Below are 222,354 nucleotides of genomic sequence, written 5' to 3' on the forward strand. Positions count from 1 at the left end.
TTTCATATCCAGAGTTGTATTTCAGTTCAGTTTCAGTTTCCTCATCTTTGTTGCCTGCGCATGAAGCTGGACACAGCAGCGGGCAAAGCATTGCCTCCCCACAGCTGCCTCTCCAAAAGAATTGGGCAAACACGCGCGCACGCAAACAGCAAAGCTCGCCACCATCTGCTGCAGTGAATGAGCGAGGATGCTGCTGTCAAGTTAGTTGTGAATTCGAAACAGCAGCTGAGAGGACACACTGTGCCCTGACCACACAGAGTGGCACCGCTGCTGCCCGGCTGCCTGGCACAACGGGCTCCATCTGACGCACTGATGAATTCACACACACACACACACACACACACACACACACACACACACACACACACACACACACGGTGGAAGGTTGAGGGCCAAAATCGCAGGCAGGATCTCGATGTGGTGTGAAACTGAACACCTAGTTTTAATTGAGATCTTAACTCCAAAGGTTGTAGAGGATAGCACATTAAGCAATGATGTGTTATCATGAGATTTATGATAATGAGTAGTGCGCAGCATGCATTATTTCTGCACCACTACATGGCTTTACAAGGCTTGGCGAGACCTTCTTTCCTTTTCGTGAAAGGAGAGAAAAAAAAGACTCTTTTTGTGAGCAGGCTATAAGTTTTGTAAAGCCTTACAAGCGTTCTGGGGAGAAAATGTGCACTTAAATAAGAGAAGAAAAGAGAAATAGGTATCAAGCAGGCATAGACACTAGGCATACAAAACAGAACCCAAACAAACACCCTGGGAGCCCAACATTCAACACGGGCCAAGAAGTGGCTGGCGGAGAGGGCTGCCTTTGAAAAGAGCACCTGCGTGCTATAAGAGTCCCCCAAACAAAAAAAACCGTGAGCCTCAACAACTCTTTACAGCATTAACAGTCACCGGTTTCCTTGTGAGCGAGTTTGCATTTGTGGACAGACTCCCCATCTAGGCAACTTGCAATTTGTCACCTGGCTTGTTTACTTTTCTTTCAGTTCATTAAGAACTCACCTTTGTCCTAACGGGCTCATTAGTAGCGGCCTCATTCCAGGAAGAAACCACCAGGTTAAAGCCCCACATTTGTGAACCGAGCGACACGGCTCAGGCGCCGCACTTTAAATGAGGCTTGGCCTCTTTTCTCCTGGGGGAAGCTGCGGCGAGAGGAGCCAACAATGTGTTTTCACTTTTATGTATTTTCATAAGTCATCCTAGTTGGCCATTAAAGCTGATATTTTTCATAAGAAATTGCGTCTTTTCCAACAAAGCAATGTGCTCATGCTAAAATTATTATATTCTTTTTTTTCCCAGAGGTCAGTCAGTGAATGAGCGTTCGCATGAGTTTGACAAACACGCTTACAGCACAACGCAGGAGCAGCTCTGTATCACCGAACATCACTTTAAAGCTCCACAGCTGGTGCTCTTTGTTTTCCTAAAGGCAGCCACGACACAAAGCCTGCTGATACACTCACACACAGGTCTAACAATGCAAGTTTTGGGGGGTAATTAAATAAAAGTTGCGTCCCACATGTCAGCTAATTTTTTAGGATTTTGTTTTGTGTTTTTTTTTTTCAATGCTCTCGTGTTTTTGTCTTTAAAATTCTGTTTTCAACAGTCGACAAAAGTTGGTCATCTATTTTATTTTATTACCTGCTTTGGCACCCCAGAAAAATCACCGAGTACTTTGAACCAACAGACAGAATGACTAGGACACGTCAAGAACATGACAAAAGCAGGGGAATAATTAGATAAATGCGCAAGTGACCCTTCAGCCAATTTGCATCTGTCGTATAATGGTGATAATAATGGATCCACTTTAAGCAATTTACTTTTTGAATAGTGGAGCTAATAAATAACACTAAACTGTGCTTTGCTGCTGGACTGCTTTTTCTCCACATAAAAATAAAACAAATCCAGAGAGCTGAGCTTCACACAAGAGAAGCTCTAAATAAACGTTTGTGTTATTGAATTGAATCAGGGCTGCGTGGATTTCAGTGAGTTCACTTTTCCACATTGTCTTCAGATTAGGATTGACAGGGAAAAGGGTCTTTTTCCTTGAGTGTGATTTCACTATGCCAAAGGTTTGCTAGTCAATCGTAGAAAGACGTTGCTTTTTTTTTTGTTTTCTCAGATCAAACATCTCAGTTTATGGCCTGTTGGAAGATAAGTCTGCATGAGCCTGTGCAGTTAGAGACTGTACCAAACTATCAAGGTGTGGAGAGAAAGGCCTGAATCATATATTTTATGCTATAAGCCAGAGGTGGGACCAAGTCATTGTTTTGCAAGTCTCAAGTAAGTCTCAAGTCTTTATCCTCAAGTCTCAAGTCAAGTCTCAAGTAATGTCAGGCAAGTCAGAGTCGAGTCTCAAGTCACTGGTGTAAAAGTCCGAGTCAAGTCACAAGTCTGAAACTTTGAATTTCAAGTCCTTTGGAGTCTTTAAAAAAAACAAACGAAAAAATAATGTTGCAGTTATGCTAAATGTAAATATTAGACCATGTAATTTTAAAATCTGTGTTTTTCTCAACACATGACGAAATAGTGAACTTAGAAAATATACACAAATTGTGAAATTGCACCTCTTTAAAATGCAGCTCAATTAAACCTAGCTCCAAGAATAATTTTCACCGACAGTTCTGAGATAAGCTGCATGTTATTCTTGGATGCGGTTGTAGGACCGGCTTTAAAATCGCATGACAAAAATATCATACACATTAAAAAAAACTGCATCACCAACGTAGCCTGGAAAACATTTGCTAGTTAGATGAAGTCAGCTATCTCATCGTAGCATATTTATATGCATATTTATAATTATACGGTTCTTGGAGTGAGTGCATACACTCATGAAGTTTAGTAACTTCAGGTCACTGCAACGAGCCCAGGTACAGTTTACCGACGGATGGGTGCAGGACCTTGAAATGCACCGTGTAGAAAGTAAAGACCATCGTACGTATCATAAGTTTACCAGTCTCACAAATCGTCGTCATAAATACACATTCCTTAACCGTTTATTAATAGGACCTTTGAGCTCAACGGTAATTAATTAGTAGTGGAAATAATTTCTGGTAGCATCACAGAAATGTAGCAGTGACAACAATATTGTATGCTGTAATCGTACTGGACAATTAGTGATACAAAAAACCTGTTTTATCCTGTGAATAAAAGTATATGTTTTTGTCAGTGTACCATAATAACAGAAGCGAAACACAATATTGTGTCAGGACAATTCACTATTTATGCACAATAAACACAGGAGCATAGCGCGACAATTTCTGTTCAGCGCCAGACTTGCTTGTAACCTATATCACCAATTATGTTATGAAAATGACGCATTAACTACAACAGCAGACTGACCTTTGTGTAAATGCTTGGAGCAGACTAACCTGTGAGCTGGAGTGTTCTGGGACGTTATATTTGGTCTTTGAATGGCTGCAATCCAGTCGCGTCTTTGTTACTTCGGAAACATGGCTCGAACAATTTCTCTTCAACGACGTAATCCGATAACAACCGATCTCTTTACCCGTCGGCTTCCCGTGGCTGTCATGCGACCGGCTATTGCAGTTAATAATACAACAGCTTCTTGACATTTTTGTGTTTCTTTTTATCGCTGTGTGACTGATTTTAATTGAAAGCCTGCGTGCGCTAGTACCGCTTGCCACGAGTTCCCAGAATCCTTTGCGGTTCTACCCGTGAATGACGTCACATTTTCAATCTCCATATAATATGCATGTTAAATTTTATATTTGGGGTAAAATATCAAGTCTTTTCAAGTAAACCGGTTCAAGTCCAATTCAAGTCCCAAGTCATTGGTGTAAAAGTCCAAGTCAAGTCACAAGTCTTAGAACATTTTTTCAAGTCAAGTCTAAAGTCATAAAATTAATGACTCGAGTCTGACTCGAGTCCAAGTCATGTGACTCGAGTCCACACCTCTGGTATAAGCATTTAATTTATTCTCTTTAGCCTGCTGATAACTCCCGCCCTTGATATCTCAATACAACATAATTATAAGAAAGATTTAAAAATGCACTATTACATTCAACAACAACACAGGGGCGTAATGAATTCCAAATAAAGCCAAATGCACCTTTTTCACCAGCCATCCACAGGTACACCCACACCTCCTCCATCAGGTTTCACAAAATGCACAATATATATGTGACACATATGTCACATAACAGAGACAGTCAGCGAGCATTTATCCCAGACACCCCAAACATAAACCAGCCACTGTGAATGCTCAATAAATCTTAAGTGTACATATGCAGCACCGAAGCTTTTGATATTTTTCAAAGAGATCCCACGTGAAGTTAACAAACGTCCATTCAATTCCATTTCTCCTCGATTTTTCATTTCTTCCAGGTAACTGTAGGTGTGCCAGCGCATGACTGGGAGGGTGTCAAACTCATCCGATTGGTGGAAAGAAGGGGAAAAAAGAGAGAGAGAAAAGGAGAGATAGATGAATTGGGATTGCAGAGAGAGAGAGGAGGTGATCGGCTGTGAGCAGACAGAGAGGGAGGTAAAAGTGAAAGCAGATGGCAGAGCTGGCACCTGTCTTACACTAAAATCTGTTTGGAGCCGTTTTCCACATGTCTTTAAAACCAAAAAAAAAGCCAATTCTGCACATTATGCCAAAAAAAAGACTCTCTGGTTTTAACCCTTTGTGACCGTGCCCTCCCTTTAGCTTTTCACTCATAATAGGATGCCCCCCTCCCCTCTGAACAGGAGGAGATACAAAAACTCTCTCAAAATCTTTCCACTCTGTCTCACTCGGGCCTTGTAAACAAACAGAGGGCGCATTCAGAACAGGAGAGAGTCTCATTTAAAGCATTAATCTGTGGGCCACATGCTGCACAACAGCACAGGACCAAAACGAGCACCACAGTAACAGACCTGACAACACACACACGCACATATATGCACATAGGCACTCAGAGCAGCCGAGCTTGCCCCGGCCAAATATGGCATGTATTTGGCAAGTGAAGAACTCTGTTCCAGGTGGCTGCATATATAAATTGCGATTAGTTTGAACCCTCTTAGGTCACTCTCCTTCTCAAGAGCGTTCTGGTGTTTTCAGCCTGTTTGCAGCCAATCAGCTACATCAGAGCCAAAGCAGTCGCTATAACTTCGAATTCAACATGTCTGCTTCCCCCCTTCAGTTTGTAGTTGTGCTGCGCAAAAATGAACTTGCAGCACTTTAAAGCACGTTCCTTCAAACTGCCTGTTCCCATCACACAGACTTTAATGCAGTCGTGTTTCCCAGTAATGCATTTGTGTAATACTTAATTTATAGCATATCTGCACAAAAAGGCACTTCAACTGCAAGGATGTTTTTAAAGAAGAAAAATAAGGACTACGAGGAGCAATTTTTGCTTTTATTCTTTTCTATGCCTCTGTTTTCAGGAGGCCTGAAAAAGATCCTGCCAGATGGAGCCTTTAGGAGTAAAACACCTTCTGACTCTGTTTGTTTTGCTTCTGTGATGTGTTCACCCTTTCACATCAAGTTCCGTATTAAATGTTTCTCTATTTTTTAATTAATTTTAATGTTGATGGGTCTCCTGAACAATCATATTTGCACAGGGGTAAGCAATGTCTATTCATAATTTCAGCATTTCACCAACACTGAAGCACAAAAGACATTACTTGTATCGTGCCTCTTACTCTACTTACCTATATATTTGCTATACTTACTATATGTTTATATTTTTTTCACTTTGAGATAATAGTTACTTCACAGATTAAGATAATAATACAACATATAATAAATAAATACATAACTACTGTAAATGTTTCTACCAAAAAACAACTGTATAGATTTTGGTTTAATCGCAATAATTCATAATTTTCATGATTCCCTGTGTATTTGTACACTGCAGTATTGCAATTTGAACATGGAAGTAGAATCTCAATTCTACTAACAGTAAAAAAGTCAAAAGCATACAGTTGAGTTATTATGTAGCAGTTGACGAATAGCTTTGTTGTTTAAATGCCTCTAATTTTGCTGAGGTCCAGTAAAATAAATACAGTTCCCTTACCTGGAAGCACAATAGGAACCTTTTTTTTTTTGTTTATGTTTCTTTGTTCAGTCAAACTGCTGATCCGATCCCTGCGTTGCTGCGCAGCACAATATTCCTTTTTATTAATGCCACACTTGCGAGCTACGCAGTTGCATGGAAAATAAAATTAGAAAAATAATGCACTGAAACCAAAAATCAGCTCATAGGTGCAAAGAAATAGATTTGGGGAGATAAAGCGCGATCATTCACATTAGATTGTACACTTCTCCTTCGGTTACATGACATTGTATCTCAGGAAAAAAGAAGAACAAAATATAAACAGAGAAACTGTGGATTGTCAGCATCACCTGAGACTTGTCTGTTAATGCTGTGATCACGCAGGAACACGTAGCTGTTTGCATCTGGTGAGAGTTAGTGATAAATACATAAATGCTGGAAGTAGTTGTGATTAAATATGCATCATTCCACGCCCCATTCAGCCTTAAGTAGTCACATGAGGTCAGAGCGACTTCATAATTCTTAACATAAACACACATGTTACACTTATTTCTGCCCTGAATCATTTTGAGCCATGTATGAATTTGTTTTGGAAAATTTAAAAAAAAAACATTAGTGGCATTAAGCTCAAGGGCTCGAAAGATTACCATGACCTGGGTGACTGCAAAGCCAAACAAGACAAAAGTGGCATTAGTGTTAATGTAGTTCTCCAAAGTCACCAGTAGGTGGTGCCAGAGGACCCACACCCCACTTCAGACTCTCTCGGCTTTATTCTGCACTTAATCTGCAGCTCACAACTCTGCACCCATTCCGCCTTCAACTGCAAGACAAAAGTTGCAGTGAGCTAAGTGAGTGCACACCTGTCAGAGGTTGTTGTCACCCGTACCTTTCAACCCCAACCAAAACTTTTATAAGCTGAAAATAGCTCCTTTCCTTTCTCCTCTCGCTTCTTTTTTTTTCAGGGGAACCACAAATTGTGTCCAGATTTTCACACATAGTAACTCAGTGTTTTGGGCTATTTGGAACTAAAACAATTGCAAACAAACCTGCATTATACTGTGTATCAGCTAATGGATCTGATTTTGTTTGTTTGTTTTTAAGAAAAAGACAAGAAAATTAAACCTTTCTTGTTTATTTTTTCTCGCCCTCCGGTTATTTTAGATTGTGGTCGCCATTTTTAAGCATGCTGTGCATGTTTCTGAGCAATTTCCTAGCTTTAATGAAAAGTCCACTCACACCACTGCACAGAAGAAAAACAGGCTGCAGATCACTGGTGATTTGCTAACCTCTGACAACATGTTTCTTTTGTGTTTAGGGATGATAAATCATCATCTAAGTAACAATTATGGGATCTTTCACTTACTTTGCAGCGCGCTGACAGACTTACAGGCTTTGTGGGAGACTGTGTGTGTGTTCCTCGTGTGGAAACGTGAGACAGATAAATAGCAGGTAGAGAGAAGAAATCCGAACGAACCCGACGGAAAGGACAGAGGAAGGCTGCTGTTCATGTTGCAGGCTGGCACTGCCCCCTGCAAGATTTGAGCTTCTTGCTGGGGCTGGTGGTGCCCAGAGGTTGTTGCCATGCAACTCAATGTGGCGGACACACTCACACACATGCACACACACACAGACACGCACACACACCAACAATGGTCTGCTTTATGAGAGTGCCCACTGATGCCATGGTAACCTCCTCGTTCTGGGCAAGACGGGCAGAGCGGTGTGCCAAAAAAATGCCATGGTTCTCTCCGTTTTGCCCCCCTTTCTCAAACCATGTTGCCCAGAAACCTTTTGAAACTTAATAAGTGAAACCAGTGGGCAGACAAATTACGATGGGAGTGTGTGTAAATGTGTGTGCTTCTGTGTTTGTGTGAGAGAGAGAGCGCAGAGGAGAGGGTAAAGTTTGTTTTATTTTAGAGTATCCTGTCTCTCAAGCTTACTTTTAGCCTTGAGTGGAAAAATGATCGAATTCACAGCGGACTGTGACTCTGGAAGGCTTCATAACTTCATTAGAACATTAATGACAAGCACCAAATCTCTTCAGCTGGAGCCAGTGCGCACAGAGGTGAGTGTTTTTTTCAAGCAGAACTTTTCTGAGTGGAGCACTTCGCTTGAAATGATCAGTGGCTACTCAGAGTGAGCTCTTGACCTGCAGGGCCCAGCGCGCAGGGCGGGAGGGAGGTGGGGGTGATCTGGTGCAGTTGCATAACGCCGGCCTTTCTGGAGAGGCTGAGGGGGAGCAGTGGACCAAAAAGGCTCCGGAGAGGGTGGAGGACTCCTCTGCTGGCATAAATGTATCAGGTGAAGCGGCTCTGATGGAAAAATTAAGAACCACTCGCACACTGGCCTGGACTGTGAGTGGGGTTCTCTCCATCCATTTCAATATTACCGGGGGTCATCTAGGCAGTGCGCCCAGCCCCTGTGCTTTTAGGCCCCGCTGAGGCCTGGCGAGATTAAAAATGGGACTGAATCATGACTGGAAGCTAGCAATGGATGGAGGAGGAGGAGGAGGTCACATTAGAGCCGCTTCTAGTGCTTTTAAATTCCCTTAAAATGGGGATTCTTGCCAAGCGCGAACTGTCAAGCAGGCTATCACACCATAACTGGCCCTGTAATTGCTTGTAATTTCACCACACACACACACACACACACACACCACCAATATTCTCTCACTGCAGTCACCCACTACACATGTAAAACATAAAGAATAGCAGCACTCCCATCATTTGGGAACACGTGCGGTAGTGATGGCGTTTCTCCTTCACACGCTGTCAGTGCCATGTTAATGAACCCATGCATAAACATACAGGTCTGTGCTGTCTACAGCAGACAGGTAGAGAGAGACAGTGGTGACAGACAGACAGATAAACACAAGCAGCATCCTGAGCTGGTGAGCAGACGCACTGAGACAGGCGCATTGATCAAATAGATCCAATGCATCAGATAAAATCCGCCGTTCCATTGGATTGAGCACTCAACTCAAACAAAAAGGGGCCAAACCCCACTTCACTCTCAGACGTTGCTTTTTATTTTCTATAACAGGCATGACTAAATCAAATCCACAATAATGCCATCCTCATGTGAAATGACTAACTGTTTATACCACAGACGAAATTGACTTTCGTTTGTTTTTGTTCTGTTCATCAGCAACAGATTTCCCTTTGGTTTTGCATGCACACTGCGAGGAGAAGAGAAACACTGGGGTTTGGTGATGTGAACGGTGCTGATTTGGTGGAGGGGGTTTTGCTTTCGTATCAGGCGGAGAGTAAACAGTTCCATTTTCAGTGCAGGTGGCACTACTAAAAGATGACTTGTACTCTGTTCCAGTTGTTCAAAACTGAACTGATGCAAAACAAGTTTTGTACTGGCCCCCATCAACACCAGCACCACCTTATGAAGTCTACATTTTCTTCCGTTTCATAACGTCTACATTTTGTTCTCTACCTTGTAAAGTCTACATTTTCTTCTCTACCCTGTAAAGTCTACATTTTCTTCTCTACCCTGTAAAGTCTACATTTTCTTCTCGACCTTGTAAAGTCTACATTTTCTTCTCTACCTTGTAAAGTCTACATTTTCTTCTCTACCCTGTAAAGTCTACATTTTCTTCTCTACCCTGTAAAGTCTACATTTTCTTCTCGACCTTGTAAAGTCTACATTTTCTTCTCTACCCTGTAAAGTCTACATTTTCTTCTCTACCCTGTAAAGTCTACATTTTCTTCTCGACCTTGTAAAGTCTACATTTTCTTCTCTACCTTGTAAAGTCTACATTTTCTTCTCTACCCTGTAAAGTCTACATTTTCTTCTCTACCCTGTAAAGTCTACATTTTCTTCTCGACCTTGTAAAGTCTACATTTTCTTCTCTACCCTGTAAAGTCTACATTTTCTTCTCTACCCTGTAAAGTCTACATTTTCTTCTCGACCTTGTAAAGTCTACATTTTCTTCTCTACCTTGTAAAGTCTACATTTTCTTCTCTACCCTGTAAAGTCTACATTTTCTTCTCTACCCTGTAAAGTCTACATTTTCTTCTCTACCCTGTAAAGTCTACATTTTCTTCTCTACCCTGTAAAGTCTACATTTTCTTCTCGACCTTGTAAAGTCTACATTTTCTTCTCTACCCTGTAAAGTCTACATTTTCTTCTCGACCTTGTAAAGTCTACATTTTCTTCTCTACCCTGTAAAGTCTACATTTTCTTCTCTACCCTGTAAAGTCTACATTTTCTTCTCGACCTTGTAAAGTCTACATTTTCTTCTCTACCTTGTAAAGTCTACATTTTCTTCTCTACCCTGTAAAGTCTACATTTTCTTCTCTACCTTGTAAAGTCTACATTTTCTTCTCGACCTTGTAAAGTCTACATTTTCTTCTCTACCCTGTAAAGTCTACATTTTCTTCTCTACCCTGTAAAGTCTACATTTTCTTCTCGACCTTGTAAAGTCTACATTTTCTTCTCTACCTTGTAAAGTCTACATTTTCTTCCCGACCTTGTAAAGTCTACATTTTCTTCTCTACCTTGTAAAGTCTACATTTTACTTCCCGACCTTGTAAAGTCTACATTTTCTTCTCTACCTTGTAAAGTCTACATTTTCTTTCCGACCTTGTAAAGTCTACATTTTCTTTCCGACCTTGTAAAGTCTACATTTTCTTCTCTACCTTGTAAAGTCTACATTTTCTTTCCGACCTTGTAAAGTCTACATTTTCTTTCCGACCTTGTAAAGTCTACATTTTCTTCTCTACCTTGTAAAGTCTACATTTTCTTCTCTACCTTGTAAAGTCTACATTTTTCTTGCCTAGTAAGTTACAAGCTACAGTTTTTCTAATCATTTCATTGATCTCAGTATCCATAATTCTGAGAGAAAGAACAAGAAAAGAAAGACAAAACAAAACAAAACAAAACAAAACAAAACAAAAAAGTCATGATTTTAACATACTTTTTTTTCTGTGGCCCTAATTCTTTATTGTAGTGTAGCTCTCCAATAGGCGTCAACATTGGTTATGTTTTGTGGCCAAGCGGGTTTCCAGACTTTATTATGATGGTTCTTCGGCTTTTTTAAGCACCCACCACTTCAGAAGCCAGAAAAGTTCATGCCCCCGTATCCCACATTTTTAAAAAATCATTAACAGCAAAAAAATAAATAGAGGCCTGCACGATAGAATCAGCTTAGTCTGGTTTGTTTATTTTCCCTCAGTAAATCTCATTCATTCGCCTTAGCTTCATTTCAGTTTTTCCCCTGCTACTCAACGCTGTACCAGCAGCGGCTCAGTGACACTGCTTTTAGTGTACCCGAGTCAAGGTCATGGTCCTTCAAAGCTACCCCTTGCCTCTGCCCCTGACCATGTCATCTGAATGAAGGCAATACATTTAAAAAAGTTCTTAAAGGCTCAAAATGTAATATTTCATTTTGTGCTTTTTAAACAGTCTCTTAATGGACTAGCTTCTGACAGATAGGTTGATCAGATGGGACAGAGATGCTGCATTCTCCATCACTGGCCTGTGAATTAGCCTCCCAGAAGAGATTAGAGCATCTGACTCAGAAGACAGCTTCAAACAAAACCTCAAAAGTCATCTAGCAGCCGTGTCTTTGTGTTGCTTTTATGCCGTTCATTGTTATCACACCTACTTATTGCTTTGAAGCATAGCTGGACTGGCCATCGGGCATACCGGGCATTTGTTTGGGTTTTTTGTAACGGTATAAACAATAAAAGGCGGTGGATTGGCTAATTGGTCATGATCGACTCTCGGCTGGACCAATTAGCCGATGAGGTCGAACTTTAAAGTTCTGTATTTAGGTATAAAGGAACGCAATTTGTCCCGAACTTCAGCAAAAATCTTAAAAAAGACACAAAGCTGGAGTTATTCTGTCGTTACGCTGCACAGCTGCCTCTTCTTCTCTCAGTCTCTCCCCTCCATCTCCTGTTGCTACTTCAATCATGAAACTGATCAATGATCAGCTGATCGGCTTTGCTGTCCTAAGTCCCATCTCGTTTGTTTATCGCCCACTTTGTGCCAGAAAGACGAAACCAGCGGATGTCGCGCTAAACAACAGCAGCACGTTTAAGCTTGATCAGCTGTTGTTAGAATTTATTTAATATTAATTTCTAGTATCAGCTGATGTTTGCTGGAGCCACAGCTGCAAAAAAGCTGCTGGTCATGATGTCGGTTTGGTTATCTGGTGAGAGGGAAACATGAAGATGAAACCAGGAGATGTCCTTACTGAATCATCAGAGCTGAACAGGTGATGGAGGAACAGGTTTACCTTTTAGGTGACATGAATGAGTTGAAGGGACGTTATGAACTGTTTCTGAGAGACAAATAACACCAGGATCCTTTTTTATGTAGCTGACAGCTGGTAACTGTGCAGGGGTGGATAGGAAAGTTTTACCAGGGGTCCATGTAGGGCATTAATGGGGAAAGGGGGGCACAAAGAAATACTTTTCTTTCTTATTCTCATTTAAAATGTCTAGCTTTTATTAAATAATTATCTGAATCTTACAACCAAAGTGGTGATCTAAAAATTCATTATTGTATATAGTAAATATTAAGTCTAATATATACCGTAGTAAGCTATAGTGCTTTTTCCTTTGAGGAGGTGCCATCTGTGCAGTCTGCAATTCTGTTGAAGAAAGATGTTGAATCTATTTAATTACTGTAGAAAAATAATTGGTTTCTGTGCATTTGTTTTACCCTGGCAATAAATTAAAGTCGATTATGTCGATTAGGCGACATAATCGACGGATTATTCAACGGCTTTATGGCTTTTCCTATAATACCTGGTGGGCCGTTCTCTAGTCAAAATGCCCGGGCTGATTTTTTGTCCCAGTCCAGTCCTGCTTTGAAGGATACTTAATGTCCTTTGTTTTATCATTATTTTACAGTTTTGTCTTCTTTGTTTCTCTTTTTACATTGTATATTGAATTTTTAAATTTTCTTATTCTACTCTATTTGTATTCTCCTGTTTTTATTGCCCAGCAGTTTGAGTTGCACTCTGCATGATTTATGCCACAACAAACCAAAAGAAGAGAAAGAAAAAAATTGCACTGTTGAGAAAAAATAATTCTAATACAGGTTTCACTGATATATGGAAAAAACATTAAAAACTAATAAAAGGTTCTACATAAAAAGCATTGCTTTCAGTTTTGACCTGCCACGTTGAGTGTCCAATAGAAGCCCCTCAGTAACCTGGCTCAGACATCTGAGCTTGGCCCACAGCCTCTTGGAACATGTGTATCAGCACAGAGCACAGCACATAGAAATTGTTGTTTTTACTGACGATGTGTGTCATAAATACTCCTTGTCTCTCTCCATATGTGTGTGTGTGTGTGTGTGTGTGTGTGTGTGTGTGTGTGTGTGTGTGTGTGTGTGTGTGTGTGTGTGTGTGTATACAAATACTGCTGAAATATGATCATACCCCTCATGTGTGAGGCCATAGATATGAATGTGCACCTCAGTATTTGTAGCAGAGTTGGAGGCTCAGTAAGTCTGAACATGGCAGCAGGAGCAGTTGGACCGATGAAGCGAGAGGCACAGTTGCTTGGAGAGGGTCTCCGTGGCATTTCTGTGTCCCTTCTTCCCTTCAAACACACACGCACACACACTAGCATACATACTGTATATACCCACACATACACACTCTCTCTATCACTCACACCGCAAGCAGCATCGTGGTAACAGATAGCTCCTGATTGGTGACTCTATCCGTGCTTTTCCCCTCACTGAGTGTGTTTTCCATATTTATATATTTATCATCAGTCCCAGGAAGAGGAGTCTGGCGTGGGAGACGCAGCGTGGCAGAGTGTGGAATGGCGTGGGAGAGGCAGAGTGACCCCGGGCTCAGGTGGCAGCTGTGCTATGACTTCTCTGCCAGGTCATGGTGGATGGTAGGACGGATGCTCCCTGTCTCTCCCTCATTCTGTATCGATCAGTCTGTCTGCTTCTCTTCTGTTTTTGTTTTTTTCATTTCATTCTCCTGCTCTCGTTTGCACTGTTTCGGATCAAATGTCCCACTGCTGCAGAATGTGGCATTTTACTCTACATACTGTGCACGCTGCATGCTTTTACACCTCTGAAGAGACTGTGCTCAGTCACTTGTTATATGTGCATTGAAGGCCAACAGGAAATCCTGCGAGTGTAAAGCCAGGCAGTGGTCTACTTTTAGCAGTTAAGACAAGTTTAGCATCCCTGCTGACTTTGTGATGCTTTCATCTGAAAGGCACACATGTAAATTTGCATGAACCTGAACGATGTGATGATGGTGTGTACATTTGGCAAAGTTCTTCAGGCTATAAAGTCACAGTGCTACTTCCACTAAACACACTTAGTTCGTCTTCTTATATTCTAATCACAAGATCATTTGGGTGATTGACTCCATCAAAGATATCTGGGGCTTATCCCAAAGGATGGGAGTTTTTAATTAAAACCTGTTTCTTTCCCACCAGAGGAAATAATTCTGAATTTTATTAAGGCCATGATACACTTTTGAGGCAACACAAATAGCATTCCTTTTTTTCATGCGAGCAGTGCTATTTTCTATCCAGTGGTCCCTGCGTTTGGCGTTAGCATTGTTGCCCTCGTTTGCGTTCAGATTCTGTCACTTTTATAAGCAGCTTTTTATTTCACTGAACTCTCGGTTAACTGTAAAGAAATGTCATCATCATTGGTTGTAAAAAGCACTTGCCATCTTCTGCACTTTTGACCTTCAGCTGTCTTTTTTTACGACACAAACATCCCCATTTTGGATCATATCACAGAGCTAATTTATTCCAGACTTTCACATATTGACAACATCAATCACACCAATCTCTTGGTAGCAGTAGCTTTATTATTTCCTCTCATGTGGCGGTTGGTGTTGATCACAGAGCCGTCTCGAGGCCTGACACAGTTTGTAAACCCGAGGGTTCCTCTAAGCGCCAGCCTGCTGCGCTCACTGCTATGTAGGGCAGAGCTAGGCCCTCTGCCTGGGTGGGAGTGGGGGTGGTGGCGGTGGTGTTGGGGGGGAGACAGGGAGGGATGGCAGCCAGCATTGGGGCCCCATGCAGGGATGCAGGAGGTGGATAGCAGGGAGGAGGGGTGGAGGGGTTACAGGGGGCAGAGAGAGGGGCACAGGCTGGGCATGGCTGGCAAAGGAGCATTTAGCATACAGACATACAGCAACTCAGCTTTGTGGTACACACAGCATGGGTTCACTACACAGGTTTGTGTGTGGTGGGGGAGGTGTATTTACTATTTTAGATAATTTACTGCATGAATCTTATTTCATGCCTTTTTTTGTAAATTTGCTCCTGATTGAATTGCTGGTTTTATTTTTGAGATGCAGTCCGAGGTAAAACAACTTTATCAAGCTGTAAAATTAAGAGTATCAATTTTGAAGTTAGTTTAGTTTAGATACCTGACTTCGACCATCTAAAGCAGTTCACCAGAGAGGGGAACAAAAGAGTACAGGGAGGGTGAAGCGGGTGGAGACGAGTGACAGATGTGATTTGTGACAAAAGGTTAACTTCAAGGTTCAAAACACTAAGAGCATGATGGCTAAAATATGCAGCGGCTCGTGCAACAATAGCTAGTTCCATCTTTTACATACAGTCTTTGGTTACTTGTCAGGTCCACTACAGAAAACAGAGACACTTATATAATTTGGTCTGTGTGTAGAAATTCATATTGTGTTTTCTTATTTCCCCGTTACAGTCACGCAGAGTCTGATTCTGGAACAACTTTTATTCCTTTCTTTACTTTTGTGTTTGACTATATTCTTCCTGCAGAGTCAAAAACCATGAAAAAGGGAGAAAAAAAGGACGTGGTTAGGTTTGGTTAGGTTTAGGCATAAAATTATGTGGTTAGGTTTAGGTAGGGGGAGGGTAGGGGGTGGTTTTGGTTAAAACACACACTTCCACAACGGAAAACACGAGTTAAAGGGGAAACTTCTTCTGCGGTCCGTGGTCTCATTGTGTCAGAGAGGGACTCTACTCACTCTTACTGCTCCAGTGGACTGCTCTGCAGTATAAATGATGGTAAACTGGCACTCAGTTCAATACAAATAAAAAGCCAAGTTTGGTGCTGCAGAAGCAGGACTTTGTTTACACCATGATTTAGGAGGGAAAAGCCTTTAAAAAGTAATAAAACAACCTAATACTTCACAACTAATAACATTTGGCATGCATCAACTGTATTTGTTATCAGGAATTCCTGTTACAGGATTTAGATGACCTCAATCTTTTTACGATTATTTTTTTTTCTTTGAGTCATCCTCGTGTCATCCTTGTGCTTCCAGTGCTGTCTCCTTCTATGCTTTGCCTCCTGTGTTCAGATTTCCCCTTCTGCCTTACTTTCTATCCCGTTTTCTCTCCATCTTCTTTCAGTCTGTCTGTCTCTCTCGCTCTGTCCCCAGACAGTGCCTCCCATCAGTGCCCATTTCTATCCGTCTGGCTTGTCCCCTTCCTTTTCACCCAGATGACCCTGTCACCGCCCTGCTCCTTCTGTCTGTCTGGCTCTCCTTTACCCAGATGCCTCCAACCACTGCCCGTTCCATACCATACTCTATATAAAAGCCTCCTCCCTCTCTTTATCTCTGCCTTCGTTATCTGATTCTAACCGTGTCTTTTGCATGCGCGCGCTCCCCTCGGTCTCTCGCTTCCTCGTACTCTCCCGCTGCACAGATGCCAGGCTTGGTTCGCAACAGCTGTCTCACCATGTGCCACTACCAAGTGTTGCCTTCAACTGCAGGGCCGAGTGGGGGTGGGGGGCGGTGGTGGTGGTTCTGGGGTGGAGGGTGCAGAATGGATTATCCATGAATATTCATGTCCTTTTGGATGTACTACCAAACACGAAAGTGGCACCATAGAGAAGACTCCAGCCTTAAAAAAAATCTTCAGGGTGAGTAAGGATTGAGGGAGAAAGGAAGGAGGAAACAGGGAGGAAGGATAGGTGATGGGAAAATATGTGAATTTCAGACAGTTTGACTATCATATGGACATGTGCCGTGCATCCAGGGGAACTCTAGCATATTAAAATCAGATGATTCTTTTGACACAACCTGTGTTAAATGGGAGCGAAAATAAATGTTCATATAAATATATAGATTCCATTATAAACGATGGACACATGTTGTGAAGCCTCGAGGTGAGAATTTTGGTGTAACACCAAGACAGTAATCAGACCTGACAATCAAGGATGGATGTGACGGAGAAACTGAGGTTCAGGGTAGCAAGTTTTCAATCACAAGGCGGACCCTCCCTAAACTATATACTTTGTTTTTCACTCTATTCAGGGTCACTACACGAGTCCATAAACTCATTTGGAAGATGTTTAGTGAAGTCGAGTGACTGGATGAAGTCAGTTCAAAGGACATTTTCCCATAAACTTCTATACAATCTAGTTTCTTTGCCCAAACAGAGAAATTTCCCCCACACCAGCAGAAGGCATAGCCTTGAAGCTACGCCTTATTCTTTACATAGATGGAACTCTGCACCCTCATATCCAAGAAAACACTGCAGTTCAGTCTTTTTCAGAATAGCTAGTTGTTCTAAAACTAAGACGATTTGGTGCCTAAACCTGAATAAAGACAGAGTGAAAATCAAACTTACAAATGAGATATGAGGCAAATTCCAGTGTCCCAGTCAATGGTAAGGAAAAAAAGTTCATCCTGGGCTGATATTTCTCCTGGTTTGGGCTGGCTGTGGTGCTAAATTTAAAATAGGGGAATTTCCAATAATTAGTTGATTGAAAATTGTCCAGGTGACTGGTTGCCTGTCTCTCTATGTCAGCTCTTTGATGGAATCTACCCACCTCTGCCTCTCACCGAGTGTCAGCTGGAGTCATCTTGGATAGGCTTGGATGGAAGCATGTGCCATAATTTTATACCAGTTCTTTCAGTGCAGTCAAAATATTTCGGAAAACACCCAAAATGTCAACTTGCAAGTAAAAATGAATTTTAGAATCACTAAAGAATTTATCTTCTGGGAGCCATGAATATTTTTTACAGATTTCACTCTGGAGCCGCTGACAAACCCACACTGGGATCATCCCAGAAGTACTCCTGCAGCAGCAGGGTTAAAAGAGAGGAACACAAAGACGAGCACAGGCACACATTGTACCGGAGATCTGACAAGCAGCAGCTGAAAGGTGTGGGATATGATCACAGTCCCAGCAAGCAAAGCAAGCTGGTTGAACAGTGAAGCGTGGCTACGCATGGATTCTGAATGAGAATCAAAGAATGCAGAGCAGGAGCAAAAGAAGGGCAGATAGACAGTGGGAAAAAAATGAGATAGCAGATAAGAGATAGTGTTGGGGTGAGGGGCAGCGGATCTAAGCGGACCCAGGCTCCAGTGCCGCTTCCTTTCTCTTTCATTGAGAGCCAGGAAAAGAGATTATAGCAGCCATGCTTTCTCCTGTGTGAGGTTTGGGAAGGGGGCACACTCTTCCCTTTGCCACCTCCTCCCCCCTCAGACATCCACTCTCTCTGGCGGTATCGACTGGACCTAAACCAGAGCAAATCATACCACTGCTAGAATGTGCGCTAGGATCATCGAGATGGTTGCTATTTGATATAAATTTGACCAACAAGACAGTTTTGTTTTGGTCTTTGTTGTTTTTTGGGTTTCTAGCCTCATAATCCATTGAAGCGAGACGGGCTTTTGTCGGGTGCTGTATGTTGTCGCCTACACACAACACTCAACCCCGACAGAGCCATTGTGTTACTTCCTGGGTGAGCCTCTGGAGAGCTACGACTCACTGAGGGAACAAGAGGTTTGGATGTGTGCTCGCTGGGTGGCTCACCGAGTGCTTCACAGCTCTTGAGTGTACACCTTCCTCACACTGGCATCCACTTACACAGCCGCCGCACACACAATTAGTCCACAATACACAATTATACACCGCAGCTCCCTCTCTCTTCTTTTCTCATACACACAACACATGCAAACAGTGAGTTAATCAGACCTATAAACCCTCCTTGCTGGTAGAAGATAAGCGGTGTGCTGGTAGCCCTGCCCTCCTGAGAGCAGCACTCCTCTAGCGGTGCCGTGGAGCTGCCTGATAAGGCAGGGGAGGGTGGGATACCCCGAGAGATACACATAAACACACACACACACACACACACACACACAAAGACACACACGCATACACAGACGCCGCTCAGCATCAGTTAGCCAGATCCTCAGCTGAGCCAATCAGTGGTTCGCAGGGCCTGAGGCTCCACCAGTCATCTTTCTTCAGGTGTTGTTCATTTCAGCGCTCAGCCTGCAGGTGGACGAACATCTGCACGTGTGCGCTGTGTGTGTGCTCAGCAATCACACTACCTCATAATTTGGTTGCATGGGAGAAAACCGATCAGACTGATGCCGGTTCAGAGCACAGACGTCTCCATAAATGTGGTGTCCCTTTAAAGTGTAGTGAGTGTTTCTACTACCTGTAAGATTTACTATAAATAACCCAAACAATTAAAAACAGACTTTCTTCTCCAATCAGCAAATCCTTTTATATATTTAAAGTAAGGTGACTTTAGTCTAATCCTGCTTAACGCTGCTTTTCTGCTTTTATGTACAAAGGGCCAATAACACACTTCCTCAAGGGTCTTGTGGTAATTAGGCAAATTTCTAAACTCAGCTAATTAAACCTTAACCTGTATATCAAAGGTCCTCAGGGATTTACAGATTAATCAGCGGTAAATCAGTAGATATAGAAATACTTTACTTTGACATGAAAAACATACGAAAAACTAAATTAAAATTCTTTTAAAACAGTACGTGATTTATTTCAATCAGTGTTTTTCTGTCTATCTCTGCAGTATTTGTTCATTTTCTCTGCTTAAACACGCAGGTGACACTCTCTGTCCCTTTTCCCCACTATAATCTCTTTACTCAAGCGTTTAGGCATGAAGTAATTTAATGCCTAAAACATTACAATCCTGCTTTTCACAGGGAGTGACCCTGTGAAAAGCAGGATTGTAATGTTTTGTGATGCCCAACAGGGAGTGTACCTGATCTAACTTAGGATGTTCCTCGGTGCAAAGCTGTCACTGCTCTCCTTTTGCTGTTCCAGAACATTTAAGAGCTGTGGAATAATCAAAGGTGGTGTTGTGGTGCTTTTATTTTACATTTGAAACATTTAAAGGGGTTGTACATTTTAATCGTCCACGTTTGGTTGTCATTTGTGTTTTCGGTTTGGTCTGGGGGGGGTTGACCACCTTTTTAAAGATATTGATAATAAGTGCTTCAGACTACATTACTCATCAGTAAAATGTCTCTAAAACGCACTTTAATGCACTGATATTAATAATGTAGTAAGCCTAACAGTGTGAATAGGGGTCATTATTTTTCCAGCTGTTCCTTCAGAATTTCCCTTTTCTTTCTGATGACGCCACTTTCACTCGTGTGAAAGATTCAGATCCATTCCTGCTCATCAGATTGCTTTACTGTATATCTTTTACTTGATTTCATCGCTGTTGTTTGTCCGTTCTAACATCTTTCTGTTTGTTTTTAACGGCCTGCTCCTACATTCCTGCTAAAGCGATTGTTAGTTGGTCAGTATTTTCTGTCCTCTCGCGTTTCATCGTTGGTCTGCAGCCCCCTTTCTCTCCCTCTCTTTTTTTATCATTTCATTCAGCGCAGGCAGCAACAGCAGTAACCTATAGCACGGCTCCCGTTCGCCTCCGTGGCAACTCTTGGAAGTTGGCGCAGGTCAAATGCGCCTTAATTCAAACCATAAGAAACGAAAGAACGGCCGAGCCGATTCCACTGGCCGTGCCAAGGTCAGCATTCCTCGACAGGCCGTTGCCTAGTGGAACTTTTGTCTCACAGTTTGTGTAAACCTCCTGGGAGAGACGGTATATAGGACCGGGAGAGGAGAGAGACCAAAGAAAGGGCTTCCCCCCCCCCCAGCAAATTAGCGCAAGCTGCCGGTTTGGACCGGTGCAGAATGATGAGGGGGGCATTCGGGTCAGATGTGGAGACACTATATGGCAATGTATAGATAAAGACAGGAATTTCTTACTTTTTAAATGAGAGGTGAGCTTTTTCCCACAAAGCACAGATGCGTGCAAAAATGCGCATCTACAGGTTTTTGTGCTGTGGCCTCGCTTATATCCGAGCTTTGCTGCACTAAATAGTGCCATCTCAACTAACCATCGCTGGTGTGTTTGTAGCTACAAAAACAAAGCAATCGGGTGCACATTTTTGCCTTTAGCCTTTTTGTAAATAACCCAGAGTTTGGTTTACATTTCGAAAATGTTTTGTTCTCATTTTTTTATAAAGCTCCCAGCCGGCCCAGCATCCAACACCTCTGAAATGATGGATTAAACACACACACACACACACACACACACACACACACACACACACACACACACACACACATATATATATATATATATATATATATATATATATATATATATATATATATATATATATATAAATGTAGTTCAAGTATAAGTTCAAGTGAAGTTCATTGCTCGAAATCCAATATTTCAAGGTCAAGTAAGAAGTCAAGAGGAGCGTGAATGAATGAAACGAGTGTCACATCAGAGTGGCGTGACTTTATATCTTTTCTTTTTTGCTTCTTTGTTTGTTTGGAGTTTTGATTTTTGATCAGGTGACGCTTGAAGCCATTCTGTTCTATGTTTCAGACTCGTCCCTTTACAAACACGAGACTCGTGCCTTTTTTCTTTCTTTCTGTATTTTTCTCGGGTGCCAGTTTGTGCATTGGTATCATAAAAAGCTGCAGTTTGACTAAATTTTAAAGAAACGTTTTGTATAACGTCGACAGAGCAAAGAAAAAATAAGTAAAAGACAAAGCAGCTTGGAACTGATTACACTGAAATGATTCCACTCCCACGGAGGCCTTAAGTTCATGTATTTGTCTCCCATGATGAAGACTTGATTTCTCTAGCAGGCCGCTCACTGGAAGGCCACACACACACACACACACACACACACACACACACACACACACACACACACACACACACACACACACACACAGTTTAAAAGAAAAAAACTAAATAATTAATCATTCAAATTAAAAATGTAAATTGATAATAAATCAGGCGATTTGACATCATTTCATGCTTTGAATGTGTTACTTGCAATTTAAATGAACAGATTCATATTTTTACACATTATTTATGCTTTTGTGGATCTTTTTTAAATTACATATTTCAGATCATATTGTCCATAAAATAATTCTGGTCAAACATTGAATATATTTTTAGATGGTCTAATTATATGTATATCAGCTTTTTTTTTAAAACAAATGAAATAAAAGAAACTCGAGGCCTAAACTGGTTATTTGCTGTGTAAATGTTTCTTTTGTGTATTCAGGTTGTAATTTTTCCTTTAGAATTTTAAATAATGTCACTTCATTTTGTTTCTTTTGAAACAGATCACAGAACCCACAGTTATTTAATGCTTTTTCTCTAAAACTGAATCCCAGATTGTGGTGATTAGAGACACTGAGACAGTCCGTACATGTCTGATTTTGCATCAAGTGACAGTGAATTTGTGCACAATTAGGATTCAGAAATGACCCTAACTGTCATCCAGAAATGAAAACTTAAAGAAAAAGAAATAGAGAATGTGTGTGTGTGTGTGTGTGTGTGTGTGTGTGTGTGTGTGTGTGTGTGTGTGTGTGTGTGTGTGTGTGTGTGTGTGTGTGTGTGTCTTTAGTTTCAGTGTAGATTTAGGGAGACGTTATTTTATTTTAAAAAAGCAGCCTTATCATTTTTCATAACCCAGAGTTTTGGTTTTTCCCATAAAAAATCAAATTTTTTATGGGAAAAGAATGAATGCAGCTTTACATTTAGTGTGAACTCAGACACGAAGGGACTTCTCTGTCACTGAAATCTCCACGCAACGAACCACAGCCACTCTGAGCCCGGCAGCTTTTTCTTTAACTGTGTGTGAAGTGCTGAAGTTGAACCAACACGGTGTAAACTGGCATCAGGAGGAATCCTTTTTGTCTCTGCTCATCATTTCGATGCGTGACGTCTGCAGTTGCGCACTTCCGTAAAATACTGCGTTTTACCCATAAAAGGTTAAAACTCGCTCTTGGTAATTTATTCATTAAAAAGACATCTATTGTCGTGTTTTAAAAAAAGATGTCTGCTGAAATTCCATCTGAATTTCCTGGGCTGATTTGGATATTTGTGGGGAATAAAAACTTGGGGGGAAGTGGTGAAGGCTCCAGCCAGAAGTCATGCACCTGCGCTCTCTCTCTAACCTCACTGTTTCAAACTTGTGCTCAAACTGTTCGCTGCATTCATGGCGAAATAAACACATCAGTAATTTGAACGGATCAAGACACAGAGGAGAGAGAGGAGGAGTTTATTCTCTTTTTTCTTCTGTTTTTTAAGGATTTGGTTTATAGCTTTGCACTATTGGGGCTTGCAGTCGGTCAGCCTGCGGTGCTGGCTGTGCGTAAAATCTGGCAAAAACTAAGGTGTTAAAATGTCTTAAATCCGGTTAAACATTTTAAATAGAGACTTTTTTGTAAACTTGCCTTTATTTTTATTTGAATTGTTTCGCCATTAAAATGGAAACATATGCGGGCAGCAGAGGGTTATAGCCCACTTCAGTTTATTATCACTTTATTTTTTTTATCCTCAGAGAAACTCTTCTATGGTTAGTCAAGTGTCAACAAATGGGAGTCTTTTACGTGGGGGCGTGGGGTAATTTCGATTAATGAAAATGTACTACATAAAAATATCAGCTATAGATGGAGATTTTTGTTTAGATTGTAGGTTTTTGTTCAGCAGCTGGAGCTCATATTTAAATTTTAAGTGACACGTGTTCACGTACATACCACCCATCCATTTAGGCTGACTATTAAATTTGCACTCAAAAAAAATGTCCTACCCTACCACCTCCGCCGTCTCCCCCACTGCTCCCTAGAACCTCCGCTCCCTCCCGCCCTCTCTATCGGCCCCGAGCTGCCCCTACACTGTTGCCGGTGAGAGCTACTAATCCCCTGCGTCCACGGTTTACTCTGAGCCCGTATTTAATTCCTCTAAACCCCCAGCTGCCGCCCTGGTTACTCACTGAACACGACAGACTGTGAACCGCTCTGGTTATTAATAATTCACCAGCCCTCCGCTCCGCTTCTTCGGCCGCGGCCGCAGGACACCGTTTCGTCCTCAGTGGTGCGTGCAGGCGGCCACGCTGTGCGCTCACTTCTCGCATTTTGTTTACTTAATTATAGCTGCTCGATGTCACACACTCACACACTCACACACAGTCGCGCACACGGGGAGACAGACGCACGTTTCACCTCTTTGTTTTTGGGTTTCAGATCACAGACCGTCCGCTGAGGTCCCGCTCGCGGATGTTGCGACACTCGCGCTGCCACATGCTGAGTTTTGTTTCAGACGCGGTCCTCCCAGCAACTTTGTGCCGACACTGAGAAGGGGGTGGAGGACAGGTGGAGAAGAACCGAGAAGCGGACTGCACTTTTACGTGATCGGCGACGCCTGAGCATGCAAGGGGAGAGAGCGCGCGGCGTCCAGTCTGGAGGAGCAACAGCTGATTTGGTGAGCGCGTGAGCTGAGAGCGCAGGGCAGGCTACTTACTGTCGGTGCGCGGCCAGGCTTCTGCTCCGACACTCGGGCTCTGACGGTGCAGCGTCTCGGTGGCACGTAGCTCGGGGACTCGGTGCGGGGACGTGACGGCACCGGGACTGAGAGTGCAGCCAGGCGCGCGCAGCTTCGAGTTTCGTGGAACTATCACGAGTTGAAAGCCGCACATAAACACCTTGCATGAAGAAGTCGGGAGGCAGACCGCTTGGATTGTACGACTCTGCGTCCCGTTTGCCTGGACTGAGAAGAGCTGACTTCACTTTATCCCAAAAAATGTTTACCGGGCAGCAGGCCGTGCATTAGGGCTCTTTTGCTTCCGGTATAAGGCCCAGCTGAGCAAGAAACCGAGCAGTTTTCTCTCTCCCACTCACTTTTTTTTTTTTTTTTTTGGAAGCCGAACTTTTCAGAGTGGAAAATGGGTCTTTGAGAGTGTTGGCACATATCCTCACACCACAATGGTACGTGCTATGTAAACCAATAATTTGCTCATTTATGCAGTCAGCTTTGACAATCATTGTACTTGTTCATCGTTTTAATGATTCTGTGCTTTATAGTTTAGTGAGCTATCTTATATTTCGTGTGCGTGTGTGTGTGTTTGTGTGTGTGTGTATTTGGTGTGGCTAATGTGTAACAGTCACAAAGTATGTGCCAAGTCCCTCCACCTACCTGAATCTGTTTGCTGTCACAGTTAGACTCATTAGGATCTTATGGTTGTTTTAAAAATGTGGGGAGATTTCCTTGCTAAGGAGCTGCATGTACATTTGAAAGGATGTTGCTGGAAGGAAAACCTAATCCACCTTATTTTAATAGTTACATACGTTGTTGCCAATTTTTTCTTTCCAACCTGCTGGCCAAATTAGTGTCCAGCCCTCTCAGTTCACCGCTCGATGCCTACTGCCTTCTGCCGTTTCATCCACACGGAGAACATGACTCCTCTCACAGACTGGGCTAGTCTATTTATAGTCGCATACATGATAGGACCTATGGCACAACATCCATAATAGAGGTGTCATACAGTATGTAAAGGTTTCACTGTTGCATGTGGGAAGGATCCTAGAGCACAAATCCCACCTAAAGGCAAGGTTTACCAGAGTCTGGAAAGTTGGCTGTAGCAGGATGGAACTTATTGTTTGCGCCAGCGTTCTATTAAGTGGCCATTTGATTTGTGCGTAATTACGCAGGGACTAAATCCTTAATTACGCAGGTGGTTTATTTGTCCCATTCAGGGAAATCCAGTGGTATCACAAAGCAAACGTTTGTAATGCTTCTCGAACTCTAACTGAAGTTTGTTTGAGGATTCTTTAAGCAGACATCAGCTTATGAGATTTTATCCAAGGTTTCCTTTTTCGTTTGAGTTGAGTCCTTTCAAACAGAAGACGTTTTTCATGTTTTATCCCGATTTTCTTTTAACATGTTAAATGAGAAATCTACTCTCTGTGAGGCTTGCGAAAGCATTCATTTGAATGAAGTGCTTTTAGGTTTTAAAATTAGTAATAAGAAAGTCTGTTTTATGCAAAACTATGAAAGAGAGCTCACACATCCTTGACCCTTAGAAATTCTTTTTTGGCATGAAATGTTTCAAGTCAGGCAATAGTTAGGGGAACCTCCCACATACAACCTTGAAGCTGCTTAGATACCCAGGAATGGCTCTTATTTGCACATGAATATGGAAGATTATTAGTATGAATAATTATTTGTTTACGAGCATCCTTGCTGACATGGCAGCTGCCCAAGAAGCTCATCAGTAAAAATGATACAGAATTCAGGACAGGCCTCACATGAGATTATCCCCACTTGTTATTCTCCTACTTATAGCAGCAACTCACCTCTTTTAAAAAAAACCTTATTTATTTATTTTCAAAGGCTATATGTGTGTTGTGTTGATTTTGTGCCAAACACTTCAACTGCATGTTAGTTTAGTCAGACGGCACTGGAGGCATCTGTCAATCAGTGTCAGACTCCTGTTAGCTTTCCCCGAGGCCAGTTCGCCATCTCTGCCACAGAAATAAATATTCAAACACTACTTTTCTTTACAGATGATCTATATATACACGAGGATTTATAGGTTATGGATTTTTCCCTATGTGCCAGAAAGTAAACAGAAAGTTTGAGCCATCATCAGGAAATACAAAGATAACATTATGGGTCCAAAATGATGATTTACAGACAGACCGGACCTTTACAATAAGCAATGCAAGCGGTGTTTTAAATATATAGCCAAATGCAAAGTTTACACTGGATTCTCCGTGGTAAACATATGTGTGATATATAGTGCAGGAACTAAAGATTAAAAAAAATAGAATCACAGAGTGCTGTGTAAATAGCTGTGGTAACTGTATCCTGCACTCTGCCTCTGTGTGTGTGTGTGTGTGTGTGTGTGTGTGTGTGTGTGTGTGTGTGTGTGTGTGTGTGTGTGTGTGTGTGTGTGTGTGTGTGTGTGTGTGTGTACAGCCCACCACATGATGATCAGACAAGCGGTTTTCCAGTCTTGTGTGATCTCCATCTTGGCCGTTGTTGCCAGTGATGTCATCCCTCACTGTATACAGAATATTATGCTATTATGTTTGTCCTGGCCTTGACGTTTCTCTGGAAAAATAAATAAGGCTTCAAGGAGGCTATAATAGCTTATGCAGCGTGTAAGCTTTTGCTGTAGTTTAAAGATGGAAACTCTGATATACAGTCAAACAGCATAAATATTAGTATAGTGAGCTCAGATGTGCTTGTCAGGTTGACTGGTTTTTAAGCTGTTGTGATTTTAACAGTGTGCAGCCGAGGGGCTACAGTGGATATATCACGAGCTGTAATCACCTCAGTCATTCAGCTTCCTTAATATGAGATCCTTGTTGTGCTAAACGAATCACAAGTTCATGAAAGAGTGTCTCAAAAGATAAAACGTACAGTAATACTCCAGTGGTTTACTGGTTACAGTTGGGGTAGTCTGAGCTAAGCTTAGCTAAGCTAATAATTCAAACTGAGAAAAGCTGAATCCCAGATCTCAGTGCAGCTCAGTAACATCTTTCATTAAATTCAATTCAATTTCATTACATTTTCATTAAGTTAAGCTCACTCAGCTCAGACTCCATTCCTATACTGGTAATATATTTTTTGTGTGTGTGCGTTTAATAGACTGAAATGTCAAGAAAACTCTAGTGACATCATTATGACATCAACAGGGCAGTTTTTTTTTTTGGGCCTCAAAACATTTTTAGCATTTTTAATAGACCCACGAAACACATGACAAATGGTTTTACAGGCTGGACAGTGCTCTGTATAGTAAATACAATGAATGGATTCTAAATGGAGTATTTTCATATTTATCCATTTCAGTATTACTACTCTAAAATCCTTATATCACTGCTGAGTGCAATACACAGATCTGAATCTTTAAAAACAACATTTCTTATGCTGAACAGGGTCACAGTCTGCATGCCTGTTGGTTGCGTTTTCAGAATATTGCTGTATTCAACATCTTAACAACCAGCCTGAAGCTGGACAGAAGCGATTAACTCATTAACTCAGTCGTGGTGTACTATTGCTAGTTAAACCTTAACATTGTTCTTGGAGAGAAAAAAGCGAACCACTGCACTCACAGACGTGTGTGCCCCACTTTTTTCTTTACTATTTTCTCTTACCCACCAACCGGTTGCAGCAGATGCTTACATAAGACTGGTTCTGCTGGAGGCCTCTTCCTTTTAAAAGGGAGTTCTTCCTTCTCATCATCACCAACTGCTTCCTCATAGCAGACTGTCTGATTGTTGGGGATTTTCCTTTCATTCTGCTTCTTCTTTAACTTACAAAACACCTTTGTTAAGAATTGGAAACCATATCGAACATCTGCAACGCTCAAAGTCTGAGTGCAGCACAACTGAAACTACCAGCACACACGGCACCGCCAAATTAAAATGTTGCGATTGCTTCATCAAGTTACTACAGTTATAAATGTCTTTATATTGACCGTGTTCTGGCGGCTACGCTGTGCTCTGCAAGTTTGCTCAAACGAGCAGACGCGAGCAAGAGAATGAAGGTCAAATCCAAGAAAAACGGGGTGTAAACATTAAGATTGTAAGATTTCATCAAAGGCCCGAGAGGTCACGGGATTCAGCTGTATTTAGAAAGAATGCCACATTACTGTGTTTTACAGGATGTTTTGACAGTTGTTTGCTACAGTTAATACAAAAAAGCATCTCATAGAACAAAATCAAAATCTAAACATATATTTTAATTCAAACGTTCCCAGGGAATGCATAACGCCTAGTACAGGAAGCCAGATTCAAAACCATGCAGTTTTAACTTCTTTAAGTGAGCTCTAAAAATATACAAAGTTAAAACACTGGAGTGAGATAATCTCACTTGTTAGTTTAAGCAAATAATAATCTAGAAATAACGCAGACCCTTCAGTATGAGCATAATTTGACTTAAGCCCCCAGATCAGATCAGTTTGCTTTGGAAATGGCAGAACAAATCACACAGATTTTATTTTAACTTGATTCAAGGCAAAGTTTTTTTGCAGTTTAAAGGAAGTCTTATTTTGTACCACGAGCCTGAACACTTCAAACTCCTCCATCTCTATTCTAGCCCTCCTTTAATTATCTTATCAAGACTGAAGCCTCACATTAATTGGTTTCACAAGACACACCAGAATGCACACCAGCTGTGTAACCAAGTAATTTGAATGAACTTAATTTGGGAAGGTGCTGGTATCTTATGCCTTCTGAGTTTAATTTGGGGGGGAGAAAAGGGGGGAAAATCACAACAATACATGTATTTTCTCTCTTCACTCTCCTCTTTAGGGCCTTAATGAGGAATTAGAGCCAATAGCATTATTCATTAAACAGGGCTTTCCAGCTATTTATCACTCTAACAATATTAGCATATTTGTTTAAAATTTCAACACTTTTTTTTAGCATTCGTAACCAGGTTTAGCATTTTTAATAATCTGGCATCGAATGTATCATACCAAATTGAATGCTGCAGAAGAACCGGCGGCAAGACCCAGAAACATACTAAAAATCCTTTACGAACACACACACACACACGCACGCATGCAAGCACGCACACTCCTCTAATTACCACCACCCCCCTCCTTGTCTCTTATTCCCCACCTCCTGAGATGCAGGTGTAAAATATCACATTTTTCCAGCATTTCTCCCTGAGGTGGCGCTGGCTTGGACTCACACAACGTAAATTTCCCCTTTCATATTCCCCCACACATTTTTTTTTACAAACAAGTTCCCCCTCCCATCCCTCCCTCTCTTTGATGTGCTTGCCACATCTGCACAGGTTTGTTAGCTTGTTACCAGGTGAAGAATGAGGATACAATTAAGGCTGAATGGAGCAGGACTGAGTAGGATGTCAGTTATGTTTTGCCGCAGAAGTCTCTGATCCTCTAGGAACTGTTGAGCTCATACAGACAAGTCTGCAAATGATTAGGACGGTGCGGCGGAATGATCAGAAGGCTGTTAATCAGTGACTGCGAAGATACCCACCACTGGTGGATCGACGCGTATTCAGAAATATGGAAACCCAGGTGGTTTCTGGGCTGTTGTGTATCTTTGTGTGAACAAGACAAAGTGGGAGACAGAGGAAGGTGGGCCATATGTATATGCGCTCTGATTAATCTAATTCCATGTGAGGCAGCCAACTTAGGCATCTGTCCCCCTTTTAGATCTCACTTATTGTAAACGTGGATGTCAGAGAGAATTGAGCAGAGTAAGTGCAGCTGAGGTATTGTAGAGATCATGATTCGTATTCATGCTCAGTTGTGTCTGAGATTGGTCTCAGATGCGACTAAACGAAGGTAGCGCTGGTGCTAGGTGACTGCCCAGCCTGTTATAGTTGTTGCTTTTGCTTTTTTTCTATCATTTTCCACAAAAAGCGAAGTGAGTTGTGTAAAATCAACTAAAAGGTTAAAACAGCGAGTGGCTAACTTGTAAACATATTAGAGCAATTAGCAGCTCAAAGTGCCTATTCATAATCAAGGGCATGACCGCTTCAACTGACAGCCGGTTGCGGTTTCACCTTGAATTCAGCAACAGCAGGATGTTGCTCATATGGCTCATTTAGCAATCTACAACAACAATAATACACTAAAATAAATGTTTTCACTACAATATGAAAATATTTGAAAATTAGAGTACGCCTTTTCACTTTCTTCATGAGATTCACTTTAACCTAGCTTAGCAGGTGCTAAGCTAACCTGTTTGAACTTTTTCTTTGTGAACAAAGAAAAGTACAGCGACATAGTCTCACAAATAATGTTGTGCTAGCGAGGACACAAAAAACATTTGGTAAGACAGCTTAATAGAAGGGTTGGACAGAGCTAAGCTAGTTATTTATCCCAATTTCTAGTTTTTATTTTAAGCTAGCTCCAGATTCATGCCTAACATTTTTATGCTAATTCAGGTAACACTGCTAGTGTAAGCATGTTGGGGGGGAAATAAAACCTAGCTGTTATGAAGTATACGTTTACTTTTATAAAATCTGCAATAGTTTGAAGCAATAAGTGACAAATTACTACCTTCGAGGTTGATACTATGAACTTATTATTGTCTTAGTCTTATTCTGGCAATTAGGCTTTTACAGGACAGAGAAATAAGACAACTTGAGGGATTTTATAAAACGACTTGATAAAACAGTTGTGAAGTAAAAATAAATAAAATATAGCAATCCTTGTTCTCTCTGAACAGAGCTAACCTAGCTGGGGGTAGGGGGGTGTTCTGTTTCTCTGGTTTGTGTTACCTTTAGCTAAAAATCTTCAGACCTCTTTATGTTTAATGCAATTGTTTTGCTGTCGCCGTCTGTAGTTTAAATTTACATGCCAAAACTTTTTGGCAGAGAAAAAAATTGTGATCGTTGATATTCTATTTTCGCATTCAGTCATTCATTTGGAGATTTTCTGTCCACTTGATGAGTCTGTTATTTGTTCTCTGTTTAGGGTTACGTAGAGGGAATTCCTTGTACTGCTGTTTTCTGTGGGCAGAATTGATGATCAAATTGTGAATTGTAAACATGTAAAACAGCAAATGATTTAGTACATAATAGTTATTACTTCCATAATTGTAAATTTAGCAAAATTACTTGATATAAACATAACGTAACATATTCAACCACTGAACAGAATACTTACAATTTTATGAAGTTTCCTGCAAATTTCCTCTGTAAATAGCTAAAATTCACAAACTGGGGGATTTCCCAAGCTCTTGAACTACCCCATACATGTATGTAAATAATATGGAGATTTGAACTGTGGATTTAAGCCTGACCCAGGCTGATGCTTCTCTGTTTTAATCATCTGTGCTTCATTTCAGTCACCAAAAACCAGCATCGCAGACAGCAAATGAGTAGTGGAGCTTTTTAAGTGTTTATTACACGAGACTCTGCAACTATTTTAGCTTGGGGCCAGCATATGGATCAGGCATATGTTGCATACATATAGAAAAACACATATATGTATAATTGATACTATGCTGCTTAAAAACTGACAGAGGAGGAAAGCGGGCCAGTGCTTCAGGGAGCTGCACTCAACATTGAGCCTCAGTGCAGCTCTCTAAGGGCTGGAGACAGAGAAAGATTCATTCATTAAACGATGTGTTTTTAGATTGTCGTTTATCCGGTGTTCAGCGTCCTCGAGCCGGGATTCCCTCTGTGCAGTGAAAATTATTTTTCATCCTTAAATGACTAAAACATGTCAGAAACAAGAGGCCGCTCAAGCCAGTGGAGTGCCATGTTTTGTGCTGCTCTGTAATTATCAGTGGAGTAAAATATATCCTTCAGCTGGACTGGGCAGTTTAAAAGCTTAACAGAAAGCCCGGGGAGCTTGACAAGGGCACCATTTAGTGGGACAAATGGTTTCAAATGGTTTCCCTCCAGTGTTTCCCCACATATTAATGATGACAGGCCAGAGGTTGGATGCTGAGGCCGCGCGCCGCGCGCAGTGTTTTCTTAGCCATTTGGATGACTCGAATTCTAACTTTTGTTTAAGCGAGCGTGTGCTTCACGAGGCACACGCTGAACTTATTGTGCGTGGGAGAGGCCACGCTAACAAAGCCAGTGTTAGTCTTATGTTAATCAACCTGCCTGCTGAACCTTTTGCCACAGACGTTGAGTGAAATCATACACACAGATGCCCTTCCTGTGTTACAGTAGAAAGGAAAAGGGAAAAGACTCGAGCTGTAACCTCTCATTCTGAAGGATATGAATAGCCTGTGTCTCCAGCCGCAGCTCAGTTAGTCCAAGTCTGGGACTTATTATAGTGCTGCGTGTTTATGCATGTGTCTCTGCATGTATTTGTTTAAGGGCAATCCCATGTCACCCGGCGCATGTGTGTATTTGTCTGCATATGCAAATGCTTAAGTAACCTAATATCTGTTTAAATTCCCTAAAAAACTGTTTATATCACATGCCAGTTTAAATACTATAACTTTACGTTTTCTTGCTGGCTACGAGCGATGTTTGTTCCTGTTTTGGGTGCATGTTTGTTTCTGCTGTAGGTATGTTGAGAGATAAGAAGGTAAAGTTCTGGAAAATAAGATTACTTCCCCTCTTCTCCTATATCCAGAAACTCAAGTAAGTCCCATTGTGAGTAAAACTTCCACTCTCTTACTCATGGAACCGGAGCTATTTTCATGAACGCAGACGTTTTTAGCCCTTGTCTAATAGGTTTAGTCGATTTCCAGAAGAGACATTAAAATTTAGCCTGGCAAAAAGCAATTTGTACCAGTTAGGACTAAAAAGTAATAGCCACAGGCTAGCAAACCAGGCAGAACTCCCATTCCCATATCCAGCTCCTCAGTCTGTGGTTTCCTCCCATCTATGTTGTCTGGCCTGGCTGCCTCAATTGACAGCAGAACTGCAATGGATGCTCATTCAGAGCCCAAGTCTCGGCTGACGTGTCCCTCAGCATACAAATGAACTGCACTGAATAGAAACAAACACTTGGGATAAACACTTTAGCTGCATCTATCAGCGGATGCAGGGCAGGGCCTTTTGAGTGGCCTGTTTTTGTCTCCGTGGAGGCAGACGTATGGCCTCTGTATGTGCGAGTCTTTGCCAAACATGTGTATTACTGTATGCGGCTGTGTGTGTGAGTGTGTGTTTGTGTGTGAATGATTTGTGCTGAATCAGAGCAGGCTGACAGAAAAGTGACCATGCAGGTGAAATAGCAGGGACAGGAAATGCCATTGTGCCGGAGTATTGTGTGCGGGTACGGCAGCTAAACACTTTGCTCCCCATTGAAGTGGCAGTGACTGGCAGGGCTGGGCCTCGGGCCTGCACAGCATATGGGCGCAGGCAGGCAGTGCACACGATCGTGCGCGTGTGTGCAGAGTGTAAAGACGCCGATCTTGAGTAGTTATCTGGTGGTGGGACTTGAGGAGGATGATGAAATAGGTCGAGCAGCAGGATGAGGAGGATTTTCACATACAAAATCTGCTTTTGCAGCTTTGCGACCAGCTTTTCTGTGTGTTTTAAATTCCCTGATCCTACATACAGAACCAACTAATGAATCACTGTGTTACATTTCAGGCAACCGAAACCTTTCTGTTGAACGAAGAACCCTCCAGAGGTCCTGGGATGCCTGAATGCTTTGTAGTATCAGATTCATACAGGGTATGCATCTATTATTATTATTATTATTATTATTATTGTTATTATTATTTCATGTGTCGGTATTAAATGTGTTATTGGAGTCATTACTCATTATTCTGACTGACAGTCCGTTTTCATGCTATTGGTAATTGCACCGCAATCATAATGTCATTCACAGCTCCCTCCACTCAGCTGCAAACCATTACAATTATTATTTCCACACGCACATTTAAGAAAAAAAGGGGGGGAAAGAAAAAGAAGCCTTCGCAACTTCACCGAAGCGCCCTCGTCTCACGGGAGTGCAAATTACGACGATAATGTGAAGCATGCCTAGATGTATAAAACGAAAAAGAACTACAAAGTAAGAGAAAAGTGAGCAGCATTTCTAAAAAAAGAAGCCGTGAGATTTACAGCAATCGGCATGATATAAAATGGTAATAAAAGCAGAGGAGTCGGGATGGCGTGGGGCGGGGGGTCCTGTGTATGACTGAAAATGTGATCATTAATGAGGTGGGAGCCAGTTTTCTAGGCTACAGGCTTTGTTTCCCAGAGTTAAGTCTTATGCCAAGTCTCTCAGAGAATCTGGGTTGCTACACTATATTGTATGTCTCCGGGTAAAGAAATGAAGTGCTATGGCCAGGAGTGGGTAGCACGGCCGTCTAAAGAGAGTTTTGGGAGACAGGGATTGAGGGGGAGGGGTGTCACTGTGACTGGATTGGATTCCGGGGGGCAGCGAGTTCAAGAGCGTCCACAGGAGAGCGTCCACAGGAGAGCGTCCACAGGAGAGCGTCGACCTCCAGCTTCTCGCCGGGAGGTCTAATGTAGGGGGCTCGGTGTTGTGCAAAGTGCGTCACGACTCCATTCATTGTCGTCCTGAGCATTTTGTACAATAATGTTATGCAAACTATAACAACCTGTACTGATAACGTTAGGATCGTCCTGGATACTGATACATCAGTATCAGTGTACATTTCACTTCCCCCTTCAGCCCCGTTGATTGATATCTGTATATCTGCAAAGAAAAGAAAAGAAGTGGGGGAAAGAGGATATCTATGATCTGTCACATCACTCAAACATTTGCAATGGTGATTTCTTATTTGTCACAAAAATAACAGAAAAAGGAAAATAAACACAGAAAAAATGGAAATTTAAACACAATAACGTCCCAGAATTTTGCAGCCAGTGAATAATTAATATAGAACAGAATTTGCATTACACCATAAATGCAAAAGGTAACCTTGCTTACTTTTTATTTTTTTATTTTGGGGTATTTTAACTTTACTAGCTGACACTGAATTTTCCACATAATTGTTTTTCTTTTTAATCATTTGTAACCTGGCTTTTCTTGGTAACAGCTTTTCTAAGAAAAGGCTAGTGAGTCTATTAATGTTTAAGTTCAAACAATTCATTTCAGCAGTGCCGTAGTCACAGTTTTATCTGTTGTGTTTAGACCTCCAATGCTGAGGTTGAATAATGTGGTTTCCATACCTGGGTGGCCAAGGACAGTGTTAAGGGGGACCTATTTTGGTCATTTCCAGCTCTGTATTTTTTATTCTTCCACTCTACTAGACTATCCTTGCATGACTGAGCTTTTTGAGAGTCTAAATGATTCGTCTTTATCTTCCAGTCACTGTCTAAAACAAGCTGTTTTAGCAGCTCTTCGTTTGAAAAACACCCTCCTTTTATGCTAACTTCAATCTCATTGGCTACCCCTCCCAAACAAAGAACATCAAGTGGGTGGGGCTTCTCCTTGGCATAATACAGAGCCAAGAGTAGAAAAAAACATTTGCGTTGCTCTTTGGGCTCACACAGATTACTTCTACACAAGTTGACCTCGTGGTCAAGTTTAATATGAGCATCCACCTCTGTAACAATGCAGTGCAAATGACAGAAAATAAGCAAGACACAGTGGGTCATCTTCAAATTTTAGCTAGCAACAGTGATCATGTTAAGGGTTGTCACTCAGATGTATTACTGTATTTGCATGAGCCACTAGAATGTGACATAAAACACAGTTTTGTGGTTAATAATATGTGTAAACCTTGTAAACATTTATAGCAGCCTTTTAATAATCCACATTTTATGAGTGGTTTTCATGTGAATGGAGCTAAACTAAGATGTACTAACTGTATTAAGTGGGTCGTGTGCTCAATTCCTTGTTCACAGTTCAAACAAATAATTGCAACCACCTTAAATTTACTCACTGGAACTGGCTTACTCCATGCTTTTAAAGCAAGGGAAACTTGTAATATTTTGTCTTTTTATAATATGTTGCCAATATAACATGTCTGAATTTTTCTAAAATCGACCAGAAGTGATGTTTATCCAATGTGACTAACAGCCAATGAAAAGATTTTGAAATCCCCCCCAAATTTTGATATTTAGTTTAAACTATTTGCTTACATGTCTGTGCGTGAAACTAGACAAACAGAAAATAAAAGATTGCTAGAAAGTGTATTCATGCACTGCTCATGTTTTTGTTTTGTTTTTTTAATTAATTAAAGGAGGCATCTTTTGGAACTTAAGTTAGAGGGTGACTTTGGTGAGAGGGATGTGTTTACAGGCGATTCCACCTGGTTGGGAACAACTACTTCAAGCAAAGCCTCGCATGTGCAGTGTATGTAAACGACGCGCTGCTAGAGATGACATCTGCTCTGCCAGACATTGCAACCACACTTACTTATCTCCGCTCCGCTGTGTTGCCACCTATAGACAGTTGTGGTATCAACACCGGCTGTAATACTGTGCGCACGGGTCTCCGTCAAATTTGTGGTTACTTTCATCCTCATACAGCCTGTTTTGCACACCCACAGCCTAAAGCCTCCCCGCGATACACGGCCACAGCGGCTGCGAGATCGTTACTGCTCACTTCTGTGACACTTTCTTAATAAAATCCTCAGTTCTGGTGCGACTGCACAACAGCACCAAGCTGGTGGGTGAAGTCACTAACAGCGCTGGCCACTCTGGAACAGTGGTAAATATGTATATGCGAAGCGTGTGAAAAAGCAGAGCCGCGGCAGACCCACCAACCATAGCATATGGCTCTACCATGTGTTACTTAATGAGAGATTTACTCACACAGACCACTAAATGTGTGGCTCGTTTAAGGAGCGACGGCAGAGGAGTGTTTGCGTGCAGAGCATGCAAGTCGGCTCCATAAAGGACGGAGAGAGCAGAGGCTGTAACCTTTTGCACTCGGCTACCAAAGCGAGCTGAAAACAAAGAGATTTCCGCACATGTTGCAGGCAGGTTATGAAGTTAATACACTTGCCCAAAGGGAAACCAAAAGTTGTGTGTGAATGTGTTGTAGGGCGTGTGTGGTTCACATTAGTCATGTATCCTATTCACAGAAAAGGAATGCTGGCATTCTAACCTTGTGCGACGGCGAGGGCGAGAGGTTACAGTTTTGTGGCGTTACATGCGCTCCTGACCACACACTTTCTCCCTCCCCGCCTGCACCTCTGGCTCGAGTATCTGGCCGCGTGCAGTAATTGGCCACACAGAGCCCAGATCTCTTTGTTTCGCCTGCAGAGGCTTGCAGTATTTAATAAAAAATGCACAAGCAGTAGGCCTCATAAATCTGTGGGACTCTAACGTCAGGCCTAAAATTTCAGCTCCACTTCTTCCACAATGACTTCACTCCCACCCAAATTCCCACTGTACCACACTCGGGACCTGCTCCAAGAAATGTTATTTTATGATTTTTATGTGATATGTGTACCCCTCACTACCGTTCATGTGTGTGTGTGTGTGTTTTTCCTCACACACCCCAGTGAAGTATTTTGATACCGCTCAAAGACTGTGATTATACGTCTGTCTTCGCTGTTTTCTACTTCATAGTGAACGCTACAGTAACTGTTTGGCTTGGACTCACTTCACTGGTTTTTCAAGCTACAGTTGTGGGTTTTTCAGACTGGGTCAACTCTGGTTCAGTAAATAAATAGACTTAACTTAACAGCAGCAATGAGATGACGCATCGATTTGAATGCCTGTAAATGAATTTAAGTGTGCAATCAAATGTAAACTTATGCATGAGAGAATTCCTGTGATCAGGACCTTCAGCAGAATTATGTTAAGAGGTTTTATGCAACTGAATGCATGCTTGGCCATCGCATATTTAAAAAGTCAGTGAAATCAGAGGTGCTCTCACAATATTCCTCAAATTATATACTTTCATCTACTCTGCTGATGCATTTACGTGTTTCCTTCTCAACTGACCGGCTCATCTGCCCTCTGGTAATTATTTGCTCTCAACATGGAATGCACGGGTCAGTAAACGCAGCTCGAAAGCACAGTATTGCGAACCTAAAGACGCGGGGAAGCGTGTGCACAGCGGATTCAGAGTCCCCAAAAGCAAAATTCATGCTGTGGCAAAATCCGAACATTTTACTAAGAAGAACTTCAATCTGCGTGAAAAATAGAAAGAGTGTGTGTGTGTGTGTGTGTGGGGGGGGGGGGGGGGGCTTTCAGTAGGATAGAAGAGGGGAGCGATAAAAGTCCTGCGAAGAGGAGAGCAGAGAGGAGAGGGGAGGGAGACAAAGTTTTTTCCCTGAAAGTTTGTGCAAGCTTTCACTTTCTAGGCGGGGTTACTGTAAGCTGCAGCAGCATGGAGTGAGAGAAACAGGACGGCGAGCGATTGCAATGCAGCACCATACCGAGCTTCCATCCAACTTAAATAAGCTCTCCAAGTCTCCTTCCTAAAAAATAACCATGTACTCCCCGTACTGCCTGACACAGGTAAACTGTCTTCTCTTATTTCATTGTTTGGGTAGCTTACAGTGGGGACGCCGGGGTTTTCTCTTTTATATATATATATTTATATATACGTGCAGTCAGTGCGGTGCCACTCTGCCTTTCCTCGTGTGTTTCGTGGTTGTGTCGAGCGTCTTTCTTCCACTCAAACTTATCCTCAGCTCTCCCGGCGGCTCGTCTCGCGGCGCGCTCGGTCGCACGAAGCTTTTTCCCGTGCGTTTCCATCGCACATGGTTTTTTCTTCTTCTTCTTCTTCTTTTGGGAGAGAAAATGGCGCTTCTCCCGAAATGTATTTCTTTTTTTTAAACAAAAAAGAAGGAGGGGAGCCCGTGAGAGGAGGAGATAGCAGAGCGGTGGAATAGACAGGACGTGGAGCGGAGTTTAATTTGACTGCTGTTAAGATTTTTCTGAAGTGGCGAGAAACGCAGGGAGGGTTTTTTTTTTTGGCCGGTGAGAGGGGTGTGAGCAGGGGCGCACACCGCCGCCTTTAGGGCTGTTTTCATGTGGGACTGAGACCGGGAGAAACGAGAGATTGGAGCCTGAAGTGTGTGTGTGTGTGTGTGTGTGTGTGTGTGTGTGTGTGTGTGTGTGTGTGTGTGTGTGTGTGTGTGTGTGTGTGTGTGTTTGAGAGGAATACAGAGAGAGAGTGTGTGTGCGCGCGTGTGTGTGCGCGCGCGCGTAATTATAATTGGTCAGTATACGTCCTGCGTGCGCCTTTAGAAATAGTCTTTCTTTCTTTCTTGCTCTGCTGCTATACCATCTCTTTTTCACTTGAACGCAACACGTGACAGGATCGATTTCAAACGCGTATTTGCACGTGCTTCTTTTTCTTTCTGACCTTGAACGTATAGACAGCTGTGTGTGGCGCTTCCTCGCGTTGCAGGGTGAAATAAAGTCCAGGTAGTGACTTCACTTTTTTAGCACTTTGCTTTTGTTTCGGGTCAGAAATATTGAGGGATGCCGTTTCCTGCATCTGCAAAATGCACACGTCATATTTAATTCGAGCAATTGTCAGTGTTCCTTTGCTGCTATTGTAGACCTGATGAAGCGATCAGTGTGAAGAGATATCTCAGAGCGATGATTAAGTAGCTATTTAAACTTTATTTAAATCTGTGTGTGTGTGTGTGTGTGTGTGTGTGTGTGTGTGTGTGTGTGTGTGTGTGTGTGTGTGTGTGCGTGCGTGAGAGAGAGAGAGAGCGCGCTCATCTCTTATATCCGTTCAGTGAAATGATATCAGCATACTACTTTTAGCAGATTGTATTTCATGCACTTTGCCTCCAGTTTATTTGTAATACATGTAACTTTTTTTACTAAGTTGGCTCTTAGTAAAAAAAAAAAAATCAGCTTTATTCATATTAATTTAGCTGACACGTCACGTGTGCTAACACGCCAAATCTTTCCCTAAAACTACAGTTTCCAAAGCGGTGCGAGTTCAGCTTCTTGCTTTGCGGCACAGTTGGCTGGAGATAAATGTAACATTTCAGACTGTTCTTGAAGCTTCCCTCTCCATGCAGTTAATCTGTATCTTTTCTAACCTCAGCCATGTTAAACTGTCATCATTTCTCTCACCAGAGCGTATTTCGCAAAGCCAAATAAAATCCAAAGTCTCCGTTCTGACATGGCATTCTTCAAGTTTTCATTTCAACATCAAGAAGGTTTTTTGTTTGTTTGTTTTTTATTATTATTATATATTATTGTTGTTATTGCAGGTATTTCCTTCACTGACCTCCCCCGTGTTAAACAGTTGCTGGATGTCTTACTCCTATAAAGACAAACTTGTTTATCCCTCATTGGTTTCGGCTGACAGTGGACTGCCAGGGCTGCTGTTTTATGTGTAATTCATTCCTGATTTTTACAGTGGTTTTATTAAAAAGAAAGAAAGAAAGAAAGTGTTTTCCTCACATTGTATGAGACTCTGCTACCAGACGGGCCGAGAGGGATGTTTCTGGGTTCGTCCCACGCGGGCACAAGTCATGTCTGGTTTCCATTTAAAAACATTAGTCTCCCCGATCATGATGCCCGTAGAGCCCAGAGAGTTTATTATTTTCCCATTTAATTCTTCGTTTTATTGAAGAAGCTATTAAAGGCTACTTAGGGTGCTGACTTCAGGACTTGGATGGTGAAGCTGTATTAGTACTGAATAAATTATATATATATATATATATATATATATATATATATATATATATATATATACACTCTTTTAACTCTGCAGATGACTTTATCTGCAACATAAAAAATATTGCACAGTCACAGATAATCCCTAAACAAAAGAAGCTTTTATTTACCAACATAAATTTCCCCCTAATTCAAACTAAGTGGCAGCAGAAGCTCATACAGGCTAATGTAGCACACATGGTGCACATGATGGGAACTTACAGTATGTCTTTGACTGGGCATGAAAAGGGATAGAAGCTCATGTTGTATTTCTTGTCATTTTTTAATAATTAGTAGCCTTATGTGTGCGCAAAAACAACTTCCCTCTCCGTGCAAACAACCTCCTCTCTTTTCACACACACACACACACACACACACACGCGCGCGCGCGCTTTCTCTCTCTCTCTCTCTCTCTCTCCCTCTCTCTCTCTCTCTCTCTCTCTCTCTCTCACACACGCACTTTCTCTCTCTCCCTCTCTCTCTCTCTCTCTCGCTCTCTCTCCCTCTCTCTCTCTCACACACACACACACACACACGCACGCACTTTCTCTCTCTCTCTCTCTCTCTCCCTCTCTCTCTCACACACACACACACACGCACTTTCTCTCTCTCCCTCTCTCTGTCTCTCTCTCTCACACACACACACACACACACACACACACACACACACACACACACACACACACACACATTCACATTCCCTTGCAGCTCCGTCTGCAGACAGAAAGGCACATTTTGTTTATTTAATTGCTGTTAATAATTAAGAAATCGAGCTTGGACCTCGGATATGGCAACACATGTAAACAATCGAATGAATTATTAACTGTGTGCTGGGATGTGACGGAGACTGCGTGATGGAGGCAGATTACCGAGAGAGCCCCGAGAGGAGAGGAGTGTTTGCTGCGTGACTCCCACTGCGTTTCAGGATGTACTTTCAATGCATATTTATTTATATTTTAATCTTCCATTAGTAAGAATTGGGTTACGGTTCTTTTTGCATTGCCTCTTCCATTGCATTTCTTTTTTTAAAGGATTTTGGAAACTATACTTGGGAGTGCTGCTCAGATTATGCGTCGACATAATCGTGTTGTTGCTAATCGTTTTGGGGTTTTTTTTTTTACATAATGCATTTTCACTTTTTTACCCCTCCTTCTCTCGCTCTTGCTTTCCCCCAAAGTTTTAAGTTCCCAGAAGGCCACAGTGACGCAGCACAAATCTTAAAAAGCCAAACATTTTGGGGAGGAGGGGATGGGGGTGGTATTCAATGCTTTTCTTAATGTGTTCAAATCATTTATGCAGCTCGTAATGTTGTCATCTCAGACTGTTTTCACTGGTGCGACGTTTTAACTTATTCCTTCCCTCTGCCCTCCCCTCCCTCCCCCACCCTCTGCACGCCTGGACGCTGACCCCTGCTCTCCTCGCCTCTTAACACCCTCTCAACACTAAAGTATTACCCTACTCACCTTCTAAACAATGCCTTAGTGGTAAGTCCTGTTTAGTCCCTTTTTTATTCAGCATTAGGTGTATGTGTCTTCTCTTTCTTTTTTCCTTTCCTTTTTTTTAATCTTGGAAAAAGAAACAAAACAAAAACCACTTTTTTTTTTATCCTTCTCCTCCTCCTCACGTAGGGCCTCTCACTCTGACCTGTAGCTGGATTTATTGCAGGAGCGCGCTGACATTGTTTAGCACACACTTAGCAAGAAATATTTTTCACATTATATGCTTTTATTTTGTTAGTGTTTTTATTTATATATATTTGTAGTTAAAGAAAAACAGCGGGTAATGATCAAAAACTGACCGCAGGTCCAACACTATGAATAAATGACTGCGGCGGTAAAACCAGATTATAAATCGGCGCTACTTTCCAAATAATACTTGTAACAATCCGCGAGGAAAGGTCGTTTTCCGTGACTTTAAAGAACTTTATTTTCCTGCGGATCTATTTTCTTAGTAGCCATAAGTCGCCTCTGCTCTGAGATCCACGATGTCAGGCTCCGTGACTTATTAGTTTGTCCGCCACAGTTTCCCCTATCAGCGCGATATTTCTCCAAGAGGATGTATTATATTTTTCTTACGTCACCGCCAATCGGTATCTCGCGTTATCAGAAAGACGCGTTTTCAGTGACAACAGAGTATTTCTTGGGGGGTGGGAGGGACATGAGCTTGTTTATTTTATGTGAACATCTGATAAACAAATGTAATCAATATCTGGACTTTAATGCATTAACTTTAAGTTTACACAAATTTGGTGACCCCCACCCCCCTCTCCTACCCCCACCCACTTCATCCACTCCCTACACATCCAGGCTGTCTCTCTGTCTCTTCCCATGGTCTGGAAAATGAGTTGGAACAGCTGTTCAGAGGATTAAAATCCGATGGAAGGGTGGTCTGAATAAACAGAAAAATGTTGGATTTTTCAGAAACCTAATGAACAGCGTGTAACCAAGCGTCCACGCGGGACATCCGATTGTTCACCTGAAAGTTTTGGTTAACACCAATCTGAATGTCTTTACACCAGTTAGGCCCGTGAGTTGGCACCACTGGGTGCCCTTTTCCAGCCAGACTGTATTGCTCCCATCCTTTAAAAGTCAGTTAAGGATTGGTCTTAAATTACTCAGGTGGGCATATTTAAATCATGTTATTGTCATGTGATCAGGTTCAGTTTCACAACAGCTTAATTGCTTTGATTCTATACACACACACACACACACACACACACACACACACACACACACACACACACACACACACACACACACACACACACCCCTAGTGTAATCCAGTAAAGCTATAGAGGAAGAAGAAGAAGTGTGGAAAAGAGACACAGCGGCCAGTAAAGCACTCTTCTTCTGGCCACCAGTCAGAAAAAATGAACTCATAGCTCGTTTGATTGACAGGTAGGGCTGATCTACTGTGCTCTCTCGTCTCCTGGTTGTGTGCGCACATGTGTAACTGGAGTGCTGGACTGGCTGTGCTGGTTGTTTTGTGCTGTACAGGCAAAGCTGGACCCTTTCCCCCTCTTCATGGGATACCAGGAGGTCATAATGTCAGACTGCCTGGGACACTGTGTTCCATTTATAACACACAGTCAGTTACAGGCCCATCCGCCTCAAAACCCACAACCGCTAAAAGGCTAAATATTACACACACACACACACACACACACACACACACACACACACACACACACACACACACACACACAAATATCACCTCAGGCCTCAAACAAGCAGGTCACTCTGATAAGACATTGTAAAACTCCAAATGAGGGCTTTTTAGCGTGACATGGAATATTTGCATTGAAAGCGCATGACTTAGAGGTTTATGAAGGTTTCTGTGATTATTGTCAGTCAGAAATGTGACTGAGGGCCACCGTGCGTCAGCATGCAGACATTTACTGTCGTTTTTTGGGGTTTTTTTGCAAAGAAAATCAGAGCTCTCTGTGGTGGCAGAGACAAAGACAAGATGAGTCGGGTGCATTTTTGGCAGCAGGGAATATAGATTTGAATTAAGTAGCATGTAGTTTTTATCTCGAGCTGCATGCAGAGAGAGGCAGAACCAACTGCGTCTCATTCAATATCAGCACAGCTGTCCCAGCATCCGTGGAGAATGGATTCCTACTGCTATTGCCATGGGAGGCTCCAGCCAAGAAGAATGGGAGGATATCCAGTGTGTGCGCTTGTGTTTTAAAAGGAAGGCGAGGAGTGAGAGGGGCGAGGAATATGCTGGTGTGTCTGTGTGCACACATGTCTGTATGCGTGTGTATGTTTGCGTGATTTTTGCATGTGTGTGTCATGTTGTCTCCACCCGCCTCACTTTTCCTTCGCTCATGTCACCTCTGGCATGGATTAGTCTCTGGCACAACCCTGGCAGTGCCGGCGGCCCCAGTGCGGTTCTGTGGTCGCCGATATGTTGTGCCGTTGCCATGGCTACTGAACACACACACACACGGGTGCTAAATTACATAATTGAGCTAGAATATACAGAGGAACACAAAATACTTAGTGTACAATGTGAGCAGAGAAAAGGGAAAAGGGAAAACCACCGAGACAAAGTGTTCCTTTACCAGAATATGAACCGAGAGCTCAAAGCTGACATGCATTGGTGAATATCTAAGAGCTTTGTCATAGCTTAACACATCGGTACAGCGTGTTCTTTCCCTTGATTTTGAGTCATAAATCTACATAAGAGTGCTGCCATTATGCGGATGTTTGGAACAACAGGCAGTTGAGGGAAAGGTGTTTGTGGTGGCACACACGTGCATGTGTGTGCGCACGCGTGTGTGTGTGTGTCTGTAAAAGCCAAAAATGTCTGTTTGATAGGGGTGTGGCAGGTTAAGTTTACACAAATGCATCATTCACATAATTCCTCAAGTTCATCTCATTGTCCTCGTCCTGAGCTGTAGATTGGCCCAACTGGATCGTCGGTGCGCTACGAATTTAAAATCTTTGAATTGGAAAAGTAGCAAACACCAAATATCCCCCAACCAGGATTATCAGTAACCCTTACTCCATTGAGTTGCATATTAACCCAGAATTAGCATCCATTCGAGCTGCGGTGTTGTACACTTAATAATAAAGGATTGGATTTATATAGCGCTTTTCAAGGCACCCAAAGCGCTTTACAATACCACTATTCATTCACTCTCACATTCATACACTGGTGGAGGCAGCTACAGTTGTAGCCACAGCTGCCCTGGGACAGACTGACAGAAGCGAGGCTGCCATAACGCGCCATTGGCCCCTCTGGCCAATACCAGTACCAGTAGGCGGTAGGGTAAAGTGTCTAGCCCAAGGACACAACGACCAGGACAGAAAGCCCGGGGATCGAACCGGCGACCTTCCGGTTACAGATGTGCTTCCCAACCCAGCCACGGTCGGTGGTCTCTATTTAAAAAAAAGCTTATTTTTTGTCTTATTAGACTGATCCATTATGGGGGGAGGGCAAAAAATTTGCAAAAACAGAGTGCTAATTAAATTGTCAAGCATTTGATTAAAATTTTACTTGATGTGAGGAAAATATTCAGCAGAGCCAACCTCTTTATTCCAATAAAACCCAATATGCAGCGCAACTGTGTTTTGGCCTCAGGACGAGCAGATGTTCAAACCTTGGACCTCTAACGGCTTGAAAAGGTTCAAGATCTGAACTCTCATGAAGAACTGAGGCATAATTTTAATTTGCATAGCAGCTTTAGTGTATTTATTGGTTGCTATCGCTCAGCTGTTAATTCATAATTGCATATCAGTTTGACAACATGTTTATGTCGAAGCAACAAAAGAAGTCCAGTAGACAAAACTGTCACTGCTATAAAAGGTTTTAGTCAATAAAGTCGTGATGCAGATTGTGAAATGAAAAATGTTGTACATTTCTCAGTGTTTAGTTAGTTTTGTCTCGTGTTTAGAGCCACCGACGGCCGACTCAGAAACGTTTCTAAGCGTGCTTTGTTCTTGTGTTGAGTAAATTTGAACGACTGCCAGTATCAACACACGGCGCGAACGTTGACAGTAATTCATTCTCTGCTCTTTCTTTTTAATCAACAGCATTTCCGTGAAAAGACAAGCCGAGTGATATTGAAGTTCTTTTGTGCCCCACAAAATAGAAACTAAAGGCCAAAACCCGCGAGTGGGGTGAAACAGCCGCTGCATCAGTCTGTCACAAGTCAACAGGAATAGATAGAGATTTGTTTTGCGGATCATTGACAGCCCACTCAAGGTCACTTCAGTGTGGGCAATCTGGGCATGTTGTTTGGCCTGTCCTGCCTGTCTGTCTGACCTACATCTCACTGCTCTGGCTAAATATATACAGTAGACCCCTCATTACAAAGCTTCCAGATTAATCTGGATGAAATCTGAGCACCGTTCTCCCCCGCCGTGTCTGACTGCAGTCTCTCTTCACAGACTTCCACAGGCTGACTTTCTATCTCACCCAGTCTCTCAGACACTAATATTCAAAAACTAAAGAAATAAATGAAGCTGGCAGATGAAGTCTTTCATACAAATGTGGCACACACTTATGCGTTATCATCTTGTAAATAAGATAAAAGCCACAAAGGCTTCTGCTTGTTCAGAAACAAACGTCTACACGTACAGTACAGCATTTCTGCAAATTCAGTCCTAATGTTGGCTATATACGCTATGTTTTGCTGGGCTTCAAGCCTGAAGCACCTGCACATACTTAATTCCACAAGACACAGGTGTGCATTCTTTCAGAAAAAAATCACACCCATCACGACTCTGTTGTTGCAATAGACCGTTTACTGTATTTAATTAACCACAGTATTTAAAAGTAGTCACACAGTCCTGTGAAATGAACTCCAGTACCCTTTTAGTGACAGCTCCCCCCGGCCTAGACATGTTTATTTAGAAACGCATTTAATACTGCTGATTTTATAAAAGGGGATGTTACTGCTTTAATTTTGATAAAGAAGCAAAATATCAGTCATAATCCATCTTTTTTGGCTAATTTATCCAGTTTATTTTTGGCTAGCTATACGCTTTAGCTAACAAGTCCAGTCATTTTTCTAATGGTTTTAGCTAATTGTTGTTTACTGCTACTAAATAAAATATCAAAGAGTTTTGGTCTGGAGAATCGAGCATTGAAAAGACTTTATTAACATTAACATATGAAATATTAAAAACCCGTATTCAGATGTCACTCAGTTACCAGTTGCTTTAAGCTAACAGTTTTAGCTCCTTTAGCAACAATGTTCAGTTAACTGAACTGTCTGTCGCTACACCTGAATATTTACCCATTACAATTGCTATTTTTTTCATGTTAAGCTATTTAAAAATATTTGTAAATAATTTTTAGTTTTCTGTTTCAACCCTCTACACATTATTTTAGCTAAAGGTTAAGTTTTCATTACGTTTAACTAATTGTTTAAAATTCTCTCTCACACCCATTGCTCTTATGCATTGTCAAGAGTCACACATAGTCACAGCTAACTCAGTAAATTGATATAAACAGCATTTCTATTGCTTCAAATTAATTGAGCGTTTCTAAATTCTTTCCACGTACCTTCTGGCAATAGCAGAAACACCCCCTGGGGCACTCTACCATATATATGGGAAGGCACCAAAACACATTTTTCGCTGTTAATCTTCAGTGCGTGTGTGTGTGTGTTCTACCCATCCTTGTATCACTAGGCTAAAGAGACATCTCTGCACACCTGGTAGAGCCTGGAGAGGTAATAATAATTTGGATAATTTGGATACAAAGACTTCATCAGGCCACAGTTAATTAGGAAGCGGTGGCGGTGTCTGGGATGGAATGACATCACGTGGTTATGATGTCATGGCATTAATCATCTTTTCACCACTTCTTTAGTTCCCCTTTGAGTAGAGGAGGGATAATGGGGCGCTGATTGGCTCGTTGATTTTACCTCATATTTCCCGAGGCTTTCTTTTACAATCACACCGCATTACCTCATGCTGTAGGGAGGGAAGTGATCGAGGGCTGGCTATGCTGATCCATAGACCATCCAGGAGTGTAACTCCTTAGACTGCGAGCCCAACACTGATTATGTCCCGGGCTTTAACGTTACATCAACATTTCAGATGTACTGTTTTCTCTTCCAGGAACATGGCTTAAAGATTGTGACTGGGCTTACAAGGCATTTATTGGGTTAATGTTGGAGGGAAAATCTTTTCCTGTCTTGGGGGTGGGTGGAGGAACGTTGACGCTGGGAGGCTTATGAACCCGCAAGTCAAACAGTAATGAAAACAGTTGTGACCTGATTTCAAGAGGCGGGGAAAAGACAGTGTAGAAGGGGGAATGAGCATTTTAAGATATAGACAAAAAGCTGCAGAAAATATCTGGGGCTACTTTCTTTCGTTCTTTTCCTTTTCTTGCTTTCTTTCTTACTCACTCGCTCCCCTTCGTGTCTTCCTGCTACCTTCCCTCTCTTTTTGTCTGTGTATCTAATTCGGCCACCCCGTCCAGCAAGGAATAGCTGTCACCCTGGGGAACAAAGCGCTAGAACTTGCTCTTCAGAGCAGGAAGTTGGCTTGGGGCCAAGGGTGGAAAATCTATACCCGGTTGCATAATATAACATATCTTTACCTCAGATGAACTCTGAGGAGGCCTGGCAGCTGTGAGCAAACAGAGCTGGAGGGCGGGAGTTTGTGTGTTATTAACTGACTCTGTTTGTGTGGAAGTGTCTGTGTATGTGTCGGGTATGAGTGCACGCTCTATGCTTCTTGTAACTTGCGTTTGCTGGCCGGCGCTGCAGGCCCAAGGCTGTTTCAGACCCCCTTGACAGTGGAGTCGAGTACAGTAGAGTCAAATAGAGCCTTGTTGAAATAAGTGAGGAGTAGAGTAAAGTTGAGTAGCGGAGTCCGGGGCCAAGGAGGGCTCAGGGTTAGATTCAAACACAACTCTGCGGCTTCTACTTTTGGCTCAGGGAGCCAGTAACTACCATCCCTACTCCAGCTGCAGCATACTCTGGGAGGGAATTCAGATATAAACTTTCTGCTCTGTTTAGGCTCAGAGAAATAGCTTCAGGATTAGTGTGTGTTACATGGAAAGTTGTATATTTGACTGGAAAATTCAGTGCAGGATGCGGATTTCATGTCACTGCTAAAATATAAAACACAGATGGGCCAGATTTAACTTTACTCTGCGAGTTCACGGACGTTCCCCGCTCGTCTAACTCTCATCATGACAGCTTGTGAATTCGCTTCCATGGTGCATTCATCCCACTGCCTTCCCTTTATTAAGACGTCACTCTGGTCTAGGTATTATCTCTAAAGGAGGCGTTTGGAGAAACAGTAGCGTGTGTGGAGGGGACAAGGAGCGAAATGTCCTGATAGCATTGGGCTGTCTAACGTGTCAAGCTTCTGTCAGTCCCTCTGCAAAGCCCAGTGAAACTTAAAGCCGGCCTCATTACAGTCATCATCTGGAATAAAGTGCAATCATCACCGCCACCTGTGGAAAGCTGCGGTGGAGAAAAGACTCTCACAGGCCTTATAGACCGGTCTGCTGGACTCGTGTATCAGTTCACAAACACATTTTATATCATTGGTGTGATTTTTTCCCCCCACTTCCATCTGCACACCTGAACACAAATATATCAAGCCAGAGTTAGGTCTCATATGGGGACCACAAATTGACCGTATATTGCCGCCAGGCTGTGGAGATTTATGATGAAAGTGAATAGGGATGGTGTGGGCGGGGATGCAGAGGTGCATATTATGGCGCCTTTTTTTTTCTTCTGTCTTGGAAGAGCTGATGGTCTTGAGAATAGTATAGAGGAGTACAACAACAGCAGAGCTATTTTCATTTTAGGAAGATTATAGAAAGAAATTCAGCACAAAGAGAAAAGAGGGGGAAACGGGCGCGAATGAAAGAGGCCATAGTCTGTGTATTGTAAATACAGTAGACTGGGGAGCATTCCATATCCTTTTATTTTTTTCTACCAGCATGATTTGTTTGATTTACTCTCTATCAATCAGCGGAGGATGTATTTAAACAGACTTGAAGTATATTTGAGAAAGCCTCTTTATGGCTGTGGCTGTTTGTATTCTCCTTTTACTTTCCTTGGAAGCAGACCGTGATTAAAACAGACGATACAGGCGTATTGTGTTTCCTAGGGGATTGGAAGGAATGCAAATGCATCATAACCATATTATACTAGTTAGGAGTGCTTTGTGTTGCCAAGCCTCTGGATACAGGAGAGAGTAGACACAGTTACTCTAAAGAGTCCCGAATGCCACAAGTGCAACAACAGGAGAGGATATTTGACACTGCTGGACCATATTTGACATTTCATCGTATACACACGGCGCTAAAAGCCTGCGCCGCATAAAAATACAAAACTTAACGCAGGAAGCCCCCCCAAAAAAAGTTCTGCTGTGTATATATGTGCGTGGAGCGCCGCAGAATCCATTTGGCATTTTTGTTGTGAGGGAAGCATGCTGCTGGTGGGACTTTGGCCTGCACAATCCCTTCTCTGTTAAAACAATGCGGCAGTTGTCCTCACTAACCTAATTACTCTCTCCAGGGGGAGAAAGGCAACAGCACCAAATCCCATAGTTAGGAGCTCTGATCTGGGCCCTGCTGTAAGAAAAGGCCTCATTCATTTCCCTCCCTCCATCAGCCACACATGCACAGGCTCACACAAACACTTTCTATTTTTCACGGCGATTGGATTCAGCCTGAAAGAAGCTAATGGTTCGCTAATACGCCCCGATATTTCTTTTGATATGTGTATTTTTTGTGTCGTTGTAACAGTTAATTACATCATTCTGATAATAAAGAATTTGCATGTAACATTCATGTCATGATATGAGCTTTGTGTTAGCCCTGCGAGGTGTAAGGTGACCCTAACCATATCAGAACATGTTTTTTCTCTTAATTTGTTCCCATGAGTGTTGGGAATCAAAGAAAAAATAATAATAATTGTAACTGACTTGCATAAAAAATTACATTTTGATATTTTTTTGTTTTTGCTATTCTCTAAAACAGGGTTAGGGCCATCGCTGACCATCCTAACCTAGCCAATGAAAAATGCATTAGCAGGAAATGTCGTTTATATATTAATGATGTAGCTTTGACCCAATGTCAAACAGGAGAAGTCCAGTGGTTTACTTTGAAATGCTCTCAGTTATAGAAATGACTAATACCAGCTAAGATCCCAACACATAACCATATAAGACAGTAATATGAAAAAGAAAATCCCACAAACACAAAGTCAAACCGTGTTTTTATATCAGTGCTGATTTTTCTTTTCATGCTAAAATCCAGAAAGCTACTTTTGCACGATACAATCAGAAGTGTGAAGGATGCACCTTTATACCATGTAACATGTTGACATTTAAAACAGTTTGCAGATATACCTTATACACCCAAACACAAGTTGTCAGTTCATTAGACACTTGATATATATTGAGGACTATATATCTAAAAGAAATAGCTGAGATATCACCTTTTTAATGTTTATTAATGTAGAGGTTTTTCTACGGCCCATATTTATATTATTCCAGCTGTGTAATACCACAATATCATATGTAGTATCTGTATATAAACTGTCCCTCACAGCTTTGTTTAGGTTATTACACCCTTGCCAAACACAGAAAGAAGCTTAGCTTCATTATATTGATGGTGCGTTCATCGGTGTTTGTTGTCAGAGTCATTTGTGGGAAGTAACCTTAAATATTGGCACAAACCTCACTTTTCTTGTTCCACATCTATCCTTTGTTTTGTCTTTCTCACCCTCCCTAATCGCTCGTCTTTCATCACTGCATTGGCACCACATTAGGCTTCTTTAAAACTTTATTACAGCAGCTTCAGACGAGGAAGTCCGCATAGCAAGAAGGAAAATGGGCATTTGTGTTGGTGTGTGTGTGTAGTGGCATTCGCTAAGAAAAGGAAAGGGTGTTAAAACCTTAATTCTCCCTCAACCAACCTGTTTGGGTTTTGTTTATTTGTCGCTTCTCTCTCAGGAAGATTAGAAAAGCCATTGTGTTGAGGCTTGGGAAATAAGGCTTCTAAGTTTATATTTGGAGATTGTTGCGGTGCTGCGTTGTTGGTTTAGACTGTTGGGGTTTAGACGTCTTTGTTTGTTTATATGGAAAAAGGAAAATTTTTACTGAGATCGAGATTTCTCTTGCAGGGGAGACCTGCACACTTACAAAAGCATCACGAAAAATGTAGACTATTGACCAGCATATATTTGCATTTTTTAATTCAATGGTTTTATTTACTGTATGACTGTGTCTTTGGAGCATGCTTAGAATAACAAGCTCAACAGACCGCATGTCCTGGTATTCTCAGGGCGTATAAGGAGACAGTAATGTTTGTGTATACATGCATGTGTGTGTGTGTGTGTATCTGGCCGTGCAGTGTTTGTCTTAGGTCCCAGCTCCTTTCCTGTGGTGTGTGTGGGCTTGAATCGGTCCAGCCTGTGTGGACCCTGCGCCCTGTTTGTGCGCCTCTCGACACTCACCCTACGGCACAAACGGAAGCTCTGCTTTAACAGCATGATCGGGGCTCTTCCTGCAGTCTCCAGCCCGCTTTATTAAACCTATGGCTGTCCTTTTACGCTCCCTTTTTTCAGTCACTGTTAGCGCTTTGCATCTTTCCAACTAATCTATTAACCTTTGCGGTTCATATAGCCTCTATGCCAACTTGTGAAACTGCCCTGTCAGTGGCAGCCATGATTGACCTTCTCCTCAGTCACATATTTAACCCTTTCTTCATCGTTCACTGAGCAGACCCTGAAATGGGTTTTCTGCTTCTTTTTTAAATGTGAACCCAACTTGATCTTTTCAGTTAGATATACTGCGCAGCCCTCGCTGAGTATGTTTCCACAAACCTTTTAATGAATGGAAATGCAATGCGAAAAGCGGCGACTAATTGCTGGAAATAGATCCCCTATTCTTTCATTCTAATTTCTTTTTTCTTTTGCCCTCCTGGTCTTTGTATTTATTGTGTTCTTTTAGCCAGGAGATGTCCTCCTTTATCAGGGCTCGTGCAGACACAAACAACCACACCTCTGTCAAATATTCGCCCCCGGTTGGTGCTTTTTGTCCACAGAGGGCACAAAGCAAAGTACGGGCCTACAAGCTCTGCAGTGAGCTTTACTCTTCATATGGGATCCATACATGCAGGACCTCAATTATTAACTTACGGTCAAGGCTCAAGCTCGGCGATTTGGATTATTACAAGTTAAAGATAATAAAGAATATATAGACAGGAGGCTTTGGGGGGTGCACACAGACGTGGTGGGTGAGACAGTGGGGGTTGTGAGTTAGGGATGGCAGCAAAGCATTTGCATAAAGGGCAGGGCATCATGCCCAATGGTGGAAAAGGTTGGCATCACGCCTTTCAGACTGGCAGAGAGGGAAGACTGGAGAGAGAGACAGAGAGAAAGAGAAGGGGGGTTGTAGTCAATAGTGCATCCCTTGTTCAGAAAGAGGAGGTCCCTAGCTGTTGGCAGGAGAGCAGGCTAAATCTCTGGTTTGATTGTGTGCTAGATTGCCCCTTTATTTGTCTGATTGCAAAGCGTTCAACACTGCATTAGTAGTGGGCTTTACTTTCCTGGAGCCTTTATTCAGGAGGGAGTTTTTCTGTCTTGGCCTGTTCTGCGATTGTCACTCCACATATGTCTCAGAGTTTGGATTGTGTGCAATCATCAGGCAGTTTGAGAAAGTTTCTGACCTGTCTGTTTTATCAAGCCTCTGCTCTTTATCCGCAAGCCTCCCGCTAAGGTTAACGACAGTGTTGATTTAACTCGATGCCATATTCAGATGTGATTTCGAAGATAAATACAGACCGGAAGACAACTGCAGAGAGGCAGGCAGCGGCTTCTGCCTGTCTGTATGTGTACGTCTCTTACCTTCTGCTTCTCAGAGCCACAACACTGCTGCTCCCTTCATGCCGTCTGTGGTTCTGGCGATCTGAAGGCAGCACGAAGTGAAAGGGACAACTATGTAGTGCAAGCATGTTATTTCTATCCCTAAGTTCCATAAGTGATGTGTATAGAGTCTGAGCTTTCTCCACATCGCGCACAGCCTGCGGTCATTATGACCGCTAAGAGTGTGATGCCTGCAAACTCACTGTGACCATAAACCTCAATAGGCCTTTTCATTAGGCATCTGTGGGAGCTAATTAGCACTAGTCATGGGAAGTTACTGTCTACGTGAGTAAATTGATTTTTCGTTAAATTTATGCTTTGATCAAAGACAGTCAACTAGAATTTTGGCTTTCATTTTGTCAGAAAAATCTGAGGAAATTCAGTTAATGTTGGTATGAAGTGTAGACGTATGGTCAGTGTTAAGAAGTTTTAGTGCAAGGTAAATTATTCCAAACATACACTGTGCGACAAGCAGAGAGCTCAGCATTTCCACGAGGCTGAACTTGTAGACAGAAAGATGCACAAGAATAATCCCTTTAGTGAGGTGGCACGGACAGCCATAACAAGCTGCGCCGCCTAAGAAAGAGCACCGTGCGACAAATAAAAATGTCCCTTTACAAGTAAAATCATAGTTAATTACAAATGAATGTGTTTTTATGTTAAAAAAGATCTAAATTTACTGGCTTGATATTATTTCATTGTGAAAAATATTTCTTTGTAAAATGTAAGCAACATGCAAATAACTCAGTAATCACTTGCTTTCAACAATCACTACATAGATTTATATAGTGTTAAAAAAATCATTATTTACAAAGTATCCATGTGTTCAAGCAGCAAAAAATTGATACAATTCAAACAAATACATTTTTACTGTGTGCTTCGTGTGGAAACATAGTTTCATATTTTAGAATAGATTTCTATTACTTAATGTAACTGTTTGAGGTGTGTTGTGTTACCTAATGGCCAAATCTAGAGGTATTTGTATTTCCATTGCATGTTACTTACACAATTTTACACCACTAGATTACAAAGAGGAATAACTGGCTCCATTTAACATTCTTCACTATTAAAAAAAACTAATTTTGTCTGTAATTTTACTCTGTGTTCTCCAAATATAAATAACAAGTTTACTAAATATAAACATATTTTAATAGCAAGCCAGTTACAATTACTTCTTCTACTATCCTAGTCAGTTTCTGCATAGAACAGTGTGACATGAGTCTCCCACACTCTTGGTACACAAGAAATTTTTTTTAAAAAAAAGTAAAATTCCCCTTGTTTCAAATAAAAACTTGTAAAAACGAAGCTTTACATTATAAGCCTTCATTTCCAGACAGTACGCATTTAGCTGCACACTGACCAGTTATTCATACACATCCACAACAATAATACAGTGTCAGTATACTTCTCTATATAAACACGTATACAGTTCATGTAATTACTACAACAATACTTATTCAGCTTCACCTTTACAGGTCACACTGGTAAAGTTCTGTTTGTATATTTCAGCGTTAATAATACAATATGTAAAAGTTAAGTTAGAGTTCTTGTAATTAGTATATATTAATGATAATAGGTTAACAAGATTTTAATTACATGACTTTTAATTTATTTTCTATAATTATGTAATAAAGCTTTTAGGAGGCTGTGTTCCCCTATCATTTGACAGAATATGGGAATAAAGTCTCTTAATAGCTGCCATTAACAAAGGAAATGTTAAAGGCCTCACATCCTGTTCCATATATTTATTTCATTGTTGGTTTAAAGCAGACTTAAAATTATGAAATTATCCTGTAAAGCTATTTAGAGGTGGCAAAGCTGTGAAAGCAGGTTATTTTACAGAATCAGAATTATAATGGGCTATTCTAATATGGTACATGATAAAAATCTGACACTAGCCGAAGGCGTAATCAGCCCTTGTGCATGCTTGTAAATCCACGCGAACCCAAACATTGTGCACCTGGTGCAGGGAGGGCGGGACTCCAAACTTTAGAGGAGCATTTTCCGAACATCGCAAACACCAGAAATTGTGGTGTCGGCTTCAGAAAATTCAGATGATGTTTAAATTCTCCTCCGGTGCGAGAGCGCGACGAGTTTACCTTCAAACGGGCAACAAACAGCGGAGCCTCGGTTTGAAAACACAATCGTGTTGTTTCAGCTCACTTTCTTCTCCCAGCAGTGTGTGAAAGGCTGACTTTGGCATTTCACACTCATGTCTTTGAAAAGAGGAGTAAAGCCCTACAGCTTTGCTAGGCGGCAAGTTAACACATGAACCTGAAGATCCTTTTCATTTCGGGCAGTGTTGAAATTTTAATTCCAAATACTAAAAGGGATCTTTTCATGAGAGGGGTTATGGTGTAACATCCCTCCGCTTTAAGCCTATTGATAAATCGGTCTGCTTGTAATTCTCTGTGATGTGTGTCAACCAGACTGTCTAGATCAAAGATAAATGTGGTGTATGGCGATGGCTACGAGCGCCTGGCTGCTTATAGACTGTTCAAATGACATGATATCTCACTTCTAGCCTGCTCATCAAAAATGTATCACTTTCCATCAAACCAAAATAGGAATGTGGGATCAAAGAGAATGAATTTGCTAAATGCATTTCTTTGTTGCAGGCCAGGCACAACGTGTTTACCGATTACTGAGCTGGTTTTTACCAGGGTAGGAAATTAACACTCGCCACCAGCCAAATGCTGCTAAAAGCTGGCTGTGGTTTGTAAGTTTGTCTCCACTACCAGCCACTTTGGCAGCTTTTTTATTTGGATCTTGGGGAAATTGTGAGAATTAGTTGGTGGTGTTTTTTTTCTCTTTTTTTTAACAAGAGGTGAGGCAAAAACAACAAAAAGAAGGCATAATGTCTTAGTCTGGTCAGTAGTATCACCGTCACTGGCTGCAGTGTGAGCAGCAGTAGTCTGTTGGCTCGCACAGTGAGAAAACACTCAGTCATGGCTGTAGTGGTGGTGCTGAGTCGGCCTGTCCCGGCATGGTTAGTCACTCACGCACACGTGTTAGTGAGATGCAGGGCGGTTTCTTCATCCAGCATTCTTTCTAGGCAGGGGAAAGGGTTTTGGAGCATGCGATTGCATGTGCATTAATGCATGCCTGGAGCTCCAGGCTGCAGAGATGTCATGGTTTCAAAGGTGAGTCCAGAGTGTGACATCGCCACAATCCACATGTTACCGAGCAGGCTGATGCGACATGCACGTATGTTGCAGATCGGAGTGCATTACCCCACTCCTCTGTCCTCGCTCAGCGATACTGACGTCTTCATCCAAGTACATCTGCACGCCTCTACTTGTGTTATACCACCTCGAGCGGGAACAAATATTGTTTTATAAACTCTCTGCTGAGAATCCACAAAACAAAATAGCCTCAAGTCATCAGCTTCAACACTTACAGATGAGGTGTGTTTAGTTGTGCTCTTCGTGTGTATTCACATTCAGTCTGCGCTGCGCAGTTTCACTTAAAAAGTTGAGTGTTCGTGTTAACGCCAACGCTCCAAAGGGCCCAGGACCATTTTGGAGTGCAATCCGGGTGAGCGGAGCAGCTCTTTGTGGGGACTGGAATGTGCCGTGCGTGCCTCTTCTTCTCTTCAGCCCCTCTTCCACCTCACCCCGCCCCACCCCAGGCACGTTAGCACGCAGCCACCACAAATTGCTTGCAGATTTTTCACACATAGTAACATGCTGGTTTGTAAACTCAGATAAGTGCAACCAATGCACGGCGTGAGCTCCATGGATCTCTACGCATCACTCGCTTGCTAAAGAAACAGAGTAAAGGGTGCTCCGAGATACCCCCCCCCCTTTTTTTTTAATGTTACCCTGAGCCAGGAATGATTACCGTGGATGATAACAGCAGAGGGTCATGCAGTGGGCCGATTCATTACAGTATAGACCATCAACCAAAGGATGGCATACTTTGTGGCATCAGGGGAAACAGTTTCTTCACACTTTAGCACCAATCTGTGAAATTTTAAAATGCAGCTAGAATACTCCAAGTGCTTTCCTCCTTCTCGAAATGTACACCTGACTGCCTCATCCTCACTCTCACAGGCCTCTAACATTTTTGCACTCTAAAATAAATGACTGAATCTCCTCTGCGTCCCTCCTAACCCTTTTCTCCTCCAACACCTTCCTCACACCCTGGCTCTCTGTCAGCCAGGGGTCAGTGGGGGAACCGGTGTCAGGCTTCGTCCGGGTCAGGGACACTCAGGTGGTCAGGAGAGGATGCAGCCGAGCCCCGCCAGCCCAGAGCTTCCCCTTAATGAAGGGGCCAGGCAGCTGGAAGGCCCTCGGGTTGTGCACACTACTGGCTTAATTGGCCTAATGAGATGCAGTGAGGCCTCCACGAGGTCAGGTGCCACATGATGGGAGGACCTGCTGCTGGGTTCAGAAAGAGTTTTACTATCATGGGTTTTGTGGGTCTTATGTGAAAGTTACCTGATGTAGACAAGTCATTGTCGTATTCTGGGCATGGCAAACACTTTTGTTTGTTAAACAAAATTCAAGCCAGAGATTTATCATAACAAAAAAAATGCAAAAGAAAAGAAAAAAAGAAAAGCATTTCATTGTGCCAGAGTTTTGATTATTTGGCTGTAGGATCTGGACTTTAGAGCAAAAGCTCACTTTCACCGCCATCATTTCTTGGAAAAGTTGGATGGCTAAAATCACAAACTGACACTTCTAATCGCCGTGTTACTTTTAATTGCATGCATTCAACCTGTTTTTGTTTAAGGACAGGAAAAAAAGAATTGTGAATACACGAGACGGCCTTCAGCTTCTTGGTTGATTGAGTCTTGATTTATCCTTTTTTTTATGGCAACCACATACAAAGACACAAATACTCAGAAATTATGTATTGAGGTGCTGACGGTGACTGAAAAATGCCAAAAAGCAAAAAAAGCAAAACTAATTTAGTTTTAGATTAGATTCGACTAAATTAAATAGAATAGTGACATTATATTTAGTATGTTTTTGTCAATAATGTTTTAATTATTAATGAATGAAAAAAATATAATAAGATATCAATTATCTTAAAATGATGGACTCCTCCATTGTTTATTCAAACGGAGCTTAAAATGCAAAGGAGCACTAATGAATCCAACTCTGGGATGTTTTTCACAGTTAAGAGCCTTTTCTGTCCTTGCTGAAAGAGTTAATCTGAAGTTGGCAGCCAACTCCTCTCAGTCTCTGTCAGACGTGCGGAGAATTGGAAAAATAAAGGACTTAAAAATCATTTCTTTTGTCTTGTCATAGGCAGCGTTCAGCTGTGGCTTTTATGTGGACGATTAGACTATTTTTAATTTTTTTTTTATTTCAGTTTGAATAAAAAGCCGAAACCTTCGCGATTGAAACTGTGATCTCTGATTTATAAATACAAATTGCTTTAATTTGGGGTTATCGACTCTGAGTGGGCCAAGTGTTTATTTTTATATACGATAACTGGGGGAGGGAAAAAAGCAAATTTAAAGATTTAAGGGGGAAATGCGTTAATGTCGCAAAACCTGAACTGAATTCCATATGCTGAACCGCGTCCCGGGTCATTCAGAGCCGTGCTGGCACTGCATCTGCTTGACAGGCTACATTTGAAATACATATCTGGGTGTTTCAGGGTCTCCTCTCTCGGTATTAATTGACGTCGGGGTTTCAGTAACGGTGTAGCACAAATGTGTAGCTTGCGGGGGATGTGCCAGGCCGTCTCCAGATTTTCTATTTTTTTTAATTTACATGTTTTTTCCTGCCAGGGTCCGTCAACGATATCGGCACTGTTTTATTTATTTATTTAAACATTTGTATTTTAAGTTCCCTTTTATGGCAGAGAAGAAGAAGAAGAAAAAATAAGTGGTAGCAGAAGAAGAAGAAAGTGATGGCGCAGCTTTAATTGTTTTGGCTCTTATTATTGGGGCCTGGGTGGTTTTGAGCCAGAGAAAACGGTGGTTAGAAAATAAGCCGTGCCTTTTACTGGGTGGATATCGGTGTGTTTATGAAACTCGCATTTGTTTGGTCACAGCAGCGGTTTTTTTCCGGGGTCTTTTAAGGGGACGGTTAGTTGAGGTGAAACGACGCAAACTGGTACGTTTGAAGCAGAGCATGTATTTCGTATTCATATTTTTTTTTTAATTATTATTATTAATAATAATTAATAAATAAAGTAATAATAATATCACTGAGTAAACCCCGTCACCTCCGACTGCTAATTGATAATAGGCTAATAATTAAAGCTAAAGGCCACGCGCATGTGGCCCTAATTTAATTTCCGGGTAAGAAGATTAACCCTGAGACACTTTCCATGATGGGTTTATGCCGCTTCGACAGACCTAAATAACCATATAGGTTCTTCCAACACAGCAACATGAAGATTACACAATATAGGCGTAGTGTGGAGCAGCAGATAGTGCAGACATGCAAATGGAAAGCACAGGGTTGCCCCCCCCTTTCAAAATCTGGGACTTTAGAAAATTCTGCAGTTTTCTTCCTGAAAAATAAATATGCACAACATAAATATGTTTTTTTTTCTTCTACTTCTTCAGCAAGTGAAAGGCAAACAGCATAGCGAAGACAAAATGACTTAAAACTCCTTGTAGTCAAATTTCACTGACATTTGAATGGTGGTTTATTTGCATTTTGGCAAGGTCACCCAGAAAACCTTAATTCCCACTGAAAAGCAGACACACTGGAAAATGCATTCAAGTGTCAGTTATCTCCTCCTGCTACACTAACTTTGTGCAGGTGGTGATGGATGCAAATATATCTTGACAGTGATGCCAAACACAGTCATACTCCACGGTGAGGTTCTTTTGTTACGTTATCCAGCGATATATCAAACTTTTGGCTGATTGGAGATAAATGTGGAGGTGTGCCGTCCTTCGCTGTGTTAGCAGATGATGGGTGAGCGTCAGTGTTTCATTACGGGCTCTCATTGCTGTGTGGAGGATGTTCAGCCTTGACAGAATGGTGCGATTGTATGACCTTTGACAGTCTGCGGGCCTCTTCTCATGAAATCATCATTTAAAGACTTGCTAGAACTTAAAGTTGACTAACCGTGGTCTTTTCTTCAATGCTTGTCATGTAACAGAGGAATATATCAATTTAAATAATTGCTGAAGGCACCCGTTTAAAGCTGCAACTATCAATTGTTTCCGTTTGATTTTGTCTGTTAAAGCCAGAAACTGTCAAAAAATGACCATTAGAAATACTTGAATTTCTACTGCTTGTGCTTCCCAACCTTACACACTGAGAATTGCTCATTTCAGTCATATATGACAACGGAAACCATCCAGTTCCTAATATTAAATAGATGAACCCAGGCATTTTTTAGTTCTTGTTCTGTACATTTTTGACTCCATCTGAATGTGGCGTCATTTTATTGCATGAGATCTGGAGTCCTGATCCTCTGCTCTTGGTCTGTGATTCAGCAGCACTTGCACCTTCCCACTATCTGTCTGCTGAGCAGGTGCAGCCCTGACTGACACTCGTTCAGAGCTGAAACTAGTGATTATTTCCATTTATTTCCATTTAGTCTGTTAGATGCCGAAAGCTTGTCTAATGTTAGTTTAATATCATTTATGATAAATGTATCAATACCCCAATTTTTTGCAAAGCTTAGACCCGAAAGTGTTTGGCAGTTTTGCTTCAAGGTGGCCGTTTCCAGATAATTTCCCATGAATTTATCAGCAGATATTTTCAACTCTACATGCATTCTTCGTCCTTGCTGACTCCATCTGATTGTGGTGCAGGTCTCCTGATGCTATGTTTCAGGTTTATTGCACTGGTCAGTGATTCAGCACCACCACCTTCACTCAAGCTGCCTGCCAAGCAGATGTAGCCCTGAACAACGTGCTTTACGATGAGGCAACACGGCAGTCATCTCCGCTCCGATACTGAACTGCAGAAACCTCCCAGGGCGGGGGGTGTTCGGGGATACGTACGGAGCCGATTCGGGCTCTGGGATTTCGTCCTCATGCTAGCTGTGCTGCTTAAAAACAGAAAACAAACAAAAACAGCTGAGGCAAATTCTGGTTCCTCTCCTGCCTTCACCCCCACACCCCACCCACCCCTTTAAATTCTGTAACAATTTCTGTATCTGTGCCTCTAAATCATCTCGTCATTCATTTTGCGAGTGTGCAGCGAGAGGAGGAGTGTGGCTGCCCGGGTTTGTTTCTCCCTCTTTGTTTGCTGTGGTAAACCCATGAGCAGCTGCCGGTGGTGGGGTCTGGAGGGATTCTGAAGCTGTGTGTCCTCTCTCTCGCTTTGCCATCCTCTGCCAAGGTGGCATTATGCGAGCAGAGAAAGGGGCAGAGAGAGGGAGCGGGAGACACAGAGGAGGTGAGGGCGGTGGGGTGAGAGGGAGACGAAGCAGTGGCGGCCATAGTAAAGATGGAGGCAGGCTGAGGGCTGTGGGGATTGGTGCAGGAGAAGGCTTGCTCCCCTGAACTTTGCCTCCGTGTCAGAGAGGAACTTGTCGATTTGGCAGATTGTGCAGCGTCGGACATGGCTGCGCGCTCCCTTACACTCCCACCTGCTCCCCCCACCCCCTCCTCACTCTCTCTCCCTCTCATTGCCACTACTCCCCTCCCTCCCCCCTTCCCACCCTTCCTCCTCTTTCTCTTTTCCCTCCCTTTCAGCTCTTGAAGCTAACGCATTGGCTGGGCTACAGGCATCTTGTTGCCAAATAGGTGGGCCCTACTCGTGTTGGCAAAGGCTCAAGCAATGGTTAGGGAAAGAACGCGGAGAGGACGAGAGACGGCGAGCGAGAAAGAGAAAGAGAGAGAGTTGGAGAGAAAAGGGGAAAAAAGAAGCAGCACTCGGCTTTGCCAGCGGTCGTATGCGCTCATCCAACATTGATTCGGCTCTCTGTTTTTTTCCTCCCTATTCTGTGCTCTGCTCTCCCTGGCCCCCCCATCTGTGTGTGTGTTTGCGAGAGAGTGTGTGTGCATGCGCGCGCTCGTGCCGGGCCCGGGATCAGAACAGACACCACCACCAATTAGATTTTGCCAAGGATTTTTTTTTCCTCCGAGATTTTTAAAAAAAATTTGGAACTCACAAAGGACTGTTGAATTTTTGTTCTTTTTTTCGAGTACATTTATTCTCGCTGTTAAAGTCTTTTTCTAATCATTTTTTCTAACATTTACATTTTTACCTGTTTATTATTTGTTTTGCTCCAACTTTTTGTCCGTCCTTTTTTGTGTCATTTTTGGCTTTTGTCTCAAGAACTGCTGGCTAGCGTCCTACTGCAGGACTCCCTTAAAATCTTTTTTGGTGTGTGTGTGTGTTTTTAAACTTGAGTCCACTGTTTGTGCTCAGCAGCGTGTTCTGCAAATTTTAAAAAATTATAACCCTCCCCACCCACCCCAAGTTTTTTTTTCTTTTCTTTTTTTCATCTGCTAATTCTCCACACCCTGCCAAAACCAGCGCTTGCTTTACATTGGGGAGCGCGGGAGGAAAGAGAAAAAAAAAACTGGTGCAGGAGATTTTTTTTTCACTTTAAACGCTGTGCCAAATTTATGATGAGAGTGCAAAATGGTAACTACCAGGCCGTCTGTCTTCCTCTAGCAGTGTGGTTTTCTGTGGTGATTTCTGTCTGCTTTCAGTTTGTTGTGGAAATGTGAGTCTGGTTGGAGCTCCCTTTGCATGGTAGCGCAGATAGGAAATGGTATGGCTGATCTTTTAGCGGCACATTTCAACAGTGGTCTAGTGGCGGCAAAGCTTGGCGGTGGTGAGCGACCGGTGTGTGGCAACCCTGGCACAGGAACGCTGTGGCGAGATCTGGGCTTTGTTGCCCAGAGATATGTAGTGAAGGTATTATGGTACAGCAGAATAACTTCTCTTTTTACAGCAGGAAAAGCGGGAGCGCAACTTGGCTCAGTTTTTCATCTGAATTCGTGAACTGTCGTCTTTTCTTTATTGTCTTGAACATTTTATTTTTGAAATGCTTTGTGTTATACCTTTGCATGCTATTGTAAGGATGATTTTTTCCTGGTTTTCCTGCATGCTTTATTTTTATTTGAGTCTGAATGTTGGAAATGAGAAATCATTTTAACATTTTAATGGCAGTTATTTGAATAGCTTTTTGATTTGAATTTAAATTAATTGATAATCATCAGTATTTTCATTATTCCAACAACACGTTTAGTATTATTAAACATTTTGGCATTTTCATTAAAAGTTTTGAAAAACCTCTAATTTTACAACTTAAAAAAAAAGGCATTTAAAAAAAAAAATTTTTTACAGCCTCCTAACCCCGCATCTTTTTCTCTCTCATCAGGATGAATTTCATCCCTTCATTGAGGCCCTTCTCCCCCATGTCCGTGCCTTCTCCTACACCTGGTTCAACCTGCAGGCCCGTAAACGCAAGTACTTCAAGAAGCACGAAAAGAGGATGACCAAGGATGAGGAGCGCGCGGTGAAGGATGAGCTGCTTGGGGAGAAGCCAGAGATCAAGCAGAAGTGGGCCTCGCGCCTGCTGGCCAAGCTCCGCAAGGACATCCGGCCTGAGTTCCGCGAGGACTTTGTGCTCACCATCACGGGGAAGAAGCCCCCCTGCTGCGTGCTGTCCAACCCCGACCAGAAGGGCAAGATCCGCCGCATCGACTGCCTCCGCCAGGCCGACAAGGTGTGGAGGCTGGACCTGGTGATGGTCATCCTGTTTAAGGGCAGCCCCCTGGAGAGCACGGACGGCGAGCGTCTGGTCAAGTCACCCCAGTGCTCCAACCACGGCCTGTGTGTCCAGCCACACCACATTGGGGTGACGGTCAAGGAGCTGGATCTCTACCTGGCCTACTTCGTCCACACACCAGGTATGTGATACCTGTAGAAGAACCGTTTTTCCCACCGTTTATGTGGTTGTTATACACACACATACACACAGGTCATGTGTTTTGTCACACACTCTTTGGCATGTAAGTCACAGATTAGACCCTGCCCTCCACTATGTACCAAGCTGATCTAGTGCCAGGCTTTGATAAACCCAGTCAGCACTGAGATAAAGACCACGTCTTGATATTTAAAGTCTGCAGCGTATAGTCCTAAAAAAAAGTTTTCCTCTCAATGTTTCTATCTGGTTTAAAGAGATTCAGAGAATCTGACAGTCAGGCTTAAAACCTGTGTTTACCTAGAGATATGTTTGCATTGGTACATTTGTTCAAGTATTTGTGCACAAATTTGTCTAAATCCAAATGTGCATGTTTTTCAGTGCCATCTGTAAACAAAAGCATCTGCAAACCTGTTTATCTGTGTGTGCACGCATGTGCACACGTGTGCGCGCACGACAGGCAGTTTGTCATGTGTCTGTAATCCATGTGTGTTGTGGGGTTGTTGTGTATCAGTAGCAGTGTGGTGTTTTTGTGGGTTTCTTTTGTGTGTGTGTGTGGTGGTCTGGAGAGCGCAGTGACAGCTGGCCCAGTCCCAGGTAGTTTAGGAGGCAGAGAGAGAGTCAGCCTGTCTGCAGCCTCAGCCTAACGCCACACACACACACACACACACACACACACACACACACACTCAAGTGGACAGACTCTCGCTCAGGAGCTCTCGATCAAACACCCAAGCTGCGCCTTGCGTTGTTCTTCTGAGCGAACTGATCACACACACAGTCACACACACGTTTGTGTTTACAGCAGTGAGACGTTTCGCGTTTACATCCACACGTGTTTTCTGCTGTGATGGTGAAGTTGAAATAGAGGCGGTAAAAATATTTTGGTGTAACATGTATACAAAGCCACATGTGTACTCGTGTGAGGGCAGCGATCAACGCTGTGAAATATAATATTTGCATGTCTCATTTTGTTGCACTTCACAGCTGTAGTTATTTCAACCTAATTTCATTTCTCAGGTAATTTTAGGAATGCAAATCCACTTTGGAAAATAAATAGCAACAAATGCTGATCTGGATATAAAATTATTAAATATGTTGTAACTACTTTTGCAAAAAACAAAAACATTTAAAAACAAAGAAAATTATATTCTGTTCAATTAAATTCCATTTAATTACTGCAGTGAGAATTTGATGTGCCTGAAGCTTAATTTTCCTGACACAAGTGAATTTAAATTGTCCTTTTAAACACACTAATGTTTAAAAATGTCTCTATTAGAATATAGTAGTAATAGTAGTAGCACTCCTGTTGTAGATGCCTGAATGTGCTGGATGATTTATAGTATAATTTAGGCTAATGTATTTATAATTGAAGCCCAGCTTTACCACTGTTAGCTGTGATTACAGTTTTAGCCACATTCATATATAATTTGGTCTATTTTATATATTTTATTTGTTGTCGTCACTTGATGTAGCTGTCTGTTTCTGTCAGGTGTTTGCAGGTGTAAATCATCTCACACACACACACACACACACACACACACACACACACACACACACACACACACACACACACAGTCACTCTCCTCTTCTTCAGCCATTTCCTATTATCTCGGGCTCTCTTATGACAGACTGGCATACAGTTACAGGGCCTTAATTCTTCTCCTTGGCAGGGAGGTGCAGCGTTCCTCTGTGACAGAATCCCCCATGCCAGGCTCCTTTCAGCCCAGTGTGTAACTCTGCTTGAGTTTTGCGGGGCCTCCGTGAGCGCCCCTTCCTGTTCCACAATGTGGCATGGCAAACCGCGGCTCAGATTAGCTCCCAGCGCAGCCTGGTGCTCCTTAGAGTTTTTTTCCCTGACAACTCTGTGCCAGAATCCAGCAGCCGCTCGCCCCCATCGATGCGATGCACTAGCCCGTCTCCTTTCTGGCCTTTGTGCATTTCATTAGTATTTCATCTTATTTGTACACATGTGAGTATTTTTCCATAAATCTTTATGGGATTTCTTTTCTTTCTAATCTTTTTTTTAAGGCCAAGTGGCTTGTATTTGGTTTACTACTGCATGTGAGAGAAGCAGCGCTGCTTTTTCCGTGCAGCCACCTTGCACTAACAACTGGTCAAGAATGGGGAGAATGTGTGCGGTAACTAAAATGAAAAAGCGTCCACCTTTTGTAAGCGCAAGTCGCTGTGTTGTTCCAGCATGCTGGCGCGGGTTAGCCAGAGGACAGGCAGACAGTGGCTCCATTCTAACCTTTGGGGTGGCAGCGTTACAGTTTTATTCTTAGCTCCCCTTCCCAGGGTGTCTGTGTCTTGCGGAAGTTATCAGTTGCTAGGCCCGATGATTGGACCGCAGCCGTCTCACCCAGCTCGTCCCCGCCGTCGTGTTTCAGCTCTCTCGTCCCCACTGATGTCACTGTCGCCAGCTGTAAGGCGGGGGGGTGGATCTGCTTTCATGCGGCGTGATTGACACACACATACACAGTCACACGCACGCTCACTAACCCCCACCCCCCCTCTGTTTCTGCTTCCCTACAGTACAGTATGTGTCTGCTTTTGTCCAATTATAGACTTCGGCCCTCGCAGGCGGGGCAGGGACAGATCAAAGCTGATGGACTCTGATCTGCACTACTGCACCACAGCTTCAAGAGCAAGGTCCCGCTAATCACAAAACGAGCCTGATCATTTTCTTTTTGACAAGTACCTGCCTGCACACAAGCGCAGAGCATGACATAATTGTCAGGCAGTAACGAGAGTCGGATCCCAAAAGTGGTTAATTTTCTTTTCACTGATTGTGCTGCATTCGATGGCAGCAGTAATGGCTCAGGGATGTGGAGGAAGCAAGGGAAATCGGGGATGAGGAAGAGGTGGGGTGGTGGGTCTGATCTCATCTTTGATCACGAGTCTGTCGAAAAGGAAAGTCTGGCTCGCCAGTTGGGCGCTGCGGGCCGTCCTCCACCTAGAGACGCCCGGCTCAGGTCATGTTTTTTCGAGCGACGTGTTCCATATTTGTCCGTCTGACGAGGCTGCACAGTTCCAGCATTAGTCATTTTTGGAGCCCGATCAGCCTCATACGGCTTTCATTACTTGTGCTGTTATGATAAAAAGATGTTTCTGCAAGTGCAGCCTCCATATCTGGTCTCTGTGCTGGAGACAGACAGACCAGAGAGGTGCCCGGGGCAGGTCCGAAAGCCAACTACGCGTGCCAGACAACGCCGTATCTCCATGCTGCTATGGCGCAAACACAAATCCGAGACATTCATTTACCCATCAGTGTGTCTTTGTGCGTCGTCGCGACATTACAAATGACCAAGAGAATCTCTTTTAATAGAGACAAACAAAGAGACAGACAGCCAGACTGAGAGACTTAACGCCTCCACGTCATGCTAAATCCATCAAACACATCTTATCTGCTTCGCCCAATATCCTGAGCTTCAAAAAGGAGGTAAAATTATCAGATGCAGTTACATAATAAAGAAAAAAAGCAAACAGGAAAGAGTGGGATTTGTTTTATTACACACAAGCTCGGTCCATAGAGGCAATACGCTGGAATATTAAAGCAGAAGTAGCAGTCGTGTTATGTTTGCCGTCGGCTGAGTGTTTGCAGAAGCAGAAGAGAAGGAGGAGGTGTAATGGTTAAAGCAGGAAAAATACTCTGTCTTCTCTTTCTTGGATCTGCGTGTTGCGCAGAACAGAGATTTCTGGATGGAGCGCAGAATTGCGCTCCAGCGTTCTGGCACGGCTCCGTAACCCGGGCCGACGGAGGAACAGAGAGTGTCGGCGCCGAGGGAGCCGCATTCATGTGGCGTGAAAAACACTGCTGCTCCGACGCTTTCAACGGAAACTTTCTTACGCTTTGTTGTCATTTGAAATAATGCGTCCAATAAAGTTTGAGCATCTGCAAGCCCCTCTGACATGACAGCACAGCGTCAGTGACGCTGCCGCGTTTTAATGTGCGCTGTGGCGTCCGGGCCTATTTTCAGAACCCCTCGTTTTTCCAGCTTTTTTTTTTTAATGCGTGCGTGTGTCACAGAGAGGAAAAGTGAAAAGAAGAGGGGAGTGTGCGGAGTGTAAGGAATCGCTGGTAAAAGGATTACTCCGTGCAATCGGGCTTCCGAGGCGGTTGCGCTAATGCTCGATCCTCTGACCTCCTTTAACCGTTCTCCCTCACATCTCTCCCCGTTCTATAGGTCCGACCGCCGTGCTGCTCTATGGGCTTGGGAGCAGGCCAACCTGCTTCATATTCACTGTAATTATCCAGTTTAGTGAATAATCCTGGAAAAGATACACAAAAGGCTGAGTGTATGATTGAATTATGTGCAATTTGAAATGAAGGTCGGGTCTTAACTTCGGGAATAGAAAAATTCCTTGTAGCAGAAAGTGCAACAAAGAGTAGCTTTATTTCCTAATTTCACTGTACAGTGGTTTTTAATTATTGGTGTAATTAAGGTTAATAAATAAAAGCCATGGTGTCTGTTTAGCAGCTTAGCTCACTTTTTTGGATTTAACGAGCAGAAATTTATTTAATTCTCAAGAAATTAAATGACTTAATAATATGGATTAATGAGTAGAGTAAACAAAAGCAATAAAAATAAATAGGCTATTCAGCTTATTGAGCTTTATTTTTACTTCACAGCTTCTTTGCTTTCCTCTACAGAGCAAACACAAATTAGACGTCTCCCCCCATGTTTCTCCTCCGTGTATTATTTTTCGTCTCTTCAGTTCCACTGTTTTGCATTTGCATTACCGATCTTCTCTTTTCTCTGTGCAGGCGCCAGGCTTGAAGTCTGTCCATCCGCTAAAAACATAGGTATCCCCGCACAGGAGCTCTGGCTGCTAACGCCTGAGCCGAGGGGCAAAGAGCAGGAGGAGCGGAGAAGTGATGTGTAGAAAGGACGGAAAAGAGCGAAGCGAGCGTCTTTTTCTGGGCCATTTCCCAGCAGCCAGATTCTGATCGGTCCGCCTCGCGCCTTGTTGCCTCGGTCCAGCGGAGCAGAGCACATGCACGGAGACTTGCCCTGTAATTGGGATAGCTCTTTCCACACGGAAAAAAAACGGAGCGGAACACAGCGGCGAATCCGCCGTCTCCTCCGTGCGCACATCTTTCATTTAAAAGTAAAAAATGAGCAATTATACGCAAACAAAATCCCCTTAAATAACCACAAATGAACGCTAATAATGTGGAGATTAATAAATATTTTCACCCCTGCTTCATTTATTCTCCCCTTTAATGGTAATAAATGTCAGTGGTTGCTGTTAGGATGATATTGAGCGCTGATATAAAGTAAAAAGAAAAGCGTAGAATAAAGATAATGGAAAATGCCATGCTGAAAACAAAGAGAGAGGGAGGGCACATATTCAGGCTAGTGGGGCTGGTTGGCAGCATTTGGCACCCAAAGCTGCAGCTCTGTTTAGGAGGTGCCAGCTTTTCAAACCGACACACAGTCCCTGCCAACTTCTCTCCTTCTGATCCTTTTCTTTCTCTCTCATTTTAACATTTTCCCCCTGTATCCTTGTTTTCGCTTAACACTTCTTCCCCTCTGCACGTCCCCTTACGCCCCAGCCACCGCCGCTCCCGTGGATGCTTTCTCACAGCGGGCTGTCAGAAAAGACGAACGTCGAGAACGTTCGGGTCTTGTTTTGCTGGGATGTCGGCGCGTTGAATAAAATGGCTATCGTGTTACCAGACGTGTTCTTTTATTTTTGTGAAAAATATTTTCCACAGCTCTTTTTTTCTTACTCAGCGTGCTTCTGTGGATTCAGGTCCAAAACAAAATGGAGGATGAAGCACAGCTCCTCTCCAATCAGAGCGGAGAACCAGTCAGGAAAAATGTTACTGGCAAATGAGCAATTCTGAATATTTCCTGGTTTGCTTGTTTTCTTCTTCTTAATGTGTTTTGGCGTATGCACACATCTGCATAGGCAGAGTGGAGGTGAGGGTTGTAGGCTGACTGAAGAAATCAGTTGTACGTCTTTCGGGATGCAGACCCGGGGCCCGAGGATGGAGACAAGAACGTGCTGCTGTGAGCGAAAGCATTAAACGCTGGGTATGGGGGTGGATGGAATTACTCAATAATGATCAGAAAATTAGAGCCATTATTGAGGGAGAGTAAACAGGCCTCTCTAAGTGTGAAAGCCTCCTATTCAGCCAGGACCAGGAGCAGGACTCCTTTCTTCCTTTCGTGGATCCACCCATGGCCTCGAGAGCCCGTCTTTTGTTCCCTGAAATAACAGAGTGAATATATGGGGGTCGAGTTGGGAGGGGGGTGCCGTTCCCAGTGCTGAGCACAGTATGGACGAGCTACTGACTGTAAGCTACTCCTTTTATTGTAGCATTATGTTTACTTTTGTCTTTCTGGCTTTTTTCCATACTTACATTTTTTTCAGACTTACAGTCTAATTAACTGTCTGTATTTAAATAAGTTGCTGTCACTGGGTTCAGAAATCCTGGCAGCATATGTTAAAGTTATTTTCTTTTTATTTATTTTTATGTCTGTTGCGTACAAGTGCACCTGTGCGTCTCTTCTCCATTAGCGCCTGCGTCTTCCTCTGTCTCGGTCCAGAGTCGGGGGAAAGTGGGTGTAAACTAGGCGCTAATGTGACTACTTCCGCGTTTGTCACTACAAATGTTTTAATTAATGGGGAACGGATAAGTAAATAAGCTTGCCACGTCTCGCAGCAACTGAACAGCAAATGCAGTGCTCAGAAGAGGGACAAAGGAGTGAAGAGAGGGATTTACATTGTGAACAAGCCGTTAGAGAGAATAAAGGAAGCTGTGTTTCCTTCCCCCCTTCTCTCACATCACTTCCAAGCACTCTACTGCTCTCAGAATAGGATTTGACGTTCATAATAACTATAGCACTCTTGCTTGTAGCTACTTTAATAATGACTGCATTTAAGTCTTTCATGCGAGTCCAGAATTCTCTGTCTAGCTGAAGGTAAAGGAAGCTGAGTTAAGGTTGTATTTAAAGGTGGAAAGAATTAGCAAGGCCCCCAGCGAGGACAGAGTGGGCATCGCTCACATTCAGATAGATGGGGTTTCAAAGTGGCTTGCAGATGTGCAAAACTATGGGAAGGCCAAAGCAGTATAAATAGTGTGGATGACTTTCCCCGGCAGCCTGCCTTCATGTGACTCAGTCTTGTATTCAACATCCTTCTTCATTCAGCTCTGGAAACTCTCTCCGGGGCAGAGCTTTTTCCCGCTCTGGGAAAAAGAAGAATTACAAAAATCACCTGACGTGTTCGCTCACTTTCTCCGTCTGTTTGCTTTTCATATAGACGGCCAGCTCCATTTCACAGACATCACTTTTGGATGGCAACATTCTCATTATACTCGTCAACTGTCAGCGCTCAGCACTCTCTCGTCTATAATTTCAGACTCATTTGAATTCTTATTGGCAGCTTCGATGCATAAATTTCATAAAAGATAGGAAAACAACACAATTTCTTCTCGCTCTCCCTGGTGAGCAATAAAATATGGAGAAGATTAGTGGGAAAGGAGTAATTCAAATTCAATTGTTTGTTTGGATTTTTATTATCAAGAAAACACATGTCCGGTATCATATTTGAGCTTCATACATTTTACATCGCGGATACCTAACAAAGCCAGCGTAACTGTCGCGCTCCAAACGGCCTCACGGCACCTTTGCATTGGATAGCTGTCCAGAAAGGTAGATGAATAGAGTTGCCATGGCCACAAAGCTTCTTTTTTTCCTCTCAGTGTACCTTTCCTGGGTGATATCCAAGGAGTGTCAGCGACTGGCCTGGTTGGCACGTTGAGTGGCCATGCAGTGCTGGGCTGTTTCTGTGGCGCTTCAGCCTACAGTGTGGGCAACCAGAGCGCAGTGCTCTGCCAGAGGAATCCACTCAGATCACTTTCACTCTATAGAGGGCATCCCCAGCACTCATGTAAATTAATAAGCACATATATAAATATATATATGCAGCTGAGCAGGGACACTAACCCGTGCAGCAGCAATGTTAGTCAGAGTCTTAGATTCAAAATGACTCATTTGTTTTCCTAAGAGGAAACGGAGGAATATTAGATTTTCTTGGTGTTATAATTTACTATTTTTATTTTAAACACTTGTCACTGGACATGGGCCAAGTGAGACATATAAAAATGTCACAGTAATTTTAGAGCAGATTTTTCCCTTAATGTTATTCACACATTTTGCTAGGCTTAGTTCAGTCCAGGGGGCTTTTTATCCTCTGAGAAGCTATAAGTACCTTTTGAGATGGCAGCTGTGATATAATTTCATTATGAAAGCAGGGGAGCCTGTGATATAAAAGACTTGCCTGCAGGCAAACAAAGCGGCTCTAACCCCTGTGTGCTGCTGACTTTGGCCTTATGTTCTTATTGTTTGGGATATCACTGACCCCGCTGCCCTTAGTGCCAAAATATTAACCAGAAAATCAAATCTGTCCTTCTCTCAGTTCTTTAGGCGTTCTGAAGATCATTATCAAATAGACGGAAAATTCTAAATAAATGAATAAATAATAGGACAAAATCCAAATAAACTTATCTGGTTCTTGAGAGGTTTGTTCAAATATGATTAAAAATCCTTTTGATACCAGTTATTAATGTAAAGCATATGAAAACAAAGTTCTTTTAATCAGATGTTAAACCCTGGAAATGAGTGAATTCATAAATCATGCAAGTGGTTATTACAGAATCAGAAAACAGGGCTGTGTCGAGAAAACAAACATTTGTCTGTATGTCTTCATGCTAATAAATCCCCACGTCCATCCTATCAAGAGGAGTGATTTTCTGTCGTCGTTTCTGGTTTACGTGGAGACGGAGAGGAATTATAATATAAATATTGTTTTATTTCAGCACACTCACCAACACGTCACTTAGTGAAAATTGGTGTCATTTTTCAAAGCGTGGCTTTAGTTCAACCAGTCAATCGATGCTTGGAAGACATGCGGTTCTCTGCTAGTTTCTTCTAAGCTGACAGAGTTTGGCTTTCAGCACATTTTTACATTTTCCCCCTAAAACGAACCAAACCTGTCTCATTTACACCTGAACCTAGTCTCAGTGTTGTGAATGTAAACCGATCTCTTAACAAGGATTTCCGTAGGTCTCGTTCCTCACGCTCATCATTAGAGCTGCACCCCTGTGTATTTTACAGTAATACACCCACTGCGTGTGAATTGGCTGCTCTTGTGTTTTCGATGCCGACTGATTTAAATGTTAAAAGATCAAACCTTTATCCCCAGTGGCTCTCTTCAACTGCAAAGGAGTCGAGTGTGTGAAGTGTGCTTTTAGGTGTTGTTTGCCTATCTATTCCAATGGAGAGAGAGAGAGTGTGTGTGTGTGTGTGTGTGTGTGTGTGTGTGTGTGTGTGTGTGTGTGTGTGCGCCTTCACGAATGCCCATGTGCACTATAGAAGCAGGCTGAGTGACAACAAACGCTGTCTGCAGCAGAACATATGAGTGTCCTCTCTGGATGCGCCCAGCACCTGAACCCCCTTCACACCTGATGCCTGTGGGCCTTGTATGGACACATGGAGAGAAACAAGCGCATTTGCAAACAGACATGTACAGAAACAGCGCATGCACTGGCTTGACCCTGCTGGAAACTGGCACTTGGAGTGTTTTTATGGGGTGTGCGGGGCTCAGAGTGAGCTAAACCAGGCCCCAACTGGGTCCCCCCTCACTGGTCTTTGACTGGGTGCAATCTGTCGCCACAAAAGTAGAAAACCGTATGCTCTCTTGAAAATCCATACTCTGCTAGGAAGCAGTTTGCATGTGATTTGAAGGTGCCGGTCATTACAATGAGCCTTTTTAGTCAGTGTCTCTGGTATTGCTCTAGCAGCAGCAGAAGCAATGGAGCTGATCTACTTGGTTATTTGCCCTTTGTGTGGTAACATTTGATTGGTGTATTATTAGACACAGACCACCCTGCTTCTGAGCCCCACTTGAGTTTCCATTCTTCTGCTGCTCAGCTTTAATGTCAGGCGCTCCTCCAGCAACCCAAACATACACAGAGAGCATTAACGTAAAGGAGGAGAGGCACCGTCGCAGCGAATTCGCTCTGCTTCAGCGGAATGGCGATAGGGAAAGTAATCCAAGCCTCAGTGTTTATTTTAAGAGCTGATGATCTAGAGATGGCCATTAAAAGCAGAGGGCAAACAATTTAAGAGCAGTAAATCTGAATGGAGGAGAGGAATGGGTGTGGGAGGACGGGCAGGAAAGGAGGGAGGATAGAGGGTGGTTTCTGTCACTCGCTCTACCTCGCTCTCCTTCCACGCAGGGGAAAAAAATACTTGAGATGACAGTGAATTAGAGCAATCTGGCCTTCATTCTGTGGTTAGATTTTTATCTGCGGTTTTGGCCCTGAGAGCATCTCGGATCTTTGCTTTCTTTTTTCCTCCCCGTCTGTTCTTTTACTGTTGTTTCTGTTCTTTTCATCTGCGTTCAGGTTCCCTTTTGGCCTGGCTGTAAAACAGACCTTAACGAGATACCATTCACACCACGGGCGCCAGCGCTCGTCCCTTTAACCAGGCTACCACAGCGCAACATGCAAAGTTATCTGTGCTTTAATATATTATATATTTTATATAATGTGCTGAAACCAAAAGCATCCACTCGAACTGTTGCTGTCCATGAAGGGAAACCCTTGCAATGAGAACCGCGATAATAACCGGAGAACATCAAGATGCATAAAGGATCATAACGCTGAGAAATGATATCTTATATGTTGTTACACAAGATAAAAATACACGTTAAAAAGAGCATGTGACAGAGAAGGGCCGATCTGAGCCTTAAGAATAACGACTGTCCTTTTGTGATAAAAGTAAAGTCGCGTGAGCGTGTGTCACATGGCTTCACAGACGAATAGACTCGCAAGGTGAAAATGATCCGGGCTCTGCGGTCGCAGCAGTAATGATGGTGTTGATGAAGGAATGAACTCTACTTCTACCAAAGAAAGTAACGAAAAGCTGGGAACCTCTGCCCAGCATCATTATCCTCTAGCCTAATACTTTGCAGTAGCTGTTGGTTGATGTTGATTGAAGCACTGTAACATTTACAGCGCTAATATTTTTTCCACCGTGCTTTGCCGAAGCCACCGTCCCTTTGCGACGCATTTGATGTTGCCCAAAATCGAGCTCACCAAAACCCGTGGTTCTCCCTCCTTCTAGTTTCTCGCCCATCTCCTTCTTGTTGGTCTTCAGATGTGTGATGAAGTAATCCCAACATATTTAAAATCCTAAAACAAACAGAGCCAAATTACACACATTCTTCCCCCATGCTGATTCGTGGAAGTTGTTAACCAAATAAAGCTCCCTTTTCTCTTTCCCTCTTTCCATCTCACTCATGCTCTCAGTGGATCTGTCCTGGCTGGAGCTCTTAACTGAAATAGCCCCAAGCACAGAGCCTCTTTTGTTGTCAGGCTTTTTTTCTCTACAAGGTGTTTGTGAAAAAGAACAGGATTTTCTCTTCTGGGCTCAGGTCCCTCCATCACTCCACTGCTGCCTGTCTGGCTTGCTTGGTCCAGGTCTGTTCTGGTAAACAGCCTTGCCTGACACTCACTGTTTATCACACATAGCAGTGAAGTTTAGCCGATTTTATTTTGGGAATGGGTTTTGCTTGGAATGTCTTGCAATTATTCTTTTTTTCTGCATAAACTCGTGTTTGTTTTTCTTTTTATATAGCATAAATGCATACCCTCAAAGATAGATGCTGTTTGTTTGAAGGCTGATTGTTAAAATATTAGCAACACTTACATGCTTTTGAGTATACACGTATATAACCTATAATCCACTCCAGCACACCAACAGTATTGGACTTTTGTTTTCCTATTTCCACCTGTAACTACAGGACATGCAATTAGCTAGCTTTATAACAAAAGCAGACTAAGTTAGCTACTAGCTAGTGAACATAGTGGGCCATTTGCTGGCTAAGGAGACGGGGATTTCCCCTCATGCTGTGTTTTAGAAAAAGCAGTGCTCTAAAAGAAAGCAACTCTGAAAACACCCATATGCAGCAAGAATAGATGGCTGGTAGTAAAAATAAATGTTTCACTGTATAACTGAAACTGATGAAGGCCTATTATCTATATGTCCTATTCCATATTTGTATCCTTTGACTTTACTAGAGCAACTGTATGTTTCATGGTTACAAACCAACCGTATTTATCTTACACTGGTGCTTGGGGCAGCCCCCAAGTTCATCCTCTGCTGTAACAAGCTGTTTTAGCTTGCCTTCACATAAGGCCAACACTTAACTGATTGGCTGCCCATCACAAATGAAAGGTTTGAACAGCAGGAGGGTGGGTCTTCTGAAGCCATGTTCACTTACTGTCTGCACTATTTGACCGTTTGGCCATTTTTAAGTTGTCTGCACTGTCTGAGTGACTGAAGACCAGAGTTCAGGCTAAATTAAAGGTTTCGTGTGTTCACTGTGTCCCTTTCGAATGTGTGATGTGCTGTGCATTTGTTCATACTGAGAAACAAATAGTTAACAAAGCCATTTTGTAGCACTGACAGAAGGGAGCACACAGACACACACTCACAATCACACACTCCCTCATTCAGGCAGACATGTGTTCTGCACAGCCTGTCATTACAGAAGCCTTGATGTGGTCCCTGGGTGGCACTGATGCCTCTTATTGTCGTTTTATGACAACTTTCACTCTCTTGCTCCGCGATGCCCCGCCTCCCTTCCTCTTTTCCTCATTCCTTCCCCTATCCCTGTGTCTCTGCACCCCATCCCACCTCCTCCCAACGTGTCCAAACCCACATCCATTTTCTCGCTGTTGCAATGGGATGCCTGTTTGTTTGTAGAGTGTAAACCATCCTGACACATATCCCCAGAGCAAAGCCCTGATGTAGGAATATGTTTTAGGAGGGGTGTGTGGTAGCAGTGGACAGCTTGGTCTCCATTTGCAGAGGTAGAAACTGGGAGCTGGAGCCAGTCCAGGCCTTGTTCCCAGTTTTTGTCGATTGCGGTTGACAGTTATTGTTTTTGGTTTTACTTGAATAATAGGGTTGGTAACAGCAGAGTGACGACCTGCCATGACCCGCTGATGGTTGTGCTCCGCGTTTTGTTGAGGCCTGCGTTTGTCAGGTATAAATTCAAAAAGTCTGGTTCACTCTGGGGCAAAAATGTTCAATTTTTTGCCTTCACTCCTCCATCTCTGCACCTGCCACACTTGTGTTTGGCTTTGAGGATTTATGACACCATGATTTGTTTGTCATAGATCGTAATTCATTATTCTACTGACTGAAGTTGGATAAACTGGACTGATTGAACAGCAAGCACGTTTCATGAGGCAAACGGCTGCACTTTAGGGGTAATTGCTGTTACAGAGACCTCTCTGTTAGAGGGGAACTCTTAACATATACATTTGTGGATGTTTAAAAAATTGCCCCAGTGTTTATAGGAGTGCTGATTTAGGGTGATGCTGTTAGATAATTAGGTAAAAATGGAAAGAGTTTTTGCGTGGAGATTGTGGTTATGCACTTTCAAATAGACTGACACACACACACAGAATGTTTTGCATGTCTGCACCTTAATTAATGAGGTCTTTGGGAGTATAGGCCCTGCAGCGCTGTTGGGTAAATGAGTGAAGCGAGTCACCTCGGGACAGCAACAGGTAAATCCTGTTTAGATCAGCCCCAAGGCACTACTTGTTCCTTAATTTGGCTACGAACGCAGTCTTCCCTCCCTTCTCTCACCCTAATCACCGCAGCACCACTTGGTAATCTTGTGCATGCACCCTCTCTTCATTTCTTGAGGTTTTCTTAACAAGCTTACATCTTTTCTGGGTCTTTGACCTGAAACTGTTTATCAAGCACGCAGGCTCTTCTTCGTCGTGTTGCTTAAATGACCTACTAGGCTACTTAAGGTAACAAATGTGGAGCAGCAGGACAAGGTGATACTGACACTATTATGTCAACATAAGTGACAGAATCTGCTTGTTTACCGAATGAACTGTGCACAGGTATTGGACAGGCTGTCATAGCTGGTTAGGCACTATTAAATTAAGTGATATCTTGGCTACGCTCAAATATGCGTGCGGTTGGAGTTCAGATAGAATCAGTTTGTTTCCCTTTGCCTTTTCCTCGGCAAACAGTTAGCGTGAGTCTGTAATTAGCACCTCTAACTTTGTTAGAGCTCCTAATTTCATTTTCGCAGGGAGCCCCATGACTAGCCCTACTAACAAAGATACAGGAAGCTCAAAGCAGCCCACTGCCTGAGACATTAGTGGGGAATTTCAACACGCTGCTTCCATCTTCTCATCTAAACTTGTTTTCAGCTGTTCTCATTTTTACTTGTTGCAGAATAAAACATAACTATGGAACTGAATCATTTGCCTTATTTGTTGATATCAAGAAACAGTGGTGAGTTGCTCCTTTAGCCATTCTCCTTCTCTAGACTAATATCATGACTTCTTGGATTATGCTGTTCCAGCTCACACATTTCTTATACCTCAAACTACAGCAGAAGAGAGATGTCACTGATCTGAACATTTAGAGGCATCGTCAACTCATATTTCAGACCTGTGGCTGTGGCAGCTGCAATGTGGCTAGTATTGTTTTTTAGGGCAAGTGTGTTTAGAAAGCAGCTAACGACCAATTGGATTCCAGCGTTCCTTCCTGATCCATCTGTGCTCCTGCTGTGAGTATAACTTACAGTAGCGTGGAGGGTCTCTTGAGGTCAGGGAGCTGAAAATCACAAAGACATGTGGAATGCTGAAAGTTGGCCAATACAAACAGGCAGCCTTGGCTCTCCGTCCATGCAGAGCACAACAACCACCAGTTAGCTATACCACCAACCTCTTGCTCTGTGTGAGCGACGGTTGGCCACAAGGGGGCAGAAAGTATAATAAGTGTGACTAGCTAACATTGAAATTGGCTACTTTAGCAATGGATCATTTGACTATACATACGTCTTTATTCGCTGTAAGTATCGATGCCTCAAGGAATCTCCTGATTGTAGTCTCCTTCAGCTACCCTGAGATTTTTAGTTTTAGCCTATCACTGTATATAAAATATTAATGTCAAGCATTCATATGTGAACATGACATTTTGAAATCTTGTGAGAGCTGCTTTGCTTGATTTAGAGCCAGATGTATTTTGCTGGGAGGTTCCAGTGTTACGTTTTCTGGTTATGCTAGCAAACTGCGTCTATTAGCTTAGCGCTAAGTAATAAAATACTCAAAATTTCACTTGTCAAAACTGAAGCAGGAAAACTCATTTAGAACAGCATCCAAGAGAAAATTGTGAACACGCATGAGTCATAAACATCGGACTCTTCCCCATCATTACCTTCCCTCCCACGTGATTTGAACACAACATGTTCAGCTGGCTTTCACGGTCCCCTCTTCATTTTGTCGTACACATTGATAGTTGCAAATGGATAACAAGTTGCACCATCAGCAGTGGGACATAAATTAGTGAAATGAAATGATAGCTCATCGTTACTTAGGTTGTTGATTTGCCTGTGGTTTGCAAAAGAGTCATATTTGTCAGTTTAGTTACAAGGCTGCACCTTTGCCTTTGCACACAAAGTCCAGAGTTTGAATTTTGAACAAAAACAGACTTCACAAGGAGCTGACTCGGGTTTTCTTCCCCCATTTTCTAATCAAAACCATTATGAGCTTCACCCACCGAGGGACGATCCGTGAGGCTCAGTTTCTCTCCTCGGCACACATCCATAACAATAGAGGGCATTTTGGTCCAGCAGAACTCAGTTGGCTGGATCAAAATGAGGGGAGCAGTTAGGGTTTCACTTACAGAGTCAGAGAAAGAGAGTGAAGGGGAAGAGAGCGAGAGAGGCACAACGAGAAAACAAACACGCAGCGATTGTTGAATTATGGGTAAAGACAGCTGAGGCTAACCAGGTTTGGTTTCCACGGTGCGGTGGGGGGCTTATTGAAAAACAAAAAGTCTATGACTCAGTATTGCTCTCAAGGAGACTCTCAGGCTGCAGACGCTCTCTCCCCAGAAATTCAACAAAAACACATGCAGTTAAATAAAAAGGAGAACACCTTCAAAAACATAAAACCCCAGGGTTCAGTATGGTCATGAAAATGTTCCACGTATCCTCACTGTTAATGCCAGAAAGGGAGGAGGTTGGGAGGGGGTTGAAGGAGAGGAGGGATCTGTCCTCACATTTGCTATCAATTTAGGGCACTGAAAATAAGCACCAGGTTTCACTGGAGCCGAGTAGAACACCAGGAATGTTTTTCTATATAAAACCAAAGGACGGATGGAGGAACGGAGAGAAACAAGCTGGGAAGAAAGTGAGAAAAAGAGAGATAAGGTTGAGGGGGTAAAAGGGGGCTGTGGGAGAAAACACAAAAAGGCAACAGAAGAGTGTTGCTGTATGACAACAGCACCCTCGGCGCCCTGGCTCCAGATGTGAAGCCGGTGTCGTTTGACAGCTCAAAGGGCGAAAGTCAGTGAGATCGTGAGCCGTGGTGACCCCGTTGGGAAGGGCAGGTACTGATGCCTGAACCCGGGGTGGATTTGATGGTCAAAAGCATTAAATCATGTGCATTATTAGACATCTGCTGAGGAACAACAGTCACTCACACATACTTGTCAGAGGCTTTTATAGCCTACTCAGCACAGTTGCGGCTCCATTTGCGTGTGTGTGTCAGTGGGCCTGATGGAGACCGGAGACTCCCTGAGGGCTGTGAGTAGGCACAACGGACGAAGGAGGTTATCTTTTGAGAAGATAATCGATTGTTCTAAATTTGTTCCTGTTTTTGCTTGTGACACGGTTTGAACAGATGTAGCCAGTGTTAAGGTTCCGCTCCTCACCTGCTCAAAACTCACAAACTTCATGATTTTGTGTTGGGTGGTGCTTATTCAGATGCCAGGAAGGCCGGTGTGGTGAATGATTTGTCTAAATAGGTAAACTAACAGTTCAAGTAGGTAGAAGCCGATTTCAGCCATACAAAGCAAACCTATTGCTAATGTGTGCCGATTGGTTGGTTGAGGAATTACAATAAGAGATTTCTCTTGATCTCGCTGGTTTCAAATGACTCCAAAAGACATCAAGTGCACAGTTAAATCAAAGCAGGTGTTAGAAACAGCTGGCTGAGGAAATCTAAATTCATCTTCTTTGCTGGCCCCTTCTCCAGAAAACATTTTTAAAACCTATGACGATTGCATTTTAGGGCTCTTTTCCCGTCTCTATTGTGAAACGTCAAGCAAGTGCCCACTGTGAAACCAACAGAAGTAGACTGCTATTGTAGCTGAGACTTGCTGCACATTGAGTAAGCTGAAAATAATGGAGAGAGTTTTAATGATTTGCTGAATATGATGTGGTTCTGCCTCTGCAGGAGTACTGAAACTCACGCACTCTGGTTCAATCAGTTCAGTAATGCTTCCTTCAGCTGCTGCCTTATTCATCAGAGGTCATCACAGTGGAGGGATCCACAGACGCCCTTCATAATGCAACCCTCCCCAGGGTTTGTATCTCCTCCGAGTCTTGAACCAGATCTTTCACATGTTAGGAGAATGTGTTAACTACTACAGTTTTACTAGCAAACGTGCTAAATATTACTCACGTGAAAATCAGTTCACATTAACAGGGTTTTGTTTTTGTGACAGAATACTTGAGTTTATGTGTGACTGGAAGTTTAGGAGCCACTCCTGGATCAGTTCTGAGAGACACCGTCAGATTAATACTCAGTTGGTTTGGAGTTTGTATGCATGAGGCTGTGAGACACAGTGTCTGTCTTTCACAGTGAGCCGAACTCCAGCAACAGACTTTAGTCGAGTTGTTGACCCACTAACAAAGCTCCTTCACCCAGCTCTTCCCACCAACAAAGTGCTGCTCTTATGCTGATAGAAACAGTTGAAAAAGACTAGAAACAAGGAGGGAGTTAAAGAGAAAGCAAGCTAGAGGGGAGAAAAGGGGGGTAAGAGACAGACCAGATGTGTCTTTTGTTTAGATTTGAACGGAGCGGAAAGGATGGGTGTAGGAGTTAGGAGGCGAGCTTTGCAAGGAAGAGAAAGAGAGAGGGAAAGCAAGTGGGAGTGAGTTTTGTTTTTTTTAAAGAGTAGGACTGTAATGAAACCAAAGCATTCAAAGCCGAGCGCCTGTATGTGGGGAGGGGGGCCTGCACCATACAGTATGTGATTACCTACCAGCAAAACCACATTCATTATACTAATTGCTACAATGGTCCCAGTGGTTGGGAGCTGAAAAGGGTGGTGGTGGGGGAGGGCGACAGTGAGAGGGGCTGCATTGTTAACATTTGTTAGGCTCATTGACTCCAGAATTCATGGTGTCTGTCATTATAGGTCGCTGGGATATTCTCCAGGGTCTGCATTTATAGAGCAACTGATAATCTGGAGGTCGGGCTGAAGACCCGTTTCCTCTAAACCTCATTGCGCCCTAGACCCTACGAGCTCAATTCCTGCGTAACAGCATGCTATGCCTCTAACCAGACTGCCCCGCATTGTCACGAGTGCGCACGTTTAGCATGTGGTATGCATTCAGGCCCCCTCACCCCCGAAAAGCAGCGAGACATGAACCAAAACAGAACCATGCAGGCCAAGATTTGAACGATGGAAAGACGAGGCCTTTCCTGCATTTTGCTGCACAAAATAGCCAGGCTTCCAGCAGCTTGTGTCAATATTTCACTCTGCGTGTGTGTATGTGTGTGCCAGTGTATGCAGAGAGCTCTGAGCAGATGACTGCTATGACAGTTAGAACATGTGCGATGGTGAGCACACAGAGACTCGCACAGCTCAATCTGTTGAGTGTCGAGCCCGAATCAACCCAACTGGGGGAATGTTGCCAGTTGTGATCATCAATATGGCCGGCAGTTGTTTGCGAAACATTTGCAGCACATTGCTGAATTCTTTAGCGTGCCTTCACAGGAAATGAAGGACTAAGTGACTAAAATCTTTTCTCCTGCTCTGCTCCTTCTCGAACGCACTCTCACCTCGAGCGCTGCTTACAAACTCTTAGCGTGTTTATGGAGTCGGCTGGGCTCGCTTCCTCAGTGCGATAGCATTAGGATCATTGCCTTTCATGATGATTTTGATCCTGTATTTTTGAGACTAACTCTCAGCCTGTCGTCTCTCTTGCTCAGCTCTTTTATAAGCCGGCCTACAGCGAGGATCTGCATCATGTGTTTTTACTCTCTGGCTAGAGAAGCGGTGCTTTTTCAAATTGTGCAGACAAACAGGGACAAAAGTTAGTAGGTGGTAAGCAGGGCTTCTCTTTCTCTCTTCACTTGCATACTTATGTGGTGAAACAGGCAAAATCAAATAATAACTACAACTTTGTTTAAAAAAAAAAGGACAAAACCTGTGTCCAAAAAAGTTCTTGTCTAGCAATCATCAAAAAGTTTGAAATGAGTACTGGCTGACCTCACGGTTCATGCATCGATCTATTACAACAGAATTGTAACTATATATATATATATATGGGCACTTTAATCCACAACTTTCTTATCTGACATATAAATATTTACTTCTAAAATTTAGTGCAAGAGCCAGAAGTGTGAGAGTGTGCACACTAGATTGAGGCAACAGTACTTGAGTAAATCTACTCTCCAGCACTGGCTGTCCAGCCCCTTTTCTTCGCTTCCTCCTAGTTTCCCTCTGTCTTTGTGGCTATTCCTGCTTTGTTACTTCTTTCTAGGCCGGCAGAGACCCAGTAGGAGGCGGTCTGGCCAAGGTGGCTGCTGTCGGCTGACACAGCCAAAGTAAATGAGCAATTCTTCCCCAGTCTCTTGGAAGTGTGCGCTACTGTTGTTGGAAGCTAGAGTCAGGAGGGAATTCCACTATGTGTGCTGGCTTAATATTTTGCACACAGCACTTGTATGTTGATGTATATGTTTGAGTGTGTGTACACACACAATCAGTCAACAAGGTTGATGACAGATTCCCGTCAACTGTCAGGTGGTTTTTACATAGGTCAGAAATAGCCATGGGGCTATGGGAAGAATTGGGGGATCAAGTGTGGCACGATGGGGCTGGCATGATAACGGCACTCTGGGTCTGCTTTCTCGCTGGAAGTTGACAGCTCACAGATGATATCGCGTTTCCTCATCCTGGCACATCACCCTCATCAAAGTGCCCCCCAACCTTCCATCAGCCCATGCAGCCCTGCCTGTGTTGAATACTCCCTGGGTCAGAGCTAAACCGCAGAGGCCTGAGTAATCAGACCACACACGCTAAGGGAAATGGAGAGGAGAATGACGGTGTTATGGGAGTTTGTTGTTTGACAGTTAATGCTCTTCTGGGGGGGCAGGAGGGTGGTCTGTGGTTTTGGGATGAGAGGCTTTTTTGTGCAGTATGTGTTATGTGCAAATCTTTGAGATCCAGGGCCAGAAAAAGAGTGTTTTGGAGGAAGAAATAGACTCTTGTTAGTGAGGATGTCACTCATAGTGCTACACCCCAGATGTGTTGTAAGTATTTATTGAAATGGGCAAAGTGAAAAAGAACAAAACTGGTTGTAAAAACTATTTCATGCATTTCTTCTCTAATGTCAGATTTGTAACACAGCACTGTGTGAGCGCTCAGCCACGAGTGGTCATTTAAGGAACTGCAGTTTTTGGCTTCTGAAGTCAGCTTCATTTATTTAAACACCGTAAGATTCCACTTGTGGTCTCAGAAGTTAATGTATTTAAAAATATTTTTTTCTTTTTAAAGACTTTTTAACTTTTTGAGCATGCAAGTCATTTTCTGCTGGTTTAGAGGATCCAAGTATAGCTAGTTGTTGTGGATAAATGATATCTTTAGGTCATTGTCACTGGATTCTGGTTTTGCCGCCTGTCAGAGGATTTTGTTCATTACACATACAGACTGCGTATGTACAGTATAATGTGCAAATCATTGGCCTGCACTAGTGAGTTAAAAACAAACAGTTTCTGTCTTGCTGAGTTTTGGGGGAAAGTGTATAGAACAATGATCAAAAAATTCTTTTTACTTAACAGGAATGTCGAGACAAAGTCTTGAAATATTTGTGCGTAAACATGAAACAATGAAACATTGTATTGAGATTTGGTGCAAGGTAGAAGTGTGTGCATCAGTGCATGGTAACGTGCACACGGAAACGTACAGCGTGCTTGTTTTGTGATTAGCTTTGAGTGTACACGCAGCTCGGTGACAGCGATGTCAGCTGAAACTCGCCCTCCTTGCTCGTTTGCTCGTTCTCCCTTTTCTTTTCTTTTTTTCTGTGGCACGAGGGACTCGCATGCAGGGTGCACTTTGAAGTGGCTTCTGGGAGGCCGTGGAGCGTGCCGAAAGGTCAGAGGTTACATCAACTGCGCCTCCCTGGACCTCCCCAACCCCCCTCCTTTGCCCCCTTAAATCCCTTTAACCCCCGCGTACATACAGTCCTGTTTTCTTGTCAGTGCTACAGATCACTTCCAGACCCCCCCCTCAACCGACAAAGCAAGCCACGTTCTCCTGGTAATCCTGCTGTCAACTTTTGACTGTTCCAGTGTATTCACACCTCCCCACAACGTTGTGTCTTTTTTCTTTGTTTAGGTTACAAATGCCACACACACCTGAATAGGGCATTGCGGTTCGAGTGTTAACAGGATAGATTATGTCGCGTTCTATTTCCGTGTGTGAGAGAGACGTACATGTGGGCACGTGCGCCGCTTTTCAGGGGGATGTTTTGTTCTCCTCCCCGCTAACGCATAAGAATCTGTCGTTCGCTCGGCGAGGTGTGAAATTGCACTGTCATCCGCTTCACCTGTCAGAGAGGGGCCCGGCAGAATGACTCAGATCCGTTGGAAGCCTCGCATTCTCTTCTTTTCCTGTTCTGGAGATTTGTATCTCGGCAGTCTCAGCATATCACCCCCATCCCCTCCTCAAGCTTAACATCTGTTTCTAGTGAGGGCCAGAAAGGGGGGATGTTGAACTCTTAAAACTAATTAGCGCATTACCAAATGCTCGAGTTAGAAGAGGCCTCGCAAGGCCCCCAGTTACTCACCCCACTCCACAACTCCTCGCTGCTTCCTGCTGCACTGAGCCCTACATCTCCCTGTGTCCCGGGGGGCCGGTTTATCACCCAGGACCAATTAGAGTAGGAAGTGAGGTCACTGACCTTCTGTCAGGCCTCATCAGCTCCTGTGTCACCTGAGAGGGGGCACGCCACCACAAGGAGTAATGCACTGAGAGAGGGGCAGCTGACATCCTAAAGGGGTATGCTGCTTACTTCAGCTTTTCATTATGTGTGGATTTTGGAGTCTTTTTTGTGCCAAATTTTTATCAAGGAGAGGCGTTGTATAGTCTGTTAAAACCAATAACACAGATAATGGTGTCCTTTCCACTGCAAAAACTGGGTCATTTCTGTTTACATTGCAGTGCTGGTCTCCCACACTCACAAGCTGATGTTGTAATTTTGTAACAGCTTCCATTAATAATGTAAATTTTTATTCAAGTCATCCAAAAAGAATGTGAATTAATGTGGATATGGTCTGTGAGTAGGGAGCTAAGAGGGTTGCTGTCATTGTGTTGGCCTACAGTGGAAATTTAAACACTGTGAAGGAGTTCCTGTGGGTATCAATAAAATAACCCTATACTCCGTGTACTCCGTGAACTTTATAGCAGCAAGGGCCATCGCTATAAAATCTTTTTTGCTACATGATTAATATGGCCACAAGAATGCACAAAAAGGATAATGTGGCAACTTGTATAAAAATATCAGTCAAAGGCTGACACGAACAAAGTTGCTAATTAATAAAAATAATTTTGCCAAACCAGTATTAAAGCAGTATGATCGGTATACTCATTTTATTTCATGAAGTTATAATAGAGTACCAAACTGTAGTGACTCAAACAGACCGACCGCAAACTGGAGGACCACCTGTGAGTCAAAGTGCAGCGGCGCATGCTAACCTAGCAGCTAGCATAGCTCTGAGCACAGAGAGTAGCAGAGAAGCTGCAGCAAGGGCAGACCACAAATTGGTAATTAAACTAAGAATGAAATCTCCTGTAACTCCAGGTGCAGTTAGCCTGTATGAACAGGCTAACTGCACCTGTGTGAGTGACTCAGTCTAACAAAGCTGGACTGAGTCACTTTGTTAACAAGTTTGCTGTGGGAATGACACTTGAGTTTTTCAGAAAAAACGCACAGCAACAAAAGAAAGATGAATGCCGCCAGCAGTAGTGATGTTTCCTTAGTCATCCCTAAAGTGGGGAAGTGAGCTGTAGCTGCAGTGTAGTCTGATCGAACCGTCTCCGTTTGACATGGTTTTTTTCCTTGCTAACTACCTCTGAAGAAGCGACCAAATGAAGAAATGTCACTAGTTTCCAATGCGCTCGGTGGTAACCTGAAGTAATGCTCAGATTTCAACCTGCGCTAGGTTAAAGTAATCTATCAAGTTATGAGTTCAACGTTGCCAGTTTCACAGCATTGCATCCAGTATTTGTTCACACATTTTATTCACATGTTTATCCTGTAGTTACTGTTTCAATCTGCATCGAAGCCAAAACTCTGCGCTTTCTCGAGGCACACAAACTAGTGTGGGCTTTATTTGACTCTTTATCTTAAACCAGTAATATTGAATCTTCAGACGACTTCAGCATTTTATGTTTGTACTCTGTATTTAGAGAATGTGGCACCATTTTGAGTTTTTCTTGCGTAGTTTCGCAATGGGGGGAAAGTTTCCATTACAGCTGCACTACTGTGAACTATTTTACCCAGATAAATGTTTTCTTGCAGCAGGAAACCTGCAGAAGAACCAGACTAGGGGTGGGCGGCTATCTGCCTCCAAGCTCAGGGAGGAGAGAAAATGTGAGCGTGAAACCATAATGCTGATTTATGTATTTTTCTTTCTTCCTTCATGTTTCTGCTGCCATCATGAACTGTCTCAACAAAGGTAAGAAAAAACTACTGACGTATCTGCTGAAGCATTTTCCAACTCACGTCACCTCCCTGTCGCCACAATGAACCACGTGTCCTGTCACACATGTTCTTTACCTATTTCGCTGAACACCTTCTCATTCAAGTATAGTTAGTTTTTATTAGCATGCTTCTGCTTACTGATTCTACAGCACAACATTCAAGTCTGACATTCAGAACAGGAAGAAGTATGCTGTGTGGCTGCAAAATGTGGCCAATCCTTATACATTAACTGCTTTAATCACCACAGTTAAATCACTCATTAAATGTGCCCTGTGGAGTTTGCTCATTAACTGGCAAGCCTACTGTATATTTGCATTCAGCGATTCTCACGCAGAACGTCTTCTTTGTAACTTGGGGATTTTTTTTAAGCTTTTCTTTTTTCATAAAAGGTGTTTAGCAGATTTGCGAGTATTTGAAGAGCCACGTTCTTTAAATCGATGCATATTGCGAGCAAGATTGATGTGACATGGACACAATCCTTTGCATGTTAGTACAATCTGTTGATCAGCAGAATAATATAACATCGGCCTCGGGACGTTAAAGCAGGAACCTCTGGGGACTTCACAAATGTCGTTCAGATGTCCACTGAGGTTTGGTGCAAAACCTAGACAGTCCCTGTCGACCTACATATTACATTTTGGGGATGTGCTTGACTATTCAACCAGTGGATAGCATGTTAACTGCTGAGTCTGAAAGGTTGCCCAGTGACCTGCACTTGCCTATATTCTGTATCTGTGATGCATTGTTGTAAAAAAGCAAGGTGGAAAGTGCAATAGATGCAGACTGCTTTAACCACCATAGTTCTGCATGACTTTGATTATGGAAATGAGGTCTTCTCTGTAGGCTGTGTTAGACTAAAACACTATGCTGCAGCAATACATAGACACATTCTTCACAGATGTAGATGTTAAGAAGGCCAGTGGTGCCATCCATATAATCTGTGATGCTAGCACCATACCTAACACAGGTAACATTAGCCACAGTTGGCAAGCTAATCTGACACTGTGCGCGTGAAGTGTTTTGCATGGGGCAAAGTTCCACACATTTCAGCAAGAGTTAGAATCACATTTCACTGTTGATGAATGAATACAGTTTCTAATTAGCTCTTAAACGCACATGTTTGGACACACAGTAATTAGCCCTCGCCATAAGACTGATCAACTGTTTTCTGACTCGTGGTTTTTCATTCCCCCTTCCTGTTTAATTGACTTTACTTTAAAGCATATGTTTATATCCTAGCATAAACAGCTAGTAACTATATGAGTGAATACTGGCTATGTTGCTCTCACCTGTTTAAAATGTGGCTTAAAGTCATAATTAAGAGCGCGGCCCCTCAGAGTGACAGGTAGGTGCCATTTTGTGTTGTTCAGTGTTTGGTTGCACTAAGAGACGCTGTTCAGCAAACAAAAAGGCAAACACCTTCAGCACCATAGTAAACAAATCAAACGTTGATGTCACTGTGGGTATGCTCATCCTTTATATACAGTCTACCTGTGATATCAGTGAAAAAAGGTTGATATGCAGCAGCAGTAGCTTCAATATCTACTAGCTTCAATAGTTGAAGCTAGTAGAATAAGTTGGTTAATTGCAGAATGTTGAAGTTCTAGTGAGTCAAATTCAATTTGAGAATGGTTTCATAGCATTTTGGAAAGACGCCCTCCTATTGTCCTGTTTTCTGTTATAATGGCTACAACACAGAGGAGTGTTTGACGCTCCCACTCCTCCTCTCCTTCTGTCAAGTCTCCACTGCAGCACCTTAATTTGTCACCCTCTCTATCCTCCCCTCCCAATCATCCATCTCTCTTCCTCCTCTTCATCCTCCACCTTTCACCTCTCTCACAAAAATCTCCACTTCTTTTTTTTTTTTTAAACTCCTACCAGCACAGTCTCCATAACTCCAACTCTGTACAGTTCAGGTTCTCTCAGCCCCATCTTCATTCTCAGGATCTCTGCTTCTTTTCTCCTCCTTCAGCGGCCTCCCTTTCCACCCCCCTGCTCCAGCCTTCCTCCCAGGCCAGCTCTGTTTGCGCCTGTTTACCTCCATCATTCCACCAGATGGTTTGTGTTAAAACTCTACGTCTGACAGCTCGGCTGATTTTCCGTTTTTTTCCCTGATATTATTTTAACATCGGGGGGATTGCTCAGACCTGCAGGAACACAGAAGAAAGACAAGCAGGGGGTAAAAGGAAATTAAAATATGAAAAACCCCGATGTATTAAAAGCAATTATTCCATCATGCAAAGGGCAGCAGTCATCACTGGGCCCATTTTGGTTTGGTTCCCTGTGTTACTTTTTTTTTTAAATAAATAAAGGCACATATAATGTAATATTGATTTAAATCACATCTGTTAGGGTGATTTCATCCACCCCCTCTCCCTCTGCTCCACGTCTTTTGGAAGGGAAAAGGGGCCCGGGCTGCCAGAAATAATTGCTTGTTTGCTGGTATTTACTTAAAATCTGTCAAAGATGGAGAGAGAAAATGAGTAAGTGCAAGAGTAAGAAAGGGAGACGTAGAGAAAAAGAGAAACCCTCGGCCCCTACACAGATCATTATCTGCCAGTTGTCTTCCTGCTGCTGACAAGGAAGTATGTGCATATGTGCATTCCTTTCAATGTATACTGTACATGTTGGCCATCGAGTCACAGCAGAGTACGATGCTTTACTATACAGATACTTTGGTGCAGGAAAAAATGAAAATACAAACTTAATTTCCAGAGTTTAAAGTTTACAAAATTGCAGCATATGGTCAGCAGGACCGTCAAAAATCAAAGGCAAAGAAATGCCAACCAATAAATCTGCTTAAAAATCAGAAGAGAAAAGTTCTTTGGAGCTGCACAGTGTTTAAAAACATCACCATGAAATCAGTCCAGTTATACCAGTTATGTCTGTGCACTCATTACAACCAGACCTTCTAAAGGTCGTTTCAATGGAAACGATTTGACATGTGACTGGAGCTAACTCTGTGTACAGCTCGTCAAAACTTCTTTTTGTTTTACTTATGGTTCCCAAATGTTTTATGCTTTTGGTGTTAACATGGCAACAACATGTCCGACTTCATCCATTTTCACCTAAAAGCTACATTTCACACTAGACTGATAAAATGCAGGAGATTGAGAGATCTTCCTTTGCAAACAGAGAAAGCAGATGAAACTCGAGTGGTTCATTTTTCACGGTGATAATCGTTTTAAAGCCAGCTCCACACTTTCATCACACCGTGTCTTCTGTTCACTAATGAAAATCTCAAGATGCTGAAAAAAGGTTTTGTTTTTTAAAGCAAAGGTGCATCATTGGTGTTTCTTAGCAGCAGATTTACAGTTTGTTTTCATGCAGTTTCCATAATTTTTGATGCAATTCTTGCAAAGTCAAACACAGTGTCTGAATTCCTATTCACTCACTAAGTGGAGTGCTTCTCGACAGCTGTGCACTCAATGCTGCCTCCGGAGACCAGAAGCTATAGTGGAGCAGTGATTAAAACATTAGACCCCTCTATATATATTCCAAATACAACTGGCAGCATTTAGCTGACACCTACCGAGAAGCTTTTCAGTGCACGGGGGGGACAGCTTGTGATTTAACGTTCCTGAAAAGATGCCTTTTCTCTTTTATAATAAGCCAGCAGCCAAAAACGTGCTTATTGCTGAAAGTTAGATTTTCTTTTAAAGAGTGGAAACAGGGGAAACAGCTATTACGACTCTGATAATGTTCTGTTTATTGAGCCATTTTTCTAGCATGTTTTCAGCTAGCAGTTACGCTAATGTGCCGACTGTTTTCCAGCACTAGTTTAACACAGGCATAAGTGTGGTATAAACACCAGTTTTTCCGTCATAGGAAAAGAGGTGTGTTTGTTAAAATGCAAACCTCTCCAACTTCCTGTGAGGAATTGAATTTGATGACTCACTTGTAACTCACAATCGTAAGTTACAACTATTCAAGCCTAGCTTGTTTTGTGTGTTGCCTGTGAATGACCTGCTCCTTCCTAGCCTGTTTAATCTTGTGCCATAGCTGTTTGATTTCCACTGAGCAGCATTAGTCAGATTATCGTGCTGCTTGTTTGGGAGGCTGTATTCTGCAGGCTGACTGAGCAGGTCTGCCTGACGCTTTGGCTTCTGCCAACGCGCTGTTCCCACTGTCTCCCTCCCCTCCCCTCATCCTGCTCCCTTCCCCTCCTTCGCTCAACTCGTTCCCTCCCCAACGAACCACAAACAATAAAGCCTCTGTTACATTTAACCTCCTCACGTGTTTCCCTTTCTCCTGCTATCCCTCCCTACTTCTGCCTCTTACTCACTTGTTGCTTTCCTCTCTCCCTCTCATAACATTGTAGCTGTTTGGGTTCTGTCTTTGGTCTGTTACTCATATCCCTCGGGTGTTTTGCGACTTGTTTTGTGGGCTTGGACCATGCAGCAGAACAAAGACAACACACACAAACTTGGTCAGGCCACCGCTAACTCTTCCACTCCAAGCCAATGACAGCAGTGATTAGTATCTCATAACAGCTTAGATTGTGTGGAGAGTGGGTGTGCTTGCGTGCACGTTAGCTCGTACAATACCCTGGCAGTGGCATTACCACTCATCAGAGCCACACAGCAGCAGAAGCAGCAGCAATGGCATCGGGACAGCAAACAGATGTTGGCCTAATCTTCCCCTAATGAGATTGGTCCCTCATTCCTACGTCTTTATGGGAGCAGCAAGCTGGCAGGCAGGCAGGCTGACACTGTAGCTCTTTATGAGAAAACCACCACTGAGACAGCACATGCCTAGTAGGGTGTACGAGAGACAAGTGTAGTATTAGGCAGGTTGCAGTGTGCCGAAGAAGGTTTTCATTTGCTAGTTGAGTGGGCAGATGGAGAGGCCAGCAGGCAGGTAGGATGGTAGTCAGACGTGTAGTAATTCACAGGATGTGGAAGGCACGGAGGGCAGGCTTTTATCCAATGGCCTTCACTGGTCAATTAGATTAGGGCACTGTACAGCAAAGTACAGTTAATTCTCCAGATTAACATCATTGCTGGTTGTCTCAGCCCACTAAACCAATTCACTTTTTCCATTTGGTGAATTTCATTACACAGTACATCAAGATCCGAGTTGAAACATTGCGGGTTGTTTTCTATAACAGCAAATTGGATTAGATAAGAATAGATAATTTTTTTAAGTGTGGGTTCAGAAACATCTGTGAGGCTGACATTGTTTTCCGACTGTCTGGATTGACTTGTCTGGCACTGATATCAGACACGATGACTAAACAGAGAGCAGCGGTAGTACGTACTGACACAACCTTCAGCTTGCGCTAACTGGTTTTGCTAGCGGCCGTCTTTGCTGCTCTACCTTGTTCCTGTGCAGAGACACCTGCTGGTCTTGCTCCGAGCCAGCTTCTTTACTCTGTATTTATTTTGTCCAACCCTGTCATTACCCTAGAAACATATTCAGTCGTTGGGGAAGAACATCACAATATTTTTAGGTCTGGGCAGCTCGTTGTCCCTTCTGGACTCTGGTTTTGTTCTTGTTTTTTCTAATTTGCCAACTTGTGCTGTTTTTCTTTCTCTTGCCTCTTGCTTTTCCTCTTTCCGCTACAGCAACATATGCACACTGGCAGCGCAGCAGTCATAATAGCAGGGTTAGAGTGCAGGGCCGACCACTGGACAGTGTTTGTACAGAATGCTCGCGTATGTCAAACCTGGCTTATTGAACTTAGACCGCAGCCTAAAACAGCCCACAGCTCAGAGCAGCACAGAAATGCTCTGGGCACACACAGGAGAAACACGCTCACACACTTTTGTGCATGCTCAAACATATGCAGCATATTTATATGTATGCATACATATGCAAAGACATGCATGCGCTGACAGGGGTTAAACAGTGCGCTCTCTAAAAGAACGACCTCACTTGAGCCATTAGGAGACTGCAGGCAGAGTGAAAAGCAAGCAAACAGAGAGGGGGCGTGTAGAACGCACACAAAATGACACATGAGAGAGTTTGTGTGACGCATATTAATTTCCATGTAAACTGATATACCTGCTGATGATCAGCTTTCACCTTGTGGACCCTGATGACCTTAGCAAGCATACTTAACACATGTTGTTCGACATGAGCGCGCAGGCTGAGCGACCGTGGCCGCTGATCAGCGAGGTAATGTATCAGTCGTCTTTTTAATTCAACACTTGGCGGTCGTGTGTTGGGAGCGGTGTTGTGCTCGTTAGCTGGCAACACAGGCGTATGTAATCACTTTTTTATTAACGGTCAGCAGTTAAATTACAGCTGCAGTAATAAGCTTTTAATAAGCGATCACCAGAAAAGCACTATATAAATACCACTGCGTTTACCATATGCCATCCAGGCCTTATGGTATAGGATTGCATAGTACTGGGTGAACCAGATATTTCAAACATCAAATATTTCACGTTCACACATTGTGTTTGCAGGTTGATACGTTAGCTGCTGGTTAGCTTCTGCAGTATAACATGCATTTGCGCGCTTAAAGAAAGCTACTTCTTAAGTCTTTCTTAGATTTATTTTAATTGATTCCTAATATTTAAACTGTGCAGTGAATATGAGAATATTGTGCGAGCTGGAGGTTTGAAGTACAAATGATAAAGCAGATGTATCACATCTCATATCTGCATTATTTAATTAGTGAATGCATGTATTTTAAATCAAACACTCGCCCACATATTCATAAACCTAACAAAGTAGCTCCATCCAGCCAAACACTGGAAATGAAACATCAACAATTAAAGTAAAGAGAACGTCTGAAAAACACATGTCTTTGGGATGAAAGTGCTCTGATTCATGCCACTTCCATCTTTTCCAACTTCCCACTGTGGACTTTTGGTCACATTTTTTACTTCCTCATCTCACAATGTGCTGTACATCTGTAAGTTTGTGTGAGTCATTCATTGTGGCCTAATGTGCTCCCAGGTCTCGGTCCGGGATCTATTCGAGACTAGACTCCACACAGCAACTATAGCAGCTCTTTGAATAGACCGTAAAAATCGTTTGTCTTTTTCATGTTTACAGCCTTTGAATAAATGCTCCTCCTTAACCAGATTTATGGACAAGAGTGTGTTTTCCATTCAAGGCGGACGATGCCCAGATGATTGCCCCGTTACTTTAGGGATACTCATCCAGCACTATATAATGTCTATACAGCCCTTACACGATCCTTAAGGGACACTCAGTGCCCCGCAGTGTGTGAAATTTGCCCCAGATAATCATCTCCTTCTGGGACACAGCCACTTTCATCACCAGGCCTGTTTTACACACCATTTACCAGAGAGAGAGAGAGACGTGCCTCGGCGACCCCTCAGCTCTAAAAGCTTTAACGCCTTTGCTGAAATGGATGTTCAGAAGAACATTTTCTCCTGTGCCTCTCTAACTCATCCAGTGAAGCACAGCTTGGTAGTATACCAGTGGAGTGTAGATGGGAGACCACAAAGCTGGAGTTGACCAGTAATGTCTTTTTCCAATTAACGGCAGGTCCTCTTGGGAATTGTCTCTCTAGGATAACGGATCGCGAGGTCCCTTGCAGCCCCTCCGCTGACTCTTTTTTTTTTCTACCTTCTCTTTCCTCGATCCATCTCTTTAGCCCCCCCCTGTCTTTCAATCTCCCACACAGCCCTGCTCCTCTCTACCCATCGTCATTGTGTCTTAAATCACTCTTTCCGCCTGATTTTGTCTCAAAGGTGATTGAGGAGGTTCTCGCTATAGATGAGAAAAGGCTCTCAATAGATGAAAGGAACTAGACAACCTTGCTGCTCCACTCCCCCTTAAAGTAACAGAATGATGCAACACGCTCTCTCACACGTATGTGAGGGAGAAGGAGTACTATGCATTAAGATATCTTGCCTGTGGGAGGAGAGGTACGCCAACAAGTGGGGAGATGAATAGTGCTAAGGCTTGTTAGACCACATATGAGATGGGAATGAGGCTGGTTCTTTCCTTCCTCAAAGCTCAGTATGAAATAGATCTCCTTTCAGCTGAGATGGAGCTTTTTAATGTGTGATTTGTGTGCGGGTACCATTGTGAGTTCAGGCATCTGCACAGACGTCGTCGGAGTTGTGATAAGAGAAAGATTTCTGCAAACGGTTAAATCCATGTTAACCACAAGAGTAGCATGCCATGGATGCATGTACGGAGGTATACTCGGACACACGCCCGTGCGTATAACTCACTGTGGTGTCCTGAGCCTGTGTGGCCCAGCACTGGGATGTGGAGTGAAGCAGGAAATGTGTGAGCCATGAAGGCATGTGTTTATGCTGGCTGCAGTCGCCCATCACCAGCCAGAGGGAAAACAGACACCAGGGCCGCTCCGCTTGCTCTCCATCTTACTTCTTCTCCTCCAAACCCTCAGCGTGATCTTTTGTCACCTCTGGGTCTCCAAGATTTCAGCTCTCGCACAAGTTTCTTTATTATTCCTCTGTTTTTCCTTCTCATTGTTTTTCTTCACTTCTCATCCTTGAAAAGCAGGCTACAAAAACAAATCTGCACACTACATGTCAGATATTATAGTTCTTTTAATAACACAAAGCTGGTCTTTAATGTGCACGGTTCAAAGAGGGACATTATCAACAGAAAATCAGTTCCAGAAATAAATACTTCCAAAACAGCTCTCCACCACAGCAGCAGAAGTAACCCCTGTGGGGACCCTCTATTGGCTGTAAAGATGAGCTGTTTAGATAATGACACTTATAAATAAAAGTATGAATACTCATTAAAGACAAATAGTGAAGCAGTGAGGCAGTGTTAATAAAAATGAAGATTTAATAACCCACTAATAATCCAAAAATACATAAAGGCTGACTTACAGAACTTGGCTAAATTTCTCACTGTTGTTGGCTGGAGCCCTGAATCAACAGTTTGCTCTCATCGAGGCGATTTTTCCTCAAGCTTTGGACAATAAAGTTTTGGACAATAAAAGTCCCGTCACACAGTTGAATGGATTTCAGTATTTCTCTGTTTGTAATACGGCTGCATTAGCCTAATTATTCCCTGATGTTTCCTATACTCTGTGTAACTTTGTATGTGTAGTGCAGTGACCCAGCAGCATGCTTGATTGTGATCTGCACTCCGTTATGGGTAGGTGTTGGAGCATGGTGTGGCAGGCCAGTTATCAGAAACAATGCGAGGAATATATGCACAGAGTGGTTTCAGAGTTTTGTCCACCTTTGTCTATAGGATAAAACACTGAAACCAACTAAGATAAATTGTGAACTGAACCTAATGTTTCAGTCAGGGTCACTATAGTCAAAAGAAGATTAGTTCCATCTGCTGTAATTTAGATTTGGCATCATAGCTCAGTGGAACCTCCCCACGTTTCCACACATATATGGAAATCAGAAAGAGCTGTGGCGAGACCCCCTCACAGCGCAGGCATCAGTCACAACAGATATGACATTGAGTCAGAGACGGGATAAAAAGGAGCTGGGGTGGAGTTAGGTTACAAAGTGGCTTGCAGATCTTTAACAGCTAAATAGCGTACACTATGAGATTTACCAAGTTGAGCTATCAGCCGATGTTGAGATCAGTTGAGTTTGATGTTGGTTTTATTTTCTTTGGCTGCCAAACGAGCGCCGTTCTCTAGGTTTGGAAGGATGCTGATTGCTGATTGGCATGTTTTGGCTTGGCAACTTATACTCCAGGTTTTGCAGACCATGATCATTTTCTGTTCCACCTCGCAGTCTTGCCTCACTTATCTTCATCACTGTCACATGCTCTCAAACAGTTCGTCTCTCTTTGATGTACTCCTTTGCTTTGGGTTTTTAACTTTGTCCATCTACTCTTTGCTTTTGTCACAGTGCGCCTTTGACTTCTTTGCTTCTTTTGGTTCCATGATGCAGCTACTGACACTGCCAAGTATTCTTCTGGGGACATTACAGTGGAGACAGTTGAAGGAGTTGACGGAGCGATCAATCAAGGGTCCCTGTTCGAACTTGAACCGGGGGTTGTGGTTTGCCATTGGTCCCTTAATTTATCCTCGAGTTCGGAAACTTTACTTTCCATACTCTAAGGCAAACCGACATCTACAGCAGACTCCTTCTAATTTTTGCCGAAGTTAAACTTTAGTACTTTGTGAGCATGCATGAAGACACTTCCCTCATAAATATTTATTCTTCCCACGTAACTGAAACTCCTGTAAAGCATTCGGGCCTCTGTCTCCTGCTGTTACACATGTGTCCAGGCTAACTGTGAGCAGAAATGTTCTCCTTCAGACAAAATAAAATCCTAAATGTTCAGATTTTTAGTTATTTTAGTTTTTCCAATTGAAATAAGTTCGAACAAAGTGTCCTGAGGCAACTCTGGCTTTCATATAGCACGTTCACAAGTGTTGATTGTGCTAAGGCTCACTAATAGAAGCTAACTTTTCCAAACACTTGACCTTCATCAAGTTGAAATGGACAATTTACCACAAGCTTTGCTGGATCTGAGAGGGTTTAGGATAGAAAAATGTTCTTGCATGAGAACCAAATGGTACATGAGGTGTGGGAGAGGACTGATGTTATGGGTGACGATAGTGATATTAATGTGCTTTGAAAGAACAGGAAGTGAACACACAGTTGACCTTTAAGACTTTCTGATATTCTATCTCTGTCTCTTTTATCTGCCTCTTCTCATGAACACACCATTCTCCTCATTAAAAAAAGCACCTTTGGCCCGTCCGCGTAGCAGCAGCCTGTAAGAAAAACAGAGGGAAGAATTAACGGCAAAAAGAGTTATGAGGCAGCAACGAGGTTATGTTTGTAATGAAACAAGTGTGTCATCTTCTGGCTGCACAAAGCACTGGATGGGGAACGGGGTGTAAAGATCTCTCAGGCATGCAGAACGCCAACTGAGAAGTTTGAAAGCTTTAGAAAGACAGACTGTCAACAAATGGCATCGTTACTATTTGATGAGTCCCAAAAGTGCCTTTCAGCTTATGTTTTGTTCTTTTTTTCTGGTGCTACAGTCAGAAAATGTGTTTTAAAAATGTACAGTGCAGAAAAACAAAGCAGACCTCTAATCCTGTGCCTACCTGCTCTCACTCTTCCTCTCCCCCTCTCTGTTTGATATCATCCTCCATCGTAAGCAGCTGATAGTGATGGAAAATTGGTCAATACAGATAGAGATACAGGCTCATCGGCGGCTGTGCAGGTCAGCTCGGGCGCAGATAGATTTAGCGGACCAAGCACGGTCAATGTCAGTGGGATCTGTGAGGCTAAGTCCCAGTGAGCGTGTGGATCCCGGTGATTGAGTGATTGAGCGCTTAGCGTTTGAGCCTGTGGACAGCCCAAACAACTTAATCCCCACCCCCACCATCACTAACGTCCCACCAGCCCCAGCCCACTCCATCCCTTCTCTAACTCCAGATCAAACAGCAGAGAGGGTTGAACGGAGGCAAATTTAGAGGAAAGGGCTTTAGCTAGGGGGAAAAAGAAAAAGCTCCTTAATGATTTAATCATGGAAGATACTTATTTGCTGTAATATGAGGGTCGCCGCTCAGCTCTGTACACTGTGTACAAATCTCTGTAGGCCAGCGATGTGTGGCTGATGAGGACGGGAGAGTTTGTGATTATGGAGTTGGATTAAAAGACGAGGTTGTGCTTTTTTGATTGGGGACAAAGTCGGAGTCGGAGGTCAGGCGCACTGGTTGGAAATGGGATGATCCTTTACGGAGAGAGGATATCCACTTATAGTTTGAGGCATGCAACCTTGTATTATTACCACTGCTTTTTCATACTTGAAAAAGTAAAGTATCCTAGGGCTGACCACCAGGATGGGTCTTGATATTTTTCCTGTGTTTAGTATTGATGGTTATCTAGAATCAACCGCTGGAATCAGATGCTTGCCTTTTCTGACCTTATCAAATTATAATTTCAGGGTTGGGGGTTTTGCTGATTTTACACTGCATTTCAAATAATTTAATAAGTTTGTATTAGCATTAGCATTGCTCATTATATTATAAGGTTCCTGGGCCATTTAAAACAAAATAGTATACCAGATGTGCACATGTGAACATATTAAAAATGGTTGTGATGTGTCTCTCTGAAGTGAAGTGTTTGCACACCAGATGACTGATTAGCTGTTCCATTTTAAAAACTTCTCAAGCACCTTAACCACGCAACATTAATGTACCCATGTAAATACAAAGTAACTCCACAACAACAATAAACTCGGTGTCTCATAAGAATCTGCTGCTCTTTGCATTAGCATTGTTGTCTGTGCTGCAGTGTTCTTCATGCCGGCTGATAATTGGTTGGTGATCCTCTTTCTTCATCTGGGTAGCCAAGATGATGACTCACTTTCTTGACTGTTATAGATACACCATCTGTGTAGCGTGCATGTAGCCGCACTTGTCAGTGTATGAACGCATTCACAATAGCAGGTTTACGTTTGGAACAGAGTGGTAAATGTGGCAGATTTGGCTTTGAGCTGCTTTACTAACGAAGAGCTGCGGCTACAGAGTACAGGCGATAGTCTTAGTTATTGATCAGAAGTCGTGGTTTTACTGTGCACATGATGGTTACAGCACCACAGAACCTGCTTTTTGGCTGTTAAATATGGAAAAGATCGCTGTGTGTAATGTATATCTGACAAATAAAGGCTCCTATAAAAAGAAAAGTCTGGTAAACTAATTTCAAAGTTTATGTATTTTCAAACTTGTAGTCCTTGAACCCAGAAAGGGCTTTTTCTTTCCTGAATGCGGAGTTTCACTTCACAGTTTCTGTAAAGTAAGTTCTCTTTTTCCCCAAATTAACACTGATGTATTTGAGAAGTTTGGATTCCTTATAATTATTCTTAAACTAAACAAGATTCTGCTGTTTGGCATCAAGCTCACATATTGATTTCTATAGAGCAGAGTTTCCTCGGTGGAGCCACTTTGGTGTACGAAGCCAAGTCTGGCTTGTTGTCGCTCGGGTTCACACACCTACACATGCATGGTCATGAGTGGATCATATAGCTGGAGAATAATCCATCTAAGTCCCTGAGTCCTCACATCAGAACTGTGTGTGGGTAGTCTTTATGCTCTGCTAAGCAAGCTTATCTTCTCTGTTTGAGCTGTAAAGCCAAAGGTCTTAAAGGTGCTCATGTCTCAGAGGCCCTCTGCCTCTGACCTCGGAGGAAGACTGAGACTTGCTGTCTTTGCACTAGTGCAAACTGAACAGTATAGAAAATATAGTATATTTTAAGAAATAACACAGATTTTTATTTCATTTTTCACTCAAATGTTAATGCTTTCGTGCTGCTGTAAAGAGAGGAGCCCCTGGATGTTGCACACTGCGCACAGATTATGGCAAATAAGCCGCTATGATGATGATTACTGGAACTGGATCACCGACGTTGATTACTGGCCATGCATGCGGCACATGGAGGTTAAAATAGGAGTTCGTGTGGAAAAATCTCACAGTGATCATGAAATTGCCACCTGTGTTTCTTCACCGACGTTGATCTTGGCTATTCTGGCCTCATTTAGAGCTCTGCTGACTTAACGTTTTGATTGGAATAATCAGGGCCTTCCATGAAGGGCAGAGCTATTTTGCTCTCTGATTCAGTGTTACTATTTCCAATCTGTGGTTCCTCTTTGACTTGCCTTTGCTAAATGAAGGAGACGGTGAATGTGAAAAAAAGCCTTGCCAGTATGCTTCCTGTAGGTTAAAGGATGAGGAAGAGGTGAAAAATGAGAAGGAAAGAAGAAAAGAGAAAAAGAGGAGAAGAAAGGCAGGCAGAGCTGAAGTAGAAAGATCCAACTTCTCAGATCGCACCAATTACAGGAACCTTCAGGAGCCAGTGTCTGCAAAAAACATTAGCAGCCCTTCTCACATCCTTTCCCCGCCTTTGCCTTGGCACGCTGTGTCTTTTGCTTTCCGTCCCTCCTTCATCTTTCTCTTTTCTTTTTTCCGTTTTATCTTACGATCCCGGTGGGGTTACTATTGGTGAGGTACTTAGGTCCTGCACTAAGTTTTCCCCCAGTGTGAGAGTGCGCTCTCACACAGCAACTGGGGAGCCCTGAACCAGCATTGAAGCATTGAAGCGCTCATTGTAGCTGACTGGTAAAAAAGCAAGTCGATTGCAATTCTTTTGGAACCAAACACAGCAACGAAAGATTTTCTAGCTAATACCTGTCAGGACGTCGTAGTCCTGGTTTTTCACAGCGGTAAAAACCACTACAGTGGTAAAGTCTTACTTGTTGCAAGAAAAAAGACTTGAGGCTAAAGCTTGATATTTGAGGTTAAAAAAATATGCTTGTTCTCAGTTTGTGATCCATTAAAGATTTCATTAAAGATCATTTTTGTATTGTAACGTTGTATGATTGTAGCAATGTTTAATTTAGTTTTTTTCCAGTGTGTCTGGCGTGTATCAGAATCTGAACACTTGAGTAATACCAGCGGAAAGTATGTATCCGTATGTGTTGGTAATTCTTGAAAATAAAGGATGAAGCTCCTAATGTTAAAATGTGATGGCACTGAAGAAAGGTGTCCATTTAAATGATTTCTACAGTGAGCTTCTAACCAGCTCCTGTGTTTGCCGGTAGTTTGTATAAAAAGTGCTGACCTGTCTGCAAACACTCGCAGACTATTCACCAAGCACTAATAAAAGTGTGATACCAAAACAGAGAGTGCTCATTTCAAAAGTTGCACCTTTTTGAAGTGCAAATATACATTGTTGGTTAAGAGTGCTTCTGTTGCTAACAACTGATCTCAGCCTGTGTGAATGAGACCCAAGGAACTTCCACATTGGCAAGTTGTCTTTTTGCTCTCTTGCTACAAACTGTAAAGCTAAAATCAAATCCTTCTGTGGAGATATCACTTTTTACTTAACTACATCTTTTTTTAAAACCCTCCAAATGTCAGAGTTTGGCAGATTTATTGCAGAGCAGATTGCATTACATTAGTAATGCTGGCTGTTGTTCTTCTGACCCCTGATGATAGCTGACGCAGATGTAGGACAGTGGCTGCGTGACTCACAGAGGTACTGATGGGATGAGAGGACGCAGAGCGAGCGCGCTCAGATCTCTGTGGGATTCTCTCAACACTATTACTGTACCCTAAAGACAGGACGAGTCCCTCTGTGGGGCCCGCAGAGTGCAGAGAAAGGCGTTGTTAGGACATAGATGACTGACATGTTAGTGTTATCTCTCGACTGTGCTGGCCAAGCATGTTTGCACATCTGGGGTAACATATCTGTGCTGACCACAGAGGTGGTGATTAAATGTAATGACTTAATTTTTCTCCTGGGAGGTTGGGTAACATAAGAGAGGTTTACTGGAGGCATTCAAGCTCCGAAGGCTCACAAGTGCAACTAAATCTGGCTCTGGCATGGAAATCTCGATAGTTCAGAAGTGACCATTGCAGAAGGCATGGTCTCCTCTTCAAGAGACATTAAACTGAGATTGTCCAATAATAGGGGCGCCTCTGTGTTTAAGAACTCTAGAAGGAAGTCCAGAGTTTCTGCTTTAAGCTGCTCTTTTTCTTTGTGCCTTTCAGATATTGTTTTTTTCCTTCTTTTCTTTTTTTTTAGTCCAACATTTTTGTGTATGTGCGGCGAGCAGCCCACATCTGCACTTTTTTTTCTCTCTCTCTTTTTTTTCGGGCAGCAGAATTTGAAACTTAAGCAAAATATACAGGTCCTTTCATCAAGCCCTGCCACGGTGAGGAGAGAGGAGGGAAAAAGGTAGAGACAGGGAGATGACCATTAGTCTGTTCTTCTGCACTCTAATTTCACTGGAAGATAAGTGAAATCACATGTTGGCAGCGATTCGGGGGGAAAATACAGAGCAGAAGAAGAGTGAAGGGAAGGAAAGTTTCAGATAGAGGCAGAACAGCACTGCACAGGCAGACCTAATGTAAAATACATTTTATAACAATAACACGTAGCACGCTGTAAGACTATGGGATTGCTAGACGACAACTCGTGCATCTGTTCTAAATAAGCAGGCGTTTGTTTACACCCACTATGTTATTTCACATTTAGTTAATGTGGTCAGCAGTGTTAATGTACATATAAAAATACAGTATAGATTAGGTGAACGTCTGAGTGCCCTAAAGTGCTTCCATTTGTTAGCAATGACACAAACCTCTTAGCAAGTCCTTCCCTATTGATAACCAGCAAATATGAAGAAACAGTAGCATCCATTTAGAGTCACGTTTGTTTTCCCCTAATGAATGTAAGTCCAATATTCATGCTCCATTTAGCTCTCGTTCTGCCTCCACTAACTAATGAGGGTAATATCTGGCCCTTTCGCAGCTAAATGATCCGCTGTGTTCACCAGCTAGTTGCTAATTTTTCTGTTGTTTGGTGCTGGATTGGTTTATGGAAGCTATTCTGCTGTAAATTGTGCTATGAGGGCGTATAACATAAGAGCATGACAAGATGCTATGGAGCTGAGAGTTGAGTGGAAAATTTCTGTGGCGTTTGCCACTACAAACAGCTGATTTCTCACTTTAGCAGTGATCAACAAGAAAAAACAATATGGAGTACGGCTGCGTTAAGCTTTGTAACACAGCACTGTGGGCTCTCTAGCAAGTCTCATGTTACGCAGCATATCATGGTGTCATCATGTTGCCTAAAAACCACCAAAGGTACAAAAATCACAGAGCAATGGTACTCACGCATATGCATGTTCTGTTTGATGCTGTTTGATGAAGTACCTCCAGGTTCTGTGTATGTCAGTTGAAGTGTCTTTGTTACCCAGTGGCATCTGAAATCTTCTTTCCAAAGACCTAATTCAAGATCAAATGAGTGTTTGTGTTTTGAAATCAGCATTAAGACAAAGAAAGAATAGTGCCCACTTTACTCCACAGTCAAACAAAGTATTTCTCCTTTAATTACTCCAGTCACCTTGTGTTGCATGTGAGTGTGCAACTGCAGAAAAGAAGGATCTAATAAAACGGTTTAATAACACCAGCTGTGTTGTTCTAAAATGAATGTGGACCCTTCTTTGTGTCACTGTAAAAGGAAGATGTGGGTTGCCTACACTTTAGTCTCTTTAACTTTGTTCTTTTGGTTTTCAGTTCTGGTTAATGACATGTTGTGAAAGCTGTCACAGAATGGGTTAAGGAAAAAACTCAAACATATGTGTAGGTCTTAACTAGGGCTGTTCGATATAACGATATATATCAGACGACGATATAAAAACATCTGTCGTTTCATTTTACGCTATCGTTTGTTTCGTGGTGTCGCAAAATAAACTGTTTACAGCAATATTTTTTCATGGTTCTGATGTCACTGTAGTTATTATTAATTTCTTAAAGTTCTCTCTTTCTCTTATATTTAATATACTGTAACCACACTACGGACGGACAAGCGCCTGTTTTTATGCGTTGTCGTTAGCAACAACGACAGTAAAACTATCGCGTGTCCGCTTGTTTATGTTCCACATAAACCTTTCACAATAAAGCTCAAGATCCTGTTGAGACTTTTCAAAATAAACTGAATCACGTGAAAGATGCAGAGTATTTACGGATGAGAAGTAAAAAAGCTAAAAAATAAACCTTAGACTCAAACATTAGAACAGGCTTTCCCCCGCAGCACGCCGTGTAATGAATACAAAGAAAACGGCGCCGTTACAACTTATGTCTAAAAATGTGTCGTTTCATGCATCGGTTAAAACACTCGACTCCAGCTACACGACGCGCAGCTGGAAACACTTCACGCAAGTCGAGCTGCCCGAGATTCACAGAATTTACAGAAAATGTTAAATTTTTGTGATTTATATCGTTATCGGACGATAGATGTCTGATATCGGGATATGAGATTTTGGTCTTAACAGTCTTTGTCATGTCCTAGATGCATCAGTCAGTTTTGACCTTTCAGGAGACGCTGTTTGTGCCCAAACCCAGCTTTTCTGAAAGAGACTACGATGACAGGCAGTAGCTGGGAATGCATTCATAAAAACATTTCTAGAAAGGTACTGATGCCTTTGCTCAAGGGTTGCAGACTAACGCATTTCCTCCTGCGTTTCTTCAGCCAGCTCAGAGAATTAAGCCTTAACAGATAAATTTGAAAGCTTATCTCTCAGTTGGGCTGCAGCAGACTCTCTGCTGTTAATGTGTCCTCAGGTGTAACAGTGCCATCTGACATAAACCTCCACTGATCTTCTGACTTCTACACTGGAGCAACTCAACCCTGCATCTCATTTTACCTGACATCCACCGCCAGTGCACGCCTTACAGCCTCTCCTCTTTAACTGTCCCTTTGTTGACTGGCCTTCTCTTGGATGGCAGCCTGCGACACAGACAGTGTGAGTGATCTTCGTGAGCGGCATTTTGCCACCCCTCCTTCGCTCGTTCGCTCTAACCTTTCTTTAGTTTGCACCGCCGACGGCCCTCTAATCCACAGCGATGTATAATCCAGTCCCCGGTGCCAGTGGTAATGCAGGCTTAATTTCATTATGAAGTTTAATGGGCATAGCAACAGGCCGGGTTACATGACTATAATGCAGTGTGGGTCTCACTTTGGGGATAGTTCCCCGAGGCATTCACAGTCTCAAACAATTACTTCCCCCTTTCCTCTGAGGTCCTATTATTCCAGCTGTGTGTGGAGCAGAACTGAGGTCCTGTCAGTTTGTCGATCAATCCACAAGCTTTGATGAATTTCTATTGAATTGGCTCATCCACACACAGCAGATTGTCTTTGTGTGTCAGTGAAAGCTTTCAGCAGCAATGGGATGAAAGCTTGACCAGGAATCAGGTCAAGAAAACGTCCTTTTTTACATGGTGCACAGCACAGGAAATGGTCTTCTTTAGTTCTCACTGCTGGAAATCCTCCGTGGGGTTTAACCGATGGCTTAACTGATGCCATGCACACATGACAACCAGTCTCTAGCAGTAAGGGCAGCAAAATATTCGCACATCAGCAGACTCTGACATTTTGTACCAGGCGACTGGCAGGATCAAGACAGGCTGAGTCCTAGAAGAGTTCAACAAGTTGCAAAAGCAACAAGTGAAGTCTTGTTATTGATCAGAATAGTTTGCAGTGTTCTTTCATTTTGTTTCAGAAAAGCAGCGATTAAGTGATACTTTTCACCACTACAGATATTCACAGTCTTAACTTTGCACTGGCAGATTTGAAGCGGTTAGACAAATTTTCCACAATCGAACCCAAACCCCCCCCTTTCTGCTTCCATCCAGAAATTTTACGCTGGAAAAACAGAAACTCTAAAGCCTGTTTACATCTTTAGACGATGGATTGCATCATGCACTGTGATCACAACGTTAACTGCCTTATCCGCCTCCACACACATTTCAGATTCATACGTTCAGGGACGATCGCACAGAAAACACACATGTACCCACAAAACTATGTTTAGACATGAAAAACAGCGCATTTATGACACGGTGGGTTTCTTTTCATGGGGGTACTTTATAACGTCTTCTCAAGATTGCATTTGTGTGAGCATGTGTCGGATCAGTTCTATCTGGCCCCGGAGGATTGTGCTAGAAGATGACGAACGATGTACGGTGGACCGATGATAAACGCAGACTAAGTTTTACTGGATTTCCTTTTTAGTCCACGGTTTTGGCCAGCGCGCTGACTTTCCCTCCGAGTCTACTCGGCCTGCTAAAAGGGAAGAGAGTCACTAAACCCCCAGAAAAAAACAGCAGAACTAAGTATAAAGAGAGCGCGAGAGAGTATACCTCTGGGATCTGGTGTGTCAAAGACGTCCTCCACTCATTCTTTCCCCTGATCAGTTTCTGATTGCATCTTTTCTCTTTCTCCAATCCATCCTCTCACACCTCCCTCATTTCCTTTCCTCTTCTTTCCTCTGTCCTCTAGCCCCCAACATCTCCCTTTTTCTCTGCAGTTCTTCACCCCACCCTGTATTTTTTACTCCCTTTTTTTCATTTGCAATTACAGTAATATGTAACATCAGGCGCAGTGAGATTTAGGGCTTTACCTTACATAACCCCGGGATTTAGCTGCAGGGTTTTAAGGCTTCTCTGAGCCGCTGAGCTGGGGGCAATCGGGCCTCTTTAAAATATTTTCAAATGGCTGAAATCCCCAAAGGGCCTATGAGTATGTAGGGATAGGAAGGCTTTGAGGGCCTTGACACAGCACAACCGTCATTATTTAGTGGAGCCTGATCCATTTAAAATACAGCCTTCTCTTTTCTATTCAGTGGCAGCGTTTGTGTCGGGTTAATAGACGGGGGTCAAGACGCACAACACAAACACACACAGCTGTTGACATATTCATGGTACTCCGCTACATCCATATACAGTTACATGATGTCGCTGTCTACTTCAGGCGTGCACTATATATGTTATTTATATGTGTCCAATTTTATGCTTCCTTCCACCAGATGAACAGTCCTCGGCCTCCTTTTACCCCCCACATGAGCCTCCACGTACACATGCTCTTGCCAAATTCACTTATTTCCCCTAAAGATGGCAGCTAAGTGTTGAGTTACAAGTCTATGCATGTGTGTGCGTGCTCTCTGGTCACGCAGAGCTCTTGGCACAGGAGAAGTTTCTTTTTTTTAATTCGTTAACTTTAATGTGATATGACTTTATATTAAACTGTAAAAGAGTAGAAGGAGGGGTTTGGGCTTGGAACCAGATCACTACGCCAACCAAAGCCTGATTTTATTCCTCCTTGAGGCAGGCCAAACGGACAGGCCGTAAATTTGAAATAATGAACTGCCTGGCCTAACTCGGTGATTTGAGCAGGGAGGGAAGTGAACTGCAGAGAAGAACCGGGTACGGCCTGATGGAGGGAAGATAGAGCAGGGGAGAGAGAGAATGGGCGAAATAAGTAAAGAAAGTAACTGACAGATAGTGGCGTGAACAAAAGCAGATGAGCATAGAAGATGTCACTTGAGGACAATGCTTTGCATGGGAAGCAGAAGAGGAGTATTTTTCGGCAGAGCCAATGGTGGCTCTGATACTCGAAAACATGCATAATGTTAGCAGGTTTGGGTTTTTTAAAACTGCTTCTTCTGCTTCTTAGGGCAAATTTTTAATTTCTCCCTGGCGCAGATCCTGAGCCAGAAACTGGGGGTGGGGGGTTAAGATGTAAAGCCACCAGGATTAGGCTTATATGAGGGGAAGACATGGGAGACGAGGCTGGGGATGAGCCTTTACGGAGTCGCAGAGGCCACAGCTGACCGGGCTCCTCGGCGTTGCTCAGGCAGTCAACAAGGGGCTTTGCAGCAACCCTGAAACTTGTGTGTCTTACTGCACACGCAACGCAGGGATGAGGAGAAGATAAGTTTGGAGATTAAAGCGGGGCATGGAGTGGTGGAGGCTGATGATGTTTTTATGACAAAAGTCCAGAAATGCTCGTAAGTCAGGGAGACTCAGCAGTTCAGTAAGATCTCATGGTTCACACCACATCTCCGCCTGCATTTCTCTTTCGTTCCCATTTGCTCCATCGCCTCGCTCGACCAAAAGACCTCCCGCCCGCTATTTTTTTATCCGTTTTACTGGCCTTCCTGTGTTTTAACAGCCTTTTATAACCGAACTGCAGCTGCAAAAGAAAGCAAGAGAGTTTGGTAGGGAAAGGGGTAGTTAGAGAGGGAGGGAAAGGGAGGGAGCGGGAATTGAATCATGAAATGAGGACCATATTTCCATACTGCGCTCAAATGTGGACTTTCCATTTTTGTAACTGGGGTGCTCTCTCTCTCCCGTCATTCCTTCTCTTCCTCCCTCGCCCTCGCTGTCAGTGAAGTGCTCGGCGCAGCTGTTCGTCAGTAGTTGTCTGTTTGTTTGTGTCTACCCGTCCCCCACCCCTCACCCCGCCTCCCCCCCACCCGCCGCCTCCCCCTCTGCCTTTAGCTCATGTAAACTTTGCTTTTCGTCATGCTTTTTCCACTGCTGAGCGTCTCTGCTTTTGATTAAAGTAAAAAAAGAAAAAGGAGCAGCAGATCCCACTCTCGCTCTCTCCCAACTGCAGCTAACAGAGACGCCATTTCATTTTTCTCCTCCACCCCTTCTTTTTTCGTTGTCTTCTTCTTTCCACAGCAGTTTGTTTAGGCCACATGGCTCTGTGAAAACTTCACTGCCAGTGTTTGTTGAGCTTTCCAGCAAGAGCATCTTGAACTGATATGACTTCCTCCTGTTTTATGACCACTACAAAGCCAACCTTTCTTTTGGTGTGTTAATATTGCAAGCCGCAGTGAGGCCGAAGCATCGGGCCCTGCCTCGCTCCAAGACCTCACAGCCATCGTCGTAGAACTAACAGACGCTCCCTCGTAACCTCAAAAGTCAGCATCCTCGCCCTACAGATTCAATCACAGCCTCGGCCCCGGCACGTCTAAATTTTGCCACAGTCTGTTCCCGCTCTCATTGCCTCTGACCTCAGCGTGCTTAGATCCTCTTTCCCACTCCCGCTGCTGCCTCAGCCAGGCGCACTATTGCAGCCGAGTGGGCCGCAAGCATCTGTTTACAGCGCTCCTTCTGCAGTGTGAGATAATGATGGCCAGATACAGCCCACAGTAAAATAAACACGCTGCCACCTCCCTCCTGCAGGCCTGACTTAGTGCACAGCCTCACTGAGGAGGGTCTAACACAGATCCAAACCAAAGTGGAAGAACCCCGGCTCGTATTACTTCTAGAAGTCTTTAGGAATACATTCGCTTGATTGTTTTATTGGATGAAATAGTGAAACACGTGCAGAGAGATGACAGCCTCATCTGACCTGCAGTTGCTCTGTTTGATCCCCTCAGAGCTGTGAGTGTGTGAGGACTAGAGCAGGGTCGTATATAGAAATGGAGGGAAAGGGTTTTAACCTGCCTCAGATACCAGATGAGTGAGGGTTACTGTGTTGGCTGTGGGACAGAAAACTAAAGCATCTTAAATTCTTTCCACTGACTGTTGAATCATTCAGGTATTGTAGTTAAAACTGTAACGTTACTAATATCTGCGCACTTTGCTTTTAGCTTTGGTCCAGTTTTCTTATGGTCCCTACAAAATAAGAATTAGACACTTTTTCCCTGAATAGTACACAGCGAGAGAAAGATGTGTTACATCTTCTACTTCTTAAGATCTATGCTGTGTTCACATTTAAAAATAATTTTTACTTGGTGATAATTTCAGAAAAACTGAAAACATTATAAAACATTGTTACAACACAGTGAAAAGTGGGCAGCAGTGGGGGGTCACTGTCCTGAGTGAGGGGATACCTGAGGGGCTTATTGGCACAAAGTGTGAGTGAGAGCACGAGTGTAGACGTAGATGTTTCATATAAATGGATTTCACTGCTCAAAATACTACAAATATGTAAAAAAAAGTTTTACACCTTGGCCCACAGGCAACATAAAGAGACTAGCAATACTAGCAAGACTGGTGACATCATGTAAGATTGGCATGGTTTAATAGCACAGTGAGTGGGGTAGTGGAGAACCAGTGCAGGTTAATCTGGCTATGCTGGAAGAAAACTAGTTAAACTGCCTGAATACTTGCAGATAAACACATATAATACGTCCCCTGTGCAAACACTCAAAGCAGGCATGTCTGCATTAGCAGACTTCTGCAGCTAAGTACAGGCCTGTGAACCCAACAGTCATGATTGACAGTTTTATCTCCCCAGCTACTGATTTACACATTACTAAAGCCTTTTTCAAAGCATTTAATTAGCTTTTTGCAGCACGCCTAGTTTAGAACGTCTCCGTAGTTAATTATAATAACTTAGCAGATGCAACCCAAACCAGATGGTGATTGTAAACATATCTTGCTCATCTTTAGTAATATCTGTGGTCAGTGTGTGCTCTCCTCAGGCTGTCACATAAAACACAGATATTACAAAGTACTTAACTTCAAGTAACTTTATTGGTGTGTGGAACCTTTTAACCTCCTCTTGATGTCCTCTTACTTTATAATAACAACCACACTTTGAGACAGAGCACATTCAACTGCTCTGCCTGTTGAAGAAAACTCAATGCCTGGATGTATGTGAAAGTGTGTGTCTGTGAGTGTGTTTGTGTACCCTATGGTACGGCTATAAATCGCCATGTATTTTCTCAGCGAGCTGACAGGAGGCAGACAGTGCAGGCGTGGTGACAGCTGAGACGGAGACCAAACCAACGATTGGGCTCTGGGGAGCGGGTTTGTTGTGGAGGACTGGGCTTGACTGAAGGCAGGGCCGGCTGTCACATGTTAATCCAAGGAATACACAGGCGTTTGTGCTCTCTTGCACTACATAAAATATACACTTACTTTCATGCAGCATTGCACATGTGGTTTAAACTTACAGACACGTATACAGATACCATTGTCCTCTGTCCCTAAAGTGTGTAATTACCACATTCGTAGCAATGTGTTTTGACATGTGGTCACACCTGTTCCTCACCTGAATCCACTCGTAGATCCTACCAGGGGCCCTCGGGATCCTCGGGGGCCTCAGGAGAACCCCTGCACACGCACCACAGGCAGAGTGGAAAACATCACATCATCCTCTAAACCGGTTCCCTTTCTCATTTCAGCTGTCCAACCTCCTCCTCTCTGCTATCTCTCTTTCTGTCGTCTCATGTCATCCAGCTCATTCTTCTCTTCTAGCCCCCTCCCGGTGCATTTCTCTCCTTCCTGGTTCCCTCATTTCCCTCACACTCTCTGTTTTTCATAAACTTCTGGCTGAGCTCAAGCCAGCGCTCCCAGAGGCGTAGTGTGAAACGCTAGACATTTCTGAGCGACTGCCAAACAGATGCAGGCTCCTCTGGTCTGCCCCTCAACGTGAACATCCTCTCCGTTTAACACCGCAGAGCCCATAGGCAGCAGGGCGGCCATTGCACTGACGTTCCAGCCTTGAACAGAGGCAGAACACACTGACAGGGACACATTTAAATTAATATACTTATTGGTCATTTTGTTCTGGTATGTTTTGGACATTAGCAGAGCTGCACAGCACAAAACTAATGTGCTGTAATGGCAGAGGAAGACTGTCCTCCCCCCCGAATGCCTCTGCAAGCTGTTAGTGAGATATGAGGATGACTTCTTTTTTTCAGTTTGGAGGCCACCAGTAAAGCATTGCCCTGATTCACTCAATAAAAAGCTAACAGCATTTTTCCATAGGTTTTTGGATCATCATGGAAATTGATGCCACTTTAGCATCCTCACTGCTAAGCTCCTGTGGTCAGTGTGATGATGTTTATGTTACCAACTCTAGTCTCGCTTGTTAGCAAATGCTTTTCCAGGACACTGTTATTCTTTATTTTAAGAAAAAAAACATTAACCATGACTGTTTCAGGCGTGTACCCAAAAACCCATTCAGGAAACCTGCTGGGTTTAGCATAAGGGAACAAAATGTGCAGAAATGCTAACTTATTTCCATGTTTGGGGACTCGCTCCTGCACCACCCTGTTTTGTATTTTGAAGTTAAGTGACCTCTAGTGGCCGTATTAATAACCAAACATTCACCTGTGCTTCTTCTAACTCAGGTAACCTAGAAAAGGAAACTAAGGGACTGACTCACAAAGTGTGAGCTGCTGCCCCTGGTGGTAGTTGAGGGTACTGCAGGTTGTCTTCAAGGCATTGTTTTTCAGGTTTAGAAATAGTAAACAGACTAAATAAAACAAAGGCTTAGGTGTGTTCACGTGTTAGTTGAGAAACACTCCACTTTAACCCAAATCCTGCTTTTTTTGTTTTGTTTTGTTTCGTACATGGATCGATCGCGGTATCAGTGCGATCGCTAAGTTGGAACTTGTTGAGTAAAGGCCTAATTCATTTGGACATTTTCATAGCAGATGTATTAAACGTCTGATCCATGATTGCCAGTCACGGCGCACTTATGACATAATCACAGTAAATGTCACGGTGGAAAATGTCAGTATTAAGATTACAAAGTGTTAGTTAACTGTGAGCTCATTTTCGGAAGAGGATTTTCTTCCTCTCAGTGTGAATACTTAACTTAATTCTGCTCCACGTTTTTTGTTTTGTTTGTTTTTTTCATTTTTCATCCTTTTTTTCTTAAGCATGCAATTTCACTGCTTTTTTCCCCTCTCCCTGTCATTATCACCCAGTGCGTGTCGGATTTTAAAGTGCAGGCAGAAGCTGAGATAATAAGAGCGAGGTCAGCGATGCTTATTGATGAATATGTTTTATGAAGCTGCTAAGTGGATTTGCATCAGTTTAATCTCACTTTGCAGAGTTGGATCTGCTGAGGGTGGGGAGGATGGTTTTAGAGATTTTCTCTGGGTTAATAAGTTAATAGATGGATTGATAGATGGTAGGAATAAATCTCCAATTATCAGCTTGACCAAAGAGAGAGCCTGAGTGGAGCCATAAGCTGCCCAAACTAGGCTAATCCTCTGTGTGTGACATATAGGGACATGCTCTTTGATTCATGTATGTTCTGAGAGACGTGAGGCTGCTGCACAACCCTACCTGTAATGTTATTAACAAAAGATATTATAATGCTGCAGTATTTCCCTCCCAGGCCTTTGGCTGCAGCTGGAGCCTGGGACTAGCCTGGCTCACTTGTCCCAGCACCCCCCCGCCGCCGATACTGGTGACTGCATAGTTTATCAGCTAGCATGTCAGACGGGGAGACCGGGGCAGTTGTTTACTCACCTTATCAGCCTGAGAGATAAAGCCAGCTTTGACACAGATAGCAGGCAGCTCGTACGCATGGACACGCACACAAACACTGGAAGGCTCCCTAATGCACGTGTGCACAAGTGTGCAGCAGCGTGCGTGCCCGCACGGAAACGAGCCGCGCAAACACACGGCTGCGCTGGGAGCCACTGACCCTTGGGCCGGGTTCATCTGGGGACACAGACTGAGAAATGCGGCTGGACGGTGACTCCCAGACAGCTGGTGGTCAAAGGTTGTCTTTCTGTCTGTGCCCTCATTTGGCTGATTGTTTTTTCTCAGGCCTCATCTGCTTCTGTCTGTCTCTTCTTCCTCCTCTTTTCTGCTGCCAAAAAGAGTAAGTCTTCAGTTCATGCTGTAGATGTGGCTGATCCTTCCCCAGAAACACAGATTTGGACCTTTTCCGGTTTAGTTGGGAAAAATATCTTTTAAAATCTGCTTTCTATTAATTTCTCTTGTTTTTACTTACTTCATAGAAACGTTTAGCCGGTACCGCTGTTCTTTGTGTTTCTGTATGTCGCCCCCAGATCTGGTTCATTATAGTTTTGGATCTGGTTTCCTTATTTGACAGCTGAATGAGGTTGTTAAAGGAGGAGCAAAGTCACTGGTGCCCACACACATGCACAAACAGAGCAACACTTCCCCCTTACTCCAGCTAACATATCATATGTAGACACACACTCACAGTACTACTCACAAATCATGCACATCTAACATTAAGCCTCCATCGGCATCACCCAGGGAGGATGTGGACACTTGCACAGCCATTCATCGCTACCCTAATTCATTAGTCCAAATGAGCATTTATGCAGAGCACACATTATTTTTACAGGCCCGCTTTATGTGTTTGTGTGGAGTTTTACAGCCCTCATAAAACACGTTCTCCAAGCCCCAGATAGATTTGGGAGCATTTATTTGCATAGTTCACCAAACCAAAATAAATCTTTAGTGCGTTCAGGCTGAAAGCCCATTGGTGTAAATAAAGAGCGAGATGCAAATCGTGTTGTCTTATAAACTGAATCATATTTTGTTGATGTTGTATTAAAACATGTGAGGGATTACATCAGCTGAATACTGGCTGCACACTATTTGAATCACTGTTGGTGTGAATCCTGACAGGAATGTTAGAACTCGGACGTCTTCAAGTGAGAATGTTTTTTAAGCTTCGTGCTCCTGGATGCACAGCATACCATCACAACCTTGCAGTGCTAGAAGAACGTTAAATATAACCGTATTGCCTTAGGCCAGAAGAGCTATCTGTAGTTGTTAACATTGTTTATTTACCTTTGCATACATGCATTCCTCTCTGCTCAGAACTTGCATCCTGACAGGATATGAATCAACCTATCAACTTTCATGCCACATTGTGGCATTTTGTTGAAATCCACATTTACTCCAACAGAGCCTGTGGTTACCCCAACACATTCTTCTGTGTAGGTCTGAAGAACTTCACAGAAGCAGAGTTTAGGCTCAGTAGTACAAAACAAGTCACTTGGAGTATTTGTGCATACAGTCCAACAGAAGCCATCAAAACTAGCTAGCTTTGTCCGTTAACCTGCATTAATGAGCTCCTTTTTCATTTTCATGGGGTTTTTGCAACAAGCTAGCTGACTTGTTTAGCAATCAAACTGAATACATGACCATTAGCATTCATTTGGTAGCATGATTGCCCATAACAACAATATTCTCTCTCATTTTCAGCTTTATTATGGTCTTCAATAAGACATCGTTCACTGTTAATGCTCAACGTCTTTTGTTTGGCACAGGTTTCCAAATCAGGAAAAAGTGTTTAATGGGGATCATTATGCTCATCTGTAGCTTTTTATTCTTAGACTCTACTAATGTAGTTTTGTGTGATTCACAGTTGAAAATAATCCTCAGTCATGTTATAGTGGGTGTGTCAGTTCATCGTCTGTCTGAAACAAGCTGCTACAGTTGCTTTCTTCTGATTGGCTGCCTCTGGTCAGCAAAATATTTTAACAACAGGTCCGCTCTCTGTGACATCATACAGAGCCAAAGGTAGAAAACTGTCTGAAACCTGAGCTGCTGGCTGTGAGTATTTGTCCATGTTTAATGTGATCATCCACATTTGTAACAGCAAGTCAAGAAACGAGACAAAGTCTAAAAGGTGCCAAACAAGAGACTTGAAACTGCACAGGTGGCTGAGCTTGGGTTTATTACTGTAAACCAAACATCCTTCACGTTGCACACAGTCATTTGTATCACTATTAATATAAAATATTGATTAGCGTACCTTTAAGTGTCTTATAATTGCAGTTGATACTGTGATTGGGTGCATATTCCCAAAGCAATTTGCACAAATCTGTTGCCAGCTACCAAAATCAATTCTGATAATTGTACATGTGGGAGCCTTTTGGGGACATGGATGACGGTGTGTGCGCCTGGGGATGTCATTTCCCATCTTGCACAGGTTGCTTTGCCTGTTTTCCGGCGTTACGACTTTTCGCCGCATGAATTTGTCCACTGTGGGTCTGCTGCTGAGAATTTGTCACGAGGGGATTTGATGCAGCGGGGGAATGGCAATCAAATGTGAAGCCAAAAGTTCATAAGGTCACACTTTGAGCTTTCCCCAGTCCAAACACACAGGGGCGACGTTTGAGTGACAGGTCACCGTGATCTGCCCGGTGCTTGTCATGGATTTGGGTGTGAAATTTATGAGTTGGGGAGGATAGTTTGCGATGTTTGGCTCCTGGCAAAACGATGGCACTGCCTTGTGGTGGCTGTGGTGCGCTGTGTGTTTGCTTTTCCTCGTCTCCCCCGTAGTGCCGGGTTTGATGGTGTCTGCTCCCTGGCTGGTGCCCGCCGTACGCTGCCTTCACTCCCCCTCCTCGTACCCTCCTCTGCTCTCCTCTTCTGCTCTGCCAACAAGTCTCTCTTTCTTTCTCATTCCTTCTTTTATTCTCTCTGCTCACGTCTTTCTTGGCGAGGCAAAACGTTCCCACAGCTCTCACAATCCCCCCAGCCCCCACCTCACCCCCCTCCCTTTCTCTCTAACCCCCTCTTTCTCATCACTCGTTCCCTTTCTTCACCCCACTCCTCTTCTTCTTCTCTTTCATTCACTTTTTTGTCATTTTCTGTGCCCCCTTCTTCCCTCAGACTGCCTCTCTTCCCTCCCTTTTATTTTTGCCTTTTCTCCTTCTATTCCTCCTCCTCTGTTTCTCTCTCTCCTCCATTCCCTGGCACGAACTGGCATCACATGATGCCCATTCCCACTTGTGCCCAGACCCAGCCCCACTCACACACACAAACACCCACATGCATGTGCATATATCACAGGGTGGCTGATGTCTTTCATTCAGCCCTGTGAACCTCAGTGCTGTACGTTGTCTGCTTAGTTCTGTTTGTATGAAATTTAATATATACACACATCATCAGTGCAGTTTAAACAATTCTTCCTGTGCAAAAAGCCTGCATGGACATGGTGCATTTTTCACTATATGTTTATTGTCCGTGTCATCGCGCTGGCTTCGAGTATTATCAACATGTGATCAGAAACACACAAGAGGAGGAAATGCAGGGAAAAATAATAGTAGTTGTCAGTTTGTGGGTAGAGAGGTATGAAGCTAACATGCAGCACGTCCGCTATGAAAAAGACACAGTTGTGCTGTATTTTGGAGACACAGATATTTCATTTGGTGGTCGTAGTTTCGACTAAAGTCCAATATGCCCGAGAGCTTTCACCTCCTATCTTTCTAAAGCCACGGCAGCCCTGCTGAAATCTTTCCCACTGCTTTCTCTTCCCCTTGCAAGAGGCAGATTTCTTTAGCATGTGTTGCTGCCTTGTGGCCCCCACTGCCAACAAGTGACATCTGCTGGTCAAATGGAGGAATGACACCTCACCATATGCATTTTCAGTTTCGACGTGAACATTTGGATAGGTTCAGAAATTCAGAGACAGACTATTATTCAGACAGAGAGACTAACAGCCACAGATTAGAAAACTAGCCTCAAATCGCTCGATGGTTTTCTTTGCCCTTTTTACTCTTGCGTTTACCCCGACAACAAGCAGGGCTCTTTTTTGTTTTTGTGTTTCTCCCTCTGTGTCGCCTGGTCCTCCCTCCCTGCCCACCTCTCCCTGTACATCGCAGCTCATCAGCATAGGCACAGATAAAAGATAAAAGAAACAGGGCAGAGGGAGAGAGGAGGGGGTATCCGTGGGCAGCCAGCCAGCCCCCTCCATCCCTTCTACCCCCTGCCCTCTTCTCTCTCCCATGGTTGATTCCCTTTAGGCCCCTCTCACCCCTTCTCACCCCCCTCTCACCCCCTGGCTCCCTGGCTCTGTGTGGCGTTGGCAAAGAGAGGGCGCAGGCGGCACACAGACGGCCACGCAGATGGGCAACGGGCAAAGCAGGGCTGCCTCCCCACACCTGCTCCTTGCTGGCACAGGGCTCGGCCAGGCGGCCACGCAAGCACACACACGTACACACAAGCGCACACACACTAGTGCGCACACGTACAAACACAGATGTGCATCTTACACAGAATTATCTCTCTTAATTTATTGAACTTTCACACGTATAGAGAGAATCGCGGGGAGCGCGCACATGCAAACACTCCCACGAAGCGATGCACGCACTGCACACGCGTGTTTTAATAAAAGAACGTCGTCTGCCTCCCACACTCTGCTGCTCAGCCTGTCAGTCACAGATGTTTACACGCTTATCTCCAACTGTGCCTCAACACGTGCGCTCCAGAAATCTTTGCACGTATACAATATCATAAACATATATAAGACACAATCTCACACGCAAAAGCCAACAAGTGAGGTATTTATAGTGTCACACCCACACATTCACACTTCAGCACTAGCAGCACTGAAACACATTTCACAATTAATCACATCGCCCCATGCTGCGCTGTCACATGGAGTTACATGCCAGACATTCAGAGATGCACTATTGTCACTGACACACTGAATGTGGGCACTAAGATTGATTTTATGTAGACTTGGAAAAATGTTTTTAATGTATCAAAAAGATGGGAAGTCGTAAGCACACTAGCCTGTAAGAGGTATTTTGTGCACCGCCACATTGCCAGAGGAATTGCCAGAGCTGGAAGCTGCTGGTTTAATAGGTAGGGTGTGGATATGGAAGCCAAATAAACTTCCCAGGAAGGCGCCAAAAATAGCTGAAAGGAAAACCCATCCTGAAACAGCAAACCCCTGTGTTATTCTTTCAATTTCTAGAAACTCTGGCTTGATTTGTAAACAGAAACGTGCTGCTCCATTGACAGTAAATGAGCTGTCATTACAGTCGTATAATGCAGGGTAGTTTCACAAGGATGGAGGCGGCTTTTCATTATAAATCTATAAATCGTTATAAATCAGTGACTGAGCACTTTCAGAATCTTTTTCCTTGATGCGTCAAATGTTGCATTTTTGTGACCTTTTTTTGTTTCTTGTGCTGTAAAGTCTGCCTTATTCCTATTTATTCTATTTATCCCCTTTGTATATTTTATTTATATTTGTCTCTGTATTTATATATGTGTGTGTGTATATATATATATATATATATATATATATATAACAATTCTGTAACTGTAACTTCGGTCGTTGCTGTGCTTTTTTTGGAAGTCGAATTTCCCAGAGGAACCCACCCGAGGGATTAATAAAGTTCTATCTTATCTTATCTCTTATCTTATAGCGTCAAGGTTTAACATGTTTCCTGTGTGCCAAACACTCCTTTAAAAAAAGACAAGGCAGTAAAAGCACAGCACTCGAGTGGAAAACTCCGAAGTGCCGAAACCTGCAGTTCCCCTCTGTCCACGTGAGGGTGGCTTCCAAAGCAAGTCAGTCCCCACAGACTCCCGTGTTACGACGTCCAACTTCAGGTATGAAATCAACACGGTGCGGAAAACAGATTTCATGTTTAAAGTTCCTTTTGACCTCTAACACCTGTACAGAGGTAAATCACCAATGTTGACTTGGGTGTAAAGTTGTGGCTTCTGTGATTGATTGACGAGCGGCTGCAGATGCAGGCAGCTGTAGCCTGCAGGTGTTTTCGACATCTCACCTTTGCTAATTGAATTCACTGGTACAAGAAATTAGTACTCCAGAGTAAAAACAGTTTCTCCTTTTCCATTAGTCTGTCACTTAGCATCAGCGTGTTGAAGCTGTACAGCATTAGCTGATTCCTTAGCACTCTACTGTCTTGTTTAAATATGGTTGCTTCTGGCTCCACAACAACAGTCACATTAGCTACATCCACTTTTTTGACTCATAAATGGGCCACTTGTGCATTTTATCACTGCTTACAGGTCACATTGTCCTTAAACAGAAGATGTGGTAAAAGCACAGAGCTCAAGTTTATCTCTTTCATCAAGCAAACAACACATTTCTTTAGTAACTGGGACTTAATTGATACAACACTGGAGCACCGTAACCAGAGTTCATTCTATAAATGTAGAAACTTCCTTCTGCATGTAACATTTTAGAGATAAAGAGATTTCACATTGAGAGTCATTAAAAAGCGAAAGACTGGATTTGTTCAGGCTGTTCCAGATGTCCTAATAGCTCAGCAGGAAGAACCACAATGTTCTCACCGTCCCCTGTTATTATCCTGTTACACTAAACTGTACACTAATGAAACTAACTCCTGTTAATTATCCAGAGCGCTTTTTGGTAAAAGTGGCATCCTCTCACACACTCACGCTTTTTCTGAACCGAAAGGTGGCCACAGTGAGCTGAGGTCACTCACGGGACAGATGACACTGTACCAGCGCAGCCAGCGTCCAATAAGAAGCCCCCGTGGCTTAAAAACCAGGCTCAACATGAGCTTTTCTAGTGGAAGATTGAAACACAAGGGGGGGGTGGGAGCAGCGCCGGGGCGATCAGGAGGCAGTGACTAGTATTCAGAAACTGGAAAACGAATCGGCCTATGAAAACGGAGGGGAGGGGGGGAGATGTGGAGAGGATGAAGGAGGTGGTGGAGGAGGAGAGGAAGAAAAAAAAGGAGGTTGAAATGAAGTCCAATAAAAGAGCCGAGTGAACATCTGTGTGGGATAGCCGTGGGGATTAGGAGGGTTTGGAACATTTTAAGCGCATTAAAGATTAAAAAAAAAGGTCAGAATGTTTAGCAACACACCGATAAACCTCTTAAGCGAAACCCAATTGGGGAGGCAGTTCGGTTTCTTTATCCAGAGGCTGGTGGATGGGGAGTGCGGGTGGAGAGAGGGGTTGAGGCTGCGCAGCTACGCTTGTATATGTATATGTCAGTCAGTGCAGTCGTGCTTTCTGCTTTACTTCAGTCTTCCATTTGCAGGCAGCCGTACCTTTGTGCAGTCTCCGTTGTATTTAGTGTTTCTTTGTGTAGATCTGTGTTTTATCCGTTGCGGTCCAGTCAAGGCCTCGCTGAGAGCAGATCCTTTGCTGAACTCTGGAGGGAATGACGGGGTTTGTATGTACCAGCAGGCCTGAACTCTGAAGAGTGAAAGAGAGAGACATCCAGAAAAAAAGGAGGCAGAGGAAGCTGAGGTGGAGCGAGGGGGGTTACAGTGTGAGAGTGAAAGGCAGCGGCGAGACGGAGATCAAGGAGGGAGAACAGTGGTAGACTTGTCCACAGACTTCTGCAGTAGTCAGAGGAAGAGGCCCCTATCATTTGACTGTGAACTGAACCATGTCAGGGGAACTATCCTTAAATGACACGCAGAGGGTGGAGACAGAGGAAGTCAAAGGATCTCAGGCTGCAGCTACATCCACAGATTCGACTGTGGATTAGAATTTCTCACTTTTACTCTCAAAATTCGTTCCAGCTTCATTTAAATGAAACACTTTAAAGATTTAAATCTGTATTTTTAAGGTATTTAAAGGGAAGCAGCGTAGTATTGAATTTTCATTACCAGCATGGTGGACTTTCAAGGCTGGAGCTCCGCCTCCTCAGTTTTCCACAATGCAGCTTCATAGCATCGCTTTGTTAAACCCTCTTTGCGCACCTGTACTCGTGCTTTTCTGTGTTTCTTTAATTGCATTTGCAACGAATTATTGTCGGTTTAACATGAACGTGTGAAGACAGACGTGCTTTGTTAGGTATGATCGCTAAGCTAACGGCTTTTTATGATCAGTCTCTGCTAAGAAGTAGCATGTAGAGTTATTCTCGGTACATCTGTAGCTGTGTTTTTGTGTTAATCTGGTTATTTCTTTCTACAGATTTGGTATTTTAGTGCAGGCAGTCACAAAGACAGCTGAGTGAAGGCCCCGAAAAGCATCTGATTCTCATAAACAGGATGATAATACTGACTATTACAATAACTTGCTTATGGAAATATTTGCAATCGCCTTCGAGTTTAACATCCAAAGGACGTTATATTTTATCTCTAGTGCTGGACTGGTGATGGTAGCTTTATAGTCTCTCATCAGTCTGTAAAATCCCCCTCACTTAGTGCACATTAGATTACAGAGGGCCTGTTTGCTCACGTGTGCTTGTGATGCACAAACAAACACTCTAAGCCGTTCTGTAAATTAGCAAAAAGTGTGCAGCGTGCGCTCGTATATGAATATGCACGTCGTAAATGAGTCCATTAGCGCTGGCAGTGGCTGCCTGCGCACTAAGAGGGGAGCACGTCTATGTGATTTTACATTCAAGTGTCACTTAATGATTCCAGATTGCGTAATTGTGTATCCGTGCGTGGTGTCGTTTTGTTTTTACGTGTATGATGAATGGAGCGATTGTGCAAGTGTGGTTTCTGAGTGTGTGTACATTAGCCTGGGTGTGAGTTCGTCTGCGTCTGCAGTGTGACAAATGTATAGCCAGTGTTAACTTTTACATAGACTCTACTGGAGTACATTAGCAATAATTGTACTGTATGTTGAGCAGGAAACAAAGTGAAATGTGTGTGTGCATGTTGGTGATTAGAGCGATAGCATGGTGTATTAGATGGCCTGTGTGTGTGTGTGTTATCTCTAGCGGGGTGTGTGCAGGGGGCCTTGGGGCGACTGTGTGCAGGAGATAAGGGTGATTCATCTGTGTTTGAATGTTGTGTTTTTGTGTGTGTGTGAGCATGTTTGTGCTTTGGAGGCATGTGCATCCATGTTTGGAGTGTGCACATCCGAGCACTTGAACCAACACGTTAATAAAAGCGGTCACATGTGCTCCTCTGCGTGTTATAGGTGTGGGCACACACAAATGTTGCAGTGGGGATGGGAGGCCTGCTGGCAGTGATTTCTCCCTGCACGGTGGTCTTATATGACTGTATAATAATACACAACTGCTATTGTTTACCAGGAGCGTAGAGCGTCTTCTTTCTTTAAGGGCATCACACCCCCTCCTTACTGTACTCCTGTAGAGGCACCTTTGGGCACCTATTGTGCACCCACACAATGTATGTAAATATAGATGCATGCTTGTCACCGTGCCACGGATTACACTCCATCCATACACGTGCACATTTAAGAATGAAAGCACATAAAACATACAAGCACATACATATTGTGAAGTGCGTTCGTGCGTTAAATTAATATCAGACAAAGACATTTTTGCTTTATTGAACTAAGCAGAGCATGGGAATGACACATAATTATGCAAATACACAAACGGGAAATTAGGCAAGAATCAAATTGAACCAAAACTTAGTGAGACATGAACGTTTTTTTCCATAACGTCTTACAGAGTGGGATTGTTTTTTATAGCTGCTTTACACAACAATCAAGAATGCCACTAGATCCAGGATATTAACCTGCTAGTATCTCTGTGTGTACCGTAAACATAAGAAATGTTAGCAAACCTGGCATAAAATATATATTCATACATTATTTTTAGATCTTTATTTCCCGCGTTATGTAACTGGAGGCCGAAACGCTGCTAAAATCCTCTGGCTGACTAAAATATTACACTTTTAAAAAGTTTATTTTGGCTGTATCTACTTAGCTGTTAGATAATATTAGCCATGTGCTAAAAGCTGCTGTATGTTATCCAAATCCTCCTGAATGATCCACATTCCAGTGTAACACTGACTTTGGCTTATAGAAATATAGTAGCACAAACCTCATATTTGATTTATTAGTGACAGCGCGAATGCTACATCTGCCAGTGTTTTCCTGTAGTTCATCTTGCTCACGTCTCCTAAAGTGCTCATTTCTTTTGTTCAGAAGTTAATTAAACACTAAACACATTTTTTGTCTTATCCATACTTTGTTTACTGTGGCCCGAAACAGTTAATGACTTAGCAAAGTTGTAGCCTTCAAGCAAACTCCAGTAGTGCAAAAGTGCGTTACAATAAACCAGCTGAGGACGTCCGGCCTGCTTAGGTATGAGCTATTTCAGGAACAACAGATACTACGGTAGGCACTCTACATGTCTGTGTTTATTATGTCACAGAATGCAAAGCATGCCTGACTATGGGATGGCATTTAGCTCAAACCTGCAGCGCACAGCTGGTCGTTGGGTCAGATTAATTTGATTATTAAAAGCTCTGAGGTTTGCACCTCCTCCAAAGGGCGTTTGCTTTGGTCCGAATCAGAGTACGATGACTACGTTCATGTTGGCAGAAACAACCTGCACCAAGGGAGGAAAAAAACAGGGGTCAGCTCAAATGGGCTAAACAGTGAAGTTGTGAAAACATCCTTGGTTATGGGTTCCTTAGTCTGTTGGTAGGGCGTCCAACCACACATGTGCTATCAGTCACTTTGCAGCTTTTTGCTAGCAGAGAGAATTGACAGTTATTTTTCTCTCCGATGTGGGCACGTGGTCTTAAAGGAGTCTGTCAAACAACATTTTTCTTCATTTTCCAACTTTCAGCCTTGAATACAATTCCTTTTATTATAATTCTTTTATTCATGTAGCGCCAATTCACAAAAAACAGTCAGTTCAAGGTGCACAAACATGGTACAATGTTAGAAAGAAACCCTAATAATCACATGACCCCCTATGAGCAAGCACTTGGTGACAGTGGGAAGGAAAAACTCCCTTTTGACAGGAAGAAACCTCCTGGTGCAAATGAAGCACAGTGATAGGATAACCTTGGTTCATTTGCTAACTGTTGTTAAACATTGCACAAGTTTTAAGGATAGAAAGCCACCCTTCATTTGCTGGAAACCCTCAAAATCAGTTTAAAGTTTGAGAACTTGTATTGTAGTTGCAATCACTTCATTTACATTTGAAATTCGGTGTATATGTCGCTGTGATTTAACAAGAGAAACAGGAAAGTTCTCAAAGCCGAGCCTGGAGAGTTAAACAGAAGAACTCCTGATACAGTAAAGCAGGCGTGTGACAGAGTGGCTGTGCGGCCACCGCTCTGCGTTGTGCCAAGAGATACTTAAACAAAACAACACATTGAGCGCATGCCAGGAAGCTATATTATTATCTTCATTCGAACTAATTGCCAGGCCAAACAGCGACACATATGCACACACAGGCTTCAACAACCACTCATCATTAGGGACTGTGGTGTGCCATCCACGTTGTCATGACAACAAGGCAGTGAATTTTGGCTTGGATGCTGTCACACAGGGCAAGAGATTTTTCTGAGGCACGCGGGTTTCAGAGGTTTTGACTGTTTGCTGAGGGTTTGTCAGGATGAGCACTGCAGCGATGAGAAAGGCCTCAGGCTTCCTCCAAACATCGCCTCGTTTACCTTGGAGGACTCTCTTTGTGTTGCCCTTTGCACACTTCCTGTCGCTTTACGAGTGCGTCTGATATTTGTGATCAGCTGTCGAACTCTAACGGCCTATTAGCGTAGGCGACAGGATACTCACAGGATTGTAAACAAGCGTCCCTTTACTCCATCAGCGTCGCACGTCCTCCGTAGGTCTTTTTATCTTTAAGACCACTGGGGCTGTGTTTGAGAGTGAGTGTGCTTTGCAAGCATGTGTGTCTATTTCTGTGTGTGTGTGGGTGTGCCGTCAGCTAGCAGGAATGCATGGGTACCGCCAAAGCTAAGATGGCTGCCAAGCGCTAAGATGGCTGCCAGGATTCCACAGAGCGACAGCGCGCAAGAGAGAAAGAGACAAAACCAATGTGAGAGGAACTGAGGGAGAAAGACCTGAAGATGGACTCTTGTGCAGAATGAAGGACGAGTGTTGCGAGAAGGAAAGAAAAGAAGCTCTTCCTCGTGTTTCCCTCTTCCCAGAGCGATGAGGTGCTTTGGGTTTCTTTTTGTTTTCCTGCTTTTGGCACGCGACCGACAGGGTGAATAGTGCACCAGTTTGCTGGCACGGAACGCAACACTGCCACCCAAGATTAGGACACTGATTTGGGTTTAGAAGATGTTGAGATTGGGGGGCCTAGTAGTGGCTGCAAGGGGGCCACGTTTTGGATTGGGAGTCTTGGCCCAAGACGCCCTTAAAGGCTAAGTGCTTTGGAGTAATTGGCCTGAATGGTATATATGATACAACCATAAAACTCCACAAGGGTGCATTACACATCCGAAGAAGAATGGCAGCCAGCGAGCCAAAGAAAAGCAGCTGAAGCAGACGACTCTCTGAGCGCCTTCGTGTCCCTATAGATGGAAGCAATGCAGGAGATGCAATCCAGACAAAGTGCACATTTGACTAGTCAGCGTGGGCTGTTGAGGTGACACATCTGTCACTTTACCTAACTTTTTTACCTAGTGTTTGTAGCTGTGTGCACATGCAAACATTCAAGCGCCGAAAAGTTAGGTACACAAAGAGAGAAAAGATTTTTTAAGGTGATTCAACTCCAAATGATGCATTTCTAAAAGTTCTTGGGACCATTAGCACTCTGCCCAACATGAATGGTGAGTTTGAGTAATTGCAAGAAACAAAGATACAAAAACAGTTGAGTTATACACAGCAGTACCCAGAATACAGGAACGCACACGTTCAAAACCGCGACTCAGAAGCAGAGGTTTGTTTCTTAGGAACATTTGAGCCAGTTTACACTGTATTCAGATTCTATATTTTAGAAGGTCTTTCAAAAAAATGGCAAAGACGGTGCATCAATACCCAGAAATTACACGTACGCTGAGTTAATTGTTGGCATTAAAAATGTTTTGGGGGATTTGTAGCACTTTACCAAACATACACTAAGGCTGTGAGTACGATAATGACCAGATAAGAATCTACTAACGGTACTCTGAGCCTCGACCGAGTGCAAATATCTGCCTTTTTAATCTCAACACGTCTGTCCGTTGTCAGTGAAAAGAGTTTACCATATAGTTTCTCAGGAGACTCCTCTGTTCTTTACCTGCCCCCTCACCTTGGTCAGTGTCCAGACATCTGTCCACCTGACTCACCATCTTTCTTTCTTTTTCTCTCTCTCTGCAGAACAATCAGGACAATCAGACAACTCAAACCAGCAAGGAGACACAGATGTGAAGCCCCCACCAAACGGTAGGTTTACAAGTGCACGTTCCATTAATCTCACTCTACATGTGCAATTATTAAAAAACATACCTGTGCCTGCACGCAGTCACACCTATACAGTCATGCATGCACATGTATGTGCATTAGCCCTACACGCGGGCCTCTGTGCCTGTGCAAGTGCGTCCCAGCAGAGTTGGATCTAAGTTTATTATGGTAAGGCGAGCTGATGGTGCTGTAGCGTGGGGGCTGTGCTGGGTTTGTGGCAGGCCGCTCATAAATCACACTGACGTTCTTGGAAGATGGGAACCACATGGCCGCTGCCGAAGCTGAGCGCTGACCTCATGCGCTCTCCCCGCTGTGGTTAACCCCGGGCAGGGATGGAGTGAAGGAGCGAGAGGAGAAGAAATAAGGAGGGCTGAAAAGAACTGAATGAAAGAATGAGAGGCGAAGGGAGAAGGCGTGGGGGGGAGTGATGGACAGACAGAGGGAAGGGGGAGAGAAGGGTGTGGATTTAAAATGGATTCGGCCCCGGAGCCATAAAGCGATCCGCTTTACACACAGCGTAATACGACATGGACAACATAGTGTCGCATACTTAAACTTTACTTGGGGAACAGAAGTTCAGAATGCAGCACATTTAATTTGTTTGTACCATTTTCACCTGTGACGGTGTGTTTCGTGTGTAGACATTTCACTTACCTCGCTGTTTACATTCAGTTTAAATAAAATAAGAATCAAAGATCAGGTGAGTTCACTAAGCTTCATAAAAGCCTTTTTTAAAGACTTTTATGAAGCTCCTTATGTGAAAACAAGGTTCTTACCTGTTGTCAGCTGATACCAGAACATTATCAGTCATCAGGTTTCTAGACACCTGACAAATATCAGTCCAGTTTATTATGTTAGCTGCAAATTTATCTGCACGTTCTGCTGTCTGGCTCGTTGCTAGCTTAAAGTGATTTTGCATCTTACAGTATTTTGTTTCTTTTGTTTGTTTTTCTCTTTTTAGGCCTTTGTGCTCAAAATCAAGAGTTGATGGCTAAAATGTTAGATTTAAGATTTAGGCCAAGGGTCAGCATATTGGTCAATCGTCAGGCAGCAAGCGTCGAGGGTTTGTTGTAGCTCATTTGAAGTCGAGTATTGTTCATACGTGTTATTGTCGATAAAAGCGACACGGTGCTGGAAACTAACACAGCTGACAAGCAGTCAGATGATCGTAACGTTGAAACTAAGAACTGTTAAGAAAATGTTCCACTGACAAAACCCATCACAGGCTACAGCGCAGTGTAGTCGACTGAGAAGAAATGATGACTGTAGTTGTGAAACTTCAACACAAGTTATAATCAAGGTTTTGGTTACAGTCTCAACAGACTGAAAGGACAGATGTGCGAGGACGTGTGTATATCAGTGTTCCAGTACCTCTTATTAAACATGTGCACTTTATTATGCGTGCGCATGATATATACATGAAGATCGCAATGCGCAGCGCATCATCCATTACATAGCTGTCTGTGTGGAGATTACAGCCGCTTGTTGGATCTGATTGGTTGTGTATGTTGGACTGTCAACAGTCAAGAAAGTGAACACGTCCAAACCAAAGGCCTGTTGTACCTTATAGAAAACACATGGGCCCAGTGGATGACACCAGCAGTGTGTCAGGCCTTTCCACACGTGTTTTTCAGCCTCTTTCTGAGTGTGTGTGTGTGTGTGTGTGTGTGTGTGTGTGTGTGTGTGTGTGTGTGCATTCAGAGTGTAACTCACAAATGTCTCTTTCTCCCTTTAACCAGGCAACTTGAGTTTCCAGGACTGCTTTGTTACTTCGGGTGTGTGGAACGTAGCCGAGCTGGTCCGTGTGTCGCAGAGTGAGTCAACCACTGTCACCTCTCATTCTTAGTATATAGTTACTTATGTTATTATAAGTATATTACTCTATAACCTATTATAACTAGTAGTTTTGAGTAGCTGGATTGATTTGCATAATTATATCACTCGTACATTAACCTGCTAAGATCCGAACGTGCATTTTGAATTCCTCTTTGCTATCTGGCTCGATGGTGTTTGATAGAACGCTAAAAGTCACATTTGAGTAATGATGTGCAAAACTGAACACAGCAGCATTTTCCTGAGTACACAAACAAAATGAGAAACAACAAATGTTGAAAGAGCAAAATTTAGTATTGCGGTCTAGACCAGCCGCCCCCAGCCCCCGGGCCACGCACCAGGACCAGTCCGTGGGTCGTTTGGTGCCGGGCCCGAGAGTTGAGGCTCGAGTGTGAAATTTATGGTCTTCAGGGTTTTATCATTATTTTGTTATCATGTTTATCATTAACTCAGTGTCCTGTGTGTCATGAATAAATCTTTTTTTTGTGGTAGCTCTACTGGTTTTATTTTGTTGTATTTATCTGCGACACCTTAAAGGTCAGACATAAAGCGGTCTGTGGTTGGGGAAACGTAAAGGTTGGGGACCGCTGGTCCAGACAACCCAAAATGTGATGTTCCCATATGTGGACACCAGGTCCTACGAGGTTGAATAGAAGTTTAGCAAAGTCCTGTAAACATAATCGTGTCAGTGTCTCCAAAAATGGACTAGTAAGGCTATAGAGACTTTGAAATGAGTACATTTGTAGTGCTACTGAAACGTCAGAGTTATCAGGAATCATCTTCTGCGAAGCTTAAACAAAGAACTGTTTCTGCAGTCGACGGCTCTCTCACACTTTCAGCTTTTAATTCTAGTTTTTTTCTATGATGTGTCTCTTTTCTCTCGTTTCCTCTGTGTGCATCCCCTCAGCCCCTGTGGCTACAGCGACAGGCCCCAACTTCTCTCTGGCTGACCTGGACAGCCCCGGCTATTACAACATCAACCAGGTGACCCTGGGGCGGCGCTCGATCACCTCCACCCCCTCCACCAGGTACACACGAAGCACTCGAAACGCTCCTTCTAAATCTAATTCTGCCACTTGCTATTCTTCATTCTCCAACCTCTGTACTGTGTTTCCTAATGCTTAGCCTGCTCTGCTTTTTGATCGTGATCTTTCTCTCTCCTTCCTCGTCACTAACCCTCCTCGTCCCCACTCATATTTCCCACCGATCTGTCTGTCACCCGTTCCTTGTTTGTGTCTGTTTCCCTCTCCTCTGCCGTCCTCTCCCGCTCATCTTACGCTGCAGGACTGAAATGGAGCTTTATGCAAGTCTCCCACGGAGGTAGTTACACTCATTACAGATATCTCCCTTGATACTAATGTAGCACAGACCCCTGCATCACACAAAAGCCACACGCATGCTGTCCCACGTATACGCACACGCTGTACGTTCACAGCCCCTTTTATTTTATTGGTCACAGATGTATGTGTTTGTAGGAATGTGCAAACACACACAAAAATAGGCTCCGACATCACCAGGCACACTTTCTGCTTGCAGTTTCTAGCGCGCGGCTGCTTTGAGCCGCTGTAACATAATATGTCTGTAACATAATATGAAAACAAAATGTAGATAACTGAAGAGAAAAGGTGACTTTGTTTCATTTCCCTTGATTTAAGATGATATGACATTTATCAGTGTCCCCTGTACTAATTAGTTGTGCCTATTTATTTTAGTGGGAAACCCTGGCCTGCTTCAGATTGCTCTCATAATGAATCCCTTTTACTAATCTTTCTCCTTCCTCTCCCAGCTCCAACAAGCGCAAGTCCATTGACGACAGTGAGATGGAGAGCCCAGTGGATGATGTCTTCTACTCGGGCCGTTCCCCAGCGGCTGGCAGCAGCTCTCAGTCCAGCGGCTGGCCTAATGATGTGGATGCAGGTAGTCCCGCTGCAACTGCTGCATCAGATTTTGCACGCAATCCAGAAACTGTGCTGAGGTCCACATCAATTCAGAGGCAAACTTTAAACACTGGCTTCACCTTGAATCGTAAAGCCTTAAAAAAACAATTTGACATTTGGGGAAATACGTTTAGCTTCTGTAGTTTGATACTATTGTAATGTCTGTAGAGTAAACAAGAAGCAAGCACCAGCTGGTCAGCTTAGCGTAACTTTAAAAGAGGGAAACAAGCAGTCTGGTTTCAGCAAAAGGTCTCATTGCTAGCTGAGGTCATCAAAATGAGCATTATTATCTGATGTTATCTAGGCCTTGGTGCAGCGCCCAGTTCGTTCACATTATGAGGCAAGCCGCCTTTCTCCTGATTTATAAACAGAAGGTTTGGGCACTGACTTCGTTATTTGAGACAGCCATGTTTAATATGATCGTCTCCTCCTGTAACAGTGCATATGTGACAAAGCCCAAACTAGCCCCTCCACTTCCTGCTGTGTTTTGCTCATACTTACTGTGCAGCTATTAGAATGGTAACGCTCTAAATAACTCTCAGCAACGAGGCAAAAAGATGTATTTCCCACAAATGTTAAATTCCTGACTTGACATGGACCAGAAGCTAAAGCTAATTATGTTTCACCATCATACCCGCTTGCATCTATTTTGACTCTTCAATACTCGCCCCCCCTCATCATCCCCACTTGCACCATCTTTCATTTTCAACTTCTAATCCTTTTATATGCCATACCTAAATGGACCCCCCACCAAAGCATCATTTCTCACATACAGCAGGGACTTAAAGAGCCAGTAAAAAACACATTTTCTCAGTTACTCTAAACAGTTTGTAGAGATTCGGGGGAATTTGCAGAAATTTCAAGGTCTTTTATTTCCATCGCTGGAAATTCTGCCATCATCTAATGCTTAATGCATTTGAAAATTGTGTTTGGAAATAGGAAAAATGTCTTTCCAGTACCAGTTCTTCAAAACAAACAAGGTTTATTTACATCACACCACTGTTGTGATGGGATACAGAAAGAAAGCTGATCCTGAAGCTATTGGATAAAAGACAGAAAAAAACTTTTTGTTCTGGCTGAACTGCCCCTTCAATCAGACCACAAACTGAGGATAGCCTGCTGTCTAGTGTTTGTTGTCTGACTGTGAGAATAGCTGCAGAGATGGACACATTTAGTTTTTACGGCATTAGAGCTAACATCTATTAAGCTCACCTCCAGGACTGAGTGCACGTGTGTGCGAGTGTCGTGCATTAGACTGCGAAACACAAACATCATCTGCTAAATGTTTAGCAACTTTGTTTTATCAAGTGGGTGTAACCGAGTCCTTTACAAATCTAACTTAAAGTAAACCCACTGTAATGACTGTAATGTTGCATGTGGTGTTCCTAAGGAGTACTTTGAGATTTTGGGAAATACAGCAATTTACATTATTGCACAGCAAAGAGGAAGCTGTGCTAGCAGCCAGTTAGCTAATGCAGTGCAGAGACTAATTGGTCATGTGACTGATGGGCTACTGTCACGTGACACCATTGTGTTTCTTGCTTCAGTTTATCTCGAGGTTATTAAATGAGAATAAGTGTTTGTTCTTTGTTTTGTGATAGGCTAACTGGCTTGTAAAGGGCCATGAGGGCAAATTGCTCTTCTCTCTGTTTTTGTTTCTTTATATTCATTTGTGAATCTCAGAGCTGTTGGTTGACTAGAGCCGAGCTAGCTGTTCTTTTATCTATTTATTTTTTACTGAGACAACATTAAGCTAACCAGGAGCTGGCTGCTTCAATGCTGACTTATAATACAGACATCAGAAGGCCACCAGTTTTATCATCCATCAGTATTTTGCTTATTTCCCAAAATGTTGAATTTCTAATTTTTGAGTATTCTCCAGATACCTAAAAGTTATACCAAAATCCTGAGCGGCACTACTCCAACCACCCATTCACATGCTGAAGTCATAGCCACTCACTCTTTGGGTAACCGCACTGTTAACCATCATGATGGTGATCACGTCAAATGTATTTTCAATAGACTTAACATATATCTCTTGGGTGTCGTATTTGGCTTTGGGGATTTTGTTAAATTGCTAAATTTTCATGTATTCTCCGTCCCTCCCACTCACATGCTGCCATTTTAATACTGCCAACAGTAATGATGTAACTATTTTATAGACACTTGCTGCACTCTATAACATTAAAATCCCCTATTGCCTATTATTTAACCAGCCCTGTTTCTCTCTCTCTCATTCTTTCCATCTCTTTCGATGTCTCTTTTTCTCTCCTCCCCTCTTCCATTGTTAACTCTTCCCTTCTCCCCTGTTTGGCCTTTCAGTGCAGCACCATTTGGCCAGTGTGCAGGAGAGGAAGATTAAGCATGAGAGCGATGGAGTGCAGTTTCCTTACCATGGTTAGAACAACATTAAACATTATACTGTGTTCATGTATACATGCTCTACCTCCGCTCACACCACCCTCAGCTTGTGTACATCTCTTTCTGTCCTTTCTTCAAATCTGTGAGCTCTCAGAGCGAATCTGGGTTATTTTTCATTTGTCCCTCTCTTCTCTTCTCTTCATCCCTCTGTTTGTGTCCTGTTCTCTGGCTATGCTGCTGCTGGGTGGGGTTGTGTTTCTACCAGATGTCTGCTGTTGTCCATTGTGGGTTCACCAAAGCCTTTTGGTAGCCCAGTAGCTCCATAACATCTTCCGCCTGTCTGCCTTAAAGATGTAAATCTGTGAAAGAAATGTGATGTCTAGGAGGATAAAGACGTCTCTGTGGCATTGAGAACATGTCTGAATGCTCTTATACTGATGTAAACCCTAGTCTACATATGCAATTAGGTGCATTATCATATCTGAAAAACCACAGACTGCAAACCGAGTTTGCGAGGTGGTATGAGTTTGTCAGCGGCGTTCAGCTGAGTGCCTTGGGTGTTGTAATTTTGTTGTTGAGCCCGGAGAGAGAAAGCGAGCACTGAAAGACACAAAGAAGGAGGAGCGGGGTGTGTGAATGGGGGTTTGCTGCTTCGTCCTGCCGGTTGTTTAGACAGAGCTGTTGAGTGGCGTCCCACCTGCTGTAGGCCTGACTCAACCATCTCTGAAAGACAGCGCAGGAAAAACAACATACGACCCAAACAAACAAGACTAAAGGCACTCAGGTGTGTCATCAATGCACAAGGCGCCTTCTGTCTGCGAGACATGCTTACTCACTAACGCGCACATTTACAAATGACATGCAGACACATGCGTACGCGCACAGAAAACTAAATTTAAGCGCCTTCTCTGATTTACATTCACACACACATAAGCACGCTCCCCAGTCTGGAGAGGAGCAGCGTTCCGGTCCAGATGGCGCCTCCATGTGTCTACAGCGAAGGGAGCTACTGGGTTACAGCAGACATCTGTTCTGGTGATGGTGGTGGTGGTGTTGGGAGTGAGAGATGTGGAGAGGAGAAGAGGGGCGGAGGACAGGGGGAGGGGGGTGGGGGGAAGGAAAGGGGAGAGTCTCCGCCTCTGCGTGCTCAGAAGGTGATTCTCTACCTGAATGAAAAGCTCTGAGGCATAGCAGGTGATCATGTAATTCATCATTAAGTCCGCTGTCTCCCGCTCAGCTCTGCTCCGCTCTCTCCTTCTGCCTGCTTGCTGCTGCTGCTCAGTGGTGGGAAAGCCCACTATCAGCCTTTCAGTAAGGGAAGGAGGGGGTGGGTTTCCCGTGTATTTGTGATTTTGACAGAGATTACAAGCTAATTATCTGGGCATTAAATCGTCATGTGTGTGGCTGTCTTGCGGAGGTGTCCTTGCGCTGAATCTTAGTGTTTACGAGCGCTAATGTTGCGCGTGGCAGCGAGTATAATGAGGTGCTTTGCTCTGCTGATGTACACTGTTGTTCCTCGCTTACCTGAACGAGGAGTGCACGAGATCTGTCGTCTCTCTGTTGTGCGCGCGCACATGCTAGTGGACCAGTTCTGTGACAGTTAGGGGGTTTGTGTGGTCGCCAGCTTGTTAGCATGGCAAGACTACAGGGTCATGGGAGCAATTGGCTGCCAGTCTGTTAGCGCAGCGTGCCAGGAGCAGGACACAGAAATAACGTAGAACAAACAACTGTGTATGTGTGCGTGCGTGCATATGTGCAGACACACACGCGCTCTCTCACGCACAGATTAAGAGAGAGATCAGAGTAACTTCTGTTAGCTTTATCAGACAAAGCTTTCATTGGGCATCTGGGCCTCATTTGCTGCTCCTCACTGAGAAGCCGCATAGATAGATATTTCAGCAAGATAGCGACTAATTAGGGAATATCACAGAGACTAAAAACAATATGTATAATTTAAGGCTGTTTGTGCATAATAAGCTGGTTATAATTAAAGTTGGGATGTGGCAGCACAGAGTCTTGCCTATACGTCCAACAGAGGAACTGCAGCCAAACAGGCTTTGCTGCAGGGACGCATTGAATACACAGCATGTTTACATTCAGTCTCTGTGGCTTTAACACCATTTAAATTATGTCTTTTCATGTGTGTGTGTGTGTGTGTGTGTGTGTGTGTGTGTGTGTGTGTGTGTGTGTGTGGGGAGAAAGTTGAAGAACTCAGAAGTTACAAATTCATTTTATAAAATTAGCTAAACCAATGCAGAACCAGAGAAATGAACATTTTCTAAGACTTCCAGCCAAAGACTAGAGCTGATCTACAGAGAGCCATCCCTGTTTAACCCGTTCAGCTGAACATGGCTGCAGATAACCTGTGAAGAGACAGAGCCCTGCTAAAACCATTATTTAAACTTGCATCTACACAAAAATGCCCACAAGTATCAGATATTAGTCAAAATTAGGCATATCATGTCCTTTTATTTCCATTACGTTGAAACCAATCGTGATGGGAGATGTTTTCAAAGGATAATAAAAATGAAAATTACATCAAAACAGAAACGCTGCTGTTTGTGGTGGTCAGCTGCTTTCAGGTTGCTGCTGCAAGAAATCCTGCGCAGCTGCTCATTTGATGTGTGAAATAAAAAAGACACATGCTCACGGTGCTACGACAGTGACATCTCTGATACTCCCAAATAGTATTTTATTACAATTTAAACCCTCAAATAAAAAAAATCTGAACATGGAGCCGTATCTGTGGTCTCGAGTCCTTCAAAGATACTCCAGAGCCTGATTGATTCTGCACGTCTCCTGAGCACCGCTCATCATTGGGTACATCCTTACGTACTACTCCTTGAGATTTGCCACAAAACTAAAACCATCTGCCTAACATGCCAAACAGCTCTGACCTGTTGGGGTATGGACAGGGGACCTCATTGGGTGCTGTGATGCTCTGTCATTTTACAATTTTAAGACTTTGGAGGCTTGAAAATTTGAGCTCTTACGTTTCTTGAGCCATTTGTGAGGAGTTTGGCAGGCATGCTGCCTGCCAGCAGGGAGTACAGTAGTCATCACGAGGGAAAGGGTGGGCTTGGTCTGGATCAACGTCGTGGTGGGTAATGCATGTCAAAGTAACAGCCACATGTATGACATCATCCAAAGTTTCCAGCATAATATTACATTTTAATGGCATTATAAATGTTACTCACTTCACTTGCCAGTGATTTGAAAGTTCTGATTGCTGAATATTCCACAGTCTGTTAACAGTAGATTGCAGCTTTACTGTACTAGCTGTAAATTGGTTGTAATATGCCCCCAAGAAAGCATCACCAGATGGATGATATTTGTCTCATAAATCTATCGGTGAATAAAGTGCATCTCACCCTCCTCGCCGTGTCCGCTCCTCCCACCTACTCGTGAAGTCACGTGACGTGCCTATCTGAACATAAGTGCCAGCGCCCACCTTTTTCTGTGCTTATAGGTGCCCACACAAGCACAGCTGCACCCGTGGTGCCTGTGAGCATTGTGGCTAAATAGTGATAAAACATTTCCCAGTTTAGCATTTAAGAAAAAGCTGTTTAGAAATCTGCTGTGTTAGACTTTACAAGCTCAGCTCATAAAATCTATTTCCACATCTCTCGGGCCGTGTTGAAATGATCCACGTCTTTATTCGAGTGTGTTTTTTTTATATGTGTGAATATTGTGTCGCTTAGTAGTTTACGGGCGTCCTTCTCGCCAAGGTTGTTTATCGCTCTATTCTTTCAACCAAATGTGAAGCAAAACACGAGCTCCGCATGTTCCAGAGAAAAGTAATGAGGTCTGTGTGTCCATGCTGATGTACTTTTCTGTACTTTAACTTCCTCATTATTCTCTGTTTTATGGATTTTTTTCTTTCCAGAGTTTTATTTCAGTTTATATTCAACATTGCGGTTCCACGCAGAGGTCAGATACACCATTTGGCACCGTTCCTCAAACCCAGAAAGTCTAAATTGTGCCTTTGGATTACCATACATCAAAATAAATTCCCTCAGCACCCACCACACAAGGCCTTGATCACAGAAGAGAGCCTCTTTTATCTGTAGCTCTCACACTTTTGGCCATGTTTCTGGTCCGCTGGTGAGCTGGGCCTATACTTTGTGTGCCCCTTTTTGCCAAACTAAGGGATATTTCATGCAGGCTTTTAGCCTCGGCCGACATTTATAGACAAGGGGGGACACTTTAATATGTTTGTCTGTGTGTGCCGGCCATGCCGTCACCGCTCCGCTCCTGCTTAACTTCTTCCATCTTTCTACAGCTCTGCCATCTAGCCTTTACTGGCAGTTCGCCCGGTGCTTACCACCCAGCCTGAGCAGCTTGTGTGTGTGCGCGCGTCTGTGTGTGTGTATATAAGTTCAAGCACGTCTTTATGAAATACTATAAGTCAGTAACATAAAATACCTGACAGTCAGATATGCAGAAGGGCACTACATCAGAGGATCCATTGATGTATGTTCTGGCATGCTCGTCTGCAGCTATATGTAGTTGCACAGCTCATGCTGGCATTGAATCGAAAGCACAGTCTGCCCCAGATATGAGGCCATCCAGAATCCCATTCATTCTAAAGAGGCATCCTGACAAGTGCAGTGAGTAGGTTGGTTGGCATGTTTGTTGACTGCGTTCCTGAAGTTCTCTGTAGCGACGCCGGGCTCTGAGAGCGTTGTCGTGTGGGATTAGTCGGGTAGTTTGCGCCTCACAAAGGAGACCGTTTGATTAGATTTCAGTGGTTAAAGTAAGCAGGGGGATTGCTGTGTTGTTCATACACTCAGTGGTGACCATAGTTGAACTGCTATTGCATTTCCAAGCTCTCCTCTGTCCTGACGCTGTGCCCCCAGCCTCTCGACCTGAACCCGACCCACCCCTTCCCCTCTCCCGTCACCTCCCTTTGCTCTGAACCCCCGCTGCTTCGAACCATGGCCTCTCACCGGACCCTGCCCTCAGCCCCCAGACACGGTACAGCCCGCTGACTGTACAGACACAGAATAGACAGGTTGTGAGGACCCATCTGTATGTTAAGCCAATCAAACAAATCAATGAATGAATCAGTCGATCAATCCATTGATTTCAGTCGATCATAATCATTTGATTCTTGTAATCAAATCTGACAAAGTCTGATAAATTTCTTTTTCTTTTTTTGAGTAGAGTCAAAGTAAGAAAAGGAGCCATGTTTGATTAAAACCTCGTCTCTGTTCTGCCATTTTGTTGATCCCCTTTTTGCCAGGACTCTCGTCGCCTGGTTCACTTAAGAAGCCGGGGAAATTCGATTTCAGCGCCCTGTCCTCCCAGACGAGGTCCCCCCGCATGGCGTTCACCCACCACCCACTGCCAATGCTGGCGGGAGTGAGACCAGGTGAGACCAACCCAGCTCCCGATCCCCCCCTGATCGCCCCAACCCCTTCCTCTCCCCCTCCTCACCATCTCCTCCTACCCACTTCTCACTTTTTCAGTGCCCCCATCCCCCACCCTACCCCTCTGTGGTTTAGAGCTGGGGGCGTTGTCTTTGGGAGATGGGAGTGGCTGGGAAGCTGGCAGGTAACTCTATGGGTCTGTGCCTCGTCCTCTTCTGCCTCCTCCTACCTCGTAGGGTGCAGGTCTTGCCGGTGATGGAGCTTGCAGGGTTTCTGGGTGTGGTGTGTGGCTTCTCTAGTTCTGTCTGGTGGTGGATGGCTGTTAGTTGTACTCTTCTGTAGATTGCCTCTGTCTTCTTAGAGGGATTTGGTGGATATTGCAACCTGTTCTGTCAGATCAGTCAAGATGTTACATGAATAAAACAGCTTCCTCTTACCCATCCACTCCCAGTATTCATTTCAAGACTCCTGGATGGCAAACCAGTCTCAGGACCACAGGTGGAAATGAGTAATGAATAAAGAAGCTATTGTTAGGATTTTTGTTTGTTTGTTTGCTTTGTTTTTTGTTTTTTTTGGGGGGGGGGGGGTCCAAATTCAGATTTTCTCACGATAAACATGGACAAAATTTCAAATGAATGAGGTAAGTGTACGCACGACTAATCCCTGTGAGCCAAAGGCCAAGGCTTCAGGCTGTTCTAAATACCACGTAACTCTTGGCTCTGCATGATGTCACAGCTTTGGCTGTGAGCAAAGCAACCTCACCTAGTCTTTGTTCGAGCCTCCTGGCAGCCAATCAAGGGGGAAATGAAGGCAGGTCGACTAGGCTATGACCAGGCTCAGCAAAAAAGAAATAAGCATTACTTCAAACTGTAAAAGATGCAAAGCTGCCCTAGTACAGTCCAAGAGCTGTAGAAGTAGAATTGTTGCATTTTTATTTTCTAGCTCTGAAACAAGTTTGACTCGTTGGACAAAAAGACCTCGATGACTTCATAATGGGCCAACAGGTTATCTCATCCTGGCTGAACGCTTTACATTTTTACCAGAAAGTCAGAATTACTTGAAGAGTGGGTTCTGAAAGACGCTGTTGAGTTATGGGGTCTAGAGCTTCCCTCATTAGTACAAACTAAAAGTCACTATCTCAGCTTCTATTTGTTGGTCTTAAACATTTCCTTTTAATGTCTGACGGTAATGACGCCAACTGCGCAACTGCCATGGTCTCAGATCCCCAAACTCACTGTTGGTTTGTAACAATTTGATAAATTCCCGTTTTTGTTTTGTCTTAAACGGGGTCCTTTTATCAAAATCTGCAGGCTGCAAGGTCATACTGATACCTAGTGGTAACAGTAGTGAATATGTATCATTCCAGACAGGAAGGAAATCAGTCATTCATTCAAATCATTTTTGCTTCATGACCTTTAATTAGTCAACTAGTCACGTTACGGGTTTTTTTCTTGAAATTCCTATTGATTTGCTTCCCTTTCCAGTTTGGGAAGTCCAGGTTGAACACGTAATTCAAACTAGCACGGCCACAAAGTGATGTTTTGAGTCTGATCTACTGTGTACCAGATCAATCTTTAAACCCTGCCACTTTATTTACACGTGGAGCTAAAGAGCTTCCAAATATAAATACAGAAATCATAATTTTTTACCAGTACAGATCAAATTAGAGACTTTCTCTTTTTTATGTACTTTTCTAAATTCACAAAGTAAAGGAGCTCACTGGAGATAATTACCCTTGTGCTTGCGCTACATCAAAGGATTTTTTAGTCACTGAGCAGATGTGAGGTTGACCGCCATGTCATTAAACCCTACTCAGCGCTTGTTGACAGAACCTCTTGAGATGTGACTACAGCAAATCCAGTCTCCACACACACATACATGCACTGTTAGTGTTCACACCATCGTGCACACATGTATACAATATCCCATCCTTGCGGTGGCCAGAGGTTCTAAGTTACACACTTTGGGATTTGTTTTTTTTATACAAACTGTGGCAGCGTGCACACTGGGAATGCTGCCATGCTAGTTTGAAAGTGGTTACCACATCATCAGCATTGTTGTTATTCTACGTAAAAGACAAGATCCAAGAGATTTAAAGGATTGAAAGTGGGAATAAGGAGCATGCAGGGCCCAGCTGTTCATAGCAGCAACGGTGCTAAAGGGTGGCTTTCATGGAGTCTCTCCCTTCAGCCACGTCAGCCATGGTTCCACTGTTTTTTGCAAATTCCCTATATAAAAAAATCTGTGTTTGTATTGAAGGACCATGTGCTAGTTAGCAGATGAACCAAACAAATTATAGTGTATGTAACAGACAGTTTGGATGTACAGTTTCAAAAAGTATTTGAAACACTTAGCTAGCAGGAATGTCTAAAATGCTGGAAGAGCTCAAAATCATTTCTAAATGTTAAAAAATTACACAAAGCTAAATACATGTTTCTGAAATGACAGATAAATTCTTACACAGCTAGCTGAAAGTAACAAAGATTAGTTGGCTGACGTTGTAAAATAGTTAGCTAAAGTAGTGCAATAATGAGTGGAATACCTACAAAAATGTATATCTGTTATCTAAAAGAAATGAATAAATTGTTTCCACCATTAGCTGAAAGTAAAGGAAACGTTTTAAAACAGCTGAGGTTAAGTGATAAATATTAGCCTTCAAGTAGTGACCGTTTGGTTTAAATGTCCAGCTTCTACCACCCTGGATATTAGCATAGCACGGTTAGAAACTAAGCAAACACGGATATTTCAACTGTATAAGAAGGATTATAATGAATTTATTTAGCAATATTTTAATATCTTAACATTCTTAATACCTCTGTGACATGTCAGGTGGTATCAGTGAAGGGCTCGTTGGGCTTTGCCAGTTTAAAGGCAAATATGATGGGAATCAAAAGAAGGTGAAAGTATGAAGGGGCCACCACCACCCCATCCATACTCCCATACCCCCAGCATTTGGCCTTCACCCAGTGTCTAATGGGATTAGTATGCGACTATAGGAGCAGGGCGACTGCTTCACTTGGGAGCAGGCAGCCTGGCATGGAAGCAAGGTGCTGCTGGGCCCTGAAGCATAGGCCCTTGTCTGGGGGGAATGCAGCAGGGTTGGCACCCTTATGAAGTGCACTCACACACAATGTATAAGATGCAAGCACTAAAGAGCATTGGCAGCCCAACGTGGGCAGCTGGGGGGCCTGTATGGGATGGGGTGGGTGTTAAACTGGCACAGCTAAGAGAACAGGCTACTAATACAAAACAAGGAGATTTAGTAATGGATATAAGTCTGACAGGGAGGGCTTTGTGCTCGGTGTGGTAGGGCTCAACCAACTGCTCCCCTTTCGCACCTCAGACATATATTCATCTGTTTGGTGTGAGTTTCACTATTTTCTTTGGTGAAAAACAGAATGTTTTTTGTTTCTGTAAGCTTATTAGCCACAGAATACAGTTATATTTTGCATCTCCGCACCTGTCGTGCACATACACAGATATAAAGCTCACAAGCCATTTAGCAGAAAAAATATTAACTCAGATTTAGAGAGTATTTACAGATTAATTCTGTCTTAGAAACAAAATGTGTCAGATAAAAAAGGCTTTAGTATGTAAATGCCAAAATGCATCAACACCAGTGAATCACACCCTCAAAAACAGCACACAGGAGCGCAGGCATTAAGACAGGCTAATATAAGACACTCCTCAATGATCTCTTTGTGTTTTTTAACAGGCTTTTTGGATCTGATTTCAAAATGCAGCGCTTTTATCTGCTGAATTTGTGCCCATTTAGAAGTGTGTGCAGTCTGAACGGCGTTGCCCTAAATTGTTACATTGTCTCAGTGAGTGTTCAGATGTGAATATGTGTGTGTAAAAATCTCTTTCCGAAAAGTTCATTGTGTTCATCTGGATGCAGCGTTTCATATAAATTTCTTCAATAAAGCTGTAAGGGTTTACTGGAGGAGTCATAAAAAATAAGCAATGCATACAATACCTATTAACTCGAAATTAGCTTTTCCTAGAAAAACCGAGTTCCTTTCATCTTAAAACCAGATTTAAGTTTTATTGTTTCCAGTTGCGATGTGATATTCTTGCTATCATTTGGTGGTTGCTCAGTTCATCTCTCCCATCTGTAAGAATGTTTAGAAACTCAGCGGTTCGTGTCCCGCTCTTCCTCTGCTCGTGTTTCCTCTAATACCAAACGTCTGTGTTTACAGGGAGCCCCCGTGCTTCAGCCTCGGCCCTGCACTTCCCATCTCCCTCCATCATCCAGCAGTCTAGCCCCTACTTCACCCACCCAACCATCCGCTATCACCACCACCCTGGACAGGATCCCCTGAAGGAATTTGTGCAGTTTGTCTGTGCCGATGGCTCAGGGCAGGCCGCTGGGCAGGTAAGACCCGCCACCAATGAAAGTAAACATGATTTATGTAAATTTGACAAGCTGAACGCGTTCTGTACTGTGCAGGAGACACGGCACGAGATTGATTGACAATGGTCTGCAGCCAATCAGGATGCAGGACACAATGCGCTGTAAAAAAAAAAAAAAAAGAATGCAAAATTGCACACAAAAAAATCCGTGAAACAGCGAGACCGCGAAAGCTGAAGCGCGTTATAGCGAGGGACCACCGTATGTTAGTGAAACAGTGCAGCATACGGAAGCTGTGTGCATAATGAAATCTGTGTTTGTGGCTCGTCTTTCTCAGTTAATTATAACGTAACATGATGTCAGGTTCACCAAATGAGAGGTATGCACATTATCCCTGAGGTTCTGTTGGTTTTTGCTTTTTTTCTCGGATCATGTGACTGACAGATGTGATACATATTCAAGAATAGTGCTTGTTTTAGTTTTAATCCTTCATCTGTCATTTTGGTGCTTGGAGTTAACTAGTTTAATAGATTTATAGGTGAGAATTTGAGCAGCTTGAATAGACGTATACAAATCTCTTTCTTTTTGTCTTAATTTGGAAATTTTGTTGTAGTTGCACATCTTGATCATACCTCATTGGAATCTAATGACATATTCAAAAGTCTAAAAGCTAGTTCAACTGTAACTATGGTCCTAAATTTGAAATCATGAATGAACCATTATACTATTACTTTGAATAAACTAGGAATGGCAGAGAGCTTCTTTGACGATGTGTCCACCTACATTATAGGGAAATATACCCACGGCGACACAAATACAGCACACGTCACATTCGTTTACTCAGCTGGTCTACAAATCTTTGTACTGTCTTGTCGATGTCATTTTGCCGTTTCCTCTTTCAGACCCTGACGTTCCCCCTCCTCCTCTTTTTATTTCTTTCTTCTGCTCCACCCAACCCCTCAGAAATTATAACCATCAGCACGAGAATGAATCAGTCACGGCACACTTCAAGTCAAGCATCCCCGCCCTGTGTTGTGTCATCGTGTTTCTGTTTTCATTCTTAGCCGTTCTGATTTTAGTTGAAGTTTTGGTTGTTTGGTGCTGCTGTTGTTGGTGGTGTTGTGCTTGTGTAGAAGAGTATCCTTCCATGGTTTTGATTTCTTGCCATCTTCTGGACGAACCCAGTCAAACAGTTTGCTCACTTCCCTCCTCCACTCCTCCTCCACCCGACACGGACCACCCCTGTGGAACCTCTCACCTTTAGCTCCAACTCCTACTCCTTTCAAACCCTGTGGTGATTATTATTTTTCACACCTTCATGAAAGATGCCGTCCACATACATCATTCCTTTGGTTGTTGTTTCCCACCCTCCTCCTCTTCCTCCTTCCACCATCGCTCCCCCCCTCCCACTCCTCCTCCCGCCGTCATGGATATTTTTTTGGACCTGGCCTCCCAAGCTGCGTCCTGTTTTCATTCCGTGTCTGCGGATTGTCGCATGTCGCCCTCCTGACCCTATTTGTGTTGTCTGCAGCCAAACGGGAGCGGCCAGAGCAAAATGCCAGGCTCCTTCTTGCTGCCTCCACCTCCCCCAGTGGCCCGCCCAGTGCCCCTTCCCATGCCCGACTCTAAACCCAACAGCACGCCCCCTGACGGCGGACTCTCCTCGCCCGCATCTCCGTGTAAGTGACCCCGCAGAGACCGTTCTCAAAACCAAACCAACACCAAAAAAAAGAAATATAAAAAAACAAATCAGAAAATCCCAACCCTCTCCAGGCAAAGGACCTTTGTCAGTGTTCTTCCTCCAACTTCGCCCCATCATTGTGTATCCAGCATCGCATCTCCCTAGCCCCGTGGAAGGCAATAACAGCAAGCACAGAATATACTGTGGAGCACAATAGAGTAGATCAAGGCCATCAAAGGTTTGGCTCAAAGTAGTCTTCATTATGGACTTGGGTGGCATTCATCAGGGTTCTGTATTAGGTCCCATGAGTTTCAGGAGCTCTACATGTTGAACCCATTTTGCGTGGCCTGGTGTGAGAAAGCTACATCACCGCTCCACTTCTTCTACTTCTAAATCCTCTTTTCTTCCTTCTCTGGGCACATCGCTAAACCTCGTAAGAAGATTTTTATTTTTAACTTATTGTTGCTTATGAAAGGGCACAAATTTAGGGCAGTTAATTTATATGGACTCCAAGAACATTCCAGTAGAGATTGGGACACCTTATGGAATAACTTACTGGTACCTCTTTTGCTTTAGCTTCTTTTGTTGCATGGTAGTTGTTAGAGAGCAAGAACAGGGTGTGCATTTAAATTTTTGTCAGTCATACAGTACATTCTCTCACCTGTGGTAGGAGGGGCACTGGATGGAGCACTTTTTTTGTTTGTTTTTAGCTCTCCTTCAAATATAGTGTTTTTGTTTTACCCCCAGTCAGCGTCTCAAAGTCTTCTATGTCTTATCTATGTTATTCCAATTCTTAGAAACACATGGATGTATATCTATCTTCCTTCCTGTCTCTCATTCTTGTCCTCCCTTTCCTCCACTCAAACAGACACACGTATGCACAAGTCTACACACTACATCTCTGAATGCCTCAGTGAGATTCAGATTCTGGAGTCCGTAGGGTACCTCAAACTGCCCTAAATTTGTCAGAGACGTTGATGCCACTGGGTTTTAAATGTCCCTGACTCCTCAGTGTCAGAATTTCAGTGTGCATAATCGCTTCCAACGAAGTTTATCAAGTATCCTTAATCACCCGGGGAGATCTGAGTTTGCATGCCAGATTTCCATGGGGTCTTAATGACCTCAATGATGTATAGCTGTACTTTCGGTAGAAGCAAGCGCCTGTTTCCTAAAATCTATTAGGTTTAATATATGCCATTTCATGTTGAAGCAATGACCATTTACAATGATTTGCTTTTTTGCCAAAGTTAGAAGAAGAAAAAGTTTAAAACATTTAAATCGCTCAATCACATGAAGGTAACGTCAGTTTGCTTAATTTAGAATCTCGGTTTTCAACAGGTATGGCTATGTTTTGTTTTTGTTTAGTTTTTTTGGCTCCAGTGGTTTTGCTAACTTTGGATTGTGCTAGCTATTTAGTCAAGTATCAACCTGCAGAGATAAAACAAACAAACAAACAAACAAACGCATAATAAAGTCAACACTAAAATGCCAGAAAACAACTGACTCCAAAAACAAGCTAAACCCATAGATGTCCATGTTCCTTAGTCTTGAAAAAAATGGGTCCTGTCTTTATTTTATAATTATTAAATGAAGAGTGAATTGTACTCTTTTTAAAAGTCATTAAGAATTAAACAGATAGAGAGAAATTGTAATATTAATGGGTGCCGCTTGCTAGCCAAGGCGTTCTTGCTAGCGTTACCTGATAAGCTAGCACTCTATGCTCAGCCGTGTGTAGTCACTTGTTTCTAAAAGAAAAACAACAACAACAACAACATGGGAGCAGACAAAAAGATATTGTTGGAGCTTTAAAAGAGTGCTTTACAACCCAATAAGTGGTGTCACCGTGGCTACATTCATCACATTTTATCCAGCCTATGGTCAGTTTTAATGCTATGCTAAGCTAAACAAGCAGGTAGCTACATTCGGTTTAGCTTACAGTCATGAAAGTAGAACACCTTTCTTCACTGTACTTTCATAAAATGAGTGTACACATTTACTTCGCAGAATTTGCACCTTTCCAGTTAAGACTCCATGAGAGGTTGCAGTGCTAGCTGTTTAGTTGACACTGATGATTTTCTGTCCTCCTTCTGTTTCCGTAGCATACTCCACGCCAGGCGCCACAGCTCCCAACAGGTTTGTCGGCATCGGATCACGGGACAACAACTTTCTGAACATCCCGCAGCAGACACAGGTAGGAGTTGGGTGATATACTGGCAGTTTTTCTCGCTTTGTAGGAGAGTGAGGAGGAAACTCAGCTGTTTTCGCTGCAATTACTGGTCAAACTCTGGAAACTTATTAACTGCGTGGATGTACGCCAAAATATTTCTTATTCCCTCACTGCCTGAAACCTGCTGCACGGTTTCCTCCACCTCTTCTCTCGCACCATCCCACAGCTTGCCATCAATGTGTGCATTTGTACATCTGTATTTTACAGTACGTGTGTGGTTTACCATATGTGCTCAACTGTTTATTTGGCACACATGGAGCCTACCCTTCAGGCTCCTTTACTCACAGCTTTTTTTTTCTCTACTTGCTTCCTTTCCTTTCCCTCCTCTTGCCCCCCCTTTTTTTTCCTACTTCTCTTTCTCCGTCCTTTTAGCTTTACCACACTTTGCTCACTCTCTGCCTTTTACTTTCTCCTTCTCTCACCTTCTTTCTTCCTCCCCTTCACCACCCTGCACCTCATTCATGTGCCTCCTCCATTACCACCAGTACTTTTCTCATTAATGTCCAACCACACCCGCCTGGAGCCAGCTCAGCTCCACTCGTCGACACATGGAAACCATCTGAAACTGCTTTGCTGATCTCCTCCCTTGTTTCTCTGCCCTCTGTTCTCTCTCTTTTCTCCCTTTCCATTTCTGCCCCTCCGCTCATTATACTCTGCTCTTTACCCTTCATTGCTTCACTGTTCATCTCTTTTTGTTCCATCACTTCATAAACGTTTTCTTTGCTGATGAAATGTTTATGTTGCTTAACTCTAAGTTGTTTCTATTTTCTTGGAAGTTGAACTTTGCACACATCATGTGGCCAAACTGTGTGGGCACGCGAACATCACATACAAACTGTATTTAATTGTTAAACATCAGGTTCAAGATCCGTGGGTATTAATCTGCTCCTCTAACTGCCTCTGCTCTTTAACCACAAGGCCATTATTGTGAGTTAAAGCACTGAATTCAGGCAATAAAGACTTGCAGTCAGAGTTCCCCTTAACGCCAAGTGAAGTTAATTCACATTAAAACTATTTCTTCATGGATCTGGCTCTGTGTGTAGCAAAATATCGGATTCCCCAAACTGTTGCCAACACATTGTTGTCAAAAATATTACTTACCGCTATGTCTTTGGTTTCATTAGGCCTAAACCATAAAAACATTAAAAAAATATAGCACCAAGAACACAGATGTATTTGGACAGAGGTAACCAAAAACTTCTGGCTGTGTGTCTCATAGAAAAGTTGAGATGTTCTGTACCGACTAGGACAAATTGTCTGAAATATGGTTTTACTTTTCAATGCGTAGCTAAAACACACACGGCACCAACTGTTTACACGTGTCTCTGCAGTGACATGAAAAGATTAATGGTCCACTTTAAAACTAAAAGATCAATCACAAAACAAAGATCCTCTCAAAAACGAGCCTGTGGCGGCTCAGGACCAGCGCTGGGCTTTGTCCTCCCTCTAGTGGCAAACGTTGGGTGCTACATCCAGGCGAGACGAGAAACTAGATACCAGCAGGGCAAGGCGAGAGGGGAAATGGAGGGAACAGAGCAACAGAGAGTTTCGGCCCCTATAGAAGTCACGTCCTGGCCGTCTCGTTACCCCCGGCAACCAGACATGATGTCATAGCCAGTTGATCTTGAATTTGAGAAGGGGTTGCTCGAGAGGGGGGCAGGAAAGAAAAGAGGGTGGTCACTGTCTGCTGCCAAGGATTTAGTGGGAGTGTTCACGGGAGATAGATGGATTGTGTGTGTCTGTAAGCACATACACAGAGGGACAGAGTAACTAAGAAGGGAGAAGTTACAATGCCCAAGGCCTGCTGGGACCGTGCCCAAGGGGAGTAGGGTAGCTGAGAAGGGCAGGAGGCAGGAGGGAGGCAGGGGGGTATTCATGCGACCTGTTAGAGTCAAACAAAACAAAAGGCTGCTTCCCTGGAGGCGCAGAGTAGTTTCCAAGGCTTGACTTCTAGAATGTTGGTGCACCAGCCCACAGTGCCAGATCCTGGAGGCCAAGCAGGGCAGCCAACAACAGTGGCGGTGACCCATTTCTGCTCCTTGCTCATGCTGAGGAGAAGAAAACTCAACGTGAAGAAGGCGCAAGTGACACAGAGCGCCAGACTGCTATCTCCCTGCTGCTGCTTGGCTATTAGGAGCTATTAACTACTCAGCCAAATTCAAGACATACTGTACTTCTCTCCAGAAATGAACAGACTCGATGGTAATAAGCTGGGCTAGAGGCCCAGATGACAATTCTGTCATTCACTGTATTTAAAAACTAGAGGAACCCCCTGAAGCCAAAAGCCAACACGGTGTGCAGACATTTTCAGAAACCATTTGTGGTGCAGTTGCTCTTTGGATGGGCATTCGTTATACAGCTGGTGACAGGTGTGGCTACAGGCATTGTTTTCAGGTTGATCATCCATACTCCGAGGTGAAGGTCACAGCAACCTCATGTGAGAAAACACCTTTAATTTGGCAGGAATGTTCACTTACACTAAAGGATGAACTGATTTGGATTTGGTGCAAATTCTTGTGTATTTACTCAGATTATGACAAACTTTCACACCAGTGTGTTAGAATAAAAGATGATAGCATTTCATAACAAACAGGTTAAAGGATATCATCATATTTTTCTTCAAACACATTTATGGGCATTATCCGGTTGTTCAGTGATGACGTGACGAATCCTACTTCCGGGCCTAAAGTAGTCTGCGTTTAATATGGCTTTTGTGTTGTTAACATGTTCAATGTTATGTATTTTCTTCTATTTAATCTCAAAAAGCTCCTAAAACAGTCAGTGATCACTGTTGATCTCCCTCGTCTTTTATTACCGCTAATCATTTATTTAAGCTCAGTTTTTAAAACCTTAGGATGTAACTACAGCCCAGCCCATGCAGCAGTATATGAATGACTAACCTCGTATTGTGGATGGATTATCTCAGTTGTTCTCTGGCTGAAGTTTGGTCCTTTTACAGCATCCTGCCATGCGATTACATTTGTTCCTGACCACCGAGAACACTCACGTTAACTTTTATCGAGTGGAAAAAAAGTTAGCTTGTTTATATTATGCTAACATAGCTGTGTCGCTAGCGGTCACGTAGCACATCATTATATACCAGCTAGCCCAACTTCAGTAACCCTACAAACGTCACTGCTGTTTAGTTTTCTGTCTTCATTTATGCTGGAAGTGATAACAGAGCTGTACGTTTGAATTTGTTTCCAAAACCCCGCAGTCAGGACATGCTATATTGTATTTAGATAGAAGCTAGCGAGCTAACTCCCTGCTAACTTCTAACTCCGTTAAATGTCATAAATTCCGTTTTCATGGATGCCTGGATGTTAAACTCAATTGTTACACCTGGTAGAGCAGAACGCTGATCATTTTATTAAAGATGAAAGACTTTAGACAGTTTTTCAACTCTCAGTAATGCCATAGTGATCGTTTGATATATGGACCTGCAGCGGAGTTTAGGCGCAGACACGGCTAGTGACGTCAGACTGAACAATCGGATTGATGCCATAACGGAGAAACAGAGAGAAGATTGTGGTGATGTTTAACATTTGGTAGGAGGCTGAAATGACTGCACTAACCTTTGGTGGCCAACAGTAAAGAGTCAGACACGCAGGTAAACTGCAGCTTCACTGGTTGGTGGAAGCTGCAAAGTAGTAATCCCAGTTTATTTTGAACAAACACAGTGGGTCACATTTTGTGCACATAAAGTTTATTTAAGCTGTTTACTATTTTTGTTACTAACATAATCTCACCCCGTCTTTCCCTCTCTTTTCTTTTTCAGTCTTGGTTCCTCTGACAAGATCTGTGTGCAAACCAGCAACTAGAATTCTTTCTTTGCAATCAGAAATAGAAAAACAACAACAAAAAACACAAAAAGAACCAGAGAAACAACCCGCAGGATAATAATTGTCCTCCAACCCACCCACCGACTGGCCCTGACAGTATGTCTCACCTGATACAAAATGTAACCAGGCAACGCAGGAAATTACAGCAGCATGACGCTTTTAGTGGAACTCTGGACTTACTTACACACAGTCAGAGGCAGGACCCGTTTCAAGCAAAGATGGATACGTTGAAAGACGAATAGATGGACAAGAGGATGCCGGGATGACAGGGAGAAGGGGGGGTAAGGGGACGGCAGCAGCAAGGAGGCATCTCTCCTCAAACCACCGAACCAGCACAGCAGCGCAGGAGGAACCTGAGGATGAAAACCGTCGGCTTCTCCTACTTTATAAAGACGCATTGTGTAACAAATGGCTTAGAAAAATCAGTTGTCTAGCAAATACAAATTCAAGTCACAGTCTAATCAAAGCAATTCGGTTTCCAGGGAAAGCTGCAGTCCACGCTCCTGTGATGTCTGTCATCACTCAAAACAAAATCCAAATGACCAATGTTTCTATCCTTCTGAATGACCTAAAATAGCCCCTTTCACCCTACTACTAACTAGTGACCATGCCAAAACTTGATTAAGGGTTGCACTACAAGCTGAATCAATTAACACTAATCTTAAAGATGTGCACTATTTACCTACAAGGCATGGGAGGTAAACCAGACTTGCCTATTTTAAAAGTTTTAAAGAGGAAACAAACCTGAGGTACAAGAAGCCTTCACAAGTCCTCAGCCCCCATCTTTCAGTTCGACAGATCATTGGCCTCCACTCACTCTCATGTCTCCCCACATTCAGAACAATCACTCAGTCTGTGCCATGACCACAGCATGTATGAAAACACACACACACACACACACACACACACACACACACACACACGTGCCCAGTCTCACATTTAGGTTGTAGTATTTATAGGTGGTGGTGTTGTGTTATTTCATTCTTATTTTTTTAAGCCCAGTGAAGTCTTTCTACCTTAATTAGATATCCAAACATTGTGCGCGCACACACACACACACACACACACACACTGAAAATCGCAGTGTGACTATATAATTACTGACAGCTTCACAGCTACAGGCAGCAGCTATTGGTTCCCAATTTGCCCTTATGTAATGTAGATGAATGATTTTATTATCTCTCGTGTGTTCTCTTATTTGAATTTATTCCTCTTTTGGATTTGTACTATTTTATAATTGTTTTGTATTTGAATGACAGCACCTTAAAGAGAAACACAGTCAGAAGCGGTATGTTGAAGCAGTGGAGACAGGGTGGTTAGCTTACCCAGATCAAGTAGCGCTTGCAAAAACATTTGGGAAATATGCTTATTTGCTTCTTTTTCCAGGGAGTTGAGATGAGTTGATTGATACCGCTACAGCTGGTTGGCTTAGCTGAGGTTAGCTGGCTTGGTTCTGTCCAAAGTTAATAAAACCACCAAACCTGCACCCCCAGTGACCGTTTTGATTATATGATGATTTTATATCGACGTATCCGTGCAGAATATGAGCAGTTTTAAGAGGGTTTAGACCCGAAACCCGTTTGGTCATTTTTTTAGGAATGTTGAAATCAACTCTGCGACGGTTTAGACGGCAGCTCAGGCGTTTTGTAGCTTTGCAATGCAGTGTCCTGTGAAAACACCGTTACTGTGAGAATCCTAGAAAGAACAAAGCATTTGAAAGTAATCCACTAGGTAACTAGTGTTGATTGTATATGTTAAGTCGAGCTTTTTGGCAGTTGGACATCATAAGCTAACTGTGGCTTTGACTTAAAACCCAGGAACACAGGGCAGCCACATGCAAAAGCATGACTGCTTCACTAGAAATTCAGAGTTTATATCAATGAAGACGTCAGTTTAGCGATTGAGACCATGAATTCATTACAAAAGTACTTCTTGAGGTCAGAAAGTGATACGGAGGATCGTTTCCTCATAGACTTGGATACAATCAGATTTTGCAAACAGGAGTCGCCCCCTGCTGGCCATTAGAAAAAGCCCAGGTTTTCAGCACTTCCGCTCTAGCCTCACTTTCCACCAGAGGTGGAGCGTATATTTCCTTAGTTGACACTTCACTTTGCTTTTATCCTGATTCTAGTACATTGGAACTACCCTGACTAATTCAATTTTATTTAATTTTATTTATATAACGCCAAATCGCAATGCCAATTGCCTCAAGGTGCTGAATATTTTAAGGCAAAGACCCTGCAATGATACAGAGAAAACCCCAGTAATCGCATGACCCCTGTGAGCAAGTGCTTGGTGACACTGGCAAGGAAGAACTCCCCTTTAACAGGAAGAAACCTCCAGCAGAACCAGGAAACCTCGGCGACTGTTTGGGGTGAAGGCAGTAAGATTCACACGAATGCGGGGACCCTCGTTACCTTTGAACAGAGCCACCTAGCTGCTTCATGTGAAGGTGACCCATCGAACAAGCATATTTTCCAGATGAACGTCTCCTGTAGAACAACACGATGCAGGGTTTTGACAATCACAGGAAGCTTATTTTTCTGGGAGATCGCCTGCTCGGCCATAACGGTCAGGGGAAGAAGACAAAATAGTCGCGCCTACTATTTGGATCCAGGTACAGCTAGTGGCTGCTGGTGGGGATGTACGAGTGATAGAAAACAGATCTGAGGAGGGAAGGTTGCTGAAGATGGGACCCAGAGTTAAGGAGAGAGTAGCTCTTCTTTCTGTCTCCCTAAAGTTTACCCTGTTGTTTACACTCCCAGACGAGCCGCTGCTCCAAGAGCAGAGGGGGCCACACTGCGGAGCAAAATGAATATGTGACATATCTGGCTGTTTTTGGAGAGGGGACGAGAGCCGAGGCTTAGCAGTAGGACGGATCACGGGTGTGCCCGTTTAAACGCCGGTGCACAGGATCACGTAAAGGCTGCTTGGTAGTGTTGGATATAGCATTCCCACAACACACACTTACACGCACACACACGCACCAGCACTCCCACTGAGCTACGGTGAATGGAAGAGCCCTTATAGATCAAAAAACTGCACTAATACAATCATGCCAGCCAACCTTATCAGACTTTTTTTTGTAATGGTTACAATAGATCGACCACCACTTAGTATTGCAAATCAGTGGATGTATTACTGGGATGGAATCACACTTGTAGAGCACAGATCGCCACTTCTTTAAAAAAAAACTCCACACAGACTTACGAAGACCACTCACTACTAACACGTCCCCCGTGCCCGACTCAATTCAAAGGGAAGTCTTAAAGATAGACAATCTGAGGAGGCCTTTATGCTTTCAATCATTATCTAGAACTATATAAAGAATCAGCCCACAAATTTAGCCCTACTAAAAAGCTAATCACCCATCCAACCTCACAAAATAACTGGACTGCCTGGCCACGTTCTTCACTGCAGGGAAAAGCGCGACATAGCTGGCCAATCGATGGCGATCATCTCATCAGCTTCGTAGAGAGATCTAGCTCCGCTGAGTAAGACATTAACGACGGCTAAAGGTGATTTCTTTTCTAATCTATGGAAGTGCCTCTGTATTCCCATTATGCAATTTGTCAAACATGAATTCAGGTTCTTTTTCTCACATATAAGCTATAGTGAATGGTGGAAAAAACATTTATGTCAGTAGGGGGAGAAAAAAACACGTTGACAGCTCACTAGATAATCACAAGCATCTTTATATATAATACACATATATATTTATAGATATATACTTTTTTTATTTGCAAGATAAGCTCTGTGGCAGTCTAGTTATTTTTTGAAGCATGGCGTACATCGCACAGTCATAGGATGCATCTCAGAAAAAAACCACACACACAGAAAAAGCTGATTTGAGCTAAAGTACCAGTTTGTAAACCCGCTCGCACCCGCGTTACAGGACATAAAGCTAAAGGACGGCAAACGCAACAGTAGATACATAGACAACAAGTGATGATGACGTAGTTGAGGTTAAAAGATAAAGCAGATTAGGTTTTGTTGTTTTCTTTCGTGTCTTGATGGGAAGTATTGTTCTTGAAACTAAATGATGTATGTTGATTGAGCCATGTGCAATGCCTTGGTAGAGGAATTGTGTTTGTTTGTTAGCGATTGTTTGAGGGTGTCACACAGAAAGAGGGAAACCCTCTTCTTTTTTCTTTGTTTTATCTTTTTTGGGGGGGAGGGGCTTTTGTTTGTTTTAAAGTCCACCTGCTCCGGGACTCTAAATATGAGAGCAGCGAGAAAAAAAATCCCAGTCTTTGTAAGTAAGTTTGGGGAAATTATTTTACATTTTTTTGTTCATTTTTAAAAACTTCATTTCTATTCATTTGTTTTCAAAAACCATGGGAGGGCTGAAGGAACAATTTTGCAACTCGTAAAATATATATCACTATGACAACTGGTGCTTTCGTAAAAGAATAAAGTACATTCAGTCTCTATTATACATAAATAATAATAAACAAGAACTAAGTGTTATCATAAAAAGCAAATTTTAGGAAAGTGTGCGTTATTCTATTTCTCTTTTTGTATTTACCGAGGGAGGGGGGCGGGGGGTGAGAGGTTCATTGTAGGACAAAAGGCATTTTTCCTCCCCGAACTTTATCGCCACTGCAGGACAAACAAACAGGGAAAAAATGAAAATCACGTCAGATCTTGTTTCTTTTCTTTCTTTTCTTCTCCATCATGTTATGTCCAACACATCTAGCGTGGGACAAAGACAAGATCTTCCCCATTTTTGGGAGATGCACAAGTACGGATTCCCCAGTCCAAACCACCGATGATGACGTCCATAGAAATTAAAGAAAATGTTTCTTTTATTTTGGTTTTTTAATGTAAATGTCTACTTGTTTAAACAAGAAAGAAAGAAAGAAAGAAAGAAAGAAAGAGGGAATCAGCGGCCTCTGTCTGGCTGGGGGGGGGGGGGTGCTGTCATCAATTTACCAACAATGTGAACCCTACCCCCCTATCCCAACCCTCCACACACACATGCACACACACACACACACACACCACCATCCTCCCCCAATCCCCTTCCCCGCTGTAAATGATTATAAATATTTGTTTGGTGATGTAGTGTTATAGACTCAGAGCATCTTTAAAGGTTGTCCCTAAAAAGTGCCTTTTGTTCACAGATTCCATCTTGTAATCCTGAGTGCCCATCTCAAAAAAAGTCCCCTCCTTCATGCTTCTTCTGTATCTTTCTCTTCCTATTCTTCAGAGCTTTTTCAAGCAGTATACATAGTACTAAAGGAAATTGGTGTGATTTAGTTCCTCTTTTTATTGTTGAATTATTAAGAAAAGACGTAAAAAAAAAAAGACAAAACCTAAAAACAAAAAAAAAAGAATATTTTCTGTCTTGCTTCTCTTCCTCTGTATCTTGTCGTCTGTCTAACTTGGACACTGGAGTAGTCTGTAGCCGCGTACCCTTCTCCCACTTCCTTCCTTTTCTCCCTTTTCTCTGAACGGCGGGGTTAAAAAAAAAGAAGAAGAATACGCAAAGGTTTTTTTCTTTTGTTGTCTGAGCAGAATGCAGTTAGCTCACATGTTATTCTTGTCTGTACGCTTCACATTGTATTACCATACCCATCTTCTTCAGCTTCTCCATTCAAACAGCTAATGTAAGTGAACAAGTTACACCACAGGGCTCTGGGCTGTGCTGAGGACAAGGGCACAGGATGAGAAAAAGAAAGAAAGGTGGAGGGATAAAAGCACGAGGAATGTGATACTGGGCTTTAGGCGAGGGTGGTGACCAGCAGGACTGCTAGCGCAGGCAGGTTTGTTCGTTTGCAGGTTTCCTTGTTTCTGTTTTGTAATTGAATTTGAAATTTTTTTATTATTTCGTCTTGATGGACGATGCATCGTGACCTGGTTATGCATCTGGAGAACGAGTGAATGAGAATAGCTCTTGTAAAGAGAAGAAAAAACCATGAAAAATGACTCAAAGCACCTTAAAAACAGAGCGGTGCCACAGCACAGAGACTGAGATTCAGCACAATCCTTACAAAATGTGACTTATCGATCCATCACTATCCACCATGCGGTTCCAAATCCTGTAAACATTAGATGTAAGCACCGTGAGGCTCCACCAGCAAAATCGAGGAAGAAAAAAAAAGTATATGCAACGTTTAGATGTCTTTTTTTTGCATTAAGCGAATGAAGCCAGCAGCAGTATTATCAGCGAAGCCTTGACGAGTGAAAGCGCCATAGCTGAGAAGCCATATCAGAGACAAACAGGTCACACAGCAGAGCGAGTGCGCGTGTGTGTGTGTGCGTGAGCGTGTGCGTGAGCGTGTGCGCGCTTTAGTCGAGAGGCGGGCGTCTGCAGTATCCGACGCCTGCACCGTTCAAGAGCCCAGTCGGACCCTGTGGCCCAACCGTCAGCATGTTTCACTTTTACGTTTTCCTCGCTCAGTTTCTATCACTGTTTTAAGGATGCTGTTTAGCGATTTAGTGACTGAGCTCCCAAGCTAGACTAACCCCGCCACACCCTGAACCCCGCCCACCACAAGTGCCCCTCCCCCTCCTTCCCCTCTGTCAGAGCCGTCCCATCCTCAGACACACCTCCCAGAGCCCATGGTGAAATGCATGTGTTAATTACAGTTTCTTTTCCATAATAATAATAAAAAAACAGTTGATTGAATAAAAGGATGTTCTTGACTGTATCCTGCCTGTGTCGCCTGTCTTTGTTACCGTGTCCTCGTCAGCGCTGCAAGAGGAGAAGCACTCTGGACAGAAACGCTGTAACTGCCTGCTGGGACTGATGAGCTGAGGGAAGCCACACATGCATCTACTAGGAGGCCGAGGGGTAGGCAGGTTTTTGGAAACCAGATGTGACCAGATGTGATGCTGGGTAACAAATTCCTACTGTAGTATGAATTGGGTAACAACCAAAATTCACAGAGCTGTTCTAGGACTGAGCCCATGAACTCAACAGGAAGATGTTTGCAGAGGTCGGAGACGTTTTGCAAACATTTTGTAAGAGTCGGGTCAGATTTACTAACACGCTGTTCCAGCTCGAACTGGGCTTCAGTTTAAAATACAAATACTGATTTAATTGATGTGTTACTACTAGAGATGGCATGATACCACTTTGTTAACGTCCAATACCGATCTCATAAATTTGTATAGCTGCCGATACCGATATGAATCTGATATAGTCTATGTTTATAATCAATAAAAAGATGTTTAGTATCTTGCTGGATTTCGTATAAGTTCATCCTAAAATTTTAAAAGACAAAACACTAAAGCTATTCTATTCTATACACTGCACCCAAAATATTTCAGTTCAGCAATACTGATCTTGTTATTTAAACTCTTAGCAGAACTTTAAGTGTTTAAAGTAATATTCAAAAAATAATTTAAAATTTTCTACAGGTTTCAAAAAGTCTTTGGCTCTGAAAAAAAGAAGTTGCAATATCAGCACAAAATAATGTTTATATTCGACAACTTGGAAAAAAAGCAGGTTGTAGAATGGACCCTTTTATACATAAATAGACATCCAGAGTGGAAAGCAGTGCAAATATGTGCAAACACAGCTTCTCACGACGCTCCTCTTTTAGCAAGATGAGTGCCAGTGTAAGCTGTTTCTATCACATTTAACCTGAGACAGAATTTTGTGTAATTTCTATACAAACTTAACACAAGTATGAAAAAAGTGTTTGTTTTGTTTGTGAAGACGTGAAAAAGTGTTGTTACATTACCATTCAGTTTGAGGGTTACAACAGAAAATGATGTATTTATCGTTCTCACGCAGACGGGATTATTTTACCAAACCAAGGAGATTTGGCCTGATAATTATTTTTATCCTCCTGTAACTTTATTGTATAAAGAGCTAAAACCTCCAAGGTTTCAGGAGTAGTTCGTCGTTATAAGAAGTGTTTGTCAACTAAAAATCAAGAATGTGGGAGTCTGTCTGTGATTCGGAAAGCCCAGCGTGTGGTCCCGACGCAGGGAAACACATTCTGTCTGCGATGCCTACCTTGGCAGCACATAGCGAGGCTCCAGATGCTTTCAGTGTGAACTCCAGACCCCCGACAGGTCTCGCACACAACTACCACGTGACGCATACTGCTCCGACGTGCTAAGGTCACTACCTGGGTTACGCCAAGTTTTGTGAGGTGCTTTTGTGATATTTAATGGATCGGATTACTTTTTTTTCTCCCCTATATCAGATCAGCATATCGGATCGGTCCATCTCTTGTTACTACCACCTAATTCTTTGATACTGCCACTACTTTTAAATACAGGTATATAGCCACAGTCTGTGGCACCATCAGATGGATACACTACATCACAGAGGTTCTCAGTTGGATTTAGGTCTGGGGACCTATGAGCACAGGTCCCAGTAAAGGCTGTTGGGCCCTTGGGCCACCCGCAGGCAGTATGTTTCTGACACTCTGACCACAAACATAACAGAACATTACATTACAGAGGAACCCACCCGAGGGATTGATCAAGTTTTATCTAATCCATCTAATCTAACATGCACGAGTATCCTGTTCAGAACCAGCAAAAGCATTCCCTTCATGGGCGTGTGCACCTGGTGTCACTTTCATTTACACCAAAGGAGGTGAAATGAAATGGTTTCTGATTTCTAACTGGGGAGATTGGTGTCCTTGACACTTAACTGACTGTATTTTGTACTGTGATGACCGAGAGTTGCCTTTATTTTCTGAGCAGTTGACTGAGTATAATGCCACACTTGAGGAACACAGTAAAATCACATAGAACTGAAGAAATCTGGACATAAAGACGACCCATCATACTACTTGGTCTGATGCTTCAGCACTTATGTGAGTATTCATTAATAAATGAATATTTACAGTTTTGGTCAACGTTAAATGTGACTCAAAACAGGTGAACGAAAACTTCCACCTAACGATGCACTACTATGGCAAGTCCTGCATCGAGAGGCGATAAAGAAGTGTTGATAAATGAGCCGTTAACTATCAAGATGTTTGTGAATTGTTGTCGTCTGTGGAGAGATGCAGTTTATCTTGTTTAGGACTACACGCCTTTAAAGGACCAAATCTGTGCAAAAATGTGGATTCAGTGTCATTTTCTGTCAGGTATCAGTGTCGTGACGTTCTGATTGCAAAGGCACCTTTTCCTTTTGAACATGAACTGCATAAGCAGCAGGCTATCACTGCTAAGGTGGGACGCACCAAGACAGTTAGTTGGAATTTTTTTAAGGACCATCCTGCGTGTTCCCCTGATCTAAAGCCAATTGAGAAGCTTTGATGGATTGATGGCAACGGAGGTTTACAAAAATGGAAAAGAGTTCCAGACAGCAGATGCCATTCGTGCAGCCGTCTTCACCACTTGGAGAAATGTTCCCACTCACCTCATGGAAACACTTGCATCAAGCTTGCCGCAACAAAATTTTGAAGTGATCAACAATAACGATGCAGCTACTCATTACTGAGTTGGAACTTTGAGTTTTGATTTGGGGTGTTCGCAGGGTTTTTTGAGGTGTGGTCTTACAACTTCCTAACTTTTGATCAGCTGTAAAGCAGCCTGTTTCCGTTTAAGCGTCGCTTTGAATAAGCTGGATACTCGGAAAAATGTTTTGTCTCACTCTCATTTCTTCTTGTTGCGTGTTGAAGCTCGAATTGGAACCTAGTAAAGATCCAACCACGCAAAATATGATTTTTGCCATTTTTCAAGTGCACTGTACAAAGTAGGGTGAATGAGCTTAATCATTTCTATTTCAGTGGGTGTTGTGATTAACATTAACTATTTAGTGGATTAAGAGGACATATATGACATGATTAAGTGTGAGAACATGAGTGTTCATCCTTTCTACCACTGTTCTTTTCCCGTCCCGCTGACATTCCTCAGGTCTTGTGGTTGTCAACAACATTTCAGTTCACCCTCACAATCCAACATGTTTTATGTGAAAACTATCAATAAATTCAGTATTGGCTGTAGTATGGAGCATATTTAACCACTAGGGGGCACCTCCTGACCAGGTGAGTGCATGATGCGCGCAGCGAGTGAGATCCATGCTGATGCAAATGACACACAGAGTCAGAGGCCTGAAAGACTGCTGATATTTAATGTAGCACAGCATAGTCTAAGATCATGTTGATGCTGTAGGACAGCTGTCAGTATAAACTGCCCTCACGCACACACAGGATGAGACTGCAGTTAACAGTTACCGTCTCCTTGCAGACCCGCATCAAGGTTTCCACACATCCCCACCTCACACACCACAAACCGGGGCCCCGTTCTCCGCGTGTGGACGCCTCAAGTCGTTCAAGGTTAGCTGATAATTTGATACGAGACCTGGACTGTTTCGGTTCTTTGAAGCCAGAGTTGTGGAATCCCACTTTTGCACTCATTTTCTGATCCAAATGTCTTAATAAAATCCATAACTGCATCTTTAATCTTAACTGTATCTACGCATGACAAAAAACCCAAAAAGAACGCACAACCCATTAAAAGATAGACATCAGAATGACAATGTATCTTCTTAAACACTAAAAATCCTAAATTAACCTGCAGAACTATTTGAAAGCTACTGTGCTGATTGGAGTTCCGGCTCCAGCTCCACGCACTGAGAACTTCATCCGAGGTTATCAGTCCTCAGAATGCTTTCAGATGAAATTAACTGTGCGACAATTTGCTCTGTTTTAGCCTGATAGCAGCATGTAGCTGGTTTTAGTCACCCCACACGTGTGAAGAACAGGGCCCGGGTCAGCAAAGCTTCAAAACAGTAATCTGTAGTGGGTCATGAGCCCGTGTGCACATACGGTGGGTATGATGGTGACGATGGATCAGATCTGTTCCTCACATTGCTCCTCATTAGCTGCTCTGTGTGCACTGGTAGCCTTCAATCCAACCCGTGCGCGCCTCCGTGTTGATCAACACTACTGCAAAGTAAGAGCACGGCCTTATGATCGGCGGCAGGTGTGCAAGGGCCAACATCTCAAGTGAGTTTGACTCAACTTCAGTGGGTTTTTGTTCTTAATGATAACTACACATTACACACGGTAACAGGAGGCTAGCTAATCAGACTATAAAGGGAACAGCAGCATGTTTCTCTGCGTGGCCCTCTCAGACTCCGTTTCACAACATTCAGACAATGACGGAGTGAATTTAGCATAACTGAATCTCTGCTTTATTCACGCTCCTATTTAGCCACATCACTTTAAATTCAGTTTGCCACAGACCAGGATGATTACAGGTCATCTGCTCCACGAGGAAGCTGAAGGCTTATTTGATTTCCAGACCTTTCCTTTCATTTTTTAGTGTCCGAAAGCTGATTTAGAAGGAAACTCAAATTTTAAAAAAGAAACTTTTGTAAACACCCAGACATGTCACTGTAGGTAGTAATCAGACAACGAGTTCACTTGTTCTTAAAGAGGAACTATCATGCTCACTTTTAGCACTGCATTTTTATTCTTGGACTCTGCTAGAGAGGCGACGGAAGACTCGCAGCTCAAAATAATCCTCATCTTAAACTAGACTCAAGTTTCTCAAGAAACAGAAGATCTGAGCAGCAGGTGGGTGGGGACGCCCCTCTCTGTGACATCATACAGAGCCAAGAGAAGAAAAACTGCCTGAAAGTGATCATTTAAAGCAGTCAGACACCTGCCTCATGTGTATATACACATGGATCGTTAGTTGAAACTCGTTGCTATGTTTATTATTCCATAATTTTAACACTACATAAATATGACAGAATAAAGGAAAAGCATAACAAGTCTACTCTGATGCAACCTGTTAGAAAAAGAAGAGGTGGCTACAAAGCTCTGCTAATTAACGCTTTAGATGACGCAGTCTTCTCTGAAAGTCTGTGAGTGAAATTCTTTAACATATAAATTCGCTGCATTAGGTCATTCATTCCTCGTGATTATTGTAGGTTTTTTTTCCTTCATGATTGTCAATTTAGACGTTTGTCTCTTCGAAAGCTTAAAGCCTCATGAGTATGAAGCGATGCAAAGCGATGATGGTGACCTGGCACTGCTAATCCTCGGCACGCACACCTGCCACCACAAATTAAAGCCGTGTTCTTACGGAGAACACCACAGATGTTTACGAGTAGTGTTAATTGGCACAAGAAGCTATCAGCGCACATAAAACCCTCAGATGTTTGAGCGGGCGGGCACAGTGTTTGCAGGGACTCCTGACTGGGCAGCACAAAGTGAGGAACAGGAAAAGCAGATACTCATTTGTCAGTTTAGTTCTCATGTGGGCCGATGGTTCCCAGCAACGTCACGTCAGACAGAGAAAACAAGGGGGGCAGCAAGAACCAGTCCATCTATGTTGTTCCTCCACTGTTAGCTTCCAACACACGAGCAGCTTATACACACACGCACAGACACACAAACAGGCTCGCACACAGATTACGTGCGGTGAGGGGTAACGTGCTTCCTTACAATCGCGGCTACAGCATTAACAAACTTAGAGAATGCCAGATCGATTACTTTTTCAGCTTAACTGTATCGCATCCATCTGCACAGGCATACGTGGACACACACGCAGACACGAGCACACACTCTCACTGCCCCGCCCCTCCCCCCCCACCCGAATGTTCACAAAGCGCGTCTAAAATCAAATTATAGATCTCCCCTAAACAAACCCCACACATTCCATTGGAATTCACGTGGATTTCATAATTCTTCCACTTTTTTTTTCTTCTTTAAAACCGCCCCGACCTTCCTGCACACAACCGTCGACCTTGTGTACTTGTAATCCCTTCGAAACCTAAACCCTCCCCCGTCTCCCCTTCCCATCCCCCTGCCCCGCCACCCCTCTTCTCCCACCCCCCTCCACCCTTCTCCCGTCACTGGCTTCCCCCCCTCCTGTTTGGGATGAGCTGAGGTTGTACAGTAAAATCTGGGGGTGCAGTCTTTATGCTGAGCTGAAGAAGAGGGGTGAAGGGTAGGAGGGAGGAGCAGGAAGGCAGTGACCCTCTGCCGTTCAGTCGTCTTCCAGTCCCTGGTTGAGGAGAAAGTTGGCCGCCAGGTTCTCGTTCTTCTCGCAGGCAAAGTAGGCCTGAATGACCAGCGCCTCAGGGAAACCCAACGCTTTTAACTGCTCCGTTGGAAGTCATGGAAGAGCAGAGGAAGGAGAAGAGGAAGATGGGCGTTTAAAACCAACCGCCTTTTTTTAATTAAAGAAAGTGCCGATGTTTAGCCTTTACTCTTCGCTCACCCTTTCAATGGCTTCCTTCTCCTGAGGTGTAACCTGGATGTAGTTGACAGGCGCGCCTTCCTCCCCTGCTGCCCCCATCTCTCCAACCTCTGGTGCATCTCCCCCCTCTCCCACTGGTTCGTTCAACATCTGGATAAACAGCTCCTGATGCTGACTGATTTGCTAGTTGGGAGAGGAAAAAAAGAAGAATTTAAAAAGCTTCTCACAGAGACGAGCAGCAGGAGGACTCGGACAGGCTGTGGTACCTGTAGAAGCTGAGGATTCTCCCGGCCTAGCTGCTGGAGGAGAGCGGGAAGCAGGGCGGGGTTCTGCTGGATGGCCTGTCTCATGTGCAGGAACTGGGGCTGAGTGCGCAGGAATGCAAGCGGGTTCTCTCCTAGAGCACAAAAAGAATGAGCAACAGTGAGAGTTTTGTCCTCTTTCAACATTTCCACCAGGAAACTTGTGCGAGCCTGCAGCTGTGACCCATGTGTGTGTTTGGGATTAGTTACATCAACAATGTTGCACACTATGACTGCAGCACGACCAGCTCAAACAGCTAATCACTTATTCTTTGATAGCAAAGACTGAACAGCTGTGCTGCATGCATTCATGTCCACAAGGACCGTGATGTCATTTTAACACCACTCTAGTTTTGCCTCTGCACACCACCAGCTCTGCACACCACCAGCTCTGCACACCACCAGCTCTGCACACCACCAGCTCTGCACACCACCAGTGGCTTTTAATTCAAATCTTGCATCTGCTCAAGCTGTCATGTAGTCACAGGCCTCATTGGGCCATCAAACTAAGTCATTTGTCTAATTATTTTTGAGGATCTGAAGATGGACGACTGTGTACAAGTCACCCAGCCCCCCCACAATGAACTGAGGAATCTTTTTGTTAGATGATGTAATATAGTTACTGATTTTTAAAGGTCATCTTTTCCAGTCTTACAATTATTACCAAAAACCTTCTTCCACTCAACCTCCTCCACAGCATGCAGAAATGTACACGATCTATCAAACACTGAACCCTTGATGTATTATTAAACATTAAACATGAAGCGATGCCACAAGTCAGTACGTACAGCTTTACATTATGTTTGTAACTAATGACTTCTCCCATAATCCCAAACAAGCTGTTACAGCCTTGGAACAGGCTGCATAGTAAAGAGTGTATTTCTATCCATGCATGCAGATCCACGATGAGTCTCCTGGTAAACTAACTGGAAATCAGAAAGAGGCTACAGGTGAGCTGCAAGTCTGCAGTGATGTGATGGACGTGCAGGTTTGATGCCACCTAACAGGTTTAACAACACTTCATACAAGCCTGTGGTGGAGAACCGCTTAGCCACTACTGAGTCACGATGAGTCATCTTGCAGTGACAGTTATTAAGTGTAGCTGTGTCTACACCCCTGCAGCAGTCACACATTCCAGCGCTCTGGAAAAAAATCGTATTTTTGACGCGAGACGTGTTTTTTCTACCTTTTAAAATCAAAGCTTACACAGTGCCAGTGACTGTGCTGTTTGTCACACAGCTGCCAGAGATGCACAAACACACTTGACACCATGTTTGTGTTTGGATCACAGCGAGTCGGATGCCCTACCTTCTGGTACAGACGGAGCTTCTGTGGTTCCAGATGTGGGAGCCTGCGCTGGGGGATTACTCTCCTGGACTGGGCTGCTAGGGATACCCTGCAAACGACAATACAACTGTCAATCACACCCACAGACATTTAAGCAGGCTAAGACCATTAAAGTCTACGGTCATACGGTCATTCTGCAATAGCCACGCTCTGTGGCACACAGGCATATTTCACTCTTTATATACCACAACATCAACACAACAGCTAACAGCCACAACCAATAGTAGATATTCAAAGACATGTTTGGCAGTTAAAATCATCTATTATTTCTTGCCAGTTAGAAAGTACATCGACATCCTATGTTTTCACTCATAAATCAAATGCTACATTTTTTTAAAAGAATAAAAACATAATCAAAACATTGAAGTTTTTATTTGACATCATGCTTGAGATTTATCTGCCATATTGGACATAATGCAAACCAGTTGCTAGGGAAATGTGTGGTTGCTGGATGTCTCCAAATACTCTACAAGCTGAGCAGCAGCACAACGTGAGAAACTGACGCAAACCAGAGACGGAGAACGATGGCCTGTACAGTCAGAGCTGTTCCTAAGCGCTCCAGCAACATGTTTCCAAAGGAGCAACTTTCACTTTGAAGGCAAACTGTCTCCGCTTCAGGTTTATGTTGCACAGATTCAAAACAGCTCCAAGAGCAGCTGAACAGCACTTGTGTACACGTCTGTCACTTTCATTCACACTAGGACAGCAGCTATGTGCTACTGACCACTCAATGAATACTTGTCTTTCCCGAGGGACAGGTGGTTGCCAAGAGGTGACTGACCAGTGTGCAGGCCTGTTTGACGGGCTTCAGCAACATTTTCCCTCAGTACCAGTGGTTGCCAGATAGTCTCTAGGCCTGTGTGACTGCTCCCACTGTCACCATGAGTCCAAACTGGTTATTGGTCACATGTTTGCAAAACCTCAATACTTTTCCTGAGCCCATGTGAAGGATGAGTATTTCTGTCTGTTGGTCTGTTAAATTAGAGCTTACTGTAACTAATATTTGCAGAAATGCTCTGTTAAAAGACCAACATGTCTGTCTGTGCTGCAAACACCTGAGAGTGAGTCTCCTATACACACAGAAACAGATGAAAGCCATTTTAGCCGCACTTATGGCTACTGTGGCTGAATCACTCATCTCTGTATGCAAACATCTCCCTAGTGTCTCAGCGTCACCAGCAGCAGCAATGCAGCTACTGTGTTTTCATGCAGTATGCATTGTGGAGAGTGACGCCCACCACCTTGACTAGCTCGTGTTATAACGCCCTCCCCTTGATGTGTGTGACGTACAGTAAGAAGGTACTCCACGGCTCTGTGGGGGTTGTTGAAACTGGCCCGTAGCGCAGCCACAACTCTCTCCCTTTCATAGCCCATAGACATGATCTCCGTCAGCATCGCCTCATACTCCGCTCCGGTCACTGAAAGGGCACATGTAAACGTTTGAAACAAACATGGTATGCTTGTTTGCAAATCAACACATTTTAAAAAAAAAAATCCTCTGAAATTTCATCAAACATTTATCGTACTGACAAATTAAATCCACTTTGTACAATCGAGACAACTTTCAGACTCCGAGCTTTTACCATGAAAACACTGAAATAGAATCTCAGCAAACTTTTTATTACAACATGGTTTAAACAGAATCACTTTACGCATACACTCCCCTCTCTTATAATGGGAATCCCCCGTTACTCATAGGCACAACAAGAGGCGGCTTGCGTTTGTCAGAGCCTAAATATAGAAATGGCATGTAGCACACTGCAGCCAGTTAAGTCCCACTTTTACAACAGTAACAGCTTCTGGTAGTTCATGTAAGCGTTACACAACACAGGCTATTGTCTGTCTCTGTACAGTTCACTTTTAACAGCTACTTTTTAAATAAAGCTATTTCATTAAGACAGGCGCCAGCTGCTTTTATCCGATCCTGCGATGTAAGTCTGATAGCTTGCTTTACCTACCCAGCGTCGAGGATGCATCCAGGCCCTGACTTCCACCACTGGAGCTACAAAAAAGAAAGTTGGAGCGAGGGAAAAAATATACATTAGACAGGTGAACGGAGGCTGTGCTGAGAGAGGCACCAGGCAATGGTGATGGAGGTGAGCTTGGTGATCAACATCTGTTCCATCCAATTAACAAAAAAACAAAACAAACAAAATCATACAGGCAATGGTTAAACTGGATTAAAACACATTTACAAAAAACAACAACAAAACAAACACGAACAACAAAACCTCAGTTGCTTCTAAAAGCCTGTGGACTTGATGCCCCACAGAAAGTCTAAAATATAATATTCACTCCTATACGCTTGGCCTTTCTTAACCTTCCTCACAGCATTAGCAATTAGCCAAGAGAGTCCGCTGATCACGTAACGTCAACAAGCGGACATTTCTCAAACAACCACAAATTTCACAAAACTCAAAAAACACAAACTCTGGTGTAACTTCAGACAATTTTATCACCAACAACACTGGAGATAGAGCAAGTTCAGATTAGTCAGGAGGCTGCTGCATTAAACTGACTGACTAAGCAGGTAAGCTAACATGATGAGCATAACTAAAAGCTGGTTTTAATGCCCATACAACCAACTGTATGGCTCAGTCAGGTCGAGCTTAGGATTTCTTTTGGGTAACATTAGCTAAAACTTGTTTGCCTGATTTCAGGCATAAACACTAGACTTGAACTACAGTGTCTATGCCAGCTAATTAACCCAAAGCACAGGGAGGCGATCTTTCTAGCAAACCTTTTTTTAATTGAATTATCAGATAACAGTATAAATTTGATGCTACCAGATTCCAATACCAGTTGTAGCTAGGCTAACTGTAGCTTTTTTTCTTGCCATCGTTGCTGCTGGCAACTCACTCCCAAGTGGAAGTCCTAGTTAAAAAGCTTTTCAAATCACTAAATGAGTTATGATGCTAAATTATTTATTATACCACATAATGGTGCATAGTAAGTAACGGTAATAATTAGTGGTACACAGATAGTTGGGCAGCTGCAACTCTGTTGAACAGTTTATTCAAAGCCATTGTAAGTATGTAGATTTAACTATACATGAGTCCAGTACATACAAGCAGGTCAACTCCTGCTCAGACACACTGGAAATGTTTAAAATGGTTTTATTACAGACTAATCATGCACATCTTTTTCCAAGGTATGCCTGCTAAATATAAAGCATAACATTTTGGTTTGTAATTTAGCCAACTTATTGACAAACATGAAGCCTAAGAGCAGATCCCACAGATTTAGAGTCTAAGCAGCTGAATGACGTACAGGAAAACACAGGATGACACGAGACAGAAAAGGGGATGGCTCGCTAGTTATCTGCAGCTGATCTTTGACCAAAAAAAAGACAGGATTGATTTCCACTACAAATCTCACTCTAAGAGAATTTCTATATTTGATGGTGATTCTCTTAAATTGATAAATAGAATTTTATTTTAGTCACCAGATGAGGCAGCCCAACCAAGAGTGTGTGCATGGGAAGCACTCCAGTTATGAGTTGTGTGCTCGGGTTAAAACCCTCCCTATTCATATCTTAAAAGTTATCAGCTGTGATATTGACTTGAACAAGTCCTATAATATGTTTTATTACTAAAATGTAATACCTACAGTTGTTTTCATTATTGATTAATCGCGCCGACTGGTTTCTAACAACCAAAGACGGTCGGCTGTATGTCTACAACCAGACAGATATCCACTTAACATGATAAACAGAAGCATTAATCAATGGCTTATCAGCTTGGAGAATTTAAAAAAGTAATTTATGATTGTAATTTCCCACCAATCACTTAATTAATGCACAGTTCTTACAGCTCTAAACATTTCTCACTTACATTCTGGAAAATATGATGTAGTGACATCATCCAGTTTTCTCCTTTATCAGAGTAAACTTTAATGATCAGCATGGCCAATTATCACAGGCAATATTTGCCATGTTTAAAGCTATTGGAATTATTACACTTTGACACATTTTCCTATAAAATAGTTAAGAATGTGCAGAGCTGGCTCTGATGGAGGCCTGAAAAGAGCAGGAGGCAGGACACAGGATGTTCAATTGCTAGCTGTGACTTTGCCTACACTCTTCTCACACTGGCACAAATTAGGTGCATTCAGAAACCAGACAGACTCTATAATATGACACTGGCTGGTTAAAGGCTGTTTAATGTCCGAGCTGTCCAGATCATACAATTATCTCCACTTAGTAGTGTCTACACGAGTTCAGCTGGCAGTGCAGAAAAACAGCTTTAGTAATAGAGAGAGTGTACCTAGCTGGTTGTTGTGGTTCTGTGGCTACGGCACTTGACTCCTCTTTGGCCTCCCCGCTAGGAATGGGGACAGCTGCAGGGGCAGGGGCTGGGGCTGGAGTTGGGTTTGTAGTCGGGGCAGCTGTTGATGTGGAGCCAGAGTCCTGTACTGGGGGTTTGGGTGCTTCTGAGACTGATGGTGAGGCTGCAACTGCAGGCTTAGCCTTTTGTTTATTTTAAAAAAAAAAAGTGCTATTAGACTATCAACATATTGTTAAATCTGTTTAACAAGAAAAGAAGCCAAATACACTGATGCCAGCCACAAGTATTAATTAGGATCTCACCTTGGACACCATCACTACAACAAAGTTCTTCTCATCAATTTTGTAGTCCTTAATTGGTGTGTCATCTTGCAAAATTTTCCCAGCATATATCAGCTTCTGCCCGGACACAGGAAAGTTGTCTTTTCCCCTTTCTGCTTCTATCTTCTCTTTCAAGGCCTTCACCTAATAATAATAACAAAACAAGAAACAAAAACCACCCCAGGACTCATTATTATCCATGACATGTCTTCCAGTGCTTGTAATACCAGAGGTTTAATATTAGATGGCCGGCTTTCCTTCAAGTCATTACAAAGCAGGGAGTCATCCTAGCTGACTTCAGCTTTAAAGTTAGGGATCCTAATGCTATAAAATGCAGTGGTCTATTTCACACCTGGTCTATTACGTGTTTACTAAAAACTAAATTTTGGAATGTCACAAGAATTATATCCACTGAGAGTATGCTCGTACTATTTCATTATAATATATCACTTAACAATGGGCCCTGCAACTACACCTTCGGATGTGAGGACATGCTAATAGAAAGAGTCAGTTTCTGAGTGAAGCTAATCGCAATTGGCAGTGTCATAGGCGTTAGCATTAGCAATCACGAGCGTAGTCCACAGCTTGCGTTCATCAAAAAATATTAGATTTAAATCCTAACCCATATCACCCTTTAACAAAGAGTAGTAGCCACACCCGCGAAACAATATTTAAATGATGAAAAAAGTCGTTTAAAACTGTGTCGCTATGACTTTGATAATGGGCTACTCTGCTAGCTAGCTTGCTAACGCTAACTCATCACAGAAGTGAGGCGTCGCGTTGTTTTGCGGTTTCTTGTGGGTTGCCTCTTTGTAACGTGTGCGACTATTGCGAAACCTCCAGTCGAGTCTAGTTGTTAGTCGTTCTTTAATGTGTAATATAAATGAATGGGAAGCTGTCGGGTCTTCACGCAAAGCCAAAACACAGGTCCCGCAGCTAGCACTGTTAGCTTAAAGCACGTTAGCTATAGCCACTCACCGTTTGTTCGGGGTCTATCTCAATCTGAATAGTCTGCTGCTGCAGCGTTTTAAGTGTGATCTGCATGGTAGCGGCGACTGACGCTGGGTCAGAGGTGCTTCAAACGGAGAAACAGCTGCTCGCTAAACAGTTAATTTGTTTTTAAAGTTGGCGTTTCGGGTAAGATAACAACTAGCCGAGAAATGTGTGTATCCATGAGCATTCAGCAACTCGCCATCTTTGGTGACAAGTTGGTGGTGCGGCGAGGAAAGCTCCGCCAGAGATCTCGCGTTCACGTGCTCTGCTCCGTGACTATGGCAAGCTATGGGGTTTCTATCTACACAGTCAGCGTGTCCACATGGGACAATTATTATGAAAATATGGCCAATTAGAGTTACAACAGGTTAAAGTCAGAAAACTTCATGTTATTGTAAAATTTAGTTTATATTATCTGAAATGTGACAATAACATTAACGAACTGGTAGTTAAATAACATGGTTTTGTTGCAAATCAATTAAAATAAACAAAAGAATCAATCTTGTGATTGGGTCACGGCAACTGCTACAATAGTGAGCACCCACAGACCTTTTTAAGCAGCAGCTGTTTTTGTATGACAGTCTGTAAATCAAGCTGTGTAATGATTTCAATTCTGTACCTACAGAGAACAAAGCGTTTTAAACGTTTAGTAACACCTGTGGCGTGGATGCAGTGTGTGTCCGTCTGTATCAAACTATAAGCACAAAGTCCAGAACGCTTAATAATTACATTGGGCTCGTGAAGAAAATATTCAAGTTGGAAATGCTTACTGACCTAAACACTCACCGGCCAGGTCATGACTTTCATGTCAATATGGACCAAAGTCTCTTAGGGATGTTTTCCAGCACCTTGTTGAATCTATGCCGTGAAGACTTAAAGGAGTTCTGAAGGGAAAAGGCGGACCCGGTACTCGCAAGATGTACCTAAGGACACGGTGAATGTATGTTCAATGAGAAGAAAATGACATAACAACAGTCAGTGGAAACCAAAACCATCAGCCCTTATCAGACTGGATTTAAATTATACCAATTATGGAAACTAGAAATTCTCCAAGTGTTCATTTTTTCTTTTTCTTTCTTTTGTTTTGTTTTTTGAACCATGAGAGAAGTACTGTCGTTGTGTCTATTATCCCATTATTAATAGATTACCGAAGATATCCAAAGTTTGCCTTTTGCATGGCCACTTTCCTGTGGTGCTTCGATTAGAAATCTACCACATATCTGAACACAAGTACACGAAAGATCCACTTTTTAACTCCTTATTGAAATTGAAATATTACGTAGAGTAACTACAAAAAAGGCAAAATAAAATTTACATCCTTTAACATCCACCAGAGGGCGCTGCAGCTTCCTCTGGACCTACTTCCCAGGCTTTGCAGCGCTTTCAGATTGGCAGTGTCCCCAGCGTTTGGGCACAGATAGTTGTGCTACAATAACAGTCCCATATAAACTCAGCCCTGTATTGATCACAACTGTAAAGTTTAGTTACTCTATGTTGCGCATTGACAAAAACTACCTATAAGGTACACACACACACACACACACACACACACACACACACGGTGAAAGCAGTTTGGAGAATGGTTTGTTGGCATCTTGTTCAAACACACACTGCAAGCACGCAATTTATCAGTAATCAGTGCAGTTTAGTGTTACAGTCACCAGAGGGCAGAGTTTGACCACTCCGAAACACATTCTGATTGAAATGAAGAGGATATAGAAAACATGGGACATTTTTGAGCAATAAAAACCAGCATGTGTGTGAGAGAGATTGTGTTTGTATGTGAGGCTGCTTTGGTTGTTTAACTGAAGCCTTCACGAGAATGGGAACTGGGCACTGTCATCAGACACATGCTGAGCCCGTACTACAGAGGGTGGATGCAAAGGTTTTACTCAGAGTTACACGACTGTGCCTTTTGAGAAACACGGGGAATGAGGAAATAGCTTGTTTCCATTTTACAAACCTTTAGATGAATGTAAAGTGTGGTAGGTGCTACAGTAATCTGTAATATAATAGCCTATGTGTGTGATTTGTTACAAATGCACACAACAATGTGCACATACATTGAGCCAACGATCAGTCAAGTCTTGAGCCAGCTTTGTGACATCAATTTTTTATCAAGTTACCCTCCTTCCATCGTTCACTGCCAGGTTTGCGAGGGTCTCCCTGCCTCTCCCGCGGCTCCTCATCCTCCTCATGATCATCCTCCTATTCTTCTCAAGATTTTTTCCCCCCTTTCAACCTTTATTATACTTGTATTTGGTGATTTTTGTCACACCTGATGCTACCTCTACCAAAGTGGCTTACCCTGTTTTGTGTGAAATCAGGAGAAAAAGGGTGAGGGCTACGAGGGGAGAGATCACGGAAGAACAGAGGGAAGTGAAGACAAGATTAGAAAGAGAGCGGAGAGAGGAAGGAACAGAGGGATGAGTGATGAAGTGAAAGGAGAAGGGTGTCAAAGGGGGAACGTCTGGAGCGTAAGAGATTGATGAAGAAGAATGAGAGACGGTGTGTGTGTGTGTGTGTGTGTGTGTGGTGTGTGTGTGTGTGTGTGTGTGTGTGTAAGAGAGAGGATGGTGCCCTAAATGTGTGTTCATCTGGGTTAATTCTCAAGGACAGGAACTATTAAAGATTAACAACCAACCACCATGTTTTATTGAGACCAGCCGCATTTGCAGGCATATGGCTCTAAACACAGACCCACTTAAATGTCTGTGATTGTGTGTCCGCTTTTGTGTGCATGTGTGTGTTTTTCTGGAGGCTTTTATTTTGTTCAAACAAAACGACAGTCTTTTCTAGGACGATATGACTGTAAGCTTGGCTGTTTGCTGGAGTGCTGCAGTCAAACCTCGATTACATCAGCCTCACTTAAGCCACACACCTGACAATAGAGTGCTACAGTATTATGGAGTTAACCAGAAACTGCAAATAATGGCTGTTAAATGATCTCTTGGATGTATGGAAGAAGCATTTACAAAGTAAATAAAACACTAAATCTTGGTGCCACTACTCACCAAATCTGACACCACGACTGTCTGGTTAAAAGCATCGAGGGGCAGCCACATTTAAAACGATATGTGGAGACCATAGAAAGCCAGTGCAAGTGTGACGCAAATTAGGTGTCCAGACTTTAAAGTGAGTGATTAAAGTGATTAAGCAATTAGAGCCAAAGATACAGCCGATTAACACGATAAGGTGGCAAATACATTAGACAGTTATCTAGGCAACCAGAGCATGGAGCCATCTTCTAGAGTGAAGCCCAACCGCTGATATTAGCCATTTGCTGACTCAAATTAAAAAAACTAAAGAAGGGATGGGAGAAACACCATTCAACCATGTTCGAGTACTGATTTAGCATAGTTTGTCCACCAGAGGGCACTCTGAAACGTCTCAGATGCCAACGCAGGGTGTAACAATCGGCTGTTCCAAGCAGTGTTGGGCAGAGCGTAAATGAGTGTGCCTGACATGTTATGATAATAAAACAAGCTTATTTTTTAAATTCCATTATCATATTATCTTGGTAATTACTCATAAGTAACTGCACATGACCAAAATATCAGATTTATCTAACAAATTCTATATCGGTCGGGCTCTATTCTTGAAACACTGTAGCAGTTTTTATTGATGACTCCCCAATCTAGCTGTTAACACAAGTGGGTGGCATGTATTCCTGTCTTATACAGGCTATACCAGCTATATTATTTCAACATGCTGCAGCCAAAAGTCTTATATACCAGCAGTCTAAGGAGCTTGGAAAGAAAAGCGTCTGGACTTCCTTAAGTTGCTTGAAGACGTTTCACCTCTCATCCGAGAAGCTTCTTCAGTTCTAGGGTGGGGAGAGTCCCAGATTTAAGTTGTAGGGGATTGTCCCCCAAGAGGGTCACGAACCTCCTGTTGATCCTCTACCTAATCACACAAGCCAAGGTGTGAAAATGGGTGTAGGTCGCAATCAGCCAAGGTTTCAGGTGAACTCATTGTGAAGCCTGGCCCCACCCAACTTGAGATTGCTTGAGGTCAGATGGCCCAGGATGTGAGTGACGTTAAGGTGTCTGGGAAGGATCTCAAAACTGGATTATAGATGGCAGACAGTTGGTGTCGTAAACCCCCGCCTCTGTTCAAAGATGGCTGTTCACAGACTTCTTTCACTCTTCTTTCAAACCATCTGTCTTCTCTGTCCAAATTGTGAACGTTGGCATCCTCAAGACAGATGATAGGGTGGAGCTAGGTTTCACAGCGGGTTCACCCGAAACATGGGACTTAAATCTGGGACTCTCCACCATTTGACCTTTGAACTGAAGAAGCCTCTCAGATGAGACGTGAAACATCTTCAAGTAACTTAAGGAAGTCCAGATGATTTTCTTTCCAAGCTCGATAGACTACCATAACCTGGATGACTGAGAACCTTCACAGATATACCAGCAGTCCTAACTTTAATGGTTCTGAAATACTGCAGCAAGACTGCTAACAAAAGCAAACCCCTGCATCCATACACTGCTTATTTGTATGATTTAGAACTGCTTAAGATTTTTTAATGATGTCTGTGAAGGTTCTCAGTCATCCAGGTCATCGTGGTCAAAGGAGCTTGCAAAGAAAAGTGTCTGGACTTCTTTAAGTTGCTTGAAGACGTTTCACCTCTCATCCGAGAAGCTTCTTCAGTTCTAAGGTCAAATGGTGGAGAGTCCCAGATTTAAACCCAGTGGGAGTGACCCCCCACAGAGGGACAAAAGGACCCCCTGATGATCCTCTAATCGCCTGAGCCAAAGTGTGAAACTGGGTGTGGGTCACAATCAGCCAGAGTTTCGGGTGAGCTCATTGTGAAACCTGGCCCCACCTTATCATGCGAATTCCTGAGGTCAGATGGCCCAGGATGTGAGTGGGCATTAAGGCGTCTGGGAAGGGATCTCAAAACTGATTATAGATGGCAGAGAGTTGGTGTCGTAAACCCCGCCTCTGTTCAAAGATGGTCGCTCACAGTGGACATAGATGCTTCTTTCACTCCTCTTTCAAACCATCTGTCCTCTCTGTCCAAAATGTGAACATTGGCATCTTCGAAAGAGTGACCTTTATCCTTAAGATGCAGATGGATGCTGAGTCTTGTCCTGTGGAGGTGGCTCTTCTGTGTTGTGGGCATGCGCTTGTGAAGTGGCTGTTTGGTCTCTCCAATGTAGAGGTCTGAGCATTCCTCGCTGCACTGTACAGCATACACCACATTGTTAAGTCTGTGTTTTGGCGTTTTGTCTTTCGGGTGAATGATGACTTTTAAAGCACACTTGGGGTTGCCCCTAATTATATCTCTAACATGCTAATTCTTTATGAGCCTAAAAGGAGCCTCAGGTCTGTTAGTCATTCTTACATCTGGGGACATTCATTTTTCAACCTTGTTAAGGAGGGCCAGTGAGTTCTGTCAGCTTGTGGAGTTTTTTGTGTCCCATTAGACACTAAAAAGATATCATAACATGCAAAACATTACAAAAAAATATTAAAAGGCAAAAAAAAGAAAAGAAAACAGTGTTTTAACATGGTACTTGGATGAATTTAGTTAGTAGGGGCTAATAAAGCTCCAGGCCAATGGAGCACCTTTAGTTTGTATTGTGGGGCCTACTATTTTTCACTGAGTCCCGCTATTACACGTACATAATGCAGAACTGAAGGCAGGGAACAGCAGCATAACAAATACAGATACCATGTGCACACATATGCCAGGATTAGACACCATTTGTTGCAGGCTATATCTTGGCTAGCTCTCGCTGTCATGTTCTCTGTTTTATCCCCGTTTGTGTCAAAATAAAAGAAAAAATCTGTTCAAAACCAAAAGATTCACATACTAACTGGTTATTAACAATACGCACCTGCTCATTTTAGAAAAATGTGAATTATAATTTATAACTTTTTTCTGCACTTATTCGTATAGAATATCAGTAAAACATATACGAAACACAACCACACTTTCCAAGAGCGAAAAAATGTCGTGTGATCAAAATAATTTTTAATTGGGGAGTAGCTGGCAGAGAAACTACTGACTGTGTCACTCCTCCTCCTCTTTCCTGTTGTCTCTCTGTCCTCTGAGAGAAATCCTTCTATTCTTCCACAGGTACACCCCCACAGCGCGGTATCATCTGCACACCCATGATATGTCACACTGCTCTGTGTGTGTGTGCATGTGTGTGAGAGAGAACTGGTGCTGTCACTGATACAATGAGTGACTCACGTACACAGCCCACAGGGATTCTTGCTAATATGAGACTTTTGAGACCCAGAAGGCCTACACTCCACGCACACAGGCACACGCTCACAATCTGTACCTAATTATAATGTGTTTATCTCCTTATTTGTGTTTGGCATTCAACGCTTTGCTTTCATTTGTATTTAAAGAGCATTGCCTTATTTGAACAACCCCCTGCCTTCTCTTTGTGCTGTGCAGCTTAAACCGACAACTTTTAGTTGGCCCGTTGCGGCAACAGTCGTGATTACATGTAGTCGTCTACTGTCACCATCAACCCACAGTGAATAACCCCTTATGTATCTATGAGCACTACCACTGAAAGTATTTTAGCGTGTTTACATATTTGAAGCCAAAAGATTTCAGTGTTGAGTGCTACATGATGAGCTAAGCTAGCAAGCTTTGTTATCAAGCAGCATCGATAAACTTTATAAGTGTAGCACTGCTACAATATTAACATATTACAAGGCCTATACAGACTAAACCCAGAGCACGTATTTGGGGACATTAAAATCTTTACAAAACACCAACACACGTGCAAGACCCAGCTCAGAGACTCTGATTAGCTGAGTTGAAGCCCAGTAAATATCTATCTGCCACAGCTAAATGTGTCACCGAGCAGCTGTCACGCCCCCAAACATGCAAACTTTAAGACTCAATCCAATTTAAACAGCAGTTATACACAAAATACTCCCAGTGAGGTGTTATGGGAGGGAAATTAATTATGCTGAGTATAGCTATTTGTTTGTGCCAGGCTTAAAGGTACCGTGTGCAGCATCTCTGGAAAGAAAGGTGAGAGGTAAGTGTGTTAGCCTAACTATTAGCCTAAAAATCCGTCATCATATGAATCATGAGATCAAAACACACTTACCTGCCATATTTTGGTTCCTGCAACTGATCCGTCAGATTATTGTCTCCCCAGAAACACTTCCCTTGTGCTTTGGGAAATCTTTTTTTTCCTATTTCTGTTGTGTTTTGTGTGCTTTTGCAGCATTTTTCATATTGCTGGTGTTTTCTTAAAGTTGCAGTCCGTTTGGCCTCTCAGGGCCACCGTACAAATAGCTTTGGCTGCCGTTCGTCTGCAGTGAGTCTAGGCTGTCAGTCCACAGTTTACCTCAACTTTCAAAGCAGTCTGTAAAAGTTTGTGAAAGGAGTCCGACATGAGTCAGTGAGTCAGTGAAGCTTACTTCTGTCCGATGACAGCGATACTGAGGTGAATTGTTGTGGATATCCTGAACATTTTTTGTTGGTAAGCCCTGCTAAATGTAGATGTAAAAACATAGGGATGATCCTTCATATATAAAGTGTAATAAAATTTAGTTTCCACAGCACAGTATTGTATTGTGTATTTTTTCCCAGATATTTTTATTTAGTTTTTTGCATCAGTTTTACAAAAGACAAATTGAACAGTATGCTGTTTTCATTTTGAAGAACGTAAAACAATATGAGTCACACATTCCCACCTCACAATTACAACAGTGCCAGTAGATGTAAAAAAAAAAGAAAGATCCAAGCTAATAATACAAATAATAAACCCTGGAATATGAAATAACAGTTCCTGAGTGGACAAAAGAGATGTGCAAAGTTTCAAAACCCACACCCCTACGCAAAAAACCCCCCAACAAAAAACAACAAAAAAAGGTCTAAGATTTAAAATGAGTGGTCAGCTTAGTCATCGTAATAAGTCAAATCCGTAAAATAAATAAATAAATAAATAAAGTAGATAAATAAATGCCATCATAAAGTGCAGGCACAATAGAGTTTGTATAATTAAATGGTAAATGGTAAATGGCCTGTATTTATATAGCGCTTTACTAGTCCCTAAGGACCCCAAAGCACTTTACATATCCAGTCATCCACCCATTCACACACACATTCGCACACTGGTGATGGCAGCTACATTGTAGCCACAGACACCCTGGGGCGGACTGACAGAGGCGAGGCTGCCGGACACTGGCGCCACCGGGCCCTCTGACCACCACCAGTAGGCAACGGGTGAAGTGTCTTGCCCAAGGACACAACGACCGAGACTGTCCAAGCCGGGGGCTCGAACCGGCAACCTTCCGATTACAAGGCGACCTCCCAACTCTTGAGCCACGATCGCCCCCCCGATCGTGGCTCAATCAATTAAACATAAAATAAACTTCCCGTGTATTTTTAATAGATTAATTCAAAATTTATGATCATGCATCAATTTGTTGGAAGATGTAATTAAATAATAATAATATATATTTCTGCAAACAATACCCTTTTTCTGCTGTAGAGTCTGTGGGGATTTGTTGTTTTTGGAGTTAGCCTCATGTGGCCACTGGAGGAACTGCATTTTTTGCTATTTTGCATTGGCTTTATTTTCCAAACCCAGAAGTAGCCACTCGATTGACTCAGTTAGCGAGTGGTAAATGGACTAATGCTAATCTATTCTGCTTGAGCACTCAAAGCACTTCATACAACTTACCTGATTCACCCATTCACACAAGCAACTTGGGATTAGTATCTTGTCCAAGCATGTTCGGCACATAGACTGGAGCAGGGGATCGAACCATCAGCAGTCTGATTAGTAGATGACCTGCTGTACCTCCCGAGTGCACGGTCTGTGTAATGCACCTTTATTATTCCTGGTAGAATATTTTGAGTTTTAGCTTTTCCTTGGAAATCTACATTTGCATCCCGAAATTGCAACAACACATGAGTTCCTTAACCGCTTTCAAACTTAGTCAAAGATCCTTGAACCAGTCCATGGCAGGGCCGACTCAAAAAGAACCACACCCTCTCACTTCCACACCTGCAGCCAGAATTACCTCCATGCATGTGTTTGGATGAGTGAAACCAGTATGTTCTGGCTGTGTCAGCGACAAATTTCTCACGACATAAATGTAGCACAAATCTAATTCCTACAAATAATTTAGTTAGTTGTTATTCATGCATCGGCTGACAAGTATCTAATATCGTATGCAGGTTGCATTTAAAGGTGACACCCATTTGGGCGCACTGCATGTTTTGGTTGCCATGGTGATGACGGATGCATGACTCCCGCAGTGACAACTCAGAGACCATGCTGGGTAAACACGGACTCCCCTGAGAGTGGGACAACCGGTAATGACACCTCAGAGGAAAAAACACAGATGAGCGTGCAAACACACACACAACACACAAGAATATTCAAACACACACACATACAGGAAACTCACAAGGGAGTGCAGCGCTTTAGTTGTTAACAACTCCAGAATCCCTCCCTCCCTCTCCTTTTCTCACTTCTATGTATATCTGTCCTTTCTAACCCCTGCCTCTCTATCAGGCCTACAGTATTCTCCCTTATTCAGCTAAAACTGGGCCACAGAGCACAACCCTCTCCCAGGTACACACACACGCTCTTTTCCCACGGACAGATACTCGTACACGGAGCGAGCTAATGCTAATTAGATCTACAAACAGGTCTCAGCGTGCTCTTGCTGTGTGTGTGTGTGTTGGGGTGAGAGAGGGGCAGTGTGCTGTTAAGCAACCAGTGTGTCAGGATTTCCTTTTCTGTCCTCATTTACGGAAATGAAGTTTGCCCCCTGTGTGACCCATATCTCCCGACACATGGAGCCTAGAAGCAGGAGTAGGAAGGAAAAAAAAACAGTGGATGTTTAGGAGCTGTATCTTTTGTTTTATATATGGGAGACGTTAAATGGGCAGAGGAAGATGAGGGATTATGTCAAAGTGAGGCAAGGAAGTGAGACAGAGACATAAAAATGGATGCCGACGTTAAGCTCTAGCTGAGATGGACTTTTCCTTCTAAGGCAAAGAGATGAGGCCAGAGTCAGAGCTCTGAAGCAGACATCAGATGCTGCTCAGAGCGTCTTAATGAACCACATCCTTGATCCTTTCTCCATTTACAGCCATGGACTGTAGAGTAGGGGGACCTTGACAGTTTTGCGGCATAGTTGTAGTGATGTTATCTCATGTGAGACGTCTTATGTCTTCTTGTGACACATAAATGAGCCTCAAAACTGATGCTGAGTGTCCCTTTACTTTCAGGTTAGTTTAAGGTGATGTCATAAAAATGGTCAGTTGTGCCAGCATAAAAACAAAGATGAACTTTAATGTTTATGATCTGTCTTTAGGTTTCATACGAGGTTTTAAACCATGCCTGATTTAAATTTGATATTCCTTCAGTGCTGTCGCTTTGTGCGGTAATTACATGTAAGGTAACTGTAGTGCAGTAAAGTGATGCAGTGTTTTCTTTTAAAACCTACAAAGTAGGTGATGTAGAAATAGAAAAGTATCTAAAAGCTGTGGTGCTGTAATGTTCTTTGATAAATGCATTTTCCACTCCATCTTCATCATGAGGTCTTGGCCTCTGTGAAAATAGAAAATGGTGGGTTGTTGTTTAACTTGAAGATTTGCCAAACTTTTGAGGAAAATCCATCACGTAAGCCGCTTTTATGCAGCTGACCCAGGTAAAAACGCTGTTGCTGAGTCGGAGTAATCCAGATAAATTTCCACAGGCGTGCCTTGTATGCCTTTTACCAAATACGCACAAAGATGACCAAGTATGATCATCTTTGTTGAGACGGCGACAGTACAGAGCAATCACCGCTCAGGAATCGTGTGCAACAATAGTGGGCAGTTCTGTGTAGTAGTGCTAAAGTAGGCTACACCAGATGGCTACTGTGGCATTTGGACAACCTTTTTTCCCCAAGATTTTCTTTATGCATATTAAATAAATAAATACGTATATGACAAAAATAAATAATTAAACATCATCGACTCTCTTCTTGGATTTGTCTCTACCAGCTATCCTTGTTTTCTTGGTTTACACCTTTTTACTGAAGATGCAACATGCTGGCACATGCACTAGAAATTCAAAGTAAGTAAAGTGTGCAAAGCTGGCCATCATATCTCAAAATACATATTTCATGCCTCTTTAATAGGTTGCTGCAGCAGGAGAGGGAATGCATCGCATACAGTCACGATTCCTTTTAAGGCTTTCACTGTTTTATTGTCACATAAAATGAAGAGATGCAACATGCAACAGCGTTATTTTGTTCCATTATCCAGCTTACTGTGAAAATTCAAATTCAAATTCAAATTTTATTTGTCACACACACACAACCATAGACAGTATGACATGGGGGTGAAATGCTTGTAGCTGTACAATGCCCGACCATTAAATGACAGAAGAAAAGTTTTACAATATTTACAATTTACTACAAAAATTTACAAATTAACTTAGGAAATTACAGTAAAGAATGTGCAAATAGCAGAAGAGATTATAAAGATAAGGATTATAAATTATAGGAATTATAGGATTATAGGAAATGTGTGGTGGTGCGTGTGGTGACGTGTGTGAGAGTCCAGTCTTATAGTGACGTGTTTGGGAGAGTCCAGTCCTACACCTGGTTCAGGCCCCGAATAGCCTGGGGGAAGAAGCTCCTCCTCATTCTCTCTGTTTTGGCCTTAAGGGAGCGGAAGCGCTTCCCAGACCTCAACAGTGAGAAGAGTCCATTGTTGGGATGGGAGAGGTCCATCATAATCTTCCTAGCTTTGGACTTGCACCGCTTGGTGTAGATGGACAGCAGGTCAGGGAGCTCTGATTGAATGATGCGTTCTGCCGAGCGCACCACCCTTTGCAGATCTTGTCTGTCCTGCTTGGTGCTGTTCCCAAACCAGGTGCAGATGTTTGACGTCAGGACGCTCTCGATGGTGCAGGAGTAGAAGTTCTTGAGCACCTTCAGTGGCAGATGGAAGTCTCTAAGTCTTCTGAGGAAGAAGAGACGCTGACGGGCTTTCTTAACCAGGGAGTTGATGTGGCAGGACCATGACAGGTCCTGAGTGATGTGGACACCCAGGTATCGGAAACTGTCCACTCTCTCCACTGGCGTGCCACTGATGATGAGGGGTTTGTAATTCCTCGCCTGCTTTGTAGTGAAGTCCACGATCAGCTCCTTAGTCTTGCTGATGTTTAGGAGGAGGTTATTCTCCTGGCACCAGGTCTCCAGGTTCCTAATCTCCTCCAGGTAGGCCGTCTCGATGTTGTCGGAGATCAAACAAAGTTTACCGTCATGGTAAAACCTGTGTATGCTGAAGCGTTGGCAGCGGCAGTAAAATGTGAGGACAGCCGAACTGAGCTGAACTCAACGACACGTCTTCGTTCTGTTTGACAAAGACAGGCGACGTTTTAGTGCCTTTTAGGAAGAATCTGCTGCTGAAGAACAAACTCACATCCGTCAGTAAAGATTTGCACAAGTGCTGCGATGAAACCAGTAAACAGCTTTTAAACTGGAATTTTCCATTAAATAACATGAACAGTTAGTTTGTAAAGTACTAAATTTCTAACATAAATCATGTACCATCTAGTCTATCAAGCTTGTTACCTGTCACTGTGCAAATGCTCATTATAGAATCATATATAAGATATAGATGTAAGAATATTTTTTAAATCAAACGATACACTGAGCACAGTTTGCTGATAGTACTTTAACTTAAATAAAATATAAATCTGCTGCCCATCGTACCCAAAACCCAGCGTAATGGAAAAATGACGGGTTAGCAAAGAATGTATCCATTTACATCGACAGTGCGCCTTATGTATGAATTCTGGTTGTGCTTACTGACCTTGAACTGATTTCATGTGGTACATGATGCTCAAAAATCCGTCAAAAAATGTTTTAGTCCGACTTTGGTAAACTACGAAGCCGCAACGCTTGATGGATTGTCGGCGCATTACAGCTATCGTAGTCTGGAGCCTCGCGGAGTAATCTGGGTCCTAAACTCCGTCTGCTTCAGGTCCCAAAGTCAAACGAAAACTGCGGCGTCACTGAGAGTTAAAAATGGTCTAAATTCTTTAATCTTTAATCAAATGATCAGCGTTGCTGCTTTACCAGGTGTAACAATTAAGTTTAACATCCAGGCATCCATGAAAACAGAATCTATTAAATTTAACAGAGATAGAAGTTAACAGGAAGTTAGCTCGCTAGCTTCCACCTAAACATGATATAGCACGTTCTGACTGAGAGATTTCTGAAAAAATCATAACGTACAGCTCTGCTATCACTTCCAACATAAATGAAGACAGGAAACTAAACAGCAGAGATGTTTGTAGGGTTACTGAAGTTGGGCTAGCTGGTATATAATGATGTGCTACGTGATCGCTAGCGACACAGCTATGTTAGCATAACATAAACACAGTGAAGCTGGAGGATGAATGCTAACTTTTTTCCACTCGATAAATATTAACAACTGAGATCATCCATCCACACTACGAGGTTAGTCATTAATACACTGCAACAACATGGGAAAGAGCAGCTGCAAAAGAATTCAACATTAATGATTCAATGGTACGGAAGTGAAGGAAGCAAGAAGAATGAGTTGAATAAAGTTTGACTGTTTTGATTCGCTTAATACGCCTTATAATCAGGTGCGCCTTATGTATGAAAAATACGGCACTAGTTACTAAAAAGCTTTCATATACCTGAAGATCAATGTCAACTGGAAAGAGGTTACAATGTCCCCTCGGGTTTATTTTTTCATTCCATTAATGATTCGACAGATTTATACACAAAACTCAGGTTTCGTTGTGTATTAGGTCAGAGTGCTTGACTTTGGCTACGTTCACACTGCAGGTCTTGATGCTCAATTCCGATTTTTTGATCAAATCCGATTTTTTTGTCTGCTCGTTCACACTACAGATAAAATGCGACAGCAAACGCGCTCTAGTATGAACGCTCAAAGCGGCCGCATGCGCAAAAGAAGATGTCACACACAACGCGCTCTGTTTAGACCCAGAGCAACAGTATTGTTTGACTGATGGCCCTTAATATAAAGACTTGTTTCTGACTTTACGTTTCACAATTTTTGCTTTAAGTTATTTTGTTATTTACATAATAATGTAAATAACCTAATAATGACCCTTATTGCTGTTTAAGAGAGGAGCGGTGCTTCAAAGGATAGTTGCAGATTTCTGTCAGAATCTGCAGATTATACAGAACAAAGAAAATGTTTACGTTGTCTTCCCAACAGTTTCACTAACATCTACACTGGATGGCCAGGAAGCGTTCGCGATGTCTTCTCTGGCGCTGATAATTGGCTTCAGTCTTGTGTCGGTGACGTAAAAGGCGGATTTAATGCGACATGACCGTTCAAACCGTCGCTTTCTAAAACATCAGATATGTATCGGATTCAGTACCACATACGAAAGTGACCCCGATCGGATTTGAAAATATCGGATTTGCGCCGTTCACACTGTCATAGCATGATCGGATATGGGTCGCATAGGGTCAAAAAGATCGGATTTGATGCGCTTTCGCCTGCAGTGTGAACGTAGCCTTTGAGAACCTTTAGTTTTTGTCACTTGGCTGTTGGTTGATGAATATTTATAGAAGAACTTTACAACATTTAATTTACATCTCAATGAAAACCATCTTTGCTTTAACAGTTTTTACCTTGGTTTGATTTTCTAAAAACACATAGTGGAAAAGCAGTGTCTGGCAACCAACTCCGTCCCTGCATACATTGTGAATCCCCCTCCCATTGCTGACCTGACCCCACTGCTGATTTAGCTGTGTATAAACTGTGCAAGCGGGTTGTTTGCTCGCTTATTATTGATATTGTAGAGCTGAGCTTGGATTAATTCTGGGTTAATGGGTGCAATGTTGATGGGGCTCTGAATATTAACTACTCTGTCATTATCTGAAATAGAAGAAAGTGAAGCAAACTACTGAATCAGACCATCTTTGGTTTATGTTCCCAAAATTATAAATGACTATATTTCTATGACAGTCATTTTTGCATCTGCAGTCATAAACGTTTTCATTTTAATGAGGCTTAATCAGTTTTGTCTGAATGTATACGTTACAAGAACAGTAGACATCGTCATAGTCCGCAGTATTATTTGTACCTTAGGTCTGTTGCAAGTGTCACATAATCAGTTTGGGTACGTGATAAAATTGGTGATGACATGTCACTGAAGTTGAATGTTAGTGGCTTCATCATAAAATGTTAGAAAAGTGAGATAATAATTAGTTTAATTAAAACATGTAGATGCTCCAGTAATGATTTTATTGGCTAGATTATAGGCTTCTTAACTTAATGACAGCTATTTAATTAGACTAGACATAACTGTAGAGGACTTCCATGTACTATATGACTGTTGTTTTGGAAATAAGGCTGCCATGGTGCAGTCATGTCACTCTTTGTAATCCTGTAAATGAATACGTACACCCCAGCAGCTTTAGCAGCAAGTTAAATAATCATTTTCTGTATGACTTTATCAGTCTTTCACATTCTTATGTAATAATTTTGTGCCACTCTTCTTTACAACATTGCTTCAGTTCATTGAAGTTTGTTTATGCACAGCTCTCTAAGGTCCAGCCACAGCATTTCAGCCAGGCTGAGGTCTGGACTTTGACTGGGTCATTGGTAGTCCTTAATTCTTTCAGCCACTCTTTATATTTGCTGCTGTCCTTGAGATCTTTATTCTGTTGTGAGCCCCAATTTTAACCAAGCTTAAGCTGTGACACAGATTTTGACTCTAGAATACTTACAGAGGAGTTAACAGCTGACTCAATGACTACAAGGTATCTGTAACTGCAGAACAAGCCCAAAATCATCACTTTTCCATCACTGTGCTCTAAATGCAGAGAAAACTAAACATATCAAAGTGCAAAGGACATTTTTCCAGAAGTCTTGTGGTTTGTTCAGATGCAGCTTTGCAAACCGAACCCCTGCTGCCATGCTGGTTCTTGTTAGGAAGGCTTTCTCTTCCAAAATACACATTTCTTCATCCTTTTTCTAATTGTCCTGTCATGACCTTTAACATGATAAATGGGGTCTGCTGAGCTCAGGATTAGCTCTTGGTTTTTGTAGCCTCTCTGAACATTACACAGCTAACCTTTGGTGGGACATCAGTGCCACGAGATTGTAGCACTAAATGCTCATTGAATTCACCTAAATTAACAGGAGCAAACTGCCAAGACTTGTGCTTTCATGGAAGTAATCACATTTGCTGATGATTAATTAATCAAGTGCATTTGATTAGCACACCTGGCTGCTACTTACCCTCTTTACTCCTGTGGAAGCTGTAACGGTGTCATTTGTGCTTCACAGGCCTGAATAGAGTCCTATGAAGCTGTCCTTTTCATGTGACTGTATATGCCTTTTTTAAATAAGGAAACGGCAGGAAATACCAAAGATTAAATTGTTATTCTTCTGTTACTAAGTGACTACATTGTTTCTTAGTGCAACATAGCTTCAAACCAGTTTTACACATTTTTTAAAAGATCCTTCCAGGTTTTAGTGACATAACTATCTGTTAGTCACAGGTTCCTCTGACTCCTCAGCACTGCCTTTAAATAGATTGGATGCTGCTGTCTTTTGATGCACAGATGAGCAACTGTAGCTCAAAGTGCCGAAAAACTGCTAATCAGGTTTCAGAATACACAGTCCATAACAGCTTAGGGTGTGGTAGTATGGGCCTACATAGCTACAGACCAGTAGGGTTTCCATGCACCCTGTACACCAATGAAAGCACCGTCAATGGGCACATGAGCACCAGAACTGCCCCACGGAGCAAAGGAAGGTGTCCTGGTCTGATGAATCATGTTTTCTTTTACATCACATGGAGAGCCCAGTGCATGTGCATCACATACCAACAGTGTTGGGTAAGTTACTTTAAAATAGTAACTTAGTTACATTACTAGTTACTTCTCTCAAAAGTAACTCAGTTACTTCAAGTTACTCGTTACTTTCAAAGTAATTAGTTACTAGGGAAAGTAACTTTGGTTTTACTCAGAATTCTCTTGTTAATGTGTTGCTTCCATAACTTTGCCAGTCTTCTAGCTTGCTTACTTGCCACAGTGCACTGTGCCACCTACCAATAGAAAGGATAAGATAACGTGCATATTTCCACGAGAGAAATCCCACGCCTGGACCGTCATTGACTGCTGCCATGATTCTAGCCTACGTCACAGTGTCATGTGCACCTTTTACATCCAACACAAAAACTGCAGTCGTGGTGCTTTCGATTGTACTCAGAACTCGGAAATTCTGCCTTCTGAATAGGAAGATGTAGGTAACACCAGACTGCAGATGAGCTGCATACAGGGCTGGACTGGGACAGAAAATCGGCCCGGGCATTTTGACTAGAGACCGACCGCCATTATAGTAAAAATCATAAAGCCTTTGAATGAAAACAAACACTGTTGTGACAGTGATGTTCACTGTTCTGATGGTATATATGCATCAATCTATCAATCGTTTGTTGTAAGACTCAGATAATTATTTTTTAAAAGCGAGACATTTTAAATGAGAATAAGAAAGAAAAGTATTTCTTTGTGCCCCCCTCTCCCTGTTAATGCCCTACCTGCCCCCCTGGCAACACTTTGCTAGACCCGCCCCTGCACAGTTACCAGCTGTCAGCTACTTAGAAAAGGATCCTGGGGTTATTTGTCTCTCAGAAACAGTTCATAACTTCCCTTCAACTCATTCCTGTCACCTGAAAGGTAAACCTGTTTCTCCATCACCTGTTCAGCTCTGATGATTCAGTAAGGACATCTCCTGGTTTCATCTTCATGTTTCCCTCTCACCAGATAACCAAACCATATCATGACCAGCAGCTTTACAGCTGTGGCTCCAGCCAACATCAGCTGATACTAGAAATTAATATTAAATAAATTCTAACAACAGCTGATCAAGCTTAAACGTGCTGCTGTTGTTGTTGACATCCACTGGTTTCCTCTTTCGGCGCAAAGTGAGCGATAAACAAACAAGAGAGCCGATCAGCTGATCATTGATCAGTTTCATGATTGAAGTAGAAACAGGAGAGGGAGGGGGAGAGGATGAGAGAAGAAGAGGCAGCTGTGCAGCATAACGACAGAATAACTCCAGCTTTGTGTCTTTTTCATTGTAGCTGAATTACGGGACAAACTGTTCCTTTTCACCTCAATAAGAAACGCGTAATATTTTCTCTGAATACCAGACGGGACGGTTGGCAACTCTAATAACTTATGAACAAAATAAAGTTCAACATCAGTAACATAGCACCACCCAGCTGTATAGAAACTCCGTCATGCTAGCTAGTACCCAGCACGAAAAAGTCAGCATAACGAAAATAAACTCCACCTAAACTTGGTTCATATCTGACCCAGAGAGACTGCAGGTCATAACTTCTTACCTGAAGTTCAGTTCACCTGACACTCGGACCAGCGCCCGCCTCGGGTCTCTCCTCTTGCCTCCCTTTTCCTTCATCCACCTGCTGGCCTCCACCACTTGCTAATGTTACTGAATCTGTGGAAGCTCCGCGATAGCCACCACACGAAGTAACGAGTAACGACCCTATCTAAATCCCAGTAACAAGTAACGCGTTCCTGATTTTGGCATAATAACTAGTTACCGTGCTCGTTACCACAATAATAACGTAGTTACTGTAACACGTTACTTAATAACGCGTTAGTCCCAACACTGCATACCAACATCTGGTACCAGGATGCATTATGGGAAGGCAAGCCGACAGAGGCAGTGTGATGCTTTGGGCAATGTTAAACTTATGTTCTGCCATCCACGTGGATGTTAGTTTGACATGTAAGAACTACCTAAGCGTTGCTGCAGACCATGTACACCCTTTCATAGAAACAGTACTCCCCGATGGCTGTGGCCTCTTTCGGCAGGATGATGTGCCCGAACATAAAACAGAAATGGTTCGGGAATCATTTTAGAAGCACAACAACAACTTGACTTGCCCTCCAAATTCCCCAGGTCTTTGGGAGATCAGGAGAAACAAGTCCAAGCCCCACCTCACGACTTACAGGACCTGCTAACATCTTGGTGCAGATACCACCCCCACACCTGAGTGGAGTCCATGCCTCGATGGGTCAGGGCTGTTTTGGCAGCAAAATGTGGACCAATACAATATTAGGCAAGGGGTTCATAATCCTATGGCTGATGGGTGTATATCAACACACTAAAGGAGATTTAGTAAAGCTCGTCTCAACCATACCCAACAAATAAGCGGTTATTCAAAAAGGTGCTCCTCCTGTTTGCCACCTAGTCAGTTACTTTGCATGTTTGCCATCTGTGACGGAGGAGAATGCTGCTACGTTATCGGAGTATGAAAGTGACTCAGAGCACTAAAGCTGTGGGCTAAGCAGCTAAACAAGGAGCTGAAACATAGTCTGTGAGCACTTTATGAAAATGATCAAAGTAACTGATTAGGTGATTGTTCTCTATTTTCATCCTGCGTACTTGTTGTATAATTATCAGCTTGCTTCCAAGTTCAGTTACCAAAACCACAAACTGTGGAGTTAAACTGCATATTTCCTACTTTACACCTGCCTGTCTTTCAACCTTGGCATACTTCAGCTTTTTTCACATTATTACAGATGGAAGAAGCAGAGAACGTCAAATACATCTTGGAAGCTGAGCAAATATTCAGCAGTAACTGCTGCAAGCAGTCTCTGCCACTAAAAGCTGCCCAAATCTGGTGCAGCCTTGTAAAAACACTCGAGTTTCTTGACAGCTCCATCTGGATATGGCAGAGTCTGAGCTGCAGCTCGGGTAGATTAACCCTTGGTGCAAATGAGTGCTAATGGCAACCTAAAGATCAGAGAATCCACCGCTTCCACTATCAGCTCAGTAATCTCTAAGATCACACAGGAAAGGCTGGCAGATGGGCGGATAGAGACACACACTCAGGTCATATCTTTTGAGAAACCTGAGGCAGAACAAGAGTAAATATTTTGAGTAAAGGGAGACAGATCGAAGAAGAGCCAGAATTTTTTTTGAGCGCCCAAAATAGCCTTCGAGAGTGGAAAAACAAACAGATCTCTCTGACTTGTTTCAGAGCTGTGACACACGAGGGTGCCTTCAAAGCTGCCTTTGCTATACAAGAGCTCCAGCTAAATTAAAAAAGGATAATTTAGTGGATCATTTCATTGGCACTGTGATGTTGTGAAGCCTACTGCACGCTCTTTATAGCAGTTTGATGAATGTTCTGCATAAAGACTGACTACAAGTAAACTAACCCTTATGTTTTTGTAAATAAATACATAAATGAAAGCCTTGTCTAAACCTGGGGAACATTACCTCCAGTGTAATTAGGTAGGTAATGATGAGGTAGGTATGATCACGAAAATCTGAATTACTTTATGTTAATTGTGATCCCATAAAAAAAAATGATAGATAGATAGATAGATAGATAGATAGATAGATAGATAGATAGATAGATAGATAGATAGATAGATAGATAGATAGATAGATAGATAGATAGATAGATAGATAGATAGATAGATAGATAGATGCATGAAGGCAACCACCAAATACCTGCAGAGGGTCAGGCAAGTCCTGAGGAGTCAGCTGAACGGTAAGAACAAGACAAGATTTGGGCCATCAACACGTACGCCCTGCCCGTGATCAGGTACCCTGCTGGGGTAATAGGCTGGCCAAAGGAGGAGATAGAAGCCACTGACATCAAGACAAGGAAGGGGGGTCTGCTGAGTGTCAGCACCACAGTCCAGGATGAGACAACAAACATCCACAAATACGTCAGTAAGATTAGGGCTGCTCGATTATGGCAAAAATGATAATCACGATTATTTTCACTGAAATTGAGATCTCGATTATTTGACGATATTTATTTAACCCTTTAAGACCTACTATAGAACCAAGTTAACAATAACAATGTATTGAATAATGACTTTAAAAAAATAATATAAAACAGTGTGCAAATACTGATAACAGTGCAAATGTTTGCAATATAAAAAATAAATGAAAAATGTAAACATCTATGTTTAGTGAACTTTGCAGTGTTGCTCTGTGGTGCAGCTACGACACTGTAGCAAAGTTTACACACTGTGTCTACTTGATCCACGTCTGACTGAACCCATAATGTTTCCACACCACTGAAGTTTTTTTTTTTTTAACCTCTCTTTTCAACCAACAGCAGTCACTCTCCTCCCCAAATAACTTCTGCTTAGCTTTCCGAGCTTCCCTCGGGTCCTCTTAATTGTTGTGTTGCGTGTTCGAAATGCAGAGAGGTGCTCTCGATTTGCCACACGGAGCAGCGCGAGAGTAAAGCACGAGGGAGGGCCTAATAATCGGTTCAGTCATTTTTAACGATCGTTGAAAGCCCAGATCGTAATCGTGATTAAAATTCGATTATTTGAGCAGCCCTAAGTAAGATGGCCCCAACCGACAGCGTGCTCAGTGAATACCTCAGGCAGCAGAAACCCAAGAAAGAGGAGGGAGACGAGGAACCATCATGGAAGGACAGGCCCCTGCACGGTATGTACCACCGGCAGATAGAGGAGGTGGCTGATATCCAGAAATCTTACCAGTGGCTGGACAAAGCTGGACTGAAAGACAGCACAGAGGCACTAATCATGGCAGCACAAGAACAAGCTCTGAGTACAAGATCCATAGAGGCTGGGGTCTATCACACCAGGCAAGACCCCAGGTGCAGGCTGTGTAAAGATGCCCCAGAGACAATCCAGCACATAACAGCAGGGTGCAAGATGCTAGCAGGCAAGGCATACATGGAACGCCATAACCAAGTGGCCGGCATAGTGTACAGGAACATCTGTGCCGAGTATAACCTGGAAGTCCCGAGGTCAAAATGGGAGACGCCCCCAAGGATGGTGGAGAATGACCGAGCTAAGATCCTGTGGGACTTCCAGATACAGACGGACAAAATGGTGGTGGCTAACCAACCGGACATAGTGGTGGTAGACAAACAGAAGAAGACGGCCGTAGTGATCGATGTAGCGGTTCCCAATGACAGCAATATCAGGAAGAAGGAACACGAGAAGCTGGAGAAATACCAAGGGCTCAGAGAAGAGCTCGAGAGGATGTGGAGGGTGAAGGTAACGGTGGTCCCCGTGGTAATCGGAGCACTAGGTGCGGTGACTCCCAAGCTAGGCGAGTGGCTCCAGCAGATCCCGGGAATAACATCGGAGATCTCTGTCCAGAAGAGCGCAGTCCTGGGAACAGCTAAGATACTGCAGGACCCTCAAGCTCCCAGGCCTCTGGTAGAGGACCCGAGCTTGGAGGATAAACCGCCTGCAGGGGCGAGTGGGGAATTATTTTTAATATATATGTTTTACCAGGCCTACACTGCTTACTTTGTCAAATGTGCTGCATATTTTGACTTAATAATCTTGCATGAACTGTCATCACCTAAATCTGTTTCCAAATGTATGTAATATTTACTGTATACGTTACTGTTACACTAGCACAAGGAAGGAAATCTATATGATAAATGGACTGGTTCTTACATATATGCTTTTCTACCAAACTTCTCAAACTAACACTAACACACAGTCAGACTTCAATGGATGGATTGGATATATATAATAAATTTATATATACATTTTTATAACACTGCCTGTACTCATATAACATGTTTAATGTCCTATTTTGAACAATATAAAGCAGACATATCTTAACTCAGGCCGGGGAAGAGTCTGAATCAGGATTGAAGTGCTGCAAAGAAACCACCACACAGGGAGACCGATAAATTAAAAAAAGATATTTGGTCTCCAGTTACTGTGACATTTGCGACACTCACAGAAGGTGAACGGATGGTATCTCTGTGTGTGGTTCCCAGCATGGAGGAGGAGCTGTGATGGTGCGTGGAGGCTGGTGACACTGCTGCCATTTTATCCAGAATTTAAGCAACACTTAACCAGCAACTTGAGGCTAAGTTGAACTTGATAAATAAATGGGAGATGTTCCTGTGGCTATGGCTGTCTTTTGTATACATTCTATGCTGAAAACGGGCTGTTTCACTAAAAGGACGGCTGATGGAGTGCTGCATCAGAGGACCTCACCCCTGCAGTCAGCTGATCTAAACCTAGCTGACATGGTTTGGGATGATCTGGATTGCAGAGTGAAGAAAAATCTGGTATTGAAGAAAAAAAAAATAAAACAAGATCTAATTTGTTTGACATATTTTAGGTTAATTCAATTTAATATTACTGATTTTACACAGTTTAATTGTAAAAAAAGGAAAATGATGTTATGTGTGATCTAGCACTGTACAGAGCATAACTGCAAGAAACAAGATTAAACTTCAACATCTCTGTTACAGTAACACAAGCAAATTTTACAAATACACACCCTACACGAGAGCAAAACAAGTGAGCAAAGAAAAAAGCATTCATAAAAGAGAAGGAGTGAGAGAGCAAAGGTCACCAAAACAGTGGATTAAAGCTCTTAGATTAGATGACAAGTGGTGATCTCAGCAGCACAGAGTGCAGTTCCCCTGGTCTGTGTGTGTGAAAGAGAGAGAGAGATTATCACCACCGGCAGAATGTGCATTAGAGATTGCTTCTTGTTGTCTTTGTGTATGCGTGTGTATCTGTGTAGCAGTGTTGTGAGTGGATTGTTAATCCTAATCCACTCATGAGTGTGCACGCTGAGGACTGACAGGCCATTAGTGCCTGCAGCGTGCATGTGTTCAGTGTGTGACTGCATTTAGGTATACAGTATTGGCACATGTCCACATTATCCCGTGTGTTTAAGTCTGCTCGTGGATGTGCACGTTTGAGTGTGTGCCTGTGACCGCGAGAGTGTAATCTGAGAGTGGATGGAGGGGTTAGAGAGCCATTAGGCAGTGCATTAGTCCCGACTGCAGACAGACTGGGGAAAGGGACTGAGGAGAGGGCTGACATGTGTGCGTGCGCGTGTGTAAAGGAAAGACGATGGTTTGAGGATTTCAGGGCGAAAGGGACAATGGGGGTGAGGATTTAGCAGCGAGGGCGAGTGGGATTGAGTGCATTAAAAAGTCCGTGTGTGTGCCAGTGTGTGGTGAAGGGATTGAGGGGAACTGACCCATAAAAGGCAGACAGACACACCCTGAGCGGGAGTTGGATTCCCCACCATCCGCTTTTTGTGTTATTTAAAATATATATCAAACAAAAAATATAGAAATTGAATCTGACTCAGCTGCCCAAAGGTGCTTCCTGTGTTGTGTTGTGATCAAGGCTCCTTTACATTTGATTTACCAAATGTTTCTCTATATGCATCTCTCAGAAAATCCTCTGTCCTTCAGTACTTAAAGCTAGAGTGGCCACCAGGAGCAGACTCCTCTGGTTGTAAAGGAGTCTACTGGAACTCAGGTAGCCTGAGTCTGTGACCTCACTAAACACTTTTGTAATGGGTTAACAATATTATCACAATTATGTAATTAAAGTCGCCATTGGATACACAAAGGAGGATAAAACAGAGTATGCTTTAGCTACCTGACAAGAGTAGTTGCTAATGTAAGACTTCACAAACCGTGCGTGTTGTCTGAGGAATAGTTTTCCAGTTCAACTCCAAAATGCATCTCAGTGATGATCGTTATGATGCAGTTTAACTGTCATGTCTCAGTGTTCACGGTGCTCAAACACTAAGTAACAGTTTTTGGTTGTTATGTCAGACAGCAGGGTTGTGACTGTCAAAGAAGAAGCTTCATGTAGAGCCCAGACTTCAGCTTAACTTGGGAAAACACCAGCAAATAGAAAAAACGCTGCAAAAGCACACAAAACGCAGCAGAAGTTGAATAAAAAACAACAGAAATAGAAATGATGACGTAAACGTTGGTAAATATACCACACTAGCTTTCAGTAGTTTCCAGTGGTGCATGCTGGAGCAACTGGAGTAAATGTGGAAACCACCAGAACTCCCAACAAGGCGAAGAAGTCAAAGAGTAACTGTAACCTTTTACTACTTTAATTGAACAAGAGTATGTTTTATTGCTTATAAAGTGTATTCTTTCCTCTTTCAGGCACATGTTAAACAGAATAACTTTCTTGGGGAGTTTATTTTCTAAAAAATGTGAAATAGTTGCACACAGTTCTGGCTTTAGGTTCGTGTTTCCACAGAACTCTGCTCTAGGAAAAAGTCACCACAGACAGAAATAGGCAGACAGGAAGAAAGTTGAGAGTCCTCCTATATTATCCTGTTTTTCTATTATTCATGAAGTGAAGAAGCAGTGGAGAGGAAGGGGGAGAAGAAATGACTTTATCTTTCTTTCCATTTGCTTGTAGCCTTCTATATGACTACGTGAATCCGATGTTCTGACCACAGTCCATCATTACTTTAAGAACTGAAGGTCAGTCAGTCCATAACATTGCTCAAACTTTGAATGTGTCCCCAAGTGCAGCAGCAAAAACCATCAAGTGCTACAATGAAACTGGTTCGCATGAGGACCGCCCAGGAAAGGAAGTCCAAGAGTCGCCTCTGCTGCTGAGGATAAACTCATCCAAGCCACCAGCCGCAGAGATCGCAAGTTAACAGCACCTTAGATCAGAGCCCAGATAGATGCCACACAGAGCTCCAGTAGCAGACACATCTCTACATGTTCAGAGGACAGTCCATGTGACCCATATGGTCAAATAGCTGCTAAGAAACCACGACTAATTTGTGCGATGCAGAAAAGGTGAACGGATGGTCTCTAGATGGTTCCCACCGTGCAACATGGAGGAGGGGGTGTGATGGTGTGGGGGGGCTTTGATGGTGACGCGGTTGGGGATTTGTTCAAAACTGAAGGCACGCTGAACCAGCATGGCTACCACAGCATCCTGCAGCGTCACGCCATCCCATCTGGGTTGTGTTTAGTTGGACCATCGTTTATTTTTCAACAGGACAATGACCCCAAACACACCTCCAGGCTGCGTAAGTGCTGTTTGACCAAAAAGGAGAGTGATGGAGTGCTAGCCAGATGACCTGGCCTCCACAGTCACCTGACCTAAAACCAATGGCGATGGTTTGGAATGACTGACGGCAAACGGGCTAACAAGTGCTCAGCATCTCTGGGAACGCTTTCAAGACTGCTGGAAAATCGTTTCAGGTCACTATATCGTGAAATTCATCGAGACAATGTCAAGAGTCTGCAAAGCAGTAATCCAAGCTAGGGGTGGCTGTTTTGAAGAATCTAACACATAAAGCATGTTTTGAGTTATTTCCCACTTTTGTGTTTACCACATAATTCCACATGTGTTCATTCATAGTTTTGAATCTACAACGTAAATTTTAGTTTCTCCAGCTTCTTGTGTTCCTTCTTCCTGATGTTGCTATCCCTCGGTACCACTACATCTTTCACTCCGAACACCTAGCTCTGTTTGTCTACCACCACTATGACCGGTTGGTTAGCCATCGCCAGTTTGCAGGTATCTGGAAGTCCCACAGGATCTTAGTTCGGTCAGTCTCCACCACCCTTGAGGGCGTCTCCCATTTTGACCTCGGGACTTCCAGGCTGTACTCGGCACAGATGTTCCTGTACACTATGCTGGACACTTGGTAAAGGCGTTCCATGTATGCCCTGCCTGCTAGCATCTTGCACCCTGCTGTTATATCCTGGACTGTCTCAGGGGCATCTTTACACAGCCTGCACCTGGGGTCTTGCCTGGTGCGATAGACCCCCATGGATCTTGTACTTAGAACTCTTTCCCTGACATATTTAATGCCTCTGTGCTGTCTTCCAGTCCAGCTTTGTCCAGCTGCTGGTAGGATTTCTGGATGTCAGCACATACTTCATACATCTGAAACGCATCAACTTAAACATGAAATCAGACACAAGTTTGAACCTAAATTCAGATCGAACACGTGCTTATCTTTCTGAAAAAATGCAAGCGGACAGCAAGCACACATGCAAACAAAAACAAAAAATACACATAATCCACAAAGCCGACCCCCCACTAGCACACACGCGCTAGCATGTGTACACTTGACCTGGATAGAGACAACAGGGTGCCAATTCTCCCCCTTGACTGGGTCCATTAGAGGCCAAAGTGCAGCTGAGCCACATGCTGTACAGCCACAAAGAGACACACTGGATTACAGAAAGGCAGCCAGGCACACAATGGTGAGGGCAAGGTTGTGATGGGAAGCAGGGTGATGGAAACAGCAGGAGGGAGAGACGGGCAGAGGACTGGGATGATGGAAAAAAGGGATTAACTCTATTTTCATAAAGGTTCCTTTTTCGTAGTGTGAGCACATCAGCAGCGGGCTACTCTGTGAAACAGACCCCTTTTTCCAATTGATTTGAATAATGCAACAAAGAGGCATATTAACAAACAGATTTTTAGATTAGGAGAGTACAGGGAAAGCTAAGAGCAGGAGTGTCTTTAGGGAACATGATGTGGAAGAGTGGATGCTTTTAGAAACAGAGCATGGAACACACAGCCGGTTCTTTCTCTTTCAGTCACATCCAAACACCCCCTTCTTCCCCCTCACTTCTTCTCTCTGCATCCCATTTATTTTTCCTTCTCGGTCGGTCATTTTTTAAGTCATGTAAAGCTGAGGTTTCTGATGTGATCTTCCATCCGAGGTGTGTGTCATGAATTAATGATGAGTGCTGAGTAAGGCCCTGTCTCTAAGTGCTGCTGGGGCTCACATCCTTACTCAAATTTGTGCGTGTGCATTTCGTAGTTTTGAATAAACTCCGCCTCTCGGCACGCAACCGCAGTCGGTTCAGCATTCACATATGAATATTAGCATGTAAACTGTTCAGTCGCAGAATCGAGACAGAATGTAAATCCATCAGCAGCCAAAGGAAAACAAATTCATGCGAAGGGATCGAGATGAATGTTTCAACCGCCAACAAAACAGCCTGAATATAGAAAGAGGACGTAGTCTCCCGATGTAAAAGGTCGATGCCAAAGTGCATTCATCCATGGGAAACTGATGGTTGGTTCCTTTGATTTGAAACTTTCTGGAAGAGTCTGTGAATTTAAATTCAGTTACATACAACATGTGTTCTGATGAGAATCAAACAGGAGGATAAAACAGAGTCTGCCTAGCTTGTGAATGACGAGTTGCTACTGTCAGTCAGATCCACCCTGAGGCCTCAATCACACTAGAGTAAAAGTAGCATGTGAATCTCTGTGCGACCAGGAAAAAATGGTGCTTGGCAATTGATTGCAATTAATATTTTTGCTGTTTGGGCCTCTTCCAACTTCCGCACGTAGTGAGGTTTAATCAGAATACCCTTCCCGTTCATTTAAATTACAGCAAAAACGTGCAAAACACCTTAAATGGATGCAAAATCACACTAACCAGAAGACAAGAGTTTGAGAGGTTAAAACAACCTTTTTTGCCATTTATTTTGCTTCTATTTGATTTTTATTCTACTTTTTCTGTTAAAAAAAATGACGGCTTGGTTAAAATCTACAAGGAAATTCTCACTCATTCATTGCCTATATTACTGCAGTGGTTTTGTCTGCGCTATCATCATGCCTATTTCAGATGTTGTATGCATGTATGTTAAAAAAACAAAACAAAGCTGCTTCTAAAAGCGTTCTCAGAGGAAGCCCATAAATGATAATGGCTGATAAATGCAGTTCAGTGTAATGCACAGAACTGGTGAAGGAATCTGTGGGTCAGGTTAATGGGAAAGAGGAGTGGAGACTTTATTCATACAATCAGTGTCTCTTTGATTTTTCTACAGTAATTAAGGCAATTATATTTGTGTATAAATTATATTTGAGTGTCCCGGCTGTTTCTGTTTGGGATCTGCTTCAGTGCTCCTGATCACAACTGACTGTGGTCCATTTGAACCAGCGGACCCTCTCTAATGGAGCATCAGTAATCTGCTGGTCTAATCCCTGCACACATACAGATAAACGTGCAGTCCAACAGTGGCATACGCATTTACACAAAGAGCTGTAATCTAATCTAATCCAGACCCTCTTTACTGGCCTCCATCAAATATGTCACACCATTAATCACATCAGATTAATGAGAAATAAATGAAAGAGTGGAGACTTCCAGGATTAGAAACAGCCCATCAAAGGCCTAATGACAGATGTTTCCAGTGTGTGGAGGTGTGTACCTGTTCAGAAATTTACCAGGAGAAAGACAAAGACAGTTAAATGATGATACTAGATGTGCTAGGTGGTTTGGACATCTGAGTCTTCCCTAAAACACCCCCCTCAGGCACCAGTCATACTGGCCTAGAGACCAGTTGGCGATTCCCTGGCTACCATCACTTGTAGGTAAAAATGTATATTCCCCAACCGTCTGGTGAGTGTTAGCTGGATGTTCCAAAAAGGTCTGCAGTGCTGCACCAAAAACCTTTAGCTAAAGTGCTGGTACACACACTATTAAATCTTCAAATTGTCCATATTTTCTTATTTGAACCACAAAAGTAGGCGTTCAAAAGCATTTGAACAAAAAAATTTGAATAAAAACATTAAATTTTCAATTGAGGAGCACTAATAAAAGCAAACCAAGTGCTGAAAAGATCAGAGTTATTGAAATCATAGTGAATGTAGTACAGGGTGGGCCATTTATATGGATACACCGTAATAACATGGGAATGGTTGGTGATATATTAAAGTCCTGTTTGTGGCACATTAGTATATGTGAGGGGGCAAACTCCTCCAGATGGGCAGTGACCACGGTGGCCATTTAGAAGTCGGCCATCTTGGATACAACTTTTGTTTTTCCAATAGGAGGAGGGCCATGTGACACATCACACTTATTGGTAATGTCACAAGAAAAACAATGGTGTGCTTGGTTTCAGCGTATCCATACAAATGGCCCACCCTGTATAATCCTCTCTGCTCACATATTATCAGTGCGAGATATATCTGAGCTGCCCAGCTCTTTCGCTGACCTCCTGTCTTCTGCTTCTGGGAATCAATAGTGTCAAGAGAGGGAAAAAAACTCTTTAAGGACTTTCTAGGACAGCGAGCCAATTTCCCAGTCATTTCACACCTCCTGTGAAAGTGGTCGACCACCTCTGCACCCAGTGTGCGCTCTGGCTCCAGCAGCACAGTAGTGGCAGGTACAGGAAATCTTCTCTTGTCCAATGGAAATAGATGTTTTTTATAAGCACTTTAAAGCGTGGCAGACTGTGACCCTGAGAGGTGAGGCGGACTAATTCCATCTAGCCAGCATCCTGATATTGCCGCTCCCTGAGTCGCATGTCTTAATGGAGACTGCAAAGTATGTCGGTTAAAGCGGGGGGAGAACATGATTTCGCAGAGAGAGTCATTTCAGAGAAAGATTTCCCAGTCCTGCTTTTGCATGTAGACCGTCAGCTGAAGCTTGGCTTGCTTGAGATTAGTATTAGCAGACCACATGTAACAATTTACATATCCAGACTGTGCATTGGGACGTGCTTACTGAAGTTGCACCCAAAAATCACTCATTTCGCTGCGTTTTGGGTGCAGTAATCTGCAGATTGCATTTTATTATTCGATTTGTTCGGATAACAATCATCAGCAGTGTAAACTGTTCTGTTCAGAGTCTTTAAAACAGAGTCCTGCGTCCTGACTCATGTTACAAGACATCCGCTGACAGATGGTGCCAGTTTACGCACATCTGCTGATTCAGAGCAAACTGGAATTTTAGATGGCAAGTTCAGGCACAACATGGCTAAAAGCAATTTGCTGGCGTTTGATGTGGTCGTAGCAGGAACAAAGTACAGCCTGGGAGAAATGTCAGGTTTACTGTGCTGATAGCCACAAGTGAATGTCAGGTCTCACACAGGCCGGTTCTCTCTAATGTAAAAATCTCAAGAAGGTATACTGGTCACTGAAGTCTTACTTTAAAATTCTCAGGACAGACTATTTCGCTGAAAACATGTGGAGGGATTACGTCAGTGCATTATTTTTCCATTTAAAGGCGTAGATGATGATTATATATTTTTAGAAATCTACTGCTTTAGTGTTTTGTTGGTTTGAAGCTCAAGTTTCTGCAAGTGGAACTTTTGCAGCAATCGTTGCTTTGGAGCAACACAGTTTACTGCCTTCATATCTTAAACAGCGCAGCACCTTTAACTGACTAAACATGTCATCTCTTCAGTGTTCAGTCTGTTTAATTCAAACTCTGGTTCGTTTTCCTCCTTGGGGCAGTTTGTTTCTGCAGATGTCAACACAGTAATCAAAAGAGCTAAAGTGAGCTAGCGACTGCTGTTCTCCATGTTCACCAGCACTCTGCTTCGTTTGAAGTTCACTTGGATTTTTGTCCCTGAAAAGAAACCAAATAAAGGGAAAAGCTACATGTTTGCAGACTCAACAACTGATTCAGAAAGAGAGAAAGAGAAAAACACAAACTTTAATCGACATGATAATTCAGTGTTTTAGCTTGTTTCCACAAATATCAAGACACCCAGACTCCCCTACTGGGTCAAGTCTGACGGAAATCAAAAACAAGACATTGTCTGAGAACCCAAAGTCACAGGAAGATGCAAATACAGAACTGGGGTAGTCATTATGACACGGTAGTTGACGTCACTCCCAATATGCTGTGATCCAGTTACCTTGGAATTCAGATGTTGGAATTCAGAAGTGAAAATCACCTGAGTTAGTGTGTTCCAGCTGTAAAATCTCAAAAACAAAAATACTTAGCAAGGTAGAGCCAGTCATGCATTGCTAGCAAGTCAGCATAATACTGGGAGGGGGGATAGGACCTGGTCAGTGCTGTGGAGCCGTATGGCTCATTTAGCGAGTCCCAAATTTACAGTGTACTACCATTTATGTTCACTCCTGCCGTCTTTTGTTGTTCACTGGGGGTTGGTAGAACTGCTCTGGCATTTGAAAAACTGAGTTGAGTGGGTGTTGAAAATGAAAAACCCAATTGGGAAATTCTAACTTCCGACCTCATCTGGAATGCACCATACAAGAAGACAAGGGCTATAAACACACACAAGGTAATTACAGAGATAGGAAACACCAGAAGCACAGCTGCAACTAATCAAGAAAACTAGACAGGAAGTCTAGAAATATTACATACACGAGACAGACTACTAAAATGAAACGTAAAGGACCAAACAAGAGAACATCATTGATGTGCACTTGAGAATACACAGAGAACACCAGGGAGGCAGGGTAAACTGAAAGGAGTACAATATATACTCAACAGTAACTGAAAATAACAAGAAATGAAGACTTGACTATATACAAATGATCATACCCAATCAGATATGCTAAAGATGCAAGGAACAAAACATTCTCACAACTGAAAAGAAACATCAACTTGCAAAAACTTAAAACCCGGGGCCGTGACATGACATGTGTGGAGAGCATACAAGCTAGCCACCCACAGAAAACCAGCAAAGAAGAAACACTATCGCTGTAGGCGATTTTAGAAAAGCCTTTCAGGAACGAAGTGGTCAGCAGACCAAAACTGAGAGAAAGATCTCTGCGCAGCATTTTACAGTGGCTTGCAAAAGTATTGGGCCCCTTGAACTTTCCCACATTTTGTCACATTACAGCCACAAACACGAATCAGTTTTATTGGAATTCCAGATGAAAGACCAACACAAAGTGGTGCACACGAGAGAAGTGGAACAAAAATCAGACATGATTCCAAACATTTTTTACAAATAAATAACTGCAAAGTGGAGTGTGCGTAATTATTCAGCCCCCTGAGTCAACACTTTGTAGAACCAGCTTTTGCTGCAGTTCCAGCTGCCAGTCTTTTAGGGTCTGTCTCTACCAGCTTTGCACATCTACAGACTGAAATCTTTGCCCATTCTTCTTTGAAACAGCTCCAGCTCAGTCAGATTAGATGGACAGCGTTTGTGAACAGCAGTTTTCAGATCTTGCCACAGATTCTGGATTGGATTTAGATCTGGACTTTGACTGGGCCATTCTAACACATGGATATGTTTTGTTTTAAACCATCCCATTGTTGCCCTGGCTTTATGTTCAGGGTCGTTGTCCTGCTGGAAGGTGAACCTCTGCCCCAGTCTCAAGTCTTTTGCAGACTCCAAGAGGTTTTCTTCCAAGCTTGCTCTGTATTTGGCTCCATCCATCTTCCCATCAACTCTGACCAGCTTCCCTGTCCCTGCTGAAGAGAAGCCCCCCCAGAGCATGATGCTGCCACCACCATATCTGACAGTGGGGATGGTGTGTTCAGAGTGATGTGCAACGTTTTGCATTTTGGCCAAAAAGTTCCATGTTGGTCTCATTTGAGCAGAGCAGCTTCTTCCACATGTTTGCTGTGTCCCCCACATGGCTTGTGGCAAACTGCAAACGGGACTTCTTCTGGTTTTCTGTTAACAATGGCTTTCTTCTTGCCACTCTTCCATAAAGGCCAACTTTGTGCAGTGCACGACTAATAGTTGTCCTATGGACAGATTCCCCCACCTGAGCTGTAGATCTCTGCAGCTCGTCCAGAGTCACCATGGGCCTCTTGGCTGCATTTCTGATCAGCGCTCTCCTTGTTCGGCCTGTGAGTTTATGTGGACGGCCTTGTCTTGGTAGGTTTGCAGTTGTGCCACACTCCTTCCATTTCTGGATGATGGCTTGAACAGTGCTCCGTGGGATGTTCAAGGCTTGGGAAATCTTTGTGTAGCCTAAGCCTGCTTTAAATGTCTCAATAACTTTATCCCTGACCTGTCTGGTGTGTTCTTTGGACTTCATGGTGTTGTTGCTCCCAATGTTCTCTTAGACAACCTCTGAGGCCGTCACAGAGCAGCTGTATTTGTACTGACATTAGATCACACACAGGTGCACTCTGTTTAGTCATTAGCACTCATCAGGCAACGTCTATGTGCAACTGACTGCACTCAGACCAAAGGGGGCTGAATAATTACGCACACCCCACTTTGCAGTTATTTATTTGTAAAACATGTTTGGAATCATGTCTGATTTTGGTTCCACTTCTCACGTGTGCACCACTTTGTGTTGGTCTTTCACCTGGAATTCCAATAAAACTGTTTCGTGTTTGTGGCTGTAATGTGACAAAATGTGGGAAAGTTCAAGGGGGCAAAATACTTTTGCAAGCCACTGTAACTATTGTCAATACTTCCATTTGAACTCTAAATTCAGCTAGTAGTCAACCTTTGCACGACCATACTGCATCGCTGTACAAAACTTCTTTCTTCAACCAGAGTTCTGGCCGATAGAAGGACCAGTAAGCCACATCCATCTTTAGCAATAAATCTAAACTCAGTGTGTCTTCTGTCACGTGATGATGAGAGCCATTAAAGGTTAAATCAAAGGTGTAACTCAAGAGTTATACAGACTGGTTGGCAGTAAAATAACGAATCTCTCCTTTAGTTGCTGATACAAACTGTGTGATCAAACAGATTCTTCTGTTGTCTTAGAGGGTTTAAAAGTGACATAAAGCAAACGTGTTTCTTTTTTCTTGACTGGAAACCTAAATCTTTCTCCTGCTCTGAAGCTATAAGTGGCCATATTAGGGCAGAAATCCAGGATCTGGCAATGGGGGCAAAAAGAGTCCTCGTGCGCGCGCACGGACACGCGCGCACGCACACACACAGAAGTCTTCCCTTGTGCTGTACCTGCGCTTATACCCCCACCCCTTCCTCGCCTTATCAACTCTCCGTACGCATCCTGGGGGAACACACTCTTCCTCTCGCTCCTACACTCACGCGCGCGCGCACTGGCGCTCATATAGGAGGATCCCAGCAGAGAAGCGGGCAGCGAACGACGGAGCGCGCACGGGACCAGATCGTTAACTTGTCGTTTCCCCGCCTCATTCTCGTGCAGGTTCAGCAGCTGCAGCAACAAACCGGACTACCGGCGAACAGCGAGACTCCTCCAGCGCTCCAGACAGCTTCAGACTGGTCGTCATCGCGTCTTTTACTCTGGAGACTGCGGATTTTATCCCTGATCTTTTCCAGCGGATACCGAGAGTGCACACCGCCTCTCCGAGATAAACTAAGTCTACGGACATTAAGTGCGCTATTTGTTTTCTAGCAGAGGGGGGAAATCAGTCTCCGTGAGTCAGGCCAGCTGTCTTCTCGCCCTCTCCTCCAGTTTAACTGCACCGGTCAGACTTGGAAAGAGCAACAGCCTCCGCCAGCGCATCAGTGAGGTAGGAGAGCCACATTATGCCACCGTACACTATCTTCTGTGGCTGCTCTGCCAACATAGCGGGGCCTTTATTAATATTACAGGCTCGCCTATTCGCATAAAGCACGGAGGTCAAACTGACCCCTAAATGAAACTGTGGATTTTATTTTAATCTGGGCAAGACGATAAGTACACTCCTTATGCATCTGTGTCATAGGCTGGGTTTTTTCCGTGCGTACTTCACAAACTGCAACCACGCAGGCTATACAGAACCCACGAATGTTACATAAAACTTATATTTGTCCTCTGCACTTTCTCTTCCTCCTCCTCCTCCCTTTTCTCTCCCTGGCCTCTTTTGACCCTGTTCTGGGGATAGATGGTGCTCCGGACGACGTTTTTAGGGAGGGAGTGAAGAGTTGTGAAGATTTTAATTTTTACACTTTTTCTTTGGTAATAAAAGGATAGTAAACTTAAAATGACCTAAAACCGTCTGGTTATGAGAACGTGGACCCCTGGATCAAGATATAAAAGCTGCACAACCCCCAGACTGAGAAGATCGTCTCTCCTTTTTATTATTTTTTTTTATTTTCCGTTTTATGGCTGAGTGCTTTGTAGTTCATTAATACCAAGCCTCTTCATTGTGGTATGTAATGTGTGTCTCTGTGGTACGTTTGCATCTCATTCACCTCTCTTTGCCATGGTTTTCTCTACTCACAGCTGTTTGTGTCTCTCTGTGGTTCATTTCTTTGCAGCGGATTTTTGCAGTTTTCAATTTCCGTCACAAAGAGATCGTCTTAAAACAAATTTACTATAGATTTTACATGTGTGTTGTTTTCGATCTCTTTGCGATTGCGTTCTATCTCTTTCTACACGTTTTATCTCTACTTATAGCTGTTGGTGCTCTCACTCCTGTCGTCTTTGGTGTATAGGTGTAAGCTTTGCATCTCTTTGCCGTTGTCTTGTGTTCTGGGGCAGGCACCGCCACCCCTAGTGTATGCGTGGCCCTGTGGGGAACACGCATACACCCAAACAAAAACATGCACGCAAACATTAATTCCATCCAATCTAGTTCATGCCTGCATTGATCAGGTTCCATTGATTGGATGTTTCCCTCATGCAGACAGGGCCCCACTAGTGTGATAACATCTGGACTGATCCCAGCCACTTCAGAGCTCACTGAAGTGCTGCTGAAGAGATTAGCTGGTTGTAAAAGCTCAAACATCATCTGTCAGAAGCTGGCATTTATTATCCTCAGCAGCATCTCATCTTCAGTTTAACTACAAGGAGCCTCTTCTTTCTTTCTTACTCGCCACTCTCAGCTGGTCAGAAGAGCTCTGCCTGTTCCTTTCTATTTTTAGCTTCTATTTACAATGCAGTAGCTATAGAGGCAAGAGGAGGCTCTCATTCTGTTTCCATCATCAGCCTCTCTGCCTCTTACTTATCCTTATCTGTCACAATTTATTTATTTTTGCTTTGGCCTTACCTTCCACCAACTCTTACACTTTCACACTTTTATCCTTGGCTTTCTAATTTAACCTTGAGCTATAATCATAGCAGTCAGAAGGACCACGAGTTAAGCATTCAACAGCAGTACCTCACAATAGACCTGCTCCACTCTCTCCATCACACACACACATATCTATAGTATATGTGAGGGGCGAGATAGCAGAGGAGACGGGGGGTAAAGGTTAATCTCTGGATGCTTTTGACCCAAATCGCTACGTGACCTATATACCCTCTCTTAAAACAACCACCCCACTTTAACCTTCACACACACAAACCCAAATATATCTTTTTAAAAGCTTCAGGCATACACAGATATGTGACAGCCTTTTTGATGCAGACCCAGAGTCTGACTAAATGTTACATTTTTGAGGCACTGTGAGTTATCAAAATACTGAAAACAGATTCAGTTCATAAAAATAGTTGATTTTTTTTTATAAAGAACATGTAATTAACTTGTTCTTCATCTTTTATAAAACTTGAGCAGACTCTTAAGAAAAAGATGACCTCCATTCATGGCAAAGTGTCCCAGTTTAAACTTACAGCTCTGTATACACTGCAGTGAGCTCTGCAAAGACAGCCACACCTTGACCAAACACCATATATTACTGCTCTGAACTACCTGTGTGGTAAGAGCAAAGCCATCATCTCTAAAAGCCGGTCAACTCTTTCCCCCCTGGGAAACCTGTTAGGGGTAACCCTAGTTTCTCTTTTCTAAGTCATATTTCAGAGCTGCATCCAGGTCAAACATGTTTTTGAGGGTAACAGTGAAGGTGAACGCCATGTTTTGGAAAAGTGTTTTTCATGTTTCGAGCACCAAGAGGCAGAATTCTTTTAAAGAGATGTAAAATGAACAAAATCTATTAAAACCGACAAAGAAAGTTTACACCGCCTGAGCTACAAAATGACCACCGCATCCAACTACCGTATTTTCCGCACTATAAGGCGCACTTGAAATCCTTTGATTTTCTGAAAAATTGACAGTGCGCCTTATAATCTGGTGCGCCTTATGTATGAATTCTGGTTGTGCTTACTGGCTCAAAAATCTGTCAAAAATATTTTAGTTTGGTAAGCTACGAAGCCGCACCGCTTGATGGATTGTCTGAGCATTACAGCTACCGTAGTCAGGAGCCTCGTGGAGTAATCTGGGTCCAAAACTGCAGCACACTGAGAGTTAAAAACTGTCCAAATTCTTTCATCTGTAATAAAATGATCAACGTTGCTGCTTTACCAGGTGTAACAATTAAGTTTAACATCCAGGCATCCATGAAAACAGGATTTATTAAATTTAACAGAGTTAGAAGTTAGCAGGGAGTTAGCTCGCTAGTTTCACTAGTTACCTAAACATGATATAGCATGTTCTGACTGAGAGATTTCTGAAAAATTCAAACGTACAGCTCTGCTATCACTTTCAACATGAATGAAGACAGAAAACTAAACAGCAGTGATGTTTGTAGGGTTACGGAAGTTGGGCTAGCTGCTATATAACGATATGCTACGTGATCGCTAGCGACACAGCTATGTTAGCATAACATAAACACAGTGAAGCTGGAGGATGAACGCTAACTTTTTTTCTACTTGATAAAAGTTAACGTGAGGGTTCCTGATGGTTAGGGACAAATGCAATCGCATGGCAGGATGCTGTAAACGGACCAAACTGCAGTCAGGAGAACAACTGAGATAATCCATCCACAATACGAGGTTAGTCATTCATATACTGCAACAACATAGAGCAGCTGCAGAGAATTCAACATTAATGAATCAATGGTACAGAAGTGGAGGAAGCAAGAAGAATGAGTTGAATAAAGTTTGATTTATCTGACTTCTTTGATTCGCTTAATGCGCCTGATGGTCCTGGTAGTTTATTTTACTTATCTGACTTCATTACGAGATAACAAAGCTGTGTTTCCAACAACTACATTGCCTACATTCCCCTCCTGGGAAGTGTGCAGCTTTCTTACACGATGCTTGTGCAAATGATCCACCTACACTCAGGATCATTCCACATTCATAAAAAGCAGCACGCTCTCTCGACTCTAACAATGCTAAGATGTATAGCCAAGTTAAGTGCTGAGCAAGTATTTTAACATGCTCGACTCCAGAGGGAATTTTCTCACATTCCTACTTTGCTTGATTACAACAAGGTCGTTTCCATCATTTTCAGGTAGCTTGTAATATCTGAGAAAACTGTGAGTGTCCCCATGACACTCTACTGCCCTTGGTTGGTACAGTAACTTGCTCCAAACGTGAAGGTGAACTGTTCCGACTCTCATCCTGACCGCTTCATGCTTTACTGCATGTTGCCCGGTTCATGCAGGCTGTCACGGCTCGATGAACCCGGCAGAACTACAGGATGAGCTAGAAAAAACAAAAACACACACATCAGACTTTGTCAACTAACTGACAATATCAACAGTGCTGTGAGCTTTGGCTGTGGAGTGCCTGTTTGGTTCTGTGACAAAAAGAGCGCTGTACATCCAGTACACACCCTTACGATATCCTGTGTGAATGTGAAGCTAGTCGATGGTGCTGTGATGGAGGGGGAAAGACTTCCGACATGCTCATCCTCGTAAGTGTGGTGATAGAAGCTACGAGGAAGCCGGGGTCTTCCCTGTGATAGTAAACAATGCAGGGCTTATGAGATTAGTTTAGAGTAACATTAGCAAGGGATCGCAATAAATTTGACTCTGATTTATTGATGTTTTAATATACATCACAAGCACCATTACACGTGACTGCTGGTTTAGAGTAAATGGGATATAATTGATAGTTTTTTTCCACAACTGCCATAATTGGCCGGAGAACAAAAAAACGGAGACGACTGCTGTGAGAAGCGACAGATTAACTGCCTGAGACAGTCAGAAACAGATATCAGAGAGCAGCGAAAGGACGGGAGCGAGAACGCAGCAGAGTTCTTGATCTTTTCTGATTCAAAGCCCACAGAGTAAGATATCAGTAAACCACATGGCAGTATAATGGTGGAGTCTTTCCATTATTTACTCTGTGTGGCGTTTAAAGGCTGTCTAAAGCAGAGCTTTACCAGATAAACACAGACATATTTACACAGTTGGCTATTCATCCAGTCCCATTCAAAGTAATTGGAGATGGAGAGAGACAAAGGTGTATGATAGAAAGAAAGAAATAGCTGGCATGAAGACGACGTTTGATTCTTGGGTTCATTCAATGACTGTTTATGATAGACGAATTTTTCTCATTACTTCTGGTAGTATAATTGTATAATTCAGTTTTGGCATTCTTGTTGTTCCCAGAAAAAAAGGCTGTAGTTGGGAGGGGGGTCAGTGCATGACTTTCCGAGCATAAGCTGGGAATTAGCATCCAAATTAGCCCTTATACACAATCGCATTTTTAATCTACTTATTTGTAGCAACCAAAATACTCTGAAGAAAATAAACGTTTTTTAAAAATCATACGCTTTTTTTTTTAACTGCAAAATGACAATACCAAATGTAACATTTAAATAATCACTGATGAGCTTTTCCATTGCTTTCCTTTGCGATCAGCTTCAGTAATATAATTACAGCAACAAAAGTAGCGGATAAAACATAAACATAAATAATTATGACTGAGTCGTCTCTAGCAGACTGCAGAGCTGAAAGATCAAGCCAACGTGGAAGTGCCAAACGCTGCAGTTCCTCTAACGGCCACTTGAGACTGACTCTGTTGACGAGTCAGTCCCCACAGACTCCATGTAAAAGTGACAATAAAGCACTAAAAAGCACGTTTACAGCTTTAAAAACGTGTTTTGGGATCTATGGATAGTTTCTCCCTTCATGACAGCTATGGCGTTTACAGTTGAGGGCATGGTTGCTTTGACAGACGCGCCAACACAGGGAGCTGTAGCTGTCTGCGAGGTCTCACCTCTGCTAACTGCAGTCACTGAACTTGACCTTTAAACTTCTGGTGCTTTAGGCGCCTTTTACAGTATCCTGATGAAATTGCTGGACTCGTTTAATGGCTTGAAATCTGTCTCGTTAGTGAAACTGCACGCTGACTGTGCCATGCATCTCGAAATTTGGCAGATTCTTGTAAACGTAACAGTTTGAAACAGCAGGCCCCCCCCTTTCTTTCTCAGCATTACCTGCAGGCAGTAAATCCACATCAGCAGCAGCGGTGGTGGTGGTGGTGGGAGGATGGAGGAAATGACTTGTAGTGACAGATGTCTGTGTTCTCCACGCTTTCCAAACTCCACTCTCTCTCTTCGTGTCGGGAATATTGTTCCGCTTGTTGATGTTTGACGTTTCCAGTGAAATATTTGATACAGCTTGTACAGTGACGTTGCTACTGTAGCCACCTAAATGTTATCTTTAATTCCAAGCTAAGACTCAAACACTTTGTGATGAGCGACATCACGGGTTAACATTTCCACCGGGCATCATCACTCGCTGGTATTTTGTTCAAACAAAGGCAAATATTCCATTTGTAGCTTGCTATCGCCAGTGTGTGAATGTGTGTGTGAATGGGTGGATGACTGAATGTAGTGTAAAGCGCTTTGGGGTCCTATGGACTAGAAAAGCGCTATACAAATGCAGGTCATTTACCATATTCCATTTTCATTTTAAGACTTGTGCAGTAAAGGGAATCTACACCTGCCTTCCCAGGACAGGAGTAACATAGATCAGGGAAGAGAATAAGTGAAAGAAAAAAACCAGGGAGGCGATCAATAAGTGGTGCAAAAATAAAACAAATAAATAAAAAAGAAAGGAGTCAAACAGAGACGCTGCCAGAGAAGAAATAAGAGAAGGAGGCTGAGAGGAGTGGAGAGAGAAGGATGGAGCAGACAAATAAATGTGAAAAAGAAGAACAGGTAGAGAGTGAAAACAGGGATGAAGGAGATGGTGAGTGATAGAGTTAGATGGAGGAAAGCATCCAATCCCAGTGTTGTCTCTAGAGGATGCTGCTGAAACCTGATCTCAGCCGGGAACTAGCCACCGCTCTAGTCCTGTGTGTCTAATATTGGTAAGACACACACACACATTGTCGTGTAATATTGCACCTGGTGTTTTCCTCATACTCACACGCGTGTGCACCTCACCGACTCACCGATTGCGCATCTCTCCTCGTCTCTCTCAATCTTGCCTCTTTTTTAAAACCACAACCTTTTTACCCGTCTCTCAAATAGCAATGACGTGCTAAAGATAAAAATAAATAAACATGTTTTACATTGACGCCTGGGGCTTTCCCATGTTCAGAGTGATGATTGATTCATTCTGTTCCAGAGTCCTAAATATCAGTTTTCAGAGGGGAAAAATCATTAAAAACCAGTTACGGCTTTGTGTTGCTCAATATTACTGTCCTGATAGTATCAATCGCCTCTTGTACTAGTACATTTACTGTAATGCGCCAAAATGTCAAGATGGTGCATATCTCACTCCAGGGTTTAACTACTGTTAGGGATAATTTTTCATTTAGGGAAATACATGTCAGAGCGATACATTTCAAGCTAGCCTAGCAGCAGCCATCGGTGGTATAAAAGAAGAACGCAGCTCTCTGGTGTGAAAAATGAAGCAAACATACAAGTGCTGTGTTCTTTTCATACAAAGTCAGAGGATCATATGGAACGGGATGATACTTAAGGTTGCTGGGAAAATGTACATTCCCTGGCCAGCTGGTGAGTGGATGCTGGAGGCTGCCAGCTGTTGGCGGGTGAAATTGGTCACAAAATCGTGCTGCACCAAAAACTTCCTTGTGATTGTGTTGGTCGCCAGGAGATGTGGTTCCCTGTAGTTAGTATGAAAGATGCTGACTTGTTGGTCTTCCTCAAGTTTCGCTGCAGTTTGGTGAGTAGTTTGCAGGGAAGCTGGGAACTTCCCTGCAAACTATGGACTGCAGCAGACCTCTGCTAGAGGAGCGCAATAAGCTATGCACAAGAGGAGAAACCAATGACGTCTTTATATTTTAAGTTCATAACTGTCTCTCAAAAGATAGTTGTGCATATAGCATATAGCAAACGACAGGCTTTGCTGGACAACTGACTGGATGCTTCTTTTGGATCCAGACCATGAAGTAGTTGTCAGATTCGGGGCGCTGTTTCCTGCCTGAATATAAGCCCTCACTCACTAAACTGTCATAAAGGACAACTGCGTAGTATCAACCATTATTCAGTGCCCCTTTAAAAATACCATAGCTGTTTCTATTCTGAAGGATCTCAACAAGATCAATTCTGAGTGCAGACTAGACAAGCACTCATCTCACCCGAATCCTCACATGACTCATAAAAGCACACACGGGGGTACATAAGCACAAGCACACGTACGAGAGGGGCTGCGTATTACTGAGAGAGTGGAGTGGACACAAAGCGTGGGAGGGGAGCAAGAGAGAGCAGGAGGGAGGAACGGACCAAAAAAGACGCTGCGGAAGAGAAAAAATACTCCACTTTTGTGCAGAGTTGGCCACTGAGAGATCCTGTAACTGATATTAATGTCGCATTGTTTATTAATTGTAAATCAGATGATCTGTACAGGTACAGATATATGTATACATTGTTTGTAAGGAGTGCCTCAGTGGGTTATGTCAGGACCTGAATATACTCTTTAATGGGAACAGATCAGCAGGATTAATGATTCAATTCAGTTCAGTTTTATTTATATAGGAACAAATCACAACAATGACCTCAAAGTGTTTTATATTATAAGGTAAAGACCCTACAATAAAGGAGCAACATTACCAATAAAAATAACTCATTCTATTACAAGATTATTGCAGAAAAAGTAATCTGTAAGAGTACTGTACATAAAAGATTAGCTTCCGAGATTGAAAAGTAAAGCCAGCAAGAAGTGGCTTAAATTTGCATTCTTTCCGATGGCCAGCAGGGGGCAAAAAGGCATGACCTGTAATTGCAGTTATCTCTTATCTCACGATAAAATACACTGATGTTTTTTGTCTCCATAGGAGTGATTCTGACTTTAGCTAATTGCATTTCTTACTTCCATGGATGAAATGGATATGACCTGCAGTGCATATTACTGATGCATTAGTCTCTACAGGTTGTGTAAAAGAAGTGCTGATCCCATTATGTCGGATGGATGGATCAGATTTTCTAATTGCATATAGTTTTAGGAACTTATTTCAAGATCTTTAGGAAGAAGATCGATCTGACTGATAGCTGCGCTGATGCTTGAAACCTGTGCGGATGAAAAGAGCAGGACAGTTCCCAAACATGATGACAACAGCTATCAGGAGCCGTAAAATTCAGTTATGCCTTTCAGTACTTTAGATGTCTCATACATGACTATGGCTGTGGATATGGATGATAAGCTTTGGTATTAGGTGCTTACAGATTTCTTTCAATACTCACCAAATCCTTGGGGGTGGGGAAAACAGAGAAAAAATCAATCAATTAATAAACAGGAAATATTGTTTTCCAAGCATGTTACCTCAACATCCTTGTTTGGTGGTTCATCAATATCACCTATATAAATACTGCTGAAACATTTTCTGTAAATGTTTGCTTATATGGACCCGTAATATAAAATTGAGCTGTTATTTCTTAGGCTGCTGTTTCAAGTTTGCGTTGAAACCACAGAACTAACTTTAGCTTTAACTTTTAGCTAACTTTTAGCTAACTTTAACATTTTTAGGTTTCTGGATTTTCAAATGTAACCAATTATTCTTTAGGTTTAACTAGAAATGTTTATTCATTGGTATTACCTATTAAAGCTATATATCAATTACATTTAGTTACTATTTTATCAGCTTACCCACCATTTTAAAGTTACTTTGTGTACAATTTGTAGATTATTGTTAGCTTTTCCATCATTTCTTCAAATGTTAGAGCTAACAACTTGTACAACTTACCCAATTTCAAATAGTTATGTTAGCTGTTTGTAGTATAGACTCTGCTCGCTTGCTAACCCAATTTCACACATTTGATTGTGGTAAATATGGTGCAATATCATGTGTCTGTGGGTGTGTCTGTGGGTGTGTCTGTGGGTGTGTTGGGACAGCACTGAACATGTACACACAATAGCACAGGAGAAAGATTAGATTGAGCACAAATACATGCTGTCCTTTTCCTCCTTTTGAGTACAGACGCAAAAAATTTTGTGACCTTAGTATGAAATTACCAAAGTATTCATTAAAGCCATGGAAGTGGAAACATGGAGCCCAAAAAACACAAAAGAAATCAAACGAATGTATCCTGTAGAGTTAAGAGAGTCTGTCAAATTTTTGGCAGCTCGGTTGTACTCTATGAACATACCAGCCTCTATTCTCCCTCCTGTAGGTGGAATCACTAAGCAGCAGTCATAAATCAGATGCACTTTGTGGTGTTCTTGCTGCAGGGCACAGATGTATTGAGCGTGTCTGCCTGCTATTTGACAGCGCTCTATATAAATATAACTGTGGCCTCCTCCCACTTTGTACAGGCAGAAAAGCCCTACAACAAGCTGCAGCCATGGATGAGATGGATCTGCCCCAGATGAAGAAGGAGGTGGAGAGCCTCAAGTACCAGCTGGCCTTCAAAAGAGAGAAGTCCTCCAAAACAGTGACTGAGTGAGTAGTTACTCCACTGCTGTGCTGCGCAGAGTTCACGACCCTGAAATCAACTGTGCACAAAAAAAGATAAATCGCTCTGAGCCTCTCAGATTGAAAAGGGAAGATATTTGTTTTAGCTAAATACGCCGAACACACTGGTAACTGCATTTACAGGAAGAGGCTGGGGAGAGAAAATAGAGCTATACTAGCTGTTACTATCTCTGGTTGTGTCGTCTTACTCAATTCAGTGCATTATTTTAAATTAGTACTAGTTTGTGTATAGTTTTGAGACCAAGTTCAAGTTCCCTCATCAGCAAATGGGGCTCAGTCAGAAGTCAAGCCATGTACTTGCTTCCATAATGTGGCTCAGCACTGTGTATGCTCCCCCGCATGCCTGTATGCACTGTCAGTAACATCTGGGCATGCTCCAGATGAGCATGATGGCGTCTTAGGGAGTCTGTGAGCTGCTATAGATCGGCTTTGGTACTGTTTGGCTTCACCACTAAGTTTATCTGTCTCGCCCTCTCTCTGCAGTCCCATCAGATTAAACACCCAAGGAAGCATTTCATCAGCACTGGGCCTTTTCACACCAGACATGTAAAATCAAAAATGATTTTTCAAATCCAGATCAACAGATCTGACCAATCAGACCGCTTGTAGCCCAGAATGCACACTGCTAGAATTTACTGTCACTTTTTCTCAGTGCTCTGTGTGTGTAATTGCCTTAATGTTGTTGTTCACAGGATGCAAAAGAATAAACAGTTATATATATATGTTATAAAATGTACATTCAAAAAGAGAATGAAACTGAGAACCTGCTTTTGTTTAACGTGTTCATTTTGAATTTGATGCCGACATCTGTGACATTATGGGATTTAAAGTTTAGGAGCAACACATGCTGCCATCCACACAGTGTCAGGCCTATTTCACTAAGACAATGCAAGACCTCCCTCTGCACTTATTTCAAAAGCATAGTCCAAACTGTTCAGCTAAGCATGAATGGGACAACATTTTGTGTTTCAAACTACTGCAGACACTAAAGAAGAGGTCATGCAAGGCAGTAGAAAAAATGCTTTTTTTATTTTATTTTTTATTTTCTGCTGGCTTCAAATTCAAAATCATAAACGTCTGCTCTTAATAAGAAACAGAGTTGTACGTTAGAACTAAAGTACACAAACAAAAGTTGCAAAATTGAATATAATTAGTTACTTATGGTCGCTCAGTTTATCCTTGTCCTTTTGCCTTATATGGGAAAGCGGATAGAGGACAGATTGTGGTAAGACTATACCACAGGAATTTAAAAAATGCCGCTCTTTCTATTTTTCTCTCCACACAGTTTGGTAAAATGGATAGAGGATGGTGTCCCAGAGGATCCCTTCCTGAACCCGGAGCTGATGAAGAACAACCCCTGGGTGGAGAAAGGAAAATGCATCCTTCTTTAGATTTAACCATTTAATGACCCTTGAATTTCAACACACATGCCCTACAGATGACCCCTGAAGCTGATCCTGTGAATGCACCGGCAGGACAGCGCCACCTAACCTCTCACCGTGAATGTACAACAGCTGGCAAACCTAACCCTCTCCCCAAAAACACACCCCAAGGGCACAGAAATACACGCTGACAGAGACACGCATTCACACACTTAACACTGCAAGTTTAATCCTGCCACGGCAATGCATCGTTTTTATGATATGACAGAAGTGATCGATACTTGTACTACGTGTCTTTATATGAATATACGACAACTTTTATTTATGCAGCTGCCAGTCACAAGCTTATTCCCTTTGCAGTTTTTTTCTTCCTAAATTTCCTAAATGCGTTAAAGATGTGTAATGGAGTCACGTTCTCACTGCCAGACTGACTGTAGATCTGCTGGGGGAATTTTGTTCCATACTGGAAATGACCACCATTACAATATAACGAGTCAGACCCCTTTAAACCGAATTAATAAAGTCTTTGATGAAAAAAAATGAACTAAGAACTGATAAGATAGTGATTTGTAAGTAAACACATCTCCTTTTCTTTTGACAGCCTTTCAACCAAATACAAGCTAATATCACCATTAGCATCACATTTAGCTAGATTCACCATTAGCATGACCATTAGCATCGCCATTAGCAATAGTTGCGCGGCTTCCTTTTCCTAAGCTACATGTAAATCGCTTCCAGCTCTGCTCCAGTGCAGTGCAGGGTGACAGTGACGACCCTGTACCTGTTTATCCCGTCTTTAAGTATGACGTCATTAGCTGTGTCTGGGCCCAAACTCCGCTGCAGGTCAAACGATCACTGAGAGTTAAAAACTGTATAAATTCTTTCATCTGTAATAAAATGATCAGCGTTCTGCTCTACCAGGTGTAACAATTAAGTTTAACAACCAGGCATCCATGAAAATAGAATTCATGAAATTTAATGGCTTTAAAAGCTAGCAGGGAGTTAGCTTGCTAGTTTCCATCTAAATATAATATAGCATGTTCTGAGCGAGGGATTTCTTAAACAAATTAAGACGTACAGCTCTGCTGTCACTTCCGACATAAATGAAGACAGGAAACCAAACAGCAGTGAAGTTTGTAGGGTTTACTGAAGTTGGGCTAGCTGGTATATAATGATGTGCTACGTGATCGCTAGCGACACAGCTATGTTAGCATAATATAAGCAGTAACGCTGGAGGATGAACGCTAACTTTTTTCACTCGATAAAAGTTAACGTGAAGATTCCCGATGGTTAGGGACAAATGCAATCGCATGGCAGGATGCTGTAAACGGACCAAACTTCAGTCAGGAGAACAACTGAGATAATCCATCCACAACACGAGGTTAGTCATTAATTTACTGCTGCACGGGCTGGGCTGTAGTTACATCGTAAGGTTTTAAAAACTGAGCTTTAAAGTGAATAGCGGTAATAAAAACCGACAGAGGCCGACAGTGATCACTGCCTGTTTGTAGGAGCTTTTTGAGATTAAAAACAACAAGACACAAAGCATTGAAACATGTTAAAAACACAAAAGCCTTATTAAACGCAGGGTAGTTTGGGCAGGATTCATCACCTCATCACTTAAAGACCGGATAACTGAAAATGGCAGAGCAAATTGACCAATGTGCTAACACAAAGATACAGATGAAACAGGTCCACGCACTACTTTCCAAAGTAGTCTGCACAGACACATTTCATTTCATCTGAAGTGCATGTTCATTTAGCTTTTTCAGTGTCTAATAGCTATCCAATCCATCAACGATGCATGAATGACTATAGGAGTAGCTTCAGCAGCACGTTTGCATTCGTCTGCACGGTTGGTGTAGCTTACAGAGCTTACAGTAGTTACGTGTTTAAATAAAACAGGAAAAAAGATGTAAAAATGTGCTTTGGGCTGCAAAGTATATATCACAGGTAGAGAGCATTCTGTTATGCTGCCTGTGTGGGCAGCTGGTATGGTTTAGTGTATCTTTCTTTGTATTTTTCTCCATATTCAAAGCTTTAGCTTGGGGGCAGTTGTAGTCCATTACACGATTGCGGAGCAGGCCATGACCGATATCTTGTCCTACTATAAACTGCAAGTCTTTATAGGTTCTCACGGGACACACAAGTCATCAAAAAGCTAATTTTATATCTACAAGTGTAATTAACAAACAGTTACAGATGAGACTTTTACACACAAAACAGACTCATTTAAATGATTTAAATGTGGAAACAAGCCTTTGCATGGTCTCTGTGACTCTGTGCAGAATGTCTGTAGAGGTTCAGAACTGCCACACTCGAATGCAGGGTGAAATCTGTATAATGGTGCACACTTCCTGACAGTCTTTTCTCTAAGGCACCCACAGTGTTCAGCTTTGTTAAGCTCTCACGCTAGAAAAGTGACGAAAGTAACAGAAGAATGGAAAGAAAGAAAAAATCAGGGAGAAGTGTGAAACTGGTGTACTTGTGAGCTTCGAAAGTCGGCGGACGGGCTCCCTTCTCAGCACTCTGCTGGACCACCTTAATGCATAACGTAACATAACACATGAAACGTTCGCAAAATATCTCCCACAGACTAAATTTACAGCCAGTGACTGAAACTCCAGCCTTTACGTGCGATAAACAACTTGCATGGACCCAAGAAGCTTTCACAGCTCTCCGCTCAGTGTGACTCCTGCAGGTTTTCATATGTAGTTTTAAAATAGCTCATAAAGCATGGTTATCCCATCTAGTCCTGCACACAGTGTTGTTGTTGAGTGTCATAGCAGCTCTGTTTGTGCTGTCAGAGCAGAACTCTGGGTCTCTGGAGGGGTTTGAGTTCCTTCTCCTCCGTAGCTACAGCCCCTAAAGGCTACACAATATAAGCACACACAAATACAGACATGACAACCAACACAGAAACATATATGCACATATTGTCTCTCTTGACACATGTACAGACAGACCAGTTTAACTTATTAACTTATTTATTTATTTATTGACAAGATTTCTTCTTCTTCACGTTTCTTTTTTTTCTTGTTTCCTGCGTCTCCGCTCCCTCTTCCTCAATCCCGCCCTCCAAGATTAAAACAAAATATATCACAAAAACGACCAAAAACG

The 222,354-nt window shown here is 42.9% G+C and overlaps 3 protein-coding genes across 17 annotated transcripts in view; 2 read left to right on the forward strand and 1 right to left on the reverse strand.

Moving 5' to 3' along the window:
• The first annotated feature begins 23,985 nt into the window (after positions 1 to 23,985).
• On the forward strand, positions 23,986 to 157,016 carry nfixb (nuclear factor I/Xb). Of its 15 annotated transcripts, none has more exons than XM_086288004.1 (14): positions 23,986 to 25,022; positions 34,087 to 34,170; positions 64,679 to 65,210; positions 128,789 to 128,854; positions 130,612 to 130,686; positions 131,613 to 131,733; positions 131,990 to 132,025; positions 132,492 to 132,622; positions 134,965 to 135,039; positions 140,249 to 140,377; positions 144,575 to 144,750; positions 146,258 to 146,405; positions 148,507 to 148,598; positions 152,413 to 157,016. In XM_086288004.1, exons 1-14 carry the CDS (start codon positions 25,020 to 25,022, stop codon positions 152,425 to 152,427), a joined length of 1,683 nt encoding a protein of 560 aa, XP_086144130.1. In that variant the 5' UTR covers positions 23,986 to 25,019; the 3' UTR covers positions 152,428 to 157,016. The 15 variants fall into 15 exon arrangements, with proteins under 15 accessions (XP_086144130.1, XP_086144140.1, XP_086144134.1 ...); XM_086288014.1 differs by lacking the exon at positions 146,258 to 146,405 and adding an exon at positions 42,507 to 42,542 and having other exon boundaries at positions 24,002 to 25,022; XM_086288005.1 differs by lacking the exons at positions 23,986 to 25,022; positions 34,087 to 34,170 and adding exons at positions 38,663 to 38,886; positions 42,507 to 42,542.
• Positions 157,017 to 165,245: 8,229 nt separating this feature from the next.
• Positions 165,246 to 173,125, reverse strand: rad23aa (RAD23 homolog A, nucleotide excision repair protein a). Its single transcript, XM_086288017.1, has 9 exons — positions 172,844 to 173,125; positions 171,848 to 172,009; positions 171,525 to 171,727; positions 169,218 to 169,261; positions 168,550 to 168,677; positions 167,221 to 167,308; positions 165,877 to 166,007; positions 165,632 to 165,793; positions 165,246 to 165,511 (listed from the first exon to the last, which is right to left on the reverse strand). The coding sequence occupies exons 1-9, from the start codon at positions 172,907 to 172,909 to the stop codon at positions 165,398 to 165,400; spliced, it is 1,098 nt and encodes a 365-aa protein (XP_086144143.1). The 5' UTR covers positions 172,910 to 173,125; the 3' UTR covers positions 165,246 to 165,397.
• A 34,269-nt stretch (positions 173,126 to 207,394) lies between these two features.
• LOC147331783 (guanine nucleotide-binding protein G(I)/G(S)/G(O) subunit gamma-13-like) overlaps positions 207,395 to 222,354 on the forward strand; it is a 15,929-nt gene continuing 969 nt past the window's right edge. Inside the window, exons 1-3 of the mRNA XM_086288018.1 lie at positions 207,395 to 207,827; positions 217,693 to 217,819; positions 219,138 to 222,354. The exon at positions 219,138 to 222,354 is cut by the window's right edge and continues 969 nt beyond it. Of these exons, the coding sequence (XP_086144144.1) occupies positions 217,722 to 217,819; positions 219,138 to 219,243 (204 nt within the window). The 5' untranslated portion in view covers positions 207,395 to 207,827; positions 217,693 to 217,721 and the 3' untranslated portion in view covers positions 219,244 to 222,354. The remainder of the gene's footprint in view (positions 207,828 to 217,692; positions 217,820 to 219,137) is intronic.

This window comes from Aulonocara sp. 'chitande type north' Nkhata Bay, linkage group LG4 (genome assembly GCF_057382095.1).
Source record: "Aulonocara sp. 'chitande type north' Nkhata Bay isolate Kocher_YH1m ecotype deep benthic linkage group LG4, A_spYH_male_GT1.1, whole genome shotgun sequence".
In the NCBI taxonomy this organism is placed as follows: domain Eukaryota; kingdom Metazoa; phylum Chordata; class Actinopteri; order Cichliformes; family Cichlidae; genus Aulonocara; species Aulonocara sp. 'chitande type north' Nkhata Bay.

Bases quoted from the DNA above. Each gene is read 5' to 3' on its own strand.
- nfixb (XM_086288001.1), top strand. From the start codon at position 64,045: ATGGTAGCGCAGATAGGAAATGGTATGGCTGATCTTTTAGCGGCACAT. The intron at 132,026-132,491 runs GTAGTTACACTC...TTCCTCTCCCAG, and splicing joins TATGCAAGTCTCCCACGGAG to CTCCAACAAGCGCAAGTCCA. The intron at 140,378-144,574 runs GTGAGACCAACC...CTGTGTTTACAG, and splicing joins GCTGGCGGGAGTGAGACCAG to GGAGCCCCCGTGCTTCAGCC.
- rad23aa (XM_086288017.1), bottom strand. From the start codon at position 172,909: ATGCAGATCACACTTAAAACGCTGCAGCAGCAGACTATTCAGATTGAG. The intron at 168,678-169,217 runs GTAGGTAAAGCA...GTGCCCTTTCAG, and splicing joins GGATGCATCCTCGACGCTGG to TGACCGGAGCGGAGTATGAG. The intron at 165,794-165,876 runs GTACCACAGCCT...TCTCCCAACTAG, and splicing joins AGAATCCTCAGCTTCTACAG to CAAATCAGTCAGCATCAGGA.